The sequence below is a fragment of the Gopherus flavomarginatus genome, chromosome 1, assembly GCF_025201925.1.
Source record: "Gopherus flavomarginatus isolate rGopFla2 chromosome 1, rGopFla2.mat.asm, whole genome shotgun sequence".
NCBI lineage: Eukaryota > Metazoa > Chordata > Testudines > Testudinidae > Gopherus > Gopherus flavomarginatus.
This window is the reverse complement of record NC_066617.1, coordinates 280,353,167-280,641,524: the sequence shown is the minus strand read 5'-3', so window position 1 is coordinate 280,641,524 and position 288,358 is coordinate 280,353,167. Positions and strand designations below refer to the sequence as shown.

The window sequence follows — 288,358 nt, the reverse complement described above, 5'->3', positions numbered from 1 at the left end:
ATGAATATGGACAAGAATGGCAACTCTTCTTTGAGCTGTATGCTCATTAATAATGGAAGACACTGGCAGCGCTCTGCTCTATGGATACTATTATCAGCTGCTTTTTAAAATCATTGATCAGGTACTTTAAGTGGATATCCTCGTGCATCCAATTTTCTTCAACTTCAGTAGAAAACACTGGTGGTGTATCTATGATACATTGCCAATGTTGTCTGCTCTCTTTCATAGGTTTTTTGCTGGGATGATTTTGTTTTTGGCATGTTTTGTGGTCTTGTCGTATCTAGCGTGTTTTATTTGTAGTTAGTTTTGTAACTTAACAGCTAGTTCAAAGTGCTTCAAGATTTAGATTTATAAAGCCTTACATGTTTTGGCTCTTACCTGTCAAAGAGGCTGTATCTCTCCCCAGGAACTGCTATGGCTGCTGAAGTCTCCTGGGACACTTCAATTTAACAGCCTCTGGATTTAAACAACTGAGGGATGGTAGATAAGAGTTCTCAGTGGAAGGTCCTCAGCTCTGGAATTTACTTGTCCCACTAGATGACAAAGACCAGGTTTGTTAATCTTCAAGGTCCTGATCCAGAACCTGCTGAAGTCACTGGGCATTTTTCCATTGACTTCGTTGAGCTTTGAAACAGGCCCTATATCCAGAGTGCAAGACCCATCTCTTTTAACTTTACTTTCAGTGTCATGAAGAGGGTTTGAATAGGGTGCAGCTAGTTCATTTTGTGAGTGTCTTTTCAAATAGCATGTGTTGTTTAATAAAGTGCTTGTGCCCTGAAATGAGTAACTTGTCACTTTTTTAGAAATCAGCTAGACCCTTTGTTGATTTATGCATATGTAATACTTCTATCTTACACTATAAAGGACATCACAGTTAAAAGCTTGCACATTTTCCTTCTGTAAAGGTATTCTATCTATTATTTGTGTGGTTTATTTAAAATGCAATAAATATTTAATTTTTGATAAGTTACCTTAGTGATGTGACTGTGATCATTTTGCTAAAATGTTGGCTTAGGAACACCTAGAATTTGTTGATCACAGAACTATGATTAAAATTAAAAAAAGAGGGAGAAAGAGAGAGAAAGGAAGAGAGAAGGAGGGAGAGAGAGAGATTAAACTGTTAAATTAGAACATTGGCTGTATATTTAATTTACAGTAAAACTGTTAAATGAATAATTCATAAAGAAATAACCTGTTCAATAAATGATAATCATACGAAAGATAAAATATGATTAACAGGCATGTTGAATGAATAAACACATTAAATGAATAAATTTGCTGTGACTGGTTTATGCTAAGGCCATATAGATGGTGAAATATTCATAAATGAATGCATGAAAAAGAAATAAATCTGACAGAAGAATAAATTTACATTGCACCAACATGATGCAGCAAAGAATTCTCCAGTACACATGAGGAAAAGAAAAAAAAGTGAGATATTTGTCTTTCTCTCTCTTTTGCAGGTGTTTCTCTCTCTCTCTCTCTCCCCCTTGTCGTCCACTCCTCCCTCCTTAGGAAACAAAAATGTAATGATCTTCAAATGTCTTCAAATATTATTTGTAAAGTTTATAATTTCAAATACTCTGCTAGAAAGAAACAGAAAGCAAATAGTGACTAGCGTATTTTAAGCGATATGCTACATTAGCTATTTAGTCATAGATTGTGGTAAACTCTTATGACAAATTGCCCCAATGTGTATCTGCATACTGCAAAGCACACCTATAGATCCACCTTATATTTTGACACTGTAATGTTGCAATGACACTGTAATCCTATGTCCTCTTGAGATGACTGTCTTGGTAAAATACATGATATTTAACAGTGATTTCAGTGCTATCTTTTAAATGTCATTTCTTCACTTCCACTTTAAAATTTCTATCTGCAATGTTGTGCATGCCGATTCCAATTCAATAATGTACTAAAGTATGTGATTACTCTTATCAAAAGAAATGAGACTACTCAGTGTGCTTAAACATCTGGCTGAGCTGTGTCCTCTAACTGGGTACTTAGATATCCAGTTATCCAAACTGTGCACACACAACAACATTGAACTCACACTGATTTAAGGTATGTAAATGTAATGTTAGCCTGGGCTCAAACTCATACTTGAGCCCAAACCTCCCATCTATCTACACACAGATCTCTCAGATGCTGGCTCAGACCCTGCAGTATGGAGGGTTTGAGCCTTAGTCAAGCTGGGACCCAAGGTTCGAGCTGCTTCATGGTCATGGGAGCACACCCTTATTTTGGTAAATCTCTGGTGCAAGGCCAGCAAACAGTGGACTTCCAAAAGTGTATCAGGAATTATCACACGTACCAGCAAATAGCAAAGAAGATGGCAGCATTGCAAATATACCGGCCCAGTGACCACTTCAGGGAGTGGATCAGGCATCTCAAGAATGAATACAGGAAAACCAGGGACCAGAACTGTATCTTGCACAACTCACTAATATCATGCCTGTTTTATGAGGAGTTTGACGTGGTGCTGGGCACTGCACTGAGCATGGAGCCAACACTGGTGCATGATGACAGGGTCAGCTGGGATGGCGCTCTGCTCACCCCAGAATCCAACATGGAGAATGATGGGAGTCAAAAGCAGGTGTAGAGTGAGGTCAGTGAAGAGAAACTGTTACTGAAATCGGACTAACAGGAGGCTCTGATGAAGGACCCAGCTGCAGCACATCCTAAGCCATTTTCCGTTGGGCTGTTTGAGCCCCAGCCCCCGAGGAGCAGTCTGCTGCACAGCCTGCAGCAGACACAGCTGGGATAGAAGCTGCCCTGCAGCCTGTTAAATGTCTTGTTCCATTATAACTCTTATTAATATAGGAATGGGAATGATTTCCATTCTGTGAATCAATGCAAAAGTTATTTGAAGCCCTGGCTAACAGCATGCATCAGCTAATGGTGGTTTGTAGCCCAATGGAGTGTCTTTGCCCAACCCCCCAGTCACCAAGTGGGATTCAAAATGGTGACCAGGAAATGCAAACAGTTAAAACATCTTGAAAGTGATTTTTTTATTGGAAAAGAGTCCTGTGGCACCTTATAGACTAACAGACGTTTTGGAGCATGTTAGTCTATAAGGTGCCACAGGACTCTTTGCTGCTTTTACAGATCCAGACTAACACGGCTACCCCTCTGATATTTTACTGGAAAGGCACATATTTTTGCTAGGGTGTTCATATTTCTTAATAGTCTTGTTTGCTAGCACTGTTACACTGCCATACCCATAAGTACACACTCTGTAACCACTCAATGCTGTAACAACATGGCAGTGTGAATGTGTGGGTGGAGGAGTTGGAAGTGTGTTCTTTTCACAGATCTATTCCATTTCATGTAAAGGTACTCTATATGCAGATCTTTTAGAATAGGTTAGGAGTGGGCTAGTCACTACTTAGTCCTGCCTTAAGTCCAGGTGTCAGGACTAGATGACCTGTTGAGGTCCCTTCCAGTCCTACATTTCTATGATTCTGTGAAAAACTCAGGCTGGCTGTGCAGCATGAGGATAAGGTTTCAGCAAAGGAGCAGGCATTTGCTTCACAGTTCCTGGAATGGAATGGCAGCTAAAGGAGGAGGATGGAACTCAGCAGAGCGAATGGTCTGAGCAGTTGATATCAATAATGGTGCATCAGGCACACTACAGCCTGAGTTCCTCACATGGTACCCACATTGAAGCTGTCCAGAAACAGCCTGGAAAACTCCATCACTTGGTAACATATGCATTTGGGACTCATGAGTGGCTGGGGCAACTTAGACCCGGGCAGAGCTCTGTATTGACTCTTTCCCCTCTGGATGCCACTACTCCACTTCCCTAGTGCCAAGTGCCCAGCCTCATAGCAAATAGAGAAAGAAGAGAAAGGAGAACATGAGGCTAGGGGACATGCAACAGTAGGGATTTCTGTGTTTTTCATGGTTTCACTGATTGCACTTGTTCATGTACTTCATTTTTGTTTGTTGGTTTCGGAAAAGTTCTGTTGTTACTGGTGTTTTGGCATAGTAATGGCAGCTGGCCTGCTTGACAATGGCTGAATGTTGGTCTTTTATAATACATGTTTATAAATAAAACTTATGTCATAAACCAGAGATCGGCAACCTCTGGCACATGTTTCACCAGGGTAAGCACCCTGGTGGGCTGGGCCAGTATTTTTACCTACTGTGTCAGCAGCTTCGGTGTACTGCGGCTCCCACTGGTCGTGGTTCGCCATCCCAGGCCAATGGGGGCGGCGGGAAGTGGCACACGCAAGAGATGTGCTGGCCACGGCTTCCTGCCACCCCCATTGGCCTGGGATGGTGAACCACGGCCAGTGGGAACCGCGATGGGCTGAACCTGCCGACACAGCAGGTAAACAAACTGGCCTGGCCCGCCAGAGTGCTTACCCTGGTGAGCTGCATGCCAGAAGTTGCTGCCCTCTGTCATAAAGAAAGCTTATTGCTATCACTGCATCACATCATATAATGTGCATTTAAAATAATAAAGGTAAACAAATGAATGAGGACAATTAGGAACTGGTGTGCAAACAGTAGTCCTCAATTCAGTTAGATACATCAATCCGCACTTCAGTCATTTCCTTATATTAATCCATACTCTGAACCATCTAACAACTCATTTCATGAGTGGTCATGTCATTCACAAGCCCTTACACCTCCCCAGGCATTTACCCACCCACCCCAAAATTAATGAGGCCCACCTCCCCATGCACACAAGTACAATCATAAAGGCACTATTTCCCCTTTTCCATTTGGCCATACAAATCCACAGGGTGGGAGCACAAACTAATCTTCACTTCGATTGCCTAGGTGCATCCAGTTCCAGCTATGTCTCTTCCTCTGCCTCCTCCTGCTCCATATGAACTCTGTCAGGTGCCTCTGGTGGGTCAGAAAATGGTGATGAAATGTCCACAAGCAACTCATGGAAGCTCTGTCTATTTTCTGACACAGAAGTGAAAGTGCAAGTAAGAGAATCTCTGGAAAAGGCAATCCCTCCATGTTGCTGGTGCATCCTGTGGGTGGGTTAGAGTTCACCTTACTGCCCTTCTCCAGTGGTTAAAAACCGAACTCCCATAGAAAAACACTGGAGACATAGAATTCAGTCTCTAAAGATTTTCAGTAAGGATTGCACAGGGGCAGCCTCCCCTCATTCAGGTTCAAAAGAACAAAAGGAATCAACTTAATTCTTAAGAACCAACTTTACAAAATCTTGTGATAAAGAAACACAATAAATAGCAGCTTTACTTTTTACAATAGAAGAGTTCTACATAAATAAAGAAAATAAATTTAAACAGGTCAGTCCTCACAGAAACATGGTGAGAAGAAACTCAGAGTTCCCAGAATCTTAGGTTGCATTCCCCTGAGTTTCAGAGTCTTTGATCACCAAATTTATACCGTCTGCTGAACGTAAAGCAATATCTTCCCTCAGTTGCTCGTAGAACTCTTCAGCTGGAATCAATGCAGACTCTTCCTCCTCCTCTCCTGAAATAATTGAGTTAGCTAGTCAGCTAACCAATTAACCGACCACTCAGTTAAGTGTATAGATTTAAAAAAAATACTCCTCTGCAAAATGCTTCAGAGTTAGGGAAAGCTCCTGGGCTCAGCTTCTCCCAACCCACACAGTGCACATGGCCTTTTATAAAGCAGCTACCCTGACTACTTGCCCTCATGGAGTCTGAGTCCAGCAACAGGGAACTTATTGAGCATAACCAAAACTACCACAGAAACTTCTGAATGTGGAGAGCTAATTGTGCATCTGCCTAGCAACAAGGACCCAGAGGAGAGGGACCTTTAGCCACCCACTTCCCAGAACCCAACAAGAACAAGGACCCAGACACAACTATTCCTACCCACTCCCCAATAGATCTCTTAAAGAGATATCTCCCTATTAGTCAAATGGGTTACTGGCTCCAGTATCTGGGAGCAAACAGACCAAAATGACTTCTTGGTAGAATGTGTTAATGAGCTGCCAAATTTCCTGTAACATGCAGAGTGGACAGAAGACTTTTCCCTCAGTCAAAGAGCTAGAGTGGCCACATTTTGAGAGGGTACTAGGGAGTCTGGGATATGGCTGGTTTGACGCAGGTCTGTGTGCTGCAGTGTGGATGGCAGAGCCCCAGGGTCAAGCTCAGGTTAGAAAATGTTTAATATAGGGTTAACAATAAGCATAAACCAGGAATCGGCAACCTCTGGCAGGTGGTTTGCCCGGGTAAGTATCCTGGCCGGCTGGGCCAGTTTGTTTACCTGCCGCATGGGCAGGTTCAGACGATCGCAGCTCCCACTGGCCACAGGTCGCAGTCCCAGTCTAATGGGGGTGGCAGGAAGCCGCGGCCAGCACATCCCTCTGCCCTCAGCGCTTCCCGACGCTCCCATTGGCCTGGGACGGCGAACCGCGGCCAGTGAGAGCTGCAGTCCACCGAACCCGCTGATGAGGCAGGTAAACAAACTGGCCCTGCCGGCCAGGGTGCTTACCCTGGCGATCTGCTTGGCAGAGGTCGCCGATCCCTAGGGTAAACACTTAAGCCCTGTGTTCTATAACCCAGAGTCAACTGACTCAAGTCCCATTAACTCTGGGCTTACATTGCAATGGAGACACACCCTCAGAGGCTGCTTTTGAAGAATTTTCCTGTTTATTTAATAAACTCCAGAAACCATTACAAAATATATTTTATTGTAAGGGCTTGCTTGAGCCACATTTATGTCCGAACTCAACCACAGATTACAACACTTAGGTCTGTAGCATTTAAAATATACTGAAAAAGGTAAGCCATGCTATTTCCTTTGTATTTAAAAGAAATTTCTACCCTAGTGATCCACAGCTGAAGTAAATCAATATCTTTGTTCCACTTACAATTAACATAGTTTTATTTACTACACTATATACTCTGCCTCAAACAGCTTTCTGTGACTGAGTATATGGGAAAAAGATAGAAAAATCTCCAGCACTATGAACCTGTTTTAGCAGGCCATCCTTATTCAATAGAGTTCTTAATCATGGCACAGACTTGTAAAGATTTTTAGGTGTTGCTGCTAGCAGCATTGCAATGGAATGCTGATTTAGGAGCCTAAATCTCATTTTCTAAAGGGATTTGGGCACTTGAGTCTAAATATCATCAACTGTCAATGGAATTTTGGCTCCTAGATACCTCAATCCCATTTGAAAATGAGATTTAGACTCCTAAATCAGTTACTTATTCCAGTGCTGAGGGCAGCAATGCCATAACTCTCAGCACATGGGCTCAGAATTTTAAAGATAAGTAATGCTTAAGTGCCAGGCTGAACTGAGACTGGTTTAAGCAAGTCTTAAATGCTTTGTGGAACTGATGCCTAGTTTAAAATTAATTGAATTCCAGGGTCTCTGATCATCCCTGATCATCCCTGATGAATGCTCTAAGGTAGAGAGTCATTCTCATGCTTGTGTTTTTATTCTTTCTCTCTCTGGCCCAATGACTCTCTCATTATTTATTTACAGTGAAACAGCTTTAACTGGAGAGAATGCAAGAGGCCTACATGGAAATATTCCAAAACCTGGTGGCTTGGACATTCTCTTGAGATAGGGCAGAGCTCTCTTCTAATTCCTGTCGGGAGGGGACTTGAACCACATTCTAGGTGAGTACCCAAACCACTGGGCTAAAAGTTATGAGGGAGGTTGCCATCTTCTTCTCCCACCACTCTCTTGCAAAAATTACATAAGTGCCTAACACCAAGAGAGCATCTGTATGCAAGAATCCCAAGCAGAGCCATCTATCTCTCCCCTTTCATTGTACGAAGAGCCTTGATGTTGAACTGAATTTGTGAATTCCAGTGCCTTCTAGGTGCCTAAACGTTAGGCATGGTGACACTGAGTGTTGCCATGCCTACAATTCTGTGTGATTCTAACTTTCTGTCCTTTTGTGTTTCTACCTTAGTTGTAACTTTATTTTCAATTAGATTAAATATAAATATGAACAGAGTTGTCTTTGTAATGCAAACCATAACTTTCAGGAGCCTCTCTGTAGACCCGCACAGCACAGGATGTGCTTAATTGTGTTTTTCCTAATTATTGTTCATTTTGATTTTATTTTAATTAAAATAATACTCTGAAGTGTCCAATATCTATCCAATTATGTTTTCTGTGTTAATTTTTAATAACATGGCAGAAGTACAATAACAAGACAACAGTAATAATACTAATATTTACCTACCTTACAATTTACGATGACTCTAGTAATTTAAATATAATTGACTACTATAATGGCAGAGAATAATTGTTGTATGTAGTTATTGGGCTGAATATGATATATTGATGAGTTATAAATGCATTCAGTATTATATGTGTAGGTCACACTCTCTGGAACTCTCTGTGAACGGGGACTAAGGAAAAATAGTTTTAATTTTTTATTTTGTTAAGAGATAAGAAGTCTTTTCCATCTTTTAGTACTCCATGCTACAGCATAATTTACAAAATGGTTTCCTACAGATCTTCTGAAATTCTATATAATTTATAGAGACTCTATAGTTTATACATATTTGCATGTGATATATTTTATCAAATTACCTCATAATTGAGTCTCTAAAGCACTTACCTATATAGGATCTATCATAGAATGATTTGACAAAGACCTAATCTTGTCTAAATATATGCATGTGGAGTCAATGGGACTATTCCCAGTGTGTAAAGATAAGTACACAGTAAAACTTTGCAGGATTAGCAGCAAGGAAATGCCAAGTTAGAACAGGGCTAGAGAAGGATTAAATTGATTTGAATCTCTATATATGAGAAGTTGAGACTGTTACTTCTTTCTTAATAATTATTTATTATATCCAGGGCAAAATGAACTCTAAGCTGAAGACCAAAGTATTTATTCTTCCAAGATACTGTTTCTGCCAAATTATCACAGTGCAGTGTCAAGATATTTATTATTGAATTTTATTATTACATTTTATTATAGTGAAAGGTGTTCTCCCTCCTCTCACCTCTACACTCTCTTTGATTGATGTAAACATACTGCTCTGAATGACCATTGCCTTAAGAACTTTCCATCCATATGTCCTTCAAAATTATGGCTGTCTCAGCTTTATTCCCTCTTTACTTTATCAGCCAGCCTAATCCCAGTTTTCCCAATAAATCCCTACCCTCTATTCTTCTTTATCCTTAATCCTTGATTTTGATGTGATGGACAGTAGAGGAAGTATCATTGTTGTACTCCATCTATGAGTGAAGGCTATGCATGGACACAATTAAAATTAAATATATGGCATTCTGCATGGAAAGGGAATAAGTTCCAAAGTCTTTGTGCAACAGCTCCCTTACTTGCAAGAATTTGGTTTTAAAGATAGGTAGAATATGGGCAGGAAGAGACATGTCTGAGGAAAGGCACATATATTATTTGCAGACCCCAGTTTTGTTGAATGCATTTATTTGAAAATATTTGTGGTCAATGGGGCTACTCGTAGTGTGTAAAGTTAACTTATGTCTTTTCAGGAAAGGTGCTTAAATGTGTTATTTCCATAAATAAAAGAAAAAAGGGAACAAAAGAAATGGGCAAAAAGTAAGTTGAAATGCAACCTGGAAAAAATGAAAGTTTTTACTTCTTGGGAAAAATAAAACAAAACTAGATATCCAGTGGGAAAGTGATACTTAGAATTATTTACCAAAATATTTGACAGATAGTTGTCAACAACAAATACATTTTAGAAAATTAATCTGTTACTGTACGGAAAAATGGTGATATTGACTCCCATTGACTATGCTCAGTGTTCAAAGTTAAGCACATGCTTAAATCTTTGCAGGATCCTTTGAGAATACAAAAACAGAAGAGGCAGGAGAATCATTATAGCATAATAAGAATACAGCAAATATATATAAATAGAAAATAAAATAAGAAAGTGGAAGTTCAGAGACAAGATAGCTCAGTGGTTTGAGCATTAGCCTGTTAAACCCAGGGTTGTGAGCTCAATCCTTGAGGGTACCATTTAGGGATCTGGGGCAAAAATCTGTCTTTGAGCAGGGTATTGGACTAGATGACCTCCTGAGGTCCCTTCCAACCCTGATATTCTATGAAATACAATGGAGATTGTCACATACGTCAGGGAAAACTGTACAGTTCACATTGCAGAGCCTGATTCAGCCCTGTGTAAGGCCATCTTTCCATTGCTGTAACTCTGTTGAAACCATCTGAGTTTATGAATGTGTCCTCTGATATGCCCATGATCTAGTCCAGGGGTTGGCAACCTCTGGCACGCAGCTCACCAGGATAGGCAGGCTGGGCCAGTTTGTTAACCTGCCACGTCGACAGGTTCGGCCTATTGTGGCTCCCACTGGCTGTGGTTTGCCATCCCAGGCCAATGAGGGTGGTGGGAAGCTGCAGCCAGCACATCCCTAGATGGCACTGCTTCCTGCTGCCCCCATTGGCCAGTGGGAGCCGCAATCACCTGAACCTGCCGACGCGACAGGGAAACAAACTAGCCCAGCCCGCCAGGGTGGTTACCCTGGCGATCCGTGTGCCAGAGGTTGCTGACCCCTGATCTAGTCAATAAATTGAATTACACCACTATAAAACTGTAGGAGCGAAACAGTGAATTCAATATATGCAGTATCCTGGCTGTATTGTTCAAATTCTACAAAAGGTAACTAAATTTGTGTTGAAATCACCAGGACAATTTTTGTATTTTTTAAGCTTTTTATAGAAGAAAAATATGTCCTAGACATTTTTGGGCCAAGCAACTGTGCCTGATGGTTCTTTGTTTGCCCGCAATTCATATTAAAGGAACATCCTGCCCATATATCTAACCTCTCTAATTCTCTGGCTGTTCTCTGTCCTCCTTAGAGTTTGCAACACCTCCTAATTTAGTAGTACCTGTAAATTTTAATTAATGTGCTTGCTTATTACTACTTCTAGATCATTAATAAAATGATACTAAATGATGCAATTGAAGTATGTTGGCCTCAGGGCAAGCTAAAAAAAGGATGCCTGCTCTCCCAAACACACTGCAAAATATATCATTCTCACAGTGCACCTACTTCCCACAAAGTCCTCATTTAATTTTATTGCAGCCACTGCTAAAATGGTTGTGGCCTTCACATTTACAGAAGACTTTAGTCTATTCCGGGTAGAAACATTTTTTCCCTGTACAAACACAGGGCTATATTCTACCCCCACCGGGGGAAGAACCAGCAAGAGAGGGCAGATAATTCCTCCAAGAATTCATGAAAGTAGGATTTGCTCCCTTCTGCTTGAATGTGCACTTTTTAAAAGTTGCTTCTGTAGGCAGGGAAAGAGGGAAGGGAAGATTTCTCCATTTACCATACTGATTTAAAGTTAAATCTAATAAGGGTTGAGAGCATATTTGTTTTCAGAGGAAAATATTTGTCCAGAAATGGCTTATTTATAGGGAAGATTCCACAGAATAGCACCACCTCTGGTGCATCAGGTTTGATATACTTGTGAATGGGAGAAATGGCTCATGGAAGAAATGAATAACAATCAAGTGGTATGCAAACCTAATCCAGAAGTGATGGAAGCTGCCTGACTGGGACTAGGTAAAATGAAGTAGCTCCCAGATTCAGGAATTATATGTCCAGACAACACCACTGAGTTATTTTTTTTTCTCTTTGCCAATTTCAGTTTGTTTAATGAATCAGCAATTTATACGCTTAACATTCACTTCCAGAAATTTTCTTTCTTCAAGTGTGCCTAGAATCTTCACATATAATTCACTGCTTCATAGGAAGACATCTATTCCATTTATTTGACTTTCATTGACGCACGCTTTAAAAAGATGATGTGATAATCTACATGTACTCTGGGTAAACTTTGTTAATTTTTGTGGCATATTTGTACACAGTTTTTCAGAAGAAAGGTAACATCTCCCACATATGTTCATCAGAGAAGCTATACAATTCCAGAGCCCAAATATTTGCAAATGGCAAATAGAATATCTCTTGACCTTAAATGCATGAGATTTAATTTCTAAGCCATTCATATGTGGAAATTAAGCAGGGTACCATTTGTTCTCTCTCTCTCTCTCACACACACACACACACACATACACACAAACTGTAATATGGCTGGAATATTGGTATAGAAGGGTGCAGCTTGCTCAGAAAGGAAAGGTGGGGGGAAAGGGAGGAGGTGTTGCCTAATATATCAAAAATGTACACACTTGGACTGAGGTTGAGATGAAAATAAGAGACAGACTTCTTGAAAGTCTCTGGGTAAGGATAAAAGGGGTAAAAAACCAGGATGATGTCATGGTAGGGTTCTATTACAGACAACGTAACCAAGAAGACGAGCTAGATGAGGCTTTTTTAAACAACTAACAAAATCAACCAAAGCACAGGACTTGGTGGTGATGGGAGACTTCAACTACTCGGACATCTGTTGGGAAAGATTATCCAACAGCTTATTGGAATGTATTGGAGATTTTTTTTTAATTTCAGAAGATGGAGAAAACTAATAGGGGAGAGGCTGTTCTAGATTTGATTTTGGCAAATAGGGAGGAAGTGGCTGAGAATTCGAAAGTGGAAGGCAGCTTGGATGAAAGTGATCATGAAATGGTAGAGTTAATGATTCTAAGGACTGGTAGGAGGAAGAACAGCAAAATAAAAACAATGAATTTCAAGGAGGCAGACTTTAGCAAACTCAGGGAGTTGGTAGATAAGATCCCATGGGAAGCAAGTCAAGGGAAAAACAACTGAAGACAGTTGGCAGTTTTTCAACGAGACATTATTAAGGGCACAAGAGCAAACTATCCCACTGTGTATGAAAGATAGGAAGCATGGCAAGAGACCACTGTGTCTTAACCAGGAGATCTTCAATGATCTAAAAATTAAAAAAAAAGTCCTACAAAAAGTGGAAACTAGGTCAAAATACAAAGTGAACTATAAACAAATAACACAAGTATGGAGGGGCAAAATTAGAAAGGCCAAGGCCCAAAATAAGATCAAACTAACTAGAGACATAAGGGTAACAAGAAAACATTCTACAAATACCTTAGAAGCAAGAGGAAGACCAAGGACAGGGTAGGCCTGTTAATCAGGGTAATAACACTGCTCTACAGCCAAAATGCTTCTGAAATAAAGGTAGTCCAACTTTACTAATTCTGGGTCACTGAGAATGAAAATGATGCTTAAAATTGTTGATTGGCTCTAGTTTTCAAGATATGCTATTGGGTCAGTCTACATGACCCTTGACTAGGGAATGGCGGAGGATAAGTGAGTTATAAAGGGAAAGGATCTCAGTTTAAACCAGAAATGACTAAAATACATCTTTGACTGGATCTATGAATAAATCTATGACTGGGTTTGGACAGTACTTGTTCTGAGGCAAAACAATGAATGATGCAATCTGAAGCTGGTATTGCGTCATACATGAGATGAATTGCATCATATTATTCCTAGAAGTCATGGATGATGCAATCATAAGGAAGCTTACATCACTCTGCTGAACAAATTGCCCTAGATCAGCTCTAGAAATCATACAGTGTCGTGCTCTCTTCTTTGTCAGTGTTTGATTTTGCAAAGGGACACATTTCTGTTTAGTCAAAGTGAGCAGAGATGCCTCGTACTTGTGTGAAGAGTGCAGATAACTTCTGCTATGTTTGTGGTGAAGTGACTTTTGCATCACAAAAGCGCAGTCTAACCACTATGGTTAAGAAAGCCTATCACCTTTCTTTTGGCTGCAAAATTGGAGATCAGGACAAGAGGTCGGCCCCACACATATGCTGCAATACTTGTGCAACAAATCTTGGCCAGTGGTTGAACAGGAAAAGGAAATCTATGCCTTTTGACGTGCCAATGATTTGGAGAGAGCCAACAGATCATACCAGCAATTGTTACTTCTGCATGGTGCCTCCAGTTGGGAAAGGTGTGTCAAAGAAGAAAAAGTGGACTGTGCATTATCCAAACATTCCATCAGCTATACGCCCAGTACCCCACGGAGAAGGACTGCCGCTTCCTGATGCACCAGAATCATTCTCACTTGAGTCAGACGAGGAAGAGGAAGAGGATGAAACTTCTGGTCCTGAACCATCAATGTCACAGGACCCACATTTTCTCCCATCCTCCTCCTCTGAACCACACCTCATAAGACAAGGTGAACTGAATGACCTTGTCAGGGATTTGGAACTACCCAAGAGTAAGGCAGAGCTGTTGGGCTCCAGACTACAGCAGTGGAATCTCCTGGCAGGCTATCAGGGCAAATGGAGCCCATCAATGCTTGCAGACTATTGCTGGACAGTGACAAGAGATGCTCCATTTAATGAATACAAGAGACAAGCCAAGAAGCGCCGAGTAGACACTGTATAGGATTAAACTATGTACATAATAGTTTTTTGCCTTTTGTTTCATAATAAAATTTATTGATATAACCCTTTTGCTGATTTTTAAAGTGTTACATAAACAGGACAGGTGAAATATTATCATGTAAAGCAACCATAAACACATAAAAAGACCTAGGTTTACAATTTATGATTAAAACTCTACTATCTACTCAATATACATAGACATCAAATGTAAAAGCTTAAATATCTTAGAAACAGTGGCCCATCAGTTGTTTTAATTGTCATATTTGAATTCAGCACATCAAAATACATAATAAATATCACATTTTATCTCTGAAGCGGACGACTTCTCAAAAATTGTAGACCAGTGTAATTGGTGTATAAGGGGAAGCAGCAGACATAGTATATCTTGAGTTTAGTAGAGCTTTTGTTACTGTCTTGAATGACCTTCTCATAAACAAAGTAGGGAAATGCAGCCTAGAGCAAGCTATTGTAAGGTGAGTGCAAAACTAGTTGGAAAACCATTCCCAGAGAGTAGTTATCAGTGGTTCACAGTCATGCTGGCAGAGCATGATGAGAGGGGTCCTGCAAGTGTAAGTTCTGGGTCTGGTTCTCTTTAATATCTTCATCAATTATTTAGATAATAACATAGAGAGTTCACTTATAAAGGTCTGTGGATGATACCAAGCTGGGAAGAGTTGCAAGTACTTTGGAGGATAGGATTAAAATTCAAAATGATCTGGGCAAACTGGAGAAATGGTCTGAAGTAAATAGGATGAAATTCAATAAGGACAAATGCAAAGTACTCCATACATACAAAATGGGTAATGATTGCTTAGCCCAGTGTTTCCCAAACTTGCACCGCTTCCATCAGCTCCCATTGCCCTGGGATGGCTAACCACGGCCAGTGGGAGCTGCAATCAGCCGGACCTGTGGACACGGCAGGTAAACAAACCAGCCCGGACCGACAGGGGCTTTTCCTAAACAAGCGGCATCCCAAGTTTGGGAAACACTGGTCTAGGAAAGAGTACTGCAGGAAGGGATGTATGGGTCATAGTGGATCACAAGTTAAATATGAGTCAACAATGTAAAGCTGTTGCAAAAAAAAGTGAACATCATTCTGGGATGTATTAGCAGGAGTGTTGTAAGCAAGACACAAGAAGTAATTCTTCCACTCTACTGTGCACTAAAAAGCCTCAGTTGGGGTATTGTATCCAGTTCTGGCTGCCACATTTCAGGAAAGATGTGGACGGATTGGAGAAAGTCCAGAGAAGAGCAACACAAATGATTAAATGTCTAGAAAACATGATCCAGGTGGAAAGATTGAAAAAACTTGGTTTGTTTAGTTTGGTAAAGAGAAGACTGAGAGGAGACATGATGACAGTTTTCAAGTACATAAAAGGTTGTTATCAAGAGGAGGGAGAAGAATTGTTCTACTTAACCTCTCAGGATAGGTCTAGAAGCAATTGGCTTAAATTGCAGCAGAGGAGGTTCAGGTTGGACACTTGGAAAAACTTCCTAACCGTCAGGGTGGTTAAGTATTGGAATAAATTGTGTAGGGAGGTTGGAGATTTTTAAGAGCAGGTTAGACAAACATCTGTCAAGAATGGTCTAGATAATATTTAGTCCTGCCAGGAATGCAGGAAACTGGATTAGATGACCTCTTGAGGTCCCTTACAGTCCTATGAGTCTATCTACATCAGGGGTCAGCAAAGTCTGGCACATGCCTCACCAGGGTAAGCACCCTGGCAGGCCGGACCAGTTTGTTTACCTGCTGCATTGGCAGGTTAGGCTGATCGCGGCTCTCATCGGCCGCGGTTTGCCGTCCCAGGCCAATGGAGGTGGCAGGAAGTGGCGCGGGCAAGGGATGTGCTGGCCGTGGCTTCCCATCACCCCCATTGGCCTGGGATGTCAAACCATGGCCAGTGGGAGCCGTGATTGGCTTAACCTGCTGATGCAGCAGGTAAACAAACTGTCCCGGCCTGCCAGAGTGCTTAGCCCCTGGCGAGCCGCATGCCAGAGGTTGCTTATCCCTGTTCTACAGTGACTGGTAGTAGTGCCATCTATTATTAAAGTGGCCTGATATTACTAATGAGGGTCTATTTTCAGTTGCTCATAATTTTACCAAACTTTAGCTCTTGGGGCTGATTTTTTTTTTGGATGTCTGTTACAGGCTTCCCTTGCTCCCAAAAGACAAAAAAAATATTTTCTGAGAACAAGACCAGAGGGAAAATATGTTGTTTTGTCCATCTTAAACAGTTCTGGAGAGTTTTTCTTAGAACAGCTATAGGATCCCCGTGCTTGGAGCACGGACTTGAAATTTGGCAGGAGATTGGCCTTTGTATTAGGGATGTGTCTGTCCCAGTTAAAATCAGTCCAAATTAGCCCAAAGTATGAGTGTATGAAAAATCATAATTTGCACCTGCTTGGTAGAGACTTCTTTGATTTAACAGATAAAATCACTGGAGATTTTATCTTCACTGAGCATACTCAAGCTTTTCATAGCCCTCTAAAGTTGACAAGATTTCACACATGCCATTCCTGCAGAGCATGATTCATCCCCTCACAGCTCCTACTGGTAACAAGGCAACATATGTTATCCCCACCGAGTGACTAAACATGCTTTATTTCCTCCGAACTCCTACTAACGACCAGACTGCTCAAGTGCCATTCACACAGAGTGACTGAGCATGCTCCAATATAGGGTTATAGGGACAAAGCTGGATATTCCTAGTAACAACTCATTCCAGGTGCTCCAGGCCAGGATGAGACCAGGCACTGGAAATGAAAGCTGAGGGCCTGTCTTTCCAGTGCTCTCAATGATCCATGTGCTGGCACCTAGGCAGTGCTGGTGAGGAAGCTGTCTGATTGAACTACAGTGAGGACAAGGAGTCTGGTGACACTGGATCTAGAGCTGTGGGGACAACAACTGGAACTGGGATTGGCTAGACAAGAAGACCGGGACTGGCAGCTAGAGGAAAGGGTGGGGAAACTGGATGTGGGTGCTGGAAAATCTTTTCTGCTAGAAAGTCCTTTCCTAAAGGATTGTGCAAATAAATTATTTCCACATTCCCTGTTGTCTTGATCAGGGGACCAGAAAATGACTAATATTCTACCTTTCTTTTGCCACTTAGCTGCACAATCAGTCATTCATCTCTGAGTTTCCACTGCGTTTTGTGTCTCACATTTCCTTCTTCCAGACTGTAACCACTGATTCTCTATACTGCATGGATCTACTTTGTTTTCTATCTTTCATTGTGGAGAGATCCTGCTACTGAGAAGGGTCTGCTTAGGAACTTGTAGGAAAGTTGCTTTTTTTGGTTTCTGATCTTTTCCCCAGTGCCTAGTCTATTGTCCTATTAGATCTAAGCTCAACATTTTGAATATTGTTCAGTTCTGAAGTCAACCACTGCTAAGATCTGGGAGTGCTGCAGAACCCATCTTGTCCAACCAGCCATTCCTGTGTCTGTTATGCCCTCTCCCATGATCAATCCCATTACCAAATCATTGGCATTCAGAAGTAGAACACATCTTCATAACCTTGCTGATTTAGGAATTTAATCAGACTAGTCCTCCTGTTCATGCACATACGTGCACCATTGTTCTTCTCTGTTAATCCCAGCTCAGTTTCTCAGAACAGGAAAGGGCACTTCGTATATCTGTTCTCAAGGACACATTGCATATTTATTCTTTTCTTCCTGGTTCCCTCTTGAATATTTTTCTATATTTTATTTTGTTTTCTCTCTTTCTTTCATTTTTCCCCATGAGTCATTGGGGTCGTGAGATTGCACATAGCTGCTCTGTTCCTAATGTGAACATTACACAGTTCCTTCTTGAAAGGTTCTAGGCTTCATCTATTACTCAGCCCTAGTGCTGACCTCAGAACAGATTTCACAGGGCTGGGCTTTGATCTGGGCATTTTATATTGCTTCCCATCATTGCACTATCTGTATGCTTGAGATCATTTTGAATTGTGTCTTGAAACACTTGATTAAGAAAAGCTCCCACAACTAGAAAGGTTTCTCATATTAAGTGGAACCAGACACCATGCATAGGCTGAAGTCCCTGCCACCTTCCTTCCATGAGTCAAGTCTCTTCATGCTACTGAAAATCCTAGACATTCCTGTTGTCTGTAAATAAGACTCTTCTTTTCTGCAGGGGTGCAACAGAATGCAGAGTAACTCAGACCTTTTCTGACAGAGATTGCAAAGAATTAGAGAAGGAATTCTGCCTCCCACATTAAAGCATGCCCCAAAACTTTCCAGTACTTGCTTGATCATAGAGTGCTTGTTTGATCAGATACAAAGTAAATGGCATTTTAGGCATACACCTTGGTGATGGGAATCTTAACAACATCAATTTTACCAATGACGTAGTACTGGTTATCAACTCAAAGGATTAGCTAATTGCAGCACTTGAAGCTCTGGAAATAGCAGCAGCAAAATAGGCCTGAAAATTAATTGAGATAAAATCAAAATTCTTCTAATCAGTGATTTTGAACATACTGAAGACTTTAGAATCTTATTGGGTGACCACTCATTTGAGATTGGAAGTGATTTTACCTGCTTCATGGAAGTCCATGCTACAAATCATCATCATTAATGGGGCACCTCATCAAGAACATCTTTGCAAAGTGAACACCTCAGTAAGCAGACAGATGAAGCTGAGAATATATAATGCTTTGGTGGTCAATATTCTGAACATAATCCCCCACTGTCAAGATTGAAAACAAGTTCGACAGCATTCAGATGAAGCACCTCCAAATGATCAAAAGCATCAAATGGTACAAACTCAATTTGAATGAAAAGTTCCATTTTCTAACTAAACAGTTCACACTCTCTCAAATGTTTGCCAGGTGTACTCTGTGGTGATATGTTCATCTGCTCTAAACACCTACTAACTTCCCCATGAGAATCATCTTTGAAGTTGATCCAATGAAAGCAGGATGGAAAAGACCCCCCCAGAAGACCTAAAACATGATGGCTGGATGACATAAACAGACACCTGTCCCTCACAGGCATCCTACCTCATAACATGCCAGATTTGCTCAGGACAGAACATCATGGAGGAATATTATACATTCAGTGGTCTCTACACTATCCAAGCAACAACATGACAATTAACCTACCCTAAACAGTCCAGTCAAATTTGAAGAAATGTTCCTTGGATTTCCAGAGTAATCTGATGATGGCCTGATTAGGATTAATTTACTGGGGTTCACTCTTCACAGTCTAAATTCTTACGGGGTTGGAGTGATCCAAGGCCAGTGGCCAACTGTGGAATATTTAGCAACACTGCTCCTTCAGGCTCTGAGGAAGATGGGGAATCAACACTCAAGAGTACTCTCTAGTGGATATTACGAAAGAATCTGTTAGTAGCAGATTAAAATCTCTCTTCCATTTTATTTCTCTCCCCTTTCAGATTTGCTCCCCAACTTGATTTTTTTAATTATTATTGAAAAATGTAACTATCATCAGTACAGGCTGTTTTGAAGTACCCTGTTAAATCATCCCCTCTTTTCCTTACAGACCTTAGGCAGAAGCTAATATAAATATATATTTTTAGAATAGTCATGTACCCTTACATATTTTACAAAGATGAGTTTGCACCAAGATAAAATTTCATGGAATTTTCCAGTTCACAGTTATTGCACTATACATTTCTTAAGTGAATATAGAAAGTAAATCTCTTTTCAGTATGGATGACATTATATAGTTCAACTGCATCATGATCAACTCAGGAATATTTGATACAGAATTCTGATGTGTAGCATACAATTACTTTACATGTTTTAACAAAATATATTTATACTACGTTATAAGTATAAGAAAATGCAGATGCCATACTAAAAAGTGGAGAAAATAAAGAAAATACCTTGGCTGAATACTGGAGTTATGTTAGAAATAATATGATATTTTTGCCTGAATCAAAATATTTCAGCATCAGTAGTTGTAAGGATGATGATATAGATCTATATATTGTTAAGGATATATGCTGCTAGTAACAAATTACTGCTTAGCCTGTGACCTTTCAACCTTCCTTTTGGGATGAGAAATGTACATTAAGAATGAAAACATTGCATGATTATCATCTTTGCTCTTAATGGAAAATAAGCAGTTATGTAACGCACGATAGCCTGTGATCGTTAGAGGGTGAAATAAATTTGCTTTGAATAATCATGTGAACATTTTAAAAATTAGTTTGAGATTTTATGGGAAAACATAGTAAAACTCATTAATATCAACAGTACTGAAATGAAGAGTTGCATTTTACAGGGCTCCTTAAAGCATGGTTTTATTTCTTTCATTAACTTGTTTACAGAAGTTAAATTAAAATCATATTCCATTGATATATATTTTACAGCAGATAATTTCAGATGTTGTTATGAAAGGAACAAAGTCAGATAGAAGTTTGAACAAACTGATTAATTTTATCCTTCAGCTGCCACAATTAAAGTCTTTGTGCATTCAAGTCTTGTTAGTAAGAAGTCACAGTGCCACTGAAGAAATTCCCAGATTTGTTTTGTGTGCATGTGCGTGCTTATGGGTGGTATGCATATATGGGTGTATGTGCATCATCCCTTTACTGTTGGCATAAAAAGAGGGCTTTTCAGAAGGACCTAGGAGATTTGGGAGCACAAGTCCCATGACAGTAAATTTTATTCATCTCATTGTCTTTCTATGAGACCTATGCTCCTAAATCCCCTTCACACTTTTAAAATTTTCTCCCTAACTTCTTTAAAGACAATAGGTCTAGCAACATGTGTGATATGTAATACATTTGACATTTATGTAAACAGAGAAAGTGTCAAACAATTTTTTCAATATGGGGCTAATCTTGTCCTTCCCTTCCTCTCTCTGGATGCAGAAACCCATGGTTTCAGCAGAATGAGTGTAGTTCCACTGTGCAAGGAAAAGCAGGGTCAAAGGCCATGGCAAGGTTTACATTCCATGTGTGCCACTGAATTGTACTCAGGGCTACCTACATCCTCAGTCCACAAGGTGTTTGAGGGCAGAGCAGACCTTCAATGAGACTGGGCTTGTGAATCTATAACTGGGTGGATCTGCAAATTCACTAGACAGAGGGTGATAGAGTAAATATAGGGGACTCTGAGGCTGTTATAAGTTGGAAGGGTTGAATTCAATCATAGCTGCTTAGTGCTCAGTATATTTGAAAATCAGGTCACTTATTCTGAGGGATTAAATATGGACTTGGAGGCTAAATTTGGGCACCCTTTTTTATAGCCCCAATTTGACCTACTCTTTTGTAGTGTTCTAATTGAACAAGATTATATATTAAATAGGCATATTGGTATTTTATGCTAATTTGATTAATATTTATTTTAAAAACTAACAGTTTTTCTCCCCTGATCCTTTGAGGGGTACAAGAGTAAGATGTAGAGAAAATGTGCTAGCGGTGAACGTGTTATCGCACCCTTCAGTTGTTGCTATTGAAATCTAGCAAAAGAGAAGAATATAAAGATACTATGGATAGGACTAGTTCACTTGAGTCAACTAGCCCCATGCCCTTTTAGATTTATTCTTGTTGACTTTCTAGGATTAGGTGAAAAGAAACAACATGAAACTTTTCCTAAGAACCCACCGTTTTCCATAGCGTATACTAGACAGTCTGCCCTGTGTCCAGACACAACAGAATTTCTGATCAAATTCTTAAACAGATTAAATGGCTCAAGAATCTTGACTGAACTACATTAATCTCTCTGAATCCTTAAATTTCTCTCTTAACAACCATACAACATACTTGGTAGCTATCTCTTAAACTTATCCATGCTATTTGGCTCATTGACATGCTTTTCTGTTCTCGCTCATTCTCTTTCTCTCTCTGTCTTTTGTACACTCATACTGTCCTGGTTAGATGGGTTTTCCCTTCACCCTCTCCCCTGGTTCTTGTCATGCAGACAGAAAGCAGAAGACCAGAAATCTGAAGTGCAGGCAAAGCAATGTTTATTGGGGTTAGTTTGTAGCAAGCATGTATACCATAACTCTGACACCACAGAGTATTGTTTCCAGTGTCCCATCTGCCCATCCTTAGAAGGCATAATTATACCTGTAATGCACACCCTTGTTCCCACCCCTTATAATTTATGGTCATATTCCGTTTTGGGGGGTCAAGAATTTGAGGTCTTTGGCTCACCTCTTTTGTATCCCATGGGCAGGGTGAGGAGTGAGATTGTGTTAAGGTCAATGACAGGCATTTCTTTGGCCTTTTAGTGTTTTATAACTTCCCCCCAAACCTCCTGACTGATTGCTTGATCTTGTCTTGAGAGAGGAGTTGAGACAGTCTTCAAGTGTGCCCTCACATGTTATACTCCCACCATGCCCAGTAACACTTTAACTGTTCTTATCTGTTTCCATTTTACTAACAAACCCATTTGGCTAGGCAGAAGCAACATGCACAGTGTTTTGTTCTTTGTTTACACATATTAGTAAGGATCCTTTTGTTCACACATATTAGTAAGGATGTACAAAATTAAACAGGCAAGCAAGACCCAAAATTCTATCTCAGGTGAAAATACAGGCCTGAATCCTACATTGTCACTAGCAGTCCTAACAGTCCCCACTGAGAAAATCTCACAGGGACCAGGAAATTGCAAGAAATTTGGAGGCTGGCTCGTAGATGCTGACAGAGGCTAGATCTACCTGTAACAAAGATATCTTTCCTGAGATCCCTGGGGAAATCATATTGATCTCAATGCCTGTATAGAGTATCAAGTATCAGAGGGGTAGCCGTGTTAGTCTGGATCTGTAAAAGCAGCAGAGAATCCTGTGGCACCTTATAGACTAACAGACGTTTTGGAGCATGAGCTTTCGTGGGTGAATACCCACTTCTTCAGATGCATGTGGTGGTAATATCCAGGGGCAGGTATATATATGCTAGCAAGCAAGCTAGAGATAACGAGGTCAGTTCAATCAGGAAGGATGAGGCCCTGCACATCCACCAATGTAATATACGCCATCATATGCCAGCAATGCCCCTCTGCTATGTACATCAGCCAAACTGAACAGTCTCTACGGAAAAGGATAAATGGACACAAATCAGACATTAGGAATGGCAATATACAAAAACCTGTAGGAGAGCACTTCAACCTCCCTGGCCACACTATAGCAGACCTTAAGGTGGCCATCCTGCAGCAAAAAAACTTCAGGACCAGACTTCAAAGAGAAACTGCTGAGCTTCAGTTCATCTGCAAATTTGACACCATCAGCTCAGGACTGAACAAAGACTGTGAATGGCTTGCCAACTACAGAACCAGTTTCTCCTCTCTTGGTTTTCATACCTCAACTACTAGAACAGGGCCTCATCCTCCCTGATTGAACTGACCTCGTTATCTCTAGCTTGCTTGCTAGCATATATATATCTGCCCCTGGATATTTCCACCACATGCATCTGAAGAAGTGGGTATTCACCCACGAAAGCTCATGCTCCAAAACGTCTGTTAGTCTATAAGGTGCCACAGGATTCTTTGCTGCTTGTGTAGAGTATGTATGTATACATGTCTGTGCAGAGCTCCCTTGCTATTTGAACATTAATTTTTTGACACAATAATTATAGCAACATGTGATACATATAGCATTTGCATGAATAGATCAACTGTCAAAAAACATGTATTCTAATGTTTTCTTTTAAAGCTATACTGACATGACCTCTTCATTGACTTCCAATCCAAATACCTCCCATGAAGGTGGAGCATCAGCATAATTTTCTGCAGAGAAATCCTGACAGATTTGAGGGGAGAACATGTTACCACAGGAAACCACTGTTCTTATTCCTTCCAACTTTGGCCTCTGGAGTTCCTAAATGCTGCAAATATCAGGCCTGATCCAGTGCCCACTGAAGTAATAGGAAAGGCTCTCATTGACTTTAATGAACATTTGATCAGGTCTCTGTGTCAGAAAGATTTATGTGTGATTCCGTGAAAGGGAAACCAGGATGTAAATTCATTGCCCCTCCTTTTAATGTGCTTACATAGCCCATTTCTCTTCTATTTTGCACCATTCCATTTATGTTACTTTGGGGGAGACTCTCCTTGATGTTTAACATGAACATAAAGTTTCTTAACAATTCACCAATAAGATCGGTATATCTCATTTAGTTTTACAAAACTCTATATTTTTGTATGCTACAAGGTCACCTCACAACCGTTTCTTTTTCAATAATTAAGGCTGCATGTCTATCACAGAGGTCACAGATTTCATGACTTTCCAGGACCTCCAATACTTCTGCAGTGGCCAGTATGGCTGACCCCAGGGCCACACAAGCTGCTCAGGCAGCCCCGGGGCAGCCGCACCAGCTGCTGCTCAGGCGTCCCCACGCAGCTGGTCCCAGGTGCTGCTCCAGAGCAGCAGTGGTGCCAGCAGTGGTGGGGTCCCAGGCCAACCCTGTCCAGAAGCAGCAACGGGGCCCTGAGACACCCTCCCCACTGTGCAGTGTGTGCTGGAGCACCCCTTCCACTCCCAAGAGCAGCAGCAGCAGCAGCTGCCAGACAATTCCTCCCTCCAGTACCTAAGATTTAGTCAAGGGTATTTATAGTACAGGACATGGACAGGTCATGTGACTGTTCGTTTATTGCCCGTGACCTGTCCAAGACTATTTCAAAAAATACCCATGACTAAATCGTAGCCTTTTCAATAATTAACAAGCCCCAACTTTATCTTTTTCTATATAAAACATGGAAATATCTTGGTTACCCTAATAGTTCATCTTTTAATGACAGTTAATAGTTCCAAGGATTTTTTCACTATAACCTCTAAATCCCTTTTCTGGTCAGTACCTTATAACTACTTCATTTAATCTGCCTTCTCTGTTTTGGGTTATTGTCCTTAGATCTAATATGCTTTGTTGTTACTGGCCTATGCACTTGTCTTCATTAAATAGCATTTTCCATCTAATAGGCCTTCCATTTTAAAAGTATCTATCCTTCTGAACCTGATTGGTGATTCTTCATTATCTTTTATTCCCCTCTAGTATAGTTATCCCTACGGCAGGGTCACCAGATGATGCTGTTACACATATTTTTACAAGCCCTTTTTCTTAACGTGACCAAGTTTTAGTCTTAATAAAAATACCATGTTGTTCAGTAATCTTGGTGGGAGCAAGAATATTTGCTCTCTGCCTTAGTCTCTCTAACCAGAGTTAATACTTGGTTTAGAGTTGCTTCCTGGGTATTGGGTCTTGGCGTTTGGCTGAGATCCCACAAAAAGAGTTACCTGTACACTGTTTGTGACCAACTCTTTTGAAGGACTCATGTATACAGTGTAAAATAAACAAGTTGTATTAAGAGCATAGTCTGCAAGCCACTGATTTCTCCTTAAACAGGAAGCCCTCATGCAATTCCCCAGCATCTGCTATAACTTGGCAGAGGAATGACTATCATTATCAGACTTTTGCCTTAGTGGGATAAACTTTGGCTAACAAAAAAAATTAACATTTATAAGAAAAGTGAGGACATAATGTGTAATATGATGCCAGAAAACATGATGAGCCAATGTCAACAAATTTCAGATGGTTTATTCGCAGTAAATTAATTATTATTTAATTAATGCATTTGTGGGCTTTTTCTATGGCACTTCTCATAATAGTTAGGAACCTTGCAAGCATTAATACATTTAGCTTCATAACACTTCTGTATGACAGAGAACTATTGTTATTGTCTCCATTTTAATGACTTGTAACTAAGCACAGAGCAAGTGACTTACCCCATGGTCACATAGAAAATCTGTGGCAGCTCAGGAATAAATACAGATCTTTTAGTTCCCACTTTAGTTAGTGTCATAACTATAAGACCAATCCATTTAACAAAAGCAAATATATAGGTAACCAAAGTAAATTAAAATAAAATTGAAAATAATTACATGTAAAACCAATGCTAATAGAAATCAAACTCATCCTTATTCCTAAAACATTCCTGAAATATAATTTAGAATTTTAGTCAAATCTCAATGCATCCGACGAAGTGGGTAGTCACCCATGAAAGCTCATGCTCCAATACGTCTGTTAGTCTATAAGGTGCCACAGGACTCTTTGTTGCTTTTAGTCAAATCTCTATGTAGCTTCAGATTCAAACTTCTCTAAGCTTCAGAGGCACTCAGATCCCCAAAAACCTGAAAATTGACTTTTATTTTTTGAGTTTTGGCCAAAAACAGTTAGTTTTCATGTTTTTAGTTTTTCAACAACAAAAAGTAGAAGTTTTTTTGAGGGAAAATGCACACAAAAGTTCATTTGATCAATAACCCAGTTTTCTGTGAGGTAAGAGCCAATTCTAAGGCATACTACTGAGATGTATATTCTTGCTACCTTAGATTTTAAGAGTGGGGAGCAGGGTGGGGGAGGAGAGAGTTCTTGTTTTTTAGCAATATCCCTAGGAAAAGAAAGTGAAGTACTGTGAGCTGACACACACACACACACTGCCTCCAATGTAGAATACAAAAACAAACTGTAATGATCTGAAACAAAAGTAGATGGCCTTAGAAATGCAGTCTCTTTCCTCAGATAATAGCAAACTGTTTCACTAAACATGGTTCTTCCACAAAGGCAAATAGGTCTACAACACTTGAGAATGAGAATGAACAGCTGTTTTCAATAAAAAAGGGAATCACTTTTTATCAAATCGTGAGTTTTTGAATCTTTGAGAACTTGACAAGTGGTGTTTTCACATATTTCTATACAGTAGTTTGCTCTTGGAGGTTAGAGAACTGGAGTATAACTGATCTTGACAATAGCAGGGGTTGGTATTATTAATGAAATGTCACTATTCTACAGGGGAACAATGTACATTGTATTGTTGCTTCTGCTGTATGTGTCATTGTGGACAGAAGTGTCAAAAACCCTAAAACAGAGAAATTATGTTGTGTATATTTCTCAAAACACATTCTGGCCCATAATCTTGATCAGTGTAAATTGGCATATTCCTATTTGAGCTGATTTATATCAACTGAAGATCTGGCCTTCTCTGTCAATATGTAGTGCCTCAGACTGACACAAATTCAAAGAGGAAGGAATTTTCAATTGTAAATAATTCATTTAAACTAGATGATCCTTGATATTAAGAAATAGAGTAATCAGGAGTGTTTATACAGCTCATTTGCACCACATTTCCTTGGTTATGAGTATTTGTTTCGGATTTGATGGGCTGCAATTTTCTGGAGAGTTTATTGAGGACTAAGGAGGAGGCTGAGGGTGGAATTAATTTCATTTCCCAACACAGTACTCAGTGTCCTGGAAGAAGCATACAGGAGAGGAAATTTCTGGCAAGAAATGTCTAAGATTTTACGGTTATATTGATCTGATATTTATGGTTTTGCATGTTGTAAATAATTTATTACCTTCATTTTAAAATATATTTGCTTATAGCAGCCTTATTTGTGTTCTCTGTTCTTTTTTATATGCCCAAATCAAGCCCCCAGGTTTGAATACCCTTGATTTTTGGACACATTTAAATCCAAAACCAAGAGAGAGATAGTACAAACTCTGAGGGAAATTGGTATCTGGGCTACGTAGGTTTCTGCAGTGGTTTGCTTTTTGTCTTTCTTTAAAGGAGTCCATTTGAGAACCCTTGATGTATGGCAGGGGTCTTGTCTTTCTCTTCTCCCTATTCTGGAAGTAGGGATTTACACACCTAAATTTATAGAGAAGAAAATAAGTATAAGGGGATATTCCTAGTAAAGGGTATGGTCTTTCTTTGTTTGGCATGGAGACCTAAATGCTCTAATTACAGAGGCACCATCAACAGAATGGTCCAAATCTCTTCAGTGTCTTGACGTCTCTTCAGTCATGAATAACAGAGAAATTCAGCACAGAAAAGCTCATGTTGTTTTAATTGCCCTACACTCTCTTAATTGGTCATACTCCTTTGATTTAGTGAAGCTACCCACCATTTTCGTCGTCAAATACCACCCAGGAGAATCCATTTGAGTAAGGAACACTGCTTAATTTGTATCCATCAAGACAGCAGATGACAGCTAGACTTTTGAAAAGGGAAATTGTACTGTGAGAAAAGACTATTTGAAACAGGGTGTATTTACTATATCAGTATCCAGGAAGTCAGTGAAACAAAAGATTTTGCAAATGTAGGGACAAAATGTAAGCAGTGACATCTAAGCAAGACAAGAAGAAGTGAAAAGTACAGAATCTGTACTATGTCAGTATTTCTTCAACAAGGGTCATCAATGGAGTAAATACTCAATATTCTAAAATCCATATATCGGGATACAAAGTGTCAGTGATGTGAATGGACAATCACATATGTCACCACATTTTCACTTTAACTAAGGTTCCTTATGCAAGATAAATTTCTCAGCACATGCACCAATGGCACTGTGTTTTTCTAGATATGACTTGTCTTTATCTCAGGTACAAGCACCATTCATATCCACCTGGACTGAGAGACTGTGGATTCCTGGCAGTGATGTGCCACAATTATTTTAGCAAGGGTTTCCCACAACAATTTCCCTCCTTACTTGGCCTGAGCTAAACTCCATGTCCTGGGGAAGGGGGAAGAAGGGTTCATGTAACTCTTCTAAAGGAACGCGTAAAGGGGTGGAGATTCTGTTCCTTTGTTTTCCAAGTTAAATAAGAAAAAGCTTCCAATGAGGGGGCAACACCATCAGTCAAACCATTCAGTTTAACCTGTGTTTTGATGTAAATGTTAGTACTTTATTAATGACATAAGTCTGATCCTGGACACCTGTTAGGAGTCCTGCTGAAGTCAATGGCATCAGCGAGATATGGGGTATATTGATAGATAGCCCTGTGTACAGCTGTGCAGTTTCAATTACACGGTGATGAAGTAGTGAGGTAGAAGACATCAGAGGAGGATCTGGGATGTCCTTCCCTAGATTGATTTTTTTTAATACCTGTCCCTTGATACTATCTGATTTGTTGTTTGTTACATTTCAGAAGTATTTTTATGAGTTCCAGGGATAAGCAATCTCTAGAAAGAGTGCTAGAGAGGGAAGTGATACAAACCTTCCTTTCAAATGCTGGCAGAATTTAGCAAAGGACTCCCAGGAGTCCCAAAGTGTTTCCCTTCACACAGTAGTACTAGGTCCTGATAAATATACCTTTGTTATGCTTTCGATTTAATGGATGTATAATTATATCACATATGTTGAGGTAACTGATTTTTTTGGCTATCTTGCTTCACCCTGATTTTCCTTCATATGATCCCTGGAAAAGAGTCTAATATTCTTACTCAGGCTGAGTAGCAGCTTACTCCACTAGTAATATATTGGCTTCAAGGGAACTACCATTGACATGAGGTATTACTCATATGAGTAAAAGTGGCAGAACTGAGCCCACACTGTGTCTGATTAGTCTACAGCTGGTTCAGGGTCTGTGACATGCTGCAGTACCAGGTACCAAATTCATAAGCCAAATTCCTACTATTTTATCTTTTCAGACCTCAGTGTTTTGGGGTGAAAGGGTGGAGAGAGAGTCTTGGCCAATTTTGTTTACCTATGTTATGCCCTGAGGAAGTAAACACAGGAATATTGCTACCACCTGAAGCTGTCCCATAGCCCCTTGTGAAAAACCTGACCTAACATAAAAATTCATTTCATTTTTACTGTCAAGTATAAGCATTAATATGTTGCCCTGACATTTTGTTTCACAGGTTGATTTAGATACATTGCTACCCACAGAATAGCAATTACATTTCATACATTTTTCCCCTGAAAAAGAAAATAGTATTTAGACTGCCAAGATTTCTCATGAAAAGTTTTAAAAAATTAGAAATACTTTGTTACTAATTAGATAATTAGACAGCATGATATTATAAACCGCAAAGAGAAATGCATTTAAATCTACAAGTATATTACAATGTGTCTGTTTTAATTCATTTTAGTAGCATAATTAGCATTAAGTATTACCTTCACAGTTATGATTATGATGTATAATCTAAGATACCATTAAGTCTTATACTTTCCTTCTCACTAGCTTCTTCATATAAACAAATTAGAACAAAGGTCATTGTTCTCATTTTTCCAATACCAACAGATCATTAAAGCAGCACATCACTAATTATATTGATAGATATGATAGGACACAATAGAGATGGAATTTTCAGTTTCATAAAAGGTGAAAACAATTATCATAAATTTAACAAAGGAAAAATCTACTTCACAATATGTGTCCTTTGAAACAGCATTGTCCTAAATAGAAAGAGGTTTTGAAAGTTAGTTCCACAACGGAAAAAAATCTCATTCAGATGAAAAAGGACTCACAATAAAATGAGATCTTAACATGTTATTTGTGGAGGACTCATGAGGTTTAATAATCACAGCTGAGCAGGCAGTATTGAAGCGCTGCTCATTGACATTTTCAGTGCAAACTGAAATGAACAGACACTGCTGAGGGTATGCTCAAATGATGAGCTAGACTTGTAGCTTGTTTCAAATGGATGAAGGTGCTACCAGTGTATTACAGAAAACTAAAGAAGCTACAGACTAAATACAGAAGTGATGTATGAAGCAATGTAAGTTAATACCCCTCAAGTTACAGCAATTTAGACTCCCTTAGACTCAAACAGACTCCCTCAGTCTTCCTTTTGATTCCCCCATCCCTCCACACAACCTCAGTATCTGACCAGTACCTCACACACATCGCATTTTCTTAATCACCTTCCTGACACACACACACCAATCCTGACCACACCAGTCTCTCTCCTCTTTCTCACCTCCCCTGCACATCCCCATACTCCCTTCTTCACTCCGCAACTTCCCTGCCAGCCTCCTTCCTTTTCCCCACAATCTCTTGTCTCTTCAGTTTCCTGTCCACTTTCTTAAGAATAGATCACAGGGTATGACCTTCTTTCTTCAGGGCAATCTGGCTTCAGTCCAATTACAAATGGCGGGAGATACCAGACATCTTTATTACAGCCATCCATATTTGCACAGATAAAGACTGAAAGGAAATGGCAGCCACTGAGAATTCAGTCCCATTTTTAGTAATGGGAAATACCTGTTATTTTAAATGAGGTTGAACATTAATAAGTTGGATGCCATAAATTGGGAGACCATGAGAAATGTATAAATCCCTCCATCCCTTCAAATATAATGAGACTGGTGATAAAGTTCTGATAGCTGGAAACTCTGGAATTATTTGGGTACAGAACTGATTTATCTAGGGAGCAGGGCGAATGGAACTGATTTACAGAGGGGAATGAAGATGGACCAATGGTAACAGAATATTCATGGATGTTGGGATATAGTGTTTGTAGTAAAAACAGCACACATATTTTTCATCCAGGTTACAAGGTTAATTCTCAGACAAGTAGGTGTTGGGGAAATGTTTGAAACCCTTATATCACTTTTCATCTAGACCGGACAAAGAGTAAGTGAGCAATAGAGAAGACAGCCTGCCCCGACCACCCACAGACCCAGCCTGGATATTTTAGAGCATTCTATTTTCCTTAATTTCCTGGTAAGACATAAGGACAGGGGTTGACTTGTGGAAGGGCAGGAACCTCTTACGTCTAGTTGCACTACCTGCCATATGAACTCAGCTATTCCATAAATTTTATGTGTTAATCTTTAGACCGTGCTGGAAGGCTTATTCCCTCTGGTTTGTAAGGAGTTGGGAGAAGGCTGAGGCTGGGTAGTGGTGGAAAGAGGAGTCTGTCTAATTTATTACATTTTTGTTATACCTACACTCTGCTGCAGTATTGTAATCAGGGTAACTGAGAGTATCTCTTTATTTTAGAAAGTGTGTTTTTAAGAGATTTACATGAGATCCTAGGACCTTGGGATTCTTAAATTGTACATTATAAAGAAACAAATATATATTTTTTTAAATGGTGACAGGCTAGTTTCTGCTGCTGCTGACCCTGACCAACGCTGTTTCACCATTCCCTGACAACAATCTGGATTGCTTGGTAAGCTGCTGCAAGTAAATAATATGTATTTGAATACTACTATATGTAAATCTATATATGTAAGAACAAAGAATGTAGGCCATACATATGTGATGGGTGTGTGTGTGGTGGGGAATCTATCCTGGGAAGCAGTGACCCTGATGGATAATCAGCTGAACATGAGCTCCCTGTGTGACACTATGGTCAAAAGGGCTAATGTGCATCTTGAGTAGGAGTGCAGAAAGGTTATTTTACCTCTGGACTTGGCACTCTTGCAGCCACTGTTAGGAGGTCAGACGAGATGATCCTAGTGGTCCCTTCTGGCTTTGAAATCTATGAACTGCCTGGATGCTGCTGTTTGCATGCTGCCTACTTTCCAACCATGAGCTATATCCTCCATTTTTGCCTCACTCCTGCTTGTCCCTGCTACTACACCTCTTCAACAATTTCATTTAAAATGAAAGATTAAATTATTCCATAGGGGTGCACGAGGAAGGGTAATAGAATGAATGTACAGGAGGCCCCAGATGTGCCTGAAATGGCTGTGAATACATGATTTAGCCCTAAGCCTTTATTTTTTCAAAACATATTAAATTCTTTTTGGCATTTCTCCAAAAACATAATTGAAGAAACAGAGTCCCAAATATTAACCACAGACTGGGTTTCTGAAGCAATTCTTCCTGTCATAAATGATTTTAGAAGTGGTAGCCATTCTTTTCAGTAAACATTTAAAGGTCTGTGTCTGCTCCCAGCCCAGAGATTTAAAAGGCAGATGGGTAAAAGCCAAACTACAAATCGGTAATACTGAACTACATGTAATGAATTTATATGCTCATCAGTGCCTGGTGACTGTATTAGGCTTTTAGAGTTAAAACACAAACAAGACAAACAGGGAGCATGAAAAAAAGTATTAAACAAAATAAAATTGTGAATATTTATTCATTTTTTTAAATCTATTTATAAGGCAATTATAATGAGTCATATAAGCAGTAAACAGAGGAAAAAATGTTTTATGTAATCATTCAGAGCAGCAGAAATCAAAGCTTCAGCAGAAGGGGATTATTCTAGAACCTGTACTGAGGTCCTCTTGTTTTGCAGCAGGAGTTTCTAGCTGAAGGACCTAAACTGAGCTGTTTTAGGTCCTTTATAATGATAAATGACCCGTAATGCAGCATCTTATTTGGGTACCACTATTGAACTTGTGACTTTTTTATATCAGAAGCAGTTGGATTGGCCTTGGAGATGCCATTTCCAGGAAATGCCTCTAATGATCTGACATGCTTGTACGGATATTACCTGTTTGCATCAGCTTTGGGTTTAAGAAAAGAAATCAGTTACTTAGGGTATGTCTACACGAGGAAGATCATTTGCTAGCTCAGGGATTGGCAACCTTTGGCACATGGCCCATCAGGGAAATCTGCTAATGGGCTGGGACGGTTTGTTTACCTGCGGTATCCTCAAGTTCAGCCAATCACAGCTCCCACTGGCTGCAGTTCGCTATTCCAGACCAATGGGGGATGTGGGAAGTGGCGAAGACCAAGGGATATGCTGGTGAACCATGGCCAGTGGGAGCTGCTATCGGCTGAACCTGAGGAAGCTGCAGGTAAGCAAGCCGTCCTGGTCTGCCAGCAGATTTCCCTGATGTGCAGTGTGCCAGAGGTTGCCCATCCATGTGCTAGCTGATACATTTTAACTAATACATTTTAAACACTATTGTGGACAGTATTTTACACCTTTAACATGTAACCCCTTGTGTACACAAACATGTTCATAAACACTACCTGTTTTCATAGACACAGAGGCAGACACAAAGAAAAAGAAATGCAGTCAGAACTGACTTTACAGGTGAAATGCTCATCACCTCAAAAGAAGTGTGCCACAGATGACAATGTATTTAACAACAATCTCACACTTTTATCTTCAGTGAAAGAGTGCAAGCAAAACTGCACTCAGAACCATCAGGTAATTTCCCAAAATATTGCCATGATTGTTTGTAAAAGTAAACTAAAAATTCAATTAATTTTCTCCCAGATAAAAACTGAGGAGATATGACTTTGGTAGGATTTTGCAAGCTCAGTAGAAGCCAGATCTTGCTCCCTTTGAAAGCAATGGAAATTCTGCTGTTGAATTCAGTGGAAACAAGAACAGGCTATAGATGTAGTAGTGTGTACATCCAGATAAACTCAAGAGCAATAAATCACCACATGGGATTGCATACATCCAAATATACTGAAGAAAGTAATGAGTGAAAGAGCAGTGATAATGACAAGGTAATCCTTTATTGGTGAAATTCACTCCTCCCACACCAAAGCCAGAGTAATATACTTTGTGTGGGACTAAAAAGGGGCTCCTAGGGATGGCGTGTACACATCCCAGTGCTCACAACATTACCTCTCTCAGGTGACTATTCAGGTTTATGGACTTTAATACTGTCTGCTGCCCATCTCTGTCCCTTAGGAATGTTGGGAAACTCTACCTATATGATCATGGATCCACTTGCCAGCCTGTGTCCAATCTGTGCTGGCCTATTTGGTGTACAAAGACTCCACTGAGGCAGTTCTCTCTGTACCCTTACTGCAGAGGGCTGGAGTGGTATGTCCACATGCTGCAGGGCCTTATAAATGCCACCTATAGATGAGTGAATTTCCTGTTATGTCCTTATAAACAGTGTCTAAATTGCTAATGTGCCTGTCTTCAAAAACAAGAGAGACACAAGAAAGCAAAGAAATTACAGTTCTGTGTTCTGCGCCTCAGCTCTAATAACAGACTGAGAGTGTAATTAAAGTGACACTACTCCAACACTTAGGTAAGTATCCCCTGATAAAGGTATAAGTTTATGTAAGTAAAAATTAGGCTCTGTTAACCTGTTAGAGATTTTTTTAAAGTTAATGAAAGGGAGATAAATGTAACTCCAATGGATATGATTTACTTGAATTTTTTAAAAGCTTTTGATAATGTGCCTTGTAAGAGTCTACTAAGGATAACAGGTAACCACAGTGTAACAGACTAAGTCCTATCATGGATTTTTAAACTGGTTAATCAATGGAAAAAGAGACATTGTGAGTGACTGATTCTCAGAGCTGAGAGACATAAGAGTGGGGTTTACTAGAGTCTAGGTATTGGAACAAAAGGCTTGTGTAATATTTCTTTAATAACTGAGGAGGAAGTGATGTTGAAATGAGATGATAGCACTAAATTGTAACCTCTGGTAAAAACTAGATAATTGTGTGAATCTCCAGATAGACTTTTCTGTAATTGTGGACTGGGAAGCATGATGGAATCATTATAGTTAAATTTAATTTGGATAAATGTAAAATCAATGTCTTTTAGTTAAAAAAAAATACCTAAAAGGTCCAAATTTCTGCAGTCCCTATACAGGGTCAAATGCTGGAGCAGGAGGAGCAACAGGAGAGTAAGCAGAGGACTTGTCTACGTTATGAAGTAGTGCCATCAATGAGGTATGAATTCAGTCATACACCAATGTATTGCACTCTAACTGGCCTATGTAGTCCATGCCAGCAGGGTCTATATAGACCAGTCAGTTGGTGCCCATTAGATTTCATACTCCACAGATGTGCACTACCACAGTGTGCAGACATGTCCCTCAGAATCATGTAATCAGATCCCCAAAATAAAGCTTTATCACTATTTTCCTCCATCTCACTATGTATCTATAAGTCTTCCATTGGCTCAATATCTGAGTACCTCCCAAATATGGATGATATTATACTTACCACACCCTGTGAAGTAGGGAAATATTATGATCCTGATCTTAGAGATATGGAACTGAAGTAGAGAGAGATAGATTAGGGGCTTCATCCAATTCCCACTGGAGTCATGGATTTCAGTGGGAGTTAGACTGAACCCTAAGTGATTTGCCAAGGAAAACTGTGGCTGTGTTCTATACGTTTATTTAAAAGTAAGATATTAGTGGTTATATTATAGTTATGATATAGTATGAATTACTGGATACAACTATTGCTAATTTAGGGTCAAACTGTGAGTCCCCCAGTAAATTGATGAGCAGCTACTCACATGAGTTGTCCCACTGACTTCAATGGAACTGCTCAGCTTTGTCAATAAATGTGACCATTCTCTTCAGAAGTATTATTTCTGGTTACCAGCATGAGAATCAATCTTTAATATATTAGCTTTAATATATTGTTTCAAATTGCCAAGGGGCCTTTTTCTTTTGAACATCTAGCCTCATCCAAGTGGCTGCAGAAAGTGGTTGAGGAACTATGGATGGGCCCTTTCACTTCACAAGAAGCACTATAAGTGGTCACTGTTACATTTTGCAAAGCCAGACTAGTGCCAGTACTCTAGTGCTATTGTGCAAATTTGTTTTTTATCAGCTAACTAACTATAGGATTTTGAGATAGAGATTCATAGCTGAACTTGCATAGCTATATGCTTTTAGTATTTTAGTGTGTGCCTGAATATTTTAATAATAAAAAAGCAAAATATATAATACTTTTTTCACTCAGAATTAAGTAGACTAAATGGAATCTAAGTAAATGCACCTCAACAATAGCAATGGCTCAATATTATGTTTTTATACTGGATATATAGTAGATACAACTTGAAAATCCAGTTTCAATTTATGATTGATTGGCTATTAAAGCAAGTCTGTATCACTTTCTTTACTTATATTTCTTGTTTTGATAAATAGATATATGTCCTTTTTGTGGACACAATTCAATAACAAAATTTTACAGATGAGTCACACTCAAATCTCAAGAGTTTCAGAGAGAATTAATATATTATGCAACATTAAGTAAAGCTGTCAATTTGCCACATTTGTTGTATCCAACCCACAACTGCAATTGAAGCCCTGGAGTTCATTGCCAGTAGTACCGTATTTTAATTTCTGTGTGGTCGGATAAGTTTTATCCTGCGTTTGCCATCCAATCTTTATTTAGAAAGCAATGATAACCTCTAGTATTTTATAGCAATAGTCCTCAAAAGTACAGCTGGCCAGGGCAAGCCTTTACTGTTTAGCAATTTCCTCGAAAGCATTTCTCAAATAAAAAGGAATGGCTGTAAAGCTGGCATCACAGATGTGCATTCACCATTAGCTCCTGGAATCCCTCAATTTTTATACATGAAACTGGAGTAAGTCTTTTGGAAGGTGAATAACGTGTTTTAGATTGTAAGCTCCTTAGGTCAAGAATTGTGTATACACCTGGGCTTCATACTACACCAAGCACAATGTTAGCCTATGGGAAATAATAATAATAATAATAATAATAATAATAATAATAATACAGTAAAAAGGTGTAAACAAAAGGTTTTTTTAATGCTGCAAAGTCAAGCACTTGAAATTAGGAAATCTCAGATGTGTGATTTTCTATGCAACCTTAATTCTGTGCTCTCGTCCACTGGATGATTCAGGGGTCCTGTGTGGACAAACAGTATGTGATTATGTAATTAAATATTGTATCTAAATGCATATGCACGAGCGGGCTGTATTAAAGATGTACAGGCAATTATAAATCTGTCATTTTCTAAATTTCAAATGTTTGTTTTAACAACCTAAATGGCATTCTTTACAGTTTTGAGAGAATAAATTCCTATTTTTTAAAAGAGAAAAGGTAAAAAAAATATTGTGTGCAACTGCTACAACCTGTCATTCATCAACAACAGGATTTGAATGTTTAGCACTGCTGCACAGATTTCTTAGATACTAACACAGTTAGTTGGCTGTAAGAGAAGGCTCTCTATTTCAGAGCAGTGAATGAGCTGATAGTACAAAGTACTGGGTCCATGGGATGATCTGAGGAACCAGGTTCAACCTATCCCCTCCTCACCCTCAGTGCTGCAGGTTCTCCTACCCCATATAAGGCCTGTAAGGGAGATTGTCATGTTGGGACCTTGTACAGGAGCTGGAAGGTACTGAGATGGTGGAGTGCCCTGCCCAGCTCTCTTTCCTCTCTCCTTCTACAGGTATTTTCAGCACAAATTGTGCTGCTGCTGCTGCTTTGATGGTGGCATAGGCCTTAGAATATTCATGTTTAGTTATTAGTCTGACATGGTAGCAAAATTTCCCTGAGAAATGCTAGTGGGAAAGGCACTCAGTGTAGAAGGTGCTGATATACCACAGTGATGAGCACAGCATGAAGGCCTATATAGAAGAGAATTGAAAATAGAAACAAAGTCTTGATTTTTAATAGTTTAAGACTCCTCTAAACCTGATGGAATTTCATGGGACAAGGAAGAGAGAATTGTCTAGCCCATGGCCTTTCTCTCTGCTAAACAACACTGAAGTTGTTTGAGTTTCTCAGAAAAGTCACAAAAATCTTGTATAATGGAAAGTGTTCAGGATTCTAAATATAGGGGTTGCTACTAGCTTTCTCTTTAATGATGAGCCTATTGCCAGCACATTATCTGCCGCAGCATTAATCAACAGACTGTGGATGAGCTGCCACACCTATGGTGATGCCAAAGTTGCTGCTTTGCATTCTCTTTGAGTAGGGGTAGAGGATGGGCATCACTCCTTTCTAAACTTGCTCATCACCCAGGATCCAATTTTTCAGGCTAGGACCTTTATTTACAGATGGATGTGATGTGTGTTCTAAAAAAACAAACAAACCAAAAAAAACCCCAACAACCTGTTAATAAACTGGTTGGCATGGTTTCTATTGCTGTCTCATTTCCTCATACTGAAGTATTTTGGTTTGCTTGGATCAACTGAGAGATGAAAAGCCAATTGAAGAAGTAAAGTGTGGGGTGAGAGATGGAGAAAAGTAACATGGTCAGAGTTTTGGAAGGGGAAGATGACTTTAGATCAGTGGTCCTCAACCTTTTCGTCTGGTAGGCGCCAGACGAAGGACCACTGCGGAGTGGAGTAGCCGCCAAAATGCCTCCGAAATTAGGCGGCATTTCGGCAGTGATGCCTCTCGATGATGCCACTTCTCATCGACAAGCGGCGTCATCGAGAGGCGTCCCCTCCGAAATTCAAGGGCGACTCCTCTCATTGACATCACTTGTTGGTGACAAACGTCGTCATCAAGAAGAGTCTGCACTGAAATGCTGCTGAAATTCGGCGGCATTTCGGTGGGTGCTCTCCCGGGGCCCAGGACGCGGGTGCATTAAGATGCCCCCCCGCGGTGATTGTGGCACCCACGGGCATCGCATTGGGGACCACTGCTTTAGATGCAATGGTTTGGATGTACTTGAGGAGAGCTGATTACTAGGTTACTTAGTTTGGCAGTCAAACTGTCCAAAAGGTACCTGAGATATGTCTATTTGTACATTAGGGCTAGGACTAGCAACATATTTTTATAATAATAAAATAATTTCCTTCACCTCAAGAATCACTAGGTAAAATTCTGTGGCCTGAAATATGCAGGATGTCAGATTAGATTAACATTTGACCTTAAAATCTGTTAGTTTATTTTCAGGAAAATGTTCTGGTATAGTTGGTGAAGATGTGTCTTTCCTCACCACTGTTGAGGGTATTATGCACCAACTGGCATCCAAACAGATAGTAACACTACTTACTTTTTAACCTTTTAAGAATAACCTTTTAAGAATTAAATGTAAAATTTGAAGGATGACAGGAATTATCCTTTATGACATCTTTTTATCTGTCTAGGTATATATCACATTTAATGCCATGGAATTTAGAGAAAGAGAAGAAAGAAACTGTAACAAAACAGTTGAAACTGAATTTCCAATCTGTGATTTTATTTTTAGTGTACAGTATGTTTATCCAGAATCTATGTCTGAAACCTAAAGGTACAAGAGTCAAGTTCAAGTGAATTACAGAGGGTTTTAAATAGTTAATTAATATTTTATTATATCTTCTTCTGACTTAATTTTGCCTTTTTCCATCATGATACCCCTGACATGGAGCAACATGTTTGCCAGAAGGCTCTAGTCCAGTCATGCAATGATAAATTTTCTTCCTATATTTTACAATTTCACCTAGAAAAACATCAAAATAGACATTCACCCAAGTAAATAATTTATGGACTTTTTATGAAAAATGTGAGACAAAATTATGTTGTTCCTGTACTTCATACTTTGTTGTTATTAATAGAAACATAGAATCATAGGACTGAACCTCGGGAGGTCATCTAGTCCAGTCCCCGGCACTCATGGCAGGACTATTATCTAGACCATCCCTGACAGGTGTTTGTCTAACTTGCTCTTAAAAATCTCCAGTGATGGAGAGGCCACAACCTGCCTGGGCAATAGAATTCTTTGTGTTTCTGTGTAGCTTTTATTGTAATTTAGTGAAGAGGGACATTTCTGAGATTATATGATTTATGAACAATAGGCAGATAGTTCACCCAAGGAAAGGAGAGCATGTAAATCTAGTCAGGGAGTTGCCTGTGACCATCATTAGGTTAAATTAAGTTTGCATTTAGTGTCAAGAGAGAAAATTTTTTTAATCCATTAGTTCACCATGAACATTTGTATTATCTAATCCTCTCAACCTGTAGCAAAATGTCATGCTAGACTCTGCATCCTATGGTAATACTTTCCAGATTCAAGACAATTCTGCTGCCTCTGAGACAGCTTTAACTTCTAAATCTACCATAGATTGCAGCATAGTTCAATACGGTTTGTGCTTATTTCTTCTCTTGCTTGGTACTATTCTGCTTGTTTGACCCTCATTCATTGATTTTCATGCCACTTGTTGCAAAGATCTTTCTACCTCTGAAGCAAGATTAAAGTGTTTAAAATCCTTTAGATAGTAGAATGTATTGTAAATCAGGTGTTTTTATTGTTATTATTTAAGAATAATTTAAAAATGACTCATTTTTCTTATATTGATTTTCATGACATCATAATATTTATTCACAAATATTTTTCCGGCTTTGAGTAAAGATTGAATTTGTGGCAGCAAAAGATAAGGGAATGCAGAAGAGTTTAGACAGTGTGTAGTATTAGTTATAGTATTTATATGACTGGATTTCAGATAGGCACCCAAAACTTTGAATTCCTGTGTGAACTATACTTCTTTAGGTGGTAAAATTGAGTGGGAAATCTTACAAAAGCAGGATTTCTCTCTCTCTCTCTCTCTCTCTCTCTCTCTCTCTCTCTCTCTCTCTCTCTCTCATATGATATGATGGTGCTTCAGGAACCAGCCATAAATATAATGAGAAAAAATTCAATTCATGAATGGAAACCAGAAAAACAAAAACAAAACCACCCATCTATATTTTTCAGAATCCCAGCAAAGGTTTTGCTTTAGATTACTTCTAAAAAATGAACACCTTTCAAGGAAAAGGAAAGAGTTATTTCCACTGGGTAAATTATTCCTGTTCATTAGTAAGAAGAGGGATTGAAAACAAGAACCTGTGTGTAAGAGTACATCACCATATCCTAACTTCTCTCAGGTAGGTTTGTGTCACTACTGAGAAGCCTCCGTCATATGAAAAAGGAAATAATAACTTTTGGTATTCAGTGAATAAGTAATTTAAGACTAAATAAGTATTGCTCTTGTGCCCCACAAATGTTTGCATGACAGAGAGATTGTGGTTTCACAGGCTGTACAAATAGAGGATTTACTCATATTTTAGGGTATAGGAGGTTATTTTTGCTCATAACTACAGAATATTTTGTGAATTAGAGGATCCCTGCTGCCTCATGATTGGCTGACTTCTAATCATTCTACTAGCTTTCATTAATTTTGCTTTGATGTGGTTAACTTTACAAAGTACTATTTGCTATTTTGATTGTTCTAAAACCCCATTTGACTGAATAAAAAAATATGAGGCAAATACGATTATTAGAACACAAAGTTGATGCAAAAAGAATATTCATCATGTTCCTTCTGAGATGCTCTGTGCTCTGAACTGTTGTACTTGAGGTTGTAACTGCAATCATGGAAAATGTGATTTGGTTCTGGCAGTCCTTCAGACCTGCAGATTTTTATGTGGGCGCAAACACAAAATTGCTAAAACTCTTTTAATAACCTGGTTCCTTTGACCTGGTACTTTTTTTTTCTACTCACAATCTTTAATATGACAACTTGTTGACTGTAAAATTCGTCACCTGTACTCTCAAATAATGAAAGAGTAAATGTAGAAATTGATCCTGGGATAAAATATTATGGAAGTCAGAAAACTATTGTTGAAAAGTCAATAACTAGATGTTTGAAAAAAACATAATTGTGTTATCTCAGAAAACTAGGTTTTTTTTCAGTCTTTGAGTATCTTAATGCATTTGCCATATGGACAAAATGGTCCAACCTAGGTACTGAAAACTAGAGTCCTAAATCTATATTAGGCCCACAACCTTTATACAATGTGGATGATCACTTCCTCGCAAAAAACAGACAGATTTATGTCAATGGGTCTACTCATGTATGTACATACTCCCCAGAATGAAAGAGGACTCTATAATCTGGCCTTTGGTATTTCAGTAAAAGCGACCTGACTATAGACCAGATTCTGAAACTTTATTTTATGGTGAGTAGCATCTTAGTCCGCATCTAGTCCCATTGAAGTAAATGTCACTACACATAGAATCATAGACTCATAAAAGTGTAGAACTGGAAAGGGCCTCCTCTGCACTCAAGTCAGGACTAAATAATAACTAGACCATCCCTGACAGGTGTTTGTCTCATCTGCTCTTAAAAATCTCTAATGATAGAGATTCCATAACTTCCGTAGAACTTTTCCCTAATGTCCAACCTAAACTGCCCTTGCTGCAACTTAAGCTCATTGCTTCTTGTCCTATTCTCAAAGGTTAAGGAGAACACTTCCCTCCTCCTTATAACAATTTTTAATGTACTTGAAAACTGTTATCATGTCCCCTCTCAGGGTATGTCTACACTACCTGCCAGATTGGCGGGTAGCGATTGATCTATTGGAGATCAATTTATCGCATGTAGTGTAGATGCAATAAATTCATCCCCGATCGCTCTTCCGTCGACTTCTGAACTCCAGCTTGGCAAAAGGCGGAAGCAAAGTCGATAGGAAAGAGGCAGCCGCAGATCTCGAAGATGCGAATTAAGTGATTCTAAGTCAATCTAAGATATGTCGACTTCAGCTACACTATTCTCATAGCTGTAGTTGCGTATCTTAGAAAGATTCTCACACACACACACACAGTAGACCAGGCCTCAGTCTTCTCTTCTTCAGACTAAACAAGCCCATTTTTTTTTCAATCTTACCTCAGAGCTCATGTTTTCTGGATCTTAAACAATTTTTGTTGCACTTCTATGGACTTTCTCCAATTTGTCCACATCTTTCCTGAAATGTGGCCCCCAGAACTGGATACAATACTCCAGTGAGGGCTTATCAGTGTGAAGTAGAATATATAAAAAAATTTGCTTATCATGTCTTGCTTACAAAATTCCTTACAAACTTCCCAGTAATGTTCAATTTTTCCCAGTAGTGTTAGACTGTTTACTCATAGGTCCCCAAATCCCTTTCTGAAAAACTCCTTCCTAGGCAGTCATTTACCATTTTGTATGTGTGCAATTGATTGTTCCTTCCTAAGTGGAGTACTTTGATTTGTCCTTAGTGAATCATGAGTTTCATCCTCTTTACTTCAGATCACTTTGAATTTTAATCCTATCCTCCAAAGCACTTAAAACCCCTCCTGTCTTTGTATTGTATGCAGACTTTATAAGTGTAGTCTCTATGCTATTTTCTAAATCACTTATGAAGATATTGGACACAACTGGACCCAGGACCGAGCTCTGCTCAGGGACTAAAATAATACTCCACATGAGTAAGAGAATCTGTCCCTTTTAAATATGCTGAGCTCCTGAAGTTCCCCTTGAAATTGTTGGGATTTATGTGTATTAGTATAGATTTAGGAGCTTGAATTTTGAAATTTGTTCTACATACTTCAAGATGAGTCACTTTAAATACATTTTAGACCTTTGTTCAGTTAAACTCTTAATAATAATGTTGCATTAATTTCTTATTTTGCATTATTGCATATTGATGTGTTACTTTTCCCTACACATCATAAAATCATCCACTGTATATTCATATGAGCATATTTTCTATCTGGTTCAGGAAGTCAAATTTTTATATTGAAATAGATAAAGGTCAGGCAGCTTGTGAGAGGCAGGTTTTAAATTCTGATGGCAGCTTGTAAATCCATTCTGGTCTGTGCTAGTGTGAAACCAAAGATATTTGGAACATGTTGCTAAATTTTGGGGGTACAAGAAAAACTTGACTTCCATAGACAAGGAGACTGATTCTAATTGCACTGAAAATATTTGGTAATGGTTCAAGATTACTGGAAGTTTGCATTAATCAACTGATTTTGAGGCTGTTTTTTATTTTTGTTAGACCTAGTTATATTTGGAATAGATATTTCAGTCGTACGAAATTGAAGTTTTATACTATCACTTTGAAAATCCAAATTTGGTAGTTTTATTTTAGAATGACAATGAAAGATTTTAGCTTTTACATTTTCAAAATGGTGAAAATTAAGTCACATGACATTTATTTCAAGTAATGGGAGTTAGTGTTTATGTTTGGGTGTTAATGCTTCTGCTTATTTTTTTCATTTAATAGGGTCCAATTATTATAGTCACTGTATGTATATTACAGAGTGTAGGCTCTTAGAATTAGAAAGTCCTTTTAGGAAAACTGTATGATCCATTTCCTTTTGCTATGACAATATTTGTTTTATTGCCAGTGCTTCAAGACCAAAAGGATGTCCCATTAATGCATGTAAACACATTCTCTAAACTTTATAATCCGTTGGTAGTTGCTTGCTTTTTAGAAAACCTAGATAAAATCCAGACTATTCTCAAAGGTCACAGCCAGTTTTTGTAATTGATGCTTTTTGGAATGACAGCCAGTACATAATATAGCAGCCTGGTCGCATTATTTGCCATCTGTGCACTCAGTGATTCAAAACTTATCTTATTTAGCAGAACTACCTTGTTGTATGGATGAAACTACAGTGTGAGCTGCAAATAATACTTGAGAAGGTTTGCTGATAGTGAATAAGAATCACCATAATTCGAAAATTGCCATGGGCTGTTTAAATCCTACAAAATACTGAATAGTTGAGCTGATAACAGTCAGAGGGGACCCACAAATATATATCTTCCATGAATTAACACCCTCCCAGACTTCTGTAAGGAAAATCAGGAGCTGAGAAGGCAATGGTTCTGCAAAGACTAATTCAGGGATTAGCAACCCTTGGTATGAAGCTCACCAGGGTAAGCCCCTGGCAGGCTGGGACAGTTTGGTTCGCTGCTCCAGACCAATGAAACTGCAGGAAGTGGCACGGGCCAAGGGATGTGCTGGCCGCCACTTCCTGCAGTCTCCATTGGCCTGGAGTGGCGAACTGTGGCCAGTATGAGCCGCGGTCCACTGAACCAGTGAACATGGCAGGTAAACAAAATGGCCCGGCCAGCTGGGGGCTTACCCTGGAGAGCTATGTGCCAAATCCCTGGTATAATTAGTTCCCCGCTCAGCCCCCCAATCCACTCCCCAAAGTCTCTTCTGCCTAGGGAACAAGGCCTGGTGATAGGGCTGTTAAGGGTCACTATCAGAAGGATTCTTGCATGGGAAGTCTGCTCTGTGTGTTGAGGCAGAAGGGGAGGCTCTTGTCATTACAGGCCAGCTTTTACCACTCTTACATTCAAATGTACCTTACTTCTCAGACAGTCCCACTACCAGAAATGTGACTGTTTATGAAGTAAAGCATGACACACAAAGCTGTCAACAGCTGCACCTTTATTTGCAGGTGTTGTATGCATGATGCTTAGCATAACATGCTTCAGTTCTTGAACACAAAGCTGATTTGTTTATTAAATATGGATTGTTTCTTTTTACTTTTACCACTTGGAACAACACAATTGGGTTGGTCTGTAGAATGAAGAAGAAGCCATTTTTCTGACTAGGAAATGCAAAAAAAGCCAGTTACTAGTCTTCCAACTGTCTTATTTCTATAAAGCAGAAAAATGTTCATATCTATTTGATTTTATCCTTTACCCTGCAATATTTACAATATTCTTAGCATTAACACAGTGTGAAATCCTGTTTTACCTTTTATCAACATTTCCCCACTTTCTCTTTGCTCTTTTCAGTATCTGTCCTCAAAAGTTCTATTGACATGTGCAGTTGGAAGTGTGTTGTGGCTCCTTTACTGTATTTTTATTGGAAATGAAAGAATCAGGGCTCTCTCTTTTTGGGGAATTAACAATTCAGGGTACCCTGTGATCACTGGGGCATGTGCAATGTCATGAACAGCTAGGAGAGGATGTCAAGACAGCAGAAATGAAAGCAAGAGCAGATTCTGTAGAGACTACTCCTTGACACAATACCAATGAGTTAGCACATTCTTCCTACTGATAGTCTGATGAAAGGATTTGTTGTGTGTGTGTGTGTCTCAATTAAAAGGACACAAAGAGCACTTTTCATACAAGCCTATAATGCTTGAAATACATATTTCAGGTCTGCCTATATCTGAATTGCCTAAGCTAGTATATCTTTGCCAAAAGCAGATTAGAAATGTACACACAATAATTATGTGTTTATTATGATAAACAATGTAAATAATTCCATTTTATGTCTTCAACAGATTCATGGGAATATGACTATCCTTTATACTAGACTCTGCCAACTTTTACACATAGCACATTTATAAAGCCCATGTTTCCACCATACAGTGCTGTTGCTGAACTAACTGAACCTATAACTTGAGTGCAAGCCGTATAACATTTATTTCTGATGGCTAAACTTTTAAGTACAATTTTGATGACTATGGGAATAAGTATTACAAAGATAATATAAAAAAATATTTAGTAGAGTAAACAAGGTTCTATTACAGGATACCTTGTGCACAGATTTTTACCAGAAGAGGGTGTTCCCAGTGAATTTCCTTTGGCTTTGGAATTCACTGTCTCCTTGATTCAAAAAATTTGTTGGACTTCAGGACATGCTGCAAGGCTAGTCTTTTTGGGGGGGGGGCACTTGAGGAAATAAATTAATAGAGAGATATGGTCTGAGGTGGAATGGGGCGGTTGTTTGCAACTGGATTTTATCAGGGTGTCAGGCTGTGTGAAGTCTATAAAGTTGGATGTTAGTTAGGTAATGTCAGGGCACCAAGGGCTTTTAGTTGGATGCTTTTTAATCAAAATAAATAAACAGGAACTTCCAGATATATCCTCTACCAGTATCTGCACTCCTCTTAGCAGTCTTGTAATACACACTATTAAGCTCATTTCCCCAGGACAAGCACAGGCAAGCACATGTTAACACCAGTCTTAGAGTACCACACAGAGACAGTTTAATTCAGCACTGATCATATGTAAGTAGGGGCTATGATGGGTTAGACCTCCCATCCAGGATGCCACCTGCTGTACTGGGATTTCACTGAGCCTGCCTGCTCCAGTAGCCTGGTCTCCCTCACCGTGTTTTGCAGAATTAGGCTCTCCAGTCTCTGGCAGCACGCATAGACACACACACACAGGCAGGGACGCACCAGCTGTAGAATCACAGAGTCTTTAAACATCTCTTTGTGGGAAAACTCAGCTAGGAAATTGCCCAGCACTCAAATGCACCTCCCCTTTGGAAAGTACACCCAAAATAATATTATCTTGCACTGTAGAGAAATCTGTACAACATAAGCTCATAAATTCGCCCCCTCCCTCAACGTGGAGGAAGATATACAAAACTTCTTCCCCTCCCCTAGTTATAAATTGCACAAACTAGGTTTAATAATAAACAAAAACAAGTGTATTAACTATAAAAGGCAGATTTTAAATTTATAAGGGATAGCAAACAGAATAAAGCAGATTACTAAGCAAATAAAACAAAACACATATACTAAGCTTAAGATCTTAAAGAGACTGGTTTCTAGAAATAATTTCTCACCCTAAATGCTCTTTTGGGCAAGTTGCATAGTTTCTGTAGCTTAGAATTCCAGTTATTTCTCTTTACAGGCTAGACTCCTGTCTTAGTCTGGACTCAGCCTTTGCGTTTCCCTCAGCTCAGTTCCTTTGTCTCTTCAGGTACTTTCAGCTGTTTTTCTTCTTGGGCAGGAAGGCAATGGAGAAGAGTCCTGTTTGCCTTACTCCCCAGCCTTAAATAGGATTTACATAAGGTTTTGTTTCACAGGCTTGACTTCCCCCTCCTTTTAGTGGAAAATTACTAGAAATCCAAGATGGAATTTAGTACAAGGTGACAAGACCACCTGACCTAGAAGTGTCACAGCTATGTACCAGGACACCTGTCAGGAAGGAGAAAGATTAGTATCTTCAAAGTCTTATTGTTTCCTCCTAATAGCCCATTAAGGTTGATGGCCTAATATCTGGTGATTGTGTCCCAAATACACACACAGTTGTAATTGTTACATAGTCAATATTCCTAACTTTAGATACAGAAATGATACATTCATACAAATTGGATAAAAACATTCAGTAAATTATAACCTTTCCAATGATATCTTACAAGACCCATCTTACATAAAATATATCACAAGCATATTTCCATAAAGAGTATGGGGTTTAACATCACAGGGGCCTCCTTCATTTCTGATCATGATAGGCAGCACTTTATAAATGTGATATTTTCCATCACTGATGCCTTTCTTCAATCAATCCATTAATTCAGAACGCATAAATTCCCCCCTTTACCATACTTCATCCTTATTCAAAAGATTTATGTGAATCCTCTGCATTTGGTTATATTTAAGGCTGTTCAAAGTCAGGAAAGCTGCTGAAATCAATAAGAGACAATTAGTGTACAATACTACATGGTACCACTGGGGCTAACTGCATGGGAAGATGAAAAGTAGTACACATTAAATAATCAGTCAACTTAAATTTCCACTCATTCTGCAGGAATCCTGACCCACCTGAGGCCTTGTTAATCAGTAAGAGTACATTATCCAGAAACGATAAGCTTGCCATTATCTCTGTTGCAAGAAAATAATGTACATATACCACATGCCTGACAAAATCTAGAATGGCAGTTGAAATATATGCTTTTTATGTTATGTTATACTCATCCTATAATAATCTATACAATCTATATTCACTTTATAATCCCTGAAACAAGGCACAGCAGTCATTGTTATTGTCACCTACTGGAAGTATGTCTGTTTCCTAATCCCTGTGTGAAATGAGCTATGAAAATTGTAAGTCAAGTAAAGAAATTTTAAACACAATTTAGCTGTATTTATTGATGTGCAATTGTAGCCTGTTTTGGGGTGTGTTAGTAATGTTGATTTAATTTATTCACTTAATTTAATGTTATTTAATTGTTTTAATTAATTAATAATATTAATAATAGTTATTATGGATATTAATTTGCATGGGTTTCGGCTCGTCAATTTGTTTGATCAGAAGATAAAGTTCGTCCTGAATCAGGCTTCCCAGAGTTTATAAAAAGACCTTCGGAGATACGACAGGAAGCTCACACTGAAACATATATAGTCATAAAGAACTTTTATTAAAATCAATGAAATTGTAAGCAAATGGTAAAGCAATTGGAATTACAGACTTACAATTGTATTACTGTCAAGAGATACCTATGATAAGACAATATTATGTGCTGCAAACTTTGTTAATACTCACACTGTTGTAATAACCTGGTGTTGGAAGATAACGACCACTTCCGTTTTCATACCTCTAGGAGAGGAAGCTAAATGCAGAGCTGTTAAAGCTGTTTACTCTTTAACTTAACTCAATAAATCTTAAACTGAAATAAAACACAGTTTGAAAGAAATAAAGTACAGCCTATTAATAATTAATAGCCATCATAGATGGGTAGCATTGATATGTTGTTGAAGGTGGAGGCAAATGAAGAGTAGACAGGAGTAGATAGGTGGATAGAATTGCCTCCCTAATGACGAGATGCACCGCCTTTGTATAGGTCATTGGTCGGAAATCCTTCTTCTTATGCCCAAATTTCATCCCTCCCCCACAGAAATGTTAGGATACACTTACCCCATAGGCTAGTATGTATGTGCATATGGATGATAGGTACATACGCATTTGTGGTGTACTTGTTACATTTGTCATACCACTTTCAAAAATTCCCTTTGCCATCTTCATTCTTTATTGGTTTAGGCAATTGGTTTAGGTCTCTAGACATCTGTGTGGGTGTTTTATCTATTTTTACTTTTCTGGGTAAGGGTCCCAAAATGTGCTAACTTTGCCTTAGCTTAACATACAGGATTTAGGCCTGTAGGTCTCTTGCATTACAGCCAAACTTATTTTTAATATAAATCTATAAACCTATTACATAAAATACTCAAATTTATAAGAAAATATATATTTGTACAAATAAGCAGATTAATCCTTAGGGCTACACAGTCTCACCCTCATATACTAAAATGAGTTCTTTTGCATTCCATTGTATTCCAAACATATTCTCATGAAGGATTTGGCCCACAACTAGCTCCATAGATGGCCTCATCTCTCTGCTTGTGCATTTCTCAAACATGACTTGAACAACTCAAATATCTTCTTTTAGTTGAGCTGCATACCAACCTGCGGCAACTTGTTTTCCTCATTGTTATGGAACACTATATTTTTTACTAAGAAAATGATATATTATGCACTATGAACTTAATCATGGCATTGGCACAAGACCCAACATAAAACCATTGCTTTGTTTTGCTGCTCTAGGAACACAACATGTATTCTAGCCACAGTTTCTCCCTTGCTGTGGGGATGAGTACACTGCACTAGGTCTGTACTTTCTCTTGAACTTGATGTGACATGAAATTTGTATATACATGAATTCATTCTTATAACAGTGTAAATCAGGGGTAATACCAGTGAAGTTAATGGTCTAAGCAAGTTCAGAACCAGACATGCAGGCAGCATATTACAACTGCATTTTTATTGAACTTCACCTTTATTTTTTTTTCAAAGAACAAAGAGTTTTAAGATTCCAATAATATCCAAGCACTTATACACCCAGCTAGCAGTGATTTAGAGTCCTTCAGATATGTCTTCATTGCATTGTAAATCTGGGCTCAGACTCAAGTTTGAACCCAGCTTCCCCTACGATCCACACATGATTCTGTCTGATTTCAGTCAGTAAGCACTCAGGAACCAGTTCTTATGACCCACTGTGTCCCACTCAGGTCCAAGCTCTGTCATTTTGCAGTGTGGACACAGTTCAAGCTCAGACCCAAGTGAAAAGGGCTATGTAGTGCAGTATGGATGTTTTAGCACTGTTGTGAGATGTGGGTGAAGCAACTGCACACCCAGGTTTACAATGCAACCTAGACAATCAGGCACAGACTTGGAAACACGGAGTCCAGAAGCATGAGTCCCACAGATCTGGCTTTACTGTGCAGTGCAGACATATCCTTGATTTCTGAGATGATCTCAGGAGAAAGCACAATTTAATTTTAATGTCCTTGTTATCCACCTTGGCCAGCTCCAGAAAACAGCAGCCCTGATATTTGTCTAGCTTTAGTATAAAGTTATATGAAACTACCCTTTTTCTCGCTCATATCAGAGGAGGGTTCAGTCTTATGCTGAAGCCAGTTGGTTCACAGCTGACACCAGTTTGTAATGTGTTTCACTGATTTTCTGTTGTGCACATTTCCTTTGCTAATGCAAACTGTTTTGTTTTAAACTATAAATGTATTTTATTTAGCTTATAACAATGGTACAAAACCCAGCAAAGCATCAAAATGACTGCAGGAATGCTGTACCTTATTTTTAAACTTTTTTTTTTCTGGAAGAGAACTAAAAGTTAAAATAATTAGCTAAAGTCACAGAATTCCAGACTCTGTAATTGGAGCTTTAAACCTTTTTTTGAAGAACACCTAGATTTCAGTGACAATGAATTGTTTTGTTGAAATTTTCATTTAAATTTCAAAATAAAAAATTCCAATAATTGCAAATATCCTTGGTATTATTTTTTTAAATGTACTCTCTCTAAATATTTTTAGAATTTTTTCCAGTAGCAAATGATGGAAAAAAGAATAGAATATTTTTTTCATTCTACTTTCTCTCTCTCTTTTATTTTTAACCTCCCCTTCCTAATCCACACACATTTGCCAGTGCAAAAGAGAGGAACTTTTAAAAATGAAAATGGGATTTGATTTTTCCCACCAAAAAGAAACAAAAACTTTTAAAAATAAATTTAATTTATAAAAGTGTTGAAAAGTTTTGTGGAAAAATGAAAATTTTCATTAAAAAATTTGAACAAATTTTTTAAAAAAACCTTTACATTTATAATTCATCTTGAAATGCATGTACCTTTATTGATCAGCTCTACCTTTAATTCATCAGGTTTTGTCCAAGTATCAGAAACTCTGTATCAGGATAAAACACAAATCATGTTTTATCATTTCTCGGGTTCTTATGTGTTTCCTCCATTCTCTACAGTTTTAATCTTTGTTTCTAAACTCCTCCAGTTCTTGACAGCTGTGGCTGTGCAGTGCTTCCTAGCATCACCTACCTGTGTGCTTTATAACGTCTTGTGACAGATCACTTTCTATGGTCACAGAATTTACATTGACAGAATTTCAGTCTGTTTCTCAAAATCTATGGAGTTCCTAGGTGAATGACATGATGTCTAGGGACACAGCTTTGTCTTTCTATGCACTCTTTATGGTAGTCAGCAATATTCCAGCATGTGGTGAATTCTCAGAGAACCACAATTAGAGTGTCTCTGCTGAAATCAATGAGAATTTTCCAGTGACTTCAATGAGGCCAGAATTTCATTTTTGGACCAGTATTTGGGCTGAACGTCTACATTAAATTTCTTTTCTTTTTGAGATTATGTGGTCTCTAGACTTTTTCCATGGTTGGGTGCAATACAACTTAAATCTGCACTTGATTCACTGCACATTATTCTCTTTTCATTGACAACTATAGAATAAGAAGTGTATGGTACTGTCATGGTATAAACCTCTACTCTGAACCTTAGCGTCCAAAAGATGGGGGTACCAGCATGAATTCCTCTAAGCTCAGTTACCAGCTTAGTACTTGTAGCGCTGCCACCAACCAGGAATTCCAGTGCCTGGTACACTCTGGTCTCCCCAAAACCTTGCCCGGAGACCCCCAAGACCCAGACCCTCTGGATCTTAACACAAGGAAAGTAAACCCTTTCCCTCATCGTTGCCTCTCCCAGGCTTCCCCTCCCTGGGTTACCCTGGAAGATTACTGTGATTCAAACTCCTTGAATCTTAAAACAGAGAGGACAATTCATCTTCCCCCCTCCTTCTCTCTCCCCCTCGCACACTCTCCCTGAGAGAGAAAGTAATCCTAACACAGAGAGAAAATTAACCTTTCTCTCCCCCTTGCCTCCTTTCTCCCCACCAATTCCCTGGTGGATCCAGACCCAGTCCCTTGGGGCTCACCAGAATAAAAAAAACAATCAGGTTCTTAAACAAGAAAAGCTTTTAATTAAAGAAAGAAAAACAGTAAAAATTATCTTTGTAAATTTAAGATAGAATATGTTATAGGCTCTTTTAGCTATAGACGCTGGGAATACCCTCCCAGCCTAAGTATACAAGTGCAAATTAAAATCCTTTCAGCAAAATACAAATTTGAACTCCTTCCAGCCAAATACATATTTGCAAATAAAGAAAACAAACATAAGCCTAACTCGCCTTATCTACCTAGTACTTACTATTCTGGACATATAAGAGACTGTATCAGAGAGATTGGAGAGAAACCTGGTTGCACGTCTGGTCCCTCTGAGCTCCCAGAGTGAACAACAACCAGACACTAACAGCACACACACAAACTTCCCTCTCTCAAGATTTGAAAGTATCCTGTCCCCTGATTGGGCCTCTGGTCAGGTGACAGCCAGGCTCACTGAACTTGTTAACCCTTTACAGTCAAAAGAGACATGAAGTACTCCTGTTCTATTAACTCTTACTTATCTGTTTATGACAGGTATAATATGCAATGATTAGTATGAGTTTCTACCTGTTGTTCAGCATATCAGATAAGGAATCAGGAAATTTAAATGAGAAAATTCAGAGAATCACAGCCAAATATTCTGAAATAAATATACTTCACCTGGGATGTACAGTGTATCGAATTATTTATGCAAGTGAATCTTCACCTTGTAAAGACATCAAGCTCTGCTAGGTATTTTATCTCCAAGATAGGTCAATCAAGTCACCATGAGCTCTAATTAGCAATCCTTCAGGCTATTAAATTGGTTTACCTTCAGTTGAGTTATATGCAAACAAGGGCATAATTCTCTCCCGTCTGTGAAAACGTTGAAGAAAATTATTTTCCAATACGAACCTTAAAATCAATAATAAATGAGGGCAAACACATCAATGATATCAGCAGAATTTTGGGAATAATTTTTAATGTTAATTGCAACACCACAGATAGCAGAGGGAGCATAGCAGTTTTCTAAAAATAACATAAAGATGACAGTCTTCATCAATTCTAGGGGAAAAGCACGGGACTGTGGCTCAGAAGGTTTGGGCCAAGATTTGTTTTAAAAGGGTACCCAATGAAAGGCACCTATATTAATTTTTAGTATTTAAATTAGAGGCTTCATTTTCAAAAGTATTGAATACCTGTAACTCTCATTGATGTCAAAAGAAACTATTAGATGCTCAGCAATTTTGAAAATCAGGGTAGTTAATTTAGGTGTCTAATGGTGGAGCCAAGATTTTCAAATGTGACTAATGCTCCATTTTGGGGCACCCAACCTGACACACATTAAAGGGATTTGATTCTTCCGAAAACAGGTGATCATAACTTTCTGAAATTCAGGTCCTTTTAAGGAGTCTCAAGTTGAGAACACAAAAACTGAGGCATCTAAAATCACATGAAGACTGAAGCAAAGAATTCATTTAATTTCTCTGCAATCATCTTTAAGAACTCCTTTTGTGTCTCCATCGTCCAGGGACCTCACTGGTTGTTTAGAAGGCTTCTTGCTTATGATGTACGTAAAAAACATTTTGCTATTACCTTTTGAGCTTCTGGCTAGCTGTTTTTCAAATTCCTTTTTGGCTTTTCTTATAACATCCTCAGTCTTCACAGCTGAGGATGTTAGGGAGATTCCCAAACCTGAGCTGGCTTTTGTATGTGACAAGTCTGAGGAACTGTCACAGATTGAAGTGTCACTAGAGGAAGTTTTGGGATTAATTGATAAACTTAACATTAACATGTCACTGGGACCAGATGGCATTCACCCAAGAGTTCTGAAAGAACTCAAATGTGAAACTGCGAAACTATTAACTAAGGATTCTAACCTGTCCTTTCAATCGGCTTCTGTTCCCAATGGCTGGAAGATAGCTAATGTAATGCTAATATTTAAGAAGGGCTTTAGAGGTGATCCCGGCAATTACAGACTGATAAGTCTAACGTGAGTACTGGGCAAATTAGTGGAAAAAATAGTTAAAAATAAAATTGACAGACACATAGAAAAACATAAACTGTTGAGCAATAGTCAATATGGTTTCTGTAAAGGTAAACATGTGGACAAGAGAGATGCAGTGGACATAGTGTACTTAGATCTCCAGGAAGCCTTTGACAAGGTCCCTCACCAAAGACTGTTACGTAAATTAAGTTGTCATGGGGTAAGAAGAAAGATCCTTCCATGGATTGACAACTGGTTGAAAGACTGGGAACAAAGGGTAAGACTAACTGGTAAGACTAACTGGTAAATTCTCATGGCGTGCATCTGAGGAAGTGGGTATTCACCCACGAAAGCTCATGCTCCAAAACGTCTGTTAGTCTATAAGGTGCCACAGGATTCTTTGCTGCTTTTACAGATCCAGACTAACACGGCTACCCTCTGATACTTGGTAAATTCTCAGAATGGAGAGGGGTAACTAGTGGTGTTCCCCAAGGGTCAGTCCTAGGACCAATCCTATTCAACTTATTCATAAATGATCTGGAGAAAGTGGTAAACAGTGAGGTGGAAAAGTTTGCAGATGATACTAAACTGCTCAAGATAGTTAAGACCAAAACAGACTGTGACGAACTTCAAAAAGATCTCACAAAACTAAGTGATTGGGCAACAAAATTGCAAATGAAATTTAATGTGGATAAATGTAAAGTAATGCACATTGGAAAAAATAACCCCAACTATACATACAATATGATGGGGGCTAATTTAGCCACAACAAGTCAGGAAAAAGATCTTGGAATCATCATGGATAGTTCTCTGAAGATGACCACGCAGTGTGCAGAGGAGGTCAAAAAAGCAAACAGAATGTTAAGAATCATTAAAAAGGGGATAGAGAATAAGACTGAAAATATACTATTGCCCTTATATAAATTGATGATACGCCCACATCTTGAATATTGCATACAGATATAGTATCCTCATCTCAAAAAAGGTATACTGGCAGTAGAAAAGGTTCAGAAAAGGGCAACTAAAATGATTAGGGGGTTGGAACAGGTCCCATGTGAGGAGAGATTAAAGAGGCTAGGACTCTTCAGATTGGAAAAGAGGAGATTAAGGGGGGATATGATAGCGGTATATAAAATAATGAGCGATATGGAGAAAGTGGATAAGGAAAAGTTATTTACTTATTCGCATAATACAAGAACTAGGAGTCACCAAATGAAATTAATAGGCAGCAGGTTTAAAACAAATAAAAGGAAGTTCTTCTTCATGCAGCGCACAGTCAACTTGTGGAACTCCTTACCTGAGGAGGTTGTGAAGGCTAGGGCTATAACAGTATTTAAAAGAGAACTGGGTACATTCATGGTGGTTAAGTCCATTAATGGCTATTAGCCAGGATGGGTAAGGAATGGTGTCCCTAGCCTCTGTTTGTCACAGGATGGAGATGAATGGCAGAAGAGAGATCACTTGATCATTGCCTGTAAAATACACTTCCTCTGGGGCACCTGGCATTGGCCACTGTCAGTAGACAGGATATTGGGCTAGATGGACCTTTGATCTGACCCGGTACGGCCACTCTTATGTTCTTATGTTCTTATTTTTACACTTAATTTGTCAGTGTTTATGCTCCTTTCTATTTACCTCACTTGGATTTGACTTCCACTTTTTAAAAGATGCCTTTTTATCTCTCACTGCATCTTTTACATGGTTGTTAAGCCAAGGTGGCTTTTTTAGTTATTTTAGTGTGTTTTTTAATTTGGGGTATACATTTAAGTTGGCCCTCTTTTATGGTGTCTTTAAAAAGTGTCTGGTCACTGTACCTTTTAATTTCTGTTTAACTAACTTCCTCATTTTTACATAGTTCGCCTTTCTGAAATTAAATGCCACAGTGTTGGGCTGTTGAGATGTTTTCCCACCACAAGAATGTTAAATGCTATTATATTATGATCACTATTTCCAAGTGGTCCTGTTATAATTACCTCTTGGACCAGAAATTGCATTCCCCTCCGTACTAAATAGAGAATTGCCTCTCCCCTGTGGCTTCCTGTACCAGCTGCTCCAAGAAGCAGTCATTTAAGGTATCGAGAAATTTTGTCTCTGCATTTCGTCCTGAGGTGACATGAACCCAGTGTGGCAGAGCTCTGACCTTGCTCCCATGGGTCCTGTGCTTCTAGGTGGTGTATGCTAGCCTCAGTGACTCACTGTAACCCTCCACGTAGCCCTTCTCTCTCTAGGGCCAGGGTTACATGCTACTGAGCCCTTTTCATAGGCCTGCAAGGAGTTTGGTGAGAGAACTCCCACAGTCTCTGTTCAGCCTCCTGTCCTGACAGGGGCCTGACTTTTCCTCCCAGGAGATAATCCTGTAGTGGTGGGTTGGGGAGAACCCGGGCCCATCCTCTACTGCGGGTTCCAGCCCAGGGACTCTAATGGTGGCAGTTGTTGGCAGACAGCCTTTCACTGCCAGAGTTGCTACATTTCCCTGGGCCACTTCCCCACAGCTCTCCTGCTTCTCCCTTCTTCACCCTTACCTTAGGGCTCCCTAAACGATGGTTTGAGGGTGTCTTCATTAACCAGCCCTTCAGCCGCACTTCCTTTCCTCTGGCTCCCTGGCTCTCCCCTGTCTGACTGGAGTGAGCCCTTTTTATAGTATCAGTAGGGCCTTAATTAGAGTCAGGTAGTCACATTAACTGAATGGCCTCACCTGACTCTTTGCAGGTTAATCATAGTCAGGTGTTCTCATTAGCCTGGAGCAGCCCCTGCTCTGGTCAGTCAGGGAACAGAAAACTGTTAATCCACTGGCCAGTACATCTGCCTTCTGCTATTCTGCTGTACCCAGCTGGCCTGGGTCTATCCCATATACCTTCCCCCTGCTCAACCCCAAGGGGTGGGTAGCCTGGGATGCCTGTCATGGTATAATTCCCCACTCTGAACCTTAGCGTCCAAAAGATGGGGTACCAGCATGAATTCCTCTAAGCTCAATTACCAGCTTAGTACTTGTAGCGCAGCCACCAACCAGGAATTCCAGTGCCTGGTACACTCTGGTCCCCCCAAAACCTTGCCCGGGGACCCCCAAGACCCAGATCCTCTGGATCTTAACACAAGGAAAGTAAATCCTTTCCTCTCGATTGCCTCTCCCAGGCTTCCCCTCCCTGGGTTACCCTGGAAGATTACTGTGATTCAAACTCCTTGAATCTTAAAACAGAGAGGAAAATCCACCTTCCCCCTTCCTTCTCTTTCCCCCTCACAGACTCTCCCTGAGAGATAAAGTAATCCTAACACAGAGAGAAAATTAACCTTTCTCTCCCCCTGCCCTCCTTTCTCCCCACCAATTCCCTGGTGGATCTAGACCCAGTCCCCTGGGGTCTCACCAGAATAAAAAAACAATCAAGTTCTTAAACAAGAAAAGGTTTTAATTAAAGAAAGAAAAACAGTAAAAATTATCTTTGTAAATTTAAGATAGAATATGTTATAGGCTCTTTCTGCTATAGACGCTGGGAATACCCTCCCGGCCTAAGTATACAAGTACAAATTAAAATCCTTTCAGCAAAATACAAATTTGAACTCCTTCCAGCCAAATACACATTTGCAAATAAAGAAAACAAACATAAGCCTAACTCGCCTTATCTACCTAGTACTTACTATTCTGGACATATAAGAGACTGTATCAGAGAGATTGGAGAGAAACCTGGTTGCACGTCTGAGCCACCAGAGTGAACAACAACCAAACACTAACAGCACACACAAAAACTTCCCTCCCTCAAGATTTGAAAGTATCCTGTCCCCTGATTAGTCCTCTGGTCAGGTGACAGCTAGGCTCACTGAACTTGTTAACCCTTTACAGGCAAAAGAGACATGAAGTACTCCTGTTCTATTAACCCTTAACTATCTGTTTTTGACAACGCCAGACAGTGTATGCATGATAAGCCATTGGCATTGTCATGGCGACTCCCTGCTCTGTGCTCTGTGCTGAACTGGAAAGATTGGAGGGATAAGAACCACCTGGTTACCCTTGTGTTCTTTTCCTTGTTCCGTTGCATCCATTGAAGAGGGGCATGGTCAGTCACGAGGATAAATCTGTGCCCCAGCAGGTAGCAACACAATGTTTCCATGGCCCATTTTACAGAAAGGCACTCTCTCTCTCTACTACTGCATATTTTTGTTCCTTTGGAGGGAGTTTCCTACTGAGGTAGAGAACTGGGTGTTCCTCTTCCCCAACCATCTGCAACAGGATGGCCCCTAACCCTAACTTGGATGCATCTGTCTGTAGGATAAAGTCCTTGTTGAAATCTGGGGCTATCAATATGGGGTTACTGCAGAGGGCAGTCTGTAAGTCCGCGAATGCCCTCTCTGCTGCATTGGACCATCTGACTGGATCAGGCCACGGGCCTTCACTAAGTCCGTTAGGGGACTTGCCCTTGTAGGAAAAAGGGGAATGAAACACCAGTAATACCCCACCCCGCCAGGACCTGCTCAGACCTGCTTCTTATGACTCGGCCAAGGCCAGTTTTGGATAGCCTCTAACTTATTCAGTTGGGGTTTTACCAGACCTTTTCCCACCACGTAGCCAAGATATTTGGCCTCTGTGAACCCTACAGCGCACTTTCACCGTAAGGCCAGCTCGCCGGAAGGTATCAAGGACTGCCCCCACTTTTTCCAAGTGAGTCTCTCAGTCTGGGGTATGAATCACCATGTCATCCAAGTAGGCCGCAGCATAAATGGTATGGGGGCATAATAACTTGTCCATGAGGCTCTGAAAGGTAGTTGGAGCCCCATGTAGTCCAAAAGGAAGGACCGTATATTGGAAGAGACTCTCTAGTGTAGAAAACACCATCTTTTCCTTTGCATCTTTGGCTAGGGGAATCTGCCAGTACCCCTTTGTCAAGTCTACGGTTGTCATGTACCAGGCATTCCCCAGAGGGTCACTAGTTCGTCTATGCGCGGTACAGGGTAGGCATCAAACTGAGATATCTCATTTAGTCGACGGAAGTTGTTGTAGAACCTTGTGGTGCCATCAGGTTTGGGCACCAACACTACTGGGCTGGACCACTGACTGTGGGATTCTTCGATGACCCCCATCTCCAGCATTTTCCTGACTTCCGCTTTTATTTCCTCCCTTTTGGCTGCTGCCACTCGATAGGGCCTCATAGTTACTCTGGCCCCAGGGTTTGTGATGATGTGGTGATATGTCCTGGTTGTGCGACCCGGCTTTGTCAAGAATACATACTTATATTGGGCAATCATCTCAGTTACCTCTTTTTTCTAGGCTGTCGTTAGATCAGGAGACTCCCTTACCTGTTCAGGATTTTTGTTTCCTGGGTGCAGCTCTTCTCGAATCACTGTGCATATCTCTTGCGCATGCCATGGTTTCAGAATGTTGACATGATATATCTGCTCTACTTTTCGACGTCCTGGTTGTCGCACCTTGTAATTTACTTTCCCATGGGTTCAACTATTTCATAGGGCCCTTGCCACTGGGCCAACAGCTTACTTTCGACCGTGGATACCACTACCATTACTCGATGACCAGTTTGAAACTGACGAAGCTTGGCTTGGCAGTCGTAGTAGGTTCTCTGGGCCTCTTGGGCCTTCTCTAGGTGTTCCCTCACTATGGGAGTGACACAGGCTATCCGATCCCTCATCTGTGGTACATGTTCTATTACGTTCTTCCCCTCACCAGGTTCCTCCTTCCAAATTTCCTTGGCTATGTCCAGGATGCCTCAGGGGTTGTGTCCATACAACAGCTCAAAGGGGGAGAATCCGGTGGAAGCATAGGGGACCTCACGGATGGCGAACATGAGGTATGGTAGTAGGTTGTCCCAATCTTTCCCATCTTTGCTTACACCTTTCTTATCATGGCCTTGAGGGTTCGGTTAAATCTTTCCACCAGACCATCGGTTTGTGGATGGTAAACCGAGGTCCGCAGCGTCTGGACCTGGAGCACGGAACACAAATATTTCATCAACTTGGACACGAATGGTGTTCCCTGGTCTGTGAGGATTTCTTTTGGTAGCCCTACCCAGGCAAAGATTGCCACTAATTCTTTGGCAATGCTCCTGGAAGCTGTATTTCGTAAGGGGACAGCTTCTTGGTACCTGGTTGCATAGTCTAGGATGACAAGCACATACTGGTGGCCTCGGGTTGTTTTCTCTTGCGGCCCCACAAGATCCATGGCGATCTGCTCGAATGGGACTTTGATGATCGGCAGGGGTACCAGAGGAGCTCTTAGATGTGGACAGGGGTTGTGCAGTTGACATTCGGGGAAAAAGGCACAGTACCGCTGGACGTCTTCATGTACCCTCGGCCAGAAGAAGCTACGTAAGATTTGCGCCTGGGTTTTCTCCACTCCCAAGTGTCCTACAAACACGTGACTATGAGCGAGGCTTAATATTGCATTCTGGTGTTTCCAGGGGACTAGGAGCTGGTGTACCTCTTGCTCCTGCATTTGCATGACCCCGTATAGGAGATCCTCTTGATCACAAAATAAGGCCCTGGCCCCCAGGCCTTTCCCTCTATGGGTACCCCATCTATCTCAGCCACCTCCTTCCTGGCATTCTCATACCTTGGGTCTTCCACCTGGTCCCATCCAAAAGTCTCTCTTTCTGGGCTTAACAGCCTGAACTCTGAGGGATATGTTTCTGCCCTCTCAGCTGACTCTGTGAGGTTGGGGTTGGAAGTGGTCTCTGACCCCTCCTCTGTCTCAGGGTCCTCCCCTTCAGTTGCCCATGTACGTCTGCCTACACAGGTGACCCTCTGTCCTTGTATCAGGATTCGGGTGCCCTTGGCTGCCCTTCTTTCTCTTTTGGACTTCCTGCCTTTCTCTGGGACAGAGAATAGCTCTTGGGACATTTCTGCGAAAAATGTGAGGTGACATTCTGCCACAGAAACCCCCTGAATTTCGGGGAGCTCCTCTTCCTCCAATTCCTCCAGTGGGAGCAAGTTTCCAAACCTGGGGAAATCTCTACCTATGAGCACGGGGTAGGGGAGGTTTGGGACTACCCCTGCTTTCACACCAGTGACATTTCCATGAATTTCAATTTTTACTGGTATGATGGGGTAGTAGCTAACAGTCCTATGGACACAGGTTACCCCCATACGCTTGGCCTGCATTAACTGGCTGTGCTTCACTAATTTACCCAAAATCAGGGTGATAGCACTCCCCGAGTCTATGAGTGCCATAGTTTCTACCCCAATCAGCGTTACCTGCTGTCATCTGGCTTCTGGATTTTGTCTATCCCGTAACCGCTGCACACCATGTCATAACTTTAGTCCCAGATTTGGACCTTAGCGTCCAAAATATGGGGTTTAGCATGAAAACCTCCAAGCTTAGTTACCAGCTTGGACCTGGTACTTGCTGCCACCACCCAAAAAATTAGAGTGTTTTGGGGCACTCTGGTCCCCCTGAAAAACCTTCCCTGGGGACCCCAAGACCCAAATCCCTTGAGTCTCACAACAAAGGGAAATAATCCTTTTTCCCTTCCCCCCTCCAGGTGCTCCTGGAGAGATACACAGACACAAGCTCTGTGAATCCAAACAGAGTGACTCCCCCTCTCCGTTCCCAGTCCTGGAAACAAAAGCACTTTCCTCTTCACCCAGAGGGAATGCAAAATCAGGCTAGCAAATCCAACACACACAGATCTCCCCCTGATTTCTTCCTCCCACCAATTCCCTGGTGAGTACAGATTCAATTTCCCTGAAATTTCCCAGAAAAGAAAACTCCAACAGGTCTTAAAAGAAAGCTTTATATAAAAAAGAAAGAAAAAATACATACAAATGGTCTCTCTGTATTAAGGTGACAAAATACAGGGTCAATTGCTTAAAAGAATATTGAATAAACAGCCTTATTCAAAAAGAATACAAATCAAAGCACTCCAGCACTTATATTCATGCAAATACCAAAGAAAAGAAACCATATAACTTACTATCTGATCTCTTTGTCCTTACACTTAGAAACAGAAGATTAGAAAGTAAAACTACTTCTCCAAAGCTCAGAGAAAGCAGGCAGACAGAAAACAAAGACTCAGACACAAACTTCCCTCCACCCAGAGTTGAAAAAATCCGGTTTCCTGATTGGTCCTCTGGTCAGGTGCTTCAGGTGAAAGAGACATTAACCCTTAGCTATCTGTTTATGACACCTGCCTTGTATATTTATGTGGGGTGACTGCGACTCCTACAATATTGAGTAGGCTGCATGGGTCTGCCCCATTCCCCAGGTTACACTGCATTGGCTCTATGACATTGGGGCACTGGGCAGCTATGTGCCCCAACTCCCCACACCCATAACACTATAATTGCTTCTAGTCATTCCCATATCACATGAGTTAGGGGATTTAGTCCCAGGGTTCCCCCCACTCAGGACTTTCCTTTCCTTCTGTGTTCCCGACTGGTTTTCGACCTCCCTCTTCTTCCACCTAGGACTTTCTGGGGGTTTGGCCGCCTGACCCTCCATGGTTGGGGTCAAATATTTGTTTCGTGAGGGGCCTTCTTGGGTAGTTGGATTAATTCCCTGGCTGTTATCCATCTTTCCACCAATGTGATCATTTTGTCACAGGTGGACAGATCTTCCTGGCAGACCCATTTGTGGAGATCTGGCGGCAGTCCCCGCATGTAATGGTCCATGACTAAAGTCTCTAAAATCTCCACTGGGCTGCATGCCTCAGGCCATAATCATTTCTGAGGGAGGTGTATGAGGTCGAATAGTTGGAACCTTGGAGGTTTGTTCTCCCTGTATTTCCACTCCTGGAACCCTGGGACCATACCGCTGCTGTCACCCTGGAACATGCTAGGATCTTTGCCCTCAGCCAGGAATAGTCAGCGGCATCCTGAGTGGGCAGAACAAAGTAGGCTTTCTGGGCCTCTCAGCACAGGAAAGGGATGAGAATGCTGGCCCATTGCTCCAGGGGCCACGCCTCACTCTGTGCAGTCCTTTCAAATGAGAGGAGATATGCCTCTATATCATCATCTGCTGTCATCTTTGGCAGACAACCGGTGGCCCTCAGGGTTTGCATCTCATTGGACGCCCGGGCCTGGATGATGAGGATCTTCAGCTGGTCCATAACCTCGCGCAGGAGGGCTCTATCTTGGGTTGCTTGGCTCACTAATAATTGGTTGGTTTCCTGCTGTAACTTCATGGACTCCTGTTGTGCCATCGCCTGAGCCCGGGTTGCCTCCTGTTGGGCTGCTGTGGCTTGCACCAGTGCTCTCATCACCTTCTACATGGTGGTACAAACAACAACAACAAAAAAACCCACAACCAAAAAGCCCTGTGCACTTTTTTTGTTTTTTTTTTGTTTTTCTTTTTTTGTTTTTTTCTTTTTTAGTAAACACTTCTTTGTTCTGCCACGCTGTGAATAATTACTATCCCACTTCTCACACCAGTTGTGGCAGCCAACCTTTCACTGCCTGAGTTGCTACATTTCCCTGGGCCACTTCCCCACAGCTCTCCTGCTTCTCCCTTCTTCACCCTTACCTTAGGGCTTCCTGAACGATGGTTTGAGGGTGTCTTCATTAACCAGCCCTTCAGCCGCACTTCCTCTCCTCTGGCTCCCTGGCTCTCCCCTGTCTGACTGGAGTAAGCCCTTTTTATAGTATCAGCAGGGCCTTAATTAGAGTCAGGTGGTCACATTAACTGAATGGCCTCACCTGACTCTTTGCAGGTTAATCATAGTCAGGTGTTCTCATTAGCCTGGAGCAGCCCCTGCTCTGGTCAGTCAGGGAACAGAAAATTGTTAATCCACTGGCCAGTATATCTGCCTTCTGCTATTCTGCTGTACCCAACTGGCCTGGGTCTATCACACCGGTCAATATGGGGATGATTGAAAATTCCCCACTATTACTGAGTTCTTTATTTTGATAGTCTCTCTAATCTCCCTTAGCATTTCATCGTCACTGTCACTGTCCTGGCCAGGTGGTCGATAATAGATCCCTACTGTTATGTTCTTATTAGATCATGGAATTACTTTCCATAAAGATTCTATGGAAATGCCGATTCATATAGTGCCACTCCTTCCTCCATTCCCCACGACTTGTTCTGTCCTTCCTATATATTTTGTACCCTGGAATGATTGTGTCCCATTGATTGTCCTCACTCCACCAGGTTTCTGTGATGCTTATTATATCAATATCCTCCTTTAACATGAGGGACTCTAATTCACCCATCTTATTATTTAGACTTCTAGCATTTGTGTACAAGCACTTTAAAAGCTTGTCATTCTTTATTTGGCTGCCCTTTTCTGATGTGTCAGATTCATTTTTATGTGAATGTTTCTCTTCTGGTCTGGCCCATACTTTATCTCCTTCCATCCTCTCCTCCTTACTAAAACCTAGAGAATCTCTATCAATAGGCTTTCCTCTAAGAGAAGTCTCTGTCCGATCTACGTGCTCCTCTGTGGCAATCGGCTTTCCCCCATCTCTTAGTTTAAAACTGCTCTGCAACTTTTTTAATGTTAAGTGCTAGCAGTCTGGATCCACTTTGGTTTAGGTGGAGCACATCCTTCCTGTATATGCTCCCCTATCCCAAAAGTTTCCCCAGTTCTTAATAAATCTACACCCCTCTTCCTACACCATTGCCTCATCCATGCATTGAGACTCTGAAGCTCTGCCGGCCTACCTGGCCCTGCACGTGGAACTGGAAGCATTTCTGAGAATGCTACCATAGAGGTCCTGGATTTCAGTCTCTCTCCTAGCAGCCTAAATTTGCCCTTCAGGATGTCTCTCCTACTCTTCCTTATGTCATTGGTACCTACATGTACCACAACCACCAGCTCCTCTCCAGCACTGCACATAAGTCTATCTAGATGCCTCGAGTCTATCTGGATGGAAGTTGCTTATGAAAAACACATTCATCATCACATCACCACAACTGCATAACTCCATGAACTCAACAAAAGTAACTGCAGATGATACTGTGCCTAGAACAGTAACTTATCTAGCTAAGTCTACCAACTGAGTCAACAAATAAATTATTTCTGAAAATAAGCACGAAGCATTGTCCTTCAAAAAATCAATCAAGTCATAGAGTAAAAATACTATTTTTATGTCAGCACTTTAAAAATATTTAATATGGAAGGGTCCTGACACATCACAGCCTACAAAATTAAATACCAAGCACTAAATTAAAATAACAATATCAATGCTAGCCTGACAGAGAAAGATATTTGCATCTGTATCCCCTGTACATGTTAACACACACTCAGTATTAGATAGATCACTTATTATCATGATAATCCTATAATGTCTAGTCACAGTGAGGTTCAGTTTAGAATCAGGAGCCAGATTCAGCCCTGGCCTGATAGCATAACATAGCTGTCCCTGGAAAGACAGCCTGGACAGAGGACTGCTGCAATACAACCTTCCCTCCACTAGGGGTGCCGGCTAGCATCCAAAGTAAGTGTGACTAGCTGGAAATAGAATGTGGTAGATGCACTGATTCACTCTGTCTGCTGGATTGTCTCCATCAGGAAGGCTTCATGTAGCATCAACTATAATTTAAAACATTTTTTATTAGTAGGACACCATGTGAAGCCAGCAGTGTGAAATTTGCCAGCCTTCCCTCAGGTGTGAATTCTCCTTGGAAATATTGGCCCTAGATAGGGAAGAGAATTATAATTTGCCAGTAGGGGTGAATTGAACTTGTAATGTGAATCTTTTTGTCTCATGTCTTGGAAAAAAATGCAATAGGGATAAGAGAGCCCAAGAAGTTCCATGAGAATGTTAGAGAGAGAGTGTGTGTGTGTGTTTCCTCTAGTTTCTTTCATATGCTTTCCCTGGAGAGGGAAAGGAGGCTATTGAGAAGGAAATGAGCATAGGTCTTCGAACCTTACGTGCTTGGGGATATCAGAAAGTCTAGCTTAGAACTGAATGCACCGAGAAAAAATGAATTGCTTTGAACAGTATTAGATCCCATTTTGGGTCTGGAAAAGAGCATGCCACTGTCCCTTGCTACTGTTGACCTCAAACTCCTCTAGCTGACCCCACCTCTGCAGGGTCCAGCCAAGATCTGGTGAACTAGGGCTTTTGTGGAGTCCTACACAGGAAGTAGCATGCCATGGAGCCCATGTTCTTGTTCTGCATTCCCCCTGCCTGTTCAGCCTCATTTAGGTTCTTACCACAATGAAAAGGAGTATTAAGCATTTCTTGAGTCAGATCATTAAAGTGCTTTTAATGAAGTCTGTTGTATAATTTTTTTTCTTCAGGTAAGTTTACAGCTGTTCAATGAATATTAATTATATCAGATCAAAAGCCCCAGAAACTTATTTGTAATAATTATTGAAATTTAAATGAATGCACTGAGAAGGGCTAACAATTTAATATAACTGTGCTGGGAAGCTGAAATTTAAATCAAGTTCATTATTTGCTTTTGATTATTCAAATAAAAAGGAAATGGTTGGTTTGTCAGTACTGTTATTTAAGAATGAAAAAATGAGTGGCATTGCTACTCATCATGCAAAACTTATTTATTTAACAAAATTCATTTGCATGTCTTGCTTTGTTCTCTGAGAAATAAAATACATAAGGAAGTACATCAAGATTAAGACCATCAAATGTGCATCTATGATACATTACTGAGACAACTGAAGTTGTTTTCTTCCTGTCAACAATTGTACATTGACTCCTAGAAGACTTCTATATACTTCAACAAGCATAATATGTAAGTGACTAACTTATTTTTTTAAATGTATGAAATTAAAAAGATTCCAATGACATAAGACTCTGGATGGCCTGATATAAATTAGAGTATCAATATTTAAATCTCATCCTTCTTCTCCTAATATATGTCTACCAGAAAACAGCAATCATATTAATAAATCCCATCCAATCTTCAACACACCCTCTCTTCAGATGCAAAGAAAAAAGGTAGGCTTTGTACTGTGCCCAAGAGATTATGGTAAAAGGAGAGAGGGAGCCTAGCCCCAAACAATATAGGGCTTTAAAGATCAAGCCTGTCACCCTGAATTCTACCCAGAAGCCCATAGGCAGCCAAGGCCATTCACAGGCCCCTACTTTTGTCATAAGACTCAATGTAAGTATCTCCCTTCAAACTGCTGACTGGTGCTGAATGTAACGTGGTGGTTTTAAATCACATGAGTTTTCACTCTTTTAATTTTGTGTTTTTATGAACCCAAAACCTTAAAAGAAACTCAGCTGAAGTGACTAAATTTTACAATTTCAAGTTAAAACCACAACATTTTGTATGGCTTTCATAATTATAAAGCAATTTATCTAACAAACACTGCATCTCCTTTTGAAGCCATGCAAACAAGTCCGGGGGGAGTTTTGGAGCAGGGGACCCAAAAACTGTTGTCACACAGGATGCCAGAGTACCAAAGAAAAAGCCCAGGAGTCCTTTCCCTATTTTTCTAAGTCCATTCCCCCTCCCCAACATTCAGTCAGCTCTCTTCTTTGATAATGATCAACATGCTTAATGTAATGCTGGCTACAAATTTGCATGCTTAGCTATGTACCCTATTGGCCAGATCACATTTTAATTATTTTAATGTTTATTCACAATTATAGGCTTAATGCAGAGTTAATATGTTTTTTTCTTTGAATATGAATAGAAGCTGCTGCATATGTTGTTCAGTAGTTTAATTTTAAATTTAAATATATAATTTATTTGACAACACTTGCATGAGCTGCAGAGGTGGCATTTTTAGCACTGTACTGGAAAAAAATGCCTTATATTTTTCAAACACAACTCTCTAACCAATTATATAAAAATATTTCTTGCTGAATTTAGGATACTAGGCTTCAAATGACTTCCCATCCAGTTCACCTTAGTTGAAAGTTTGCTGGTTCCAATAGAAGGCCTCAAGGACTGTAGAGGAGAAGGAAATAAGTCGGCAGTGAGGAGGGCATTAATGCTGGGGAAATAGAAACATGTTCTAATGCAGTGGTGGGCAACCTGCTGCCCATCAGGGTAATCCACTGGCAGGCCATGAGATAGTTTGTTTATGTTGACTGTCTGCAGGCAAGGCCGTCCGCAGCTCCCAGTGGCTGTGGTTTACCATTCATGGCCAATGGAAGCTGCGAAAAGCACCGGCCAGCCCGCGTCGCTTCCTGCAGCTCCTATGGGCCACGAATGGTGAACTGCGGCCACTGGAAGCTGCAGGCAGCCATGCTTGCAGACCGTCAATGTAAACAAACTGTTTCGCGTCCTGGCAACAGATTATCCTGATGAGCTGCGTGTGGCCCGCAGGCTGCAGGTTTCCCACCAATGTTCTAATGGCTCTGTCTTGGGTACCAAGGAGAGGCAATTATATGAGTCACATCCAAATAATTAAAATTAAGGGCTGCTTCCAAAAATATTACATATTTTGTCATTTTTGGTCCAGAATTTGAGGATGAAATTAAAAAAAAACACACCAAAGAATACAAGCCATCCTTTTCACTAAAAGAAATAGGGTTTTCAATTATAATTACAAACCTAATGATCATCACTGTATCAAATTCCGTTGCAGTGTGATGACTGAGATATTAAACCCTGAAAAGTGGAATTGTCATTCAAATTGTGAAAGATTTTGAACTCACACAGTGCTTCTGAAAGAAGCTACAGTATAATAAGTTGCAAATGAGATATTGGAGTTGGCATCACTAGATATCTTTTTACTGTCAGCTTAGCATGATTGATCTTAAATTATAATTATGGTAATATAGTACAAGTCCATTGTAGAGTTTGCATGGTACCATTGCAATTTCAATATATAAAGATAGCACATAACATTCATTAATGTTACCTTTACATTGGATAAATTATTGCTACCCAGAATTTCTAGTTATTTAATACACTTTTTTAATATTTGGTTTCTTTCTATTGTTAATTTACTACCATAGCAATTTATCTTCCTTCTACCATAGTTAAAATCACTATGCAATCTTTCTTTTAAACTGAATGGATTGCTTTTATAATTTTTTTACCATGATTCACTAACCCTCAAGAGTTTTCTGCTTTACTACTATACTATTACTGATACATTTATACTTCATTCTAGGGAAATCCCGAGGTTACACCTGAAGATAAATGTACCAGTTCATTCCTGGTGAACTGGGTCACTCTAATACCTAGCACAGTGGAGTCCCGATCCTCACTGGGAAACTGTAGGTGCTGCTAGTGTAATAACAATAATAATTAGGGCTGTCAAGCGATTAAAAAATTAATCATGATTAATCGTGTGATTAAAAAAATGAATTACATTTAATTGTGTGATTAAACAGGCTGTTAAATAATAATCAAATACCATTTATTTAAATATTTTGGATGTTTTCTACATTTTCAAATATATTGATTTCAATTTCAATACAGAATACAAAGTGTACAGTGATCATTTTCTATTATTATTATTTTTATTTCAAATACTTGCACCATAAAAAACAAAAGAAATAATATTTTTCAGTTCATCTAATAAAAGTACTGTAGTGCAATCTCTTTATCATGAAAGTTGAACTTACAAATGTAGAATTATATACAAGAAATAACTGCATTCAAAAATAAAACAATGTAAAACTTTAGAGACTACAAGTCCACTTTATCCTACTTCAGCCATTCGTCAGACAAAACAAGTTTGGTTACAATTTGTAGGAGATAATGCTGCCTGCTTCTTGCTTACAATGTCGCCTGAAAGTGAGAACAGACATTCACATGGCACTGTTGTAGCTGGCATCACAAGATATTTATGTGCCAGATGTGCTAAAAATTCATATGTCCCTTCATGCTTCAATCACCATTCCAGAGGACATGCGTCCATACTGATGATGGGTTCTGCTCAATAATGATGCAGAGCGGACCAATGCATGTTCATTTTCATCATCTAAATCAGATGCCACCAGCAGAAGGCTGATTTACTTTCTTGGTGGTTCAGGTTCTGCAGTTTTCGCATTGCAATGTTGCTCTTTTAAGACTTTTGAAAGCATGCTCCACACCTCATTACTCTCAGAGTTTGGATGGCACTTCAGATTCTTAAACCTTGGGTCGAGTTCTGTAACAATCTTTAGAAATCTCACATTGGTACCTTCTTTGTGTTTTCTCAAATCTGCTGTGAAAGTGTTCTTAAAACTAACGTGCTGGATCATCATCTGAGCCTGCTATAACATAAAATATATGGCAGAATGTGGGTAAAACAGAGCAGGAGACATACGATTCTCCCCCAAGGAGTTCAGTCACAAATGTAGTTAATTCTTTTTTTTTTTTTTAAACAAGCATCATCTGCATGGAAGCATGTCCTTTGGAAAGGTGGTTGAAGCATGAAAGGGCATACGAATGTGTAGCATATCTGGCACATAAATACCTTGCAACGACGACTACAAAAGTGCCATGTGAATGCATGTTGCCATTTTCTCACATTATAAGTAAGAAGCAGGCAGCAGTATCTTCCGTAAATGTAAACAAACTTGTTTGTCTTAGTGATTGGCTGAACAAGAAGTAGGACCAAGTGGACTTGTAGTCTCTAAAGTTTTACACTGTTTTGTTTTTTAGTTCAATTACGTAATAAAAAAATCTACATTTGTAAGTTATACTTTCGCAGTAAAGAGATTGTGCTACAGTACTTGTATGAGGGGAATTGAAAAATACTATTTCTTTTGTTTATCATTTTTACAGTGCAAATATTTGTAATAAATAATAATAATCATATAAAATGAGCGCTATACGCTTTGTATGCTATGTTGTAATAGAAATCAATGTATTTGAAAATGTAGAAAAACATCCAAAAATATTTAATAAATTTCAATTGATATTCTATTGTTTAACAGTGTGATTAATCATGATTATTTTTTGAGTTATTCATGTGAGTTAACTGCGATCATTATCGACAGCCCTAATAATAATGACTCCATTTGAACTATTGCTCAAAACTTGAGCCAGCCTAGTGCAGCTTCAGGGAGGGAGAAAAGGCTGTAAGCCATAGTTATGCCTCCCTTAATCCTGGACCAATTCCACTGGCTGAGGATCAGACAGAGTGCTGCATGTTATATCTGTCCGTTACAGCTATTCCCCTATTCCATTTTGTTTCCCCAGACTCCATTTTGTTTTCTGTTCTCCTGTGGCCGCCCTTCCCTGGCTGTTAAATTGTTTACCAGGGCCACTGCCCTTCTCAAAGGGAGGGCCCCTTAAGTTGTTTAACAAGAGCCATTGCCCTTCTCAAAGGATGGCCACTTGTGCTGCATGCTAAGTGGGACCACTGCCCTTTTCAAAGGGTTAGTCCTGTTATCACCTCGTTGAACCTGGGCTTGGTGTAGGGTAGGCAATGTCCAGAGCTGCAAGGCCTATTGTGGTTTTAAGATCCTGGGCATGAGTCATAGTCTCATGTGCTCTTGAGTCACCTATTGCACAGGACTATGTCCAGGCATGTCTCTGGGCTTACCTTCAGTTTTTCCCCTGTGCCCCCTCCCCTGTGACAGAGGGAGCCTATCAGGATTACTGGTGGGAAACTGCCCAAGTTTGCCTTTAAAACCAGACATTTTTGAAACACACCTCAGAAAGGTTCCTGCATTGCTGCCTGGTCTGATCAGCCAGGGGTTCTGGGGGGTCCTTTCTCTGCTCTCGTTTTATTTTTGAGCGTACCCCCGTTTTTTGAAACCCCCCCCACGAAGAACGAATTGCTACCTGAGAGATCTCCTGATTATTGAGACTGTACCGAACCCTCCTTGCCTCTTCTGATGTTGCTGCTGCTTCTGCCTTTGCTGCTGCCTTGGGGACTGGTAAGAATCCCTCTGTAAAACTTTCTATACTTTTATTTTATTATTTTAGCTGCTGGCTCTGTTTCCCCAGCACACAGACTCAAGCTAAACCTTGGTCTGTGTCTTAAAACCTCTCTTAAACTACAGGGCTCTTTGCCACTGCTAAGCTCTGCTCCTGTGGGCTTTGCCTTGGGGCTCTCTGCTTTCAGCTGTATCCACCGCTGTAGCCACCATCCCTTGGCTTCCTTGGGAGCTGGGTCCTGGATACATACCACTCTGCCCTCTGTAACCTCCCCATAGCATAAGGTGCACCATAGGTCTTGTTTTTTTTTAATTTAATAAGTCATAGTTTGTTAAGATTGTAGAGCTTGTAAGTTTCTGTGATATTTGTTGTGTTGCCTAATTGTTGGTTAAGATAAGTTTAGAAAATCATTGCCTGGTTGTATTCTGTAGCTGCTTGTCATTTTATATAAGTTTGATTAAGTTAGGGGATAGATAAGGTTTTTACTATTTGAATTTGTCTTCCCACTGCCCCAATCCCCCCCCCCCCCGAGCTCCCCAGTCACTCATTGCAGTCTCTCTGCTGTTTAAACTTGCAGCCTGTCTGCTCTCTGTGTCTCCCTGAGTTTAAATCTCCCTCTGTAGCGCCTCTATCTTTGGTTTCTGCTCCACCACGTGCTCCTCTTCCCCCATCCCCTAACCTCATTCCTCTACCACTGCCTTTCTCTCTCTCTCTCTCTCTCTTTTAATCCCTTCCCCCACGTGTTCACCCCGCTCCTACTGCTGCCAAACCTCAATTGTATTACTGAAGTCTAGCATAAAAACCCATTGGTTACCCTTTTTCTCTCTCACACACCTCACATTTTATATTTACACCACTGTGACACATTTTTACCTAGAGTTGTTGGTTATTTAACACATTTTACCCATAACTGTTAGTTGGTTATATGCTGCTGTGACACACCCTTTACCTAGAAATTGTTAGCTACCTGTTACATTTATACTTCAGTGTTAGTTGGTTACCAACTGTATTGTACCCCACTGTATTGTACCCCACTATTGAAACCCCCTATACTATACTAAAAGAACTCCCTCTCCAATTGCCTACCTTAACAAACCCCATACCCCTCACTATTAAATTTTCCCTGTTTTTGCATTTTCTTAATAAAGTTTATTTTGCACCCCACCTGTGTGGTAATTGCTCCCCAAGATCCCATATACCTGCAGGCAGGGACAATATCCTTACCCTTTTCACCCTTGATTTGCCCCAAATGAAGAATCATATGGAATATGCCATTGGAGAATTCCCCTCTGATGGAGAAATCTTTAACTGCCTGCTTAAGGCAACTTTAAGTGTGCTTTGTGTTTTCAATAAATGACCTTTCAATAAAGGTCATTTATTGAAAACCAATAGACTGGCCCCAATTCTTCTGGCAGTCTCCAGAATGTTTGGATAGCTTTATTATTTTTGTGTCTGTACTGAATGCCCCTATACTTCCTCGTTTCATCCACAACCAGAAGCTAAATGGCTATAATACCACAAGGAAGATCATTTTACAGTATTTCTAGTTCAGCTGAATGCAGGAAATATTGGAAATCTCACTAGATCATATGTTCATGACCTTTACTGTCCAATTTTTCAGACCCATGAGGTTTCAACAAGACGTCCAATACTCAGCTGTTTAGCCCAATTAAACATCATGTTTCAAACTTCGCCCAACCCTAGTTACAGCCTGATATTTACTGCTACTGCATGTTCAGAAAGTTGAGGTAAGAAATCATTACTTATTTTGATACCAACAGCTTGGTTTATTTTTTTTCCTGTAATCTCCTGATCCAAAAGCTCATGATAAGTGGAAAGTTGTCCCTTCTTTCCATATTGATGGAAATATTGTTAAAAACCTCTGCTGTCTGTCTATTATAATAACCCATTATTTCTGCATTTAAACTATTTTTTAAAATTACTGAACATTCTTTGAAAAAAAAAACACTTAATCATTTAATATTTATCAAATTTTTATATGTCTGAAAAAGTTCTCTTTACTTAACGGGAAGAGCTAGGCTCAAAAATGAATGAGTCGGACTATAATTGCCTACTGTATGTGTTGAGATGCAGTCAGGTTTAAAACAGAATCTTCATTTTTCTGATAGGGGAATAATGCTTTTTGAAATGAGTTTAATTCATGTCCTGATTAGCTCCTCTGGATCTTTTTTGTAACTGCACCTCAAACCGAAGTTGTCTGTGCTTTGTGTCTAATAATTTTGGTTGGCTTTCCATTAAAATGATTTGTTACTATCCAGTCTATTTTCCTATCTCAAGAATTTATTCTTTATCATCTTTTTTTTCCCCTCTTGACTGCAGCTTTGATCAAATTTGTGCAGGTTGCCCGGCTAGAATGTCAGCTTTTGCAAGTCACTGAACTTTTGAGTTTTGACTCTTGCACAACAATGACATGGATTCAATGTCCTTTAAATGTAATTATTGGATAGCTTGTGGCAGAAGATAATCCTCCCCTTCTACTAACATGAATTGTGGATGATAAGAAAATTCCTCCTCAGAGAATTTCTTTCAAAATTACTTTCACTTCATTCGTTACACAGAATCTTCCTTCAGAAGATGCATCTGACAGCTGATCAAAAAACCCTCCCTACTCCTTCATATTTCATTACAATAATGATACTACATTCAGAAAAAAAGACTATAACTATTTCAGCTAACTCTAATTAGATTTCAGATCTTAATTATAGCATACTGGACATGTCACTGTGTCTCTCTTAGAAAAGAAAAGCATCTGGATGCAGCTATTTTGAAAACCAATTACCAGACTGCTTTGTCCTTGTTTACTAATATAATAGTTACTGTGACCACCTTGCTGAATTTTTACATTATAATTTACCTGGTGCTTATTATGTGAAATATTCATGCCATCTGTATATTTGTGTGTCATTACTGAAGCTGCATCAGTGACATTTCCTTAGAACGGTTGCCACAGCAAACTGAAGCACTTCACAAAACACTTAAAATATGAATGGGCAAAGAATAGGGAATGACAGCCTTGCATCATGTTGTTCAGCTGTTTTATACTTTAGAATCATGTTCCTTCTGATCTGTGGCTCAGACCTTTAAAAATTTGGAAAAAAAATGCTACTGGGTGTTGTGGAAATATTTGCTGTTCAAGTATTCCATTGAGAATTAAAGAGAGAGAGAGAGAGAGAGAGAGCGAGCGAGCAATGGTACATATAAACTTAGCACAAGCCCTGGGAGCAAGAGGCTTGTTCTGGCAAAGGTTCCCAGACTTGGGAGCCACCTACTGTGAAAATGAGCTCATTTCTACTGACTGAGTGAAGTGACTACTGAATAGTATTATGGCCTTGTTTTAGTGAGCATAGGGCTGAAGACAGAAATTATATAAATAGAAATTAAGGAATGTGATAGTGGATGAATTGACCAAGGAGCTCTCTGAATGTGCTGGTATTTTTAAAAGGTCCATTGGATGACCTGGGTAACTGTATGCTGCTTAGACTGACATCAGTCTCAGGGAAAAATATGGAAAGACTGATACAGGATGCACTGAATAAAGCATTAAAAGATGGCAGCATAATTAATGTCACTCAACATGATTTTATGTAAAATAGGTTCTATTGAGTAAAATTCATACCAGTTTTAAATGATATTACTGGTTTGGTTGATAAAGGTGATTGTGTTGACATAGACTTTTGTAAGGCAGTCATCTTACTATGACAAAATATTCTGATTAAAAACATAGCACTAAACAAAATCAAAGCACCTTTCAAATGGGTTAGAATGTACTTGATGTTACACCTCAAAAGGTATTTTTAAATGGGAAATATTCATCCAAAAGGAGTATTTTTAGTAGGATCCTGCAGGATTCTGTTCTTAGCCCAGTGCTATTCAATATCTTCATCAATGATGTGGAAGAAATTAAAAAAAAATTGATGGAGTAGTAAACAATGCTACGGACAGATCAGTTATGCAGTACAATCTGGATTGCTTGGTAAATCAGGTTCATTTGAACCACATGCATTCTAATACAGCCAAATGCAAGGGAATGTCAGAGTGTTTTGTTTAGACATATTTTTATCAAAATAAAACATTTTGCCATTCCCAAACTAGAAATGTTTCATTTTGGTTTTTTGACTCACATTTTAACATTTCCTTGTTACCCTATGAGGCACAGAGGTGACCAATGCATTGTAGTTTCCTCAGGAAATCAGTGGTGTCACGGAGATAGCTGGGAGTGCTGGTGGCATAGGGTCTGAGTAGAGAGTCCATATATTCAGACAGTCCTTCAGTGAGAGTGCCAAAGCCTGAGATGATGGGGCGTCCAGGATTTCCGGGTTTGTGGATCTTGGGTAGTAGATAGAATAACCCTGGTCGGGGCTCTAGGGGTATGTTGATTTCTTCTGGTGTTAGTGTAGGGAGTGTCCTAAGTAGATGCTGTAGTTTCTTAGTGTATTCCTCAGTGGGATCTGAGGGAAGTGGCCTGTAGAATTTGGTATTGGAGAGTTGTCTGGCTGCCTCCTTTTGGTAGTCAGTCCTGTTCATGATGACAACGGCACTTCCTTTATCAGCCTCTTTGATGATAATGTCAGGGTGGTTTCTGAGGCTGTGGATGGCATTGCGTTCTGCACGACTTAGGTTGTGAGGCAAGCGATGTTGTTGTTCCACGAGTTCTGCCTGTGCACGCCGGCGGAAGCATTCAATGTATAGGTCCAGACTGTCATTTCGACCCTCAGGAAGAGTCCATGTGGAGTTCTTCTTCTTGTGCTGTTGGTGGGAGGGCACCTGTGTATCAGTGCATTGGTCACAATGCATTGGTCACCTCCCAGAAAACACCATCCTAGCCACCATGGATGTAGAGGCTCTCTACACAAACATCCCACACACAGATGGAATACAAGCTGTCAGGAACACTATCCCTGATGATGTCACAGCACAACTGGCTGCTGAGCTCTGTGCCTTTATACAACTATTTCAAATTTGATGACAATATATATCTCCAGATCAGTGGCACTGCTATGGGCACCCGCATGGCCCCACAATATGCCAATATCATTATGGCCGACCTGGAACAACGCTTCCTTAGCTCTCGTCCACTCACGCCCCTTCTCTACCTACGCTACATTGATGACATCTTCATCATCTGGACCCATGGGAAGGAGACTCTGGAAAAATTCCACCACGATTTCAACAGCTTCCACCCCACCATCAACCTCAGCCTGGACCAATCTACATGGGAGGTCCACTTTCTTGACACCACGGTGCAAATAAGTGATGGTCACATTAACACCACCCTATATTGAAAACCTACCGACCGCTATGCCTATCTTCATGCCTCCAGCTTCCATCCCGGACACATCACACTATCCGTTGTCTACAGCCAAGCACTGAGGTACAACCGCATCTGCTCTAACCCCTCAGACAGAGACCAACACCTACAAAATCTCCACCAAGCATTCTCAAAACTACAGTACCCGCACGAGGAAATAAGGAAACAGATCAACAGAGCCAGACGTGTACCCAGAAGCCTCCTACTGCAAGACAAACCCAAGAAAGAAACCAACAGGACTCCACTGGCCATCACATACAGCCCCCAGCTAAAACCCCTCCAATGCATCATCAAGGATCTACAACCCATCCTGGACAATGATCCCACACTTTCACAGGCCTTGGGTGGCAGGCCAGTCCTTGCCCACGGACAACCTGCCAACCTGAAACATATTCTCACCAGTAACTGCACACCGCACCATAATAACTCTAGCTCAGGAACCAATCCATGCAACAAACCTCGATGCCAACTCTGCCCACATATCTACACCAGCGACACCATCACAGGACCTAACCAGATCAGCCACACCATCACTGGTTCATTCACCTGCACATCTACCAATGTAATATATGCCATCATATGTCAGCAATGCTCCTCTGCTATGTACATCGGCCAAACTGGACAGTCTCTATGGAAAAGGATAAATGGACACAAATCAGACATTAGGAATATGCAAAAACCTGTAGGAGAGCACTTCAACCTCCCTGGCCACACTATAGCAGACCTTAAGGTGGCCATCCTGCAGCAAAAAAACTTCAGGACCAGACTTCAAAGAGAAACTGCTGAGCTTCAGTTCATCTGCAAATTTGACACCATCAGCTCAGGATTGAACAAAGACTGTGAATGGCTTGCCAACTATAGAACCAGTTTCTCCTCTCTTGGTTTTCACACCTCAACTGCTAGAACAGGGCCTCATCCTCCCTGATTGAACTGACCTCATTATCTCTAGCTTGCTTGCTAGCATATATATACCTGCCCCTGGAAATTTCCACTACATGCATCTGAGGAAGTAGGTATTCACCCACGAAAGCTCATGCTCCAAAACGTCTGTTAGTCTATAAGGTGCCACAGGATTCTGTGCTGCTTTTACAGATCCAGACTAACACGGCTACCCCTCTGATACTTGACACCAAGTTTGAGGATCCCACTGGGGCTTAGGCATGAGTTGGAACCCAGGTGCCAGGAATGTGGTGGCTATGTGCATTCTCAATAACAGAGTGTAAGGTGCCTAGGAAACCTCATTGGAGAAACTTAGATGCCTAGAGAGTTTAGGTGTCTGCAGGGCTAGGCTCCAGCTGAGTGATGGTTTTGATGATCTACATTTTTTGACTTACGTAAAGTGGCAGTTAGGTACCTAAATAGCTTTGTGGATCTAACCCTTAAACTCTGAATGCAATATTAAAGAAAAAAAAGTACTGCAAAGGAATAGTCCTGCATCTTTAAAAAAATTATTCATACCCAATGAAAACTTGTGATGTTGCAAAAATTAAATCTTCTTGATGATCATTTACCTGGCATGTGAAAGATTAATTTTTTTTAGTTAGTATAACAAAGACAGTGAAAAATCACTGTCCACTCCTTCTCTCTTTTCTCTTTGATTCTCAGACAGAAGCTACAATTTAACATTCAAGAACTTCTGGCTTTTTACTAGAGAAGCCACTTTGTAAATAGTGTAATACTGTACTTTTAAAGTAATCATTTAATCTCACTTTTAATTAACAGTAAAGCAAGCTGATCAGCTGATCTCCTTCTGTGAATGTCACATCATTGGTTTTCCGTTGTGAAAAGAAGAGGATATTTTAAAAATTAATCAGTTGGAGTACTATATTTGTCTGTTAATGATGGTATCACATTTTGATGAGGTTACTGAATTTCCCTGTGAACAGAAAATGCTGATGAGTGAGACCATTCAAAGGAGATAATTCTAGAGTTTCATTTAGGGCAGTGACACTCAACCTTTTACAGCTGAAGAGAATGTGGCTGCTTAGCTATACTAACATTAAACTTTTGTGTTGATCGCTTTCACCCTCCAAAGTTGCTGTGTTTAGCCAACTCCCTTGTTCTTTCCTCTCCCTGCACACTATTTGTTCATGCTATAGATAGAGAGACTCATTAACCAACTGTCACCTCTCCACAATCTTAACAGCAAAGACACTGGTCATTCTACAGTGTATCTCTTCCCGGCCTCAGCTCTTTCAGTCAGGGATCTGCCATCTCGAACTCTTATCTCACCTTTGTCTGGTTTTGGTTTTGACCACTTGTCCATATTAAATTAGTCTTTGGTAAATGTAAAACAAGTTTCCCTAACCAGTATCTCTCTAGGTTCCCAAAAAGCCACCTACTTCTACCACCCACTGTTCTCCCTGTATAGAGAATGGCCTTAAATTTTATTTTTTGTAATTAGCCAGCCATTCAATCAGGCATCCCTGCTGCCCTCCAGGAACTCCCACACTCACATGGCAGCAGCCTTCCATGGAGCCAGAGTCTGCTACTATTCTGATTGTCCTCACAGGGCAAGTGAAAGCTGTGGTTCAAGTAGTGCAAGGTTTTGTTTCAGTCCTTGTTGGGATCATTACTACTGCTTTGCCTTTCCCACTCTCTGCTACTGTTACCCAGGGTTCTTTCAACCCAAAGTTCTTGGTAACTTTTACTCTGTGTAAGGTGGTGACAGGAAATAAATCAGGGGAGACACAGCCATCTGACCGATAGATGGCTGGCACAAACAGGACAACACAAGAGTGCTTTCACTAAACTTTACTTAGTCTCAAACACTTACACAACAGGTTAGTAAAACATACCCAACCCTTGATAATTTCCAAAGCTGAGTGTGGTTCTCCAGTGGGACAGTGGCAGCCCACCTGCTGGTGGGGAACACAAGATGCATTCAGAGGGAGAGACCAGTCCCGAAGAGTTACCCACACCACAAACTCTTTCCCTTTGTTTATACATAGTAATACAATGACATAGTCTCAAAGAAAACTTGTTAAGCAAGCAGTTTCAACAGTAAAGCAAAAGGTTTTCTTCTGATTATTGATTAACCAGGTATGTTTTTTTCCCAGAGTGCAGTCTTGATACCCTGTTAAACACGTTCCTGAGGGCACATCCTACACTTCTAAAATGCATGCATCATCAGCTTCAACATAACTCTTATCAGGAATGACACAAGGTCAAGCTGCCCTTTCTGTGGCACCCAAAAACCCCTCCCCTCCTGACTTGGTCAAGCTGAGGCTGCTGCATGACCACTTTCCTTTGCAGAGCTGCTGACTCGGCTGATTTTAGCAATAGTACTTTCAGTCACTTTACTGGTTTGCCAAAATCTCCCTGTACACTACTACAGCAAGAAGAGGAAGGGGGATGATATCACATTATGAAGGAGATGATGAATTTCCCTTCAAATAGACAGTAGAGACCATTCCTAGGAGTCAGCATTGCCAAAGACCTCACAGGCCACTTCACAGCAGTGGGAGAGTTAGCATAAAAAACCTTCTAATTTACCAGCAGTGGCCAGCATCTTAAAAACCAGGCTACCAGGCTTGCCAATACCTTGTAAGGGGCCCAAAATAGCCATCCCCTTTCCCAGTATTGCTCTTCCTTTTCCATGGATTGTTGGGTGCGCAACTAGAAGACAGGCAAATTGATAAGTGACCTTATCTAGGATAATCTCAGAAGGCAGTCCTCTAACTATGACATGAGTGAAATAGTTTTCTTCAAAAGTCCTCTCCACAGTGCCAATAGCTGCTAGTGCTGGTATAGAGGAACTACTGTACTTGGCTCCCACCTTCCTATGATTTGAAAAGAAAACAACTGGAAAGTGGAATGTGTCAATATCTTTTCTCGCCTGAAGTGAGAAGAATTACTTATACTATTATTCTTTCCATTTCAGAATAATTGGATTCGATTCTTCTCTCACACTGATTTACATCCATGCAACTGCATCAACGTCACTGGAGTTAAATCAGTGTAAATAAAGATTTAAAAGCACTTTGTTTCCATAACAGCTAGATATTTTCTTAGAAGCAGTCATTAACATCAAACGTGCATATTAACTGATGTAACAATGCACTTCTGTGAATCATAAATCAAAGGCATTCAAATAACACAGCATAAAAATATGAAGTCTCTGAACTGTTAATGAGTTAGTTTGCATTGTTATTGTAGCCATGCTGGTCCCAGGATAGAAGAGAAACAAAGTGGTCCAAAGAAGATATTAACTCTCACACCTTATCTTTCTCAATGAGATTGTAGTTAATATTTCCATAATAAATACATTCTTTCTTCTAGAGAAAACTCACAAATCTTGTCCAAACATTGTATTATTCAGTTGCTTAATATAAACTTTATTAAGATACACATGGATTGTAACATAGCCTTTTGAGGCCCAATTCAATTCCCATTGAAAAACACCCATTGACTTCACTCAGAGTGGGATTAGACAGGGCCATACATTATGAAATCATAGTAATGTAGGGCTAGAAGGGACTTTGAAAGATTATCTAGTCCAGCCCCTTACTCTGTGGCAAGAACAAGTATACCTAGGTGTTTGATTAACCTGTTCTTAAAAACCCTCAATCATTGAGATTCCATAACCTCTGTGGGAAGCCTATTCCAGAACTTTACTATCCTTATAGTTGGAAAGTTTTTCCTAATATCTAACCTAAATCTCATGTGCTGCAGATTACACTTCTTGTCCTACCTTCAGTGGACCTGGAGAACAATTGATCATCATCCTCTTTATAACAGCCCTTAACATAACTGAAGACTGTTATCAGGCCCCCCCCATACCCAGTTTTATTTTTTCAAGACTGAGCATACCCCATTTTTTTTAACCTTTCCTCATAGGTTAAATTTTTAAAACCTGTTATCATTTTTGTTGCTCTCCTCTGGACTTTCTTCAGTTCACCCACATCTTTCTTAAAGTATGGTCCAGTACTCCATCTGATGCCTCATCTGTGCTGAGTAAAGCAGGACAATTATCTCCCATGTTTTACAGCCCTGTTAATACATTCCAGAATTATATTAGCCTTTTTTATTAGCTGGGGGCTGGACACTTTGTTGACTCATCATTCAATTTGTGATCCACTATAACCTCTAGATCCCTTTAGTAGTACTGCTGTCTATCCATCACTTTATACTTGTCTGTTTGATTGTTATTTCCTAAGTATATAATTTTGTACTTGCCTTTAATGAATTTCACCTTGTTGAGTTTAGACCAATTATCCAATTTGTCAAGGTAGTTTTGAATTCTAATCCTGTCCTCCAAAGTGCTAGCTACCCCTCCTAGACTAGGGTTATCTGCAAATTTTATAAGCATACTCTCCACTCAATTATCCAAGTCATTAATGAACCAGGAAAAACTCCTGCAGGACCCCATTAGATATGTTTCCCCATTCTGAGCACCATACATTGATAACTACCCTTTAAGTATGGTCTTTCAACCAATTTTGCACTCACCTTATAATAATTCTATCTAGACCACATTTTCCTTGTTTACTTGTGAGAATGTCATGCAGACTGTGTTACAAGCCATCATGTTTACCATTTCCCCCCTATCCACTAGGTCAGCACCTGCATTAAAAGAAGTAAATTAGGTTGATTGGCATGATTTGTTCTTATAAATCCATGTTAGCTATTACTTATAACTTAAGTGTTCCCTAGGTGCTTACAAAATGATTGTTTAATAATTTGTTCCAGTATCTTTCCTGGTATTGAAGTTAGGCTGACTGGTCTACATATTTTCTGGATCCTCTTTCTTTCTCTTTTAAAAGGATATGTTCTATGTTTGTCCTTCTCAAGTCCTTTGGAGCTTCATCTGCCATCCATGACTTCTCCAAGATAACCGCTAATGGTTCTGAGAGTGCTCCTTAAATACTCTAGGAGAATTTCATCAGGCCCCACTGACTTGAATATATATAATTTATTTAAATATTCTTGAATCTGTTTTTCATATTAATTCTGTTTATTACCTGGTCAGAATTAACCTTTTTTGTAAAGACTTCATTAAAATAGGTATTAAACATGTTAGCCTTCTTGATGTTATCTGTTATTAGCTTGCCTTCCCTGCTAAGTAGAGGACCTATGCTATCCTGTATCTTTCTCTTGATCCTGATGTATTTATAGAATGTCTCCTTATTCCCTTTTTTGCTAGGTGTAATTCATTTTCTTATTTTGTCCCTAAGTGTTTTTGTGACATTGTCAGGCCAGCCCACAACATTTTTGCACCTGAGGCAGAGAGCTCAAATGACATCCCCATCCCCCTCACTTGGGCCAAAACTTTGAAAGGTCTCAATTTTGCCTTCTTCCTGTTCTGCTGTTCTCATGGTACTGCTCTGCTACCTACCCCAATAAAGGAGAACTAACAACATAAAATGCCTTGTTCAAAAATTTTAAGTAACACTTAACTTTCAAACGCTTGAACAGCAAATGTAACTTTTCTTGTCTGCATAGTAAACACTGGCATTTTTAGCTGTCTGAATAATCAAATGGTGCTTTCTTTGCCTTCTTGGTTGCAAAGATTTGAACTGCTTCCTGAAGGTCTACAGTTTGGGCCATCTCATTCTCTACTGAGATGGTTGCAAGGCCAACCAGCCTCTCCTGTGTCATTGTGGAGCGTAGATGTATTTTTATAAACTTCAGCTTGGAGAAGTTGAGTTCTCCACTGGCAACTGTTACAGGAAGTTTTAAAAGTATGCAAAGAGCAACAAAAGCATTTGGAAAGAGGGTGGTCATCTTATTTGTGCACAGATATTCCATAAGAGCCTTTGCAATAGATCCTGCTGAAATAGATCTTGAAAGGGCTTTCACTTCATCACCTAAATCATTCGCATCAATATTGTGCATGTCATCATCTGTCAGCACTGTCTCTAGTGCCTTGCATTGTTGGTGTAGGTCTTCTTCAGATATAGTGAGGAGTTTTAGAATATCATACAACATCCCAAATATACTGCTGTTCCTTGAGCTGCATGAAACGTTCTTCAATTGACTGTATTGCACAATCTAGCACCTCGTTAAAGAATTCAACTTTGAATTGTTGAATTAAACTTCGAATTGATGTCTCTTATGGGATTATCCCATGCCTCGTAATCAAAATATCTTTTTCTTTGGTGACTCTTGTATTCCTGAGTGGGTGGGAAAATAGCTTCAGTGTGAAGTTCTTATGCCAACTTCTGTGCACTCTTCAGAACATTTTGAAATCTCTCATCTGACCAGTAAGACTGTAGATATGACTTTGCTTTGTCCAGTTGTTGCATTGTTCCAGATACATCAAGGTCAACACCTTGGAGTCTCTTGCTTACAATATTTATTTAAACAGTAGTTATGTATGTTTCTGGTGATTACATTTTCCTATACCACTGTTCTCCCAAAAACAGTTCCTGTCATAGCATTATCCTCCATAATGGCAACTACAGCATCATCTCTCTTCCCAATTTGGTGTTTCACAGGCTTTATCACCTCCACTTGACTTTCCCATCATGTGGCACTCAGTGGTTTCAGTGTCAGAGAGGATGTTCCCAGATGTTGCTTCAAAATTTGCCATCAATGAGTTGATGCAGAGAAAAATACATAGATGCTTTGAATTAAATTTAAAAGTTCAACATCCTCACTAGAAGCTGATGCTGCATCACTGACCACCAGATTCAATGAATGAGAACTGCATGGGACAAAAGAAGCTCGAGGGTTTAACTCTCGGATCTGTGTCTGCACTTTTATGTTCATTCCTCTCATGTTGGCACCATTATCGTAGCCCTGACCTCTCATATCAGCTATAGTAATTCCTATATCTTCCAGCTTTTTAAGAAGCACATATGTCCTACTAGCTCCTGTAGTATCATCAATGTCAATAAATTCTAGAAAATACTCTGACAGTCACCATTGCAGGGACATTTTCACTAGGTTTTGTTGTTGTTACAAAATGCACCACTAAAGTCATTTCTCCCATATGGCTGATGTCAGGCGTGCAGTCCACAATAACAGAGTAATATCTTGCAGATTTCTGATCTGCTACAATCTTCTGTTTGACTTTTGTTGCCAGTAACTGTATGATCTCATTTTGAATTGTTTTTCCAAGGTAGTGGTGTATGTACATTTCTTGGGTGGTGACTCTTCTTAAATGCTCCCGGAGTACAAAATCAAACTTGGCCATCATTGCCACAATTTTAACACCATTTCCACTGTTTGGCACAACACGCAATGCTAGGTTTTGGGTAGCAAGCATTCTCACAATGGCAATGAGCCTTTTCAGAACATGTTGCCAGTAAAGAGATTCTGATGCAATCTTCTCTCGATGCTGATCATCTATGGTGACCTTTAACCTTAGTCTCATCTCAAGTTCTTTCCACCTATGGAATGCTCTCTGGTGATTTGCTGCCTTCTCATGGCATGCCAGATTTCTAGCCAGATTTTTCAATCCTTTGTTCCTGTAGAATCCAATGTGGCTGGAACATTAGACTGGAAGAGTTTGCAACAAAAAAAATGCAGCATTCTGGGTTTTTGAGTACATAAGCCATGACCTCTCCATTTTGTCACCATTGGGGATTTCATGCCATTAATGTGTTGGATGGAAACTTCTATTTTCATTGTCTTTGGGGAACATGAAGTTTTTCACTTGCTGTGGCTCATGCAGTTCAAGGAAGTCCCTCAGGCTACTGCTTGAGCGGGTCCACAGTCCTAGATCATCTAGACTTAAGGAACTAAACTCAGCAGCAGCTGTTTCTTGCACCTCCACCACACTCTTCTCTGATCTACACTTTTCTTCAGGAATGTGCATGGTTACATCTATTTGAAATGGAGATATGGATGCTGCAGTAGCTGCCAGCTCACTTGCACTCTGATTAACTGGAAGATCAGGCATCTCCTCACCACTCACATCCTCACTGGGGCCGGAAGGCTCACCGTGAACATTTGTGTCTATGTATCTCAGGAGAACTCCTTCCTGCTTAGATAGAAATGCTTCCTTTGCTTTCTTTCTTTCTTCTAAATGCTGCCCCAGAGAGGTGTTTTCTTCTTTCAGTCATGACTGCTGTTCTCTGCCAGCTATAGTAGCTCTATATACTCAATTGAAGGGGACAAATAAGTAGGCTGATAGCAGGGTCTGAGTGAGGGAAGATATCAGTGTCTTAAGGGCCTAACTGATCCCTACTACTTCAGTTGAGTGCCTGTTCTCCTCAAGTGGGTTCAGAGAAGCAGCAGAAAACAGGAAGCTCCCTAAGAAGCTGGGGTTAATCAGTCCAGGCTCCTGGGGGTGGTAGAGAGTTACATAAGAGGCTCCTCCTCCTCTCTCTCCCTGCAGTTCCTTCTGTTATTCCCTCTCATCTTTTCTCTTGCCTGCCTGTTATGTCTCTTGTGCCCTCCTTCCTCCAGCACAGCACTCCGCCATCTCTGTGCATCTAAAGCAGAGAGAATACATATGCTCCAGCAGAAGACACAATTTTCTATACTCTGGGTCCTAGTGCCTCCTCCTCCCGGTATGGCACCTGAGGCAGCCGCCTCAGTTTGCCTCATGGTAAGGCCAGCCCTGCATTGTTTTGGTACTGCTCCTTAGCAAGTTGTCTATGTTTCCACTTTTTGTAGGATTCCTTTTTGATTTTCAGGTCATTATAGAGTTTCTGATGGAGGTATAGTGGCCTCTTACTATTCTTCCTATCTTTCCTTTGTGTTAGGATAGTTTGCTGTTGTGACTTTAATATTGTCTTGGAGAAACTGCCAGATTTCCGGAATTCCTTTTTCCCTAAGATTTTCTTCCCATGGGAACTTGCCTTCCAGCTCTTTGAGTTTGTTAAAGTCTGTTTTTTTTGAATTCCATTGTCCTTATTTTAGTGCTCCTATTTTACCTTCATTTTTTTTATAATCATGAAATCTGTTGTGATAGTATTTGTGTATAAGAATGTCTAATAACATTTTGCATGATATTGAATTGCATTGTCTACCTGTAGCTTTAAAAGTTAAAAGAAGTTTTTTTTTAAAGAAAAACATGGTAATTGATAGAATTCAGTGAAAGAGATACTGGAAAATATGGTTTTTGTGCCTCCTTAAAATAAATACAAGAATGCACATTTCACTATAAAACTGTGCTATGAAGATGAGCAAAACAAACATAGAAAGAAAGAAGCCCTAAACAATGGATATATTTATATAATAAAAACAATTTAATGGGACCAGTTTTACCCTCAGTTACAAAGGTGTAAGTCTGCAATTCCAATGGAATTGTGGTTTTTTTTGTCTCATAGGCCTGCACCTGGATAAACTGACAGAAGGACAGGGTCCTTTGCATTTAGACGGCATTTAGTGTAAAACAGCCAGTGACATAAAAAAGTATGATTGGGATTTTGAAAACCACCTAAGGGATATCCTGACATAATTGAGAATAAGAAAAATTAGTATTTGGTCAACATTTATTATTAACCAAGAGATATGAGGCCAGATTCTTAGCTGGTGAAAACTGGTGTCATTGCAAAATGCTACATCAGTTTATACCAGTCCTGAATTTGGTCCATTATATTTTCTGCACTGTTATTTTATTTTAAGCAGGATTACTATGGACCCCCATTGATTTTCTGATCACTGAACCATAGTGTGCAGAATGAATTCAAGAAGCTTGTATTTCAGCAGGTAACATTGTTTTATGCTGGATCTGCTAAAAGCTTCGCTATTGTGAAAGTGAAATTGTAAATTTTAGGTGTTCATGGAACTGTGTTCTACCCACCACGGCTCAATAAAATGGAATGCACAATCTTACATATTCTGCAGCCCTGAGAATGAAATGACATTTGTGCAGGCAAGGGAATCAGAGAGAGAGAGAGAGAGAGAGAGAGAGAGCCTATAAATATCATCCAATCAGGAAGATTATTTTGATTGAACTTTTCAAATTAAATTTTATTTTTTTTGTTGAGTTCTGTTGGTGAAGGGAGGAGGCTAGAACAAAAATGTTTTTGTTTTGTTTTTAACTGCTCTTCACCCTGCACAGAGAAATATCATTGAACTAAACTATTTTAAAGGGAACCTAATGACAGGAGAAAACATTCTCTCTGGGAAACAATAAATAAGATCCTCCATACCCCAAATCTTTGCTTATTCCTACAATCAAACAGTTTTAATATTTAATTAAAATCATTTACACTCTTTTTAAATTTTCACCTGGCTCTGCACTTCTGAGTTTTGGATTGGATTGGAAATGGAAAAGCAGAAATACTGTGGAATTTCCAGCCTAACTAGAATCAGGAAGTACTAAAAATATGATGAAGAAGCCTTAGCCCGTAGGAATTTTTTGCAAACATTTGCAGATTCAAGAAGTCTAAAAAGTTGAGATATGCTTGTTTTTTCCCAAACCAAATCTTTACTCTGCATGGAGCTTTTGGGGATCACTAATCAATACTGAGAGTCATTTCTGTTTTCTCAGACTCATTTGACAGTTACTCTTCATTCTGTTTATTATGATAAACAGTTATCACGCCCTTACTTACAACTAATCATCTTAAAAATAAAACTAAGTAAATAAACCCAGAAAGAGAAACTAAATTCCTTTCCTATATCTTTTCAAAATCATGTTCTCCCAGGGATAGTTTCCCATTACTCATTGTTTACTGTTGTTTTACCTCCTCTCACAGTTTATTTTTCATAAAGTTATCTATAAGATGGTTGAGGCAGGGACCTTGTGTTCTTAACTGAAGGTAAGGAACCAAGCTATGGTGCTAAAAAAAATAACAGTAATTTTGTGAGGTGTCTATGATTCAGTGGGGCAGGTTATCTCCTGTGCCAGAACTCTCTTCTCCCTAATGTTTGGGTTTGGCTTCTATGTCAATGTCACTTCTCACTGGTTCTTGGCAGCAATATGATTCACCAGTGCCTTTCAGGTCCTTACTGGACCTTACACCAGGGTGGGATCTGCATAGAAGAGTAGAGCTCCACCATGGTCTTCCCTGCTACTGACATGCCTCTTCTATCCCCAAAATCAATTGGTGGGGAGACAGAGATTCAGGGCCTGACAGCAGAAAAGATACACCATCAAGGAGTACCACTGCACCAGAGAATTCTCTGCTGATGATTGCCGTCAGGATTATGACCCCTCTGCACTACCTGAATGGCACAAAGGGGCTGTAACTGGCCTTGAATATCTGACCTACTGAATTTTAGCTGTCTTTTACAATGATTTCATAATCAGCCCTCTCTGGGAATTTGCCCAGAATAAGCACCACATAGTCTGAATATAGATAACCAACACTTTATTTTTCCCATTAGTTGTTCTGGGCAAGGTTTTTTTTGTATCTTTTCATCATCAAGTTTGTAGGACAGAACTGTTCATACATTTGTATTCCACCACAAAAAGTGAGTCATTGGGTAAACCCAGTAATATATCATGACTGCTTGGGATTGGAAATAACATAACATTTATGTTTACATAAGAGTTAGAAAAATGTATTTTTTTACATTTTGTTGGCTTTGAATAAATACCTAAAGTGGTTATTCTTTCATGTCATGACCGATAAGATTGTTGACATTCATGACTCTGCACAATGATATTTGTGTTATATAATAACATTTTGACAACAAAATGTGTTATCCTGATATACAGTTCACACGTTATTTAAATGATGTTAAAATAACCCTTCTTAAAAAATCAAGGGCCCATTCATTCTCTTACTGAACTCAGTGGCAACATTCTCATTGATTTCAAAATGAGTAGCTATGGGACCTCTTCCAAAACTACAGCCCAGTTAGTCCCCCATATATCTGTGAATATTTCTGCTCTCTGAACATAGATTTATCTCTCTTATGCATGCACATGCATGCCTATCAAAAGGAGGGAGAGCAAGAAGTTCAGACAATTCTGCAACTCTATGGATGTCAAGGATGAAATTCTGGGTTCAGTGAAGTAAATGACAGAACTCTCATTGACTTTAGTAGACTTATGATTTCATCAACAAAATGGTTAAAGGCAGAGACAGTGCAGATAAAGGGGAGAAGGGTCTTGAGGACACACACAGTTTCCCTTCTGGTCCCATGGAAATTCCTCAGAAAAGGTAATACAGCCTCCCAATGCAGATCCAGCTAGAGACATCCTGGTGGAACTCCTGGTGAACCATGGGTCCAATTGAACTGCCAAGAATCCAGGATGAGCTGTCAGCAGCCAGATTCAAGCATAGGGTCTCCATGCAGATTGACTTGACCTGCCATAGATTCCTCTGAGATCAGTCAGGTATGGGGAGTGCCCTCTGGTCCATTTCATGGGGACAATCCTCTGCTACCAACAGAATAACTGGTAAAGAACTTTGTGAAAAGATCCTTGTGGCCATTTTCTTCCTTTGAGCCACTTTCACCAGGATTTCATGTGGGATGGTGCAACCCAAGGCAGGTTGCAATGTCTTACTACACAGTCCTTCAAATACTTACTTATGTGAATAGTTCCATTGACCTCAGTAAGGGTTTGCAGAATTGGATCTTTAAGAAGCTGACTCTGCAAGGTGCTTGGCACCCTCAGTTTTTGTTTGCTTCAATAGGAAGCAAAGGCACAGTAGCTGACAGAATGAGACCCTAATATCAGTTATTCTCATGTTTTATTTATCATTTCTTTATGAATGCAAAAGTATTCAGTTTTCAACTATATTTTGTCACTATAAGGCAACTACCTCTTTGTAGTATTCATGAACAGGACAATTTATTTTTGGATATTAAACATTTAGAAACTCTATAAACATAGTAAACAGATGCTTTGCTTAAGGAGATGGGTATTACTCATGATGTCTTACTAGGCTTGACATATGGCAGGGACATATAGGCTTTGCTTTAAAAAATGAGAGGAAGTGAAGAGTAGGCACAGGTGGCTATGAAACAATCAGTGTTTGGCAAAGGATAACTATATAAAAGAGAGAGAGAGCGAATAGCTCAGATCAGACAATAGGCCAAAATGGAGGACGTAATTAATAAAATAAGAAAATGAACGGGGCATTCTCTCTGGGGTATGAAAATGTCTGATGGGCTCCATCAAAACAAAAAGATCTAAAATAAAGTTCATCTATAATTCTTCTGAAGTTTAATGCTGTTGTTTTGCTTCCATTTTTTTCTTTCTTTGTGTTTTTACTGAGAAGTAAATATGATTTTAAAAGTTAACCATTTAAATGATAAAAATTATATCGTTTAATCGGTTAACTGATTAAAGGGAGGGGGCTGGGGTCAGCAGGCTGGCCCAGGGCTGAGGTTGTTCCATCTGGCCGGTGCGGCTGGGGTCGCTCTAGCTGGCTGGCGCAGGGCTGGTGTCTCTCCAGCCAGCTGGGCTTGGCAGGCTGACCCGGGGCTGGGGGTTCTCTGGCTGAGGGGCTGAGGTCAAAGGGCCAGCACACTGGGGCTGCTCTGGCTGGCTGGCCCAGGACTGGGATCAATCGGGCAGCCTTGAGCCTGAGGCTGCTCCGGCCATCCTGGGAGCTGGGGGTTAACATTGAAGGTGGGTTAACCAGTAAGACTAATGCTTACTGGTTAACCAGTTAATATTTTATATTCCTAGATTGTACAAGAGGCCTGATATCTGGATCAAAATATACATATCATAAGTGATTATACAATGTAAAGTAAGAAATACAGTAAGAGAAATTATACTTAAATCTGAGGAAATGATGCAGAAATTTGAGTGGACATTTAAAAAAAATATTAAATTAATTAGCTTTAAATATGTTAGTTATCATTCCGTCTTCACTTATAGTGAATATACTAGCAAAGGAGTTTTACTAGCACAAAATGCAAATGTTTTTTTCTTGGATATCTAATGGTTGCTTCTAAGAGAATGAAAAATTCCATAACAAATCAACAATGTGATTTACAAATTGCAGTCTCGGCTGTTGTTGATTGGTTAGATAAATTATCCAATTAAAGAGCAGAGGCTGTACTTCTTGGTTTTACTTATCAACTGATGCATATTTTGAATATTTACAGTGAATTGTTTGTGAATGATCTTAAGGCTAAGGATCATTAACAAATAAAATGATGGTGAAATAATGTACAATGATTTTTCCCACAATTTTTTAGTGGATTATTTATGTACAGAAAAAAAGGAGGCAATTATCAAATAAATTGTTAAATAGGAATTATTCTCCCACTCTGATTGCATTGCATAGTATTATACTGTTGATCACATATCTGTTTGGTTTTGCAGATCATTTGCTCATGTTGCCCCTAGCCTGAATTCCTTGCATACGCAGAAACTGAGTTAAAGTTAATGAGTGTTCGAGAAATGCAGGATCAGATCCCATATGATCTTCCACTGTTTACTGCAGCGCTTTAGTGTGTTAATATCACCTATAAATCTGTGGATCACCTTCTGAGAGATGGGAAAACAGCAGTAATTTCTGCCAAATTCTGCCACAAATAATCACCATTTTTATCACAGTACTTCGCAGTTCCAATGAGGGCTCGACTATGCCCTGCCCTGACAGAATCACAAGGGGGAGAGGGCCTCAGAAGACTCCCCCACTTCTGTCTATATACTCTCTGGAGTCCAAGGACTACATAAGGCTAGCCATCCCAATGAAGGCCTCTTGTGGCTAGGCTAACCCTGCATGTTAAGGTGTCTCTAATGCACAGCACGCTGCGCGGGGTGGTGCCAATTATAAAACACAAGACAACCTTAAATTATCTGTAATCTTCACAGTTCAAAGATTTATCTGCTTATGGTTTCATTAATTTAAACTGTCACATAAATAGTAAGAGAAATTATTTATTCTGAAAATGTAAAATAATATTAACAAGTTACGTTCATGTTTGCAAGATCCCAATGTAATCTGCTGGTGCACATTAAAGGTTCGCTAATGCACCTTAATGTAGTGCTGTTTGAAACTCTTAAAGTGCACCAAGGAACCCAGTGCACACTAGCAGGATCTATATCAAATAACTTGCAACATGTTTGCACACTTTAGAAATCACATCCCTGTAGTGTGCATTACGACCCGTCCCCTGGTGTAAATAAGCCCTTAAAATTTTTGCTGGTCCAATGGCTTGACAACAGTCTTACATTTGTGAGATCCAATTCTACAGGTACATTTGACTATCCTATATCCTAGTTGATTGGTTAAATAACAGCACATATTAGAAATGTTGGGCTTGATTCTCTTTTGCTCTACTCCTTCTATAGTCATTTACACCAGTGCAAACTGGGGCTACATCACTACCAGACTAGAATGATAGAATTTTACACTCCTTTTCAGAAATGATACATAAAGAAAATTCTCAGTGGTGCTACCACTAGTTCAGCTAAGCTAGTGGATCACTAGTGTAAACAAGTTCCCACTGTCAGGCCCTCTTTTACCACCATGTTAATTAAATCTGCTTTTCAATAGGGGTAACTATCGTATTTTCAAAAATGAAGCCTCATCTACATTAGGGCTGCCTCTATTGCTAACACAGATTCAGGTGAACCAATGTTATCACTGATTAGGGTGACCAGATGTACCAATTTTATAGGGAAATTCCTGATATTTGGGGCTTTGTCTTATTTATATAGGTGCCTATTATTCCCCACTCCGTCCCAATTTTCAGACTTGATGTCTGGTCACCCAGTCACTGGTAGGATTGTTTCAGAAAAATTCCCAGAGCAGACAGCCAACAGGGTTAAGAATAGTTACCTTCCTACTAAAAGGGTGGAGGAATACTGGGGTAGGCTTATGGAATGAAGGCAGGTTATGGTGGAGGAAAGGATATGATCAGATCCATCCTGAGTGTTGTTAAATGAACAAACTATAAAGTATAATGTCAGACAGAGAAGCAGCAAGCAGGATAATATTCTCAGATACTAGAAGGAACCTACTATAAAGAAAAAAACTATATAAAATATAATAGAAAACAATAATTAAAACATAGGTCTAAATTCTGATATTTAAATAGAATATTGCCATTTTGCAGAAGTCCTGTTGAAATTAATAGAACTACTCATGGAGGGAAATGCTACTTATCGTGTGAAAGGGAATCATTTTTTTTCCCTTTTTTCTTTGAATTATTCATGCTGGGGTTCATATCATTTTAGTTTCTACAGGTTATTCAATATACTGGTTCATTTTATAGAGCATAATCCCCAAACCAACTGGATTAAACTTAATAATACAGAATTCATACTTTTTCTTCTCATAAACTAGAGTAATTGGAAAAGTCAGTAGGCCAAAAGATATTATAACATTAACAGGTAATTAAAGAAATCATCTGCAAATACTTGGAAGGTGGTAAGGTAATAGGGAATAGCCAGCATGGATTTATAAAGAACAACTCGTGTCAAACCAATCTGATAGCTCTCTTTGATAGGATAACGAGCCTTGTGGATAAGGGAGAAGCGGTGAATGTGGTATACCTAGACTTTAGTAAGGCATTTGATATGGTCTCGCATGATATCCTTATCGATAAACTAGGCAAATACAATTTAGATGGGACTACTATAAGGTGGGTGCATAACTGGCTGGATAACCGTACTCAGAGAGTAGTTATTAATGGCTCCCAATCCTGCTGGAAAGGTATAACAAGTGGGGTTCTGCAGGGGTCTGTTTTGGGACCGGCTCTGTTCAATATCTTCATCGACGACTTAGATGTTGGCATAGAAAGTAGGCTTATTAAGTTTGCAGATGATACCAAACTGGGAGGGATTGCAACTGCTTTGGAGGACAGGGTCAAAATTCAGAATGATCTGGACAAATTGGAGAAATGGTCTGAGGTAAACCAGATGAAGTTTAATAAAGACAAATGCAAAGTGCTCCACTTTGGAAGAAACAATCAGTTTCACACATACAGAATGAGAAGAGACTGTCTAGGAAGGAGTTTGGCAGAAAGAGATCTAGAGGTCATACTGGACCACAAGCTAAATATGAGTCAACAGTGTGATACTGTTGCAAAAAAAGCAAACGTGATTCTGGGATGCATTAACAGGTGTGTTGTAAACAAGACACGAGAAGTCATTCTTCTGCTCTACACTGTGCTGGTCAGGCCTCAACTGGAGTATTGTGTCCAGTTCTGGGCACCGCATTTCAAGAAAGATGTGGAAAAATTGGAGAGGGTCCAGAGAAGAGCAACAAGAATGATTAAAGGTCTTGAGAACATGACTTACGAAGGAAGGCTGAAAGAATTGGGTTTATTTAGTTTGGAAAAGAGAAGACTGAGAGGGGACATGATAGCAGTTTTCAGGTATCTAAAAGGGTGTCATCAGGAGGAGGGAGAAAACTTGTTCACCTTAGCCTCCAATGATAGAACAAGAAGCAATGGGCTTAAACTGCAGCAAGGGAGATTTAGGTTGGACATTAGGAAAAAGTTCCTAACTGTCAGGGTAGTTAAACACTGGAATAAATTGCCTAGGGAGATTGTGGAATCTCCATCTCTGGAGATATTTAAGATTAGGTTAGATAAATGTCTATTAGGGATGGTCTAGACAGTATTTGGTCCTGCCATGAGGGCAAGGGACTGGACTCGATGACCTCTCAAGGTCCCTTGCAGTCCTAGAATCTATGAATCTATGACTCTATAAGCTAATTGAAATGGTGTTTATTTGTTTTTTTGTTTGTTTGTTTTAATTAAATGCAGTCTTGATTCTTTTCAAACAATAGTCATTTGCAAGGATACACATTAGAAGAATTAGATGCAAACACACTATTATTAAAAAATCTTGAAAACAGAAATGTTTTATCTCAAAATAGTCAAGAAAGCATGTTTTATATATATTATATATTATTTATATATATTATATATTATGATCTCAGAGTGAGATCAAGCATTGAACATAAGAACATAAGAATGGCCCTACTGGGTCAGACCAAAGGTCCGTCTAGCCCAGTATCCTGTCTTCTGACAATGGCCAATGCCAGGTGCCTCAGAGGACTGAGTAGAACAGATAACACTGGTCTAAAATTTTTGAGAAGTCGTCTGCTTCAGAGATAAAATGTGATATTTATTATGTATTTTGATGTGCTGAATTCAAATATGACAATTAAAACAACTGATTGGCTACTGTTTCTAAGATATTTAAGTTTTTACATTTGATGTCTATGTATATTGTGTAGATAGTAGAGTTTTAATCATAAATTGTAAACCTAGGTCTTTTCATGTGTTTATGTTTGCTTTACATGATAATGTTTCACCTGTCCTGTTTATGTAACACTTTAAAAATCAGCAAAAGGGTTATATCAATAAATTTTATTATGAAACAAAAGGCAAAAAACTATTATGTACATAGTTTAGTCCTATTCAGTGTCTACTCGGCGCTTCTTGGCTTGTCTCTTGTATTCATTAAATGGAGCATCTCTTGTCACTGTCCAGCAATAGTCTGCAAGCATTGATGGGCTCCATTTGCCCTGATAGCCTGCCAGGAGATTCCACTGCTGTAGTCTGGAGCCCAACAGCTCTGCCTTACTCTTGGGTAGTTCCAAATCCCTGACAACGTCATTCAGTTCACCTTGTCTTATGAGGTGTGGTTCAGAGGAGGAGGATGGGAGAAAATGTGGGTCCTGTGACAATGATGGTTCAGGACCAGAAGTTTCATCCTCTTCCTCTTCCTCGTCTGACTCAAGTGAGAATGATTCTGGTGCATCAGGAAGCGGCAGTCCTTCTCCGTGGGGTACTGGGCATATAGCTGATGGAATGTTTGGATAATGCACAGTCCACTTTTTCTTCTTTGACACACCTTTCCCAACTGGAGGCACCATGCAGACGTAACAATTGCTGGTATGATCTGTTGGCTCTCTCCAAATCATTGGCACGTCAAAAGGCATAGATTTCCTTTTCCTGTTCAACCACTGGCCAAGATTTGTTGCACAAGTCTTGCAGCATATGTGTGGGGCCCACCTCTTGTCCTGATCTCCAATTTTGCAGCCAAAAGAAAGGTGATAGGCTTTCTTAACCATAGTGGTTAGACTGCGCTTTTGTGATGCAAAAGTCACTTCACCACAAACATAGCAGAAGTTATGTGCACTGTTCACACAAGTACGAGGCATCTCTGCTCACTTTGGCTAAACAGAAATGTGTCCCTTTGCAAAATCAAACACTGACAAAGAAGAGAGCATGACACTGTATGATTTCTAGAGCTGATCTAGGGCAATTTGTTCAGCAGAGTGATGAAAGCTTCCTTATGATTGCATCATCCATGACTTCTAGGAATAACACGATGCAATTCATATCATATATGATGCAATACCAGCTTCAGATTGCATCATTCATTGTTTTGCCTCAAAAGCAAGTACTGTCCAAACCCAGTAATAGATTTATTCCTAGATCCAGTCAAAGATGTATTTTAGTCATTTCTGGTTTAAATTGAGACCCCTTCCCTTTATAACTCACTTATCCTCCGCCATTCCCAAGTCAAGGGTCGTATATACTGACCCAATAGCATATCTTGAAAACTAGAGCCAATCAACAATTTTAAGCATCATTTTCGTTCTCAGTGACCCAGAATTAGTAAAGTTGGACTACATTTATTTCAGAAGCATTTTGGCTGTAGAGCAGTGTAATCATCAAGTGATCTATCCCCTGTTGCTCATTTCCAGCTTCTGGCAAACAGAGGATAGGAACATCCTTCCTGTCCATCCTGGCTAATAGCCAGTGATGGACCTATCCTCCATAAATTTATATAGTTCTTTCCTGAACCCAGTTATGGTCTTGGCCTTCACAACATCCTCTGACAAGGAGTTCCACTGGTTGACTGTGCATTGTGTGAAGAAATACTTCATTTTATTTGTTTTAAACCTGCTGCCTAATAATTTCATTTGGTGACCTCAGTAAGTCATCTGAGTCTGATTGGTCCCATATAAACCAGATGGAAACAGTCCCCGGGGAATAGTCCCAGCTTAAAATAGTTCATTGGCTGATGTAGAGCTGCTCATGTTCACTGGCAGAGTAGAGTATCCAAAGGCTCAAAACTTGGACAAACCAGTGTACACTGGAATACTCAAAGGCACTTCCGATTAAAGACCATGAGTCTGATTCAAAGCCCAATGAAAGTAATGGAAGACTTTCCTTGACTGAAGTGGTCTTTGGATCAGGCCCATAATGGTTTTCTTAAGACCAAAACGTTCTGTAGGGCCGTTGGGGCCTGAACAACATAAGTTCAAGCAAATCCTAATATAACCCATATCACTACTAAAAATGGAACAGAAAAATAGTAAGAAAAGGAAATTTAAAAAAAAAAGAAAAAAAATCCATGAAAATATTAAAACAAATCTAGTGGCTGGAGAGGAACAACATAATGGAGAAATACAATTGGATTAGAAAAATCCTTATTGATTCCATTATTACAATGTTTAGCTATTCTAGTGACAGTCAACCTAGAAGACAGATTGATAACATTTCCTTCTTCAAAGACAAAAATTGTCTCAAGATCCCAACAGAGAACCACAGCAACACAACAATTTAACTTTCCAAATTTCACAAATAATTTCTATATAAATCACAGTTTAGTCTTTTTTTTTTCATAGCAGAATGTGTAAACTAAGCTTCATCTTGTATTCAGAGAGAGATGGGAGAAAACAAATGTCCTTCAATTGGATAAGTAGTTGTTAAAGACTCAAGGGGAAAAAATGAGTTAAAATGGCTTGTACAATATTTCATATAGCCACAAAGAGATAAAAATAGCTCTGTCAATACATAAATACCACAAACACCATTGCAGGATAAATTGTAACACTTTTATCTATCTCTCTTTTCTCCTCCTTCTTTATAACATGGACAATTCATAAAACCATGTTCATCTCATTGTGTGACCTTGGACAAGTCACTCAACTTCATTGTGCATAGCTTTCCTAACAGTAAAATGAAAGGAGTAATACATATATGCCTTTGAAATGTGCTTTGTCATAGACCAATGAAGCATTCTGTAAAACTGTTATATATTATTAGGTATTATTTTATTAAATATTTGTTTACTTTGCAGGCCAAATTCTGCCCTTATTTCCATCAGTGCAATCGGATTCCATTGCAGTCATATTACTATCTAGGGTAAAGCTTTTAATTTTTTTTTAATTCCATTAATATTGATTCTGTTTCCCAGTACATATTTGTTATATATGCATATGAGTCAATAATATACAGGTGGGGATAACAATTATTAATTTATCTATGCTTTTTAGAGAAGATAAATGTAAAACTCTGTTTCAGAGCTGACCTTGACTCAGTAGATCTCATTTTGATTCAATATTTCTGTTTTTTGATTGTTTACAGTTTTGATGAGTCAAGATTTTAGAGTCTGGTCTCTTTCCCTCCTATTCATTCTCCAATTCTTTTAAGACATATAAATAAAGTAATTGCCATATTGCATCAACCCAGTAGTTGATCTATTCCAATATCCTGTCCATGAGAGTTGTCACCATCAGCTCTTTCAGAGAAAGGTGCACGACACCTTGCAGAAAGTAGTTATGAAATAATCTGCTCACAGGAAAAGTTTCTTCCTTACTCCTAATGGTTAAAGGCTCACTTATTCCCTGAGGCATGGGGATCTATATCCTCTTCAGAACTCATGGATACTTGTTCTTTTAACTCTTTATTTTCTGGCTATACTGAAAGAAGGACAGGAGACACTTGACATGGATTTTATTAAGGCTACAACTTTATTATATTGATATCTGGGGCTACCTGGCAAATAAAGTGTGCAGTGTAGGCAAATCCATGTTTATTCAAATCATTACCCAGGGCTTCCAACAGCCCCCCTTAATTTTCCATCCAGGTCCCCCATCTTTACCTTACCTTGGCTATAAGAATGGGAGGGATGTTGACTCCCTGCCATAACAATCATAGGAGTCTCCAACACCCATCTCCCATTCTGTTCCTTTATCTAACACCTCCTTTTAAGTCCTTTACCAGGCCATTTATCTGTTCACAGGATGCAGAAGCAGAGAAGCGCCATGTTTCTGATCCTCCCACTCCCTCCCAGAAAGTTCTAAGCACCACCAAACAACTGTTTGGTGGCGCTTAGGACTTTGTAGGGAGGGGGGATGTGGCATGCTCCAGAGAGGAGGTGGAGTGGGGGTGGGAAGAGGTGGGCCTGGAGTGGAGCAGGGACGGTAAGAGCCAGGCCTGGAGCATTCCCGGCAAAATCCGAGCCTGTTCTCCAGAGAAGCTGCTTCCTAGCGTCCTTGCCTTCCGGGGCGATGCCTGTGTGGGGTAAGCCAGGGGCATTTCCCATCCACAGTACAGTACAGTACTGTACAGTATACAGTAGAATGTCTTTTGTCTGCTCCCAAAAAATTTCCTTGGAACCTAACCCCTGCATTTATATTAAATCTTATGGGACAATTGGATCTGTTTAACATTGTTTCACTTAAAGTTGCATTTTTCAGGAACATAACTACAACACTAAATGAGGAGATACTGTATTTGCCATCTCTAGGGGAGGGAAGGCTGGTGCTGTCTTTCAATTACATTGAATGACCTTTTGTTTTTGTGTTGAGAGATAGGTTGCAAGGAAGGATGTTGTGAATAGGTTTCACAAAACCAGCCACTGTAAAGTGGGTTTTTTTCTGTAGTATTTTACCTTTTCCTATGAACAGTTTCCAAAGTCACATATGACATCCAGATGGCAACAAGTGCCTGCTCTTTTACATGGTCCTTGGCAGCCTGGTCCTTTGACAACTCAGGAGCCAGGAAATGATGAAATATGGCTCTACTTGAATACTTCCCTATCCCAGAGATCAAGTATGTCAAATTCCATGAGACAAATCGTCCTAGGTGGATTACAGAATGGATGCGTCAAGGCTGCTCAGGAACCTGGAGCAACGTGATGGCAGTACTATAATAATGTGCTTCTCTACAAAATGTTTCATATAAAAAATTTCTTGAACTCTGAGGAATAGAATAACAAATACATCACTCAATTACCATATCATCTGTTCTCTTTCCTTCTTTTTTTTAGGGGAAAAAGACTTGTGCTTACTAACATGTCATCTTTTATAAACTGTCACAAACTTGTTTGCTGACTCACTCTTTGGTAGCCTGATTTCTCAAAGTTGTCCAGTGATTTTTGGAAAGTTTTTCTAATTGATATATGCAGGTCATAGCTCTTATTTTGTATACTTTTTTTCAGAAGTGAGAGTAATTAGGAGGTGAAGGCTGATTTAGTTTCCTATGAAAGGGAATTTACATTTTTTAAAAAGCTACACTTTACATTTGAAGTCACATTATATAAAACCAGCAAGTAATGAAAATGAGGAAAATTAATCTTCACTCAAGAGGAGTATCCTAATGAACAGTGTAATGTAATGCTGTTGCACCATTCAATAGTATCTTGGTACTGATAAAAAGTACATTTCAAAATATTTCCTCTCTCACCCTTAGTCTCTCTCTAGTTTATTTAGATTGGAAGCTCATTGGGATAGGAGTATATTTACATAACACTCTTGCACACTGTTGTGCTCATCTTGGTTGGGACCTCCAGATGCTACTGTTATACAAATAATAATAACTGACACCATCTTTCCATCAGGAATTCTGTCTTTCATTCCCCCACCATCTTTTGGCAAATGGGCCTCTCAGCAAGGCTCCTAAAGTGTCCTCAGACATTAGGCAATATTGTTAAACTTAAGGGGGTCTCTTTCTTGTAGTATGTGACAGGACACTGGGAAAAAAAATTCCTGCATCTGAAATTAGCAGTCTAAAAGAGAGCTGGCCTATGGTATTGGTTTACTACTGTAGAGAGGTAAAATAAAAGAATAGATATTCTTCAAATTCTTCTTGGAAAGGCAAATTTATAATCTTAATAGGTTACATTATAGGAATCCATCCAATGCCAAATCTACACATTTATTTTAGAAAATAAGTTTATGTAGGATAATATCTATTAATGTTAACTGAGTCAAAGAAACTCATCACCCAGAACAGCTCCCCCTGAGCCAGTGAGTCAGTTATTATGCCAAATTGACACAGTTTGGTGGCCTGGCACCCAAGCTAGCAAAAGCAATCCTTTTAATAATTTTTACCTCACATGTTTCTACACTGCTGGAGACGTCCCAAGGGTCCATGAACCAAAAGGTAGAAAGGATAAGGAAGAGAGATAAATATTGGGGGCTCCCGAGGATGTGAACTGGGACCTGCGATGTTCAACATAATCATAAATGTTCTGGAAAAGGGGGTGAACAGTGAGGAAGCAAAATTTGCAGATGATACAAAATTACTCAAGATAGTTAAGTCCAAAGCTGACTGTGAAGAATTACGAAGTGATCTCATTAAATTGGGTGACAAAATAAGAACATAGGAATGGCCATACTGGGTCAGACCAAAGGTCTATCTAGCCCAGTATCTTGTCTTCCAACAATGGCCAATGTCAAGTGCTTCAGAGAGAATGAACAGAGCAGGTAATCGTCAAGCAATCGCATCCCCTGCCGCCCATTCTCAGCTTCTGACAAACAGAGACCAAGGAAATTCAGTGTTGATAGGAACAAATTAATGTGCATTGGAAAACATAATCACAACTATACATATAATATGATGGGGTTTAAATTAGCTTGCTGTCACTCAAGAAAGAGATTTTGGAGTTGTTGTGGATAATTCTCTGAAAACATCTGCTTAATGTTTAGTGGCAGTCGAAAAAGCTAAGAGAATGTTAGAAACCATTTGGAGAGGTATAGATAATAAAACAGAAAATATCATAATGCCACTATATGAATCCATGGTACACCCACACCTTGACTACTACATGTAGTTCTGGTATCCCTATCTCAAAAAAGATGTATTAGAATTGGAAAAGGTACAAAGAAGGTCAACAGGCATGATTGGGGGATGAAATAGCTTGAATATGAGAAGAGTTTTAAAGGACTGAGATTGTTAATTTTAGTAAAGAGATGACTAATGAGGGATATGATAGAGGTCTTTACAATCATGAATGTTATGGAGAAAGTGAACGATATTTACCCCTCCAATAATAGTAGAACTAGGGGTCACCCAATGAAATTAATAGCAGGTTTTAAACAAACAAAAAGAAGTACTTTTTCACACAACACATAGTCAACCTTTGGAACCCATTGCCATGAGATATTATGAAGGCCAAAGGCATAACTGGGTCCAAAAAAGAATTAGGTAAATTCATTGAAGATGGTTCCACCAATGGCTATTAGCCAAGATGGTCAGGGATGCAACCTTCTGTCCTAGGTGTCCCTAAACTTCCAACTGCCAAAAGCATCTGCTGCTGTCCACTGTCAGAGACAGGCTACTGGACTAGGTGGACCATTGGCCTTCCCAATATGGCCATTCTTATGTTCTTCTGATCCTTGTAGATATGATTAATCCTCAATCCAGTTAGGCCAAGGTGCAGGGTGCTGCAACTGTGAAAGGGAAAGAAACATGGGGAGAGGCAGCCAAATGAAAGAGATATAGGGATACTGTGTAGCAAGGGGATGCAGACACAAGGTGTGGAGCAGGGAAGATATAAGTGACAGTGGTATTGGAAGATGAGACATGAAACAGGGGAATATATGGAGATTCCACGGAATAAAGAAGAAGAGTGGGAAAGGGGAGAAAAGGAAGCAGTAGAAAAGTGAGTGGAAAGGTGGAAGAGAATAATATAACAAGTGAGAAATGATATGAAGATAAAGAAAGAAGACAGAAGTGGGAGATGGAAAGAAAGAAAGAGAAGGGAATGAAGAAAACGGAAAAATAGACAAAAGCAGGAAAGTACACTCAAAACTTCGATGGTAGCCTTTTAAATGTAATTGTGTTTATATATTTTATTGTAGGGCATATTCCTCTTCTGAGAAAGAAGATGAATTGTTTGCAGGACAGAAGAGTGAAAATTGGACTGAGCGTGGGTTTGGTGAGAAAGGGAATTTACCAGTACCAACCCACAAATGTTTATATCTGTTTTTATTTCTATTATAGTAATGTCTAAGTTCCCCAACCAAGATCAAAGCCAATGGTGCAAAACACCGTACAAGCACATGATAAAAGATAATCCTTGCCTTAAGAGTTTGCAATATAAATAGTCAAGAGGAACAAATGCTGGGAGATAGGAAGAGTTATTATCTCAATTTTATAGATGGGGGAACAACAATACAGAAATTAAATGAGAATTTAAAGCAAACTTCCTGAGACTAGGCCAGTGCTTTAGCCATATGACCATCCTTCCTCTGAAAATAGAAAGTTACTATTCTTCTAGTCCCTTCTTTTCTCTATTCTCCATTCTTCTTAACAGTGACTCCTTATACAGCTCCGCAGAGTTTGTTTTATTAAAACATATTCACTGGCACATTTTTTCAGCTATTTTCCCTGAAAAGAGGAAGAGAAGATATATATTATGGAGCTTAGTTAAAGTTGCATGACTAAGCTTGCAACCAGGTTCCATTATTATTCCCATTTTCAGTGCTTATAACTTTCACTACGAAAACTGATTTTTGGCCTGAAAATTGCCTGATTTACTCTGAGGGCAAAGGAGAGGATTTTTTTCCCCTGCAAAGTTGAATGAAAATTGTTCAAATTGTTTTAAACTTAAAGCACAAGTCATAAAAAATTACCCTGATCTGAAGTCTTGACTAGTGTCAAATGTTTCATTGGGTCCCTCTGGCTCAAAAACAGATAGTTTCTCTCATTTCGAAATTGACATTTTCTTGAAAATGACATTGCAGGCTATACTTTAAGAAATGATGATGATGATGATGATGTAGGTCAGTTTTAGAGCACCCAAAATGGGCTAGCCATTTCACAGAAGAAATAAGAAAACAGAGCCTGTTCAAATGCGCTTGTCTTTTAAATTAGATTCTAATTTTACAAAATTATTAATGATATAGTCAGAGAAAGGGAGAGAATATATGACGATGTATTGTGACATAAAGGTTGAATGACCTGAGTTTGGATGACTGCATTGTTTCTGAGTAGTGAACTTACAAGGGAGTTTTGACAGTCATCCCTAGTGAATGAAAGTAAAACCTTTACACTACACAAAGATTTACTTTGTTTCTTCCATGTATTTTACAGAAAAAAATAATTTATCTAAACAGAATGGAGAGCTTTCAGTGTATCAGCCAATAAAAAAGGGAAATGTGTGAGGGTGTGCACCCTACCCAAGCAAGAAGACAAGGAAATTATCTCTCTGATCTTAGCAGAGTTGAGGAAGGGGCCCTCACGCCATTCCCCCGAATTTATCCCATGATTCTTGTGCATTAGCCCAGCTGTACAAGAAAGAAAGAAAGAAAGAAAGAAAGGCTTTAATTAATGATTTTGGAAAATTCTACAAATAATCTAACCATAATAATTTTATGATCTCTAAGGCCTGATATGCAGCATGCTAGGTCTAGAGAAAAAAAAAAGTGGTCAAGGACTGGGGAGCTAGGAATCTTTTCTGACAAATTTGCAGAAATTCCAGCACAAGGGAACAGGTTCTGCTTGCCACAGAAATTGTCAGTCTTCTGGAAAATACAAACAAACCCTGCAGCTGTACTTTGGAGTTCCACAGACAGCTAACTTCTGACAGTTGTGAATGGTTCTTTGTGAATGTAGTCCTCTCTCTTTGACTCAAAGCTGAGATTCTGGAAAAGCTCCAAAACCTATTATCTAGTGTGGCTGCAAAGAGCTCCGAATTTATATTAGAAGACAGACAAGTTAGGCATTTCTGAAAGTGGGCAGATTTCTGAATTCTTCCAGAGTGTTCTCTTTCTTTTTTTCCACATATGGCTTATAGGTCTGACTCTGCAATCCTTGTACACCCAAAACTCTGTGATTTCAGTGGGTGTTTTGAGTGTCCAAGTAATGCAGGGTCAGAGCCATAGTGAAATGATGTGCCAACTGAGTTAATTTGAGGTTTAGCTGAGGTTTCAGGAACCCAGGCACATTGTCAGACAAATCACATCTAACTGTATCATAGAATCAAGGAAGTTAGAAACAGAAAATATTGATTGTTATTATCCAAGAAATTTCCCTGCATACAAAGGGTTGTTCCCTACAATATTTCTTGTAGTGTTTTGCCAAGCCTTGGTTAAAAAGCCTCAACTGATTGGGTTAATGTCACTTCCTTTTTTGGGGGGGAAAGGGTAAAATTTTACAAACTATGTTTCTCATCTTAACTTTTTCCTTTTTTGAATTTACTCTATTTCCCTTTTTATAACCTACTAATGTCTAAGGGATTTATTGTAACATGTTATCCCCACCTCCTCTTGTTGTTATGACACTTAAAGTATTGGAGACAGTTATGTTCCTGTCACTTAGTCATCACTTAGCCAAGCTGTTCATATTTAGTATTCTTAATTTTTCCATATTAATGAATTCCTCTAGACTTGATCAGTTTTGTTCTCCTTTCTCAATTCCTTACAGCTCGTAGTCTAGAACTGGTTGCAATATTCTAGGTGTGGTTGCACCAGAGCCCTCTAACTGTCCATTGTATTCAAATATATTCATAAATCAAGTAGCCTGGATTTATTCTGGAAATGTGAAAGTATCAAAGTACCCAGATTAACAGTACATGCTTTCATGTAGTTCTTGCAGTGTGAAAAACTCAACTGAAGCTGAACATACTTGTTGTAGTCATTGAGAACCAGATTCTGCCTTATTATTTCATGGATGTAGTGTGGTATGGAAGAGTGCAAGCAGTCTTCCCTATCATTGCACAGCCCACATATGGACAAAGCAGAACTGCAGCTCTTATTCTCTGTGGACAGCAGGAATTGCTCCCTCACTTCTCCCCATTGGTTTCATGGCATCTCAAAACAAAGAGGTTTTCCCTCCCATACACTGCACGGGGGGTAATAAAGTGGCAGTGGACATGCAGAGTCTATGCATCTGAGAGCTATGCTATAGAAGCATGCCTCCTGGTGCTCCCTGAGAGGTGGTTCAGCACTCTATTTTACCTTACTATGAGGCTGTGTCATGATGCAGGTGACTATATCCAAAAGTTGGTGTTCCTGTGTAGAAATGTGCCTGACAAAAGTATTTGTCTATTTAGCATAAATCACGTGCATTTGACAATGAATCCCACTTGTTTTTAATTTTGTATTTAATGACTAATATTCTACTTTGTTGTTTTTTTCTTAGGTAAAATTGTTATTTCTTTATATTGTGTGGGTAATTATGCTGGTTTCACGTAACCAAAGTAATGGACAAACCTCCTTCCAAAATTCAGACACAGAATTGATGAATTTCATGATATTCCATGTTGCAGAACAGAGTCCAAAAGTGCCACTGAATTAAAGGGCCCTTGATTATGCTTTGGAATCTTAGACTCAGTGAACTGACTTTGAAACAGAATATGTTCCAAAATCAATGACCAGTTGGGAACTTGTAATGACTTACACTCCACCACATTCCGATTTCAGTTGCTTCCATAAAAATCCAAGTAACAGCTTTAAATCAATGTTATTAATTCAGATTTACCTGGCTGTAACTGAGATCAGAATCTGGCCCATTATGATAGTTTCTTCTCCACATAAAAATGAATGACTTATATATGTGTGGGTGGAAGGAGAGAGAGAGAGAGAGAGAGAGAGAGAGAGAATATACTACCAGCACATTCTGCTCCTATTGAAGTGAATAGGGATTTTGTCATGATTTCAGAGAGCAGGATCAGACTGCATAAAGGTAACCAGGAGCTGTTTATTTATAGAAATATGAAAGGGTTTTAATGATAATGGTAGCTACAAGAATTAAGTCTCAGTTGTCTGCAAAATCACAAGATTTTGTTGTTGTTGTTAAAATATACCAAGATTGGTGCTGCACCGTGGTAGGCACCATAGCCTTATTCAACTATTATTCTATTAACTAATAAGAACTACCTAACATTTTTGGCAAAGTAGTTCTGTTATTTGTTTGTTTGAGCTCTGCAAACAATGATTAGCTTCAAAGGCATGCCGGGAATACAGGGACAGGCTCAAGGAATGGAAAGACATCTGCAAAATTATCATGATAATAATAACTGATTATCATAACTGAAATAAGTATTTGTGAATGGAAGTCAATGGAAGTTTGCATGTGAAATGGATGAAAAGGATTATATTCTCAGTCTACTAGCTAGAAGCAGGATTTATGCTGTATCTCTGAAATAACTGCATTGACTCAATATTTATGTAACTTATTCTTAGCCTTCCTATCTTTTAATGAAATTTATCTATCATAAAATGATAGTAAACAATAACAAACAAAAATCCAGTTTCCCAGGGCTTGTTGATTACTTGCTGCTCTTGTCTGGTGCATGTACAATCATTTTCTGAAGCATCCACACTGTGTATACCAAGAAATAGATTTAATTGAACAGAATCCTCAATGAGAAATATTCAAGATATGCTATCCATAGTAGAGGAGTATACAAGACAGTAAATTACTTTTGTAAGGGAGTAAATGCTGAAATGAAGTGGAGGTGCGTAATAACTACATAAATTCTTTCTTATGAATATATTTTAGTGATATGAACTTTATGCCTACACAACCACAAAAAAAGAATGTCAGAAAAATATAGAAAAAATGTTTTCCTTGTCTTGAAAGTGTTTGAAAATCTGCTCCTGCTTAGTATGACTTGCCACTGATGTCACTTGAGGCATAAGGCCTCTTAGGCTTGGTCTACACTGGGGTGGGGGAGAGTGTTGATCCAAGATACGCAACTTCAGGTACGTATCTTAGATCAAATTAAAATTGCTTACTTCGCATCTCCCTGTCAACTTTGCTTCCAACTCTCACCAAGCTGGAGTTCAGCAGTCGACAGGAGAGTGATCGGGGATCGATTTATCATGCCTACACTACATGCAATATATTGGTCCCTGATAGATCAATCGTTACCCGTGGATCTAGCGGGTAGTGTAGTTGTACCCTTAGATGAGCAATTTTGCAAGAGAGAACTCAAAAGGGGGAAATTCACCCCCCCTGTGGAGGGTCCACAGACTGCCTTTTGTATCACTTAAGCTCCATTAAATTCCAGGTGGTATGCAGACCTTACACACCGGCTTGAATTTCACCATTGTGAATGATTCTTTGAGGGAGTGAAAATACGAGTTTTCATTGGAAACAACACCATGAAAAAAGGGTGAAGAAACAGCTAAATCATGTTACACTTAAGAGCAAGTCTACACTACCATGCTATATTACTGCGCTGCTGTAGCACATCTGGTGAAGACCCACTATGCCAATGAGAGTGTGCTCTCCTATCGGCATAATTACTCCACCTCTGTGAGAGGTGTAAACTATGTCAGTGGGAGTGGGTCTCCTGCCAACATACCATAGTGTGGAAAGCACTTAAGTTTGTGTAACTTACCTTGCATAGGAGGTGTCTTTTTCAAACCCCTGAGTGATGTAAGTTGCATTGACTTAACCAGTGTCACCATGAACAGTCTCATTGAGGCTGCATAGAGTATACCACTAGTCAATGTGGTATCAGGATCTGAAACAAAGTGAGAGGAGAGTTATTTCAGGACCCTAGGATAAAAGTCAAGATAACATAATTTTAAAAATAAAGGATTAATACAATGAATTCTCAAATCTGAAAATATTTAGATTACATGTAAATATAGAAATAATGTAACACAACTCTGGTTGCAAGTTAATAAAAATCAGACAGACAGAACAAAATAAATGGAGAGAGATGGAATGTCCCATTTATAATACATACAACACACAAGTGATTGTTGGTTAATGATTCAGTTAATGGAAGGATTCACAAATGGTGATTAAAGGGTTTTTTTTAAATATAATGAATAATATTACACATAGTAAGGATTGTGTTTTTATACTATATGTAGTAATACATGTTATGTTTTATTAGCTTATACATAGAACTATAAGAATATTTGGTGAGCACAACTGAGGGGATCCTCGAATGGTGAATAGCTAGAGGTTCTGCTTCTTTGGTCTCTAGTAAGATCAGAAGTGATTTAGAAGTGTGGCATCGGATTCCTGAAGCTAGGAATATAAAGAGAGTTTCTAAGTGACATGTAACACTGATAAAGGCTATTTCTGACCAAAATAGAAATAGAAAATAAATTATATAAGCTAGCTCAATATGGGTATTAGTGTACTGCAAATTATATTATAGAGTAGCCGACAGCCAGTCATAATCAATAAATCATGTGGCAGTTGTGGTTATTCTGAATATCAAGTCATATTTGTACATTTCATTGGCCAGACTGTTACAGAGTACATGTATGTTTTTTGTTGCCGTGCCTTTTCCTGTAACAATGAAGTCTGTCATGGTTAATCATGGCTGATGTGAAGGTCAACGGTATGGAGGCATTCATCAACTGCATTTTAAAAAAAAGGCAGAGTTCAGAAAGACTATCCCTGAAAACTGTGAGAAAATTGCATTTATCTTTTCCATATAAAAATGTAAATTATAAAGAGAGACTCAACAGAAAACTCTGCTTACTGAACATGATGTGCTTCTACAAGTGCCTTTGCTAAGGTTATTTGTGTTCTGTTCAGTTGAAAAAAATTAAAAAAAAATGTTTTCCCATTATAAAATCTATGCAACATTTGGACCAGGCCAGTTGGTCACAGGATACCAGATTTTTAAAGAAAGATTTCATGGGCCTGATTCTATGCCACTGCAACCAGTGCCAATCTTCCCATAAATCATGAGCTGTCTATGGTGTATGACTATATATACATCCACATCAGTTGTTGTAGGAACACATTTTTAAGTAGACAAGCAGGACAATACAAAATTTAAATTTTAAAAGTATATCTGTATAAAATAAAGTTAGTTTCTTTTAAAGGCACATTAGCAGCCGTTTGCCATTATCCAGACAGATGAGATTTGTTTAACCAATTCAAGCTGAAGCTCCTTTATTATTGTCTTAGCTATTTTAAAACATATTTTTTGCTAATATGGGGACAGATGTTGGCACCTTTCTACACAAGTAGTCCCACTGAGGTCAGCAACACTATAGGTTCTATTCAACATAAGCATATCAGAATCTGGCCTTTAGTAATCCATTTAGAGCTAGACTAGGTTATGTCATAAACAGATAAGTAATAGTTAATAGAACAGAAGTACTTCATATCGCTTTTGCCTGGAAAGGGTTAACAAGATCAGTGAGCCTGGCTGTCACCTGACCAGAGAACCAATCAGAGGACAGGATACTTTCAAATCTTGAGGGAGGGAAGTTTTTGTGTGTGCTGTTAGTTTTTGGTTGTTGTTCACCCTGGGGGCTCAGAGGGACCAGACGTGCAACCAGGTTTCTCTCCAATCTCCCTGATACAGGTTCTTATAGATTCAAAATAGTAAGTACTAGGTGATAAGGCAAGTTAGGCTTATACTTGTTTTCTTTATTTGCAAATGTGTATTTGGCTGGCAGGAGTTCAAATGTGTAGTTTGCTGAAAGGATTTTAATTTGTACTTGTATACTTAGGCTGGGAGGGTATTCCCAGTGTCTATAGCTGAAAGACCCTGTACCTATTCCATTTTAAATTTACAAAGATAATTTTTACTGGTTTTTCTTTCTTTAATTAAAAGCTTTTCTTGTTTAAGAACCTTATTGTTTTTTTTATTCTGGTGAGACCCCAGGGGACTGGGTCTGGAGCCACCAGGGAATTGGTGGGAAGAAAGGAGGGAAAAGGGAGAGAAAGGTTAATTTTCTCTCTGTGTTAGGATTACTGTCTCTCTCAGGGAGAGTCTGGGATGGGGAGAGAGAAGGAGCGGGGAAGGTGAATTTTTCTCTCTGTTGTAAGATTCAAGGAGTTTGAATCACAGTAATCTTCCAGGGTAACCCAGGGAGTGGAAGCCTAGGAGAGGCAACGGTGAGGGAAAGGGTTTACTTTCCTTGTGTTAAGATCCAGAGGGACTGGGTCTTGGGGGTCTCCGGGCAAGGTTTTGGGGGGACCGGAGTGTACCAGGCACTGGAATTCCTGGTTGATGGCAGCGCTACAAGTACTAAGCTGGTAATTGAGCTTAGAGGAATTCATGCTGGTACCCCATCTTTTGGACACTAAGGTTCAGAGTGGGGAATTATACCATGAGAGGTTACATTTACACATGCTATGTAGTGCATTATTTTGTGAGTCTCACTGATTACTCATGAAGTATAGTTTCCCTCAATCTGCATAAAGATGGCAGAATCTGGCCCTTAATAAATATGAATTGCTAAATGCTTCCAAATATTGATGTAAAAATGAAACTGCTCTTGAATTATTATACGAACAGTGTGGAAACTTCAAAAATGTATTTTAATATTTGTTTTCTCACAGTACCAGAAAAAAAATAAGAGATTACATTATCTGCATTCCTGTGCTGTGAAAATAATAGTTTAAATTGGAAGTGACAACTTGCACTTAAATATAGAGTGTATGGTGGTGTCTGATAGAGCTCTATCTAAATAAAATTCATGTGGCCTTATAGAGAATGCAAGCCCAAGAAATCCTTGTCTGCTGGATGCGCACTGTGCTTCTTTGTTTACAGGGATAGTGTTTAAGGAGAAAGAAAAAATATTCCACTCTGCATCAGGCAGTTGTGCAAGTTCTGAGGAATGGGGAGTTAATGTAACTTAGCACTGCATAGGTGCATTTTATCAAAAAGAATCATTCTGTAATAGAGTGTGATTGCTGTGTTTACAGAGTTTGAGGCTAATGGAGCTTATATAGGCTCTGTAACTCCAGTGGCAATTTTAGGCAGGACAGAGTCCATCACTTAGGTATAGATATAATATTTATGAAGTTTCCACATTGCTGACAGCTTCATTGAGATATTTACATTGGGAAAAAATGCTGAGATGAAAAAGTCAGAAAGGAACATCATACTTTTTTTGAAGAAATGCTGAGAGTTGGTTTGGTTTTGTGGTTACACTACTGGAATGAGACTCTTGAGAAGTGGGTTAAGTTCTTCTCTTGATTAAAAACTTCTTGTGTGACACTGTCCAGCTCATTTAATTTCATTATGGTCCAGTTTCCCATCTAAAATTTGAATAATAATGCTTCCTTTCTCAGGGCCAAATTCTGACACGCTTGCTTAATCTGAATACCAGTTTACTTTGTAAATGATCATGTTTACTTCAACAAAAGTGCCTGTGGAGTGAGCAAAATTCAACATGCATAAGGGTATCAGAATCTCCACCTCAACTATCTGAACTCTTAGTGAGTCTTACTGAGTAATCTCTTGGTTGTAAATTCATGGGTTCAAATTTTCTCTGGGAGTTGGATTCAAACCCAGTACAGATACTGTGATGCAATAATGCTAGGGGTCAGTGTGGGGACCAAAATATAAAACTCTGTACATAATCCCCATATATCTGATTGTGTCTCATAAAGTGATCAGCCTTGAAATATTTAATAGTGTTGACGTAAATTATCAGCTGTTTAAATTGTTATTAGGGCCCGAATCACAGACATGTATTATTATTTCAGGTTGGTTGGCTGCAGACTCAGGAAGACAGCTCCGCATTGGTTCATATTTGGAAGGTATTCTTTGCAGTCATAAGGGCTACAAACTAATTTTTTGAAGTAAAAACTTAATTCTGAGGGGGCAGTCCAAACAGGAAATTCCTTGACCAGTTATTACAACAGAGTAGAAGAAACCCTAATGGTCTTGTCATTATATCATCTCTCAAAAAAGGAATTGTCATATCCCATTGCATATAAGTCACTACTAAGGATATAATAACTGCTCTGTTTGCCTCTACACTAGCTGCTCTGAGAGCGTATTATTTATATAGCACTATGTAACACCTTGAGTGTGAGTAGAATTAGACTATAACCAAAATATTTCCAATCCTATCTGGCTGTTAGTACAAGCATGTAAGTGTCAAAAGACTGTATATTTCACTGAAGTCTGCACAATGTCTTGTCTATGAAAATTCTTGCGATATCCTATTTTTCCTGACATAATGGAGATAGATACCCATAACACACACAAATTCATTTGTATTTGTTACATGTAAACATTGAGTTAAAAGATTTAAATGTCTAAGAAACAATGTTTTTATGCCAACCTGTACAAGATATATGGTAATTTATTATATGACATTATGAAAAAAATCTTTATTCAGACATAACTTTTCAAGCAGTTTTCATTTTCTCCTGCTTTTGAAATATATAGTTATGATATGTAAAAGAGGAAGGACTTCACTAGTACCTAACTGGAAAAATCTGTTATGAAATCCAGTGATTGTAATGATCACTGAATTTATGAATGTCTTCTTTTTTAATATTGTTCTAGAGTCAGAGTCAAATAGAACTGTAAAGATTGTAAGCCAAGGTTTTGCTTATTGTTGTAATATTATGTCCCCTCCTCCTTAGCTTTTTTCATTTAATTGTTAAGCAGTTCCTTGCATAGGTGCATATTGGGACACCTAGTGGCAGTTACTGATGATAAGTTCCCATTCAGAAGAAGTGGAGAAGACACCAGTAGAATGACATCCAGAATGTCTCATTGTGTATGTGGAACCCACAATTTGCTTTCATTCTAAGACATTTGGTTTGTTGTAGGTTTTTTAACACCATGATCCTCCCAACAAATTTAAGCCAAACATTATTCTTTTTCTGTTACAACATAATGCAATTATGCGGGCTATTACAAGCCAAACTGTTAAATCATATTTTGATTTTAATATGTTTACTATGTAAAGATAGTTTACTTATTTCATTTATCTAAAAGACAGAACTATTCATTGAGAATCACTGTTGTCTACAGTATTTAGGTAAATGTTTGCATTTAATTGTTGTAAGTTACCACATTATTTCCTTAATTTGTAAGTATATGTTTATAACGATTCAAATTATTATTACATTTATTTTGTAAATAAGTTACTATGTATACAGACATGTTAGCTTGACTAATGTTTCCAAAATTGTACAAGTGATCACATTATTCTATAAATTAAGGCCATTTTCCCCCAAATGTTGGCACCTGAAGTTAAGCGCCTACATTCTAAATAAAAGTGGCTTGCTTGATGTACAGTGGGAGCTGTGGACACTCTGTGCCACAGAAAATGAGGCCACTTTTATGGCAGTGCCTATAGATAGATTTAGGTATATAATGTTAGGCACACAACTGTGAAATCTTTGACCTACATGCTTGACATTTTCTGAAAGTGTAGGATAATGACCAATAGGAGATGGAAGAGATGAAAGGTCAGGACTGAGACATAATGGCAGAGCTTTTTAGGGAAGTTTATAATAGTATTTGCCTTGCACTGCACCCAAGCCTGCTCCTTTTGAAATCAATAGAAATTGTTCAATTAACGCCAGTGGGAATAGAATTGGGCATATTATAGGTCCTATAAGCAGGGATATTTGTCATTTATTTTTATGAAATCTAGATTTACCCAAATTTTTAAAATAAAGGGAAAAACAGCTCTAAATTAAACAAAAATTAACACAATTCTGAAACTGATTTTCCTTTTCTGCTTATAAATTTAGCCAGACTTTTGGTGCTCTCACTCTTGCAACTTGTATTCCCAGCTTCAGTTTAAAAATTCACACACAATGTATCAAGATAATGAATCATCACAGACAGCATTGTCCTCATTAAGCTGGTGAGAGTTTCACCTGGCTAAGGACTGCAAAGCTGAGACTTATATTGCTGTTCATGCAAATTATGATAAATACTACAAAAAATCTTACTGAATTCAAATAAAAGTGTTTAATTCAAAATGGAGTGTTAATCAAAATGAGGTGATAATGAATGGAACACTCAGATGCTATCACTCTACATTAACAACAATTTCGAACACATTTGTTCTGCTAAAATAATCCAGCAATCTAACATATTGAAAAGTGAGGTTTCAGTAAAAACTGTGAGGAAAGGTTTCCATTCATTGTAGTTGCTTCAAATACTCTCAATAGCACAGAACCAGAATAGTTAAACTGTAGTACCTTTACTGTACTCATTTCATTTGAACATTATTTTTTGGTTTTATGGAATTTTGACTTCTTTGAAATGATTTGGTTGACAGATTTAACCTCTTTAATGTCTAGCTTTTGGGGCTATTCAAAACATTTTCCTCTCATATAGAAAAAAATGTATGTGTGTTTATGAGAGAGATACACATACAATGCATGATAATATGGTGCAGTATAAAAATGTAGCAGCATGAATTTGGGATCACAACATTCCTCAGAAATGGTGAAGTCATAAAAAAGTTATGTAGGCCATTCCAAATTAATATTTATAAAATATGTATACCTCATCATGCAATTAGGTACTCTCTAAATACTACATGCAACGAATATTTTAGAGGATTTATTTTTTTATCCCTCCATCTATGAAACCATCCGATCAAAAGCCAAACAAAGTAATTCAAAGACTTCAGTTGACTTCAATAGGCTTTGGATTAGATCATATGTCTCACTGTACAGGGCACACAGGGAGTTATAAACACCTGTCTATATTGTCTATATCTAGAAATGTCATTATTGTAATCTTTGATCCCATTTGGCACTAAAAACAAGTACTTGGTCCCACTGAGAAGCTGAGATTCTTTCCAAAACTATATTTCTTCTGTTCTAGACCTACAAGGTCACAGGAAATATTAGATTTCAATATCTAATGGAACCAAACCGGTTTATGTAGAGAAAGCTAACTAGAATCCAGGCCCAGTTCTTGTTAATTCTGGGCTTTAGGCAATACAATTTGCTGGTAAAAAATCCACATCTGGAAAGAAGAGGATACATCTGTGGGCTAGGTTGATGTTTAAAAGGTGTTTCTCTGAAACTTTTCAAGGGGTGAGAATGTTAAAATAAATTCCAATAAATAATACCACCAGTGGGCAAAGAGCAAGTAGGACAGTCAAAGGTGCATGATAAATTTATTGATCATTAGTCTTGACTTCTCAGTTAAGGTAGCATTTAGTTTTTCACTTAAAGCTGGAATTTCATCTGAATTTAGTTTTTCACTGAAAGAGAGAATTCAATCTCACGGGGGTGTCCAATTTATATTATGAGTATAACTGTACATTATATACGTTTTATGTACTCTACACTGCTTGTGCATATGTATAATTTAAATGTATATGCAAATATACTTTCGTTTTGAGATCATTCAAAACTCCAATTGCCCTGCAAAATAAATACCTAGAGTTAAACTTAAACATGATCCACCATGATAGCTTGAAAGCAAAGTGAAGGAGCTTCTTGTTATTTATTTAAAACGAGATTCCAGGTGAGCTACAATTCTCCCAACTGGCAATAAAGGGAAAAGCAATCAGCAAAACGGTGTGTAGTTTGTCTCTTCAAATTACCAATCTTTGAATCGCTGGCATATTATTTCTTCCCCTCCCTCCTTCAGTTCTGGCGCTGGCTGCAAAGTCTTACGCTTGTGCTATGTTCGGGACATAGTCTGCAAGGCTGATTCCCATGCCCAGAAATAATATCTAGAAGCTGCTTTGGCTTCTGTCGCGGCATTCCAGGAGCAAGCCGATCTGCCGCCCTGCACTGCCATCTATTGGCCACGGGGCCTCACTGCTCTGCCTTCCCCCAGCTCCACCACGTCTGCCGCAGCTTTGCTAAGCCGGCAGCTCCACAACGAGCAAGTGTCGGAGCCCCGGCCCCATGCCCCTTGCCATTGTAACGGCTTAGAGGGCAGAATCACCCGCACTCCCACAGCGCCTCGTGCCCGCGACAGCCTGGCCGTTCTCTGCGGCAGGTCGGCCCCCACCTGCCTTTGCTGGTGGCAGGAAGGCGAGGGGGGATCCTCCCGATCTTAAGGAGGGTGCCCAGCAGCCCTGTCAGCTGCCCCAACTCCCTCGTGCCTTCTAAAGAAGCCGATGCAGCGGAGGCTGCCAGACACCACGCAGGAGAGGCAGCTGCAGCAGCCGGAGCCCGGTCCGCGGCGGAGGCTCTGCAGGAGGCAGCCGCGGGGGCCAGGCTCCCCGCTCCCCCCCGCTGCACACTACCATGTTCGGCGCGCGCCGCCAGAAGAAGGGGAAGATTAAACCCAGGCGCGCGGCGCCGCGCATCCTCCCCTGCCAGTCTGGGTCTCAGCCGGCGGGGCGGACCGGCCGGCGGACAATGCTGTGAGGCGGGGGAGCAACTCAGGAGGCTGGGCGGGGGAGGAGGAAAGAGGGGGAGCTGGAAGCGGCTGCGGAGCGGGGGGAGAGTTGTGCCGCTCCGTGGGAAGGGGGAGCGCGCGGCGCGGCGGCTTGTTGTATCGGCATGTGAGTCCGTGTGTGGCGCCCTGCGGAGCTGGCTGCCCCGCAGCCTGGCAGCGAGAGGCGGAAAGGGAGCAGCCTCCTGGTCCCTCCATTAGCCCCCAGTGTACAGACATTTCCCCATCTTCCTCCTACCCTCCCTCTTTGTGCGCCCCTCACCCCCTTCCTCTCCTTCCTAAGTCCCCCCCCCGGCTCCACTCTCTGCACCCTCCACTTGCCCGCCCCTCTCCTCCGTTCCCCGCCCCCCACTCTCCACCCCCACACTCCCTCCCTCTTGTTCGCCCCTCCCGCCCCCCCCCCCCCACTCTCTGGTCGCGGGGAGAGCGCTGAGAGCGGCTTCGGGAGCCAGCCCTTGGCACCGCCGCCGCCGCCGCGCTCGATGTGTGTGTGCCGCGGGGGCTCGGCGCAGCCTGGGCGGGGGGCGCCGTGTGCGTGCGTTCCTTCTCCAGCCTTCCCGTCCGCGAGCCCCGCCGCCGCTCTCCCTCGCCCGGCCGGCTCGCACGCAGCGCACACCCGAAGCAGGCAGCGGTATGGGTTGGAACAATGCTTGGGCCCTGGAGATTTCAGACTCAGTAAGTATCGGGGTTGACTCCCCCACCCCCTTGCTGTCTGTGTCTTTTTGTGGCTTCCCAATCGCCCCCCTGCTCCGCAACTCCTCCCCTTCCCCCCTTTGGAACAGGATTTCTCCCGGCTCGGGTGCTGCTCAGTTAGGTGGCGGTGTCCGGCGGCTGCTGCTGCTGCTGCTGTCGGCGGTACTGAAAGCTGCCTAGGGCCAGCCGTGCAGTGCGGTGAGCAAGGGTTTGAACTCTTTGGGGGAAAGCAATACCCCCCCACCCCCGCAAACTGTGACCCTCCACCGAGATGTGGCAAGGAGCGGCGCACAGCTATCACAGACGGGCTTCTCAGGCAGGGTCGCAGCCCTGTATAGCACAGATTCAACTTTATTTTCTTGCTCTCCACCCCCGTTGTTTTCTTGAAGGAGGAAGGGGGGGAGGGGAAACTCTATTTATCTCCTTTACTAATCATAACTGAATTAAAGTTGCAAAACGCCCGGGAGTTTGATACTGTACTGCCCGAGCACGTTTCGCAATGGCTTTTTTCTTTTTTTGATTTGGTTTGGTTTGAAGATCAGGCGGTTAATGGATGAATAGATCTGCTCGGGCTGAGAAAGAATTTGCAAGGTAAATGCTATAACTAGAAAGATTGATGCAGCATTGATGCAGTGAAGCCGTTTCTCTTCAGTAATTTCGATCCGGTAGACGTGTGGTCGAAATTCTATATCTATATATATGTTCGCCAAGACGTCCGATTCCCTGCTGCTTCCCTCCCTATGCTGCAAGTGCTAGATTTCAGCGTTGAACTCGCTGCCACAAGAGATGTCTTGCAGTAATGAGACTTATTTTTAGGGTGCGTTTCTCCAAGCGAGTGTTGCCGTGAGGAGTGACGCTCAGAGAAGGTTGACCGTAGAAAATGCAGTCTCAATGACTTATTAGTCTCCCCTCCACCCCCCCCCATGTACATATTTTGGCTCTTAATATTATTTTTAGACAAGTAGAAGTAGGAGAAAGCGCCAAGGAGACAGACTGCAAGGGAGAAAGAAAATTTGTTTCCTGCTAGATAAAATTCGGGTATTAAATCACTGACGTAGGTCAATGGTAGGATTTTTTTTCCCCCGTTAGCTTTCAATCAGCTCGGGTGTCTTCTCCCCTAAAGGATGAACAGCACTGACAGCCATCCTTGCTTATAATCAGCATCTCCAATGCTTGAAGTGTTGGCGATGATATATTTCCATGAGACCTAGTTAGAGCTCTCCGTTTCTATTAGGCTAGTTTTACAAAAACACTGGGAATAAACAGTAAATATGCCAGTTATGGCTGAGCCTGCGAAGATGATCTTCACGTTTTATATTTTTCACAAATTTTGGGTGAGTGGCTCAAACGTCCTCTTTAATTCTCTCTCGCGCTGCCTGTACGTGTGTTCACAAATATCAAACGAGTAAGGTTACTTATGTGAGTGAAGATGCAAAACATGAATACTATTGCTAAAGAGAGCTAGTAAGTGCATTCAGTTACACGGTGGATGTAATTCATTGCATTGCCGGAGAAGTCCATCACAAAAGTTATGTTTTTTTTTTAATGCATATATATACAACCATTGACCGTTTTAGGAAAGAGGTGATTTGGGGGACCCAACAGGATTCTATGTGTTGAATTAATGTACATATTTTACGTTTTTCTTTGGAATTCCGACCATAGCATTTCCAGCAACGGTTAAAAATAATCGCAGTAGCACCTTGTGTCTGTAAAAGTGGGGAAAGACCTTAACAGTGCGCTGTTCGCTTATGAGGTTCTGAAAGGAAGAAAGGGGGGTGGGTAATAGGGCTGAGATGGGAAACCTCATAAAATGGTGCTTCTTTTCTTTTAAATTAGAACCGTGAAACCGAACTGACAGCCATTTTATGTATATTTGTGGGGCCGGTCATGAAAAAAAAATCTGACGAAACAGTGAAATGTAACATATGAATAGAAAAGAACGGTTTCCAGTGTGACCTTACCTTTTAAAAAATACAACAGACGTTTAACTCATGAGGAGTTGCCACATCGTCCTTTCAAGCAGATTCAGTATTATCCAGGTTTTAAAACACTTGGAATTAGAAATGACAAAATTTTATTTTTAATAGCAACCTTCTCCACTCGCCCCCACGCTAAAATAAATAAATGAAAACTTTGTGTTTGGTTTATATTTCAAATCTTTATGCTATTATGTTGTTTTCTTTTCTCTTCTTGCTCTTACAGGAGTTAAAATGTATGCATGCTGCTCTACAGTAACTTTGGAACAGGACTCCAACAAAAAAATGCATATCTGGATGCTGCAGACGATAGCGGTTGCTTTAACATCGCTAGTCCTGTCGTGGGCAGAAAGCATCGAGTATTATGGGGAAATCTGCGATAAGGCGTGTCCTTGCGAGGAAAAGGACAGCATCTTAACGGTGAGCTGTGAAAACAGAGGGATCATCAGCCTTTTCGAGATCAGCCCACCAAGATTCCCTGTCTATCACCTCTTGTTATCTGGGAACCTTTTGAATAGACTCTACCCAAACCAGTTTGTTAATTACACTGGGGCTTCGATTTTGCATCTAGGGAGCAATGACATACAAGACATCGAAACGGGGGCCTTTCATGGCCTGCGGGGCTTAAGGAGGCTGCACCTGAACAATAACAAGCTGGAACTATTAAGGGATGACACTTTCCTTGGTCTGGAGAGTTTGGAGTATCTACAAGTCGATTATAATTACATCAGCACTATTGAACCCAATGCTTTCAGCAAACTGCATTTGCTGCAGGTGCTGATCCTCAATGATAACCTCCTCTCCAGTTTGCCCAACAACCTTTTCCGTTTTGTGCCCTTAACTCACCTGGACTTGAGGGGTAACCGGCTGAAGCTGCTGCCCTACCTGGGCCTTTTGCAGCACATGGATAAAGTGGTGGAGCTGCAGTTGGAGGAGAACCCATGGAATTGCTCTTGCGAGTTGATCGCTCTGAAAGATTGGCTAGACAGTATCTCCTACTCGGCTCTGGTGGGGGATGTGGTTTGTGAAACCCCTTTCCGCTTGCACGGCCGAGACTTGGATGAAGTCTCCAAGCAGGAGCTTTGCCCTAGGAGACTCATCTCGGATTATGAAATGCGACCGCAGACACCTTTGAGCACCACAGGATATTTCCACACTACCCCGGCCTCGGTCAACTCCGTGGCCACTTCTTCCTCGGCTGTTTACAAATCCCCCTTGAAGCCCCCTAAAGGGACCCGTCAACCAAACAAGACCAGGGTGCGTCCCACCTCCCGCCTGCCCTCCAAAGACCTGGGATACAGCAATTACGGCCCCAGCATAGCCTACCAGACCAAATCCCCGGTGCCTTTGGAGTGTCCCACCGCCTGCACTTGCAACCTGCAGATCTCCGACCTGGGCCTCAATGTCAATTGCCAGGAGAGGAAGATCGAAAGTATCTCCGAACTACAGCCCAAACCCTACAACCCCAAGAAGATGTATCTGACCGAGAACTACATCGCCCTGGTCCGCAGGGTGGATTTCCTCGACGCCACCGGGCTGGATTTGTTGCACCTGGGCAACAACCGGATCTCGGTCATTCAGGACCGGGCCTTTGGGGATCTAACTAATTTGAGAAGACTCTATCTGAACGGGAACCGGATCGAGCGGCTGAGCCCGGAGCTGTTCTACGGGCTGCAGAGCCTGCAGTACCTCTTCCTGCAGTACAACATCATCCGGGACATCGAGGCGGGAACCTTTGAGTCAGTCCCAAACCTCCAGCTCTTGTTTTTGAACAACAACCTGCTGAGAACTTTGCCCGCCAGCATTTTTTCCGGCCTGACTCTCTACAGGCTGAGCCTGAGGAGCAACCACTTCTCCTACCTGCCTGTGAGCGGGGTGCTGGACCAGCTGAAATCCCTGCTACAGATCGACCTGCACGAGAACCCCTGGGATTGCACTTGCGATGTGGTGGGCATGAAGCTGTGGCTGGAGCAGCTCAACACCGGGGTGCTGGTGGACCAGGTCATCTGTGAGTCCCCCAAGAAGTTCGCCCAGAGCGACATGCGGACCATCAGGTCGGAGCTGCTGTGCCCGGACTACTCCGACATCATCGTCTCCACCCCTACCCCCTCCTCCATCCAGCTGCCGGGCGGGACCACCCTTTTCTCCTCCACCGTGCGGCTCAACAGCACGGGCGTGGCGGGGGGCGCGGCGCCCTCGGGCGGCGGGGGCGGACCCCCCTCGTCGTCGGTGCCGCTATCGGTGCTGATCCTGAGCCTGCTGCTGGTGTTCATCATGTCGGTGTTCGTGGCGGCGGGGCTCTTCGTGCTGGTGATGAAGCGCCGGAAGAAGGGCCAGGGCGACCCGGCCAGCGCCAACAACTCCGACGTGAGCTCCTTCAACATGCAGTACAGCGTCTACGGCAGCGACCACCACCACCACCCGGCGCCGCAGCCGCCCCGCCACCCCCGCGGCGGCGGCCAGGCCCTGCCCAAAGTGAAGACCCCCGCTGGCCACGTGTACGAGTACATCCCGCACCCGCTGGGCCACATGTGCAAGAACCCCATCTACCGCTCCCGGGAGGGCAACGCGGGCGAGGATTACAAAGACCTGCACGAGCTCAAGGTCACCTACAGCAACCATCACTTGCAGCAAGGGCCGCCGCCCCCGCCGCCCCCGCCGCCCCCGGGGGAGGACGAGCCCCTGCGGAGCCCCACTTACAGCGTCAGCACCATCCAGCCCCGGGATGAGCTGCTGTCCCCGGTGCAAGACGCCGATCGCTTTTACCGGGGCATTTTGGAGCCCGACAAACACTCCTCCTCCTCGCTGGGCACCCCCGGCAATAATATCCCCGATTACCCCAAGTTCCCCGCCGCCTACACCTACACCCCCAACTATGACCTTATGCGGCCCCATCAGTACTTGCACCCCGGGGCGGGGGACAGCAGGCTCCGGGAGACGGTGCTCTACAGCCCCCCGAGTACTGTCTATGTAGAGCCCAACAGGAACGAGTATCTGGAGTTAAAAGCAAAACTAAACGCAGAGCCGGACTACCTCGAAGTGCTGGAAAAACAGACCACATTCAGCCAGTTCTGAGAAATCCCTCCCTCCCCCCAACAACCACAGCGACTCCTCCTCCTTCTCTAGAATATTTGTATTTAACAACCACACACAAAAGAAAGAAACACAAATGCTGAATCCCCTCCCTCCCCCCTTTAACTCATTTTGTTGTAGGGTGAAGTGCCTTGGCACAGGATTTTCAGCTTCGGGGAATGATACTGAAAGGGTGTGCTGTTTCATTTTTATTTTTACAAGTCGGAAACAATCTATGGTGTAAACTGGGCACAACACTTGCTCTTGTGTGTTTGTGTGTTTGTGTTGGGGAGGGGGGAAAGAGGGTTTACTTAGGTTGGATTGTGCAGGTTACAAGTACAAAAGTCATAGTCACTTTCATTTTGTTGGACAGGCATTGCTTAATTTTACTTAGTCTTTGGTTGAAGAGTGCAGCGCACGTTTTCCCCTTTTAGCTCTGGGTGAGTCTAAATGGCTTTTAAGGAGAGATTTGCACACCCGATTTATTACAAAGTTTCCTTTTTTAAAGGATGTGTTTGTATGCTTTCTGGACTTTTGAATTAAAAATATATATATATTATGATCTTTAAAAAAGATCAGCAGAGATGTGGACAAATCATTAAAGAGGGCAGAGATATATGATCCATAACTGGTTAGTGAAAATAACTTATTGATGAACTATAAAATATTTTATTGTAGCACCTATTTTTATATGTACATTAGCATTTCTCTTTCCTTCACTATTTTAGGGCCCAGTCTTGCAAATACTTACATATCCACGTAATTCTATTCATGAAAGTAGTATTAGCATAGGCACCCAGCCTGCAAACACTTAGGCAAATAAACAACTTTGCTCAGGTGTGTAGTCCCATAGATTTCAGTGAGTAAGTAAAGTTAGCCACATGCCCAAAAGTTTGGAGGACTGGGGCCATAGTCAGTACAACTGTTCTCATAAGTAAAGTTACATGGATGTGTAATTGTTTTTCAGGATGGGGCCCAGAGTCTGTGAATTGCTCAGAAGTGTTGCACTACATGCAGAGCTTTATTTCCAAAGCTGAAGTGGTATCAGGAGGACATTTTAAATTACTAAAATGAACAGTAATTATGACCAAATCTTAAAAGACAATCCAAGACAAGCAATCTGGTCAGGATAAAATAATATTGTATTAGGAGCCTCCTGCTAGGGCAACTAGTTGGACATGTAGAAATTGTTGATTTTAGCAGGAAAATTATTTCTTTTCATTACTCAACCAAAATATAATGATTTGACTACTGTTGTAGCCAATTTCTGATTGTTTAGTCAAATGCAATTGCACTTGTACAGATCCATGTGTATACTGGCACTTTGAAAGACCAAATGATGGACTGTACACATCTCTAATATAATGTCTTTACCCCTTTGGGCATCAGGCAATTGAAAGGATATCCATAAATTCAGCATCACTGTAAGGTGGGACAACTGGTGTCTCATATGTATCCCAGCACATGTAATTTTTTAAAAATAATTTCTGAATAAACACTTGATAACTATTTCAAATGTAATGACATCAAGTAATGATTACATGAAGTTCACAATATCTTGCCAAAATCAAACTTTGCTATGTGATTCTGCCTTTACTCGCAATGAAGTCTGAACAAAAAGGAATTAACAGTATAATATGATGTGTCGTTCTTCAGGTTATTTTCAAAACACAATATATTGTAACTTATCAAGGTACCTGATATGGGTCAGAACTGGACATTGCTATGTGAATCACGAACATGCTTAAAAGTATAGTTCCATATTTACATTTTTTTCCTTTCTAAAGTCTTCATTTAAGATATGGATCAGGGTAAGTGATATTTCACGTTCTTTTTTACCTTTATCTCTTAGGTTATTGTATTTGGTATTGTTTGGCCAGGATTTGCTAGTACATCTGTTTTGCAAAAGGGCTCTGTTCTGTGCTGCTTTTTCTACTTATGTAAAGTATATGTCTTTATTTTTGTGTTAAACTGGCCTTCAGCAATTCAGGATGAATGATATGTTGGGATGTGTACTTCCCTTCCACCATGCCTTCCACGACCCAAACAAACAAAATCAAATGTGCATGACCATACATAACTCTGGGTGGTTTGGTCAATGTACTGAAATGTGGATTTTAAATGTGAACAGGAGATCCTTCTTGTTTTATTGCAAAAGGAACAACGCATGGCATTATGGTGTATACTGTTCTTGATCTGCAGCATATCTGTCATTGAAGTCAATGAGAGATGTAAGTGCTGATTTAGGTGTCATTCTACAGTTTTTATTGAGCATAAAACTTCTTTTGAACCATTGCCAAAGCCGAAGCCTTATTCTTTTCTCATTTACACTGGTGTAAATTAGGAGTAACCTTTAAAGTCAGCAGTTACACTGGTGTTAAATGGCTACAAGTGAGAAGACGATTACGCACATTGGCTTGCACAGTGACACGGAAGGAAATTTTCTTAGTAACATCCGAATGATCAGGGCAATATGTGGTCCTTCAAGTGTGAAACTTTTTGCTTGTGCACCCAAAATTCAGGTTGATGGGAGTTTTGGGTAGTTTCAGTAGGAGTGCAGGATCTGGTCCTTAATGTGAAAGGTACATTTTACATGGCATTCTGCCACAAAGAGGCAGCATCCACAAGTGTGTAAATGCATAGGAACAGCTTGAATTTATGAGACCTGGGTGATAGAAATGCCTGAACAGTCTTTTTATGTCAGAGTTCCTGATGCTGCTATTTCTGATGCCAGTAAATCTGCTGTCTCCATATTCTTTGCATACACTTGATATTTGAGACCAGGAACCATTCTAACAGTCCACATACTAAAATCATAATAATTAGTGTAATCCTCTTCAGTGCCCTACACCAACTACAAGTAGCAAAAAAATTAAAATATTTGGCGAGCCATTATTGGAGAAGAAAATTAAACATAATCAATTAGCCTCCAGCCACATAGTCATGAAGAATAATTCTTAAAAGAAACATGAATTTCAAAAAAGATCATTTACTCATTAAGTATCCTGAAATACAACTAAGAGGGACATTTGATAACTCAGACCTTAAAAGAAATGGAATTACCCATGCAGAGGCTACAATGATTAATTTTTTGAAGAAAATTATAGGTAGAAATAGGTGATGGAATGTCTGATCACAGAGGTAGTTGTGGTTGTGGAACAATTTATTTGTATGGAAATATTACCTTTGTTTTGGTAGCAGGATCAGTGAAACCGTCTGCATGATGATCTGCTGAGTTATTGCTGACCAAAAAAGTAAAAGTATCAGAGAAAAAAATATATTAATCCTTTTTTTTTAAAGTTGAGAATTGTTTTAATTAGGCCATTTAGTTCGCTTCCCCTTTTTGGTCAATTGTTTCCCTTTTTGACAAGATACGTTGAGTATCCTGAGATGAAAGAGCTATACATTTTCTTTCAAAAGTTCATGTAAATCCATTATAAAAGAGAAATAGAGGCAAAAGAACCCTAATTTCTAATATGTAAGTGCTAGAATCAACACACGGATTCTAATAATATATATACAACATTTATTTATAAAAGGAAGACAAAACGATTTCTTTATCTTCTATGTTCATTATTTTGCCAACTGTTTAACATACTGATGCAACAGCATATATTCATAATTGTGCTTTTGGGACAGATTTTCTTGTTTGGGGTCCAAATTCTTTTTCTTTCTTTCTTTCTTTCTTTCTTTCTTTCTTTCTTTCTTTCTTTCTTTCTTTCACATTAATTTCAGAACATTCACCCATGTAATTTCTAGCTGTTTTTATAAATTGTTTTGAACACCAAACTTTGTGTTAGTTTTATCATCAATTAAATATCTGACATGAAAGATGTTTCCACTTTTATATTTACAGTACCTATTTTTGCACACTTTTCTCATGCTGAACTCACATTGTTTTTCATGTCAGTTATGGCTGAGTAAAACGTAGGATTGTGTCTAAAGACTGGTATATTTCAGTTTCATATATTTCCATTATCTATTTATAGTACTAGATAACTGATACTCTGAAGTATTCCCTTTAGACCAAATTCTGGTACTCCTTGTCACATTGATTAGTAGTTTAATTTAATTGAAATTAAGGGTAAGGTACTGTTCAACATGAATAAAATGTAAGAATCTAGCCCATATAAAATACATTATAGAAAAAAATCTAAGAAAGCAGTAATATTTAATGTAATGTCATGCAATATGATACTAGTATGATAAACATAGTTTTAGGTGGGTAAATATAATTGATGGGTTATTACTATTGTAGCTTACAAACAAGTTACGAAATATAATGAGGTACACTTTCTGTCTGACATTTGAGTCATTTTTTGCTAATTTTATTGTACGCCATGTTAAAGATCTGTCAGAAGAAGTAGTTACTTTCACTTGAGGGAAAGTCATCATTCACTGATCAAATAATAATGAGAGAGAGCAAAATATTGGTCCAGTATCTTTGTGGAGTGGAGCTTAGGTGAATCTGAGTATTCTGCACCCCTCAAAGAGGCTTTAATGGATTCTGACATAATCAGACCCTCTCAGAGCTGTTTGCATAATTCATATGGGTCCATTGTCTGGGGCAAAGTGCATGAATCCATCCCAAGGCAATTATCCATGGCATCCTGTAGGCTGGGAGATGGTACTGGGAGAAGTAGGGAGTTTGATGTGAGGAGGCTGGTGCTCCTCATTTTCCTGACAGCTGGTGAGACTAAAAGAGCTCTCGGGTGAAGATAGGACCACTGGAGTGACGATTCCCCTCAAGAGCCCAGGGCAGAAATATCGTTTTGCCTTGTGCCTGTACAGTTCCTAGAACATTGTCGTTACTACTGGAAACAAATAACAACATAGAATGAGTAGTAGAGAGTGAATAACAAAGACTCCCACCTTCTCATCACCACCAGCCTCGCAAAGCTACAATTACTTGCTTTAGTTAACTTGTTTTAGAGACACCCCCCCCCAATCCCACCTACATTTTCCTCCTGCAGCAGTTCTACAAGGAACTGTAGGCGCTGCATGGAGAAGTGGAACCACAATCCAAGGGAGGCAAATTGAGGTCAGTTGTGAAAGGGATGAAAAGTCTGTGAGCTCATTTACATAAGGTCCTATCCTAAGCATCTCTGTACTGTGCGCCAATAAAGTGTGAGTTCTCTCGTACAGTGTGTATCTGAGCCTCCTTCCACTCTAGCCCTGCTACCTTTAGCATATCTGTCAATGCATCTATGTGTAACTGTGATCCATCCTCATATAAATATTATACATCTTTGTAATTTTTATTGCTTTCATTTTACTTTGTCATTATTCAGATGAGTTTCAAATAACTAGAATTGTGACAATACTGCAACAATGGTATAAACCAGGTTTTAGAATGAATGTTTATTCTTAAAACACTGATTGGAATCGTGTCAGAAAACACAAAGACACATTTAGATGGTAGAAACCAGAAACATTTAATTAATTGGATTTCAAAGGGAATAAAGTGCAATGAATGTAGTAATTAAATGGTTATCAAATTTACTAATTAACTTACAGATAATAGGCCAAATTCTTCTCTTGGTTATACATGTGTTAATCTGGAGCTACACCATTGACTTCAAAGGAATTATTCCAGATTTACAACAGCAGAACAGAGAGCAGAATTTGGCCCTGCATTCCTAAAATAAACCATTCTAAGCATTGTTCTTTTGCAAAGGGAAGCCTTTCAGTACATAAAATATGATATTCAGTTGTGGTTTTGCACAGAGCAGTATGAATGATTTGCATATATTTCCAATCTGCTGGCAAATTAACAGTATTTTAGCATTGCACTTTAAAATGTAATTTGGGTCCATATTACTCCCAACCATTTTTAAAGCAAAACTCTCAATTGATTTCAGTGGGGAGTTCTGTTTAAATCTGGATAGAAGGTATGGCCCTTGGATACAATGAGTTATGAATTAAAAAAAAAATCTGTGATCCTAAGGCAACCCTACTACAGAAAAATCTCCCCTAATAGTAATTTTGACAGAGTAAGGTCTGCAGAAAAGATCAGACCTTATGTAATATTTATTGCTTTTTTACACTTTTTATGTAGAATATATTTATATTTGTTTGAAAACTATGGAGTATTTCAGCTTCCACTGCAGTATCTTTCTATATGACAAGTGATGACCACTGCTGTAAGTCATGTATTCCTGGGATATTCTTCAGGAATGTCAGACTGGGGCTTTGAGAAGGGGGTGGGGTGAGGGGGAGAGAAAAGGTTGATGCAGTATATTGTCTACTTGAGTATGACATGTAATAAAACATTTCCTTCTCATTCTAATTTCAGCAGTCTACTTGGCTTATGAAAGTCAGGCTAACTATCTATCATGATAATTGTAACAGTACCATGAAGGGGCTTATTTTTGCATTCATATTTTGGATAAGAGGGATAGCATCAGATCACTCATTCATCTATTTTTTTAGAGATACATTTACCACCAGTATATCAAATGTGAAGTAAATATCATTTTTGGCAAAGCTGATTTTTTTTTCAAAAAAGAACATTATAGCAACTGTTTACGGTTAAGAAGATGAAAGTTTAATACAAATGTACTCATATCTTCTTCCCATTTACCACCAATGTGTTTGTAAAAGTAAAGCCATACATGTGATATAAAATAAATTAGACATATTGTTTTCATAAAAACTTAGTAAATCAATGTAGGCTGTGCTGATGAGTAAATATGGTGTGTTCTTACTATATAATGCAGTTTCATTGGCAATTAAAGCCTGTAGGATTAGGCCTAATGTGCTTTCAGTTCTTATATAAGCTTTTAGGCCCTGATCCATTATTGTATAGCACAGGGATGGCCACACTTACTGGCCCCCCCTGAGCCACATCTGACAATTTTCAGAAGTTCGAGAGTCAGTGCACATTTGCCCAGGGCAGTGGCTCAGGGTGGCCATGAGCTCCTCGGGAGGCGCCCAATGTGGCTCAGGGTTTCAGCAGGAGTGGGGCTGAAGCTCCAAGACCCCCCTCCCCACCAGGCAGAAGCCCCAAGACTCCCCCCTCCCAACTGGGCAAAAGTCCCTACTCCACCACCCCATTGCAAGGCAGAGGACCTGAGCCTCCCCCTCCAGTCTGGTAGATGGAAAAGGGGGGAGGCCAGGGTTCAGCAAGACTCACTTTAATGGTAAAAGAGCTGAATGTGACTCGTGAGCCACAGTTTGGTGATCCCTAGTGTAGTATGTGAGCAGATTGTTGTATCTACACAGAGTCCCACTGAAGTTAATGTAGACCTTATCTTTGAAAAACTCTTGCTGATGTCAATGAGAGGTTTGGGTGCACACAAAATGTAAGATGAGGTCCAAAACAAATAGACAGCTTTCCTGAATATGTATGTCAGGATTGAGCTCAAGGTCGGATTCATTAAAATAGCTGCATCTTAAAATAAGATATTTACATTTGAAGAAGTACGTTTAAAAATATTTACATATAGTCAGAATGACCCAGATTGAGCTCTACTGTAAAATATCTTACAGATCTTTTTTGACCAAAGAATCTAAGAGATTATATATATGCTATGCTTAAAATAATAATAATAATAATCATAATTAATTAATTTAACTAAAATTGTACTAAAACTAAAATCAGTCATTTTAGAGACCGTATTAGATGGATGGTATATTTTAAGTTAGTTATAGACCTTTTGTAATTTTTAATAACTTGTAATCAGTTATATGATAATCTCTGGATGGCAAAAATTGCTTTCTTTGTACTGCGCTGATATCCAGTAACATATTTCAGCTTTAGTTACAATCACAGTGTAGCTTATGGTACTAATGGCAATTACTCCATACTCTAGAACATTAACAACTCATAAAGCAAAGTTGATTACTATGACCACACTCTTTAGATAAGATTCAATTTTCTCATCGTGAATTTCATTTTAAATATATAAAATTAAAGTCATAAATATAATTTCAGATTGGCAGTGCATTCTGTTAAATTTGATGCGGCAGTACCTTGACCGAAAAGAAGTATTAATAATAATTCAACTTTAAAAAGTTCTTGCATAGGTATATAAGCCATTCAGAGCTATTTGTCAGCTATGTGCTTTACGGTTGCATAAGGGGGATGCAAAATTAGCTAGATTTTATTTGATTATATCTAGCATAAATCTATATAAACATTGCAATTCCTTTAAATTTGTGCTGAATTTCACATTATTCTTAAAATACATGTACACACATGTAATGTAACAGATCTATTTAAATAAAAAATGATACTTTATTACATACCGTAGCAACTTTCTTAAATTTCAGGTAAATAAGATGAAAGAACATGAGCCATACATACTATTTACTTTCTGTGAACATTTATTTCTTTTGGAGTCTAGTGTCCCCTTGCTATTTACATTTAACTTTACTGAGGGTTATTCAGGTGTATCACAGGGAAAATGGACAATAGGGTGAAATTGTGACATATCTGAGGTCAATAGCAAACTTGCATTGACTTCAGTGGGGCCAGGATTTCACCTATAATGGTTTTGATCAAGCTGTATTCTGACAGTACCATCTTTAACATAGATCATTTTGTCTTCTCTGTCTCTATGAGCTAAGATCAAATATAGTGCAAAAGAAAACTACAAAATAACACCTTATGATATAATGAACTTGAATGTTTCTAGAGGCTGCTTTATTTTCCTTTGCCTATTTTCTCTGTCAATACAAGTCAGCCTTGGTCTTTTTTAACTGAAGTTCAATTATTTCTAAATTTAGTATGTAATGTAATCAATATTGATTTTGGTTAAAATATTCAAATATTGTGAGCCAATGGCCATGCAAAGATTTAGAAGTGCTCTATAACATATATTTTTGAAAATAATCATCTAGTTCCATAGAGTGGAGATAACAGATGTGTTCTGTTATTTTTGTGTTTTTCTTTCTCAAGAATCACAGTGATTGCTTTTATTTTTATAGCTAAACCTTTTTTAATATGCTGCCTGATTAACATACAGTATCTATTATTTGCAGAAGGCTGTTAACCTAATATTCTTAGAAAAAAATGTGGACCAATACTGCATCCTTTTGTTAGGCCCTGGTGCTGATCTGATCCATGTAGGCAGACTTGTGTTTGCACATAGCTCCATTGATTTTAATGGGGCTCTGCCTCTGCCCTTACAGATTGAATTGTGACATCAAGCAAAATCCTCTTTGAAGTCAATGAGAGTTTTGTTTTAGGATTTGTCTAGGGTAGGGAAATATCCATCATTGTAGCTACAATGATGTAGTTTACTAGTGCAAATCCCTAATATAGATACACTGCACCATTGAAGAATGAGGGTATTGCTTAATCAACTTACCTCAAAACTTAGTAGAAGCACTGTCTTACACTAGTGCAAAGCCTCTACACTGGTGTTTTGCACCAGGGTAACTACAATATTAAAAGACAATCCCTATAGACAAGGCCCTAATAAGGATTGTAGAATTGTGTCCAAAATATTCCTTTACAACTGTTCGACATGACAAATAATAGTTGCTTGCAAAATAGATGAACAGGTACAGTAATACCTAATGGATCAGTAAAACCTATTGGGTCCATTGTGTAATATCTTACTCTGAGTTTAAAATGATGGTAGTCTTTACTAGTGTGTATTTATGCACATAAAATCTTCCATAAAATGTAAGAATGAAATGTTTTTCTAAGATAAATTGTTAAACTTTCCAGAAACATGTTTCCACAAATATTAGGAATACTAAACTAACATTTCTAAATTTGTTTGTACTGGCTAATCATGTTTTGTCAATGTAATAGTTTATATACTGAATGTGTTCCATAATTTTTCTAATGGCTCTCGGGAGTTTTCTGAAGACATACAGTTTTTATTAGATGTGATTTTCGGATTGTTATTATGGAGAAAAGGGAAGTGTTTATTTTCCTCCATGTGTATTATATAATCTCAAATGAATTGTAGAATTATCTGGAAAAGGCACAGTATGTATATGTCATACCTCATTTATCATTTGAAGGTTTGAGAATTAGTCACTTCCATCTATACTCATCATCAGCATAATGCAAGACTTCCTAATTTCAGAATTGGCTGACACTTCAAATTTTAGTTTGTAGTTGTCCAATGAAATCCTTTCCCCCTTCATATTGCATTATATTTCTTAGCTGACCTAGGGATCACCAAATGAAATAAATAGGTAGCAGGTTTAAAACAAATAAAAGGAAGTTCTTATTCACACAGCGCACAGTCAACTTGTGGAACTCCTTACCTGAGGAGGTTGTGAAGGCTGGGACTATAACAATGTTTAAAAGGGAACTGAATAAATTCATGGTGGCTAAGTCCATAAATGGCTATTAGCCAGGAAGGATAAAGCCTCTGTCCCTAGCCTCTGTTCATCAGAGGATGGAGATGGATGGCAGGAGAGAGATCACTTGATCATTGCCTGTTAGCTTCACTCCCTCTGGGGCATCTGGCATTGGCCACTGTCGGTAGACAGATACTGGGCTAGATGGACCTTTGGTCTGACCCGGTACAGCCGTTCTTATGTTCTTATGACCTTATCTCCTAGTCCAGGGTTTCTCAGATGGGTCGCCACTTTTGTAGGGAAAGCCCCTGTTGGGCCGAGCCGGTTTGTTTACCTGCCCTGTCTGCAGGTCTGGCTGATCACGGCTCCCACTGGCCATGGATCACTGCTCTGGGCCAATGGGAGCTGCTGGAAGCGGTGGCCAGTAAGTCCCTCGGCCCGGGCTGCTTCCAACAGCTCTCATTGGCCTGGAGCAGTGATCTGCAGCCAATGGGAGCTGCGATCGGCCGGACCTGTGGACGGGACAGGTAAACAAACCAGCCTGGCCCGACAGGGGCTTTCCCTACACAAGCGGTGACCCCAGTTTGAGGAACCCTGTCCTAGTCTCAGTGACAGCATAAGGCCAAACTCCTGACAACTTAATTAATCATTATAGTTCATTTCTACCTCAAATACAATGGTAAGAGAATTTATCATAGCAATGAAAAAAAAATGTCCAGTCCTAGGCCCCAGTCCTGCAACTTCTTATGTACATCACTCTATTTATGTGAGTAATCTCATTGGACTCAATGGGACTACTTCTGTGAGTAAAGTTATGTAGTGTTTGCAGGATCCAGCCAAAATACGGGGACTGCACTTACAGTGCTGAGTTACTCTTTTGTTTGAACTCCAATTTACTATTTTGGGAACTGTGCCCCACTAAAGACTGCAGGATTAGGCCTATTATAATTAAGTTTTATGCTTCTGTGATGAAGAAGAGAAGAATCTGGTACAATGTCAAAAAGGTTTTCATGGTAGCATAATAGAATTTTCCATTTGTACTCATTCACACAATGGACAATTAGGTTTTATACAAAGAGAAAAGTGGTGTAGGCTAGTGAAATAATCACAAAGGTAACCAGCAAGATGGCCTGAGTTTGAGTCGTGCTAGTCATAGTAGGGCTTGCTTTTTGTTTTTTGTCTTAATGCCCTTGTCTGCTAATTGAGGCTGATGGTGATAACAATTATCAAGCTTCCCCTTATGGGTATTGTAAGGATTAATTAATTAGGCAGTGTCTATGCAGTGTTTTGAATGTACCAATCACTGTAAAATGCTAAAGATAAATTGGGCTCAAAACTGCTTCTTTACATAGGTAGCACTCTCTTCAACGTCAGTGACTTATTTATTGATTTAATATTATTTTTAATGCATAGTTAGACTTGGCAGAATTCATTTATATATGTATAATGTTAACATAATATTGATGCTTATTTTATGGATTACATTTTTTATTTAAATATTCACTGTTGTGCAAAATTATGGGTTTTAAACATTCTTTTTTAATTTTATTCAAATTTTCACAGTTGTATGGAATTATGGTGGAGTCAGACAATGGTGAAGGTCAGATAACAATTATTTAATGACTGTAGACCTGGGACGTGAACCACGACCAGTGGGAGCCGCAATCACCCTAGCCTGCCGAAGCGGCAGGTAAAAAAACTGGCTCGGCCCACCACGGTGCTTACCCTGGTGAGCCACGTGCCAAAGATTGCTGACCCCTGCTGTAGACATTGAGATTCAAATAGTTAAAGCTTTATAACCATTCAAATACAAATTGTCAACATCACACATCAAAATATACAAAGTAAATTCTCTCCAGTCAAACTCTATTAAGTTATCAAACAACATTTTTCTTATGTTGCCTATATGTAAATTTTGATTATTATCAATGGAAATATATGTTAGTCGGTTTGTGTGTATACAGAGACTTCAACATTTAGTGATATTTACCAATAAAAATCTAATCAATCCAAACCTTTGTATAGGGACTGCAGGATAAGATCATAAGAACATAAGAACGGCCATACCGGGACAGACCAAAGGTCCATCTAGCCCAGTATCTGTCTACCGACAGTGGCCAATGCCAGGTGCCCCAGAGGAAGTGAAGCTAACAGGCAATGATCAAGTGATCTCTCTCCTGCCATCCATCTCCTTCCTCTGATGAACAGAGGCTAGGGACACCATTCTTTACCCATCCTGGCTAATAGTCATTTATAGACTTAACCACCATGAATTTATCCAGTTCTCTTTTAAACACTGTTATAGTCCTAGCCTTCACAACATCCTCAGGTACGAAGTTCCACAAGTTGACTGTGCACTGCGTGAAGAAGAACTTCCTTTTATTTGTTTTAAACCTGCTGGCTATTAATTTCATTTGGTGACCCCTAGTTCTTGTATTATGAGAATAAGTAAATAACTTTTCCTTATCCACTTTCTCAACATGACTCATGATTTTATATACCTCTGTCATATCCCCCCTTAGTCTCCTCTTTTCCAAGCTGAAGAGTCCTTAGCCTCTTTAATGTCTCCTCATACGGGACCCTCTCCAATCTCCTAATCATTTTAGTTGCCCTTTTCTGAACCTTTTCTAGAGCTAGAATATCTTTTTTGAGGTGAGGAGACCACATCTGTGCACAGTATTCGAGATGTGGGCATACCATGGATTTATATAAGGGCAATAATATATTCTCAGTCTTATTCTCTATCCCCTTTTTAATGATTCCTAACATCCTGTTTGCTTTTTTGACCGCCTCTGCACACAGCATGGACATCTCCAGAGAACTATCCACGATGACTCCAAGATCTTTTTCCTGACTTGTAGCTAAATTAGTCCCCATCATATTGTATGTATGGTTGGGATTATTTTTTCCAATGTGCATTACTTTAAATTTATCCACATTAAATTTCATTTGCCATTTTGTTGCCCAATCACTTAGTTTTGTGAGATCTTTTTGATGTTCTTCGCGATCTGCTTTGGTCTTAACTATCTTGAGTAGTTTAGTATCATCTGCAAACTTTGCCACCTCTCTGTTTACCGCTTTCTCCAGATCATTTATGAATAAATTGAATAGAATTGGTCCTAGGACTGACCCTTGGGGAACACCATTAGTTAACCCTCTCCATTCTGAGAATTTACCATTAATTCCTACCCTTTGTTCCCTATCTTTTAACCAGTTCTCAATCCATGAAAGGACCTTTCCTTTTATCCCATGATAGCTTAATTTACATAAGAGCCTTTGGTGAGGGACCTTTTTAAAGGCTTTCTGGAAATCTAAGTACACTATGTCCACTGGATCCCCCTTGTCCACGTTTGTTGACCCCTCCAAAGAACTCTAATAGATTAGTAAGACACAATTTCCCTTTACAGAAACCATGTTGACTATTGCTTAACAGTTTATGTTTTTCTATATGTCTGACAATTTTATTCTTAACTATTGTTTCAACTAATTTGGATCTGAATGAAGTACAGTTAGACATCACAGTTTCCCAACTTTGATGCCTTAAGATAAATTTCTAAATCCACATTTAGGCACCTAAATAAGAATGTCTGCTTGATTTCTAAAGATGATGAATATCTGCAGCTCCCATGGATTTCACTGCAAAAATGACACATTGGACTTTAAAAATTCTTTAATTTTTAGTTATCTCCAGTTATTATTAACACAGATAAAGAAATGTGTTTGTATAAAAATACGATTTTTAAGTTGACAGCACCCTTTATACTTGATAGAAACATCTACTTTGTAAGAGAGGTTTTCATTTGTAATGCAAATCCAAAGTCTAGCTGCTTTTAGTGCTTTTTAAAATCTGGCAGTCTGGAAAGAAAGGGAGGAGGCTGTTTTGGCCTATCTTATCTTTGCATAACTTTATAAAAATCCATCCAGCCTCATTTATTACATGAGTATGAACATCCTGTATTTTAAAGACTGGAATTATGGTGTCATAAAAAATCACATTGACAAGAAAAACGTTGATCAGTGGTATTAAATTGCTACAGGAAACTGAAGTATGAAATTAAGATATGGTATTCTATGAATACAGCATACATTTTCAAGAGGGGTTTGTTGACAACTAATTCATAACAATCTGTCTTGCATACATATAACACCTTTCATCCTGCAGGGTTCTAAATTGTTTTACAAAATTTGTGCCTCCACCTGCTTATTGCAGTCAATGAGAGCACTGCCTATGGGAGCAAGACTTGGCACTTAATAAGTTAATAAAAACTGCATAAGGATCACTTCACCTAACACCAAAATGCTTAACAATATACAGCAACACTATTCAGCAACATAGGATAGAAACTGAATATTATTATATCCAGGTGATATTGCTTGATGAATTTAACTAGGCAAAATATAATTTATTCAAATGGGAATAAGTAATAGATACTAGTGTTAATATCTCAGCTCTTGGTTAAGACTTCTATTTTAGGATTCATCCAACACACACTATACTGCAGTATTTTTACATGTACTGGAACTATTAGCTCCAGCAGTTTTAATCAATTTGGTGTCACTTTCATTGTTCATCTAATATGTTTTGGACTTTAAAGTGACATACACCCAGTTTTTTGGCCTCAGGTTTACATTTTTTGCTACCATGAGAGAGAAATAATTTCAAGTCTGTCTGAAGAATGCTGGAAAAATATTTCCTAATACAATAAAACAAAATTCTCCCTATGCTGCATACTTTTTGGCTGATTACATTTCTTTGTTGCCTGAGGGACACTGAGTGTTCAAACTAGTATTTGGCACAAACATCTATATTCCTGCATTTTACGTATTATACTATGGGTGCCAGAAGAGGTTTAGGGCAAGATTTGCATTTTTCATGCTTCAGCTGCCAGTTGCAAGCAAGCCTTATGCCATCCAATCTGATATTTTTTAGAACGTAGGTCGTTCTATATGATTGTCTTATCACAACTATAGGAATACTAAAGGTGACCTGCAAAGGGTAGCATAAAATTGCAAAAGGGTTTATACCCTATTTTGAATCTTTATGATTCCTAAAGAAGGCCTGAAATGTTTTTGTTGGAAAAAAGTCTTATTTTTTGTTTGTTTTTTTATGTTAGGTTTTTTACCCAAGGAAGATTTGAAGGTGACAGGAGAATAAGTTAAATTATAACATCGCACCTGACAAAAGGCTGAAACTTGTGCTGCTAAGGGAGGAATAATTTTGTGGTCAGACTTTGTAAAGTACGTTGGCTGCTTGCTTGCTTGCTTTTGTTAACACATATTTACATCTAATGATTAATACACAGTTTTTTTGGGGAAAAGATGTTTTTGTTAAAGCTTCAGAATGTGAGAGCTCACAATAAACTGCTTTGAAAGTAATTAGACATTGGAATAATTTATCTAGGAATCTGCTGGATTATCCATTAAATGAAGTATTTAAATCAGGGCTAGATATCTTTTTAAAATATATTTGATAGCTCAAACAGAAAATTGTGGGTTTGATATAGAGTTTATTGGGTGAGATCCTTTGGCTTGTGTTATGCAGGAAGTCAGACTAGATGCTCATAACGCTGTCTTTTGGCCTTAAAATCTGATTCTGTGAAATCCCTAAGATATCTTCCAGCAACGCCCTGAAAGGTAAAACTTATCATCCCTGATCTTTCTAGGGTAAAAAATGAGCAGACGGAAGGAAAAAAAAGGCACAAATTCAATTCTCAAATAATCATTTGTAGGTCACCTTTAATAAATACACAAGAATTCCTGCTTGGAATTGAAGTGCCTTTGCTCTGCTGCATCAGAATGCAAGGAGAGCAGGCCTTAAAGTAGCTTCACAGAGGCATACTGCACCCCCAGTGCATCATTGGAGCAACGCTGTGTAGCGGCTCTCTTTGAAAGATGGTGTTAATGGAGGTCATCTTGTAGGCAAGTTGTTTAGGTATACACACTAAACATCTTCCTTTACTGGGAGTATAATATTCCATAGCCTGTATTACAGGCTGAATGAACAAGTGTTCCTGTTTTTTCACCAACTTTCCTGTTAGGTTAACCTTACAGAATCTGATGAAAACTTCTTTCCCGTCTATGTATTTCAGATACAATGTAGGACTTCTTATTTTTGGTTTTAACCAAATAAAACACTTCCCATACCAAAAATAAATAAATAAATAAATAAATAAAAATCAATGTTTGTTCAATAAGCTGCAGAAAAAAACACTGGAAATGGTTGTTTATATCTAAGGGCTTGTCTACACGGATCAGTAATGCAGACTACAGAGTCTGATTCCTAAAGTGCACTAATGTGTTGCACATGAATTGTTCCATATAGACCTTGCTGGTGCACACTAAAGGTTCCCTGGTGCACTTTAACATAGTGCTGTTTGAAACAGTATTATGTGAAAGTGCACTAGGGAACATTACAAAGAGATTACTCTTTATGGTATATACAAAGAGAAGCCCCAAACCTTCTGATTTTTGACATCTACATAAAACTCAAAAATTGCTACCAAATAACTCTCCAAAATGAAATTGATAAAAACCCCAAACAGAAGCCCTATATAATGCATCAAATCTACAAAATGTACAGACAGTTGTGCAGAAATATCTATTAGAGACTTTATGTTTTTCTTTTTTTCTTTCAAACATCTTTACAAAACTCTAAAAAGTATATTAAGTTCATAAATATATTTTAAAAATTCCTGATTATTATGTCATGGAATTCCTTAATAGATTGTTGTTTGTAGCATCTATCAAATGACAGAGTCAGGTAATGAAGCATCTTTTTTATAAAATGAGGAAACAAACATTCATTAATTGTTGACTCAGAACTGGAGAAATTTAGCAGTTGAGTCAAAAATAAGATTAGGTTTTAACCTCAGGACAGAATTACTTCCTGGGTAATGGTAATTGAATCTTAGCTTTATATTTCCTTTAGTTATTTCTTACATAAGGACTGAACTTGAATTTCTTAGTCAGGGAACAACCTCTCTGAAATCAGAGGGAGTTCTGCCTGGGTAAGGAGTGCAAATTTTACCCTTAATCTTTAAATAACTTAATTTATATAATCATGTGCAGCAAGTGTGTGCTAATTAAAGGGCTGAGTGACTTATGCAATATGAAATTGATATGTGCAACTTGTATTACAAAAGTATTATATCTGATTAGGGCTGAATCCTGCAGCCCTGGCTTAAGTGCGCCTTGCTCAGCAAAGCACTGTAGGATTTGGTTCTTCAGGCATCTGCATCATATTTGTTTACGCCACTAATAATTCTGTTGTAAGGTTTTACTGCATAGTACATGCTTTTTCTTTTCTGGAAATATTTCTCCCTTTAGTTCCATGAATGATTTGTTTGTTACCATACAGGTAAACATTTCAGGAAACACGAATTTCTGTATTATAAAGTGGCATTGAAATAACACATGCTCAATATAGAAGAAGATAATATTTCCTAAGAAAAATTATACAATTATACAATGTTTGGAATTTTTCCAGATATATTTTTAGTGTATTAAATAAAATCTTGCTAGTATGCAAAATATAATCTTCTCTATAAATATAGTGCATACTAGTTACCTGGCTTTTATATTTAATTCAAATACTTGGACAAAAATTTCATACTGTTAATAGTTTTTTTGAGACCCATATTGCCTTTAATGTAAAAAATAAAGTTAGTATATTAGTGTACTTAAAAAAGTTAGAAACCAGCTACATTGGGTTTAGTTGAATTATTTGCACATTTTATACTGTAAAAGCATAATCAGTGTACAGTAGTAGCCTGAGAAACTTATAAAATCCACATTTTCATACTGTATTTGCACATTTTTCTCATTAATGTAAAATATGAAACAGTCAATTTTTGCCAATGTAATATCTTATTAAAGTTTCTACATATTTTTTTATTAAACTGAAATTTAAAGGATTAATTCCTTTAAGAATTGTTTTCTATATGGTAGAAAAAGCCATATTCAAGAACATAGACTGTCAAGTGATACTGCTTCTTTCAGTGGTTTCAAATGGTTTGATGTTAAATAGCATGTACATTAAAGTGCAACTCAGTAGCAAAAATACTACTTTTCAATTGCATACAAATTGCTGGTGTTTAGGGCCCACGCACTTAAGCATGTAAGTAACTACACTAGTGTAAGGCATTCCTATCAACGTCAGTAACTCATGGCAGTAAAGTTACTTACTTGTCTATGTGTTTGCAGGTTTGGGCCCTGAGTATTTGCGCACCTGATCTGCAGGCAAAATTTCTGCAGATTTCACTGGGATTGAGTCATACGCTTAACCTCACAGGATTGAGTCATACACTTTTGCTATTGGAATGAGTTAAAAAAACAAAAAAACAAAAAACAAACAAATACATTTTCCCATATTGTAATAATTTTCTTTATAGAAGAATAAAGAACAGAGATCAAATAACAGTAACACATCAGCTATATGGTGAGTTTACTGTACAGAATAATCCAAAGAATCTTTTTGAATTTACAATATTAAATATTTGGGAACAACATATATATGTTTATATTATTCATTATACAGCATCATGGATGTACATGGTGTCTATATATGTTTATATGTGTATATACAAGGACCTCTGTACTATACAGCACATTAGACTTAAATTATACAGCAAGATGCCATGATTTATGTGGCAAAGTTCCACAGAATTCTATGACAATGTTAATTAAAAATCATTAGCTAACCTTCATTGTTACTGGTGTAATTAAAAAAATAAGTCCTACCAAGTGGAAATACAAACAAAAGCCTACTAATTTGCATTATGGCAGCGGAATATCACTCCTGTACGCCTTAGGAGAAGAGTCCTTTTGCATCATGGAAACTTCTGGGGTGCAGTGGGGCATACAATGAAATAAGGGATACCAGGAAATGAAGAATGTCTTGAGGAAGAACTCTGTTCATCTTAGGAAAGGTTCATTAGGGAAAGGCAGCTTGTATATTGGGATACTGAAGATAGCACAAGGTGCTCCTCTTTCTTTGAGCCTCTATCTTCCTCCTCTATCTCTGAACCTCTCTGCTTCTTCCCTCCCCACTCCCCCCAAGATTTGATCCATTTTACCCCTGTCCTCTTAGAAAAAGTCTGGTGTGACAGGTAGCTTTCGTCTGCAGCTCTGGAGTAGCACTAGGACCTGAATGAAACCTGCTCCTTGGGAAAATATAAAGAAAAACAAAACAAAGGGAGAGAGAAAGCAAAATGGCAGGCAGACAAGTGAAGGAGTTAAAGGATGAAAAGAAAATGACCGTTTTGTGCATGTATATGGAAACCAATACCAGAGATTTCTGCTTCTCAGAATTGTAAAGTATGTGGTTATTTTCATGTCTATATAATCACACTAGACAAAGTGGCCTCTGTATGTGTGTGCAAGAAAGAGAGAAAGACAGAGAGACTGAAGTAATATTAACATTTTCCCTCTATAAGTGCTCTCTATACAGGACTAAATTTTGGTCTTAGGTACATGTATGCAACTCCATTGATTTTAGAGGGCTTGCATGTGTGTAAATGAATGTTTGGTTAAACTGTTGGAATGTGCTTGTTCTTCTTAAAATAAAAATGACTTTTTTCTATGTTGATTTTACCAGTACAGTAACAAAAATAGTCACCACATCTTACAATAAAACAGGTACATCAGTCTTCCCTTATGCATGTTTTATGTCTGCTATGAGCTCAAAATCTCTGTAATTTTACAAAAGCAATTGACACAATGATCTCCTACAATTTTTTGTTTTATTTATTTATTTGTTTATGATGCTTCTCTCAGTTTTGCATTGTTAAACACCATCGACTTTCTTGCAATTAATCTCGATTTGGATCAGTGTAAGTTAGAGGAGACATTCACTGTAAGAATGCTACCATTTATAAATCTGCTTCTTGGTGTGAAATAGGTCAATTGTTCAGAATGCAGAAGGGATGGGCGTGCACAAACAAAAGGGAACAGAGAATTAGAGAACAAGGAAAAAGTGGAGGGTACAATGGAGAAACTAAATCTTAAGCCAAAAAATCTTTAATTTCATCTATAGATTTAGGCTAATCTAATTTATCTTATTGACACTTATTTGGCGTGTCAGCTAAATTGATGGAGATTGGAATTTTTAAACTGTTTGGGACAAGACCTATGTCTTCCTATGTCTTTCACCTAGGGTGTGCTTAGCATAATAGAGCCTACATCCTGAACAGGGACTAGTGACTACGAATAATAATGACAAATAAGAGACATAATACTAATGTCATTTTGATTAGTATTTTCATGTGGTTTAACAGGTGTCAAGTATTTCTTCAATACTTAAACTTCCACAGACTTTCTTTCAACATCATATCACTGCCATCTGTGCGCCTGTTGTGAATCTAAGGGGAATCTAAGACTACATGTGCTTTAGAGTTTTGTTAATTTTGTTTCAAACCCAAATGTGATAGTGGGGAGCTAGAACCATAGTGTAAGACTGATACATTTTTTATACTTAACTAATATTTTATCATTTAACTAATGAACAATAGTTATTTTTTCTAGTTAGATTAATACTATTAAAATATGCTAACATCCAGATAAATCCAGATCTTAAAACACATTTATTGCAATTTCTATGGCAGTATTTCACCTGATCAAGCTGAAGTAATTAGAGTTTATGTGGTTAAAGTCCCCACAACTGAAGCTAGAGCACAGATCTGCAGCATGGTCCCATACCAACTGCAGCTGTTACACCAGCCTATGACCTACAATAGAAACCTCTGCTTCCCCTATCTTTGTTTTCAAATGCTAATCCCATGGCTCCTTGTCTATCCCACACACATCATTGACCTTTGAACATAGGTCCTGGAACTAGGGGTGCCAGGTTGCTGTTGTAATTAAAATCCAAATCCATGGTTTCTGCCTTCAGCAACCGCACTATAAAAATTGCTCCAGCATCTGTATCACCCTATGTGTTTTCAGTGTGGAGCCCCTTTTGCTGTGCACATGGATTGAAGGGCTAGGAGTGGTTTATGTGGGGTACAGTGCACTTCTTTGATCCTCCAGAGTGAATGCTATTAGCTTTTTAAGTAAATTGGATAACATTCCCTTTCTTCTCCTTCAATGTGCGGATTGGTAGTTGTCCATTTTAATGAGTGTCAATCTCTTAATGTGATCGGTTGATTGAAAAGACATTGATGGTGATCCTAATGGCATTTAAATCAAAGCAACCCCTTGGTGCTGGATAGGCCAGATGTTTAAAAAAATACATGCTCAAGACTTTCGATAATTGTTTCAATATATAGGTCCTTCACAGTCATAAATGAAGAGCTAACACATTCCTACTGGTGCTAAATATTTTTTTGTTATCTTTGGAAGACCAGGATTTAGAACTCAGCTGGGAACCAGAAGGAAAATTTATACATATGAAGGCTGCTATAGAAACAGAGACGTGGTAAGAATTTTGTGCTCACAATTTTGATTGCACAATCACTTATGTACACAGCTCTGCACATGCTTATGTACTCATGGAAATGTCAGAATCTGCATATGCAAACAGCATTTGTATGTACAAAACTGCACACGGTTTGTGCATACAGGTTTTATCATTTGCCTGTGCAAATGATTGTTTAAGAAAAATGCTCATGAGTCTTGAACTCAACTAAAAAGAAGGGTTTAAGTCACTTTGAAAATGTTGACCTTCAAATACTACAGGCTGATAATAATTTGCTGTCAAAATCTTTCTCATTAAAATGTTCTTGACGTTCACAGAATACCAAATCTTCAGCTTGCTGTAGCATTGGTAATAGTTCAATTGAAAATGTCCTCTCCACCCCACCCACACAAACATATACACATCAGAGGGAATATTTATAGCATCAGATTTCCAAATGTTTAAACATTGCTAGGGTTAGATGCATTTTACTCTATGGCTGATGGGTTTTTTTTCATTCTTATTACTTTTTGCTCATTCTCGTCTACCTGACCTCTCACATCAGCACAGGAAATACTTTTTCCTCAGTATTGATATTTGACATCCTTTCTATATTTCTCTAATCCAACCCTGCTCTGCTGTACAAAAGCATACAGAAGCTGTGATGTCTTTGAATATGGGATCTAAAATGTACTGAGGATACGTTCTACCTCATTTTTATATTGTATGTTGTAGTTTGCTTTCCTGAAATCTACTTGTCATGAAATAGCAAGTTCATTGAAATAGTATTAATCAAAATCTCCATATAGTCTGGTGTACCCCACACATCTTTTGTAGGCAATAAATGAGAGTGATGATCTGGCTGAGACCACTATCATGGTGGACTGACGCTTATGTGGCTTTTTCTAAAAGTGCATGTAGGGTCAAATCCTGACCTCAGACAACCTAAGCAAATCATATTGATGTCAATGAAGTAGTGTGGGTGGACCTTTACTGGTTTTAACAGGTTTAGCTTTGTTTACATTATTTTTACACATTAATTTGATTACAAACTATTATAAAAATAACTTACTCCCCAGTACTCCAGAAATGACTGATAAATGCAAAATGCTTTTTAGTATTACTTTTATTTTGGGCCATTCTGTTACCTTTATTCACTTTGAATAGAATCTTATACCTGCATTGATTTCAGATGGACTCCCAGAAAGTTATATACTAGTCCATGCGTAACCATATCTGGCCTTTAATACAAGAGACCACTTTCTTCTTAGCTTAAATCTTCATTATTTCATTATTGAAGAGCATGCTGAATAGAAATGACATCACTCCGTGGTTACATTCTGGAATGAAAGTATCTCTTTCTTAAAAAAAACCTAAGATTTAAACTAAGAAGATAACAAACAGACGTCTTTTAAAAAATTTTGCATTGCGTTTCTGAAGATCCCACCACAGTATGTAAGCTTTGTCTAGGATTTTAATAAGGAGCTTGAATATATTTTTTAAAATACGCACTTTGTATGGCTCCAAATCATTTACACATATGCAGCAGAGGATATAGGGGAGGCTGTTTTCCTTCTGTAGGTTTTGAAACCAACAAAGTAGTTGTGGAAGTTGCAATGGACCTTTCATTTAACAGCCATTAGGTTTTGGATATTATTTTGTTTAATGTAAGAAATCATAGAGAATACAGTCCAGGCAGTGAACACAATCTCTGTCCTGGACTGCTCACACTGCATGTATCCTATTCTCTGAAGAAACAAATATTAATGAATGAACACCAGTGATATGCATTTGATGCATGATATGAAATGATCTGTGAAACATTTTACAGTTGAACAGCACATGACAAATGAATTCTTGCCAATGGTTGAAATATCAGCTTCTGCTTGACATGATAATGGGGGAAGAAAAAGACAGCTGGTGCTTTTACCCTCCCCGCCCCCAACACAAATGAATACCAGTGGTATGCTGTATCTGTCCCATATATATCATATCTTTGTTTAGATAAGTATCATTTTTAACTAATTCACTGACAAAGGGCTAGACACCGCTGTATGGAGAGTACAGTAGAACTTTGGGCTTAGCAGAAAATATTTTTCTGCTGAGTATTTGCTATGTTAGAATTATGTAGTTCATGAGTCAATGGAATCTATATGTCTATCTCAACCATAGTGGACCATTCTTTTTTAAAAAAATGTGTATTGTGACCATAGAATATTTTTGATGTGCTTTTACATCTTTCTTTATTAGAAGTTGTATCATCACACCATGTGCCCAACTTGCCAATGTCCTGCCCCGTCACAATGCTGTCCCTAAATGACACTAGAAACTATCCCATTCAAAGTGTCTGTCACTAACACATTCCCTTGAATGTCTTGATTGAGAATTTCCCTTCCTACCTTCATGTTTCTTTCTTATTACAGTACTGGGTGACCTGTGACACATGGAAAAGACATTTTCACCATGTTATTTCATGGATAGTTTTAACTGGGTTCTTAGATCATATTTCAGTATACTGTACTTTGTGATTTAAAATATTTCCATGTGCAACCCTACAAGCAGATTGCACTACTGTTGCTATTTTGATCTAGAAAATAAAAACTCCAACCAATAGCATTGGTATAGTTTTCAGCTCCTTAACAAAGGTATACATATGATATCTATCTCATTATCAGCAAACATATGTGCTATGAATCTTTCCCTTTCTTTCTTAGATGTGGCATAGTTCGAAACTATTTTCTCCTTACTTTTCTATTTTGTTCTTTAAAGCTTTTTTACTTTTTATAATGCTTCCTCCTGAATTTTTTTTTCTCCCACCATTGCAATATCATTGCTTTCATCAGATTTACTGAAGATTCAATTTATGCTCTGAATCTAATTGATTTAAGTCAGTGGGAGTCTTTTCATTGACTTCCATGAGTTTAGGTCAGGCCTTATTAAAACAATTGGTATGGATAATTTTCTCCTCCTCTTCCTTCTGGAGGTACTGACTGTTGCACGAGACAGGTAACTAGATTTCAGTGGCTGGAAAGGTGATCTTTTACACATGCCTAGTTTGTAATTCTGTAAAATGCTCTGAGGTTTGTAAAAGGTGATACATAAATCATTAAATAATAATTATGGTACTTCAATATACTAGAGATGTTAACAAGCTGGAGAGAGAGTTCAAAGAGCAACAAAAATGATTAAGGGTCTGGTAGGACTGATTTATGGAGAAAGACAACAAAATCTAAATATGTATGGATTAAGTAAATGGCAATTAAGGGGCAAAATATCTACTAGTACTGAAAAAGTATAATCCCTAAGGAATGAGAGAAATATGTAATATGTTACCATGGATTTTAACTAGGATAAATAGGATTAAATTAAGAAAAGAAACAACTAAGACTCAAGAAAAAAATATTGATGGTACCATCTCTTAAATTTTGAAATAATCGTTCAAGGGAAGTCGCAGAAAACACATCATTTTAAAACTGGAACAGAAAAAGCATTGGGAAAGGTATTCTAAGGATAATCCCTAATTGGCTGTGAATTGACTATATGGCCAATTTAATTAGGCCTTTTCCACCTCTAACTTTTATGATCCTATGCCAAATTCTTACTCCAATCTTTATAGTCAGTGGGACTTTTGCCTATTTAAAACTCAAGCTAGAATAGGTTAACCTACACACAAGGGAGATGTGTGCAATAGAAACACAATAAGTAACTTCACTGAATAATTTTAGGCCTAATTCACCTCTCAGACTTCTCTTATCTCTGAATTCTTCAGTGAGATAATACCAATATAAGCGAAGAGAATGTTGCCCTTATTATGAAATGCTTAGTGTCATCTATATATACATATATTGTTTGATTGGCTTTCTTAATGTCTGCTATGCTGACAGTTTTCACCCTTTATTTTGGACCTGTTAATGTAAATCTGTTTTTCATTCAGTAGTCTTTTCAACAATAGTTTATGAAGGTGCTCTGTTATACAACTAGTCAAATAACATTAATTGACTATTTTTTTCCTCAATGAATGCTGAGATTATTTTCAAATACATTATTTTCTCTCAGTTCATCATCATGGGTAAATATTTCACACATATTAATGAATACATTCTAACTGCAAGAATTAAAAAAAAAAATACAACCGGATCCATCCAGACTTTCTTTGACTCTTTTTTGCCACTGGCTCTGGATTCCTCCCAAGATGATTGAATTTCTGGATAAAAAAGGGTCATTTTTACTGGCCCCGATATCACTTCTTTCCAGGTCCCAGCATATAGTGTTTCTTGGGAAAGAACTGCACTGTGGCAATCTCAGTACTGCACTGTGGCAATCTCCAGCTGGAAGATGGCTCCATAGCAAGCTGAGGCTAATTTAGCTGGGCTAATTTAGCTGAGGCTAATTTAGAGTAATCCTTGTGGTCTTTTAAATTATGCTAAGAACTATACCTGCCCCTGGCTTCGCCCCATGATGATGGAACCACAAAAAACTCGTTTGCAGTAGCCCCTTACCTATTTATCTTTCTGCATCCAAGGGATATTGAGAGGAGCCGAGGATTTAACTCCATATTTGTTAATAATTTTTTTCATAATTTACTTTGCTCTACTGTTTCATGAAGCTATGGTCAATCATAGAGGTAAAGAATAGTGATATTTTGTAATCTTTCACATGTTTAACTGCTCTCAATATAAAACCCATCGCTTTCTGGGTGGAAGTATGGTGTAGATTTGTGCATGGATCAAGTAATTTTTGCCTTACTACTGTAGCTTTTACACACTTAAATATCACCACTAACTGTGGTGTCTGACAGCAACTTAGAGTAGCCTGTCTGCCATTGCTGGTGCTACACTGTATCCTTTACTTTCAAATTCACTGAGTCCTTATTTTTTTCATGGAAGTACATATTTCAGAAAAGTGGCTGCAAACATATTCTATTTGTACCATTTATGAGAATGTTCCACGTGGCCCTTTGAAATAAATGTAGGTCAGAGAAACATTGATGACTGACATCTGCCATTCTGACCTCTCTGCTTCCTGAATGGAAAAGAATAGAAAATACCTGATAACAGAGACTGCTACCTCCGATTTGACAATGGGAATCCACCCTGTCCTCTAAATACATCAATTAATAATAGAGAAATCATTATTCAGCACCAGAGACAGCGCAAACTATCTGCCTAAATACCCTTTTTTGAAGCAAACTAACCAAGTTACTAACAAAAAAGCCCAAATGTTCTGTAACACTATCTGTTAGTTGTTAGCATTCTGGATTCTACACAGTCTTCAGCTCCGGGGAAGGTAGTGAATTTATTGTTCTGATGTATGACATTCTCTCAATTGACAAGTAAAATACATCCTTACCTAGTCTGCTGGATCTATCTCTGGCATTTGATATTACAAATCACCAAATATTTCAGTCCTGCTTCCAAAAAATTGTCACTGGTGAAGAGAGATGCCATGGAATGATTCAGGTCTTTCTTGTCCGACTGAACCCAGAGTGTTCTTATGGTCATTTGGCACTAAATTGATGGTAAGAGTACATAGATTTTAGTGTGTTCTCAGATTTCTCATCTATTATCGTATCTGTTTTGTCTGAATAGATTTTACAAGACTTTCACTATTTCCTATTTCTCCAAGTGCCTGATGCTCCTCTCACACCAATGTAAATGAGAAGTAGCTCCACTGAAGTGTTACAGTGCTGCAAAACTTGTTCTGAGTGAGAACAGATAGGCTCCATCTGCCTTTATATTTTGCTATGAAGGAAAATTTAGCAAAGAAGCTCATTAGTTCAACAGATATGAGACTTGAATGTCTTTCCTCATTTATCAACAGACCTACTTTCTTTTTAATACTTTCTCCAGATATATTTGTAGAAACATTTGTTCATTTTTTTTACTGAGGGCAGCCATCTTAGCGGGAAAACTGTTTGTGTGGTAATAATATTGTGCTGGGTTTAAAATTAGTTGCCTTTTTTATCTTTTATTCTCTTTTTATGCGTACTTACATTACACAATGAATAATGTTCTAATTTTCTTTCCCTGGGTGTGAAATCATTGTGTGTGAGCACCAGTTTTAATATATTCCTGCCCTAAGATAGAATGAATTGTGGGACTAATGTTTGTTCTTGTTGTAAGGTAACTGAAAGAATTAATGTGTCACTGACTACATACATTTATATAAAGATGGTCCCATCCAACTTACTTAAAATTGGTCATGGATCTTTCCTAACACCTTTATGTAGAGCTGGAATCATCTTCTATAAGTAGTATATAGAAGATACAGAAAACAATAGCAAAATTCACATAAAATCTTGAATTATTTATTTAACTCACTTGGAAAAATAAAAATAAACTCCCTTTTTATATGCTTGTATATGCTTTAAACAACAGTCACTGGCTTGGCATACTCAATTTAGAGCTTTTCTACGTGGGGACTGTTGTATTAATTTAGCTAACCCATGGACTCAGAGGTGTTAACATGACCCTATCACTGCCCAACATTAAACAGTGTTAAACAAGATTTGGGATTTGGTGTACAGAGACCTTATCCAGCTTAGTACCATGACAAACACACCATTAAAAATCCTTTTAAACCTTTTAATAAAGCTAGAGAAAAGAAAGAATAAAAGTTACAGCATTTGAAATGCAGCATCACTTCTTTTTCTCTTTAGATGTATAACGGTAGGGGTTTTTTGGTTTTGTTTTGGGGTTTTTTGGGGGGAGGAGCTTATTTCACAGTCTCTGTCATTTTTCTTGAGAAAAGTGAAGAAATTAAATGAGATGGGACGGAGCTGTCATTGTTTCTGTTTTTAAAGTATGATATTGTTTCCAGGAAGACAAAACAGGACAAACAGATACAAGAGGGAAACGAAAAACAATAACAAAGAAATGCAACATCCATCCCTGGTGTTGGCTGTCACTCTCAATCTTACTGCTAGGAAAACACGAGCACAGCACAGGGTCTTATCAGCCACTTTGAGACTTGCCAAACTTATGCCTGTGTCAAGCTGTATAGGGCATTGCTTTCAGCTGCCTTTTTCTGATCACGGACTTATAGTGTACAATATTCAGCCTTGGCTGAGTAAGCCAAAATCTTATTAAAAAACCAAACCGCCCAACCAACCAAAGGGAAAGAGAAAAAAATGACACACAGCCGGGAGGTGGGGGTGGGGAGCGTAACACAGTATCACATCACAGATGGTAGCTGGAATTTAGCCAGAGGCAGCAGAGGAGGCAAAACTATCTAAGTCCTGGTTGGTCTGTTCAGGATATCTTTCAGACTTAGAGTGAAAAAAGCACAATAGTGTCACACTGCATTTCAGAGAACTAGGAGACTGCAGGTTTGGCAGCCATGATGGTGAAGCTCGCTCCTTCCCCTTTCAGTCAGCTGGCCAACTTTTCTCTCAGAGTCTCTTTTGGGGGATCCCAAAAGGAAGTGAGAGCTAGAATACTCTATCCCCTCATTATTTTGTTCACCAATTAGGCCTAACTTCCAACACGCCAATTTTAGTCCATTGATTTTCCAGTCTTATGTTTTTCTTGTTTACCAGGCTTGATCTTAATATAGTCCTTAAATTATATCATTTAGCCATTTCATTTGGACTAACTCAGTCTTTGTGTCTCTTTTTCGTACCTTTCCCCATCAACACTTGTTATTAGAGATTACCATGACATTTTATGAACTTTCACTCATGTTTCACAGTTGAGCTCACAATTAGGATACAGTTATAGGCCCAATTATCACAACAGGACACTCAGGAAAATTAGTTTGAATTAACTAAACGTGTGAATTTAAAGTGAATTTGTTAAACTGCATCAAATCCCTGTGTGGCCACTCATTCAGAATTAAAATGGCCTTAATATTTAATTTAGTTCACTTTGGAATTAACCCCTTATTTTGATCTGGGTAAAGACTCTCCTACCATCCAGGTCATTCCAGCTGAAAGCAGGAAGCTAAACCTTAGATCCAACCTCTGAAGTGTGCTGGTGCCAACCTTGGTAAAAACGTGCAACTTCAAGGATAGTGAGAAGGCATTGGCTATTATCACCCATTCTAACAAGCCATAGCAAAGCCATACCAAGTCAACTAAATCAAGGAACATTATATGGAAACTAAGTCTTACCAAACTGACCATACCAAGTCAACCAAATCTTTTTTAAAACCTCCACCCACAAAGCTTGTTCAAAATATTATTTAACATACAAAATGCAAACAATTCTGTGCAAAAAATATCTAAGTAGTAGTCTTGTTAGGATATTAGGATGTGGTAACTGTAATAATATGAGGCAACTGTGACTTAATAATAGAATAGAGGATTGGGGAGATTTAATGTGAAATATCTAGAATGCTGATATTCAGCATGTCAGATAAGATATTTAAATCACTTCAGATTGATGGAACAAAGAAAGAGAAATTGGTCTGAATAGTCCTGTTCTAACATAAAATATGTAAGAAGTAGCCCTAATGGAGGAAATTTCTGTGAGAATCCCCTTGAGGAGCTCCTGCTTTTTTCTTCCATACTGGATGGGGTCTTCCCAGTGAAAGGTCACATGGCCTTGTCCCCAGTGCTGGCAAATTCCAGGGATCCTCAGGAGATCAGGTCCATGTATACAGAGGCTCTGTGATTTTGCACAAGATCTGATCTGTTACAGTCTCTTGGCTCCATGTCAGCATGGTTGTATTGGAGTAGTGATACCCAGGGTTTCCTCTGACTATAATTACCCCCACCCTGTATTATAATTTTCAGTAAATTTCTGCAGGGTCAGGGGAAGGATATTTCTAAACCTCTTATCCTGCCCACACATCCCTTTGCCCTATACACTCTCTGCCCTATTCCCCAGTGTGGACTTCCAAATGATGGATGGACCACCAAAGGGTCCAATACTATGGAGTTAGTAAAGTCACCATTCTATATGGGCGGGAACAGCCCTAGGTGTTTTGCCAGTCAAGATGAAAGATATATTCACCTTCATCCTTCCCACCCCCCATCCCCAACAGAGTGGCAGAGAAAAAGCAAAAAGGCCATCCAATTAGTCAGGGGAAATTTAAAAAAAATTGGCCAAGTGGCTCAGTAGTTAACAGCTTTCCCTGGAAGCTAACACTCAGAGTTACTGCACTGATTGCCTGCCCCTGAAACCTGCTCTTCATGTGCATGTGGAAGAGGAGAGATTTGTGTGTAGAGCGTCTCATCTATGTATGAATCAAGGGGACAGGGGACATCGTAGGCCACTGAGATTATTATTTCTAGGATGAATAATCTAGTCAGAGAAGAAACACATTTATCTTTTCAACCAATGTAATTTTTTTAAAGTCTCTTTTGACTTGAGAGATTCCTAATCAGAGCTTCACACTTATGAAAAATAAATTTCAGCCTTTAACATAAAAGGGGGAGTTCCTTTTCAAATGTTCACTTAAATCATATTTATTTTGCATTTCATGCATTTTTGATGTCATGCATCATCTCCCATATTTTCTCTGGGAAATGATGCGTGAAATAAAAAACATGGTGTCTAAAGTACCAAAAAACTCAATATTTTTTTCATTGAAAAAGTCTGAACCTGAAAGACTGAGCCTTTTATCAGCTCCTATACAACATTTATCAGCATTGTAGAGTCTGTTTGATTTACTAAAATTAAAATGAAGTACTCTATGAAAATGACATAATCTGGCCACGTTAATTAATTACATTAATTTGACTTACTATTGACTTTAAAGCTTAATCTTTCTTTATATCTCAGTCATACTCTTAATTTTAATGGTCTGATCCAAAGCTCTCTGGAATCAATGAAAGTGCTTACATCAACTTCAGTGGGCTTTGGATCAGATTACATATTAATTTAGTGCTTGTGAAGTGCACTGAATTACTATTTGTATTGGAAACTGAAGTCCATTCTATGGCCAGAGAAGAAGTGTGACAACACCTTCCTATACTGCTGTGCCAATGTACCTCATGCTGTACTGGATGTACCTTTTCTTGAAATTCTATCTCCTTGCCTATTCAAATCCTGATGTCTTTGCTGAGGCTATCAACATGGGTCCTAGTTGGCTATAGCAATACACTCTGACTTGTATTTAAATTAATGATCTAAAGATAAGACAATATGGAGATCCAGACCCAGTTACCAATGCTTTGTTATTTCTGGTCTATTGTAAGGACTGTTTGGAGACTGCTGTTGAGTATGTTCATGGCTAAATGTGATGGATACACACAAAAAATTAGATAGTCATGAATATTTTAGATAGAAAATTTTTCAAAACACATATATTTTCATGAACTGCTCACCTAGCCCTCCCACTACGGCTACTACTGTGTAGACATATTTGCTGAATGACATAAAAATATTGCAAAATTATTCAAATAACTTATTTGATTACCATTATTTGGCCAGATCTATTCATAGAGTCACACTGACATCACAGAGTGTAGATGAGTACAGCAAGTTCTGCCTTTACTCAGTTGCTCTGACTCAGATTATCAGAAGTGATAGAACTTTATTACACTGATAGTCCAAAATCTGTTGTTGGATTCCTCTGTAGCTCACTTGTCTGATCCTGTGGTAAGCTAGGAAAACACACTTGCATCAGTTTTTTGCCTCTCCCTTCTTGACATTGACAGAGAGATAAATGGCAGGGAAAAACCATTCTCCTCAGGCAAGAGTGAATAGTCAAGGGCTCACAATGGTGGTTGAAATTCACCCATGTGACCATAGGTATTGCGGATCCTATTTAACATTGGCATCCCATTTAAGTCCTGGTTTGATGGTTTAATTGTGACTTCTGGGCTGTGTGGGCCTGGTACTGTCTCCATGCACAGGGTGAATTTCACCCAGTTGGAAAAGGCCAACAGAGATAACTTCTCCCATCTATTCACTACAATATTTTTTTTCATGTTTTCATTTTACTAAGTAATATGACTCTCAGGCTACATTGGTATTGTTGACCCCATACCTTACCTGTTGTCATGCAGTAAATTCACACCAACTCAGGGCCTTTCTGTATCAAGACTGCAGTAGAGAAGGGTAAGTAAAGACAGTAAGAAGTGTTCATGGAGAGTAACTATATATGGATGGTTCATTTATGCCAAATTCCTATCTTTCAGTCACCTTTGAACTGGAAGATAGAATTTTGCACACAGAGCAATTTGTTATTGCTTTTTTATGAGTATAGTAAGATAACCTTTTGTGACTATGTCAACCTCAGAAGGAGCGATGGTCTGCAATTTCTGGGGACTGTGTAACCATCAGCCACAGAACTATGCTTTTTTGAATCTATCCTGCAATAAGATCCCCAAGAATGAACCCTTGTACTTGATGAAATTCCTCATGCGTGCAAAGATCTGTTCATGTGACTCTAATTGCAGATCCAAGGCTTTGACATTTATATTCTGAGTGGGAAATAATTTTTTTGCATCATTTCGCTTGGAACCATGAAGATATTTTTTGACAAAGCAAAACCAAGCATTACAAGATAATTAGTTGGTTTTTAAGTTACATATAAAATACGTCAGAATGGTTTTCTTCTTAAGATTTAGTTCTGCTTTTTCATTTTAAAATGTGTAAAAATAGAATGCTGCAGTAGACATGACATTGCAATGTTAAAACAATGTGGCATAATTGATAGGAAAGAGAAGAATATTGTATAATAATGTTGTTGGAAACCATTCCTGACATTTAATAAAAGTATACCCATCTTAGGGTGACCAGATGTCCTGGTTTTATAGGGACAGTCCCAATATTTGGGGCTTTTTCTTATATAGACTTCTATTACCCCCTACTCCCGCCCTGATTTTATATACCTGCTGTCTGGTCACCCTAACCCATCTAATTTAATATTTGCAGGCAAACTCTGAAATAGAAGCAGCAGCATATTTTTAGCTTTCAGGAAATATTTTGTTTACTATAACAGGATCTCAGCTCCAGTGTTTTAGTGGCAGCTGGGAGTTTTGTAAAGTTTGAACATTAATAGATACAGTTGCAGAAATTTAGTCATCTTTTTCTCACCCTTCCCTTTTAGGAAAAAAAAAACTTAAAAAAGCCAAATTGCCTCTTAAGCCAGTTGAAAACATGAACACTTACTGAATGACAGGTTTAAACAGTGCCCTGCATAGTTCATTAATTTCTAGTCTATAATACAGTCTAACATCTGGAGAGGATGAGGGCTGTTAGCACATCCATGGTAATATATTATTTCTGAATAATAGGTTCTGGACAGTTAGCTATTTATTAAGTATAACATATGAATGCAGTTAAATCATTTTATTATTACCTTGTCACCTCAGCTACATTGACAAGGTCATTCAGCTATTGTACAGAACATGTCAGTAATTGCATGTGTTGTTTTGTAAAACTACTTAAATACAGATGGAGATTTCTATAAATAATTGAAGAATATTTATAGTTTTTTTAATGTGCTCAACATTGTAGCATATGAATATGTCATAAATATTAATGGATTTGTCCTCAAAAAAAGGACAAAGAAAGTATTGTTATCCCCATTTTACAGATGCAGAACTGAGGAGCCAAAAGGTTACAGCTAGAATTTTCCTGGGCATCTAACTCCCTTAGATCACTTTCAAAGTCCCAAACTAAGTCACTTGCAGTAGGTCAGAGAGGGAATCTGTGACAAAACCAGTTAGACTTGATTCCTAGGGCAATGGCTGAACCATCATACCACATTTACTTCCCTTTAATGACTTTATAAGCTCACTCTACAATGGATGTTGTAATAATAATAAGGCTTTCAGTACCTGAACTGAATGCTTTCTTAATGTTTAAATAAAGTCTCCACACAAACACATTCACACATACACACACCTGAAAAGGCTAAGACAAGTCTTTCCTGGCAGGTATCCCTGTATAAGTATTCAGGTATTCTGATAGACAAACAAAAAGAAGAAAAAATACTCAGGAAAAGAGTCAAAAAGCTCTTTCACCTGTTTAGTTAGTGGAGCTTTAGAGTCAGACAGGAACTCCAGGTTGAGGAATAAGACAATGTCTTCTGGCTCAGGTACTGTCATGGCAGCATGAGTAGTCCTCTGGTCAACTGTCTAATCATTGTCTCCACTTTTCTCAGGACCAATTCAGGGAAAATAGAAGTATCAGCCATCTGGTTGTTATCATGGTTACCTCAGGAGTAGTACATTTCTTCCTCATTTACCTGATGTTTTAAGGTTGAGATTCAAGCTGGTAACATCCAGTAGGATCTCCCCAGTAATCTTTTAAGGAAATCAGGAGATCACAGGCTTTATGCCCAAATTGAGTTTTCCAGTCCTGGTCAAATGAAGTCACTCTGACCTGGTCCACTCTTGGCTCCTCCTTCCTAGGAGACTGACCTTTATCTTGTCCAAAAATCTATATGTTTATCCTAAGCAAGCAATAACAAGAGAATAACAGAGATAACGCCCTCAACATTGTCTCAACCTTATCTGAATCAGCAGTCAGGGTTAATTATTTAACTTGTTTACCATTAGTCAACATTTAACATTAGACCATTAGGAAGTATTTCTTCATACAATGTGCAGTCAACCTGTGGAATTCCTTGCCAGAGGATGTTGTGAAGGCCAAGACCATAACAGGGTTCAAAAAAGAACTAGATAAATTCATGGAGGATATGTCCATCAATGTCCATTAGCCAGGATGTTTGCCAGAAGCTGGGAATGAGCAACAGGGAATGAATCACCTGATGATTACCTGTTCTGTTTATTCCCTCTGGGGCACCTGGCACTGGCCACTGTCAGAAGACAGGATACTGGCTAGATAGACCTTTGGTCTGACCCAGTAGGGCCATTCTTATGTTCTTATGTAGTGCAACGGCACTTTCCTGGTAATATTTTAGGCCCCATTGTGCTTTAAATTGGAAAAAATTGTCATTGTTCCTATTCATTAACATGTCTCATGCTCACGCTTTCTCAAGATCTCATGATTACGGAAAGAAATTACAGAACTGTCACTATGTCTGTGAAACTGTAGAACTGTGTGAAAGGTTATTTCACTCTATCAAAATTCATAGACAAGCTGCTTCAAAAACTACATTTTAAATTTCATTAATATACATTTTTTAGAAATACAGAAAACTAAATTGTATACTTAAGGTCTATATTACTATAGGCCTATATGTTCTACAGTGTGCTAAATGAGTCACTGATAATTCACTGTGGAATTTGTTGAAAGATCAGGATAATCATTTAAGTTTCAAGACCATCTTGATATTAATCTTCATTTCTTCTCTAGTTTAAATTGGATGTTATATTTTTTTCCGATACACTTAAAAAAAGGTAAAAGTCATATATATATACACACACACACACACACACACACATACACACTGGTATTTAAAAGAATCAACTTTTGTGGATATTTTTCTGAAATTCAAAGTTTAAACAAAAAAAAGATACAAAATCAAAATTGGAAAGAAAAAAAAAGGTGATTAAATGACTGGTTTGTAAAATCCCTTTCCTGCAAATTGTATAGAAGACTCATTTCATTCCTCAGATACAATAGCTCAACTTACATTGATATTAGTGGGAATTTAGCCAGCTTCCTTGGGGGCAGAAGTAGGACCACTATTTGTAAAGCACTTTGTGATTTTTCTTGCTGCAAAAATATCTCATTGAATACAATAGTGCCTTAGTCCAAGAGTAGTCTTATTGGAGGCAATGGGATCAGTAGTGGAGTACAGTGCTAGTGGAGTACAATGGGATCACTAGTGAAGTACGCGGTAGTGGAGTGCAATGGGTTCAGTGATGGAGTATGGGGATAAGAATCTGGCCTTAATTATCTTTAAGAATTCACAAGAGTAATATGAAATTAACCAGCTTTACTTCACAGGGGTTTAAGTGAACATATCCTTCCATTTCAATGCATCCTTAAATTTCACTGTTAGTTTTGGTTTGAATGACACCCAAAACTCAAACTGAGTTTAATTTGCTTTTGGGCTGAAATGATGTGAAACCACAGGGGTTTTCTAATTCATGATTTCCATGCAGAAATCCACCCCTGGCATTTTCATATATTTTAGGGGTGTACTTAGTGGCCTTGTCAAGGTTTTTTCCCCACTTTGAACTTTAGGGTTCAAGAAGTGGGGACCTGCATGATCACTTTTAAGCTTATATACTAGCTTAAATCTGGTACGCTGCCACCAGTCAGAAGTCTGTGTCTGGCATACCCTCTGTTCCCCCAAAACCTTCCCTGGGAAACCCTAGACTCAAACCCCTTGAGTCTTAAAATAAGGAGAAATAAACCATCCTCCCTACTTTTCCCCCCCCCCCCCGACTTTCCCCTCCCTGGGTTGCCTTGGAAAGCTTCACACCGATCCAAACTCCTTGGATCTTAAAACCAAGAGGAATTAACCTTCCCCTCTCCTTTTTCCCCCACCAATCCCTGGTGAGTTTAGACTCAATCCCTTGGATTCTAAAACAAGGAAAATCAATCAGGTTCTTAAAAAGAAAGCTTTTAATTAAAAAAAGAAAAAGTAAAAATTATCTCTCTAAAATCAGGATGGAAAATGCTTTACAGGGTACTCAGATTCATATAGACTAGAGGGACCCTCCCCCCAGCCTGAGATTCAAAGTTACAGCAAAGAGAGGTAAAAATCCTTCCAGCAAAAAGACACATTTACAAGTTAAGAAAACAAACATAAGACTAATCCACATTTCCTGGCTATTACTTACTATTTTGAAACATGAGAGACTGATTCAGAAAGATTGGAGAAAACCTGAGTGTACGACTGGTCCCTCTTAGCCCCAAGAGCGAACAATGAACCAAACAAAAGCACAAACAAAGACTTCCCTTTACCAAGATTTGAAAGTATCTTGTCCCCTTATTGGTCCTCTGGTCAGGTGTCAGCCAGGTTCACTGAGCTTCTTAACTCTTTACAGGTAAAAGAAACATTAACCCTTGACTATCTGTTTATGACACGCCCACAAAATCTCAGACAATGTGGAACCACACTAGCGGTGATTTCTTCCTAGAACTTTGGAATAAATAGATTAATAAAACACATTCACCTTTACATATACTACTAATTATGTAAACTACAAGACTTTTCACATTTTAAGGACAATTTTTAACCAGTTGATTCTGGAAAACTTTCACAGGAGAGTGCATCAGCTACTTTGTTAGAAGCTCCTGAAATGTGTTGAATTCCAAAATCAAAATCTTGGAGAGCTAAACTCCATTGAAGCAGTTTTTTGTTGTTTCCCTTGGCAGTATGAAGCCACTTTAGCGCAGAATGGTCGGTTTGTAGCTGGAACCGCCGTCCCCAAATGTATGGGCGTAGCTTTTCCAGGCATACACAATGGCGTAGCATTCTTTTTCACTGATTGACCAGTTGCTTTCCCTCTCAGACAGTTTCTTGCTGAGAAACATGACAGGATGGAAGTTTTGATCCCGTCCTTCCTGCATTAACACTGCTCTCACATCACACTCAGATGCATCTGTGGTTACTAGGAATGGTTTGTCAAAGTCTGGGGCCCGTAGCACAGGGTCAGACATGAGTGTCGCCTTAAACTGGGTAAAGGCCTTCTGGCACTTATCAGTCCACTTAACTGCATTTGGCTGGGTCTTTTTGGTCAGGTCTGTTAGTGGGGCAGCAATTTGGCTGTAGTGTGGTACAAATCGCCTGTAATACCCGGCCAAGCCTAAGAAGGATTGGACCTGTTTCTTTGACTTTGGGACAGGCCACTTTTGGATAGCATCCACTTTGGTCTGTAGGGGGTTTATTGTTCTTTGACCCACCTGGTGTCCAAGGTAAGTCACTCTGTTTTGGCCTATTTGACACTTTTTAGCCTTAACAGTTAGTCCTGCCTGCCTGATGCGCTCAAAGATTTTTTCCAGGTGTTCTAGGTGTTCTGCCCATGAATCAGAAAAAAATGGCCACATCATCGAGGTAGGCAACTGCATATTCTACCAGTCCTGCTAGGAGACCATCTACAAGTCTTTGGAAAGTGGCAGGTGCATTTCGCAGCCCGAAAGGAAGCACATTAAATTCATACACCCATGCATGGGTGATGAACGCTGACATTTCTTTGGCGGGTTCATCTAGCGGTACTTGTCAGTACCACTTGGTTAAGTCTATTGTAGAGATGAACTGGGCATGTCCCAATATCTCCAATAGCTCATCGGTGCATGGCATTGGATAGTTGTCTGGACGAGTTACCGCATTTAGCTTATGGTAGTCCATGCAAAAGAGTATTTCCCCATCTGGTTTGAGAACTAGAACCACTGGAGATGCCCATGCACTGGGTTTTATACTCATCTGTAGCATGTTTTGGATCTCCCGTTCTATAGCAGCTTGGGCATGAGGAGACACCCGGTAGGGTGGGATTCTAATTGGGTGAGCATTACCTGTGTCAATGGAGTGCTATGCCCGTTCAGTCTGTCCTGGGGTGGCTGAGAACATTGGGGCAAAGCTAGTGCACAGCTCCTTGATCTGTTGCCGCTGCAGATGTTCCAGGGTTGTGGAGAGGTTCACATCTTCCACGCCACCGTCACTTTTTCCTTCGTAGTAGACACCTTCAGACCACTCAGCGTCATCTCCTTCCTGGGCTGTAAAATGACAAACCTTTAAGTCTCTGGAATAAAAGGGCTTGAGAGAATTAACATGGTACACTTTAGGCTTTAGGGTTGAGGTGGGAAAGTCTATTGGATAGTTAACAGCTCCCAGGTGCTCTTGGACCATGAATGGCCCTTCCCATGACACTTCCATTTTATGGGCCTGTTGCGCCTTCAAGACCATAACCTGGTCCCCTACTTTGAAGGAACGCTGTCTGGTATGTTTATCATACCAGGCCTTTTGCTCTTCCTGAGCATCCTTTAGGTTTTCTTTAGCAAGGGCTAAAGAGTGTCAGAGGGTGCTTTGTACGTTGCTTACAAAGTCTAGAATGTTAGTTCCTGGAGAAGGCGTCAACCCTTCCCATTGCTGTGTCATCAACTGTAATGGCCCCTTAACCTCATGGTCATACACAAGTTCGAATGATGAAACCCCTAAACTGGGATGTGGTACAGCCCTGTAGGCAAAAAGCAACTGCTGCAACACTAGGTCCCAATCATTGGAGTGTTCATTTATGAATTTATGTATCATGGCTCCCAAAATTCAATCAAACCTCTCCACCAGGCCATTGGTTTGATGGTGGTAAGAGGTGGCAACCAAGTGATTCACCCCATGAGCTTTCCACAGATTTTTCATTGTCTCTGCCAGAAAATTAGTTCCTGAATCTGTAAGGATGTCGGAGGGCCAACCTACCCTGGCAAAAATGTCTGTTAAGGCCTGGCACACAGTTTTAGCCCTGGTGTTGCTTAGAGCTACTGCTTCCGGCCATCGGGTAGCAAAGTCCACAAAAGTCAGTATGTACTGTTTTTCTCTGGGGCTCTTTTTTTGGGAAAGGACCCAGAATATCCACAGCTACTCGCTGAAATGGGACCTCAATTATGGAGAGTGGCTGGAGAGGGGCTTTGACCTGGTCTTGGGGCTTTCCCACTCGTTGGCACACCTCACAAGACCGGACATAATTAGCAACGTCCTTGCCCATCCCCTCCCAGTGGAAGGACTTCCCCAACCTGTCTTTGGTTCTGTTCACCCCAGAATGGCCACTGGAATGATCATGGGCTAAGCTTAAAAGCTTTCCCCGGTACTTAGTTGGAACTACCAACTGTTTTTGAGGATGCCAGTCTTCCTGGTGTCCACCAGAAAGAGTCTTCTTGTATAAAAGTCCTTATTCTACAACAAACTGGCATCGGTTAGAAGAACTGAGAGGCGGTGGGGTGCTCCGTGCTGCCACCCAAGCTTTCTGAAGGTTGTCATCTGCTTCCTACTCAGTCTGGAACTGTTTCCTTGAGGCTGGAGACACCAGTTCCTCCTTAGACTGTGGACTTGGGCTTGGTCCCTCTGGAAGCGATGTAGGTGATGGAGTTGTTTTCGTTGATTGTGAACTGCTGTCCACTGGTGCAGTAGGTGATATTTCAGGCTCTGGCTGAGCCTCTGGGGTAGGGTTATCTGCTGCTTCTGCCAGTTCAGGCCCGCTGGCACCCTTTGGCGTTGGGTTGGAGATGAATTTGCAAGCACTAGCGTCAGTGTTGGCAACGGTTCTGGTGCTGGTTGCTTTTCCAGTTCTGGTTCTGGGACTGGATTCACTGTGGCTGTTGCAGTTGTTGGCAGGGGATCCGGGTCCACCACCTCTGTCTGGGTCTCTGGTAACACAGATGGGGCCCTTGTGGACGGCTCAGGAACAGAGATGGATGTGGAAGCTTGCTTGGCCTGGCTGCGTGTGACCATTCCCACCCTCTTGGCCAGCTTCATATGGTTGGCCAAGTCTTCCACCAGTAGCGTGGGGATGGAATAAGTGTCACAGACTGCAGAAGTCCACATTCCTGACCAGCCCTTGTACTGGACAGGCAATTCAGCTGTAGGCAAGTTTAAAGATTTTGACATGAATGGGTGAATTGTCACTTGAGCCTCTGGGTTGATGAATTTGGGGTTCACTAAGGATTGGTGGATAGCTGACACTTGTGCCCCGGTGTCTCTCCACACGATAACCTTCTTTCCGCCCACTCTCAAGGTTTCTCTTCGCTCCAAGGGTATTTGAGAGGCATCTGGGCCTAGGGATCTTTGGTGTAATGGTGGTGTAATGAACTGTACTCGGTTGGGGTTCTTGGGGCAGTTGGCCTTTATATGTCCCAGTTCATTACATTTAAAGCATCGCCCAACTGACTGGTCACTGGGCCGAGGTGGGTTACTGGAGACTGGTGAGGTGGGACAATAGGGTGTCTGGGGCTTTCCCTGGGTTGAAGGTGGGGTCTTCAGTTGCCCTTGGTGATAGGGTTTATTTTCGGTTTGCTCCTTCTGATATTCGCTCCCCTTGCTAGTAGTTTTTTTCTTTTCTGCCACTTCCACCCATCTGGCTCCAATCTACCCAGCCTCGGTTACAGTTTTGGGCTTCCCATCTAGGATGTACCTTTCTATTTCCTCAGGAACACCCTCTAAGAACTGCTCCATTTGCATTAGGAAGGACAGCTCTTTCAGAGATTTAGCATTTGCTTCTGATATTCAGGCATCCCAATTCTTTCCAATGCGGTTGGCTTGTCAGGTAAATGACACATCTGGTTTCCACCTTAGGGCTGTGAACCACCGACGAGCATGCTCAAGTGTTAGCCCCATTCTGATTCTGACCTTGGTTTGAAAAAGATCATAATCGTTCATGTGTTCCTTAGGCATTTCAGCTGCCACCTCTGCTAAAGGTCCACTGAGCCGTGGCCTCAGCTCTATCATGTACTGGTCTGTAGATATGTTGTACCCAAGGCAGGCCCTTTCAACATTTTCTAAGAAGGCCTTAGTATCATCATCTGCCTTGTAGGTGGGGAATTTCCTGGGATGGGGAACAGTACCTGGAGAAGGGTTGTTAGGGTTGGCTGTTCCATCCTGCTTAGCCTTTTCTAATTCCAGGGCTTTTTCTTCTCTTTCTCTCTCTTTCTCTCATCTCCATCTCTTTTTCTTTATCTCTATCTCTTTTTGTTTCATCGCCATATTCTCTTGTGGTCAGCCTCTTTGGCTTTCTCTTCTGCATCCAGCCTAGCCATTTCTAGTTTGTTAACTGTTTCACTGGTACTCATTTTCCTGCTTTCTTGTGCTGGCCACACCTTCCTCTGCAGCTAACTGAAGCCTGGCATGCACTCTGCTCAGGGCTGCTTGGTTAACAGAGATTTTCTAACTAGCTATAGCTGAGAGGTAGAATGAAAGAAAACAATTCAACTTGTAAATTCCTTTTTGCTGTCTGCTTGCTCACAGTTTGAAGCCTCCTCTTAACAAAGACTCTTGTTAAAAAACTTAACACCTCTGCCCTCAGGCTGCTTTCCAAGCGGCTAGAAAGAAGAGAAAAAAAAATCCTACTGGCTTTTGGTTCCTAAAAATCCCACACCGCTGCTCACCATGTCAAGGTTTCTTTCTCCACTTTGAACTTTAGAGTACAAATGTGGGGACCTGCATGAACACTTCTAAGCTTAATTATTAGCTTAGATCTGGTAACACTGCCACCACCCAGAAATTTCAGTGTCTAGGGCACTACCTGTCCCCCTAAAACTTTCCCCTCCCTGAGCTGCCTTGAGAGGCTTCACCAGTTCCCTGGTGAACACAGATATAAACTCCTTGGATCTTAAAACAAGGAGGAATTAACCATTCCCCCTTCTTTCCCCCCAACAATCCCTGGTGGATCTTAAACAAGGAAAATCAATCAGATTCTTAAAAAGAAAGCTTTTAATTAGAGAAAGAATAGGTAAAAATTATCTCTGTAAAATCAGGATGGAAAATGCTTTACAGGGTACTCACATTCATATAGACCAGAGGGACCCCCCTCCCACAGCCTTAGATTCAAAGTTACATCAAACAGAGGTAAAAATTCTTCCAGCAAAAGGAAATATTCACAAGTTGAGAAAACAAACATAAGACTAATCCGCCTTGCCTGGCTATTACTTACAATTTTGAAACATGAAAGACTGATTCAGAAAGATCTGGAGAGCCTGGATGTACGTCTGGTCCCTCTTAGTCCCAAGAGCCAATAACACCCAAAAACAAAAAGCACAAACAAAGACTTCTCTCCACCAAGATTCGAAAGTATCTTGTCCCCCTATTGGTCCTCTGGTCAGGTGTCAGCCAGGTTTAATGAGCTTCTTAACCCTTTACAGGTATAAGAGACATTAACCCTTGACTATCTGTTTATGACACATACGAACGGCCGTACTGGGTCAGACCAAAAGTCCATCTAGCCCAATATCCTATCTTCCAACAGTGGCCAATGCCAGGTGCCCCAGAGGGTGTGAACATAATAGGTAATGATCAAGTGATCTCTTTCCTGCCATCCGTCTCCATTCTCTGACAAACGGAGTCTAGGGACACCATTCCTTACTCCATCCTGGCTAATAGCCATTAATGGATTTAACCTCCATGAATTTATCCAGTTCTCTTTTAAATGCTGTTATAGTCCTAGCCTTCACAACCTCCTCAGGTAAAGAGTTCCACAAGTTGACTGTGCTGTATGAAGAAGAACTTCCTTTTATTTGTTTTAAACCTGCTACCTATTAATTTCATTTGTTGACCCCTAGTTCTTGTATTATGGGAATAAATAAATAACGTTTCCTTATCTACCTTCTCCACATCACTCTTGATTTTATATACCTCTATCATATCCTCGCTTAGTGTCTCTTTTCCAAGCTGAAAATTCCTAGTCTCTTTAATCTCTCCTCATATGGGACCTGTTCCAACCCCCTAATCATTTTAGTTGCCCTTCTCTGAACATTTTCTAGTTCCAGTATATCTTTTTTGAGATGAGGAGACCACATCTATATGCAGTATTCAAGATGTGGGCGTATCATCGATTTGTATAAGGGCAATAATATATTCTCAGTCTTATTCTCTATCCCCTTTTTAATGATTCCTAACATCTTGTTTGCTTTTTTGACTGCCTCGCCACTCTGCATGGACATCTTCAGAGAACTATCCATGATGACGCCAAGATCTTTTTCCTGACTCATTGTAGCTAAATTAGCCCCCATCATATTGTATGTATAGTTGGGGTTATTTTTTCCAATGTGCATTACTTTACATTTATCCACATTAAATCTCATTTGCCATTTCGTTGCCCAGTCACTTAGTTTTGTGTGATCTTATTGAAGTTCTTCACAGTTTGCTTTGGTCTTAACTATCTTGAGCAGTTTAGTGTCATCTGCAAACTTTGCCACCTCACTTTTTACCCCTTTCTCCAGATCATTTATGAATAAGTTGAATAGGATTGGTCCTAGGACTGACCCTTGGGGAACACCACTAGTTACCCCTCTCCATTCTGAGAATTTACCATTTAGTCTTACCCTTTGTTCCCTGTCTTTCAACCAGTTCTCAATCCATGGAAGGACCTTTCCTCTTATCCCATGACAACTTAATTTACATAAGAGCCTTTGGTGAGGGACCTTGTCAAAGGCTTTCTGGAAATCTAAGTACACTATGTCCACTGGATCTCCCTTGTCCACATGTTTCTTGACCCCTTCAAAGAACTCTAATAGATTAGTAAGACATGATTTCCCTTTACAGAAACCATGTTGACTTTTGCCCAATAGTTTATGTTCTTCTATGTGTATGACAATTTTAGTCTTTACTATTGTTTTGACTAATTTGCCTGGTACCAACGTTAGACTTACCAGTCTGTAATTGCCAGGATCACCTCTAGAGCCCTTTTTAAATATTGGCTTTACATTAGCTAACTTCCAGTCGTTGGGTACAGACTCCAATTTAAATGGAAGGTTACAAACCCTAGTCAATATTTCCACAACTTCACATTTGAGTTCTTTCAGAACTCTTGGGTCAATGCCATCCGGTCTTGGTGACTTGTTAATGTTAAGTTCATCAATTTCCAAAACGTCCTCTAGTGACACTTCAATCTGTGACAGTTCCTCAGATCTGTCAACTACAAAAGCTGGCTCAGGTTTGGGAATTTTCTTAACATCTTCAGCCGTGAAGACTGAAGCAAAGCATCCATTTAGTTTATCTGCAATAGCTTTATTGTCTTTAAGCGCTCCTTTCATATCTTGATCATCCAGGGGCCCCACTGCTTGTTTAGCAGGCTTCCTGCTTCTGATGTATTTAAAAAACATTTTGTTATTATCTTTAGCGTTTTTGGATAGCTGTTATTCAAACTCTTCTTTGGCCTTTCTTATTACATTTTTACACTTGATTTGGCAGTGTTTATGCTTCTTTCTGTGGGCACATGAAATTATTGAAAAACACTGGGCCTAGTTTAAGATGTTGTTTCTAGGTTTTATCTCCAATGTATATATTAATATGCTGCTGAGTTGTTCTACAAGTTGAAGATGCACAAAAGATCATTACTTAGTTAATTTTTGTAAGGCTAGTCAACATTTTTTGACTTGGGTACTTAAAGTTAGGTTCCTAATTCCATATTTGGTCACCTAAATAACCTGATTTTCACAAGTGCTGAGCTCTCACAAACCCCACTGAAGAGTAATGGGAAGTAGGTCGTCATCACCTTTGAAAATCAAGCCAAAGATTTTATTTAGGTGCCTAAATATGGATTTAGCAACTTAACTTTAGATATCAAAGTTTGAACACTCTGGACCATATTATAATTTATATAGTAGAGGGATCAGCAACCTTTGGCACGCAGCCCACCAGGGTACACACCCTGGCTGGCTGGACTGGTTTGTTTTCCTGCTGCGTTCACAGGTTCAGCCAATCACAGCTCCCACTGGCTGTGGTTCACTGCTCCAGGCCAATGGGGGCTGCGGGAAGCAGCAGCCAGTACATCCCTCAGCCTGTGCCACTTCCCGCAACCCCCATTGGCGTGGAGCGGCGAATCACGGCCAGTGGGAGCTGCGATCGACTGAACCTGCAGACGCCGCAGGCAAACAAAACAGGGGGCTTACTCAAGTGAGCTGCGTGCCAAAGGTTGCCGATCCCTGATATAGTATTATTTATTACAGCTGTAAAAAGTATATAGTAAGCACATATATATAGTAAATTAGTTTGCTTGCATTAAGTCTGTAATAGATTCAAAAAAGATTTCTCTACTATGGATTTTCCCAGACAATTATCTCCAGAAATTACACACATCACCCAAAGATGAAATCCTATGTGGAGGTGTGTTTTGCCCCTATTTCAACTCATCCTTCCTGATAATGAGTAAGTGCCAAAAGCAAGAAACAGGAATTTGCTTGTGTTGAAGCACAGCCTAGATTGCATGCACCAGTCACAAGTACATGGACTGCTACTGCCCAGGGTGGTGTGTTTAATAATCCAAGGCATAATTCAGGGCAACCTCATGGACTAAGGGAGGCAAATGATCATAGGAAAGTGTCTACGCACTCAGGTGAGCAGGCTGTGTGCTTGAATGGTGTGGTCAGCTAAGATGTGAGCAAACAGTCAGTGACGTTGTTTCTGAGGTTTTCTCCACAGCATTATAACACTTCAAAGGGTGCAAGGCTGTAAAAAACTAGGATGTTTTCTTCCATCTAACAAAAGGGATGGCAGTAATACTGGTCCCGGGGGTGAGTGTAATCTAAACCAAACAGAGGTTGGGGAAATGGGTGGCAGAGGTGGTATCTGGCCTTCCAGCCTGGCAAAGGGTGGCAGTTGCAGAGGCTACAGCCAGGTGCAGGGAGCATGCTCAACCAGTCACTCCGTGAGTTCACCTAAGGGGAACAGGAGTCAGCTGATTAGGGTATTAAATATTCTGTGCCCAGGAGTGGAAGGTCGAGAAGCCTGGGCAGACCCACCTAGGGGTGGCATCTTGAGTGGTGGGCACTGACTGTATTACACAGCTGCTGCAAGCTAATTTGCAATTACCACAGAAGCTTCAGGCAGCTAGATGTCAGGGTTCTGGACAGGGTGACAGGGTAGGCCCAGCATGGGCTCAAGTTTCAGCAGTAGGACAAGGAAGGGCACATGACAACTCATCAGCCATCAGGGCATGTAACCACAAGGGACAGAGTAGACACTTCTTGAGGGTCTATGGGGGAGCAGGGCTTTGCGGTATGGTTATGCTGGAGTAACTTACATGATGGGAATTCACCTACTCAGTGCAACTAAATATACAATCCTCACAGGCAATTAGTGCATGTAATATCCCTATGGCAGAGGAAGGTGTTCACAGACAGTACACATGGACAAGGCAAGCAAAACAGTGAACTGTCCAGGAGGCCAAGGGTGCCTAGATCATGAAAAAATGGGAAGGCTTCCCTCATCATCTAGGCTGGTGTTATGGTACAGGCCTACCCAGACAGCAGTCCTGCCTTTGTTAATTATGTGAATATAATTAGGCAGGCATCCCAGTATGTTTGGGGGCATGTCATAAGCAGTTTCCATTGAGGGCAGCAACACAAACTGGAATAAGGGGGCATCACACACTGTGGTTTAAGGGCATAACACTAAGGGTGCCAGGGGTTTGTTCATACCGCAACAATCCTGAAAAGGGCCCTGGGTCTGTAATAGTATTTGCTGGGCATTTAATAATGATGGTGGTTTAAGACGCCTACTACCGGCAATTTTATTTCGACAAGGCTATGCCCATGGGCTGTTCAGTATCCTGAGCATCTTTTCAGAAATTTAGTACAATGTTGCACTTGGCACTTGTACAGTCAGTGGGACTAAACCAAATATTTCATTAATTGCACAATTTTTGTTCGCAGGGCAAGCTGGGTCAAATTACTGTTTTCACCTGTTGGACACATTTCAGGCCCCGGCTAAATAGTAGGGAAAACCCCTAGTGAAGGACAAAACAAAAGGCCCCCCCCTTTCATGACACTAACTTACCTGGGCTTTGAGCCTAACTTTGCTTGCAGGGTTGTTGCCCCAGGGCAGGCTTTTGGTGCTGGCAGTCAGCGGCACCGGCTGGCATAGTCAGACCACACAATCACATACGAGTCACTACACAGATGTAGTAAGACTTATGGGTGTGGACAAGCTTTCTATGTCAATTTAAGGGGGTACCATTGTGGAGGTACAAATGATTATTAATTGGGGACTAATATACAGGTATGCCATTGTTGCAACAACATGGCAGTGGTAGAGGTTATCAGTCTCCAAACTTCCAGATCGCACAGGATTGGAAAATTGGAAAGGGCATTTGTTCTCCAATGCTTAACCTTAAACATTTTTTTTCTTCCAAGCATGTGCCGGGCATGGATAATGGTATAGCAAACATCTTGTCTCATTTCCAGTTTGCCTCAGGCTCTCTGGAACCCCGGAATGTGATGTGGTTGGCGAAATACAGATTTTTTGGCTCCAGCTTACAAGTTGTTTATTTTGTTTTCTTTTAAGAAGTCTTGTCAATTCCAGTATCCAGAGAATGGTTCGTCTATGCAGTCCTCCGTTAAGAGTGGTTGCTTCACTATCAGGTCAAGGACAATGCAGCTGCTGGTGTCCCTTGCAGATCACACATGGGACAATGGGTTCTTTCTCCCCAGTAGGGCTGCTAGCCAAGAGACCATATGCAGATGTCTGGGACCCCGGTGAGGTTTGGGAGGAGGCAGCCAAGCAAATGGCTGGTGCCTCCTTGTGGCAGATGTTCAGTGCAGGTACTCCATAGGGAGGGCAGCCAGTGACCAGATAAATGGCCTGGTAAAGGACTTAAAAGGAGGTACTGGATAAAGAAAAAGAACAGGGAGGGGGTTCGGGGACCCCCATGACTGGTATGGCACGGAGCCAACACCCCCTCTCCCCTATTCTCATAGCCCTCCTTAGGCCTCTTTCGAGGCTGGTGGATGATAAGTTCCAAGCCATGGGCTGGCTGGGGGACCTGGATAGAAACAAAGGAGTGTTAGTGGAAGCCCGGAGAATTGATGTGAATAAGCATGGATTTGCCTGCACTATACATTTTATCTGCTGTGTAGTCCCAGACATCTATATAAAAATGTTGCGGCCTGATTAAAACCCATAAGAAGTGTCCTATCCTTCTTGTGGTGTATCCTGACAATGTTTTTCCCACCAGTTATGCACCCTCCTTATAATAGCTCAATCTAGGTTGTATTTCCTAAGGTTGTTTATGAGAAGTTCATATGAGACAATATCAAAAGCCTTACTGAAGTTAAGATATACCATATCCACAATTTTACCTATATCCAGAAGGCTTACTACCTTGTCAAAGAAAGCTATTTGGTTTGGTTTGACACAATTTGTTCTTGACAAATCTATGCTGACTGTTACTTCTCACGTTATTATCTTCTAGATGTTTGCCAATTGATTGCTTAATTATTAGCGCCATTATCATTCCGGGTACTGAAATTAGCTGACTGTTCTGTAATTCCCTGGGTTGTCCTTATTTATCTTCTTTGGCTGATATCTTTCCACCTCATCATAACTATGACTGTCCTGCCAACCTGCAACCAGGGGCTGAGGTCTCTTTTGGATTTATCTACTCTTTCTCAGAACCTGAATTGCAGAAGCTGCAAGATTATCTACAAGAAGATCTGGAAAAGGCACTCATCCAGCCATCTACTTTCCTGGCAAGGGCATCAATTTTCTTCATGGCTGAAAAGAACAGCACTTTGTGCTCTTGCATGGGCTATTGGTCTTTGAACAAGGTTACCATTTGAAGCAGATACCTCTTACTACTTATTAACAAACTCTTTGAGAGACTGCACTCTGCAAAAATCTTTGCCAAGCTGAACAATATAACCTGGGGCTTATAACCTGGGCAGTATCTGGGAAGCGGAAGACTGCCTTCTGTACCCAGTACAAGCACTTGAATACTTAGTAATGTCCTTTGGGCTGTGCAATGTTACTGCAATGTTCCCATTTCTTATTAATGACACTTTCAGAGATATGTTAGATCAGTTTTTCATTATCTACCTTGTTGATATTCTTGGTTATTTTTTTCAATAATCTAGTGCTTCATGACCTATTTGTATCGCAAGTTTTGGAAAGGCTTCACCAGAATCATCTGGATATTAAACTGGCAAAATGCAAATTGGATTGTAATATGACTGAATTCCTTAAGTAATTTGTATTGCCTGAAACACTACTATGGATCCACGCAAGGTATGCACAATGTCTGAATGTTCAGCTCCAAGAGATGTGCGGGGGCTATGATTCCTTCGTTTTGCCATCTTTTACTGGTGTTTCATCAATAGGTTTTCTCCATCTTTATTCATTGTAACAGTGCAGCCAAGAATGTAATAAAGCTAGTTTTTTCTTAAGTATCTTAAAAACATATAGCAATAGGAATTTTAAGTTTAGTCTTAGCTACAAATAAAGTCAATTGTAAATTGTTAAGGTGTCTTAACATCTAAAAAGTTTGTATTTTTGTAATATTTAATCAAGTAAAAGAGAAAAATTCCAATTTTTAAATAAAAAAATAAATAAACCTCTTTTGCTTTTTTCTGTATGTTTAAACTAAAATAAAGTTTTTGTTTATCATTGTAATTGTATGAACCAATGTGCAATCCTAGGTGGAACTGGTTCATTAAAAAAAAAAAGTTGCAATAATGAAGCCTACACATTCACCCTAATTATAAGCTCAACTATACAAAATACATAAAGAGTTCATATGTGTCACAATAACCTATAATAACAATTATTAATAAAAAGTGCAACTCCACATACAAAACTAAATTAATCCAAACAGAAAAGCCTACTAATGTAACTCAATACCTAAAGCAAAATCATGCTTAATTAATAATTTTTAAAAATCTACCACAATTAGTATATAAAAAGTCTAATTAATGAACAAAATAAAATAATAATAACAATAACAATAACAATAACAATAATAATATATTCTGCTCACCACTCCCTTTATAAGTCCTTTAAAAAGAAAAACTACTAAAACAAGCTTCATCATCATGACACCCTTAGTGTCTCCTGGGCCCCCAGATCTTCTTCATCCTATTGCTAAACTATGTCCTGATTCGATTGGGCCAAAAAAGAAACACAGATGACATTGCCATCACCAGCTCAAGCTAAATGTCAAACACCATTTATTTATTTTTAAAATAATCTTTAACAGCAACAAGAGTGTTAGCCCATCTCAACTAACACAGCCACACCATCACCGGTTCATTCACCTGCACCTCCACCAATGTAATATACGCTATCATATGCCAGCAATGCCCCTCTGCTATGTACATAGGCCAAACTGGACAGTCGCTACAGAAAAGGATAAATGGACACAAATCAGATATTAGGAATGGCAATATACAAAAACCTGTAGGAGAACACTTCAACCTCCCTGGCCACACTATAGCAGACCTTAAGGTGGCCATCCTGCAGCAAAATAACTTCAGGACCAGACTTCAAAGAGAAACTGCTGAGCTTCAGTTCATCTGCAAATTTGACACCATCAGCTCAGGATTAAACAAATACTGTGAATGGCTTGCCAATTACAAAACCAGTTTCTCCTCCCTTGGTTTTCACACCTCAACTGCTAGAACAGGGCCTCATCCTCCCTGATTGAACTACCTCATTATCTCTAGCTTGCCTGCATATATATATATACCTGTCCCTGGAAATTTCCACTACATGCATCTGACGAAGTGGGTATTCACCCACGAAAGCTCATGCTCCAAAACGTCTGTTAGTCTTTAAGGTGCCACAAGATTCTTTGCTACTTTTACATCTCAACTAAGTTCTCTGTTCCTCTAAAAGACAGTTTTTACCATCTTTAATACCATGTAAAAATTGTCAAACAAGCGAGTTTTCCTTCTAAAAATTATTCTTCAAAATATATAGAAAAGTCTATTTTAATACTTTACATTTCAAATGCCTTAAATGTTTTCCTCTTTTTCTTTATCTAGTAGTATATTTTTATACTATTTTATACTATATTTGTATCTAGTAAATAGTAGCATATTTACCATAATACTAAACAATCTTAAATTTCTGTATACCAAACCCTAAACCAGGGGTCAGCAACCTCTGGCACGTGGCTCACCAGGGTAAGCACCCTGGTGGGCAGGGCCAGTTTGTTTACCTGCCGCGTCAGCAGGTTCGGTGGACCGCAGCTCCCACTGGCCGCGGTTCGCCGTCCCAGGCCAATGGGGGTGGCGGGAAGCTGCAGCCAGCACGTCCCTCACCTGTGCCTCTTCCTGACTCCCCCCTTGGCCTGGGACGGCGAACCACGGCCAGTGGGAGCCGTGGTCCACTGAACCTGCCGACGTGGCAGGTAAACAAACTGGCCCGGCCCACCAGGGTGCTTACCCTGGCAAGCCTCATGCCAGAGGTTGCCGCCCCTGCCATTAATCTTGTTTAACACTATTTAATATGAAACAGTAACCAGGTTTATATTAATGCCTCTAACCCATATATTCAATCTAAATTAATAATTTTTTTGGCATCTCAACATAAAGTTTAACTTGTAACAGCAAAACACCCTCTTCTCAACTGTTGTTGGGTAAGGAAGTTTGACCCTACAACTGTGCTACCTGTAGGGGTCCTAAGAACATATAAAGGGTGAGAAACCACTATACTTTGGAAGCACAAAACCAAATTTAACATAAACTCTAGTGCAATGGTTATCAAACTGTGGGTTCGGACTCCAAAGAGAGTTATGACACCATTTTAATGGGGTCACCAGGGCTTGCATTAGACTTGCTGGGGCCTGGGGCCAAAGCTGAAACTCGAGCACTACTACTCGGGGCCAAATCGAAGCCTGAGCCCCACCACCTGGGGCCACAGCTGAAGCCCGAGCCCCACTGCCCACTTGCTGCTTCAGCCCTGGGCGGCAAGACTCAGGTTACAAGCCCCCTCCCAGGGGCTGAAACCCTTGGACTTTATCCCCGCCCCTCACCCAGGGAGGTGAGGCTCAGGCGGGCTCAGGCTTCAGTTCCCCCTCCTGGGGTCATGTAGTAATTTTTGTTATCAGAAGGCAGTTGCAGTGGAATGAAGTGTGAGAAACCCTGCTCTAGCGTAAATACCATCTCATCAAAATTTTGCATAACAATTGTACATTTTCTTGTTCAGGACAGGTCACCAGGCATTAAGGATTTGCAATAAAATTATAAACAGAGGGACTTATTAAGTATTCTTCAGCCTCACACTTCATTAGTGCATTAAGAGTCTTGTTACTTTGAACTCTCAATCAAATTATTTCCTTCTATCACCAGGTAGAGACTGAGTTCTCAAATTTTCTGGAATGAATCCCAAATTGAAAATGAGGTGCAGTGTAAGACATACCGTCTCTATTAAAGTCTTTATGAGTCAGTTCTGGGACTGCACCAATTATGTGCACTGAGCCACACCAATCAAACGACGTCCCTAACCAAGGAAGTAAGCTGGAGTCCAGAGAAAATGTTGCAATGGCTGACCTGCCAAGCCAAAACATCTGTCCATGACTAACCAGCAACCTAATAACATCCTAACAATATCAACAAAAGCCCTATTTTCTCCACCTTTACTAGTTTATCTTTTCTCTCCCTTCTGTGTATGTTTGTTTTGTCTGAAGCAATAAAAGTAGCTATCATTATCCCTTGATAGTGCTCTTTTGGAAGAGGTCTGGTTTGTCTGGTCACCTAACAGTCTGTCTTTGACCAGCTGAAGAAGATATTCACCATTGCTCTCATCCTCATCCATCCAGATTCCACCAAACCCTTCATTATAGAAGCCAATGATTCAAACTTCACCATAGATGCTGTATTATCTCATGAAATGGGACCCCATAACCAACTCCACCCATGTACCTTTTATTCATGAAAATTAACCCTGGTTGGAGAGAAACTATGACATATGGGTCAAGGAGCTGCTAGTGATTAAAGCAGCTTTTGAAGAGTGGCAGTACCAAGGTTATAAGGAAGACAAGAACTTTGAGTCTCCCAGCACAGGCAGAAACCTAAACCAGCACCAGAAGCATTGGTCATTTTTCTCGATTCAAGTTTATTGTGATGTACTGCCCAAGTACATGAAATGGAAAAATAGATGCAAGGATGAATATGTCATATTGTGCAGAGAACCATTTTGGATATCTTTTAAGCTGTCTAATGTTATCAGTGGAACTGTGGATAGGAGCATAATATCCAACACTCAGTCATTGCTGCCTCATGACCAATTCACTGTTCAGATTTGCCAAACCATGGGCAGTACATAACCATACATGCCCAACCTGGCTTAGGTTTCTGACTATGGAATGGGATCTTCTACCATGGGGAATGAATTTATGTCCCAGATCTCCAGCCTACACTTGAAGTTCTGAAATTATGTCACAACCTGCTGCTTGATAGTCACTTTTGTCAAACTAGAACTGGTCTGGCCTGTTGCTTAATTTCATCCAGCCTGTGGTAAGTCTTGGTGCCATTGGCCAGAATCCTCAAGCCTCGGTGCCCCCCATGGGGCTGGAACTATAAGCTCCAGCTTGCCCCACCATGGGCAGGATACCCCAAGCCTTGGCACCCCCACTCCCCGCACAGCTGTCTGTGGCCCGCAATTGATTTTTTTCTGGAGTCAATGGCCAATGAGATAAAAAAGTTTCCCCCCCACATACTAGAACAAGATTAATTTCACATAACTTCTGATGGGTGGGTGCACACTTGAAATCATGAAATACGTTAATTTCTATTATCTGAGTTCCCAGACCAAGAAAGTCCACTGGAAGTCACTCTTTCGCCTCCAACTGTTTCTCTCTCCATCTCAGCCCTGGTCCACAATGTCCCTGGACTCTATTGTAGAATTACATTGCTCCCATGTAAAAACAGCAAAGGGTCCTGTGGCACCTTATAGACTAACAGATACATCTGACGAAGTGGATATTCACCCACGAAAGCTCATGCTCCAAAACTTCTGTTAGTCTATAAGGTGCCACAGGACCCTTTGCTCCTTTTACAGATCCAGACTAACACGGCTGCCCCTCTGATGATTGCTCCCAAGGTTGAACAGTGGTGTAGTCACAGTTAACCTCTTAACTAAGAAAGCACACTTTGTCCTCCCCACAACCTGCAAACAGCCTGCCCCTTTCTAGAGAACATCTTCTGGCTCCTTGGACTGTTGACTGGCATTGTGTGGGATTTAGGCTACATTTTGTCTCCTGTTTCTGGCAGGAACTTTTAAACTCCTGGGCATAGAACTCCTTTCCTCAGCACCACACCACCCACGGACTAATGGACAGATAGAATGGAAAACCTCATTTTAGAGCAATATCTCCATTGCTTTGCAAATTATTACCAGGATAATTGGAACTCCCTGCTACTATATACTGAGTTTGTCTGCATCAATTTAATTCATGGTTCCCCTGACAGAGCCCTTTCTAAGCCAATTATGACTTTCATCCCTGTTCTCACCCATAATTCCACATAGACTCTCCAGTCTCTGCTGTGACAGACCTTGTCACCAATCTGCAACACATACAACAAGAATTTATGGAACATCTATAGGCTGGGAAAGAAATCCACAAGCATCATGCCAACTGAGACTGCCAGGCCACATCTAACTTTAGTGTTGGGAACAAGGTCTGGTTATCAACCAGGAATCTCAAATACCCCTGACCATAGGCTAAGTTAGATCACCGATATCTAGTCCTAAATGATTCTTGAACAGATTAAGGTGATATTCATGATTTTATTACCAGAATCCGTTAAGACCCATCCTATGTTCCAAATCTCCCTCTTAAACCTTACCTAAAGAATCCATTTCTGAGTCAATCCAACCTGCAGCTACCTCCCATAACAGCCCATAGGCAGGAAGAATACCTTGTGCAATAGATTCATGACTCCAAAGAAGATCAGGGCAAGCTTTATTACTGGGTGGACTGAGAAGTCCTGATGACCAGTTGTGGAAACAGGCCAAAAACATTTATGCACCAAGGTTAATATGGGACTTTCACTGAGCCCATCTGGAGAATTCTGGGCTGAGGCCCCTAGAAGGCACCCCTGAAAGGGAAGGAGGGGTACTGACAGATACCCCTCAGGTGAGCCTCGAGATAGCCAGCTCAGCTCTTAGGCCAATTAGTGTTCCTAGCTAGGCTGCAGCAGAATAAGCTGAATGGCTGACTCACCCAATTTTCTGCAAGGAGACAACAGATTTGCATTTAAGCTCAACAGTGGCAGATAGCTGACTGTTCAATGCTTACAGAGCTGTGATCTCTCCTGTACCTGCTTTGTTCTCAGCTGTACTCGCGCCTGCCTAGCTCCTGTCCAATCCAATTTGCTCCAGCTTTGCTCCCTTGTCCAGCTTCTAACTCCAGCTCTAACCTCTGACTTCTCTCCTGGCTCTTGATTCCAGTTCTGACCCTTGGCTCTGACTCCTAGTTCCTGTTCCTGGCTCTAAGACAGCTGGGCAGGTGAAATGAAGCTCAACTTTTGAAAAAAGTAGTTCAGATTTGGTTCAGATAGAGAGAAGGGTAGCGTTGATGTGTCTGATGCATGCATCTGATGAAATGGGTATTCATGCACGAAAACTTATGCTCCAATACGTCTGTTAGTCTATTAGGTGCCACTTTTTATAAAGTAAAGGGACTCTCATTCCCATTTTGGGGGGAGAAAGAGCTGAAGGAAAATGGCTTCAAATGGAGGTGGGAGAACGAGAAGCCATTATTTAGAGGAGAAGCCAGGTGCAGGAGGGAAATCCTGGGCACACTCAAGGACTCTGACCAAATCCCAAAGAATGTGCAAGAGTGAGGTAACTGAGGAGGGGAATGGTATATAGATGTGTGATGTTTCTTGGAAATACCTCACTATCACCTTGCCTTAGCTTGGCTTGCCTTAGCTGAGTTTGAGGAAGCCTTGTTTGTGCCTGTTGCGGGTCAGCTGCCCAACTCAGCATTGCTCATGGGCAACACAAGCATTACCCTCTAGGCCTCACAGGCCTACTGTTATATAGGTTAGTGATTGGCACAGCCCAACATTCGACTCCTCCAAGCGTCTCCCTGGAGTGCCCAGCCTCTGGTTCATTGGTTATTTGTAGTACACTCAGATTTCCTACTTCCAAAGAAACAATAAACCACACAGTTCCATGCCACATTACAGCTTTGCTTCATACACAGCACTTAAATATGTTTACAGGGAAATCAGGTATAAGTTTATTTAAGAAAACATAGTCAAGTAGTAGCAAGTAGAACAGTGATCATCAACCTTTGCCACGCGACTCGACAGAGTAAGCTCCCTGGCGGACCTGATTGGTTTGTTTACCTGTCGTGTCCGCAGGTTCAGCCAATCATGGGCCCATCGCTACTACTTGACTCTCTATGTTTTCTTAAATAAAATTATACTTGATTTCCCTGTAAACAAATTTAAGTGCTGTGTGTGAAGCAAAAGTTGATCATCCCTGAAATAGAAGTCCTGAAAACAAATGGTTACATATAAAATCAAGTCATAACATTTTAACATCAGACATTTTAGAAATTTAGACTTAATCAACAAGATACTTTCATGTCTTTTAGAGTATTTCTCACTCAGAATAATGTGTTATAGCCCAATTGGCTGTGATCTTCCTTTCAGGAGATAAAAATGCTGTCAGTTTGCCTTTCTGGTGAAGGATACCTTGTGTTTTCTTGTTCCCAAAGATGTACCAGATCAATCCTTTGTCTTTACTCTCAGAGTACAGTCCCTACATGCCACCCTATGGTGAACTGTTATGCAGATATCAATTCAGAGGATCCCTCTAAAATCGTTGCGCATCCCCTGTACCCTTTGCCAGTTGGCACCAAGGGTCTGGGTGACAAAATGTTTAATTTTTTTACCTAATTAAAGTGTAATTGTATTAGAATCCTTTGCATTTCATATGTGCATTGTGGATTGTGTATCTTTCTAATTTAAATATCTTACAGAAATCTAAGGATATTGTATTAATACTATTACCTTTATCAATCACATTTGAAATATCATAAAATATATCAAGTTAGTTTCATAGGGTTATTTTAGACAAACTCATGTTGATTGGCATTAATTATACTACCGTCCTTTAACTGTTTATTAAGTCCTGTATCCATCATTGCATTTTTTTGCCCACAATCAATGTCATACTGACAGGCCCATAACACTGGTCTACAATTTTTGAGAAGTGTCTGCTTCAGAGATAAAATGTGATATTTATAATGTATTTTGATGTGCTGAATTCAAATATGACAATTAAAACAACTGATTGGCTACTGTTTCTAAGATATTTAAGTTTTTACATTTTATGTCTATGTATATTGTGTAGATAGTAGAGTTTTAATCATAAATTGTAAACCTAGGTCTTTTCATGTGTTTATGGTTGCTTTACATGATAATATGTCACCTGTCCTGTTTATGTAACACTTTAAAAATCAGCAAAAGGGTTATAGAAATAAAATGTATTATGAAACAAAAGGCAAAAAACTATTATGTACATAATTTAGTCTTATTCAGTGTCTACTCGGCGCTTCTTGGCTTGTCTCTTGTATTCATTAAATGGAGCATCTCTTGTCACTGTCCAGCAATAGTCTGCAAGCATTGATGGGCTCCATTTGCCCTGATAGCCTGCCAGGAGATTCCACTGCTGTAGTCTGGACCCCAACAGCTCTGCCTTACTCTTGGGTAGTTCCAAATCCCTGACAAGGTCATTCAGTTCACCTTGTCTTATGAGGTGTGGTTCAGAGGAGGAGGAGGATGGGAGAAAATGTGGGTCCTGTGACATTGATGGTTCAGGACCAGAAGTTTCATCCTCTTCCTCTTCCTCGTCTGACTCAAGTGAGAATGATTCTGGTGCATCAGGAACTGGCAGTCCTTCTCCGTGGGGTACTGGGCGTATAGCTGATGGAATGTTTGGATAATGCACAGTCCACTTTTTCTTCTTTGACACACCTTTCCCAACTGGAGGCACCATGCAGAAGTAACAATTGCTGGTATGATCTGTTGGCTCTCTCCAAATCATTGGCACTGCAAAAGGCATAGATTTCCTTTTCTTGTTCAACCACTGGCCAAGATTTGTTGCACAAGTGTTGCAGCATATGTGTGGGGCCCACCTCTTGTCCTGATCTCCAATTTTGCAGCCAAAATAAAGGTGATAGGCTTTCTTAACCACAGTGGTTAGACTGTGCTTTTGTGATGCAAAAATCACTTCATCAAAAACATAGCAGAAGTTATCTGCACTGTTCACACAAGTACGAGGCATCTCTGCTCACTTTGGCTAAACAGAAATGTGTCCCTTTGTAAAATCAAACACTGACAAATAAAAGAGCAGGACACTGTATGATTTCTAGAGCTGATCTAGGGCAATTTGTTCAGCAGAGTGATGTAAGCTTCGTTATGATTGCATCATCCATGACTTCTAGGAATAACATGATGCAATTCATATCATGTACGATGCAATACCAGCTTCAGATTGCATCATTCATTGTTTTGCCTCAGAAGCAAGTACTGTCCAAACCCAGTCATAGATTTATTCCTAGATCCAGTAAAAGATGTATTTTAGTCATTTCTGGTTTAAATTGAGATCCCTTCCCTTTATAACTCACTTATCCTCCACCATTCCCAAGTCAAGGGTTGTATATACTGACCCAATAGCATATCTTGAAAACTAGAGCCAATCAACAATTTTAAGCACCATTTTCATTCTCAGTGACCCAGAATTAGTAAAGTTGGACTACATTTATTTCAGAAGCATTTTGGCTGTAGAGCAGTGTAATTAGCTAGGACAGGGGTCAGCAATCTCTGGCATGCGGATCACCAGGGTAAGAACCCTGGAGGGCCGGGCCAGTTTGTTAATCTGTCGCGTTGGCAGGTTCAGCGAACTGTGGTTCCCACTGGCTGCAGTTCACAGTCCCAGGCCAATGGGGGTGGTGGGAAGCACATCCCTCAGCCCGCACTGCTTCCCGCAGCCTGCACTGGACTGGGACAGCGAACCACAGCCAGTGGGATCCATAATTGGCTGAATCTGCCAATGCGGCAGGTAAACAAACTGGCTCAGCCTGCCAGGGTTCTTACCCTGGTGAGCCGCATGCCAGAGGTTGCTGTCCCCTGACCTAGGACATCTTGTTTACTCTTTTTAAATATGGGCACAGTATTAGCTTTGTTCAGCCTCCTGAAACTTCCCCCATGTTCCAAGAGGTATTGAAAATCAATATTAACAGTTCAGTGAGCTCCCTGGACAGCTCTTTTAAAACTCTTGGATACAAGTTATCTTAATGGATCTGCTGATTTAAAATGTCTGAATTTAGTAGATATTGTTTAACATCCTCCTGAGTTACTGTTGGAATCACATTATTTTTTCACAAATATAGAACATAAATATTTATTGAACCCTTCTATATTCTCTTCATTTTATTGACAATTCTACCATTTCCATCTAGCAATGGACCAATATAATTTTTAGGTTTCTTTCTGTACTTAATATTTAAAAAAAAATCCTCCTTATTGTCCTTAAGTCTGCTGATCATAGAGTTTGCCTAGTGTCCATTTCCTTCCTTTACTGATTTTCTACAATTTCTAGCTTCTAATTTGTATTCATTTATATCAACTGTCCCTTTTTTTACGTTTGCTATATTTTTTATAAAAAAAATATATGTGCTTTCACTTCCCCTCTAAGCTAGGTTTTAATAGGTCCGGCCTTTTTTTTTTTTTTTTTTGCCAGTGAGTGGATTTCTGGACCCATTAAAGTCAATGAAAGTTTTGCCACTATCTTCAATGGAGCTAGAATTCCACCCCTTTTGCAATTTTATTCTTTTCTTTGTTTCCTTGTATTTGACCATTTTCTTACTGCAGTGATTTCTGGGTTTAGATTCCTATATTTTAATGTTTTGTTTTTAATGTAAGAGTTATCCTCTGAGATTGAATTACTTCCCCTGGAAAGGATTCAGGACCTGATTCTGACCTCCGGTACTAGTGTAAATCATGATTAACTACACTGAAATCAATAAAATTACACCAATGTAAAAGTGGCATAAGTGGCAGGTAATTGGGTCTAGAGTCTTTCCTTGAAGTGCTTGAGAAATCAATCCCCAATCAATGGGCTATTGTTTTCTCATAGCTCATTCTCTATCACTTTAGACAAAGAAGAACAAAACAAAAATAGTTTAGAGTAAGTTTTTCTCTCTGATATTCAATTGTATTTCTCTAGGACAGCGTTTCCCAAACTTGGGACACGGCTTGTGGAGGGAAAGTCCCTGGTGGGCTGAGCAGGTTTGTTTACCTGTCGCATCCACAGATTCGGCTGATTGCGTCTTCCACTGGCCGCAGTTCACCACACTAGGCCAATGGGCACTGATGGAAGTGGCAGTAAGTACGTCCCTCAGGCCGCACCACTTCCAGCAGCCCCCATTGGCCTGGAGCAGCGAACCGCAGCCAGTGGAAGCCGTGATAGGCTGGACCTGTGGATGTGGCAGGTAAACAAACCTGCCTAGCCCGCCAGGGTCTTCCCCTGCACAAGTGGCATCCCAAGTTTGGGAAGTTTGGGAAACACTGCTCTAGGAGATTCTTTTTAACACTTTAAAGTTGAGTTGCTTAAAAAGAAAGAGGGAGTTGCTTTAAAAGAAAGAGGGAGGAAGCCTTCTCTAGTTTGAGATATCACTGGACAATCCATTTCAAGATTATTTACATCTACAGTTCTTGCATTTAAATATTTAAATAAAGTTATTTGGAATAGGCTACGATATATGGACATTGTGGCTTGACACGAAGATTATTCAAAATCAGATGATGTGACAAGTCAGGTATGTTTTTTCTCTTATAAATGTATATAAATTTTAAGTGCATATCCTATTGAAATGATTGGATCTGACACAAGACCTTTCTTATTTCCATTACATTGATAGTAAGACTTCTGCATTTGTTAACATAAAGCTGCCATGGTTATAGATCTAAGTCGATGTTCCCCCCTATACCCGCAACGTAGCCTTACAAAATTATGTTCTACACCCGAGGAAAGATGTGTTGTTTTCGTTGTTGCAAAAAAATTCACCTTCATCATCATGTACAATAGTATAGAATGTATTTTGCCTTACAAACTTTCAAGACAGTTTTGCAAATTTGTGTTCAACTGTTTTTGTATAGGGCCTAACTTTTCTGAATTGAAGCTTTACTGAGATTCATCAGGAATAATGCCTAAATGTGGTCATTGGAATTTAGTCTTTTGTTTGAAACACTGTTCAAACAATGTTGTTGGTTCTCTTTTTCTGATTAAAAAAAATAATCACAAGCTCTTTTGTGTCATTATCTAGTTTAAGCAGCAAAGAGTCCAATGCTCCAATACATCTGTTAGTCTATAAGGTGCCACAGGACTCTTTGCTGCTTTCACAGATCCAGACTAACATGGCTACCCTTCTGATATCTAGTTTAAAAGGTATTATCTCTGCTATGGGGGAAAATATAACTTTCACATCCTCAACCGGTGTAAATTTACATCACCTGAGGATCTGGCCTTCAATTTCTACAGCTTTTAAATAATAAAATTGAAGTATGTATGTGGTGAGTGGTACATCTGATTTAATCTCTGGCTCAACTGCCTATTTTTAGTAATGTTTGCGGTTATTTTTCCTGATGATTCAGTATTTTCTGTTCAGATGCTGTTTTGACGCTGACGTTTCCAGAGGAAAATTAGCTTTCTTGGTTGACATTCAGCTACAAAAGACAGTGTATTGGGGATTAATTTAATAGAAAAATCATGCAGCTTCCCTGAAATGCTGATGTGCACTGGAGTCACAAGTCAAATGGAAGAGTGGAGTGGAGAAAGAGGGAGAGTTGCTAGGATACTTCTAAATATGGGAGAAGCAATTTATGCAATCTGGACCATAATACCTGTAATAATATGACAGCAATGAACAGACTAAGTGGTTGAACATGGTCAACAAGATGGGTTTTAGTTAGGTAATAACAAAGCTGCCCCATTTTATGTCATACTGGTTAATGACAAAGCCCCTTTCTTAACAATTGTGTGGTATGGCTTTAACATTTAATTAAAAATACAAATGCCCATTAAGCAAATTAACATTTCAAATTACTTTTTTAACGGGTGAGGGTGCAATTAGTCTCCAGAAACTCAATTCAGCAAAGAACTGAAAGCACACGCTTAACTATAAGCACACATAACTTGTTCCATTGAAGTTAACTGAGCTACTCATATACTTATAGTTAGTTAGGCATGTCTGTAAATACCTTCCACCAACTAGTTCTATATTCCACTTATCTGCCACTGCCACCCATGTCATTCTATTGGATCTATATAATATTGTTGAATTATTATTGTCCTAGCAACTTAACTACGGTTTCTCACCTTCTCTCCTTACCTTTCCGTTTTTTATTCAGCAACATTAGTAGTATCATAATATACCCTCCTCAGCCCTAATCCTGGCCTAGTGCAGAGGGAAGAAGCTGGAGCAGAAGCCCTGCCCATGCTCACTTGGCAGTGATGGCTCCTGTACTGCAGGGCTGAATCTGGCTCCTCTCTGCAGTGCAACATGGCATATGGGGTCACAGCACCATTCTGTTATGGTGCATCATGATGGGGTGGGGGAAAGAGAAGAATAAATTTCATTGTGTGGTGTGGCACATGAGGCCACAATGCCCAAAGACAGGAGCTGGACCCAACCCCATGGTTCAAAAGCCACCATTGCTGGATAAGTGAGGAGTTGGCTTTCTCCCCACTTAATTCTGCCTGGGGCCTCCCCTCTCCCCCAGGCCAGGAATAGGAATGCGATGCCAGGACGGAGGGGGCAGCTGCACATGGTTGATACCCCCTTGGCAGGGCAAGGAGGAAATGACAGCATTGGTGTAGGAGGAGTGCACCCTGTGCATAGCGAGGCTCCATCTGCCACTGTGTTCAGTTCAATGACTTTTCCATTAAGCCTTGTCATAAACAGAGAACAGTGCATGTACATTACATATCTTTTGTCTCCAGAACATATAAAGAGGTTACAGTTATGGGTTAAACTGCAGAGTTATGTGATAGGTGCATTTACAATGCAATTTTGACCACCTCATCTGCTCTTGGCCTATTAACTCATCTTCTCTGGGACCTATTCTAACATTCCAAACTTTTGAGCACCATCTGTTTTTAGAAAATCTATCTCCCAAAGGAAAGGTTTCCCTAAATATGGATTTTTCCTCTACGGTGACAGCTGTCCAGTTTTCAGGATGGTGAAAATTGAATCCTGGACGAGGAACAAGTTTCCTCAATTTAAAAAAGTCACAGATTTGAAATCTGATATTATATAATCTTGAATGGCTAAAGCCAGGAGATTTCTAGCAATGGAAAAAGAATCTGTTCCCAATGGGACACCTGACATTCTCGCTGAGCTTTAGACTTTCTCAAGTTATATCCACAATACTTATTGTCACAATATTTTATTTATTATTTATTTATAGTCACAATATTTTTGGTATAGAAAACTCTGTGTAAGTAATTTTTAGAGATTTTTATGGTTCTCACACTACTGTTCAATTCACGGCTGCCAAGGCATGTGAATTTACAGACCGAGGGATCAAAATAGGCCTAACAAGATTTTTTTTTAAAGAACGTTCCAAAATATTACAACAAAACAGTTTGTCTGTAAAATACATACAGAATGCATGAGAAAATGGAGTGGTAGCAACTTTATCAACATTTATTATGGTTGACTTGTTTTGGTCATGGTTTAGCAATTTATGAGTTATTCCCTAATTATATATGCTCTTTTCAGTGATAACAAATTCTACATAATACTTTGGGTTCATAGTTTGCAAATGCTCAATACTCCTTAAAGATAAAGCAATTATTAGTAGGGATATTAGAAAACAGAAAAACAAAAAGGATAGAGGATGACTACGAAAAAAGAGGAAAATACACTATTAGTAGTATACTTAATGACTTTGTAAACATATTGGTACATAGAGTGCATATAAAAGTTAATCAAACCAATTTGAGTTCCTACTTGTAGTAAGGCAGCAGTGTTTGTAACCAACTTTAATATATTTATGCTATTGTGAAGGATAGCTACCGGAGAAAAACTTAAATAATCTAGTTCCAGAGAGGACAAAGAAATGAGTCATAGTAGCCTCAATGTTATGTTCAAGAAAAGATAAGAATAGATTTGTCAAAATGTTTATAAAGAGAAAAATATTGTGTTAGAACTGACAAGTATAGTAAATGAAAAATATCAAAGAAGTCACAGTTTTGAAGTGAAATCAATTTAACTGAGCATAAACATATTTTTGGTTTTAGGAACAGTGCCAGTCAATGATATCTGTGCAACTTTATCACGAATTTGAGAGCATAGATCATTAGATTACTGTATTGTTTTAATGCATTGATATCTTCTTAGAAAAGCAGAGATCAACTTTTAGAATCCCTGATAGAAAGTATTTCCATGTTATCTGCAGAGATAAAGTAATGCTGGACTTAATGTTGAATAATCAGATATACAGACAACATTAAAAAAGCCCAAATACCAATAAATAAATCCTAATTATTGATCCTAATAAATAAATAAAATCTAAAGGAACTGTAGACTATACCAGCTATGCTTTCTTAATCAAGCAGGACATTAATTTAAATAAAAAGAATGTACCAATTTAAAACTTAATATAATTTAATATACCAATTTAAAACTATGTATAATTTAATATAATCAAACCCAGAAGTTGAAATTCAAATGTAGAGGGAGTTTTAGGGAGTATAAAATCTGCATCTGGAATATGATAAAAACTGGAGTTCTTCCTCTAGTTAGCTCTGGCCTCCTGAAATTAACATTGTATTGGGATCCATATTTAAGTAAACAAAATCATAGAAATGTAGAGCTAAAAGGGATATCAAGAGTTCATCTGAGGCAGGAACAAGCATACCCAGACCAAACCTGTTCTTAAAAACCTCCCTTGCTAACCCATTCCACTAGATAACAATCCTTGTACTTAGAAAGATTTTCCTAATATAGAGTCATAGACTCATAGAAATGTAGGACTGGAATGGACAAAATAGGTCATCTAATCCAGCCCACTGCACTCAAGGAAGAACTACATAATAACTAGACTATTTCTGGCAGGTGTTTGTCTAACCTGTTCTTAAAGTTCCATCAATGACGGAGATTCCACTGCCTCTCTAGGAAATTTATTCCAGTGCTTAATTACCTTTATAATTAAGAAGATTTTCTTAATGTCCAACCTAAACTGCCATTGCTAAAATTTATGCCCATTGCTTCTTGTCCTGTCCTCAGAGGTTGTTCTTATTCCCCTGTTTATTCCAATTACTTCTTGCATTAGTATACAGACTTATAAGATTCTGTTTTGGTTTCCCTTTATATTCGCACTTGTCTCTCCTTTGTCTCTGCTTTAATTTTCCATGCTCCTCCCCAGATAATTACCTTTCTACCTTATTTTATGGTACTACAAATTCGGGCATAGATAGCCAAATATCTAGTCCAGGAGTTGGGAACCTCTGGCATGAGATTCACCAGGGTAAGCACCCTGGCAGGCCAGGCCAGTTTGTTTACCTGTCACGTCGGCAGGTTCAGCTGACCGTGGCTCCCACTGGCCGTGGTTCACCATCCCAGGCCAATGGGGGCGTTGAGAAGCGGTTGCAGGCCGAGGGATGTGCTGGCCGCGGCTTCCCGCTACCCCCATTGACCTGGGACAGTGAACCATGGCAAGTGGGAGCCTCGGTCTGCCGAACCTGCTGACGCGGCAGGTAAACAAACTGGCCCAACCTGCCAGGGTGCTTACCCTGGCGAACCGCGTGCCAGAGGTTGCTGACCCCTGATCTCATCCGTGTACCACTGTAGACCAACACACACTATCTGTCATGTGGCAATGGTAAAGAATCATGAAAAGAGTTGCTTTTTTGTAACACAGAACAGGGAACTTTATTAGATATCTATACGCAGGATCTATATCTAAAAGACAAAATTTTCAAAAAATGTCCAAGTGACTTAGGATCCTATGTTTGCCTTTCACTCTTGAATAGACTAGGCAATTCCTTCTCAGATTGCTGGCTTTCATTAACTGCCTAACTCTCTACATCCACTATATGGGGAGCCTGAGTGGCTAAGTTTTGGCTGAGAATTCCACTACGGCAGGGTACATAAGGGCTAAGCATTGCAATGCCTAAATACTGTTGTGGATATGTCCCCAGGAGACAAAGTCCCATTGTCTTCAAATAAGACTCTTAAGTCACTTAGGGAATGATCTTGCACCGCTAAAGTTAATGGGAGTAATGTCATTAACTTCAATAGTAGCAAATGCAGGCACTTAGCTTTCGGGATAATGGCCAACATTTTCAAAAATACCTATTTTTTTCTTTCTCCTTCACCATAAAATGTCTTTCTAAAACCTTCACCATTCCTTCCTATATGCCTCCCTGATATAACACATTAAACAAACAAATAAATAAATAATAATCATCCCCTACAGTAAAGGAGCAGAAGCTAAGTACCCCTAAGGCTGGGAGGTCTGCTGCCACCACTGAAAATAGGAAATGTAGGGTAGTGGTGGTCGAAGACTCTCTGCTGAGGGGGACGGAGGCTCCCATCTGTCACCCTGACATTTCATCTCAGGAGGTATGCTGCCTGCCGGGGGCCTGTATCCGAAAAGTTACAGAGGCATTGTGGAGGATTATCTGGCCTTCTGACCCCTGCTGAGTGGGTGGCATGATTCAGAAGATTCCAGGCCTGTCCATCAAAACCCATAATTGATTGGCTCTAAAAGAGGTAACAGGGTGGATGGAGGTGCTACATATAAAATGAAGAAAATATTAGCTACCTTATTGGAGTGTTACAAAGTTTAGCTAATTAATTTGTGCACGGTAAATTTTCTCAGCTCCTCAAATGTATTTAGGCACCTAACTGCCATTGATTTCAATCATAGTCAAGCGTCTAAATACCTTTGAAAATGTGGGCCCTAGAGATTATCAGTGGTAAGGTCCTTTGGAGTACAAAGTATTAATTATATAATCACATTAATATTATATTATTATTAATAATAATAATAATAAAAATGACTTATAATAAGTCATTATGGCTTTAAACTCAGGGAAGGAGGATCTGCAGAAACATAGTCATAGTAGCATTGCTGAGGAACATGTCCATAGGCTATTACTTAAGACTCCTTTTGAAGATTAGAATCAAAATCTAATTAAAAAAGCGCTATTTTTTTAAAATGCCCCTGTGATGGGGTGTCTGCCCCATCAGATGTAGAAGGGATTAACTGTGCCCTGCCCTACAGTGGAGCAGTGGAAGTGAGTCCTCCAAGGACCACAGAGAGGCTACAAGGGAAACAGTGAATGGGAGAGAGGCTGCAATGAACAGCCAATCAGGGCCCAGCAAGCTCACATAAAAGGAGCGGCAGGGCAAGTGGGCATCTGGGAGTCAGGGATTGAGGACTAGCAATCTGAAAGAGCTAGAGGACCTTTGACAGAGCAGCTGCTGGAAGGGACCGGGGAGAAAGAGGGAGCTCCTGGCTGGCTGTTAAGACTGGACATGAGGGCAAAGAAGGTAATGAGGCCATGGAGGAAGGGACTTGTAGCAGCATGGAGAGAAGGTTACAAAAAAGCAGCAGTAGGCTGCTATCTGCAGGATCCCTGGGTTGGGATTCAGAGTAGTGGGCAAGCCTGGGTCACTTCCTGCTCCCACTTTTCCACTCCCCAGAGGCTTCACCCCCTCCCCACATCTTTCCACTCCCACTCTACCCCCTCCCTCCAAGTGTGCCTCATCCTTGCCCTGCCTTTCCCTGCTCCAGTTCTTCCCCCTCCTTCCAGTGCAACATGCCAAATCTTGGATAACTTTCCACACAGCCAACACAGACCACCATGTGGTTGCTGCCCGGTCTATATCTCCTATCTCGACAAGGAGAGTGCTGCCTTGCTCAAGCAATATGAAGCATCTTGTAACCCAGATGTCACTGACCATCTGATCGAATCATTGGACACTGCTTGCCAAACCAGATGGGAGGAGATGTCCGAGAGCATGAGCCACCAGTGTTGGAGTGTGCTCCACCTGCACTCTGCCAGCCCTCAGTGACACCCAACCAGGTAGCCGGACACCTACTTAAAGTGGTCAGAGCACCTTTGGAGAAACAGGCGCGAAGACAAATGAGGAACAATGATGTATATTTAATGTGTACACCAGATCAGAAGCTGCCCAAAAATATTCACTATAACAGAGATGGAACAGACACTGGGTAGCATCAAGTGTGGAACAGCTGCAGGCTATGACAACGTATCTCCAGAATTCCTGAAAAATATTGGCCCCCCGTGCTTGGCTTTCGCTTATGAAATTCTTCACCAGGGTCATCAGTGAAGGTAGGCTACTGAAGATATGGCCATACCACAAAAGTCATTGGCCTCCTAAAGCCTGGAAATGAACCAATCAAGCATCAAGCTATGATCCCATATCATTATTGTTGGTATGCTTCAAGGCACTGGAGTGCTTGGCCCTACAGTGCATATTACTGACTTGGAGAGAATTTTGAGTCCTGACCAAGCTGGCTTTCACCGAGGCCATAGCGCATGCGACCAAGCACTCACGCTGACCACATTTGTTGAAAATGGCTTCCAGAGAAACTTGAAAACAATTTTCCTTAAGTAGCTAACTAAAAGATGATGCAATCACAACCCTGCAGTGGATCCTTCTCAGGTTCAGAGATGGCTCTGGACTCCTCAGTGCCATGTGGTGACTGATCTCACCTAGAGAACTAGAGGGCTAATGCAGCCTGGCTGTGGGAAGATTTCCCAACAAAACCCTACAAAGTGGGAGTCCTCTTGGAGAGAGAAAGGGCCAAGCTGAGGGATCTTGCTTTCAGGTCCCCAGAGGCCAGTTCTGAGGGGGAACTCTGCATGCACACCTGGAACCCACCAACTCGCCACACAGCCAATCCTGCCTTTTACCTGGCTGGCTCCAGACAGCTCCAAAATGACTTCTCCCCTTTCCTGAGCTCTCAGGGAAGGGCATCTCACTCCCTATTGGTTGCTGAGCAGACTCTGAGTTTGCCCTTGACTCCCCCTCATGATCAGGGACAGTGTTCCTCTCCCTGAGTTACCAACACACAGAGGCCCAGGAATCTAGGTAATCTCCATGAGGAAATACCTTCTTTCTCACTTCCGATTATATAGTAATTTAAAACTGGTTCACTTTGTTTAAAATGGTGGGTACTGTGAGGTGCTATGCCTTTATTCATAGATTCATAGACTCTAGGACTGGAAGGGACCTCGAGAGGTCATTGAGTCCAGTCCCCTGCCCTCATGGCAGGACCAAATACTGTCTAGATCATCTCTGATAGACATTTATCTAACTTACTCTTAAATATCTCCAGAGATGGAGATTCCACAATCTCCCTAGGCAATTTATTCCAGTGTTTAACTACCCTGACACTTAGGAACTTTTTCCTAATGTCCAACCTAAATCTCCTTTGCTGCAGTTTAAGCCCATTGCTACTTGTTCTATCATTAGAGGCTAAGGTGAACAAGTTTTCTCCCTCCTCCTGATGACAACCTTTTAGATACCTGAAAACTGCTATCATGTCCCCTCTCAGTCTTTTCTGTTCCAAACTAAATAAACCCTGGCATAACTCAGTAAATGAGACATTATATGTCCTAGGCTCAGTGGTGGCCTAGAAGAACTGTATCACGCCACTGAAGATGCCATCACTTGGCTAGACGACTATGCACACATTAAATAAATAAATGTACCTCATGCCCCAGGTCTGGATTCATGTGATTGCATCAGAATTTCAAATTTGATTTTAAACAAATCTATTCCTTGCCCTCATGTTTGCAGAGAAAAGCTTGAAAATATGAAGCAAGTGAAAATGAGGTAGTTAAACTGAAACAACAGTTTTGAGAGGTGTGAACTGCTCCAGAATAGGGTATTAGCTCCAGGATTTATGAATCTCAGGAGTCTGCGCCGCCCCAGTGGAGGGTTTTGTGTGTGGCAGGAGGAGAAGAATGCAGCAGACCTAGCCCATCCATCTATGAGGATACATCCCAGCTGCTGGGAAAATATTAGAAGGTCCTGCTACTGCTCCTGAGGAAGAAAAGGAAGTTCCAGATTAGTACCCCATCTCTCTGGAATGGAAGGAGGGCTTCTGTATCTTCAATTCTAAATAGATGAGGGCTGTGATTAAGAGACAGGCCCCCAATGGTGGAGCTCTGTGTCATTCCTTAAATATCAGATTGTCTTTATTCAGATCTGATCTTACATAGCTCCAAATCTAAAAAGGACCTTCAAACTCAATGTAATTAAAAATGTGATGAGAACAGGGTAAAACAAATCACATGTAGTTACTGAAACAAGAGATGACAAGTTTCTTTTGCAGAGGAAATATCAATGTTCGAATCAATATAAATTCTCCAGTCCACAAAAGCCATCTTGGAATACAGTAACTCCCCACTTAACGTTGTAGTTATGTTCCTGAAAAATGCGACTTTAAGTGAAACAATGTTAAGCAAATCCAATTTCCAATGTAACTGTGGGGATTAGGTTCCAGGGCAGCTTCCCCTACTCTGCAAGCACCAGGGGCAAGGGGCTTAACCCTCAGCCTGCCCACTCCACTCCTTCCTCCAGGCCTCCACCCTTAACCCGCCTCTTCTCTCCCACCACCTCCTCCCTCTTCACTTCGCATGCTGCATCCTGGCTCCTCCCCACTCCCTCCCCTCCCTTCTAAATGCTGCAAGCCAGCTGATTGCCATGTTTAGGAGGCAGAGGACAGAGGGAGGAGGCGTGCCGAGTCCTTGCTCCTCCCCCATCCCTCCTGCCCGGGGCAATCAGCTGGCTTGCTGCGTTTAGGAAGCAGAGGAGGAAAGGGGAGCCTGTGTGCTGAGTCCTTGCTCCTCCCCCCTCTCTCATGCCTCCAAAACACTGCAAGCCAGCTGACTGCCACTGGCAGGAGGCAGGGGAGGGAGGGAGGAGATGTGCCAAGTCCTCACTCCTCCTCCCTCCCTCCAGCCTGGGCAATCAGCTGACTTGCAACATTTTGAAGGCCGGAGGGAGTGGGGGAGGAGCAAGGACTTGGCGCAGGCTCCCACACCTTCCCACCATGCCTTCAGCCCTGCCTCCCGCCCTGGGCAATCACCTGGCTTGTGGCGTTCCGGAGGGAGGGGAAGCTTGTGTGCCTAGTCGTTGCTTTTTCCTCCTCTCTCCTGCCTCCAAAATGCCGCAAGCCAGCTGATTGCCCAAGGCAGGAGGTGGGGGGAAGAGGGGGAAGATGCTGATCCATGGAATCTGCTGGTGGAAGAGAGGCATTGGGGGAGGGAGGGCATAGGGAGGCTGCCAGCTGTGGAGAAAGCAGGCAGCTAAACAACCTAAGTGTGGAGCCTTGCACAACTTTAAATGAGTGTGTTCCCTAATTGATCAGCAACATAACAACGAAACAACGTTAAGCGGGACAACTTTAAGTGAGGAGTTACTGTACTATTAAAGCAAAGCTATCAAGAACCACACAGTAAAGAAATAGTAGATTGTATCTGAAATTATTTTTGATAATCATTGATTGCTCTTGAAATGCTCAGTGAGGTCTTTTGATAGTTTTTTTGCACCAAAGCTTTTTACGTACTTGTTTAGATAATACAACTGAAAGAGAAGAATGTGCTTCCATTATTTAATAAAAATGCCTTACTAAAGATCTCCATTTAGAACATTTTACTCTTGGCAATGCACTGCTTTCATTTAAATCTATGAGAATGGCATGTGTGCATCTGAGGGCAGATTGACCCACAGGAGACAATTTTTCAGGACTTAAGCTCAGAAATTTAAAGCTTTGGATCGTCAATTGAAACTAGGTCCTTGAATATGACTAATAGGTGAGATGGATGAAAGCTTGGAAAAAGAGTGGTACATTAGATAAAATGAATGGTTACTGAAGGCAGAACATGAGAGTCATCTGGGCTAATTCTAAAGCTTGTGTAAGTCAATGGAAAGAGCAGGCTCATAGAGAAGGGGAATGAGCAAATAAGCTGGACAGGGGAGAGAGATAGCTCAGTTGTTTGAGCATTGGCCTACTAAACCTAGGGTTGTGAGTTCAATCCTTGATGGGGTGGTTTGGGGGCACAAAAAAGACCAAACAAAAAAAAAACCTGTCAGGGACAGTACTTGGTTCTGCTAGTAAAGGCAGGGGACTGGACTTGATGACCTTTCAAGGTTTCCCCCCCAGCTCTATGAAATAGGTATATATCCATATATAAAGAGGATTTTTAGGAGCAGAGCAGGAGAGAAAAAAATAGCCTTAGAAGGTGGATGTTCCAAAAATAAGGTCACAGAGCTTCACTGTGGGATCCATAGGTTCTAATTCAAGAAGGGACCAATATAATATTATCTAGTTTGGTATCTTCCTGCATCTGGCCCAATAACTAGTCATTGAACTAGAATATATGGTTCGTAAAAATGTCCAATCATGATTTAAAAACTCCAAGAGATGGAGAATTTATCACATCCCTTGGTAATCTGTTCCAATGTTAATTGCTGTCAGTGTTTAAAATTTTGCATCTCATTTCCAGTTTTAACTTCATTGACTTCAGCTTACAGCCATTGGGTCTTGTTATGCATTTGTCTGCTAATTTAAAGAGCTTCATAGTATCATATATTATCTCCTTTTTTATGTACTTTTAGAAAAATCTCGGTGTACTTCTCTTCAATAAAGAAAGTAAATTAAGTATCTATTGTCTTTCATTGCAAGGTGTTTTCTAAAGCACACATATTCTTATAGTTCTTTCTGTAAACTCCAATTTTTCTACATCCTTTTTAAAATAAGGACACCTGAACTGGACATAGCATTCCAACAGTGATTTCATTGGTTTCATATCCAGTTTCAATATCACTTCCTCATTCCTGCACAATATTCCCCTGTTTATACACCTAAGGATCACATTAGCCACTTGTCACAGCATTACACTAGATATTTACATTCAGGTGATTGACAATAACCTCAAGTTCTATTCAGAGTCACTACTTACCGCAATATAGTCCTCCATCCTGTAAACAAACCCATGGATATTTTTCTGCCATAATGAGACAGACTAGATTTATTTTTAATGCAGCAGAATTCAATTAAATCAATTACAAAAATATGTATTATCTCAGAGGTCAGCAACCTCTGGCATATGACTCGCCAGGGTTAGCACCCTGGCAGGCCAGACCAGTTTGTTTACTGCTCCGGGCCAATGGGGGCAGCGGGAAGCGGTGGCCAGCACATCCCTTGGCCCGTGCTGCTTCCTGCCACCCCCATTGGCTAAGAGTGGCGAACAGCGGCCAGTGGGAGCCGTGACTGGCCAAACCTGCGTAGGTGGCAAGTAAACAAACTGGCCTGGCCCGCCAGGGTGCTTACCCTGGCGAGCCGCGTGCCAGAGGTTGCTGACCCCTGTATTATCTTATAGCTAGCAATGAGAAAAAATAGTCTGTTCCTTCTAGATGATCAGAGTTTGCTTTAAACAAAATACTAATCCTTGAAATCATTTCAAGTCTTTCCCACGCATTCCTCTTTTTTCGTCCATTTTCAAAACCCCTGCGTAACCAAAACTCCTAACCATCTTACCCAACTACTATTGAAAAACCAGAAAAATAACATATTGAAGAGAAAATATATATTTGATCGTAAAGAGGGAGAATAGATTCCTATATTTTAGAGCTTCGTATGGGTAAATTATCCCGTAGCTGTCTAATAATGTGATTTGTAAAAGTAATACATAACTAGTACTGGCGGCCATCAAAGTCTGTATACTGAGGTAGATGGTTCAATGGTTTGATAGCAATTCCTATCTTCCAGAGAAAACAGTATGTAAGAGCTAATTAGTATTCCAGTTTATAAACTGATGTGACAAAAATCCAAGATATAGGGGTAAATTAATCAGAGTCCTCCTAAGATTCCACCAGTGGTTAAGCGTTGTGCTGTTTGAAGTAGCCCAGCAAATTAGAAGCAGTCAGTGTCCCAAAACAGGAAAGTTTCCTCTTCATGAGGACAGTGAATTTAGCATGGGATAGCACAGCTACCATTATAGTGTCATGCTGAAAAGCTTTGAGGATAGCCAGCTTTTTCTTCTTCTTCTGAGTAACTGGACTGAGAATAAACTTATATTTTTTCTCCCAGTTCTTAAAATGTCTCCCTCTTCTTTGATCACTGCAATTAGAATATTCTCATCTGCATTTTTTCTGCTTTGACATAACTGGAATTCTTCACCAGCCATCTGTATCTAGAAAGTCATGTGAAAAGTCCAGCCCCAACTCAGTGGGAATTTTTTGTTTCACAAAATCAACTATTTCTTTGCTAAAAAATTTCACCAAACATCTCCAAAATGTGATATATTTGCTCTTGACCAGGTTTCAGTTGCTCAAGGCTGAAACAGTTGCTTACAGAAAAGTCCGCAGTTTCAGCAAGATCTGTTGTAGGGAAAACGGCATCCTAGGCAAACTTGTGTTTTGGCGCCCCTGGCACAGTTGCCAACTTTCACGTGGTAAATAAGCACCCTGATTTTCATAATAAGCCAAAAATCAAGATAATATCATTTCAAAACAAGTCCAAAACAAGCCAGTCCCTAAGAACCCCAACATTCTATGTGATTAGATCCCCCTGGAGTGCAGTCTGGGACTGTGGTGGGCCCGTTGTGTACCCCTGACTATCTTGCACCCTTGCCCCTGCTTGCCCCCTCTGCCGCTGCTTGCTGGGAGGTGATAAAAAAAAAAGAAGCAACAAGCAACAACCTACAAGCCAAATAAGAAACAAACTACAAGCCAAAAACTAGCCAACAAGCAACTCACAAGCCAATTAAGCCAAAATAAGCCCAATTTCTGCTTTTTTTTTTTGTGGGTTTGGCATGTCTGGTCCCTGCCCCCCCATACACCCCTCTGTCTCCTGCTGCCTCCCCCACATTGTGCCTTGGCCCCGCTGCCTTTCCCTCACCAATGGCCTGAGCTTCTTTCCATAGCCTTGCATCCCAGGCACGCCCTGCTCCTTGCCTCTTGATCAAGGCATCCTCCTTGACCACCGTGCCCCCGATCTCTGGCAGATTGGCATTGCACCTGTTTTTCAACCAAGACTAAACAATTCTCCATACCTTCTATTTTATTATCTAAATCACAGATTTTGATCCCTGTAAAGCTCCCATTTTGTTCCATTGATGACAAATGTCTTACCTGCCATACCACTTTGCTTTAAAGTTTCCACTAATCATGTATCTCCCATGTGGCAGGTCCTAGTTTGTGCAGCAGGAAAGGGTAATTCAGCCCTCTTTCTGCAATATTCTCTGATCACCTTTTTTTAAAGAGTTTTCATCTTTTCCTTTTTTTCCTTTCCCAGGTTATCATGTACTATTAAATTCTATAGGCGTGTACAGTAATGTTTATAGGACTCTGCTACATTTCTATAGAACACAACTGATTTCAGCTGTACTAAATTTAATCAGACTCTCATTTTAAAACTTAGCTAAATTCTTTTCTTTTCTTAATTCCTCATTGATGTTCTGGAATCAACATGCTGACCCCGCCCCCCCGCTTCCCTGCACTCCCATAGTCCTAGAAAGAGATTCAGGCGGGTGCATCCCCATTGATGTCAAAGAGTTACTATGCAGGATCAAGAGATGGTTGCAGGTCAGCATGCTGTCATTGAAATTAATAGAGCTACGCCAGCCGACATAAATGAGCATGTAATCTGCTGAATCTAAGCACCAGTCCCTAAAATGTGTATGTTCAGAAGTGTATTTAGATTATAGATATCATAATTCACTGATGCACAACTTCATAAATATGTACAGAGCATCTCATGTTAGGCAATAGTTAAAAGCTAAATTCATCTATATCTGCAATATTTCTGTTTGTTTATTTGTCAACAGAGATAACAATAATCAGCACTCCCATGAAAACAATGCTCTTGAACTAAAAATTGTAATCAATGTGAAAAGAAACTGATGAACAATCCCTCAAAGAGTGTCCAAATATAGCCAAATCTTTTCACAGAGAACTTATTTTTAGGCTTATTTCAGTAGTCATTGACATGGTGTCATATGAATTGGGATAATGACATTATCACTGTGAACACAGGGCATGCGTGCAAAACTTTCACAGTGCAGCTAGGTGCAGGCAAAAGTCAGTTTGCAACGATTCATTGCTGAGGGGTTTGTGTTTTTTTAACTCATTGCTGAGTGTGTGGTGGTGGTTGTTTTTTTATTTTATTTCCTGAACTCAGTCCCACCACCAAACTTTAATTTCCCAAACTATGTCTGGCCTCTGGCTGATTTAGGAACAGCACTGAAGAGCTACCTGAAAGCAAATCCCATCCCACATCTTCTTTTTAGAAGCAATTAACCTCATGCTATGAACTCTTGTTTATGTGATTAATAGAATTACAACGAATGCAATGGCCTTATTTATGTAATTAAGTGTTTGCAGTAAGGATTCCAAGATGGCTATGGTTCTGGGTACAAAGTTGATGCAATTTAATGAAGGGAGATGCAATATGAGAGGAGGGTGGTGGGTTAGACAGGACATAAAAGCACACATCCAGGAAGGATGTAGAATCTTTTCTGCCTGGTAGGAAAACGTGCTGTAAAAGTTCTGATGAGGAAAATAAAAACAAAATAAATGAAAATGAAAATAAAGAAGCTAAAAATATTTAGAGATTAATCAAAAAACATTCAATATGTTGATGGTTATCTGTCCTGTCATCAAAACAGAGGACAGATATTTTGAAATATTTTAAGGTAGTCAACAGTGTTTTGGAAGACAAGTTAGTTATTTGAATGGCTAACCTTTTCTAACACAATTGTTTTTAAATTCTATTCATGTCACAGCTTTGTATGCCTGAACTGTTTTCTCTAAAGTGGCTGTGTGGCTCTAAAAATTCATGAAATGTTTTGCCTTAGATATTGCTGTCTTTTTTTTGGTTAGAAAGTGGTGCACATTAATAATTCCTTTGTGTGGGGTAAAGTCTCACTGCAATGCTGTTCCTGTGACTGGAGTAAATCACAGTTCCGTGCCCTGAGTGCAGATATTTGCAGTTCATCAGGGCTGTGCCAATTGTGTGAAATGTTCATTTCACTAGTCAGGGTGTGTCTTTGATGAGTCTGGAGATGATCGAGAAATGCCCTTTGCTTCCTGGGAAGAGTTGGAAGGGGGATCCCAAGACAGAGCAGCTGGGGCATTGCTATCTGTGCTTCCTCTGGTTCCCCCTTCCTCTCCCTTCAGTATTTGCTTATGGAGGAGGAGATTGTTGCTTCTTTCTTGTTCCCTCCCCATTTTCCCCTCTCCACATGCTGCTGGGAAGGGTTCAGCAAGGGTATCTCACATGGTGGGACAGGCTTCATTATCTGGATACCCACTCCTGCTGCCATTGGACTGTGGGGCCATGATGGAGGCATGTTACCTGGGTGGCTTTAGCTTGCTCTTGCTGCTGAGTAGTCATTTTGTTCTCTATTCCAGTCTGATCTCTACCCACCCTTATCTAGTAAGCCTGATATGATGATGCCAGGGCAAGTCTGAATGGCAAACTTTGTTTGGGTCTGGAAGCGATTTTTTCCCCCTTGTGGCAAAATTGGCAAATGTCTGCATGGTTTTTTTCACTATACTAACAGATATCTAGTCTATACTGTTTACGACAAAACTCCACATAGCAAACATGGAAATAAAATGGACTATAAGGAAAATGCTTTACTAAAAACTAATTAAAAGATTTGGTGATGCAGGTGGAAATTTTGGGTCAGATCCTCAGCTGGTGTATGTCGGTGTGGCTCCACAGGCATCACTATATCTACACCAGTGTGCAAAAGATAGAAATCTATCCTTTTTGTTACAAAGCATAGGTAAATACATATTTACTAAAACACACAGTTCAGACCATTCCCTTTAGGTAATCATCTAAATCTAGAAATAGGTGTAAGGAAAATAAAACTAATTTTAAAAAAAATGAGTCAATGAGGGTAAATGGTAATTAATGTGACTCAACAGTAATAACTTTATGTAGCTTTTCCTGTAGTTTGTTTACTGCTTTGTTGGAAAGCATTTGTTAACCTCATCACTGACTTCGCCCACTTTTGGGTCATGCAGATGTTTTGCAGATGGAAACAATTTCCCCTTTTTTTCCTCCAAATATGCAATATATACTCATTCTAGCTCTGTTCCAGATAACATGCTAAAAATATCCATGTAGCTGAGATAGCATAGGGGACCGCTCTGGCTAGCTGCTTGTGTACAAACCCACCTGGGCCCCTTGGTTACATATTCAGGATGCAAGCCCAAGACACCACCTGTGCTACCCCAGCTATTCTGCTATTTTTTTTTAGCATGCTAGCTGCAGAAGAGCTACACTTAAGAAAGCTGTGAATAACACCATCCAGTTCAAATGTATCTGTACCCCCAGTGTGTCATTCCACAGGTCAGATTCCCTCTGAATTTCATAAAATATAATGAAATGGCCAAGTCCTACAACCCTTACTTGATTAGAACTATTTGCAAGAGTAAAGGTGGCAGGACTAGCTCAAAAAGGTATGCACTTTAATGTATTTACAATTAGATTAATGAGACTCCTTCTCCTTTGTTTCCAAATATTGTTTTTATTTTTATTATGGATATGCTGTTTTGCTACTTCTCTGTTATGGACAACATTTCTGTAATTTTAGCAATTAAGATCTGAAGTCCAATATTACTCTATTGAAGTCATTTTTTTTCCTATTGATTTCCATGGATGTTGTATCAGGCCTTAACTGATGAATGCTCTGCTACATTCAGTTACTGTCTCATAGATTCTCCTTAAGAGCTAAAAACTTACATATTTGTAACTTTTCTGTATTCTCTCCCGTTGTATTTACCTTTGGATTCTGAGACACATATGAGAAGGTGCTGCTTTATGACACACAAGATCAAAATGTTCTCTCCTAAATGCATTTTTTTAAATTACTATTTTTGCTCCATTTCTGAAGTACTAGTGTGATTTATTTTTCATGTAAAAATTTTCAGTGCACTAACAAATCTGAGATTCTTTCAATATGCTGTCCACTTTATTTTGTGTTGCCTATGTTTTCTTTGCTTCCATGTCTTCTGCAGGCAGTAGTCATGCCATGAAAAAGAGATATCTAACTTTCAGTAGAGATATCTATATTTCAGTGAAATATAGTGAATGTTTAAAACTACTCACTAGTAGAAAAATAGCTGTTTACACATTTCAGTATGCGCCTTGGCAAAATAACTTTTTTAAAGGAATTTTTGAAAAATGTTCAGCTTCTACAGTGCCTTAGAGGCTGAACAATCACTACATATAAAATGCTTTTCAGCTCCTAGGAAGAAAATTGCTTTAAAATATATTAAATGTTTATCTTTGTTTGATGGAGTTAGTAATATTTTAGGGATATGCAAAAATTGCTTTTGCACAATTTTTGATCCCCATCAGTATTTTGTAATGGATTTTCTTTTCACATTTTTGATGTAGTGTTTACAAAGTGAAACAGGGAAATAGTAATTTTTCCCAACAGTTTTGTCAATGCACTTCACTGTTATCAGAGTTCAGTCTAGTGTGACCCCAGATGCTCATCATTCTCAAGGAGAGATATCTGAAGTTTTATTGGGCCTGACAGTGTTTCAGATGGAAGCCGCATGTGTCTTGGAAGGGTTGGCATTCAGGAGCTGTATGCAATAATATTCTCCAAGAACATGCAGGGAGCTAGTTAGAATGTACTAAAATCCTTCTTACTGCATTGCGATGAAAAATCTTCTTAAATGATTCTTGGCACATTGGGAAATTCTGGCTGGTCATTTGTGTAGGCATTAAGCAATGCTGATCCTTGGGGAAACGTATTCCATAGAGTCTCCCATCAACTTTTCTAACATCCATCTTGACAAACAAACATTGAGGGAGGAGATGACCTAGGCATCTTGCTGTTTCTCAGAATTCTTGCTAGTTTCAATAGGAGTGCATGATGGTTGTGAGTGTTATAAGCATTGACAGGTCAATGAACACAGCCCCTGACATCCAAAGGGTACATCAAGAAGCTTAAAAACTGAACCCCAGGAACTATGTTCTCCAAAAACTGATGAATTTAAAATGGGGAGCAAATCCTAAAACACTGTGAGCAACCAGTCTCATCCTGCAATGCTCGGCTGTGGAGTACTCTTCCCTGTATAGTCACAATTGAGCCATGCATACAAAATTGATACTGAACTCAATCAATCCTGTAAGATCAGCACAAGCCTTTGAAACAAACTCCAACATTGTCCTTATACTAACTTGCTGGGATTGCCCCACCATCAGAGAGGCAGAATGCCTTCAATAACAAGGAGAGACAAAATAAGATGCTCATGGCATGGCCAGACTTCACCACTCTAGATGCTGAAATCCAGAAAGAGCTTTTCATCTAAAAATCCCTACTCCAAAGCACTACTGTGGAAGTTATACCAAGGGACAGATTCACAAAGGAGACTTAGACTTAGCATTGTAAATTTTGGCCAAACTTTTAGATGTCCTTCTGCTTAGTGGAATTCACAGCCCTGAGTTAGGTGCCCAGGCTTCCTATACAAAACATAGGGAAAGTTGGGTACTTAAGAATGGGATCCATAAAAAGCGAGCAAACTGAGCCAGGAACTGCCTAAACTAGCCAATAGGAAATGCTGGAAAGGACAGAGTTCCGCCTCTTCCCAGCCATGAGCCCTCTTCTCAGTTTTGGCAAAAGAGGACTTAGGCACCTAACTCGAGAAGGAGATAGTGACACTTCTCTCACCCGTATGAACTTTAGCTCCATGGTTAGAACACTCCTCAGGATATGAGACACCTTCCCGTTGGCTGATATGGAGAAGGGACTTAAACTTGTTTTTCACTCAGTACAGTGTCTTAACCACTGGGATCACAGGGCATTCTGATATGGGGTTTTCTGTCTCTCTTGCTGAAGGTGTTCCATTGTGTAAAAAGTAATTATATTACTTGGGTGAGCACACACAGGAGAATGACCATATAGCCCACTAGTTAGGGCACTCACTTGGACAGTCCAAGTCAAAGCCTTCCTGCTCCACTTTATACTTAATTATTTATAAAAAATGAAACAGCTGCAACAGGAGAGATTAGGCATCTCTCCCCGAACACACACACTGCTCAATACTCTGTAGTACTGTGGATAGGGAACTCTTCTGGAAGATTCCATTTCAAAATCCCTTCTCCGTAGAAAGGGGAATTGAATACAGAACTCCCAATTCCTGGATGATTGCTTTAACCACTGGCTAAAAATTATAAAAGGGGCTTGTAGTACAGTGTTGTTTTGTGTAAGGCATGATCTGATAGGTGGCTTCTCCGAAAGGCTGCAGGATCGGGCCCCACAGTCAAGTGAGCTGGGGGAAGAATCCTTACTTGCCCCCACGCTTCTGATGGGCTGAGTTTGGTTTAGGCATAATCTAGACCAGGGGTCGGCAACCTTCAGCACGTGGCCAATCAGGATAGTCTGCTGGCTGGCCTTGAGACATTTTGTTACATTGACAGTTCACAGGCACAGCCTACCACAGGTCCCAGTGGCCGCAGTTCGCTGTTCTCAGGCAACGGGAGCTGCGGAAGTGGTGCAGGTCGCAGTGACATACTGGCCTCCACTTCCTGCAGCTCACATTGGCCAAGAAGAGTGAAAAACAGCCACTGAGAGCTGCACGGTGCCATGCCTGCAGATGGTAAATGTAAACAAAATGTCTCGTGGCCCTACCAGCGGATGGGCCGCGTGCTGAAGGTTACTGACCCCTGATCTAGACCTTTAACTAGAAATGAATAGTCTTTGACTGTAACACAATTCAAAGACTGTTTGGTCAATCTTTTGCATTTTCTTTCTTCCATATATCAAACAGATCAGTACATAGTCTTTGTGGATTTTTATATTGACATTTATTGAAGTGTTCTGATTGTGGCATTGATATTATCTAAAACATTCAGATTTTTAGAAGAACAAGCATGACTAAAACTCTATTTTAAACCCTCAGGAAATCCAGAAGGTAAAACAATTTCTTTGGCATAAGCTCAATAACACCCAACAGCCATTCTGCGATTTATACCATCACTCATTTCACCTATAACAATAAAATGTTGATTAACTGTAGCCCTAGAAACCCGCTCACATCTCCCTAGATAGAGCTACCCACAGGCACAAATGGATCACACATAGTCCCAAAAAATCACAAATTATAATGAGCAATACTGAATATATTTTGTGCCATTACCTCGTCCAACTCATGTCTTCCCTTTGGTCCTCAGGTTTCTCCTTTATGTCTGTGTCACCAAAGACCTTTACAGGACTCTTCTGGGAGAGGATTCCTTTGTCTGTATTCTTATGACCGAAACATCTGATTAGTGTTAAGATGTAAAGTGCTTGTTGGGGGTCACATTCTGCATTAATTTATATTACATACAACCCCACTTAAATTCAGAGCTGGATGAGGCATAAATCAGTACACAACGTGATCCTAATTTTTCCCCAGGTAACAAAAGTTCTATGGAAAGTCCATTTTATTTCTTTTTCTGCATGTATAGTTCCTTTTCCTTTTACACTTTATCCCAAGAGGGCTTCAGTGACCTGTGACCAGGTTCAAAAGTTATAGCAGCAGTCACATGTCAGCCTCAATTATTCACTCTATGAATACGTATCTGCTGTTTAATTTTCATTAAACTTTTGCCGATGTCAGTGTATTTTTCTGAATACTTGCCTTTCCAGACTGATTATTCACAAATCTTGCTTGTAACTTACTACTGCTAATAACGGTTAGCAATGAGTACAATACAGTATCTGGATGCATGTCTTCCTTTTGCCTGTCACGCCCAGCAAAGCAGAAACAGAGAAACCCAAACCCCTAGAAATGATGTCTCTCATGAGTCATCTATATTACACCCTGATGGCACCTTTGCCCACCCATTTCATTCATGAACAGGATGCTACTAATGGAAAGTAGTTGCTGTAACTATGTACCTGGGGAATGACCTTGAGGAAAGTTTGTAAGGGATTTCACTAAATATGCTGCATCATCTACACACAAAATGAGGGTCTCTCTAAATGAGACGAATGAGGGGGTAAATCCAAATCCCTCTAAACATATGCCATTTGGGTCTCATATTTATCCTCCTTTTGGGCCTTTGCAGGTTGGGAGGCTTCTAACTCTTCTAAATGAATACCAACCTGAAACAAGCTCCACTCCCACAGATCCAATCCCAAAATCTCAGTCCCCTGCAAGGATGGGGGAAAAGGTGCTACCTTCTTTTATCCTTGCTAATGAAACTATGCAGTTATCTGCACACACTAGCTTCACTAAAGGTGTGTTTTAAAATTGGTTTAAGCCTTTGATACACTCAGTTTTTGTATTTGTTAATTTTTTTACCAATACAGTTCTATCAGGATAACCACTAATGTGGACTCAATTATACCAGTATGAAGGTGACTTATACAGGTATAGTTTATTCTGCTTCCCTTATGGTAATAAACTATGCCAATATAAGCACATTTGTACTGGTATAACTTTATCTACACTGGGAGCAGTAGAAGGGGAGGTAGGCAGGATGGGTGGTTACTGTTTTTACTATATCAGCATAGTTAAATGGCTACTACTTTTGTGTATAGAGAAGCCCTTTGTTAAACCAAAGCAATATTGCATGTATATACTCTTATTTTTAAATGTGGCTTACTTAGGTTAAAGTTTTTGGGGTAGGGACCATCTTTTTGTGCTTTGTTTGTACAGTACCTAGCACAATGGAGTCCTGGTCTGTGACTGAGAGTGTAACTTCAATGCAAATAAATAGAGTGTTTAACCTCAGACTTGCTCTTGTCTAACTAAATTGGTTTAAAAGCAAACCTTCTGCTAAAATGGTGAAATCTGCATGTAAAGAAGGCATAGGAAGGGGACTTTACAACTAACAAAATAAAACCTCTCAAATATAATATTGTGTAGCAAAGGATATGACAATATGAAAATAAGAATACATTATTTAAAAATATGTTATCTCCCAGTGGGAAAGGATTAATCACCAGACCATGCCTACCCAGTACAGCAGAGGTTGCTATCGTATTCCCGCTCACTCTTCTCTTCTGCAGACTAAATAACCCCAGTTACCTCAGCCTCTGCTCATAAATCATGTGCCCCATCCCCCAATGTTTTTCATTGCCCTCCGCTGGACTCTCTCCAATTAGTCCACATCCTTTCTGTAGTAGGGGGCCCAAAACTGGATGCAGTACTCCAGATGTGGCCTCACTAGTGCCAAAATAGAAAGGAATAATGACTTCCCTTGATTTGCTGGCAATGCTGCTACTAATGCAGCCCAATATGCCATTGGCCTTCTTGGCAACAAGGGTACACTATTGACTCATATCCAGCTTCTCATTCACTGTGATCCTCAGGTCCTTTTCTGCAGAACTGCTGCTTAGCCAGTCAGTCCCCAGCCTATAGCAGTGCATGGGATTCTTACGGCCTAAGTGCAGGACTCTGCACTTGTTCTTGTTGAACCTCATCAGATTTCTTTTGGCCCAATCCTCCAATTTGTCTAGGTCACTCGGGACCCTATCCTTACTCTCCAGCGTATCTACCTCTCCCCCATCTTAGTGTCATCTGTGAACATGCTGAGGGTGCAATGTATCCCATCATCCAGATTAATGAAGATGTTGAACAAAACAAGCCCTAGGACTGACTCCTGGGGCACTCCACTTGCAATAAATGGGGGAGGGACGCACACTTATGTATCTTCAGGGCAGCGAAGTTCAAACTGATGACCAGAGCAGTCATGATGGGCATTATGGAACACCTCCTGAAGGCCAATTAGGTGACAATCAAGTGAGGTGCCTACACTGACACTGTGTTGCTCTAATTAAATTTCTAAAAGCTGGTTGAGGTGTTTTTATTATGTCAGTATAGTAGAGGAATTACATCAGTGGGAGAAGCATTTCAGTGTGTACATGTCCACTGTTTTGTAGGTGAAAATTGACTTCTGTAAACAAAACTGTGTAGTGTACAGAAAGCCTAAGAGGGTTGTTGGCACATGAATTCATAGGCTTTTTTTTTTTTTTTTTTTTTTGCTTTAAAGCAGTCAAGACTTTGGTTCTATTTTGACAATTTTTTTCAGCCAATTTAGAAAATTTGATGAGGGTATTGGACAGAAATACAAGGCCATGGAAACATTTGTTGTAAGAAAAAAGTATTTCTCTATTTCTAACCGCAAACTTCCTTGCCTCCCTACAACTTAGGGCAGAACCATACTACAAACTTGCTTCGGTCCTTCTGCACTGATGCAGCTGCTGCCACTGTAGTGCTTCTGGTGAAGACACTCTAAGGTGACGGGAGAGAGTTCTCTTGTTGGCTTAATAACTCCACCTCTGTGACAGGTGATAGCTATGTTGGCGGCAGAAGCTATCTCACCAGCATAGCACTGTCTACATGGGGAGTTAAGATCTGTATAAGTACGTCACTTTCAGGTGTGCATTTTTCATACCCCTGAGAGGCATAGTTATACCAAAGTGATTCTGTAGTGTAGAACTCACCTTAGATAAGCAGGGCAGGGGGGGTGAAGCTCTTCCTCCTGGAATGTTGTTCACCTCCTCTCTTTCCAGGGCATATGATCAGATGAAAAGATGTTATGGGCTACGTAGCAGAGTGGATCTCTGCTCCTGCCCTGAAGAGGTTAAAAACAGCCCGGGGAAGGGGCTGGGGCTGGAGAAAGCAGCCTTTAAGCTGAGCTGATTGGGGAAGTGGCTGCAGCTGGGGCCACGCTCCAAACTGAGCCACAGGGCCTAATAAGAAGGCCAGGGAGCCAGAAGCAGCAGAGTCTCTCTCTGACTTGAGAGGGAGACAGGCCTGGCTGCTGGGGAACTCACCCAGGGGACCTAGAGAAAGGCAGAACTGGGGAAAGGCCTTAGGAGCTGGGAAGCCCTAGGCTAGCAACTCCCCAGGCTGCAGGGCCTAGTTCTAGGCCCCCAGGTATTGGGCTTGCAGAGGGGCAGCTGGAGGGTGGGTAAAGGCAGCCAGGCCAAAACCCCTTTGCCTATGATGAGTGGCTGATATTGCAGTCTGCCCCAGGGTGTGGGGCTAGACAATGACTGAGCAGTAGCCAATACTGAAGCAAAGTGGAGATAGTGGGGTGGGGTTCCCCTGGGAGGGGGGAGACCCAGTTAAAGGGGCACTGGGGTCCAGGGAGGGACATGGGGCCAGTAGCTGAGAACAAGACAGATCACTGGCCTGCAGAGGGTGCTCTGAACTGGAGTTTGAGCTAATTCCTGAGGACGACCAGTAGGAGGTGCCGCGGTTACCTGTGGTGGAGAATGCAGGCACATGCGGTCTGTCCCTGATACAAGGGGCAAGGAGAGGACAGCAGGACTAAAACCTGGATGTTGAGACGGTGGAGAAACTGAGGCAAGGGGTGATGGATCCCTGTTACACTGGGGTCTTGTTTGCGGAGACTCCAGGCGTAGTCTATGGGTGGGGTTTGGAGTCAGCACCCCAGTGGAAGGGGACTGAGGACCCACTGGCACTGTGGGAGGTGCAATGGGCCCTCCAAGGACAGATGGCCCAGCTGGTGGAGGAACAGCGGGCCTTGAGGAAGTTCCTGCGGCAGGTGTTCAGGAGGAGCCGCCTAGGGCCAAGGGAGGAGCCTGGCCCTAGAGCCAGGAGGCCTGGAGCAGAACAAAGGACTTGTTATGTTTGTGCCAGGAGCGGGCACGTAAAATGAGACTGTCTCTATGGAGCTGGGGGCAGGGTGCCTCACCCTGGATTGGGACAGCACCCAGTCCCTCGGACGGCATGCTGGGTATGGGAACCCTGGCAGCAGCGGGCGTATTGGGCCTGTGGAAGGTGGGGCCATCTTTGGCGGGACTGCCTGGCCCCAAGGAACACGACCCCGGGCAAGCCAGGAAGGGTTGGCCCAAGGAGGGACAATGGAAAGAAGCAGGAGGCCCGGGCAACATGGAGGCGGGGAGCCTGTTGACATTGCCGGGAGCTGGGCCACCTGAAGAAAGGTTGCCCCCTAGTGCGGAGGGCAACGCAGCCGAGGGAGTGGCTGACCGGCCAGTGGGCCACCCAGGGAGGTGGTGAAGACCGTAACTGAGATGGTGGGGACCCTGCGAGAGGGTGGGACACAGACCATCACCAGGGAGGTCATCGATAAGGAGACCCAAAGGGACTTGGCCCCGCAGGAGGCCAGGACCCAGGTGGAGGTGGGAACCCAGACCCTGAGTGTAAAGGGTCAGGAAAAGAGCCTGGGGGACCAGGACCTGTGGGCGCGGCTAGAGGCTGCGGAGCAGGCCTGGCAGGCGGCACAGGCAGGGCTGCAAAAAGCCTGCCAGGAGAAGGAAGCCCTGGCCTCCAAACTGTGAGACAGTGAGGAGAAGCAGGCGCGGCTGGCGGGACACCTCTGGGTTGCACAGGCCAGAAGGCCCCTTGATTCCCTGGGGTGGGGGTTTTAAGGAGGGAGATGTGTAGCAGAGTGGATCTCTGCTCCTGCCCTGAAGGGTTTAAAAACAGCCCGGGGAAGGGGCTAGGGCTGGAGAAAGCAGCCTTTAAACTGGGCTGATTGGGGAAGTGGCTGCAGCTGGGGCCATGCCCCAAACTGAGCCATAGGGCCTAATAAGAAGGCCAGGGAGCCAGAAGCAGCAGAGAGTCTCTCTGACTTGAGAGGTAGACAGGCCTGGCTGCTGGGAAACTCACCCAGGGGACCTAGAGGAAGGCAGAGCTGAGGAAAGGCCTTAGGAGCTGGGAAGCCCTAGGCTAGCAACTCCCCAGGCTGCAGGGCCTAGTTCTTGGCCTCCCAAGTATTGGGCTTGCAGAGGGGCAGCTGGAGGGTGGGTAAAGGCAGCCAGGCCAAAACCCCTTTGCCTATGATGAGTGGCTGATACTGCAGTCTGCCCCAGGGTGTGGGGCTAGACAATGACTGAGCAGTAGCCAATACTGAGGCAAAGTGGGGATAGTGGGGTGGGGCTCCCCTGGGAGGGGGGAGACCCAGTTAAAGTGGCACGGGGGTCCAGGGAGGGACACGGGGCCAATAGCTGAGAACAAGGCAGATCACTGGCCTGCAGAGGGTGCTCCGAACTGGAGTTTGAGCTAATTCCCGAGGACGACCAGTAGGAGGCGCCGCGGGGGTGAGTCTGCCCAGTTACAGGCTATCACATTAACTCACGTGGTAGTTCATGACTTTACAAACGGTCAAGGTGAGATCCAGCTTGTAGTGGCAAAATATATCTACTGACAGGCATGTAATTCACCCATGAGTGTTTATCCTTCTATGATTATTTACATATGGCTTTAGGCCAGTAAAGTTCACAAGACCTGGATATTTGATTGGATGTGTGAAATTACACACACAATATTTTCTCTTTATGAAACATCATATAGTCAGAATACAATGGTTTTATCACTTCCACTCTTTAATTCTTATTCTTTTGGGAAGGTCAGGCCATTTGGATCTTTTTCAACCTAAAGTGCCTGTCTCGCCATCTCTCTGTCCCCTCCCACCTGACATTTTCTGCAGTGTAAGATTAAGAAATTTCTGTATATCTCATTTATTTTATATTCATTCCCCAAAACTTGATCTTAGGGATACGTTTACACTACAGGATAAATTCGAATTAGCTTAAACTTATTTTATAAAACAGATATTATAAAGTCGATTGTGCGCGTCCACACTAGGCACATTAATTCGGCGGTGTGCGTCCATGGTCTGAGGCTAGTATCGATTTCCGGAGCTTTGCACTGTGGGTAGCTATCCCGTAGCTATCCCATAGTTCCTGCAGTCTTCCCTGACCCTTGGAATTCTGGGTTGAGACCTCAGTGCCTGATGGGGCAAAAATCATTGTCTTGGATGGTTCTGGGTACAGCCTCACCCCGCCCTTCCTGAAAGCAGCAGACAGCCATTTCTCGCCTTTTTTCCTGGGTGAACTGAGCAAACGCCATAGCACAGCAAGCATGGACCCTGCTCAGCTCAATAGCGCAATCGTGGACGTTGTAAACACCTCGCACATTCTCATGCTGTCTATGGTGTACCATGAACTGCAAACGAAGGAGAGGAGGCGGCAGCTACGGCAGCGCGGCGACGAGAGTGATGAGGACATGGACACCGAATTCTCCCTAACCGCAGGCCCCTGCGCTTTGGAGCTCCTGCTGGTAATGGGGGAGGTTCTACCCATTGAATTCTGATTTTGGGCCCAGGGAAACAAGCACAGACTGGTGGGACCACATAGTTTTGCGGGTGTGGGACGATTCGCAGTGGCTGCGAAACTTTCGCATGCGTAAGAGCACTTTCTTTGAATTTTGTGACTTGCTTTCCCCTGCCCTGAAACGCCATAATACCAAGATAAGAGCAGCTCTCACAGTGGAGAAGCGAGTGGCAATAGCCCTCTGGAAGCTTGCAATGCCAGACAGCTACCCATCAGTCGGGAATCAATTTGGAATGGGAAAACCTACTGTGGGGGCTGCTGTGTTGCAAGTAGCCAAAGCAATCATTAAACTGCTGCTACAAAAGGTTATGACTCTGGGAAACGTGCAGGTCATAGTGGATGGCTTTGCTGCAATGGGATTCCCTAACTGTGGGGGGGGCGATAGATGGAACCCATATCCTTATCTTGGCACCGGAGCACCAGGACATCCAGTACATAAACCGCAAGGGGTACTTTTCAATGGTGCTGAAAGCACTGGTGGATCACAAGGGATGTTTCACCAACATCCACATGAGATGGCCAGGAAGGGTTCATGACTCTCGCTTCTTCAGAAGCACTGTTCTGTTTAAACGGCTGCAGCAAGGGACTTACTTCCCGGACCAGAAAATAACAGTTGGGGATGTTGAAATGCCTGTCGTTATCCTGGGTGACCCAGCCTACCCCTTGATGCCATGGCTCATGAAGCCATACACAGGCAGCCTGGACAGTGGCCAGGAGCTGTTCAACTACAGGCTGAGCAAGTGCAGGATGGTGGTAGAATGTGCATTTGGCTGTTTAAAAGCCCGCTGGAGAACATTACTCACTCGCTCAGACCTCAGCCAAACCAATGTCCCCTTTGTTATTGCTGCTTGCTGTGTGCTCCACAATCTCTGTGAAAGTAAGGGGGAGACCTTTAGGGCGGGGTGGGAGGCTGAGGCAAATCACCTGGCCGCTGATTACGCGCAGCCAGACACCAGGGCGATTAGAAGAGCACACCAGGAAGCGGTGCGCATCAGAGAAGCCTTGAAAACGAGTTTCATCACAGGCCAGGGTACGGTGTGACTGCTGTGTTTGTTTCTCCTTCATGACCCTCCCCCCCTTTATTGACTCCTCCTGTAAGCAACCCACCCTCCCCCTTCGATTACAGCTTGCTTATGGAAATAAAGTTACTATCGTTTAAAAAGCATGTATTCTTTATTAAAAGTCATTCCCTGTAAGCAACCCACCCTCTCCCTTTGTTTAAAAAGCATGTAATTATAAAAACAGTAAGAGAAATAACCAGGTATCCTGGGAATGGTTTGGGAGGAGGATAGGAGGGAAGGAAAAGGCCATTAAGCACATTTCAATGTAATGACAGCCTTTTGGTTGGACTGTCTACGGGGGTGGAGTGTCCCCCATGCGTTCTTGCACGTCTGGGTGTGGAAGATATGGAACATGGTGAGTACTGAGGGTGGTTAAACATGGGCTGCAGCGGCACTCTGACCTCGCTGCTCCTCCTGAAGATCCACCAGACGTTGGAGGATGTCAGTTTGATCACGCAGCAGCTCCAGCGTTGCATCCCGCCACCGCTGATCTTCCTGCCTACATCTCTGATCTTCCTGCCGCCACCTCTCACCTCGGGCGTCTCTCCTATCCTCACGTTCACTGGCATCTTTCCTGTACTTTGCTACCATGTCCTTCCACTCCCCCAGATGAGCTCTTTCATTGCGGGTTACTGCCATGATTTCTATGAACATTTCATCTCGTGTCCTCTTCTTCCTCCACCTTATCTGAGCTAGCCTTCGGGATGGAGTAGGGAGGCTTGAAAAATTTGCAGCTGCATGAGTGGGGGAAAATAGGGATAGAAGGATTATAAAAGATACATTTCACAGAACAATGCTTATACTCTTTCACAGTGAACAACACTATTCACCTTACATAGCACATGTGATTTCACTACAAGGTCGCATTTGGATTTTTTTAGTATTGAGTGCCTGCGGCTGTGGTGTAACAGATCAACACAGACGCAGGTCTGGGCATCACAATTCAGCTTGCATGCAGTCATGGTAAGCCATACAAAGAGGCATATAGCTTCTCCCTGTGCTGCTTCTTTAACAAGGAGCAGCAGACGCCAAACCCTAACCCTAACCCTGGAATTGCTTTACCCCTCCCCCCACCGCATGGCTGGTATAATGGAAGATCACTGCTAATCACCCCCCTTTCTCCTCCCCCCCCCCACGTGGCTGGTAGCTGGGAAGATTCCTGCTGGCCAAACGCTAAAAAGCTCAGCGCCATTAACTTCCCTCCCCTCCCCTTCCCCTGCTTGGCTACCTGCAAGGAAGGATTTCTTTTAAGCAACAGGCAAGCAGCCCAGTAGGAAAAAGGCCATCTCTGTCCCCTTAATAAAATTCCTTAATTTCAACCAGGTTACCATGAATGATATCACTCTGCTGAGGATAACAGAGCGAGATAAAGAACGGATGTTTCTTGAATGCCTGCAATCACTGGGACCATACGCAGCTAGGCTTTGTCATGCAATGATACCCGATTACTTGCTACATGCATGGCGTGGTAAAGTGTCCTAGCATGGTGGACGGAACAAGGCTGCCTTGCAGAGAAACGTTCTGCAAAGGCTTTTAGAGTACCTCCAGGAGCGCTTCACGGAGATGTCCCTGGAGGATTTCCGCTCCATCCCCAGACATGTTAACAAACTGTTCCAGTAACTTTAATGCCTGCTAATACATGCCAAGCCCTCATGACAAATCAATCATTAAACGCTTGCTTTTAAACCATGTTTTATATTTACAAAGGTACACTCACCAGAGGTCGCTTCCATGGCTTCACTGTCTGGGCTAGTGGCTTGGGAGGGCTGGCAGGGTAATTCCGTCTGGATCACAAAAAGCTCCTGGCTGCTAGGGAGAATGGAGTGCTGTGTGCTCTCTGCAAGCTCTTCCTCCTCTTCCTCCTCGTCATCTTCCCCCTCCGCTGAATCCTCATCCATGGTTGAGATTATAACCCCCACCTCAGAATCCACAGACAAGGGGGGGTAGTGGTGGCGCAGCCCCCTAAAATTTCATGCAGCTCAGAGTAGAAGCAGCATGTTTTTGGCCCTGATCCGGATCTTCCGTTTGCTGCTTTGGTTTTCTGGTAGGCTTGTCTGAGCTCCTTCACTTTCACTCTGCATTGCACTGAGTCCCTGGTGTGGCCTCTCTCCCTTATGGTATTGGAAATTTTTTCAAAAGTTTTTTCATTTTGTCTTTTGGAACGCAGTTATGTTAGCACTGAATCCTCTCCCCATATAGCAATAAGATCCAGTACCTCTCGTGCGGTCCATGCTGGTGCTCTTTTTCTATTCTCAGGAGACTGCATTGTTACCTGTGCTGATGAGAGCTCCACGCTGGCCAAACAGGAAATGCAATTCAAAAGTATACCTGGCCAGTGCATTAGAGTTCAGTTACCTGTCCAGAGTGGCCACTGGTGCACTGTGGGATACCACTCGGAGGCCAATAACTTCAATTTGCGGCCACACTAACCCCAAATCAATACGCTAATATCGATTTTAGCGTTACTCCTCTCGTTGGGGAGGAGTACAGAAATCGATTTAAAGAGCTCTTTAAATCGATTTAAAGTGCATTGTGGTGTGGACAGGTACAGCGTTAAATCAATTTAACGCTGTTAAAATCGATTTAACAGCGTAGTGTGGACCAGGCCTGGGACAACACTCTCTGCATTTCCCTTTTGCCTTATCTTGGGCCCACTTCCGGAGAAGGGTGAATAATTGGTTACTTCACTTTTGAACACACAGGAATCAGATCCTTAGAGAATGATAACTACACAGGTTTGCAGTTTTGATCTCTCTCCACACCTTTTCCTCCCCCAATATTTACCACTCTCATTAATGTAGTAACTTTCCAATTGTGACAAGTAGTTCAAGTGATGTGCTGTATTTAGAGACAACTAGAGCTTCATAAATATTGAATAGTGCTATTATTTCCGTAAGTGCTGCACTCTAATGTTAAGTCCTTGTGTCAAAATTCGCATTAAGTGGCAGAGAGATCATCTAAGTATCCATGTTACATTCATTAGAATTTTTATTGCAGCTTTACAGTCACATCTGATTTTTAAACAGTGAAAAAAAAATCAAACTTATTCAAATTGAAGTTAGCAGTGGAAGATCAGGAGAACTTTTCAGTTTTTGTAACCTGTAATGCCATGTAGCTTTTCTGCTTTACAGTGCTTCACGAAGCTTGGCTGGTTTCAATGCCGTGCTCATCATGATTTAGCTATTTAAATAGCAACAGTCACCCGTGAAGCCCTATTAAATGTGTAAAATGAGATTAAACTAAATTCTTAACTCTCAAAGTGACAGTGAAACACACGATTTCCCTTAATAATACAGTCAGAATTTCTGGTGATTGGGGCAGTAAAAAAAGCCTAGACTGATTCCAGGGAACTTACAGAAGTGCTTGCCTTTGACCTAATTCTGCCCACACTGAAGTCAGTCGCAACATTGAGCACTGTTGAAAATGCCACTCCTGATGTTGAAAGTGGTCCACAAGCAGGGCACTGCTAAAGGTGGCAAATGTGTGAGATGTCTTCTTGAGCACTTCTGATTAAACTCTCTTTAAATGCCGTGGGTGAAATCCTGGCCCCACTGATGTCTAAAGGAGTTCTGCCATTGATTTCAATGGAGACAAATTTCACTCTGTGCCACAATGGAGTAAGCACTACAAATCTTTCTTGGCTAAAAGACATAGGCTGGGATTATTGAGCTGTTTCCCTGAGTTCCAAAAGCAGATATTAGTAGATAAAAGCAGTTATACTAGAGAGGCAGAAGCTTTGGTTAAATCAACAAGAAAAAAAAAACAGAAAGGAAGATTACTATACAACTGCAGTCTTCCTTTCCTGTTATTATGTTGCCCTTGTTTATAGTTGATGGAAGTACCCAGATGTGGAAAAAGCCTATTTGCTTTCATTTGGTGACAGTAAAACTGAGTGAAAGTTACACCTTTCACTGCACAATGTTTTCAAAAAATGTCCTATGGAAGCCACTTTGAACGTTTAGGGGGCCCTTTGATTTCTGAGTCAAAAAAAAAAATGCTGTAATTGAAAACAGAGTAACAAAAACATAACTTGGTTTAAAAATGTAGGTGGGTGTTGTGAGATTAATTTTTGATTGAAATGTGCAGCATTCTATTGTTAAAGCGTGACACTAATCAACAATCAGAGATGATCAGACAATCAAAAGTAATGAGCAACAACTGCATCAGCTTTGTCATCATCAGCATTTTGATATAATGCTACAGCAGCTGCTGCTCTGCTGTCTGTGCAACAGATTCACTTGCTATGACTCTGTACCCTGGGATGAGGTATGTAGGCAGGCCTAGCTTGTGCTATATGCAGTTACAATCATACTTGCTACTGCTCATCATTCAACTATACACAGGCCTGATTCATGCTACAAATTGCAAGGGTGTCATCAACTACAAAGTTATACCCCAAGTGTCTCAGCCAAGTGAACGACTCATCAGTGGCACCAGTGTGGCTACTAAGGGGGCTTTTGTCTGTGTTATACTTCCCAGTAGTGTCTAGAATTCTGAAATTGAAAGTGTGACAATGACTAATGCTGGAATTACCACCACTGTCTTTCACTCTCCTGTAGCTTTCCCCAATATGTCACACAATATAAGGACTTTCTGCATATTGTAATGTGAAAACGCTATTCTTATTCATTTATAATGGGTATATTGTGACTTTGCCACAAACCTTGAGTAAGGAGTAGCATGTAGTTCACTGGCCACACGAAGCAGATCAGGGACCACACTGTGAGTCAGAGAGGGAGAGAGATATTAATTTCTCTCTCCTATATTTATATACATGTATGGTAGCACTCATAGGTCGCAATCAGAATAGGCACTGTGCAAAGAAACTTTCATAGTCTCCACCCAGAAGGAGTTTATAATATGATTTAAGATGCAACTAGTACATAGAACAAACAGTTGGAGTGAAGTGGGGAGGAGGGATAGGATAACAATGACCATGACAATGGCTCTCAATCCTGCTGGAAAGGTGTAACAAGTGGGGTTCCGCAATGGTCTGTTTTGGGACCGGCTCTGTTCAATATCTTCATCAACGACTTAGATGTTGGCATAGAAAGTATGCTTAAGTTTGCAGACGATACCAAACTGGGAGGGATTGCAACTGCTTTGGAGGACAGGGTCAAAATTCAAAATGATCTGGACAAATTAGAAAAATGGTCTGAGGTAAACCGGATGGCGTTCAATAAAAAGACAAATGCAAAGTGCTCCACTTAGGAAGGAACAATCAGTTTCACACATACAGAATGGGAAGACACTGTCTAGGAAGGAGTATGGCAGAAAGAGATCTAGGGGTCATAGTAGACCACAAGCTAAATATGAGTCAACAGTGTGATACTGTTGCAAAAAAAGCAAACGTGATTCTGGGATGCATTAACAGGTGTGTTGTAAACAAGACACGAGAAGTCATTCTTCCGCTCTACTCTGCGCTGGTTAGGCCTCAGCTGGAGTATTGTGTCCAGTTCTGGGCAGCACATTTCAAGAAAGATGTGGAGAAATTAGAGAGGGTCCAGAGAAGAGCAACAAGAATGATTAAAGGTCTTGAGAACATGACCTATGAAGGAAGGCTGAAAGAATTGGGTTTATTTAGTTTGGAAAAGAGAAGACTGAAAGGGGACATGATAGCAGTTTTCAGGTATCTAAAAGGGTGTCATCAGGAGGAGGGAGAAAACTTGTTCACCTTAGCCTCTAATGATAGAACAAGAAGCAATGGGCTTAAACTGCAGCAAGGGAGATTTAGGTTGGACATTAGGAAAAAGTTCTTAAGTGTCAGGGTAGTTAAACATTGGAATAAATTGCCTAGGGAGGTTGTGGAATCTCCATCTCTGGAGATATTTAAGAGTAGGTTAGATAAATGTCTATCAGGGATGGTCTAGACAGTATTTGGTCCTGCCATGAGGGCAGGGGACTGGACTCGATGACCTCTCGAGGTCCCTTCCAGTCCTAGAGTCTATGAATCTATGAACAGAGCAGTGAATAGAGGACAGGCAAACAGAAGAAGTTTGCCTGGGAACTGTCCGAGAGGAGCTACATTGAGTGCTGCATTAGGGAGGCTGTGTTGTGAGCTGGTGGGGTGAATAGCCAAGTGTCTATCTGCTGTGACCATTTGTTTGACTGGAGCTAATGGCAGGGACTGTTTGACCATGGGTGTGTTTGTTTGAAAAGTGTGAATTGAGAGTGCTTTGTTCCAGGTGGACCTTGAGTGATTGATCAGAGGGAAGGCTTGGAGCCAGGCCAACAACTTCGAGCCAGCAGCCTTATAAAAAAACAGCCAGTTCCCAGCTGAGTGAGCAAACATAGGACAGGCAAACAGAGGACAGGCAAACAGAGGGAGTTTGCCTGTGGGGAGTTCCCACAGAATGTTTTTTGTTTCTGTTTTTCCTTTTAGGCTTCTGTTAGCAGTAAATAAAACATAGGAAGAGGCTCTTAGAAGGAAGACAATATGGATAGTGAGAGATCAGCTGTTGTGACCTGCACAGGATGTGCCATGTTTGTCTTTCTCCCAGAGGTTAGAAGTGTATTTGTCTGTACGAAGTGAAAGCTGGTCTCGATATTGGAAGAGAATGTTACAGGACTAAAGACCCCAGTATCAACCTTGTTTTGAAGAGAAAATGAAGATTTTCTGGATCGAAGTCAGCATTTGGTTCTGCAGGCATAGCATGTTGAACAATCAGAGAGGGCAGTGCAGAATGGGGAAGAAAATTGGCAGCATGTGACCTCCAGAAGAAGAAAGAGAAGAACCCATATACCCCCTATGCTGATAGAGGTAAGACACCGTATTCAGGCTCTCTGCACAGGAACTATGGCAGAGAGTGGTTTGGAAGAGTTATCTGAGGGAAGGGATCAGAGGGAGAACCCATCGACCGGAAGGCATGGGATGCATTGTACTAGGAATGGGAGTTCCAAGATCACCACTTCCAAGAGGAGGAGATGGGTGTGGTAGATGGGGATTTCCTCCTAAGAGGGATGGATCATCCATCTTCTGTCCACACTGGGAAACTCGAGAGGTGTTCTGCTTGCCTGGAGCTAGAATTCAGGATGTGACGAGTGTCTGCCGAGACTGATCAAGCCCTCGGACCTCTACTCCTTCCTACTTCTCCACGTGGGCACCAGTGATACTGCCAAGAATGACCTTGATTGGGTCACTGTGATTGGAACAACAGACTTGGTGGGGTAACTCACATGACTGGAGCACTTTCATGGATGGGTATAAAGTGTTCAAGAAGGATAGGAGGGGGAGAAAAGGCAGAGGAGTTGAACTGTATGTAAGGGAGCAATATAATTGCTCAGAGCTCCAGTACAAAACTGGAAAAAAGCCTGTTGAGAGTCTTTGGGTTAATTTCATAGTTGAGATCAACAAAGGTGATGCCGTGGTGGGCATCTGCTATATACCACCAGACAAGGAGGATGAGGGAGACAAGGCTTTCTTCAGACAACTAACAGAAGTTTCCAGATTGCAGGCCCTGGTTCTCATGGGGGACTTCAGTCACCCTAACATCATTTGGGAGAACAATGCAGCAGTGCAAACACAATCCAGGAAGTTTTTGGAGACTGTTGGGGACAACTTCCTGGTGCAATTTCTGGAGGAATCAACTAGAGTCTGTGTTCCTCTTGACCTGCTGCTCACAAACAGGGAAGAATTGGTAGGAGAAGTTGAAGTGGGTGGCAAACTGGGCAGCAGTGACCATGAGATGGTTGAGTTCAGGATCCTGACAAAAGGAAGAAAGGAGTGCAGCAGAATATGGATCCTGGATTTCAGAAAAGAAAACTTTGACTCCCTCAGGGAACTGATAGGTAGGATCCCCTGGGAAGTTAACATGAGGGGGGAAGGAGTGCAAGAGAGCTGACTGTATTTTAAAGAAGCCTTACTGAGGGCACAGAAACAAACCATCCTGATGTGTAGAAAGAGTAGCAAATATGGCAGGCGACCAGCTTGGCTTAACAGAAAAATCTTCCATGAGCTTAAACACAAAAAGGAAGCTTACAAGAAGTGGAAACTTGGATGGATGATAAAGGACAAGTACAAAAATATCGTGTGAGCATGCAGGGATGTAATCAAGAAGGCCAAAGCACAATTGGAGTTGCAGCTAGCAAGGGATGTGAAGGGTAATAAGAAGGATTTCTACAAGAAGGTGGTCAGGGAAAGTGTGGAACCCTTAATGAATGAGGGAGGCAACCTAGTGACAGATTATGTAGAAAAAGCTGAAGTACTCAATGTGTGTGGGTTTTTTTTTTTGCCTTTGTCTTCACAGACAAGGTCAGCTCCCAGACTGCTTAAGCTCAGTTTGGGGAGGAGGTGAGCTCAATATTGAAAGAACAGGTTAAGCACCATTTAGAAAAGCTAGACATACACAAATCCCTGGGGCCAGATCTAATGCATCCAAGGGAATTGGCTGATGTGATTGCAGAGCCAGAGGTCCCAGATGATTGAAAAAATGGAAATCTAATGCCTATCTTTAAAAAATGGAAGACGAAGAATCTGGAGAACTACAGACTGGTCAGCCTCACCTTAGTCTCTGTAAAAATCATGGAGCAGGTCCTCAAGGAATCCATTTTGAAGCACTTGGAGGAGAAGAAGGTTGTCAGGAACAGTCAACATGGATTCACCAAGGGCAAGTCATGCCTGTCCAACCTGATTGCCTTCTTTGAGATAACTGGCTCTGTGAATATGGGAAATATGGGTGGATGTGATATACCTGGACTTTAGCAGAGCATTTGATATGGTCTCCCACAGTATAATTGCCAGCAAGTTAAAGAAGTATGGGATGGATGAATGGACTATAAAGTGGAGAGAAAGCTGGCTAGATCATTGGGCTCAACAGGTAGTGACCCTCAGCAAGTCCCCAGATGACACTAAAGTGTGGAGAGGGGTAGATATGCTGGAGGGTAGGGATTGGGTCCAGAGGGACCTAGCCAAGTTGGAGGATTGGGTTAAAAGAAATTTGATGAAATTCAACAAGGACAAGTGCAGAGTTCTGCACTTAAGATGGAAGAATCCCATGCACCGCTACAGGCTGGTGACCGACTGGCTAAGTGGGGGGACCTGGGGATTACAGTGGATGAGAAGCTGGATATGAATGAACATTGTGCCTTTGTTGCCAAGAAGGCCAATAGCATATTGGGATGCATCAGCAGGAGCATTGCCAGCAGATCGAGGAAAGTGATTATTCCTCTCTGTTTGGCATTGGTGAGGCCACATCTGGAGTATTGTATCCAGTTTTGGGTCCCCCACTACAGAAAGGATGTGGACAAATTGGAGAGAGTCCCAAAGAGGTAAATGAAAATGATTAGGGGGCTAGGGCACATGACTTATGAGGAGAGGCTGAGGGGACTGGGGTTATTTAGTCTGCGGAAGAGAAGAATGAGGGAGGGATTTGATAGCAGCCTTCAACTACCTGAAGGGGTGTTCCAAAGAGGATGGAGCTCAGCTGTTCTCAGTGGTGGCAGATGACAGAAGAAGAATCAATGGTCTCAAGTTGCAGTGGCAGAGGTCTAGGTTAGATATTAGGAAAATCTATTTCACTAGGAGGGTGGTGAGGCACTGGAATGAGTTACCTAAGGAAATGATGGAATCTCCATCCTTAGAGGTTTTTAAGGCCCAGCTTGACAAAGCCCTCACTTCAATGATTTAGTTGGGGTTGGTCCTGTTTTGAGCAGGGGGTTGGACTAAATGACCTCATGAGGTCTCTTCCCACCCTGATCTTCTATGACGACAAAGAATTAATTTCAAAATTATAACACATGTTCACAGAATATTTGAATTACTTAGACAGCTGTAGTAAGAACAAGACATAGATCATCAAACCTAGACTGTATTTTTCGTACACTTTGGAATGCCACACACATTCTGCTGTGTAAACTCTATGAGGACTATTTTGAATAATTCAAGCCTTTGAGAAGCTTAAAAAGCTTCCATGTTGATGTTTGAATCCACTTTCCATGAAAATCTTTTGCTTTCCCCACCACCCCCTTTTTTTCCCTTCAATTTGCATTGACCTGAGAAGATTTAAAATATGAAAGTATCCATTCAGTGCTAGACATAAGAACTTAATCATGATGTTAGAAAGAAGAGATATGACTGGCTGTACAGTCCTGGTCAGCTCCAAGATAATAGAACAAAGATGTTGCAGTATTATTATGCTTGGGAAAATGAGTTCAGTTTACTTTGAGGATCTTGTAAAACGTGATTTTTTTTCTCACTCCTATTCCTACACAGTGGAATCTGATTTTAATAGAGAGGGATACAAACAGTAGTATCAAAAAAACTTTAAAAGTCCATTTAAATCATTTTTAAAAAAAATTGTGGCTTATACAGAATACATGGTGCAATACAATGGTTTTATTTGTATTACTTAAGGTTGGCTAGTGCAGCTCAGTAGTGGTTTCATCCCTTGTGGACATCTCAGACTCATGACCATAAAACCGTTCTGTAGTCTCTGTACACAGAATATTCAAATGAGATATCTAATTGACTAAAGACAAATGCATGCTGGAACTCTGATTATTACCATTATGGAAAAATGAAAAACCACTTTGAAAAAAAAAAGACGCATACATAGCAAGACATGCCACTGTGCACAGTTTATGGATCCTCCCTGAAATGTAGTTAGGTACAAAGTACACCTTAGGAAATAAAATTTTTAAAAAAGGTCAAAACTATTGAGAGGCAGAAAACTCTTTTGAAGTGAAATTAGGAGCAAGTTGGACAAGATCCAAAATATTGTTTGAGACTCTATGTATATATGATTGCAGGAAATGTCCTTATTCCTCCTCAAGAACAATTTATTAATATATTAACTAGGCTGGCGGTAGTAAAGCAGTATTTAAAGTACACCAGCCTATAGGATTTAGAAAAAAATATACCAAATTGCCTAAAAATAATTTTGATAGTCAGTGAACTGGGGTATTGATTGCTTTGCATATGGCAATGGTGAATTAGTGCTCCCATGGTTTTCATCCTGCATAATAAATATGCATTAAGCACTTAGCATTTGCACCATTGGAATAACTCAAAAAGTTATAGAAATAATGGTTTCTGATGTTTTTGCTAGGGAAACCAACTAGCTGATATCTGCATGACCAATAGGTCTGTAATTTTTGTTTTGTTCTCAGAAGGAAACTCTTAAAAAAATAGGACTCAGTCTAAATAAGTATCCCTGGGTTAATCTGTATGGTCACTACATGCATCTCCTTCTAGTTTTCCTAATCAACTGTGATTAGGTAGAAGGATTGGTGGATGGACACATACACATGCACACAAAACATAAGCTATTGATTCAATATTTTCTTCCCTCTTTCCTCTTCCAACCCTTCTGCATTTATCTGTTGCCTGTTCACGCAATTGTAAACTCTTTGGGGCAGTGATTGTGGGCCAGAGTTATTGACTGCTCTATCCACTTTCTGCCTATCTGATGATGAAAAATATCTGTAAATCTGATTTAACCAGCCAACACAGTGATATTCACAAATGATTTGTGTCACCAGTGTGATTTAAAACAACTGAAACATGCCAGTGAATCTAGCTCAATGTCTTCATTTATAACGTGGTAGTGCCTAGAGGTAAGGTGACCAGATGTCTGGTTTTTTTGACCAGAATGCTCAGTCAAAAAGGGACCCTGGTCAGTCTGGTCAGCACCGCCGACTGGGCCATTCAAAGTCTGGTCAGCGGTGCTAAGGCAGGCTAGTCCCTACCTGTCCTGTCTGGCATCATGCTGCACCCTGGAAGCAGCCAGCAAGTCTGACTGCTAGGCAGGGGGCAATGGGGCTCAGAGTCTTGCCCCCACTCCGAGCACTGCCCCCACTCTGAGCACCAGCTCTGCACTCCCATTGGCTGGGGACAGGCTAATGGTAGCTGTGAGGGGCGGTGTCTGTGGTGAGAGCAGTATGCGGAGTCTCCTCCCCCTACCCTGGGTCTAGAACCTGGACCTGTTGGATACTTCCAGGGAGCATGCAGCACAGTGCCAGGACAGGCAGGCAGCCTGCTTTAAAGCCCCTCCCCTGCTGTTCCACAATGTCTCTTGAATGTTTTTCACATTTGATTTTATATATATATTTTATCTAATTATGTTCATGGTGAAGTTTTAAGGGCCATATTCTTTCAGAAGATGCAACCCAGGCAGGAAAAGGAAAGAGTGGTCAACCTTCTGTGGGATGCCTGGTGCAGACCCCAGAATAAGTTAGAGAACCTCCTTGTGTGACTAGCTATTGTTTGCTCCACAATACAGACTAGCCCGAGTTTAAAGCTCTTTGGCTTAAAGTATGCCCCATCATGACACTAACACATTTCTGGTAGAGAAGGATATCCTCTGGTGTCTCTATATTACTGCTGGGGTCAGGGACTTTCCATAGGAGGCTATATCTCTACCCCTTTATATTGCAGAAGTGACGTAAAGGAGTGAATACAGAAAGGTGACCATGCTTACACTAAGGTATCACCACTGATGCATAATTGTGATAAATCTTATACAAAGTATACCTTGGAAGGTATTATTGGAAAAGTTATGATCTGTTGAACAATGTTATCATATATTTACTATGCAGCTGTATCTTAAACACTTTATGTTTCTGGATAACACACAAGACAGATTTACATTATGTTACCCTTTATGTCTCTTGCTAGTTTAATTGTGTTTCATACCTTGGCCTTTCTAATTTTGTCCTTACATGCTTGTGTTGGTGTTTTTTATATCCATCCTTCATAATTTGACCAGTTTCTACTTTTTGTATGATTCTTTTTTGAGTTCATTGAAGATCTCCTGGTTAAGCGAAAGTGGTGTCTTCCCATACTTCCTATCTTTCGTATGCATTAGGATAGTTTGATCTTGTGCCTTTAATATTTAAAAAAAAAAAAAAAAGCCAATTCTCCTGATTTTTTTTTCATTTGCTTCCCACAGGACCTTACCTGCCAATTGTCTGAATTTGCTAAAGTCTGCCTTCTTGAAGTCTATTGTCATTATTCTACTGTTTTCCATTCTACAATTCCTTAGACCTGTGAACTATATCATTTCATGATCACTTTCATTCAAGCTGCCTTCTACCTCAAACTCTCAACCCTTTCCTCCCTGTTTGTCAGAATCAAATCTAGATTAGTCTCTTCCCTCAAGGCTTTCTCTACCTCCTATAGTAATAATAATAATAATAAAGTTGTCTCTAAGGCATTCCAATGGCTTGTTGGGTAATCTGTGCCCTGCTGTGTTATTTCCCAAACAGATGTCATCAACAAATCTTGTGCTTTCGATTATCCTTTTTAGTTGTTTAAAAAAAGTCTCATGTATCTTTTCTTCCTTATTAGGCAGCCTACAATAGATGCTTACCATGACATCACCCTTGGGTTTGTTTTTTTTTGTTTTTTTTTTAAAACTCCTTTTATTCTTTCCCAGAAACTTTCAACAGGTCTACCTCCCCTTCCTACCTCAGTCTCACTGCATCTTTGATATTCAGTGCAATACCTTTCTTTTTTCCCTGTCTGTCCTTTCTGACCAAGTGATATCCTTCTATACTAGTGGGCCAGTAATATTAATCATCTAGTGAACACATGGCAGAAGCACATTACATTGAACTTCATTAAATGTCAGATAAGAAAGTAGTATGGACATTGTATTTAATTTAATAACTATATTTTAAAATGTCCTTAATGCTAAACACCTTGCCTTTTATTTTTGGCGGATGATGGAAGTGGTAATAGGTTTCGTATAAATCTCTTCTTTTTATAGTTCTGTCAGTTTATTCAGGGTTGCAAATTTTGAACTACTTGTTTATTAGAAAAAACCTGGAATATTTCTTTAACTATAGAATTTATTTCCTAATTTCTTTTGAAAAGATCGTATCAAGGGGAAGAGTTTGAGTAAGAGAAGTTTCCTCTGTACAATAATAATAAGAAAATAAAGATTTCAAAGCTTGATAGGATACAAACACAAGCAAGTATGATATTTTGTTTCCACTCCCCCATGTCATCTGGAATTATTGCAGTGTTAAGGCTGAGCATTCAAAATACACCATGGTAACTGGTGCTGTATAAATCAAGAACTCACAAGCTGAGCTGGAAAAAGTAAGTTTGTTCTGGCAGTGTTTATTTTTCCCTTTTTAAATTAAAAAAAAACAGCTGAAGGCTGTGGAGAATGAGAGTTTGTGTATTTTATATATTATATTTCCCTCAGGTTACATGTGTTGTTACCTTGTTTGGATGCATAGAGTTAAATCAAATGAGGCTATCAGGGAGAACCCAATGAGAAAGGAAATAACTACAAAAACAAGTGTTATGATAGAGTACGCCAAGAGTCCTTGAGGAAACAGTGAGGAAACTATTAACTGGGGGAAGACTCCTTGCCTGGATCCAACCAGTTTGGCAAGGTATATTCTTCCCAAACCAAAATGCCAGGATCAAAGGGAATTCTAAAATCTTAAAGATTCTGCTCTAGGGATGGGGGAGGAGGTCATTAGCAGACTGAGACTTACCGAGAATGACACAGACAGAGAGAACATGCTGCAAGCAGGACAGTCTGCTTCTCCCAGCCAGAGATGAGATTTATTTTTGTTCAGATGAATTTACAGTGCTTTTAAGGAAAGATTAAGGAGTAGGTAAGGAGAACTGTGCGTAATGTACTCTATCATTTGCTCTGTGTGTTTTGCACCTCGGGTTGGCTTGTCTACATGGAGATTTAGTCTGTGGCAAATCAATAGCACATTAACTGGCTGTGCACTAAGTTGATGTGTAGACTTTACTATCATGCACCAAAAAGTTCTGTAGTTCACTTTGATTTGATGCTGCTTGAAACTGCACTCAAGGGGACAAAAAAAGAGGTCTAAAGCACAGCTGCCCAGTAAACACGATGAGGGGATTTTGCTCAAACTTTCTAAAAATTAAGCCTTAGGACTAAACCAAGAAAAGAAAATTTTAGCTTGAAAGATGAAATATTTCTGAAATGTATGAATAAAATGAGAAATATAGCAAAACAGTGTATTTGTGAATATTCTAATAATTACTACACTGAATAGGTGAGTGGACTCTTTGGTGCATATGCAGACAGCCTCTTAGGGACCAGGAAGTAACTCAGAGAGGAAGTTCATGGATGTGTCGTTCTTGGATCTGGGAGAAAACAAAATGGGAGTAGCAGAAACACCAGCAGCAGGAGGGGAGTTGCTTTTGTACTCTCTTGTATTAATAAATACCAATATTTTTAATTTGCTTTAAAATTCTCTGGGGTGTTTTTTGAAGAAAGACTGAAAATCAGAAATGTGTCAGTAAACTCTGAGTTTTCCTAACAAATGAGGATTGTTGTTTTGTTTTAAAATGGAAAAAAAAAAGTTAATAGAAATTGAGGGAAAATAAGTTTTTGTATAGATATTTCCACTGGCATTTTTAACCATCTCTACCACTAAGTCAAAGTGATTATCTATTCAATGGTTACTTACTTGCAGGCTATATGATAATTATACAATACTGTGCTCTCACCCAGTACTAATCCAGGTACTATGTGAAATGGATTTTTATAAAAGACCCAGGGCATGTGAGGAGAGATTTTTTTGTCTGTGCTAATTACTGATGTATAGCTCTGTCAAAGAAGTGTTCTACAGGCACCTTTTTGCCCTGTACAACAAAAACATCAGATGGAAAGAGTAGGAGCTGGAGGTGAGAGAGACCATGTTAGCAACAGCCAATGAACTTATGTAATGCATATTTAACAGTTCAAGGAACTGAGTTTGTTTTATGAAAGCTGAAGTCATCTGCATACATGCATGTCCCTGCCCTTGTCAATGAAGTAGTAGGTCATTAATGTTCATTGTGATCAGCAATGACCCACAGACTAGAATTTCGGAGAACTCCAGCTGTAGTAACCTAACATAAAATTGTAATTGTTTCCATCAACAGCTACATTAAAGTAGTTAAAGATACAGAATCTGAACTACATGGCAACTTAAGAGCCCAAATGATAAAAAAAGACTTTTTTAATTTAGTTTCAAAACAGAAAAAGTTTCAAGAGCAGCATAAGCTGTTTTTTTGGAGCTGAGTTTACAGTGGTTTTTTAGAGCTGAAAGGAAGTAATGAAAGTCAATCTGATGTTTGTGATGTGTTTGATAACACATTATAAAACAGCTTTATGTGCAATAGGCTCCATTATCTTAAGAGGGACATTATAAGCAATAGCTAACAATAGCAGTTTGTAGTTCATGGTTGTGAAGGTGAATAACTTTGGCTTACCTCCATGAAATTGGAATTATTCACTGTCCAGAAGACTGCTGGACAGTGATACAAATCAGAGGTTTGATTGAAAGCACAATGGTAAGCTAGAGATATTTCAGAGTTAAAACACAACCCTTCATAGATGTAGTTCAATAAAGTTGAATATGTGGTGTGGTCTGGATACTATTCCCATGTATAGACAAATCAGAGGTGTCACATCAGGGAGCCATGTGAGGTCAAGGGCCCCCAGCAGATGGCCTGGGTGGGGAGTGGGAGGGGCAGGACCAGAGCCGGAGCAGAAGGGGTGGGACCCAATCCTCCTCTGGCCCCTGGGACACTGCCCGCTGCAGCACAACAGCTGCCTGGGAGAGAGCCTGGGTGTGGTGGCAGCAGCGAGCTGTCCCCTGCCTAGCCTCAGATTCTGGAACCAGCAGCCAAGCGAGCCAGAGCCCTCCCCTCCAAACCAGCATGCTTATTTCTGTCCCTGGAAGCAGAGTCCAAGCAGAGAACAGGCTGCCACCATTCCCCAGCCAGACTCTCTCCCATCTCTCTCTCTAGCAATCGGGACCAGTACTGTTCTGCTCCCTGCCTTGGGCCCGACTGCCAGGAAGAGTGGCTGAACTTGCCAGGAGAGCCAGCGTAGCGGGATGATAGACCCCCCCCTCCGCCGGGCAGGTAACATGGGATGGGGACAGCACAAGGGCCCGGAGTTGGGGGCAATGTGGAGACACATGGGGCGGTCACATGTCCTCCCCTTTAGATTGTCCCCCCTCACACACCCCAGTATGGGGAAGCACCAGTCATCTATGAAACAGACTAAAAAAAGACCTTTTTTCTGAGCATTAGCGCCTTGTGACATTGTGATCAAACAATCTTCTTGAGCTAATAGCATTATTGTATAATTGAATGAAGCTATCAGTCTATTTGCTTGTGTGTGTTATTATATAGGCATTCTAATAGCTCAGCACCTTCCTGGACTGGTGGAAAGCTGTTCTCTAAAAGAAGTCCAGGGTGAAGTGTGATCATCTCAGACTGGATTCATCTGACTCCCCAGGCTTATTCTGGAGGGCATGAACGAGGTGGGGAGGAGGGAGGTGGAATATGATACAGTTGGCAATGGAGATTGGGAATTATAAAGAAGTTCTGGAGGTGTGTTTTAAAGATTTATTTAATGCATTTTGCTAAAGAATGTAGTTTTAAGTAAGAAAATACTTATCACCATACACACAATAAAAGTCAAAATAAATCAATAAATATTGCATATTATCTTGACAAAGGAGGTCAGGTATTCCAGATTAAAAAAGCAAACAGAAAAACAGAGGTGCAGCAGTTAATCTACTTCCAATTTAAAATGCTTTCACTCCATTAATAAAAAGACAATACACTTAGAGTAAGCCACACATCAATTTGCTCATGGAATGTTATTAAAATATTGGCTGTTGTAATTATAGTTAAACTAAATTTTGCAAAGGAAAATCTAGCTTGCAAATTCTATAGGCACTTAGGACATCAATAGGGCTTTAGGCTCTTTAGGCTTTGTTTATATGAAGTGCTGCTATATAGAGCTGATGGAAGAGAAGATTTGAGCCTTGGAGCTTCAGGTGGAAACTGCTGTTGAGTTTTAAAGGGGTTTCAAATTGAAGATAGAGCAAAGGCAAGAGGAGGCTGAAGGGAAAAGTCGAGACCTGGAAGTGCAAGCTGGACTGAAGTACTCTGAGGGGAGACTGCTGGGTGAGGAATGTAGTCAGTGGAAACATGACTACAAGAACCAGGCAGAGGAAAAGACCAGCTAGTGAGGGACAACGAGCTCAGGAACAGGTCTGCAGAGTGGATAATGAAGAAGGGTCACAGTAGGCTGTAAGTGAAGGAGGGAGGACAAGGAAGAAGAGAAGAATGGCTCGTCCTGTAAGAAGAGGGAGAGAGCTAATGGAAATACCCAGAGTTCAGAGGCCTAGGAGGATATAGGATGATTTGCAGAAGATTAAAAGGGAGATTAAAAAAGATAAGAGGATGCATAGTGAGAAAGAACAGGAAGAAGGATAGAGAATCATATGATCGTTAGGAAAAGGCAAAGGAATAAATACAGGGAGGGAGGGGTATTATTTAAGTTAAGCACCAATGTGGACACAAGAAGAAATGGCTATAAACTGGCCAACAAGTTTAGACTCAAACTTAGGCAAAGTTTCTAACTATCTGAAGAGTGATGTTCTGGAGCAATCTTCCAAGGGGAGTAGTGGGAGCAAAAAACCTAACTGGTTTCAAGACGGAGCCTAAATTGATGAAGGGGATGGTATGATGGAACTGCCTACGATGGCATGTGGCCTATTGGACACTAGATGGGGAGGGCTCTGAGTTACTACTGAGAATTTTTTCCATGTATCTTGCCTACTGTCATCAGATGTTTGGTTGTATTTATAGAGATCATTCATATCTTTCCTCATCCTTCTTTTGATTAGAACAGCAAGCAAAGTTCTTTGAGTTTCCTTTCATAAGATAGATGGCCGAATGCCTAGAGGGAATGGAAAAATCTCCCACCTAAGTCCTAGAGCAATCCATGAACCCAGGGAAGACTGGTGTTTACCCATTTAATTTTCATGCAGAGCCCAATAAACTAGGTGTACTCAGAGGTTGCCTTAATCTGCCGAAGGCAGCCAAGGATGGGGAGGAAGAAAAGGAAATATCTTCCTTACAACTTTTAGCCCGCTGGTTAGAATACTCACTTGGGGTATGAGAGACCACCAATTTAAGTCCACCCTCTGCCTGATGGGAAGCCATCTGCCACTGCTGTACCACTGGACTAAAATGTGATGCTCATGTGTACTGTCCTAATTAATATTTACTTAGTCAATTAAAGTTGAGCAACTTTATTAGGAGACATTGAGAGAGAGACTCACCTCAGAATATTCCATAGCCCTGCGGGTGAGCAAACCCCTTCTCATCATGCAGAGGGGGAACCTGAAACAGAGGTCTTCCATGTCCCAGGGGACTACCTAAACCACTGGGCTAAAGATTAAGGGAGACCCTCCTTCCTTCTTTCATGTATGGTGTTAGGCCTTTTGAGGACACATACAAGATCAGGTCCTGCGTGCGAGTGAATGCCTTTCTTTCCTCAATTCGTGGATTACTAGTGAAGAGAAGTGCCTTCCTGCTGCCTGGACATAGGCAGCTATCTGTGAGAATGTAGGGCTTAGGACACATGCCTCTCATGGGCATCTCTGATTGACTAGCATAGGCAATTCCCCACCAAGTATGTCATCTTCTGTGGCTTTTCTGAAGTGCCTATCTCTTCCCATTCATAGCAGCCTAGGCACCAGATGGCATGTGGATTGCAGTGTCGTTTCTGTGATTTTCTAGGTGCCTAAAAGTAAAACATTGCAACCTTCAATATCACAATGCTGAAATCCTTTCATGGATCTGGTCCTCAGTATTTCCGGTGAAATCCATGTTGGTGCTATTATTGCTGTGCATTGCTAATTGAAGGATTGCTGGATTTCTCTAGCACTGCTACCTCATGAAAGGAAGGGGCACATGAAAAATTACAAACTAAAGAAAAGCAAATCTCAGTTCTTTTTGCTCTGATGCTGCTGCCTGTTCATTTTCTAGCTGTACCTGTTTGCTGTTTCTGCTATACCCCACTCAACCATAGCTGGGTTTCCATCACTATCAGTACATCTGGCTAAAAAAGGGATTAGATGCCCTCAATAAAAAGACAAGACATGGCCTGGAAAGGAAAACTTTGAAGCTTTTCTTAACTACTAGAACTGTTTCCATCATCTCTCTGAGAGACTAAAGAACCCAGTGACTTGATCACACCGTCCTCTATTGTAGCAACATTCATCCAGTCAAACAGAAACAATGCAACCTGACTAAAGAGACACAATGATATTGAAAAGTGAATAAAAGCAGAATGCAGATCCTGTGTATATTTAATTTACCCAAAACCTTTATAGAATAATTTCAGATCACAAACTGGTAAATATCAAAGTGTTTAGGGGAACAGAAAAACAAAACAACAACTCATTGAACTAATTGTTTTCCTTGAATTGCTTATCCAGCTCTACCTACCATAAGTTTGGGATCATAAGTTGCCCTGGTATCCTTTTTCTCCAAACTAGTGTGTGAACAAAGATTAAAATGTAAATATTTGGGAGCCTAAAAGTAGTGTCAAACTAAATAGAAAAAAGAAAATGTCTTAAGTACATAAAATACTATATTTATGAAATCTGTTTGAAAGCTCAGACTGTGAAGGGTGAGTTTAGCTGAGAAACATGGACATTTTTCCCTCCATTTTTATAAATTGGTTGAAAGTGAGTTGTATCATTTTCACTTACAGTTGTGCACAACTGTTAAGTAAGCATGTTCTTATTTGTTCTCCCTGGGAAGCACTGGCTTTAAAACTTACGTCCTCAAACAAGATAACAAACAGATGGAGAGTGTTGGGTAAACCAAAGCCAACCCTCGGAATCACAAGGAAACAGTAGCATGGAATATGCTCATCTGGGACAAGAGCCTCAGCTGAGACAAATCAGCTTAGTTCCATTGATGTCACTGGATCTTGGCCAGTTTGTCCTAGCTGAGGTTCAGGCTCCAGAAGACCTTAACAAATGACTACTCCTCGGTTCTCCAAAGAAGATGAAAACCAATGGAAGTGCCTACAAATATTAATTATGGGAATATACTTTCCCTTCTCTAAATTTGCCATTCAGTTCAACCTTTGTCATTTGATCAAGACACATCATAATTTCTACACGCATCCCCACTAATCCCTCTTACTCTCACATAACATTGCTGTCCATGACTCTGGTCCTACAGAGACTTACATGGGTTTAATTGTATGAACTCTAAATAGTTTCACTTTTTTTCACTGAGGCTACTCACAGTGCATAAGGTTAAGCCAATATGCATGCTTTTGCAAGATGCACTAAAATTCAATATAATAAATTGGATGTAAGATATTCCAAATGTTTAACAGGGACTGGCAACCTTTGCTTACCCTGCCAGACTGCATGCCACCCTGGTAGGCAGGGCCAGTTTGTTTACCTACCGCGTCCACAGGTTTGGCGGATTGCGGCTCCCACTGGCCGTGGTTCGCCGCTCCAGGCCAATAGGAGCTGCAGGAAGCCACAGCCAGCACATCCCTCGGCCCGCACCATTTCCTGCAGCCCTCATTGGTCTGGGATGGCAAACTGCGGCCAGTGGGAGCCGCGATCGGCCAAACCTGCAAATGCAGCAAGTAAGCACCCTGGAGGGCCATGTGCCAAAGGTTGTTGATCCCTGGTTTATTATGGGAGTGAAGTAAAAGAGTCCGAACATGTATTTAGTGTAAGCTTCAGGTTTGATTTAATTTCAACTAGAATTGGTTAAAAATGGCAAACATGTTTCCTCAAAAAATCATTTTCATTTTTTCTTTTGATGAGCAAAGCTGAAATTCTGGAAAGTGTTCTCTCCATCCCCTTTCCCTTCCATTTTCAGATGCAAAATGTATAAGAGGATGAGAGAAAGAAAAGGAGTAAAAAAACACCAACAAACAAAAACAAAAAACCTTAAAACACTCCGACAAGAAAATCAATAACAAAGTTTGTTTTGGAGATTTTTTTGTTGAAAGTCAGTTTGTAAAAAGATCATTTTTCATCAAAAAAAGTTTGAAACTAAAAAAGTTTGCCTGCTTTAAACTTGATTAATTGCCTCATATTTTACTGAGAAAATGAGACACGAATCTCTATTTGATATTTGTCTAATATAATGTTCATTTGGGAAAGGAAGTAGCCTTCATATTTAAAAAATAAATCAAGTATTTTGTATTATATTGTCACTGTATAATTCTGGAGACTTACTGATGTATTACGGTTTTGGTTTTGCACAAATATATATGAATTCATTTGTGTTGTAGTTAACATATACAGTATGTCCCATGACAAAGTGTAATGTGACAGAGGAAGACTGAGATAAGAGTGATAGTATTTTGTGGGATAGTTAATGTACATTCAATTTTTTGTCTGGCATCAGTTAGGCAGGTGTCTCTTCTGTCTAATAGATTTCTTTTTGGATTTAAAAATTGCTATAGAGATTTCATCTTAAGCCACTGAAGAAAAATAGACTCAAGTCTCCCTCCGCCTCATGTTTAAAGAAACATTTGCTCTGTGGCTGAAGTGGCAGCATAATAGCTGCTGTCAGCATCAACAATCACTTGTTGACGCCAATATGAGCATAAAAAGATTACCTGTGCTGTTCAGAGGAGGCCAGCTGGCAGGATAAGATTTGATCACATGCTGCCTACTTGGTGGCTTCCAAGTTTTGTTGTGTACTACTGACCAAGACTGGCCCATTCATCAACTTGAGAGCAGAGTATAAAGAAATGTTTCACTGCACATTAATATAAGCTAGCAATATTCAGAAGCAACATTTATTAAATTTTGAACAGAAACCATTTTATTCCTCCTTATCCAAGGAAGAATAGTTAAAACATGAGTAATGAATGTGAAGAATAAGAAGAATTATATTATATAGAGAGAATTATATTGAGGGAATTTTAAAAATAAAGGTTGATGTGAACTACTGTCTTAGCTGCCTAAATCCAAAGCTAATTTCCAAGCTATGCTGAGTATTCGTGTAAATATAGATGGAAGGAAGAGATGGATGAGGATGGTAGGGAAAAGATTGTGGAGAGAAGGATCTCAAGGAATTGGTCAGATTGAGTTGTATTGTTTTAATTTGAACCCACTGCTCACTGGAAGTGGGTAACTATAAAAAAGGCTGAAGGCCAGGAAAATAAGTTGTTGATCCTACTTAAATGGCCATTGGGTGATGTGATATGGAACACACACGTTTCTCAGAAGCAACTGTTGGGGGATAGAGAGAGGAATTGCAGAAATGATTGTAACAAAAGCCATAAAAAAACCCAACAATTTAAACCCAAAGAGCCAAATTCACCCTGGCAATATACAGAACATAAAGCTGAAATGGAATCCTGGCTAAACAACAAAATAATTTCGTTTTCTTCCTACTGCAATATTTAACATTCATATTGAAAGCTTAAAGGAAACCATCTTATTTTGATGGGATTGTCTTCATTTTTATTCAGAAAAAAAATCAACTCTTTTATATAATTTTAGGCAGAAATTTTCTTTTGCTGTACAAAATGTACTCTGCTTTTAAAAAAAGCACAAAAAGCTTATGAAGATCTTTGGCATCTTTTTATACAATTCTGCACAATATGGTTGAATTGGCAGTTTCTGCTCAGTGAAGGCATTTTTAGGACTGAAACTTAATTACCTCAAATTCTTAGAGTGTATGGTCCTCCCAGGTGAAGAACAAGAGAACTGATATATAGTCAGCATGAAATTTGAACAAATGTCTACTGTAGAGGACTTGTGATTATATAGAAGACCCATATCTCCAACATTTGCTCCATCATTATTGTTAATTATTAAGTAAAATGATTGGGTTTCTCACAACTATTATTTTAAGCGTTTTTTTTAATTAAAAAAAGATTGTGCAAATGATAATGAAACTACATGGGAACAATGAGAGAGTATTTTTATGTGAGCTGATGTTAAAATGCTTAACTGTCATGTATAGATTGTATATTCTATCTCATATTTAGTCACACAACAGCCAAAAGCATATTTAATGGACCTATAGCATTGCTGTTTCACGAAAGAAAGAGACAAAGCTATATTTTAATATGTAATGAATAGAACAAAATACAACTATCTAGAACAGAAGTGTTCGTTGTCCTTACATTGTATATCAATGTGCTATGGTGAACTTAAAAAAATAAATCTTGAAGATATAGTATTCAGTGCTTTTTTTTTTTTTAAAGCATAATACCAGAACAAAGTGAAAATAATCACATGGATATAACATATATGTTAGAGGCTTAAATGGCATTTAATCACCTAAATCCAATTGAAAGCCAATGAGAATTAGGCACCACAGTGCTTCTTGTACCTTAAAAAAAGATTATATCCTTTTATCTTAAACTTACAAATGCAATCAAATTCTATGTTATGGTTACCCAAATAAAATGATTTGGGCTTTGAGTTTCACATATGCTCCTTTAATGGAGATTTTCATAAGCATGGATGCTATACATCTCATCTTAGCTGACTTTTGTCTTTATATCTTGTATAATACTAATAATAGCAGCTGTGTTTTATTCCATAACTGTAGTTAGACCAGTATTGCAAAGATGATTCAATGTAGCTTGCTCTGTGTACCCAAAACATCTGAGAATCAAGCACGCTGAATTCAAAACAGTCTAAATTCAAAAAACACTTTACAATGTGGTTTCTGATAGTTTCCCAACTGCTGTACTAGGCACAAGGATTCTTTTTTGCCAACAAAACAGTATAGGTGTTACCTGCCATTGACTAGGACTTCAGAACCTCATGATCAGAAGCATCAAAAACAGCCCCTAAAAGAATTAGCATGGGCACAGTGATCATCAGCTAATGCAATCGGTACAGTTTCTACCCTATACTGAGGCCCATAACCCATTTGTCTACCATCCAAGAAACCCCAGAGTTGCCCTGACAATTTCCTTAATAACTTTTTCTAAAATTGAGAAATTGCATAAGATCATTAGTAAGAATGTCAGCTTGAAGAATCTGTGCCTAAAGCATTGGCTTTACAGTGTCTTCTTTAAGTACCACTGTTACTCAGTCCCCATAAGGAAATATGGACTAACACCCCCTGGCTGGCCTTCACCAGCTAACAAGGGTTTAACACAGATTGTAGCAGAATACTGATTCAGTACCTCCATAACATCAGTGAAAGAGTGAGCTCTGTGGGTGGGGTAAGGTGACCAGGTGTCCTGATTTTATAGGGACAGTCCCAATTTTTGGATCTCTCTCTTATATAGGCTCCTATTACACCCCACCCACATCCTGATTTTTCACACTTGCTGTCTAATCATCCTCAGGTGTGGGAGTATCAAAGGGCTGACCAGTTACTGCGTATTGGGTCCTAACTGAAGTTTGCATTTTGTTGATAGGCAATGGAGCCAAGCTTGCAGCTGTACAGTCCTAGCAGGGAAGAATACTTCCTCTTGCCCTAAACAAGGGATTGGCAACCTTAGGGATCGGCAACCCTCCCAATGCCCCCATTGGCCTGGAGTGGCCAGTGGGAGCTGCAATTGGCCGGACCTGCGGATGCAGCAGGTAAACAAACCGGCCCAGCCCACCAGGTAGCTTACCCTGGTGGGCCGCATGCCAAAGGTTGCCGATCCCTGCCCTAAACAAATGATCAATCCTAAATCATTGTGCAAACCACCTTCTCTCCTCCCACAGCCACAAGCCCCCAGAGATTCCCTTCTAAACAGTCCTCATTATCTGTTGTCCTCTCCAGTCCAGACCAGCCCAATCCTATTTTACTCCCTTTCAAATCACCCGATCTAATCTCCCCAACCAAAACACAAAATTACTTTCTTCTGAATTCCACTCTCTAGAAACGAGAAGGGGGAAGGGCAGCAAGCAGTTCCTTCACTGCTCAGCTCCCTCACATGTCTCCCTGGTTCCCTCACATTAGAATCAGGGATGCAGCAACTTTTTGATGTCTGAGTACCCAAGTCCTTGAGAAATCAGAAGAAAATATCATGTTCAGTGAAAGATGCCTTGTACTATTTGCAGTTACTGACATGATGATGCATATTATAATGCGAGTCCACTCTCCATTCTATGCATAAGAGGCCCGGAGAACCAGCAAAATTTTAAGTGACAGGACAGAAACTGGTGTAATAAAAGCACTTTCTAAAGGGTGAGGCAGAGATCTTGGGATATCTGCAAAATCAAGCAATGACTTCTCTAAAGTAAAGGCTTTTCTTATTTCAACTCTACATACTTATGGGGGGAGAAAAAATCAAGCAAGTTAATCATCTTCAGAGATCAAGACTCAGTTAGTACCAGCAGCAAATAAAGATTAGTGCTGCAGCAAACTGCTCTGGGGTCTCTGATGAAGAAACCCTTCAAAGGCTAAGAACATTTGCTAACAGTATTATTTCACTTTCCTTCACATGCTGGCTTTTCTTTTCTTTTCCTGTGTGCTCCTTCGAAGTCTGCAATGAAAATTGAGCCTTAAGACTCCAGTTATTCTTTGTATTATAGTAGTGCCTAGAATACAAAACCCAGACTGAGGACCCAGTCTGCTGGACCTTGATACAGACACATAAGAGACAGTCCCTGCCTAAAGAGTTAGCAATCTAAATAATCAAAACAGACTAAGGGAGATATATGCAAAGATAAATGAAGTGATTTATCCAGCATCAGGCCACAGGAGCATCTGCAGCTAATTATTACAGCAAGTAAGAGCCTCTTATATGAATGTTAATGTTCAGAATGAGATTAGAGCAACATGACTTTGCTTTACTCTGTAGAATGTGTCTATCATAAGGGTAATTAGCACTGGAATAGGTTTTCAGAGGGGTTGTAGAAGCTCCATCATTGGAGGCTTTTAAAAATAGGTTGATCAAATACCTGTCAGGAATTATCTAGGTTTACTTGGTCCTGCCTTAGCGCAGGAAGCTGGACTTGATGACCTGTCAAGGTGCCTTCCAGCCCTACATTTCTATGAGTGTATGTATATGGGGATCTGGGCTAGGGGGCAGGAATAGGGGTTTGTGAGACTGACCATGGTTGGATTTGGTGCGAAGGATTCATAACTGAGGAAAGGGAGATAATGGGAGCATTAAAACACTAAACTAAGTTTAAAATGCAGGGGGATCCAGCTAGGTATGTTCCTATTGCTTAGACATCTGTGCACATTAGCAGGCCAGACAATCTCATTGGGAATATTCCTTTGTCTTCACCCTATAAATATTGGTGTAGGAGATATGGCTGAAGGATGGCTTTGGAAGTTTTCATTTCCTCTCTCCACAGTCAGTGTTCAGCTACAAAACTCACTTTTTGTTACCCCAATAGCATTGTGTAAGTGTAAAGTTGCTGTGCAAAGAAAAGCTGATCATGACCATTTAAGTTAGAGAGACACAGTCAGTTAATATATTTTATTGGTCCAACTTCTGCTGGTGAGAGAGACCACCTGACCTGAAGAAGAGCTCTGTGTAAGCTTGAAAGTCTGTCTCTCTCACAAACAGAAGTTGATCCAATAAAATTATTACCTCACCTAACTTGTCTCTCTAATATCCTGGGGCAAACACAGAAGCTCCACCACTGCATACTTTTAATTTAGTGACAGATTTATTAACTTTAAGGGAACAGGACTGGGTTCACAATAGACTTCTGAGTATTCATCAACCGGAACTTTGAGAGAATTGCATCCTAACTATAGTAATCTCAACAACAGGAGAATCAGAGTTATTATCTGTGTGGTTAAATAAATCTTTTTCAAATTATGTGGATAATTTGGAATTCTTCCACTTGGATTTAGCCCTGTGTCATGAAAAAACTTGCCAAGTAATAAGGAGATGTCATTTACAAAAGTGGATGGGTTTCTTGTAGAGTGTATATGTTTAGAGTCTGTAATGAAGCTTTAACTTACAGCTGCTGCTTACACAATCATTCTACTGTGTGTGTAGCTCTGTGATGTAGGGAAAAGGCTGATCATAGTTTGGCACAACCACGGCTCACCTGTCAGATCAGTTACCAGTAAACTACAATGTTTGAGTCTTAGCTACAACAGTCTATACTCAGAAATTCCAACCAGGTGATGAGGGACTACTAACTGGCCACCACTTGGCAGAAACAATTGGCAAGAGGACAGGATGAATTCACAAGTTTAACCCACAAAAAAGGGGTTGAATGGATACAGGTAAAAGCCTATTTTTGCTGAAAATATGCCACCCTTCAAATTTGAATATACTGGCCATAAGACACAGCCAGCTGAGATAAGTAGGACTTGGAAGGCTCTAACTGCTCAATAACCCCCATTCTTGGTCCATGTAGTGTCCCTTACATTCAGCATTTCTATTCCCTGGACCCCAAATGGTAGGTCAGAAAAGAGCTTAATGCTAGAGAGTCTAACCAGGTGTCTCCTTCTCTTCTTCCTAGTTACAAGCAAGTCATTTAATACATCATCTTCCTCCAGGATGTCCTGTCAGAAGTAACAAATGAGAAATCTGAGGATCCAGTTCTGAGTTGCCATCCCCAATTCCTGTGGAATCCACTGAATGGATCCCTTTTCTACACCAACACCAAGGGAAAGGTGTATTACCACAAAATGAGGCTGGCTACTAACAAAACATGCATAATAGAAATCAATATTTAAATAATATTTATATGAAACCCAGGATTTAATTTTCAAAGCAAGCTGATCTCCTATTGACTTCAACAGGTTTTGCTGGTGCTCAGTGTCTCTGGCCCCAACTTATTATTTTACTACCTAGGAGCCTCTCCGTTTTTAATAGTGTGGTATACACACATCAAGATCCCAAATAAGAAAATGTTCCTATAAATAATACCAAGTTTCACTAGGAACAAGAAATGTTTTTATTCTTTTCTTTATAAAGCTTTGTTCCAACTCTTTGAATTCTTTGCTTTTGATCTGTATCATAGGGCTAAAGTTGAGGAAGATAAATATTCCCTCTTCGATACAGAATATCTCTTTTATCTAGCAACCACCACAACTTGTTCAGTCTCTTGCACTGGCTTACAAACTTCAATAGTTCCTCAGAGCCTCACGAGAAAAGAGAAAAAAGTTCTCTCAGAAGTGTGCAGGGGGGGAGGCATAGAGGGAGGTCCAGATCTTGGTGCCAACACAAGATGTACAGACACACATGAAGGAAACTTATTTGGAACAATTCAATGTTTTCAGTTTCCCCCCAAAAGGAGCCTTGGCAAATTAATATAATTGCAACAGCTGACTAGAGATGGGCACTGCAATTAATATCTATTGCAGATATTTTCTGTCTGACTCATTCATAGTCATAACAATCAAGAATGATTATGTTAATGGGCCAGAAGGTGAAAGCGACTCACAAGAAACCTCCCTCCCCCTTTGTGTGGCTGTAGAAGGGGCTTCCATAATAGCAATCCTTGCACACTGAAGATATCAGAGATTGCTCACTCCTGCTCCTCACCAAATGCTAACAAGCAGCAGAACGAGAAGTGAATGTGGTGCCTTAGTTTCACCACTCTCTGCTAGCACATTGTTGGACTGTAAGAAAGAGAATTTTGTCCCAACCATTGAGATGAAGCAGACTGGTAATCACCCAATTGTACAGAGCAGCTCCTTCACCTGTGATACAGCTTCTTTGATGGCTCTCCCTGGGATGGTAAAGCTCCACATACCTACACAATCCAAACTACAATCTACCCCTATTTAAAGTCTTTGCTTAATAGTTATACCAACAATTTAAAGTCTAGGGGTTGTTATTTGTGATGTATGCTTAGTTGCATAAGTCCCCTGGTATGGTTTCTGCTGCTTGATTGGAACTTTTCCCACCAAAAACAGATTAAGAATTAGTGAATTTTTACACAATTGTAACCCACTAGTAAGTGTGTATTATAGGTGCCCCACTACATCTGATACATAAAAGATGTGTGTTATTACAGCAGACACTTAGAAAGGTGTGATCCTTTAGCTCCAGCTGTAGCAGCTCATGCTTTTTAGTTCTGGTGGTCTCAATTCCTGTGGCTTTGACTATATCACATGCTCGTTCCTACCAAGATTCCTAAAACTTCATGGATCTCCACCATTTCTGTAAACATTAATCAGCTGCCTGAATGATCACAACAACTCAAACACTCAACTGAATTAGCTTCTTGTAAATGGGCAAGATTCTGATCTAGGATGCACTGGCATAGTACTGGGTTAATTTATTGACATTTCAGTGCCCAGGTCTGATCCTAAAAAGCTATATCCTCTAGATGACTACATAAGAGATACTGTAGAGATGACTACTGAAGAAATTGCCTGAGATTTTCAGAAGGGCCTAAGGGATTTAGATGCTCAATTCCCTGTCAGAGTCAATGGAAGTTAGGCATCTTAATCCCCTAGAACCATCTTGAAAATTAAATCCAATATCTCCTAAATATTTTCTTCTTTACTAGCTATTTGTCTCCATGTATTTCAGTTGAAGAACTATACCAGTAGTAATGAAATAATAGGATCTGCCCTAATGTTCCATAAAATCAGGACAATTATGGAATAACCTGTCTGGATGAGTAGAAGGAGACGTTTGCACTAAGTGGCTGTGGCTAGAAGTTCTATGCCCTGAAGCTAGAGGGTTATATATGCACATCTCTAACTTATCTGGGTGTACAGGATTGAGGTTTATTATTTTACATCAAGATTTTACTTGAATTTTAATTTACAACAATGAAAAACTATTTGATAAGTTACTTGGATTCTTAAATTCAGGCACAGAGTAAAAAGTGAATTGAGCAGATAGCCCAGGGGGTTGTGAATAAATGTTTTTAGCACACTTGCTCAAGCAAAGCTGGTGTGGGTATATTTATTGAACCTGGGAATCACCCCTCACCTAAATCCAGTGTAGACACAGCCTGAACAAGTTGAATGCTTCATATCCCAGAGATTTATGACTCTGCCATATAAATTCACTTTTGGCTGAAGAGTGGCCTAAAAGATCTACTATGCATGGAAGTAAGTTTATTTTAACAACTTGAACAAGAGTGATTTTAAGTTGATTTTTTTTAACTCAGGGTACAGAAAGAAAGTGTTTTATAGAATGTTAGATTATTAAGATTAAAAACAAACTGAAAACTCTGAAAATGGACATGACAATCTGGGTGCAAAAAAGGATTTAGGTGTGGCAATGTTGAATGTTACAGTGCCTAATTTATAGATACCTAGAAAAATTCACTGCAATTCACAAGATCTGAGGTAAGCATCTCAGCTCCTATACAATTAAATGGGGAGACAAAGACACTATAGACTGATTCATGAAAGCCAGCATACTAAGCAAGGAGTTGCATAAGTTAGGCAAGGGGAGTTGCTGACTGGAGGGATGGGAGCTAAGTCCCTCCCCTCTCAGGGAGATAGGTGTCTACATCCAGGCTGTAAAGAGGCACCTATCTCTCCTAGTGATTTTCAGCTATGAGTTCTATCTTAGTTAAGTGCTTATGCCATTTCATTAAAAAGCCAGGGAGAGGGCCAATTACCTCACTCATACCTTTTAGCCATGTAGTTAGGGTACTCACTTGGTCGCCCTCTACCTGAAGGGAGAAGAGATTTGAACTGGGAACAGTCATTGGAGCAGGGAGACTAGATCCTAGGGTGTGATTTAACCCTCCCTGCTAGAGCCACTCATCCTTGTGCTCCTGCTCTCTCTCTGGCCAAAATAATTCTTTAGGTATTTAACTAGAATGCCATAGCATCAACAGGAGAGACTGAGGGTACTCATCTTCTACTCCCCTCCCCCCCAAATATCCATAGACCAGCTATTAGGGCCTTCAACTGGCTGGTGACAGAACCCTGTTCAAATCCCTCATCCTTCTCAAGCAGGAGGGAGGGTTTGAACTGCGGAACTCTTATGGGGAACTCAGTGAATAACGTAGCTGAAGTTGAGATACTTAGATCGACTTACCAGAGTGTCTTCACCACAGTGAGTCAACTGCTGCTGCTCGCTCATCAACTCTGCCTGCACCTCTTGTGGCAGTAGAGTGCAAGAGTTGATGGGAGAGTGCTTGGGGTTGATTTATCGTGTCTAGACTAGACACGATAAATCAATCACTGCCTGCTGATCCAGCGGGTAGTGAAGACATACCAATAGAATCAGAATCTCATGAGAGAAATACAAATGAGGAAAAAAGAGTGCTCCAACTCTTGGTTGCAATTGGCCCAGAAATTAATAATTTACTATTCAAAATCTCCATATTTTGTTATTCTGGACCAAACGCAGAGACCTGCTGAGCACCTGCAGCTCCAGTTCTTTTCATGATTTGACCCATCATCATATTCATCAGGCATTTCTCAGTTACAAAATATTACTAATTATTAAAATGCAATTTCTATTTTAATTAATGTAAAATAAAATCCTGCCTAAATTACTTATGTGAAAGTATTACACCAGCCTTTATAATGAAAAGGATCATTATTCACGTTTAAGATCAAATTGTGATTGTTTATTTTGGAAGAGATGAAGGAATGTAACTCACTTATACTAATGTTTATTTAATAAACAAGATAACTTGAAGAATCAAGTCTAACCATCAGTATAGATAAATAGCTTCAACCAGTTTTTGGTATGGGAAGGAAGTATACAGTATAGTTTTGAGAATTCTCCTTGAGATTTTGTCCAAGAGGAAATTTTCATCTTTGGAGATAGACCACCCAGAAGAAAATTTTCTGAATAAGCACTATCTTTGAAGATAATCCACACAAAGAACAAAAAGGAACCATTTACAAGCTGGAGTTTGAACAATTATTGATTTTTCTCATAGTACTCCAATCCTCTTAAACATAGCATTGCCTTCTGTAGTTGAAAACCTATCCCGATTCCCCTGCATCTGAAGCAGATTGAACTAATACAGAGGAACAAGTCTGGCTTAGCAGTCATCACAAAGGGGTAGAATTGGCCCTAAGGCAATTTTAGTCACAGGGAGCCCTGACAATGCTCATTGTATATTAACTGTTAGATTCCTGGTTCAGCTCAGAGGATGGCTTACAAAATTTACATGCCTGGAGGATGGACAGTACAAATAGCATGATGCACTAACAATTGCAAGAAGCAGATTGGGAAGTAGCCTGGCACAAGGCCAGTGGAGGCTGAATAATTTGCACAGGTGGCACAGTGTCTCTTGAGGCACACACCAGCTGTCTGTCTGAAAGCAGCCCTGTTGGCTGATCCATCAAGTAGAATAGCTTTGATTCACCTGCCTTTTTTGGTAATAGGTAAAATTACATGGTGGCAGACAACAGCAATTGGGAACAGAGGCAAAATAATCCAGTTGATTTAAATCCTCTTAATGGGCATGTATAAGTGAGAGACGGGACACCTCTAACACCACTCACCTAATTTGAAATCTGTTGGTAATGCTGATTGTTTAAATTAGGAGGATCTGAAGCTTAAGTACCATTCAGTTAAGATGAAAAAGTTCTGTATCTAGTTAAATAGGGAATCCAGTATTTTATCAGTGTTTTTGTACCTTAAAGTCAACAGAAGCATGCATGTTTCCAATTAGCAACTATTAAAAAAAAACATTGTATAAAGTTCTTCACACAACTGAAACTGATCAAGCCCGTAGACTAAAGTGTGTATTGGGAAGGCTTTACAATTTCAGCATCCTGTCCTTGTTTCCCCCACCTCTGTTTTTCTTTTATTATTATAATATTTGAGCAGTCACCACCCAAGCACCCCCTCCTGGCTTGAAGTCACTCTGTAGCACCCTGCCTTTCCTTCCTTCACTACCCTTTAATGGCTTACAGTTCAAAGGTAGTTCAAACAATCCCTACAAGGGATCTCATTTACTTAATCTTCTGATACATATCAGCCCTCTAGGCCACCCAGTAAGTTTAAAGTTTCTCTCCTTATTAACCCAAAATAACAAAACACACTCAAGAAGTCTTCATTACAACTAATCTTTACCATCTCTTCCTGGCTTTGACAGAGTTTCTCCCATACCTCCATGCTTGGAGATCTTTTTCCCCCTGCTGACTGAAGATCATGCAGGAGCAGTCTCACTCACTCCCTACAGTAGCTATGCTCCCCTAGACTTCCTCCTTTTACTGTAGTTTCCTGCTCTTTTTATTCTGGGAATCACCTGATCCAACACAACTGTGTTTCATCCTGTAATCAAGGCTGTCTTACCCCTAGCTCTGTGGCCCATGGGGCAAGCCACCCTGTTAACATTCCTTTCTCAGTTTAGCGGCAAACATTTAAGTCTATCTCCACTTCCTTGGAGGGCAAAGAGCCACACAGGTTCTGACAACACAGCCAGTTATCCATGGACACAATAATGCAATTTAACACAGTAAGCTTCTCCCTGGTTATCCTGGGGAGGTAGACAAATGAAAATAGTTTTAGGTGGATGTTAGTTTTGAGTCAAATATATTTGATTAGGCATTTGGTTGAGTTATGTGAACTGACTGATGGAGCAAGGACCATTTAAACCAACAAGAGAATTGATAATTGATGTCTAAGGGACTGAAGCTTTAAAAAAATCACAAACTGACACATTGGATCAGCTATACTAATATGAATTAATTCCCCATGACAATTCACAAGTAAAGTTACTAATGTGCATGAGTGTTTCAAACTCAGACCGTAAGCCAATAAAGTGCCTCATAAAAGATGTTATTTGCAGGGAGAAGAAGTGAATTATCTACTTTCCTTACTGCCACAGGCAGTAGACTATGGGTGTCCTAGCTATTCATGATTACTCTCTTCAGCATAATGCATTCTGAACTGAGTTGAACAATTATGGAACATTTTCCTTTTTGATGGGTATCGCTGTATTCAAAACACATGTGGACAATTCCGTTATGTATATTTCTTCTGTGAGATACATACTTTCTCCTGAGTTGAATGCAGCCAAACTTTGTGCAAGTATGCACAAGTTAACAGTACCACACAATGCCCTTCTGCCATTGAAAAATAAAGCTCTTTGGGAAAAAAGACAAAGTCTAATACAAAAAGCTTTGCTGTTCTAAGAAGGCATAAAGGATTTATGTCTAAAATTTGTGGGCCTTAATTGTTGCCAGGCACTGGACTGCGGGGAACACTTAGGCCTTGTCTACACTATGGAGTTTTGTCGATGAAAGTTAAGCCGACATACAGCCACTGCTGTAATTAAACCAATGTTGCTTGTCCATGATATGCTCCTTGTGTCAGTGGAGCACAACCACAACAGCAGCTCTTGCATTGACAGAGAGAGCAATGCATTGCAGGGAAGCTATCCCACTGTCAACTGGCCGCAGGGTGTTTTGGGAAAGAGTTTGGAAGGCCTCATGGGGGTAGGTACCATCATTCCATGGGCATCCTACTAGAGTGCTAACAGCTTTGCAACTGCCCTGGTACCCTGCAATCCAGCCATCTCTGTCAGAAAGCATGGATCCTGCACTGCTGTTCAGTACTATGCTGTGCATTATGAACACAAAGCTATAAGAGGAGCCCAGTGGGAGACTACTTGGATGGGAAATGCATTGAAGGAACATATTAACACTGAGCCAATATTGCTGTAGTGTGCTGAGCCTGGCATTGTTTGTTTGCACAGTGCTATGAACCTCATAATGATTGCTGTGTGCGCACAAAAAGTAACACATTTTAAATCACTTTTTAATGTAGCGCTCGATAATATTACCAAACTGACATTGCTGAACACTAAGACAAGCCCACAGAAGTGTGTGTTGTGGGTGGAGTGTGTGAGACAGGGAGTATATGTGTGTGAGAGAGAGAGAGAGTGTTAAGGGAGTATGTGTTTTGTGAGAGAGTGAGTGTGTCGGCCTGGTGTCTCTTTAAGTTCAGACAGCTGGAAACAACCAATCCTGAGGCAGAGGCTGGTGTCTCCCTGTCCCCTCACTGCAGCTCAGTGGAGACAGGAACACTGGCAGGGGGAGGCGGACACCCTGACATCAGCCCTTGCCTCCCTTCCCTAGCTCTGCACAGCACATCTGTCCCCTCCGGCCCTCCAGTGTCAGGAACAGTAGGATTCTGTGTTAATGTTTTGATTCTGTGATTCTCTCAGAGTTCTCTCTCCATGGACGAAGGAGATCCACCTCCCCTGTAGTCCAGGCAGGAGTGCCTTTGCTGCCAGGAGCAGGCATGCTCAGCAGGGCAGTAGAGCTCTCAAAGCGGAGGAATTTCAAAAACTTCCTGAGGCTTTGAAAGGGAAGGAGCATATGTCTGTGTAGCTGGATGCAGGTCAGCAGAGTTCAAAACAATGAGCAGAGCAGTCATTGTGGGATACCTCCTGGAGGCCAGTTACCACAATGTAACAAACACAGTGTCTACATTGATGCTTTGTAGCTCCAAGTTTGCAGCAAAAAGTTCTGCATCTCTTATCAAGGTGGTTTTATTTTGTTGGCAAAACAGGAGAGTTTTATTGGCAAGAGGAGTATTGTAGTGCTGCCTTTTGCTAACAAAACTGTGTAGTGTAGACAAGACCTTACATACATAGCATGTCTGGAAGCAGACAGGAGCACAGGAGGTGCCCTATCCATATGAAGGGTGCAGGATGTTTTTTATGCTGACTTGGAGGGGGAGGGAGGAGAGGGTTCTTCTCATCCCATCTGAAGAGTCTGGGAGGTAGAGCTGGGGAGGATTGCCACTGTAATCAGACCATAGTCCAGTGTGAAGGAGTCTCCTTGCAACATTCTCTCATAAGAACATAAGAACGACTGTACCGGGTCAGACCAAAGGTCCATCTAACCCAGTATCTGTCTACCGACAGTGGCCAATGCCAGGTGCCCCAGAGGGAGTGAACCTAACAGGCAATGATCAAGTGATCTCTCTCCTGCCATCCATTTCCATCCTCTGATGAACAGAGGCTAGGGATACCATTCTTTACTCTTCCCGGCTAATAGCCATTTATGGACTTAGCACCCATGAATTTATCCAATTCCTTTTTAAACATTGTTATAGTCCCAGCCTTTGCAACCTCCTCAGGTAAGGAGTGTCATAACATTTTTCCCAGATCTGGACCTTAGCGTCCAAAATATGGGTGTTAGCATGAAAACCTCCAAGCTTAGTTACCAGCTTGGACCTGGTAAAGCTGCCACCAGCCAGGAATCTATACAGTGCCTGTCGCACTGTGGTCTCCCCAAAACCTTCCCTGGGGGACTCCCAGACTCAGATTCCTTGAGTCTCTCAACAAAGGGAAATAAACCATTTCCCTTCCCCATCCTCCCCTCCAGGTGTTCCCTCCCTGGGTTCCTGGAGAGATATACAGGAGCAAGCTCCGTGAATTTAAACAGAGGGACTCCACTCTCCCTGTTTCCAGTCCTGGAAACACAAGTACTTCCCCCCTCATCCGGAGGGTATGCAAAGTCAGGCTTAGTAAATCTAACACAAAGAGATTTTCCCCCTGACTTCTTCCTCCCACCAATTCCCTGGTGAGCTACAGACTCAATTCCCTGGAGTCCCCACTAAAGAAAACTCCAACAGCTCTTAAAAAAAAAGCTTTATATAAAAAGAAAGAAAAAATACATAAAAATGGTCTCTCTGCATTAAGGTGACAAATACAGGTCAATTGCTTAAAAGAAAAAAAATGAATAAACAGCCTTATCCAACATGAATACAATTTAACACATTTCAGCAACTATACACATGTAAATACAAAAGAAAACAATATAAACCTTATTTTCTTACTATCTTTGTAATTACAACTTGGAAACAGAAGATTAGAAAGCTAGGAGACAGAAAGAGCACTCTCATAGCCGAGAGGGTCAGACACAAGACAAAGAACAAAGAACTCACACCCAAAACTTCCCTCCACCCAGATTTGAAAAAGTCTTGTTTCCTGATTGGTCCTCTGGTCAGGTGTTTCAGGTTACTGTTGTTACCCCTTTACAGGTAAAAGAACATTAACCCTTAGCTATCTGTTTATGACAAAGAGTTCCACAAGTTAACTGTGTGCTGCATGAAGAAGAACTTCCTTTTAATTGTTTTAAACCTGCTACCTATTAATTTCATTTGGTGACCCCTAGTTCTTGTATTATGGGAATAAGTAAATAACTTTTCCTTATCACTTTCTCCACATCACTCATGATTTTATATACCTCTATCATATCCCCCCTTAGTCTCCTCTTTTCCAAGCTGAAGAGGCCTAGCCTCTTTAATCTTTCCTCGTACGGGATCCTCTCCAAACCCCTAATCATTTTAGTTGCCCTTTTCTGAACCTTTTCTAGTGGTAGAATATCTTTTTTGAAGTGAGGAGACCACATCTGTACACAGTATTCGAGATGTGGGCGTACCATGGATTTATATAAGGGCAATAATATATTCTCAGTCTTATTCTCTATCCCCTTTTCAATAATTCTTAACATCTTGTTTGCTTTTTTGACCGCCTTCCCACACTGCATGGACATCTTCAGAGAACTATCCACGATGACACCAAGATCTTTTTCCTGATTTGTTGTAGCTAAATGAGCCCCCATCATATTGTATATATAGTTGGGGTTATTTTTTCCAATGTGCATTATAAATTCATAGATTCATAGACTCTAGGACTGGAAGGGACTTTGAGAGGTCATCGAGTCCAGTCCCCTGCCCTCATGACAAGACCAAATACAGTCTAGACCATCTCTGATAGACATTTATCTAACCTGCTCTTAAATATCTCCAGAGATGGAGATTCCACAACCTCCCTAGGCAATTTGTTCCAGTGTTTAACTACCCTGACAGTTAGGAACTTTTTCCTAATGTCCAACCTAAATCTCCCTTGCTGCAGTTTAAGCCCATTGCTTCTTGTTCTATCATTAGAGGCTAAGGTGAACAAGTTTTCTCCCTCTTCCTGATGACACCCTTTTAGATACCTGAAAACTGCTATCATGTCCCCTCTCAGTCTTCTCTGTTCCAAACTAAATAAACCCAATTCTTTCAGCCTTCCTTCATAGGTCATGTTCTCAAGACCTTTAATCATTCTTGTTGCTCTTCTCTGGACCCTCTCCAATTTCTCCACATCTTTCTTGAAATGCGGTGCCCAGAACTGGACATAATACTCCAGTTGAGGCCTAACCAGCGCAGAGTAAAGCGGAAGAATGACTTCTCGTGTCTTGTTTACAACACACCTGTTAATGCATTCCAGAATCACATTTGCTTTTTTTGCAACAGTATCACACTGTTGACTCATATTTAGCTTGTGTTCCACTATGACCCCTAGATCTCTTTCTGACATATTCCTTCCTAGACAGTCTCTTCCCATTCTGTATGTGTGAAACTGATTGTTCCTTCCTAAGTGGAGCACTTTGCATTTGTCTTTATTGAACTTCATGTGGTTTACCTTAGACTATTTCTCCAATTTGTCCAGATCATTTTGAATTTTGACCCTGTCCTCCAAAGCAGTTGCAATCGCTCCCAGTTTGGTATCGTCTGCAAACTTAATAAGCATACTTTCTATGCCAACATCTAAGTCGTTGATGAAGATATTGAACAGAGCCGGTCCCAAAACAGACCCCTGCGGAACCCCACTTGTTACACCTTTCCAGCAGGATTAGGAGCCATTATCCAGCCAGTTATGCACCCATCTTATAGTAGCCCCATCTAAATTGTATTTGCCTAGTTTATCGATAAGGATATCATGTGAGACCGTATCAAATGCCTTACTAAAGTCTAGGTATATCACATCCACCGCTTCTCCCTTATCCACAAGACTCGCTATCCTATCAAAGAAAGCTATCAGATTGGTTTGACATGAGTTGTTCTTTACCAATCCATGCTGGCTATTCCCTATCACCTTACCACCTTCCAAATGTTTGCAGATGATTTCTTTAATTACTTGTTCCATTATCTTCCCTGGCACAGAAGTTAAACTAACTGGTCTGTAGTTTCCTGGGTTGTTTTTATTTCCCTTTTTATAGATGAGCACTATATTTGCCCTTTTCCAGTCTTCTGGAATCTCTCCCGTTTCTCACGACTTTCCTAAAATAATAGCTAGAGTCTTAGATACCTCCTCTATTAACTCCTTGAGAATTCTAGGATGCATTTCATCAGGCCCTGGTGACTTGCAGGCATCTAACTTTTCTAAGTGATTTTTAACTTGCTCTTTTTTTATTTTATCTTCTAAACCTACCCCCTTCCTATAAGCATTCACTTTGTTAGACATTCCTTCAGACTTCTGAGTGAAGATCGAAACAAAGAAGTCATTAAGCATCTCTGCCATTTCCATGTTTCCTGTTACTATTTCTCCCTCCTCACTGAGCAGTGGGCCTACCCTGTCCTTGGTCTTCCTCTTGCTTCTAATGTATTGATAAAAAGTCTTGTTTCCCTTTATTCCCATAGCTAGTTTGAGTTCATTTTGTGCCTTTGCCTTTCTAATCTTGCCCCTGCATTCCTGTGTTGTTTGCCTATATTCATCCTTAGTAATCTGATCTAGTTTCCATTTTTATATGACTCCTTTTTATTTTGTAGGTCATGCAAGATCTTGTGGTTAAGCCAAGGTGGTCTTTTGCCACATTTTCTATCTTTCCTACCCATCAGAATAGCTTTACATTTATCCACATTAAATTTCATTTGCCATTTTGTTGCCCAATCACTTAGTTTTGTGAGATCTTTTTGAAGTTCTTCACAATCTGCTTTGGTCTTAACTATCTTGAGTAGTTTAGTATCATCTGTAAACTTTGCCACCTCACTGTTTACCCCTTTCTCCAGATCATTTATGAATAAATTGAATAGGATTGGTCCTAGGACTGACCCTTGGGGAATAACACTAACTACCCCTCTCCATTCTGAGAATTTACCATTAATTCCTACCCTTTGTTCCCTGTCTTTTAGCCAGTTGTCAGTCCATGAAAGGACCTTCCCTTTTATCCCATGACAGCTTAATTTACATAAGGGCCTTTGGTGAGGGACCTTGCCAAAGGCTTTCTGGAAATCTAAGTACACTATGTTCACTGGATCCCCCTTGTCCACATGTTTGTTGACCCCTTCAAAGAACTCTAATAGATTAGTAAGACACGATTTCCCTTTACAGAAACCATGTTGATTATTGCTCTTCACCTTTTGTACCCACGTTAGAGCTAATAAAAATACCGCCGTGTTAAAATACAAGGAGTAGTATGGTAAAGATGTAGATTTTTTACTTTGTAGCATAAAGCTTTAAGGTAAAACTTTTATTATTGTTAAAGTTTTTGAAATTTTATTAATATGTAGTTAAATGACTTGTAGTAAGCAAAACATAAGATAGAGTTTGTGCTTTCTAGAAAAGCAAAAAAAGCAGTTGAAGAAAAGAATTTATAGTCACTTCGGAGTATCTGGACGTTTGTTAGAGGAAAAAAACCAAACTATTTTCCTGAAATTAGAGGAGATCAGTGGAAAGAACTCAGAAGCAATAAGACACTCCCCAACAGCAACAACAAAACAGTGAAGTGCTTCAGTCAGTGCCCACTCTTGCAATTTTATCACAAAACTTGTGATAATCGGTGTTTTTCTTAGAGCCCAGATCCTGGAGACATGCAATAATTTAAGAATCATAGCGTAATTATTACTTTTTAAATTAAGCTTCTAGCCTAAATGATAGTGCAGAAAAGCTCAAAAATGTGACCTGGATACACCCTGAAAGCTCAGAAACCAGAACAGAAATAAAATGAAATGAAATGCAAACTTTGTCACCTTCCAAAATCTCAAGCTTTTTTGAGAGCTGACTTATGATTTCTGAATGATTTCGATTGACCCACACCGCTTTCTGCAGCCCTCATTGGCCCGCAGCGGTGAACCGCGGCCAGTGGGAGCCCTTGATCGGCCAAACCTGCGGATGCAGCAAGTAAACAAACTGGCCCGGCCCACCAGGATGCTTACCCATGGTGAGCTGCATGCCAAAGGTTGCCAATCCCTGATATAGATAAATACTACTTAGGGGGAAAGTCAGCCCTTATAACAAATTAATGTAGTAATGTATGGTGATGTTCCGTAAAACTATTTTATTGTTGTACAGTGTTCTGGGCAATTACGATAAGGGCTTTTTAAAAAAGGGAAATCCTAAATTGCTCACTCTTTTGATTTTATATCACATAATGTATAGTAATTGGGCCAAATTCATCAGCTTCATTGGAATCACGCGAGGGTGAATTTTGCCTTTTACCATTACAGTATGTTTTTTTCAGGTATGAAGAGGCAACCTGCTACTGGTGAATGTTCTTATTTTGATGTTATCTATTTAATAATAACATTAATAGAAGCACATCTTGCGGACAAGGTACCCATTATATACATTACAATAATGCAGTGATTTCTGCATGTTGGTGAAAATATTTGCAAATCCCAAAACTTTCATAAATTTCAATACAAATGTTTATTGATCCTGAAATTTATGCACAATGTTTGTTATTCATTATACTCTTGTCTAATAATTAGCTCTGGACATGCACAACAGTAGATGCAATACCATATGACTGAAGTGACCAATCACATGATGAACAATGAATAAAAATAGTCATAATGAACACTTTGTGAAGAACCCAAATGATTCATTTTAATTATTTTGGGAAAACTGGTAGAGAACACATTTAGTCACAGATATCAGTATTGATTTGCAAATTATTTTCTAGCCCAAAAAATAAAGTCTACAATTCATCACAAATCTTATTTTAAATGACCAGCAGCCCTTCAAGACATTTCCCTCTCTCCTCTGCCAAGTAGACACTTTTCTGGAGTTTCCTGCTGTCCTGTTGGGGAACCTGAATGGATTTCTCTATCCTGACCTATTTCATTATCTTCTGCAGAGCACCTGTGCAAGAGGAGGTGTATTCAAGCTGGCATTAACCCTTGATTGCCATTGACAGCTTCACACAGTAGCGTCTGTACATAAATCTATGCTTTTTTATTTTCACACACTGAGATTCTCATTGCTGCAGAGGAGCATTGCCAGGCAGGAGCTAGAGGGTGTGTGTGTGTGTGTGTGTGTGTGGAGTGGGGGAGGGAGTAAAAGAATGCTGCTTGTTGCCATAGAAACAGTAGCTGCAGCACAGTAATGTGGAGGGAGAAGGAAGGAGGAGAACTGGGAAAAAAAATTACTCTGAGCTTATTTTTAAAAGCCGAAGGGATAGTGATTCCCCCTTTCCCCCACCAGTGAATATTTGCAGATCTTCAGGATTTCTGCTCCCAAACTGAGCCATTTCTTATTACAAGATTAGAAAAAATAGGCAGATGCCTTTCGTGATTGCTGTTAGTTTCTAGCATTTTTTAGACATTCCTTTTCCTTTGTTGTTTCTCATGGACATGATTTCATTAAAAAAAAAGTGTCTTTCCGTTCATACATATTTGTGATGGGTGAAGATAAACTTCCCCTATGATCTTGCAACCCAAATGGCGTAGAGACTCTAGAGAAGTGGATACACAAGGATCAGCTATCTGAGAAGGAATTTTGGAAATTCCCAGGATTCATAATATACAGGTCTACCTGTCTAATAGCTTATCTACAACAAGAGCACAGTCTTGCAATTCACGGAAAGCAGGTGCACCACTGTGCCCTCGTGGATCCATCAACAGGGTCTTGCATCAGCATAGTGAGTTGCAAGATGGGGTGCCAAGTTTGGATAAACATCAAGGGAAATTTAGATTTGTCACCATCTGCATTGCGAGGAGATCCTTAATGATGCACTTGAATAAAGAATCACTGCCACGTAAAAAAGAATCTATTCATGGCTCACATATGTTCATAACTCTGGAAAATAGTCCATAAAATGAAATATTCACTCAGGATTTTTGATGAACTAAATCTATTCCTAATTTTAAATTTTTAATAATTAGGGTCATAATCCGTATGAAAGATGACCCTCAAGTATTCAGGCTGAATTGTGGAATTAATCTGCATTTTCCATTTATGGCAGAATGCTGATCATGGAATATACTTGCGCTTTAAATTCACGCTTTTTTTACATTCTCTGCAAGTCTATAAAAATATACTATAAAGTAAATAAAGATTTTGACAGCTAATTTCTGCAGGATTGTTCAGCAAATGCACTAGATATCTGTGATCACAGTAAAATATATAACTTGATTTTTCCTGAAATAAAAATGCAGATTGCTTGACATAGTGTAACATGGATAAATAATTATTCAGTTGTTCGTGTTGGCTAAGTTTCTTCATTGCTCATCCACTAATATCTGTTCTTTCCTGTTTTCCATGTGTACAAGACACATGTAAGGATTGTCAGCTGAGATAGAGTTAAACATAAAATTCACTCTGATGCAGTGTATTTTCCATTCTTTAATATACATTACAGAATAGGCATTGAAATATCAAAGCGTCTGAATGCATTTTACATTTTCTTTGAGGTAGGCCTTGCAACAGAGTGTGGCTTGCAGTGATAAGCTAACTCTGCTGGAGCACATCAATCCAGTAGAGTAAAACCACTGAAAGATTTAAACATTTAAGTCAGTGAGATGAAATGCAAGCCATCTAATATTAAGCATGTTAAATAATTTCCAGGAACATTGACCCTTGTCTCTGTTGTTAAGGAAGCACTTTGTTTTTCCTGTTCAAGAGCATTAAATGAGACATTTTAACACGGCCCTTAACTATCACAAAGGGTGATAGTTTTTGCATTGTGACTGTAAATAGGTAAATATTTTAGATTGAAAGCATTCAACATGTTATCATTTAAATTTTGGGAGTACAATTTTTTAAAAGAAGGAAATGTTAATAAGCCTAAAATGGGGTTAGATAGCAATAAAATAAAAGGGTACCACTCTCAGGTAGGGAATTGATTTGGTATTATATTTTTCACAGTTCTCAACTATAAAGTGCACACAGATTGCTCAAGAGAAATGCCCATGTAACCAGCCACGTCTCCACAGACCATTAGCAAGTATGTTTGAAAACATTTAGCAAAGTTTGTTGAGATAATATTACAAATGTTATACTGTTAGTTCCAGGGTTCTGAACCATGTCTACAGTGTGTGTCACATCTTAATGAAGAAATGCTCTTGATGCACCATCTCCGCTTCCATTAACAGTCACACTGCCAGGTCTGGGGTATGGAGAGCCTAGCCTAGGGGTTAACATCAGGCACAGGCCAAGGGTTCGGGAGCCAATTACTGGAGTCAGGCCAGGTTGGAACACTAGGAGATCAGAGTTGAAAGACAAGGACAGGGATCAAGAGTCAATTAACACGGATCAGTCTGAGTGAGCATACCAGCAGGTCTGGATCAGAAAGGAGGAACAAGTAAACACCAGACCAACAGTCCAAGCAGGGTAAAGCCCAGTTATATGAACAACCTCCATTTTGATTCCTTTGGCTTAAATAGGGCTATGCCCAATAGGGAGCATTGGAGCTCTCCCAATCATAGCATGAGGTGGGACTCACATCCCAACTGGACTTCATGTACCCAAGTCCCAGCTGGTCTGTCTATCAGCTGCCGGGCAAAGGATTGGAGCACAGACCTGCATTTGAGACCCACAGACACTGATGCACATGCACCAACCTCCTGTTCATTCATGGTTTCAAGTAGGAAAATCAGCATAATGTAACCAGCTTTCCACAGATCATGAGCAAGTACTCTGCCACAGTCTGAGAATCTCTGTTCTTGAGTATGAGTGTTACTGTACATCCCAGAAATGTCTGTCTTCTGTGAAATTAGGCTTTACCTAAGAATTCAAAATGCATTTAAGTACCAATTTAGAGCCCAGATTAATCATTACTGAAGTCTGCAAATGGATACATTTATTTTATCTCATATATTTATAATTTACAAAAGTCCACGTTTACGTAGAACAACTTGGTAGTGTCCTGGGCACCATTATTTCACTGATGAGTCCTCTCATGACTACTGTTCACATAATAACTACTGTAATTTTTTTTGTAGGTGAGTTTTTATCCTCTCTCTGTTTCTTGATCTTCATCATAAGACACCAACTCTACTGAGGATTTAGACCAGTGGTTCTCAAACTTTTGTATTGGTGACCCCTTTCACATAGCAAGTCTCTGAATGTGACTCCCTCTTATAAATTAAAAACACTTTCTTATATATTTAACACCATTATAAGTGCTGGAGGCAAAGTGGGGTTTGGGGTGGAGGCCGACAGCTCATGACTCCCCACGTAATAACCTCGTGACCCCCAGAGGGGTCCCAACCCCCAGTTTGAGAATCCCTGATTGAGACCTCTCCAATTGCAATATTACTTGATTGAAATCAGCCTTTTAGGTATTTTTTTAATTACGATTCAGAGATATTATTTATTCAACAACTAGTCTCATATTTATTTATCTCTCTCCCACACATACAAAGATAGATTGAGATTTATGGTTGTTGTGGTACTAATGAAGATATAAAAAGAAGTGCTATCATTACTACTACAGGACCATACTGAGGGAGAATTTAGAGGTTCTGCCATGATAATACAAGTGGTAGAACTTCCTTTTGTTGTGTGGCTATATAATCCTACTGTGCATCATGTTAATAGCTCTGCTAGTTATGTAGAAATGTATAAACAAATATTGGAGAAATGTTCTTCTCTTCATATTGTTTTGCTGAAGTTCATGAAATTCCATGTACATGTAGCTCTTGGTATATACTGGAAAACACATATGCAGCATGGCAGGAAAGTCTTCATTTAGAGATCGAGTTGCATGAAGAGTAAATATAAATATTATACATATATTCCTACTTATGAAGGCTAATGAATAAATTAAATCATTGGAGAAGTAAAGAACTTGCACTAGCACCTTTTGAACTATCCATCCAACTTTAAAATTGAAAGATATAAATCCACACCATGTAGAGATCAAGCATAGGAGTTTTACACACAGCGCTCACAGAGTTTCACCTTGCTTATTAGGCTCAGAGACGCTGTCTCTGATTACAATAGAATATATAGATTTTTCATGGGCAGGAGAAAGTGACGGGGTAGGCAGTTCCACATCCCGAGATAGGTTTTGCAGCAAGACAAGATAGCACATTAGCCAAAGGTTAATAGGTTATATAATGTCTCCGGCCATGGTGTCAAGTTAGCAAGTTAAAATTTAATTAATACTTTGATAAAATGTTATTAGTATAAAATATATATGTTGAATTCTGACTTGGGGTCCATAGGAATGGAGTAGCTCCTCTGATTCTCCAACAGATACATTCCTAGGGGTTAAAACAAAGAAACAGTGAAAGTATATAGTAATAAAGATTGTCTCCTGTGTGTTTTAAGGCAGGCATTGGTCCCTGGGAAAGGGAGGTGGGAGGAGGCCATATCTTATACTGACATGTGCCAACCTTTCATAAACTCAAGGTTGAATCTGTGGGAAGAATGTCTCCCTACAGAAGAAACTAACAACCAAAACAGGGCTTCTTTGTTCAATTTGCAATTCTGAATAAGACACGATTATTTAGTTCTTAGCTCCAACACCTGGCAATTTGCTGACCAGGCCTATTTTAGCAAAACAAGATTATCTGTTTACACTAGCTTTCTCTTAGCTGATCACTATGTGCTAGGTCTCTGGTCCCTTGACCATACTATGGACTTTGAGCCTGGAAAAGAGCTGGCACAATTCATATACCAGGTTGTTATATAAAATGCACATGGATTTTAACCCTTCAAAAAATAACATCATACTGAGATAAATTGGGATTGTTTGGAGCTTTGTTGCTACTATTGTTTAGCTGAGGATAATATCTGAAAAAGAGGGGAACAAGAGAAGAAACTTATCATGAGGTCATGGACAGAGTATTGTCATAAAACAAAAATGGGTTAAGAGTCAGGAAACAAAGAGTACAAATAAGTGATCAATTTCATTGTGGCAAAAGGTGAACAGCAGGGTTCATTTGAGGGTTTGTGTTATTTATTAATGATCAGGAAAGGGGAGCTGGTAGTGAGATAGCAAGATTTGCGATAACATAAAGTGATATAGGTTAATGAAGTCCAGAGAGCACAGTTCAGAACTTCAGAGAGACCTAACCATGCTAGCAGAATGGACAACACAGTGGCTGAACAAAATTCAGGACTGATAAATGCAAATTAATATGCACTGGAGGATAATAAAAACTAACTGTTCAAACACCTTACAGCAGGGGTGGGCAACCCGTGGCTCGTGGGCCGCACACAGCCTGTCACGGTAATCTGCTGGTGGACCACGAGACAGTTTGTTTATATTGACTATTCACAGACACGACTGTCCGCCACTCCCCGTGGCCATGGTGCGCTGTTCCTGTCCAATGGGAGCTGCAGTAAGCAGTACGGGCTGCAGAGAAGTACTTGCTGCCGCTTCCCGCAACTCCCATTGGCCGGGAATGACAAACCATGGCCACTGGGAGTTACAGGCAGCCGTGTCAATGTAAACAAACTGTCTCACGGCTCATCAGTGGATTACGCTGATGGGCCATGTGTGGCCTGCAGGCTGCATGTTGCTCACTACTTCCTTATAGGTTTCCAAAGGATATCAGTGAAAATCTCTGCTCAGTGCGGAGCTGCAGTCAAAAAAGCTAACAAGATGCATGATGAATGGCATGAAGAAAATATGAGAATGTTATAATACCATTACATAAATCAATGGTGCAACTTCATCTAGAAAACAGTGTGCAGTACTAGTCACTCAATCCTCAAAAATATATTGTAGAATATATGGAAGAGAAGATTTCAAAAAAGGCCCAAAAATATGACTAGGGACATGGGAAATTTCTCATGTTAAAGAAAAATGAAATGATTATTGTTTACCTTAGAAAGGATACAATAAGAAACATAAGAGTCTGAAAAAAAAAGAATGGTATAGAGAAAGTAGATCAGAAGTATCTATTTGCTCTATATCAGAACACAAGAACAAGGTTATATTCAATTAATTTAAAAGGAAATAAATGAAAAAGCTGTTAAAAGGGAAAAACGTTTCTACATAACACTATTACATTGTGATTGGACCGTGGAACTCATTGCCACAGGAAGTCATTGAGGCCAAGAAATTAGCAAATTCAAAAATGATTGGATAGTGTTTTTGGATATTAAGAATATCCAGTAATCAATGCTCACATAATTTTAAAAGAGATACTAAACACATTTATGAAGATTTAAATCAATTTCTAACTACTAAGGATTAGGAGGAGACCTAATATGGGGGTCAGATTATTCCTTATCTGTCTGTTATGAGTTATTTTGCACCTGCCTTTGAGCATTTGTTGCTAGAGAGAGTATCCTGGACCAGATGAACCACAGGTTTTATCCAGTATGGCAATTATCGTGGCTTTATGTAACAGGATAATAGTGCATTGGGCTATATTGAAAAAAAAACCTGTCTTACTTTTTCAACCATTAGGAAATAGCTAAAATTGCAAGAAGTTTCCAAAATTACAGAATGTTTGTTTGTTTGTTTTGCTGTCATACCATAATTTAATGATCCGTGCTACAGGGAAAAGAAACATGTTACGAAATCATGCGAATTATCATGTGTTTTAGGTATACCCTCTATTTTATTCACTTTTATCTTTAATAGGTTTAAAAAGGAGACCAGCACATGGCATTGAAACATTGCAAAATCTATACTGAATTTAAGTATTTAATGGTAGTTCTAGAGCAGAAAAGAACCACCACCACCGTGGACAATGATCACCATTGTTTCTGTTTGTTTCTTCTAGCAAATACCCATTCATAATGTACCTGTTAGCTACTATGAATAAAGTCAAAATAATATCAAATGTACTATTTAAATAGACACTAAAACATCTATGGTCATTGTTTATCTGATTCAAAATAACAGAGAACCACAGAAATGCTTCCAAAAATTCTCAACAAGGAGAAAGCGCTATGAAAATGCAATTGGAAAAAAACTATTTTTCAACTAATCCAATATAACGTAACACAAATGGCTGCCCCATCATGTCACTTATAATTTGGAGGAGCAGCACACATATTACTACTACTACTACAGTAGCTTTTTGTTAAAACTGCATATGAATCTCTAGGGTCCAATGATCCATAGAATGACCATTTTTCTGCCAACCTCCAGCTCCTTACCTTGCTCACCGCTCCATTTGTCTTTCCTCTGTGTCTGGGAGTCTTTCTGTATTTTCCACACTAGCGGGAGTCTGCTCTTTTGCTGTTATCTTTGAAAAGATAGACTGAAGCAGAAAGAGGTCAAGTCCAGTGATTTATAGCAGAGGAAAGCACCTGTCCTTCAAGTTCCCGAACCCTGAAAGAACAGCTCCCTGATCCCAGGATAATTGCAGCACACCTTGCAACTCAATGAAGTCCTAATTCTAGCTGATGAGAAGTTTTGCTCCTGTGCAATCTGAAAGATGGCAGCTTTGTCTTGCCAGCACACCGTGAACCTAAAACAGATGTCCCTGGTATTACTGCAACCCTCCTATTCCCAAGTTCACTAAGACCTCCATTGTGTTAAGCTCCCAAGCTATACAGAACAGTATTCTGCTGCTGTACTGTAAATCAGCCATAGACACATGCTGTATATTTTGACTGCTGGTCTAGGTGTAGAGAAATTAAGAAAATGCTAAAGTGACCCTTTCTAGTGACTCTTACTCCCCTTAACACCCTCTCCTTAGCTTCCCTGAACAATCAGGTAAGAGTTCTTCCTTCTGACTGCTTTTCCTTCATTTTAGTGTATTGTGCTTTGCTTGGTCCCAACCATTGCTGAATCCTATTTCTTTCTCCTCTAAGGCATACAGTACACTCTGGGGTGTGCCATTGCTTGAGTGGACAAAATTTAATTTCAGTGGTATCAGCATTTAAGGCCCAGTAGAAATGTCTCCCAAAATGTGTGGTCCATCTAGTGCTGTTAAAACAAGATTGGGGAAGACTTTAGATTTCCCCCTTGAAGAATAACTGCCTGCATATACAGAATGAAGGTATCAAGCCCAGCTTTGAAAACATGCTATCCAGAAGAGTACAAGTGGACGGAATTGGGCTTCTTCCTTAAAATGTGCTCTACCGTGAAATACGAAGCCAGAGCTGATAGGAATTCCATTAAGGTTTGAACTTGAAAAAAAATTCAATATCAGATAGTTCTGAACTTAGCTTCTGAATCTTTTAAAATTTGCTCATGATGGTAGCTGCTTCTGTTCAGGCTTAATTTTGATTTACATTGCGTTTCTTACCTTATTTTATCCTTTTCTTTTGTCATCAATTTACCTGCAAGCAAACATTATTGCTTGTTGGAGCTCTTTCACTGGGATAAGAAAAAAATGTTATCACCTTGAGAGCTAAGCACCAAGGCTGATCTTGATATTATATTCAAGGTTGCTACTAATGCTCTGTATTTCTCTCTGGAAATTTGCCTACTCATTTGCTTTTTATTTCCTAATTTTATTCTAATATTATTTTTCATCTGAAGTGTACATCTAAGACTTAATTTTCAAAGCATTTCAGAAGAAGTTATGGACTGATATTCCATCAACAAGAACAAGGTTAGGGATTCCATTCTCCAGAATCTCTGCTGAAAATGTAGCTATTATTGTGCCTCTATAAAGATTTTCTAATTATGTAATTGAAAATGGAATGACTTCTTTTTACAAGGAGACACTCAGAACAACCTAAGTAAAAATACAGGAGTTTATACGACTATACTGATTATTTTCAAGGTACTTGACTGATGGAAAATTGCATCTGTTAATGCTGTGACAATGAAAAGAATAAATTCAGATAGCAAGATATGCAGGCCAACCATACTGTAAATCTTTCTAACGCTCAGAACAGATCAGAGAAAAAACCTAAGCAAATCAGGCCAGGTTTGGTCTGGTTTTAGAATTTAATTGAAATAGTACTACCGTGTAACTGTAGAGAAAATAACATAGAAATGTATACAGTATGTACTCTTAATAACCCCCACAATGAGCATCTGAAATAACTGTCTGTCTTCAACTTAAGAGGAAAGGGGATTCTGTGGAAAATATTTGTACTCCTTTTCTCCTCTATCCAGATTACATATATATTTTTCTTCGCTGATATCTACCATCATATTGACTGATTCTACTCCTACACTCCGCAGAAGTTTCAACATTTTACACCTAGCTACTCCCAATTGGGAAATCATCATTGTGACAGGTACAAGCAACCTGTTCAACTTTAATTTTACTGATCTATTTATATTAACCATTTCAAATTCTCTATTGTATTAGAACCACAAAATTGCATTATATAAGTCTAATCTGAGAAAGTTGTTGGAGGTTGTTTTAAATCAGCCAAGAGAATGTCCAATGAAAATATTTCAAGGACTTTTCAGTATTAGGAGAAAGATTTCAGTTCTATACCAAAGTTTGCAGCACTTTTGATTACTTGAACTTTTTCTTGTCTAAATGAGCAAGGACAATGCAGAGACTTGGGGAGTTGAATATATGTTTATCCATATCAGGAAGGAACTGTTATAATTGTTGTCAGAGATGGCTAACCTAGTAAGGAGGGCTTTAAACTAGGTTTGACAGGGACAGGTGAGCAAAGCCCACAGGTAAGTGGGGAACAAGACCTGGGAGATGGGTTGGAAACAGGAGGGAGCACGGGCTATAATGGCAGAGAGGAAGGAGGGTCAGGGCAAAGCTGGGAGGCAAGATCAAACCAGTATCTTAGATGCCTATATACAAATGCAAGAAGTATGGGTAATAAGCAGGAGGAACTGGAAGTGCTAATAAATAGATACAACTATGACATTATTGGCATTACTGAAACTTGGTGGGATAATACACACGACTGGAATATTGGTGTGGATGGGTATAGTTTGCTCAGGAAGGATAGGCAGGGGAAAAAGGGAGGAGGTGTTGCCTTATATATTAAAAATGTACACACTTGGACTGAGGTGGAGATGGACATAGGAGACGGAAGTGTGGAGAGTCTCTGGGTTAGGCTAAAAGGGGTAAAAAACACGGGTGATGTCGTGCTGGGAGTCTACTACAGGCCATCTAATCAGGTGGAAGAGGTGGATGAGACTTTTTTCAAACAACTAACAAAATCATCCAAAGCCCAAGATTTGGTGGTGATGGGGGACTTCAACTATCCAGATATATGTTGGGAAAATAATACCGCGGGGCACAGACTATCCAATAAGTTCCTGGACTGCATAGCAGACAACTTTTTATTTCAGAAAGTTGAAAAAGCTACTAGGGGGGAAGCTGTTCTAGACTTGATTTTAACAAATAGGGAGGAACTTGTTGAGAATTTGAAAGTAGAAGGAAGCTTGGGTGAAAGTGATCATGAAATCATAGAATTTGCAATTATAAGGAAGGGTAGAAGGGAGTACAGCAGAATAGAGACAATGGATTTCAGAAAGGCGGATTTTGGTAAGCTCAGAGAGCTGATAGGTAAGGTCCCATGGGAATTAAGACTGAGGGGAAAAACAACTGAGGAAAGTTGGCAGTTTTTCAAAGGGACACTATTAAGGGCCCAAAAGCAAGTTATTCCGATGGTTAGGAAAGATAGAAAATGTGGCAAAAGACCACCTTGGCTTACCCTTGAGATCTTGCGTGACCTACAAAATAAAAAGGCGTCATATAAAAAATGGAAACTAGGTCAGATTACAAAGGATGAATATAGGCAAATAACACAGGAATGCAGAGGCAAGATTAGAAAAGCGAAGGCACAGAATGAACTCAAACTAGCTATGGGAATAAAGGGAAACAAGAAGACTTTTTATCAATGCATTAGAAGCAAGAGGAAGAGTAAGGACAGGGTAGGCCCACTGCTCAAGGAGGAGGGGGAAACAGTAACGGGAGACTTGGAAATGGCAGAGATGCTTAATGACTTCTTTGTTTCAGTCTTCACTGAGAAGTCTGAAGGAATGTCTAGTACAGTGAATGCTTACGGGAAGAGGGTAGGTTTAGAAGAGAAAATAAAAAAAGAGCAAGTAAAAAATCACTTAGAAAAGTTAGATGCCTGCAAGTCACCAGGGCCTGATGAAATGCATCCTAGAATACTCAAGGAGTTAATAGAAGAGGTATCTGAGCCTCTAGCTATTATCTTTGGGAAATCATGGGAGACGAGGGAGATTCCAGAAGACTGGAAGGGGGCAAATATAGTGCTCATCTATAAAAAGAAAAAGAAAAACAACCCAGGAAACTACAGACCAGTTAGTTTAACTTCTGTGCCAGGGAAGATAATGGAGCAGGTAATCAAAGAAATCATCTGCAAACACTTGGAAGGTGGTAAGGTGAAAGGGAATAGCAAGCATGGATTTGTAAAGAACAAATCGTGTCAAATTAATCTGATAGCTTTCTTTGATAGGATAACGAGCCTTGTGGATAAGGGAGAAGCGGTGGATGTGATATACCTAGACTTTAGTAAGGCATTTGATACAGTCTCGCATGATATTCTTATAGATAAACTAGGAAAGTACAATTTAGATGGGGCTACTATAAGGTGGGTGCATAACTGGCTGGATAACCGTACTCAGAGAGTAGTTGTTAATGGCTCCCAATCCTGCTGGAAAGGTATAACAAGTGGGGTTCCGCAGGGTCTGTTTTGGGACCGGTTCTGTTCAATATCTTCATCAACGATTTAGATGTTGGCATAGAAAGTACGCTTATTAAGTTTGCGGACGATACCAAACTGGGAGGGATTGCAACTGCTTTGGAGGACAGGGTCAAAATTCAAAATGATCTGGACAAATTGGAGAAATGGTCTGAGGTAAACAGGATGAAGTTCAATAAAGATAAATGCAAAGTACTCCACTTAGGAAGGAACAATCAGTTTCACACATACAGAATGGGAAGACACTGTCTAGGAAGGAGTATGGCAGAAAGAGATCTAGGGGTCATAGTAGACCACAAGCTTAATATGAGTCAACAGTGTGATACTGTTGCAAAAAAAAAGCAAACATGATTCTGGGATGCATTAACAGGTGTGTTGTAAACAAGACAAGAGAAGTCATTCTTCCGCTTTACTCTGCGCTGGTTAGGCCTCAACTGGAGTATTGTGTCCAGTTCTGGGCACCGCATTTCAAGAAAGATGTGGAGAAATTGGAGAGGGTCCAGAGAAGAGCAACAAGAATGATTAAAGGTCTTGAGAACATGACCTATGAAGGAAGGCTGAAGGAATTGGGTTTATTTAGTTTGGAAAAGAGAAGACTGAGAGGGGACATGATAGCAGTTTTCAGGTATCTAAAAGGGAGTCATCAGGAGGAGGGAGAAAACTTGTTCACCTTAGCCTCCAATGATAGAACAAGAAGCAATGGGCTTAAACTGCAGCAAGGGAGATTTAGGTTGGACATTAGGAAAAAGTTCCTAACTGTCAGGATAGTTAAACACTGGAATAGATTGCCTAGGGGAGTTGTGGAATCTCCATCTCTGGAGATATTTAAGAGTAGGTTAGATAAATGTCTATTAGGGATGGTCTAGACAGTATTTGGTCCTGCCATGAGGGCAGAGGACTGGACTTGATGACCTCTCGAGGTCCCTTCCAGTCCTAGAGTCTATGAGTCTATGGACTATTTTGCATTGTTGAAATCTGAATCTGGACCCAATTCTAACAAAAGTTGGAATTCAGTATTTAAATTGTCAGCTATATGTCAATTGGCCTAGATCTATTTTAGTATCCTGCATTTTAATCACATTCCCACATACTTTCTGCATCCATCTGTCACAGAATTTATTGAGTGCCCCCTCATGACTGCTCACTATGATTGCTGTGAGGTGAATCCAAGCCTCTGTGTCCTTGGATCCCTGGGTGCTTTAAGCCTCCAGAGCCTGAACAAAATCTAGCCATTGCCCCAAACTCAGGGTCCCAAACCACATTCTCAGAGGATAGCCCTACAGTTAAACACTCCCCCCTGAGTACTGGAACCCACTGACCAGCTGCCTAGCCCATCTGGGTGCAGTGCTGACCTTTCAGACTCCCCCACATTTAAACACACACACTTTCTTGCAAAACTCCCCCCAAAGATGTGACACTTCTGGTTTAGAGTGTAACTATCAGTAAGCACACAGTAGTAGAAGAGAGACATAAGTAGACAGATTTTGCAGAAGTCTAACACACTTGTTCTTTTACTTAATCACATATAGCACAAGAGAGCATACAGAGCATACAAAAGACTAAACCCTAGGCACAATTCCTTGCTTCAATTTCCTCACCACTCCAGGACATTCTTTGGGCTAGGGTCAGAGTCCCATAGACACACAGACATTAAGGCCAGAAGGGACCATCATGATCATCTAGTTTGACCTCTTGTACATTGCAGGCCACAGAAACTCAGCTGCTCATTTCTGTATTACACCCAGAACGTATGTCTGAGTTACTGAAATTCTCAAAACATGATTTAAAGACTTCAAGTTACAGAGAATCCACTATTTACACTAGTTTAAACCTAGGAAGGGTCTCTGCCAGGGTCTCTGTCAATGTGACCCAGGAAAAAATTCTTCCCAACTCCAGATATGGTGATCAGGTAGACCTCAGCATGTGGGCAAGACCCACCAGAGATGCACCTGGGAAAGTATTTCCTGTAGTAACTCAGGTCCCTCCCCATCTAGTGTCCCATCACCGGACATTGGAGATATTTGCTGCCAATAGTCGCAGGTCAGCTGCGTGCCATTGTAGGCAGTCTTGTCATATCATCCTCTGCGTAAACTTATCAAGCTCAGTCTTGAAGCCAGTTAGGATTTTTGCCCCCACTGCTCCCCTTAGAATGCTGTTCCAGAACCTCACTCCTCTGATCGTTAGAAACCTTTGTCTAATTTCAAGAGTAAACTTGTTGATTGCCAGTTTACATCCATTTGTTTTTTTTGTGCACATTGGTGCTTAATTTAAATAACTCCCTTCCATCCCTGGTATTTATCTTCTGACATATTTATCAAAAGGAATCATATCTTCCCTCAGACTTCTTTTGGCTAGGCTAAGCAAGTCAAACTCTTTGAGTCTCCTCTCATAACATACATTTCCCATTCCTCAGATCATCCTAGTAGCCCTTCTCTGCACCTGTTCCAGTCTGAATTTATTTTTCTTAAACATGGGAGACCAGAACTGCACAAAATATTCCAGAAGAGGTCTCAGCAGTGCCTTGAACAATCGTATTAACATTTTCCTATCACTATGGGAAATTCCTCGCTTGATGCATCCTAAGATTGCTTTAGCCTTTTTCACAGCTGCACCACATATTGGCAGCTAATAGTCATCCTGTGATCAACCAATACACTCAGGCATTTCTCGTACTCTGTCAATTCTAACTGATAAGTCCTTAATTTATAGCAAATAGTCTTCTTGTTAATTCCCTAAGTGGCATGATCTTGGTCCTTGAAATATTAAATTTCATCCCATTTCTGTTACTCCAGTTTTCAAGGTTATCCAGATCATCTTGTATATTCCGGCCCCCCTCCATATTGGCAATGCCTCCCAACTTTGTGTTATCCACAAATTTTAATAGCACACTCCTACTTTTTGTGCCAATGTCATTAATAAAATGTCAAATAAGATTGGTCCCAAGACTGATCCCTGAAAAACAGCACTAGTAATCTCTCTCCAACCTGACAGTTCACCATTGTATGATCCGTTATAATCTCCCATTTAACCAGCTCCTAAACCATCTTTCAATTCTCATATTAATCCCCATCTTCTTCAATTTAACTAATAATTTCCATATAGAACTGTATCAAATGCTCTACTAAATTCCACGTAGATTAGAGATTCTGCATTTCCTTTGTCTAAAAAAAGCAGTTATCTTCTCAGAGAAAGGGAATGGGTCTGTCTGTCATGATCTACCTTTTGTAAAATCATATTGTATTTTAATCCTAATTACTGTTTACCTCTCAGTCCTTAAGTACTTTCTCTTTCAAAATTTGTTCCAAGACTTTGCATACAATTGAGGTCAAACTAACAGACCTGTAGTTTCTTGGATCACTTTTTCATTTCCTTTCTTAAAAAAATAGGAACTATATTAGCAATCCTCCAGTCATAGAGTATGACTCCCAGGTTTACAGATTCATTAAAAATCCTTACTATGGGACTAGCAATTTCATGCTCCCAGTTCCTTTAATATTCTAGGGTGGAGATTGTCCAGGACTCCGATTAAGTTCCATTAAGATATTTGAGTTTGACTTCCACCTTAGATGTGGTACTTTTTACTTCCATATCCTCATTCCCATTAGTCATGCTGCTATTGCCCCAAGCTATTCTTTAGCCTTATTAAAAACTGAGGTAAAGTATATGTTTAGATGTTGGGCCCTACCTTGATTATCTTTAATCTCCACCCCATCTGCAGCACTTAGTGGTCCAAATTCTTCTTTCCTTGCTTTCTTATTTATATGGCTATAGAACCTTTAACTATTGGTTTTCATTCTATTTGCAAGCTCCAATTCTGCTTCACTTTTGCTAGTTCTCACTTTATCCTTATACTTCCTGACATCCAAGAGGTAGCTATCCTTGCTGATCCATCCTATATTCCATTCTTTATAGGCTTTCTGCTTTATCTTAATCATCAGTTTGAGATGCTTGACCATCCAGCTTGGTCTGCAATACTTCCCTAAAATTTTTCCCCCTTGCTTGGGATGCAGGCTTCAAATAGCTTCTGCAACTTTGACAAAGTAATTCCAAGCCTCCCCGCATTCAGATCCTTGAGTTCTTCAGTCCAGTCCACTTCCAAAACTATTTCCATTACATTTTTTAAAGTTTGCCCTTTTGAAATCAAGAACCCTCTTTGCAGATCTATTTTTTGTTTACCACTCCATTTAGTTTAAACTCAATTTGCTCATGATCGTTCAAACCAAGGTTGTCCTCCACAACCAATCCCCTACAACCAGTTCTTCTATGAGGTCCTCGCTACTCACCAGTACCAAATATAAAATGATATCTCATCTTGTTGGTTCGGTGACTATTTGGTAAAGAAATCTGTCATGTGTCCTTGTGTTGACCAGAATCCTTCTGATTCAGTGTGTGGATTGTAGACTAGACCATGGAGCCTTCTGTGACAAGATCTCGAGGGTACAACCTGGAACTGGCTGTGCCCTCTTAACTCTCCAGCCTGCACTGTCTCTCAGAATGCTTTGCTAGTGATAAGCAGAAAATCCCTCCAGACACTGTTATCACTCAGCACTACAGCATGTGGAGCCTCACATCCAGCTAGATTGTGTGAATGCTCTTGGAGCCACTGAGCTGAGATTTCCCAAGCGCTTCAACTAAAACACTGTTTTAGGTAAAATATAAAATAGGTTTCTTAACTACATAAAGATGTATTTTAAGTGATTATAAGGGTAGGCATAAAAGGTTCGACTTACTTACCAAAGAAAATGAAAGATAAGCACACAATCTAAATCTGAAACCTTATTTCACTAAAAGAACAGGAGTACTTGTGGCACCTTAGAGACTAGCAAATTTATTTCAGCATAAGCTTTCGTGGGCTACAGTTCACTCCTTTGTATGCATAGAATGGAACACACAGACAGGAGATATTTATACATACAGAGAACATGAAAAGGTGGAAGTATGCATACCAACTGGAAGAGTCCAATCAATTGAAATGAGCTATCATCAGCAGGAGGAAAAAAAAAAACCTTTGAAGTGATAATTGAAATGACCCATAGAAGATGTGAGGAGAACTTAACATAGGGAAATAGATTCAGTTAGTGTAATGACCAAACCATTCCCAGTCTCTGTTTAAAGTTAATTGTATCTAATTTGCATATTAATTCACTAGGTATTTAGAATACATAATTTTCTCACTCCAATGGATGTTACAGTTATTTATACCCAGGCTTCTACCTTAAGCCTGGACCAATGACCTGAGTTGTAGTCTTTGTCTTCTCAGCATTCTTGTTGCTTCTAGTGTTGGTGGAGGAGGAAAAAGTGAAAGGCATGATGCTTCTGTCCCTTATTTTGTACCCTCAGCCCATGTACCTGGAAAATAGTAGCCCAGGCATGTGCTAATGTGCTTTTGCTGAGTCACAGGTTGAGCAATCCCCTTCGTTTGGATTTGTGCAACTGTCATTGAATTGTAAATCCCTTTATTACAACTCCCCTGCTGATTAATGGTTGCTGAACGCTCTCCTGGGTGGAGATCAACTCCTTTATATGTCACTAGCAAAGTCAGAGCATATTTCAATAACAACCATACAGCAAAATCTCATAATTTAATACATACTAACGATATACTTATTTTGAGAGAAGAATGGGTTTCAGCAGATCATGACCTTTCCTAAGATATCTTACATGACATGTTTTGTATGAAATATATCATAATTCTATGCCAGGGGTGAATATGGGTGTTCCATGGTGCTGCTTGGAAGTACAGAGTGCCACACTTTCTCTTCCACAGGTCAGCTTGCTTCATTTGCCTTGGACAAGTCTTATATGTACCTTCTTTTTGTGCATTCTCTAATTCAAACTCATTCTGGCCACCTGGTTGTATTAATTCTGCTCCTGCTAAATTACCATTATTCCTATGACTCTCTTTCTGTCCAGAGGAGTAACAAAAAAACACATTGGTTTTCCAGTGATGCAGCTGCTTTTTAGCATAATTTTTGCCTGGTCAAAGTATATTCATTAACTCTTAATACCCCGCATTGTCTCTGTCTGGTGTTTACCTGCTACAGGTCCTGTCAGCAATAGTGGATCCGCATACACATAAGCATGCATAATACATCACTGTTCATAGAAACAATTTATATTATCATCCAGAATTCATAAATTTGCACAAACAGATTCCCAGAGCCTCACACCATCTCTCCTATTTCCTTCAAGAGTACCATTCAACATAACTGTTTTCTGGGAGCAGCGCCAAAAGGTTTCCACTCCTTTGCTTTTTGGGATCAACAATGAGCATGCCATCTGGTCAATCTCCTCTGTACTACATTCAACAGGGCTTCCAGGTTAGTCTGCAACACCCCCAGTGAGCCCCAATCAAGCGTGAGTGAGTGAAGCAGTGTCTAATTTCCATTTGTGAATCCTAGAAAGGAAAACTAATCCTTTTCCATGACTGAGATCCAAAAGGTTTTGGAAGATAGATCTAAATATAGCAATTTAGATTTAAATACTGTCACATTTTATGTTATTTGAATAACTTGCTCTAATGTGGAATCACCTCTAATTTGCTGTATTCCAAACTGCAAAGCTAAATGTATGGAAGCATTTTTAATAAACCTAAATAAATCAAGACAACATGTAAACAGAAATATAATGGTAATAAATGATAAAACCTTTTCATCTGTCCCCAACTGAAAAGGGAAAATGCTGATTGAAATGAAGGCTTATTTATCTGTGATATTGTCAGGGTTCCCTCCTCACGCTGAACTCTGGGGTGCAGATGTGGGGACTCGCATGAAAGACTCTCTAAATTTATATTCCTCCAGTTTAGATTAAAAACTTCCGCACTTGGACCCTATCTCCCCCAAAATATCCCCCCAAACTCCTTCATCCCCTTTTCTGGGGAGGCCTGAGAATAATATGCCAATGAAATAGGTTAACAAGGTGGATTTTTCGGACACTAAAAACTAATCAGGTTCTTAAAAGAAGAATTTTATTATTAAAAAAAAAGTAAAAGAAGCACCTCTGTAAAATCAGGATGGAATGTAATTTTACAGGGTAATAAAAAGTTTTAAAATACAGAGGATTCCCCTCTAGGCTCAACTTCAAAGTTACAAAACAGGAATAAACCTCCCTCTTGGCATAAGGAAAATTCACAAGCTAGAACAAAAGAAAATTGAATTCATTTCCTTTCTATTACTTACAATTTCTGTAATTTTAGATGTATCATTTCAATAGGAGCTGGATTACCTGCTTGGTCTCTCTCTTTGTCACAAGAGGTAACACACACAAAAGAGTGCAAACAAAACCTCCCTCTCCCCAATAGATTTAAAAGTATATTCCTTCCTCATAGGTCCTTCTGATCAGGTGCCAACTAGGTTAATTGAACTGATTAACCACTTACAGGTAGATAATTTTGTACCTCTGGCCAAGAGGGATTTTATATTACTGCGTACATAAAGGTTGTTACCTTTCTCTTTATATTTATGACATGACCCCCCGAAATCACAGATGGCGCTGGACAGCCTGTTCCACACTGGCTGTGATTTCTTCCTGGAGACCTAGGAGAAAACAGAGTTAATAAGACACATACACCTTTAGATATACTACTGATTATATAAAAACTAACAATATTTCCCACATTTCAAGGATGATTTTAGCTGGTTGATTCTGGCAAAATTTCATAGGAGAGTGCCTCAACCACTTTATTAGAAGTTCCTGAAATGCGTTGCATTTCAAAATTAAAATTTTAGAGAACCAAACTCCACATGAGAAGTTTTTTGTTATTTTCCTTGACGGTATGAAGCCACAACAGGGCAGCACAGTCGGTTTGCAGATGGAAATGCCATCCCCAAACACATAGGTGCAGCTTTTCAAGAGCATACATATTGGTGTAACATTCCTTTTCGGTAACTGACCAGTGGCTTTCCATCTCAGACAATTTTTTGCTATGAAACAAGACAGGATGGAATTCTTGATCAGGTCTTTCCTGCATTAAAACTGCTCCCACACCACGCTCGGACGTATCTGTGGTGACTAGGAAAGGTTTGTCAAAGTGGCCACAGTTTGCTGTTCCAGACCAATGGAGTTGGTGGGAAGCCCTGGCCAGCACATCCCTCAGCCCGCACCGCTTCCCACAGCTCTCATTGGCCTGGGAGAGCGAACGGCGGCCAGTGGGAGCAGCAGTCCCCCGAACCTGCCGATGCGGCAGGTAAACAAACTGGCCCGGCCCGCCAGGGTGCTTACCCTAGCAAGCTGCATGCCAGAGGTTGCTGATCCCTGGTCTAGTCTGTAAATAAACACTAGTTTTGTTTAATCTAGGATAAAACAGTCAAAACCAATTTACTTTGAAATATACTGAACTTGGTTGTCAAGAAAGACAGGAAAAATTTAAATATATAATGTAGACTTCATCTGAAGCAGTGCCACAGAAGGTACTGAGGGTATAAGTGTAGGCACAAGACAAGCCAAATGACCTGAGGATATCATCATAGTTTTCTGTGGAGCTGACACCATTGCTGCTCTTTGAATCTGCTTGCAGAGGATGAAGATAATAGACCTGACAGCGCCTCTGGTTCTGTAATAATCTTTCCTGCAGTGAGTCTAGATTTGCTCCTTGTCAACAGCTCCACTGATCTATGATGAAGACAGGATTAATTGTTTAAAAGATCAATCTAATAGCAAAATAATAATAAAAAACCCCAAAACATATATGCAACTGTTTTGTATTAGTATGTAGTAGAATTCCATGGTGTGGCTAGAAACAAAGCTAATGAGGAAGAAGAACCAATGATTATTGGCAATGCATTAGTCATCTGTATCAAAGTTTCATAATGAAGGTTTTCTCTAGACAGTCACAGAGAAGGTTTTGTCTTAAATATAACTACATTTAAAAATCAAATAATATCTTAATGATATTGGGCCAAATTCATCCATCCTGTAGAGTGGCTCTAGTCCCCTAGGAAACTCAGGGCAAAATTAAAAGGTGTAAAGTAATTCAGGATACAACAATATAAAAATTTTAGATTGTGCATTTGAGTGGCTTGGAGGTGAAGTGAAGAAGAGAAATGGGGTGATAGCTAGAGACTTAGGTGAAGTTAAAGGATACCTTTTGGGGATAGGAGAGATTAGAACATTGTGAGGGGAGGGAGCCATTAATAGTCTGAGGGGCTTAGAATAGAAGCAAGAGGTGTCAGCAGGCAATAGATGATAGGGTCAGTGCTTACAGAAGAGCAGGTAGTGTCTGTATTATTAGAGAAGGAGATGTTGAGGAGATCAGGAGAAACAGTGGTGAGGAGGATGTCAGTAGTGCATATCACCAAGCTTCTCTACGAAGACATTGATTGTTTCTGTGATGTGAAGGAAGAACATGTGGAACAACACATCCCTCGGCCCATGCCACTTTCTTCCACCCCCATTGGCCTGGAACAGTGAACCACGGCCAGTGGGAGTGCGGTCGGCCAAACCTCCTGACGTGGCAGGTAAACAAACTGGCCTGGCCTGCCAGGGTGCTTACCCTGGCGAGCCACATGCCAGAGGTTGCCAACTCCTGATGTGGAACATCATCCTCCAGGGACTCCAGTTACGCACTTGGATTGCTAGCCTTGCTGAAGCCTGTGTCACCATGCCTACACTATTATTGTTACCCATGTTTGGTAGATTAAAGATAGCATGGATATGCCTACACATGCTACAATCACACAGTTCACTTGTAGTGTAGACGCACATACCCTACATGTGAAATGGGTCAGGAGTACGAAGAGTATGATGCTAAGTTTTTTTGGAGACAATTTCCTGCAAGGCTCAGTTCAGAGGGAAATATTTCATCAGACATGAATCACAGAAAGGAAATGCAAATGTTCTTCTAAGTCTTTTGTTAAAAGTTGTACAGAATCTTTCCCCAATCTTTACATGCAATACAAGCATACACACACAGGGCATGATACTGATTTTTTTTACATCAGTGTAACTCCACTGAGTTCTGCAGTTACCTTTGGCAGACAGATTCTCTAATCAATTTCTAGCCCTGTACACTACCCAGGAAGCACAAAGGTACTCGACAACAGCCATAAGTAATGGGGACTCCCTTCTGGCACAGATGTGCCAACATCAGGTCCTGTCTCTGACCCTGAATCTTCCTAGCATCCATGGCCTGTTGAGGAATAAAGATGTGGAAAAGGACATAGTTAAGCAGAGAGAATCTAGGCCTTAATTTACACAGACATTAGTGAGATCAAACTCAAGTCCAATTGAGTAACACTAGTGAAAAGCAAGCAGAGGTGAGATCCAGCTCAGGCCTACAAATGCAACTCATGCATATTGGTACACAAATCTTTACAATTTAGCTGTGAATATCAGAGGGATTTTTATTCCAATTTTCTTACCACATTGATTTTGCAAAAATAAGCAGTGTTAAACAGAATACAATATTTTTACTCTATACAGAAACTGAAAAAAATTATTAATGTCTTTGTGATTTAAGGAATTTTCCACTAGAAGTTGTTATGCAGCTGCTATATTTCCACTTCAAGGCTTTCATGACAGATTGTGCATTAACAAACTAACCTAATAATAACCCTGGACCAATGTGCCTTTGAAATTAATCATAGCTACACAGCATTTCAATGACTTAAATTGGCATGAAACTACAGTACGTTTATGGAAGTTTAAAAATGAACAATCAGGAGAGAGATAAACTGCAAAAAATACTCACTCTGGATATCATACTATGCAAATACAATACATGTATTTTGTTTAAAATATTCACATGCTGCATCAGGTCTTTAATTTGCGATAGTGTTAAATATTTTATGCATTGTCTTTATATTTGGTCTGTTCAGCTGTGCATACATGCATTTTGTTTATCAGTAATCCCAATGTGTAACACAGTTGTTCAAAAACAGCTTTCTTTAATAAATGTGTAATGTCCCACATTACATTCCCAGCACATTCTAATTAAATTCCTTTCCATTTCATTCTGTCTATAGTCTCAGAGGGTTATAGCAGCTGAAGAATATTTGACAAAATTCAGCCAAACAAAGTATCTTGATGTTGAGACATTCATTTTGGCACTGAATGCTATTTTATTCAGTTCAGGCATTCAAATGCCACCTTTACACAATGACAAAAAATATTGTATTCCATTCTAAGCAGAGAGGCTATGAATCAATAATTATCATTTCCAACTCATTATATTTAGAAAGTTAATGTATTTAGTGTGACCTATGGACAATGGAATGCAAAGAAAAAGAAACAACTGAATCACATTATTTTGTAACCTATAGTGGTGATTAATACATTATTGGTTTTAAATTTATTAATGCTACTGATAAGGCCAAAAAAGACAAATTACTGGATTTGATAATCAGGCTCAGCATAATGAGAAATTATGTGTAAAATCCAGAGGTTTCTGTTCACATGGGTTTGTTTGAGTCTCATCAACTTCCATTCATGTAAGTTTCTACCCAGTGAAGTTCATTCTAATATTCAAGGTTGAAAAGATGCCAAAATACAAAGTAATGCTCAGCTGGAAGTTTTATTAGATGGTTTTGCACCAAACCAGTCTCTCAATTTCAAATTATTTCCATCCAAACTCCAACGTTTAGCCAAGTTTCAAGAAATTTGGCAAATAAGATTTGAATTTTGAGTTTGTAATGAAACCCTTATCTGCACAAACTTTCCAGGTTTATTAATGAAATCTTTGCATATCTTTGCTATTGAATACTTGGTAGTCTGTGGCCACTCACAATATCAAATAAACATATACTGCAAGCCACTGAAGATAATGGGACTATCCACAAGACTAATATGAACAGGATTTGTCTTATTACCTCCTCCATGTGCATTCATTCTTTAGTTAGTTTCTAAAAAATAAATTAACTCTTCATAGCATTTGTTGGAATAATATGAAAAGTCCCTCCAAAGTAGGGGAAAGCCAAGCTCCTCCTTTCAGGGTATTTGAACAGTATCAGAGAAAAGTGTACATGAATTTTATATTAATTTTGATTTAATGAGTGGGGGAATGTGAGGCGGTGACCCAGAGCAATGGTGACCCCTCTGGCCAAGTGGGGTTGCAGGCCCTGGGCTTATATATCCTAGCTTGCAGTTAGCCGCCCCATCCTTCTGCTTCCCAGCCCTTTTATCTTTCCAACTTCTGTCCAACTGCCAATCAGCAGTGGCCGGCAGTGACTGTATTAACGCTTTGGTTGCTGGGCTAGTGAGAGATACATACACCCATGACAGGGAATTTAGCACTTGATTTGCAACATGCTAACTGCACTCAATTTACAATGAAATCAATAAGACTTAAAAGGGCACTAAAAATGTTGCAAGTTCATGCCTATATAGTATTTACACAGCATAAAATGCATACTTCTGAGCCCTATGTATCCTTTCTTAACAAACTAGTAGCCTTGTCTCTGTACCCCCCACAGCTAATTATTTTACCCAAAACTCTAATGAGACTGCAGATCCTTTAAGATAAATCAGGCTGTTTTGCTCACTGGCATAGAGAAATCCTTGGTAGCATAGAGTCAGCATAGCTGCCTCTATACCATCTTTGCTCCTAGCCTCCTGTTTAGGTAGCCCATTGTGGAGGAAAAGAGGCATAGCTGGAATATGCTACACTCCAGTGATTCACAAATGGCATAAAAACTCCTGGTGGGCTCTGCAGTGGGTTGTAAGTCAGAGGAGCCCTAAGCGTCCAAAAGAGCTGTGATTTTCCTTTGCAATATTTTACCCAGGTAGATTGGTGGCCTGCTTATATTTCCTAATGTGTTGAGAAGGTGAGCACGTTTATTTTAACAAAGAATTCAAAGCTACAGGATATTACAACCATATATCTTTTCTTGTGATCTGAAAGGCCTCCTGTTCAGTGAGACAGTGTGCTAATACAGCAGAACAGTCATTGTCTCCATTGCTTAAGCTTTGTTTGGACTGTAAACTTTTTGGTTAGTTTTTGATCTGTCCTAAAATGTTGTTACCTTTTATGCATTATGTTCTGTTTCTTTTGGATCTGGTCAAAAAATTTCCAGTGGATCAATTTGCCATTGTAAAATGCTGCTTCAATGAAATTGAAGCATTTATGGGAATGTATCTATTTAGTCATTTTTTATAGGAAATTATTGAAACGTTTCATTTTGATAAGATTGAAATATTTAGTTTAAATGTTATAATTTTGTTAGACTATATTCTTTGACCTTGTTATAATTTTATAATATAAGTAAAATATCAATTTTATATCATCTTATATATAATATAAATGCAAGGTGTCAGTTTTATTAATTATATTGTATTATATTCAATTATATATTAGAAATGATAAAGTCAAAACAAAATGTTTTGATCTTATAGAAATGAAACAACTATAGGTTATCTGCAATGTTTGTAGAACTAGAGCTATAAGTACATTTTAGTACCCTGTAGTTTCCAGGACAAATGGAACTAAAGGAATATTATATCTGAAAGCCAGTAAAGTAGACATTTTGCATGGCCAGTTCAAAAATAACCCTGTCTTGTATATAAAAGATTGTTTCCAATGCATATAATATGTTTTTATGATAATGCATTGGATATACATCCAGCCAAATCCTTGCATGTATGCAGATTCCTTTCATGCTGAATTTTCTTTGTAAATTATGAGTGACACAAACATACTATCTAACAATTACTCTATATTTATTTACATATGTATGGACTAGTAGAAGCCTTTTCTTTTCATGAAATGGGCCAGAAAAATTTTAATTGTGGCATTGTGCTAAATATTATTTCATAAGACTATAAATCCATTTACAATTATTGCTAAACTTCTTTTTCCTATGCTTCCTTTATAAAGCTTTTAGAGACAGGGGTCATCTTTTTGTTTTATGTTTTAACAATGCCTTGCGCACTGGGTTCTGACCCATGACTAGGGCTCCTAAGTGCTACAGTAATATAAATAATACAGAATTGTAATATAAACATCAAGCTCATGCAATTATCTTGAGGAGAAAGTGAATGAGTCAAATTTAAGCAATTTGAGCTCTTCTGTGGTTAACTTGAAAGTGGTTCACACATTTTTTATGAGAGAATTGGTTCATATGATATGCAGGCTTTGAAATTAAATTAAAAAAAAGACCAAATCAGAGTCAAAGTAAACCTTTTTTTTTTCATGGGGAAATCTCACTGTAGACTTCAAAGAAAGGTTTGGTTCAATGGACTCATGATATTTTATTGCTTTGTATCAGTTTGCTAGTTTGCCAGAATTGGAAGCAGGACTGCACATCATCTGTGATGCAGCAATAGAATTCTGATCTCAAGAAAGCAATATTCCTTTTTAAAAATTAGCTATAACTGTTACACAAATCAAAGTATATAATAATATCAGCAGGCTAATAAGAAAAGTACTATATATGTACGAAGCCAGTGCCTCCCAGCACAAGGGTGGTTTTAATCTGACTCTTCATGGTGGATCAGACTGCTGAACTCAAATCTATCCTCATTTACTAGGAAAACAAGTTTATGAATATGAAATAGGTTAACCAGTCACAGACATATGAGAAAAACCACATGACTTGTTTTGTGCCATGACACCAAAAAAAATGGTCTCCAACTTCAAATACACTATCTATAGCAGTTTCTATATCTGTATAAGGCAAACAAATCCAAAACTTTCCTATACTTAGTTCACAGAGAAGAACAAATTTTGAGCAAACCATTGTGGTATTGTGGATTCAGCTTGAACTCTATCCAAGGTAATTTTGAATATTTTTGTGGTTTGAGTTATCATACCTCTAGTGAAATTTCAGAAGGAAATGTTACTATAAGCTCGTACAGGAGAATAATATTAAAGGTCTCACTGTAGCTCTTAAAATCAAATACCTACAGACTAAATAGTGAAAGCTCAACTTTCATTCTCCATTATGTATCAACGTATCATCCATGGCATATGCTTAGTTGTTCAAATACAACTGCTAGCTAGGTGAGCGGTGAACTCAACTCACTGCTTATTTTGCAACAACATGTTTGTTTTATTGCTTCCTCATTCTCCCTCAACCTTCTCACTTGCCTGCTTCATCTTGTCACCAATATACATTGTAAGGTTTCTGGAGAAGTTTTGCTATCAGAATGGGAGGTTGAAAACATGTAGTTATTTGGCCTTGCCTTTCAGGGCCTAAGATTTTCCTAGCTATGTGATGTTTAGTTTTCAGCTGGAAGTGTTTGAGCATACAAAATTGCTGACTGCAGTACAGTCAAATTCTGGGGTAACAGCCTCATATCCCCATGTTCCTGTGTTGGTTGGACTCTCTGCCTGTTCGCCTAGCCAGTGGGATGGCTTAAAGTTAATGGCTAAAACAACATGAGTAAATGGGTCTTAGTTCCCTATGTGTCAAACTGTTCTTTGGTGGTGGAGTGGAAACTGCAATGAGAGGTTGCTAAAAATGTCAGGTGCTAAGCCAACATGGAAAAGGACAATCCTCACTGTGTGTACTTACACTTGTAGGTTGCTGGCAAGGGAGGAAACATTAAACCATCCGATGGAGGAGAAAACTATAAGATGCGACAGCCTCAGTATCTGCAAAACCTGACGAAAGAAGGAGTTGGAAGTCAACTGGAAGGATGGAAGCGCTGTGAGGCTCGGAAAGGTAGATGGCACTAGAAACATTGGAGGAGTCAGATTTATCATCAGTAAAGATTGGGTTTCGAAAGTCATATCATGACATCTAATATCATCACATATTGTTGTGCTGCATCTTCAGATGGAGTCAAAAGCTATCCTAAAGTTCATCCAGGCCTACACTCCCACAAGTGCAAGTGAGGATGAAGAAGTGGAAGAATTCTACCAAGAGCTCGAAAGAGCCCTCACGCAAAAGTCCACTTACACTGTCACTATGGGAAATTTCAATGCTGAGGTTGGGTGAGGGAAATCTGGCAAAAAGTTCATAAGGAGATATGGCAGCAACAAAAGAAATGATAGAGGACAAAGGCTGGTAACAATGACAGAAATGAAAGAACTGTACATGGCAAACACCTGGTACAAAAAAAGATTGCAAAAAGGTGGACATGGATCGCTCCAAACACAAAGAGTAAGAATGAAATCAACTATATTTTAGTCAATAAAAGGAACATCGTTTAAGGTGTCTCTGTGGTGCAGCCCTTCAACACCGGCAGTGACCATTGCCTGCTTAGAGCAAAGCTGATTTTTGACAAAGTAGTGGAAAAGAAAGCTTTACAGATGGCAAACAGGAAAAAGCACCTGAAGACATTTGATGAAGCAAAGCTGAAGAAAGCAATTTCTGGGTTTGACTGGAGCCAGACGGAAAAGTGTGATGAAGGCTATAATACCTTTGCTCACAAGCTGAGACGTTAAAAGCAGCTGAAATTGAAAAGATGAAGAAGGAAAAGGGAAGAATCTCGAACGAAACAAAAAGCTTGTTAGAGAAGCGGAGAAATATGAAAAGGAGCTTGGATAACGACCTCGAGTACTCCATTCTGTGCAAGTTTATACGGCAAAAACTGAAGGATGACTTTGAGAGCTTCCGGTAAGAAAAGCTCCTTAAAACAGCTGAATCAGGCAAAAACCTCAGGACATGCAAGTGGGAATTGGTGCAGTATAGATTGTGTATAACAGCATTGAAGAACAAGGATGGAGAGACAGTAATTGACAGAGCAGGGATGGAGGAGGTCTGCAAGGACTTCTATACAAAACTGTTCAAATCAAGAATCAACATCCCTCTCCCAACACTCCAAGAGTCAAAGTCCAAAGAGCACTACACCAGTTAAAGAAGGGAAAAGCTCCAGGCAAATATGTTATAACGTCAGAAATGATTTCCACAGGAGGCAAAAAACTTTGGAAGGCCCTCGCTTTAAGATTCAGTTCATACCTTGAAGAAGGAAAAATACCATCAAGCTAGAAGGAGTCAAATACCATTTTGCTGTACAGGAAGTGGGATCGAGAAAATCTTAAGAACTATTGCCCTATATGTCTACTTGCTCATATCTCTAAACTCTTTACAAAGGTGATAACGAACTGACTCTCACAGAGTCTGGATGAATAACAGCTGAGAGACCAGGCAGTGTTTTGAAGAAATTTCAGCATGATCAACCATATTTACCCTTAGCCAACTCCTAGAAAGAGCGAGGGAATACGAACTATGAAAAGGCCTTTGATAGTGTGGAGTTCAACGAAATATTAATGGCTCTTGCAGAGAACAATATTAATATGCAGTACATCAGTTTGTTGAAGGAAGTGAATACTGGATGTACAACAGACATTACTCTCCTCAAAACTCCCCTCTGCATCCCCGTTTGAGAAAGGTGTAAAGTAAGGAGATATGATTTCACCAAAACTGTTTACTGCTTGTCTTGAAATGGTTATGAACAAGATCAATTGGAGGAGTGGTATAAATATAAATGGAGAAGGATTATGTCATCTCAGATTCACAGATGACATCATACTAATTGCCGAAAGCACCAACCAGCTGCAGAGCATGATACGAAGACTCGACAAGAAAAGCAGTCAGGTCGGTCTGAAAATGAACCATTGCAAAACGAAATACATGCAATCAGATGTCCTATGAAAAGCCCGAATAATGGTAACAGGAGAAGAAATTGAAGAAAGGGAACAGTATGTCTATTTGGGCCAAGAAGTTAATATGCACCAAGACATGAACGGAGAACTCTCCCAAAGGATTCGGGCAGAATGGTGTGTGATTAATTCCATCAAGGGCGTCCTCAAAGGAAAAATTGACAGGACCACACATACATATCTTCAATTCAACAGTGCTGCCAGCCATGCTGTATGGCAATGAAATGTGGGCACTGACGAAGACAGAAGAACAGCAGCTGTTGGTATCTAAAAGGGCAATGGAATGAGCTATGATGGAATTTTCCCTTCTGGATCGTATCCCAAATGAAATTATTAGAGAACACAGTGGTTGAAAGATATTGTCATGGAAAGCAGATATAATAAGATACGATGGGCAGGCCACATAGCACGGTTCATGGACAATAGGTGGACCGCAATCATTACTGAGTGGTACCGTGAGAACAGAAAAGACCACCTGGTCGGCCTCCAAGAAGATAAGAAGATGACATTTTTAAATGTTTCAGATGAATGTGGAGAAGAAAGGCAAGAATGCGAGAAG

The 288,358-nt window shown here is 40.1% G+C and overlaps 1 protein-coding gene across 1 annotated transcript; it reads left to right on the top strand.

The window, feature by feature from the left end:
• The first annotated feature begins 119,809 nt into the window (after positions 1–119,809).
• Positions 119,810–126,598, top strand: SLITRK5 (SLIT and NTRK like family member 5). Its single transcript, XM_050948018.1, has 2 exons — positions 119,810–119,916; positions 122,140–126,598. The coding sequence occupies exon 2, from the start codon at positions 122,148–122,150 to the stop codon at positions 124,986–124,988; it is 2,841 nt and encodes a 946-aa protein (XP_050803975.1). The 5' UTR covers positions 119,810–119,916; positions 122,140–122,147; the 3' UTR covers positions 124,989–126,598.
• The last annotated feature ends 161,760 nt before the right edge of the window (positions 126,599–288,358 follow it).

Bases quoted from the DNA above. Each gene is read 5' to 3' on its own strand.
- SLITRK5 (XM_050948018.1), top strand. From the start codon at position 122,148: ATGTATGCATGCTGCTCTACAGTAACTTTGGAACAGGACTCCAACAAA.